Source organism: Salmo trutta, chromosome 19 (genome assembly GCF_901001165.1).
Source record: "Salmo trutta chromosome 19, fSalTru1.1, whole genome shotgun sequence".
Classification (NCBI taxonomy): Eukaryota; Metazoa; Chordata; class Actinopteri; order Salmoniformes; family Salmonidae; genus Salmo; species Salmo trutta.
The window spans coordinates 30,859,652-31,148,009 of record NC_042975.1 but is presented as its reverse complement, the minus strand read 5'-3'; the positions used below and the strand labels follow the sequence as shown (position 1 = coordinate 31,148,009).

General features: G+C 44.0%; 1 protein-coding gene across 3 annotated transcripts; it reads right to left on the bottom strand.

The window, feature by feature from the left end:
- Positions 1–135,336: 135,336 nt before the first annotated feature.
- On the bottom strand, positions 135,337–278,536 carry LOC115154335 (mediator of RNA polymerase II transcription subunit 13-like). Of its 3 annotated transcripts, none has more exons than XM_029700461.1 (30): positions 277,937–278,536; positions 272,165–272,399; positions 245,061–245,229; positions 201,516–201,661; positions 188,645–188,860; positions 186,443–186,646; positions 182,319–182,481; positions 181,604–181,702; positions 175,694–176,455; positions 174,013–174,229; positions 169,525–169,555; positions 166,703–166,824; positions 165,767–165,857; positions 164,426–164,637; positions 163,989–164,197; positions 155,970–156,898; positions 153,754–153,921; positions 152,590–152,813; positions 151,886–152,075; positions 151,241–151,670; positions 150,867–151,077; positions 150,445–150,636; positions 149,284–149,507; positions 148,824–148,966; positions 147,862–148,020; positions 146,994–147,182; positions 146,555–146,706; positions 137,242–137,406; positions 136,802–136,902; positions 135,337–136,466 (listed from the first exon to the last, which is right to left on the bottom strand). In XM_029700461.1, the coding sequence occupies exons 1-30, from the start codon at positions 278,000–278,002 to the stop codon at positions 136,334–136,336; spliced, it is 6,552 nt and encodes a 2,183-aa protein (XP_029556321.1). In that variant the 5' UTR covers positions 278,003–278,536; the 3' UTR covers positions 135,337–136,333. The 3 variants fall into 3 exon arrangements, with proteins under 3 accessions (XP_029556321.1, XP_029556322.1, XP_029556323.1); XM_029700462.1 differs by having other exon boundaries at positions 186,452–186,646; XM_029700463.1 differs by lacking the exons at positions 272,165–272,399; positions 277,937–278,536 and adding an exon at positions 228,031–228,059 and having other exon boundaries at positions 245,061–245,097.
- Positions 278,537–288,358: the final 9,822 nt, after the last annotated feature.

Genomic DNA, 288,358 nt, shown 5'->3' with positions numbered 1-288,358 from the left:
TCATATACTATGGACACTAAGGACATTATATGAATAGAAAAGGTGTGTACAACAGTAGTTAAATAGGATGAGCCTTGACAATAATAAAGTATATACATATGAAGTGGGTAAACAGAATGCAAACATTATTAAAGTGACCAGTATTCAATGACAGTGTACATAGATAGGGCGGCAGTCTCTAACGTAGAGGGTAGAGTACTGGGTGGTAGCCGCCTAGTAACAGTGACAGTCTGATGGCCTGGAGATAGAAGTGTTTTTTCAGTCAAATAACAGACCACTCAAAACTTTTCATGACATTTGACATTGAAAAATCAACAGGCTAAAGGACAGTGGGTAAATGAGCTGAACATGAGGAAATAAAGAGAGCTGAGCGATTTTAGCATGTAAATCTTGGTGGGGCAAAACAAAAAGTGGGATGCATGTCAGCAAAGCCACAACACAACACTAAACAATACATGGATTGCACTATAACAGTGACAAACGGCGCCCACAAACTGTTAGGGCCTACATAAAGCTGTCCCAACAGCAGTCCCAACATCTTACCACTGCTACACCTGGCTATCAGCGGAGCCTTGTCTGGCAGCGAAACAATTCATTCAGCCTCATTTACTGATATGGCTGACTTGCTTAAACAAATGTGGTTTCTAATGACAATTGAGATGTACAAACTATGTCATAAGGGAAAAGCAGAAAAGAGGCAATCGGTAATTTAGAATGAGACATTAATGATCCAGCTAGGACGGACGTAGTCAATATAACTATTTGTTTAGCACTTTTGAAATGTACAGCGGCGAAATTCAGAACATGGACCATTCTTACATTGTTCTCCCTGTACACCAAGTCAGAACCGTAGGATAAATAAAGGGGCCATATAAGCAGACAATGAAAGCTGTTACACTATTCGATGATGACATTTCTCTAAAACAGGTTATAGTCTACATGTGCAACACCAAGTCAGAACAGTAGGCGGAATTAGGAGGGGTAAATGCACCAAATTATTAGGGTGAAGGACATGGGCTACTAACATCTTACTACACAACATAGACTTAGTATTACTTTCTTAGCTACAGTATACATAGCTCCCTGGCATATTACATAATTTATGCAGTAGCATACAATACATTTTTGGACTCACCTTGTTGTGCTGTGCTCACTTGAACAGGAAGGTGGCGCGGCGGTCCTTCGTGGGCAAATTTTGTAATCAAAGTCTGGCATTCTCTGGATTTATGGTGCCTTCAAAACAACTGTGAAAAAACAAGGTTGAATCATGATGACATCATTGATCTTCAGGTCGTAGCTCTAGAAAGAGGCCGGGTTTAGAATTCTGAGTTGAATAACCGCTCAAAATGTATTTTCCTAGTCGGAGCTTGTTTATTCACGACTTCCCAGTTGTCTTGAACTCACTGAAGTCAAGTTTTCGCAGTTCCGAGTTAACAGCTGATTTGAGCGAGGCCATGCGTCATTGACAGCATGGCCAATGTTGAATGTTTATCATTTTAAACTTGGAAAAGAGCCCCTTAATCCCAGATTTGGGACCACACAGCCACTCCACTGAATAGCAGGCTAGTGATTGCTTTTCAATGCTTGCAGTTAGCCACTATCACTGATTCCTTCCAAACCACTCATTGTTGAATTTGTGATTTCCAACTTGTTGTGTAATGTTTATGTCCAATGGCCGATGAGCACCGATACATTTTATCTCAATTTTTTTTTATTTGTCTTCACATGAGAAGGATTAAAAATGATTTGCCAGTAGATTATTGACTTGATTCATAATGATGACTGCTAGCTAAGACTTTCAATGTACCGTAATTTCTGGACTATTAAGCGCACCTGAATATAAGCCGCACCCACTGAATTAAAAAAAAAATATTATTTTGAACATAAATAAGCTGCACATGTCTATAAGCCGCAGGTGCCTACCGGTACATTGAAACAAATGAACTTTACACAGGCTTTAACGAAACACGGCTTGTAACAAAAATAAATAGGCTTTAACGAAACACGGCTCGTAACAAAAATAAATAGGCTTTAATGAAACACGGCTTGTAACAAAAAATACAAAATTAGCAGTAAACAGTAGCCTACCAAGAAAGTCATTGGTCACCATCTTCCTTCTCCTGTACACTGAAACCATCTCCTTCGGTGTCGGAGTTGAATAGCCTCTGAATTGCTTCATCCGATATTGGATCGTTTTCATTGTCGCTCTCGTCACTTTCATCCGGAGGCAAATCCCCCACTGAGCCCTCTTCAACATGCAGCAGTCCAGCCTTTCGAAACCCGTTGATGATAGTGGATTTTTTGACAATGCTCCACGCTGTCAGGACCCACTGGCAGACTTGACCATAAGTTGCTCTTCGCATGCGGCCCGTTTTAGTGAAGGATTTCTCCCCACTTGTCATCCAAGCCTCCCGCTGAACACGGAGCGCCACCTTAAATGCACAATTTTCACTGATGTCGAGTGGCTGCAAATACTTTGTTGTGCCCCCAGGAATCAGGGTGACAAAATGACTACCGTAATCAGAATGATGGGAAGTTTGAGCGCGCTCGATTTAATCTAAACAGTAAACAAAAATAGTTGTTTGACCTTAACCCGTTCGGCAATTTCATTGGTCTAATGAAAGCTTCATGCCGGCAAAAAACTGAGCACATCACAGAATGTGTTTTTTTGGAGAAAAAAAATTGATAGCGGGAAAAATCGATATATTAGCCGCGTCATTGTTTAAGCCGCGATGTTCAAAGCCTGGGAAAAAAGTTGCGGCTTATAGTCCAGAAATTACGGAATGATGTTGACATGATCAGTCCAATCAAAGCTACTGTACATATAACGTGATTTGACATAATTGTATCTGTGGCCAATGACCTTGAACCTTCTTGGATGGGCGCTTCTAATGTAACTCTATGGCAGCACCCAAGGGGCTATAATTTTCTAGCTCTACCCTTAGACTTGGCAGTAACGTAGTGAGTGACAGAACACTGCGCCAATCACAGTGCAATGCTCCGTGTTTTCTGATGACTTTCCCCACTACCACAGAAAGCAATGAGTTAGGCTGAAACACCTTCATTTTGGAGCTGCCTTACTCAAGAAAACAAAAAAGAGACCATGTTTGTATGCGGCTTTATTAACTCAATGATATATATTTTTTTGACATTGTTTGCAAATTGATATGTGACACGTATTAATGACAAAATAACATGCAAAACAGGCAAGCCCAACCAAAAAAATGTGTCTCAAAACAGGTGGGTCTCTGCCCCACCTGCCCTGAATGACGGGTCGCCACTGAAAGAGAGACACATAGATGTACAAATTCAAGGCAGGCAGGCAGACAGACAGAGACAGCGAGGGACAGCCAGGGAGAGAGAGAAGAAGTTCATGCATGCCCTGGGAGCACTTGAAAACATCTTAGCACTAACGGCAACAAAACACCACATTCTCCTAGTCTCCTCAGAGTGGAGCGTTCAGGCGATTACTCACATTGACAAGCTGCTGGAAGCAAACCATGACCCAGTCAGAGCAGAGAAAACAATGTGGAGTCAGAACTCACTACTGTTTTTTCAATTTCCACAATCATAGTCCCAAAGAACCGTGACCATCCAAGGTCGGTCACAAACACACATGTACACAGCAGAGGGGCTGTAAATGGAAGGCTACGCTTTCAGCTATATGAAAGCTACTGATGTAGAGAGACAACCCAGTGATTTACAATCTCTAACTGTAACAGTGCAGGACTATAATGTATGCTTGAGGTGAATATCTCATGTGGTGTTTGTTTTATTCTACATCCTCCTGGGGGATTACTCTACAGAAACAGTGGTACAATAGTGCACTGTTAGAGCAATTAGAGAACAAAGGACCATATGTTATGTGTATGTAGCTGAGGAGGAGTAGAGGGAGATTCCAACTAATGTGCCGTTTATTGTGTGTATATATATATATATATATATATATATATTTATTACCTTTATTTAACTAGGCAAGTCAGTTAAGAACAAATTCTTATTTTCAATGACGGCCTAGGAACAGCGGGTTAACTGCCTTGTTCAGGGGCAGAACGACAGATTTTTACCTTGTCAGCTTGGGGATTCGATCTTGCAACCTTTCGGTTACTAGTCCAAAGCTCTAACCACTAGGCTACCTGCTATGAAAAACCAGTCCATTACATGGATTTCAGATTCAGATATACATCTGGTTAGCTTTATTTCAATTACTTTATGACCATATCATTAGGACTATACTCCATTGTAAATTGAGGGAGAGATCTTTGCTTTACTAGGAGCATGGTGGTGACTGTCATAATGTTTCAGACAACCCAGGCGCCCAAGGTAACACTGCTAGTAAAGTGATCCCCAAGCCAGGCCTCTCAGCCCCACAGCCCTTCTTCAGTGCCTCAGTGACAACTCCATGTTGTTATGGCGGCACCCTCAGTGGAATTGGCTCTGATGCTCACTGTCACTTTTTATCGCTCCTTCTCTCTGACAGAAAGGGAATAGGGAAATGCGCTCACTAGTTATTAGCATGCGTATGCTGATTTCCCAAAGGCTGGTGTATGTGAGCGTGTGGGTGGAGGTGGGGGTGTGACGCATTCCCAGTCAGTGTTACTTCTGGTACCACTTCAGGGCCCCCTAACGGTGCATGTAAACATGTTCAGTGTTGTAACTGCCATTGTGTGTCAAGATAGATATGCAGAGATGACTGGGTATTTGTCTGCCCCATCAAGGTAGATTATGTTAGATCTGGCCTGGAAGGCTAAAAGACAACAGACACCAAGCATCATTCTACTTTATTCCATGAAACAATATTATGCCAAGGATAAATCGTCATCTGAAACGTAGTTAGTAGAGCATGGCGCTTACAATGCCAGGATAGTGGGTTTGATTCCCGGGACCATCCATATGTAAAATGTATGCACGCATGACTGTAAGTTACTTTAGATAAAAGCCTTTGCTAAATGGCATATATAACTGGCCTACTCCAACCAGCATTAACTGTGCTGATAAGGAAATGTATGTAACATACAGTATAACTAAGATTTGTAATGTAAGTGTGTGGTATCCCGGGAGGTCTACCCCGGGGGTTGATAATACGGGCTGAGCACCCCGACACGGATGGCTCCAAGTAGACGTAATTAGGGGAAAGTGCCAACCAGCCGTGGAGGCCACATAAAAGGAGCACTGTGGCACAATGCGAGGAAGAACAGAGAGACCGACACAGAGCAGAAGCTGAGAAGAAGGGCCGAGCCAAATCTACGTGATTTCGTTGTTATGTTGATTTTATTGACTAGTAAAGTTGTGTTTGCTGACTAGAACCTCCATGTCTCTGTGTTAATCTCTGCACACTCAACCCAACACCCCACGGTTTACCACAGAATGCGGGCAACTCAGTAGCTTTGGGTGCTATGGGGTTGATCTTACGGAGATTACCATGGAGGAACTGGTGGCTCAGTTTATCCTCAGCCAGCAGAAGCAACAGGCTCTCCAGGAGAAAGCACTGGAGGAGCAGCACCAACAAAACCTCAGACTGGTAGCGGAGGTAGCCCAGTTGAAGGCTGGGATGGCTCAGGAGTCTGGCCCAAATCAGTTCCTGGTTAAGTTAATGGTGGAAGATGACGTGGAGAATGGCGCAGAGGGAAGGATGGCCCAAGCCCAAGTGGGCCAGCCTGTTGGCACCCTACCTCTCCGGGAAGGCTCAGAAGACCTACTTCGACTTGACGCCGACCAGACCGCAAATTATGAGAGACTCAAACATGAGATCCTGAGCCATTATGGATTCAGCCTCGCATGCCGTGCACAACTGGTATACAACTGGGTCTTTGACTCCACCCTCTCCCCCCGTACTCAGATGAGCGACCTGGTGTGCCTGGCGAAGGGCTGGCTACTGACCTCCCAATAATCTTTAAGGTCGTCCTGGATCGATACCTTCGGGCCCTCCCATACGAGATGAAGAAGACGGCAAGCATGTAGAACCCCCAGAGCCTGGAGGAATTGTTGACCGCTGTGAAAATTCACCAGAACACCAAGGACCTGCTGAAAGGGGCCCGGGCGGAGAGAGTGGACGCGGGGAGGGGGAAGAAAAGCACTGAGAGAGGCGAGGGGTTGAAGGGGGCCCAGACGGAACCAGCCGAGGCCATGAAGCGAGAGGGCAATACAAATCCTGCGATGACGTCCGCTGCTGGACCTAGATCAGAGGCGCTGCTATGAGTGCGGCGAGCTGGGACACCTTGTGTGGAGCTGTATCGGCCGGGAGGAGGCCATGCCCTCTGCATCCCCCAGCTCTGGGATAACCCGGATGGCGAGTTATGTCACCTCCTGTTGGGCGCACACTGAGACGGCCCCTCCGATGGTTCCTGTACGAATCGATGGTGTCGACACCAGTGCTCTGCTGGACTCCGGCAGCATGGTGACCCTGGCCCACCCGCAGTGGCTCACACGAGAGGGGAAAGATGAATCGGGGGACGAGAAGGGGACAGTCTCCTGTGTACACGGGGACACGACGAGGTACGCAACCGTGCCGATGAGGATAACCACCCCGAGGAGGGAGTGCCAGATGCACGTGGGGCTGTTCCCAACCTGCCCAAGTCCATTCTCCTCGGTAGAGATGTTCTCTCTCTTTCAGGCACTGTGGAGGAGGGACCTGGGGAGGCGCGCATGCGAGGTAGGAAGGAGAGGATAAAGGACGGTTGCCTGTGCAACCCACCCCCCACCGCGAGAGGTGTCCACTGGGCCCGAGTCAGACCTGGAGGAGGAAGACGACCTCGCTCCGGGAAGCGAGCCATCATGCGTGGTAGACCTCAGGCTCCCCCTTATGGAGATGGAGGCACCAGACGGACCTCCCGACACGGGAATCCTCACGGGTCAGTTCGGGACGGCCCAGTTGGAAGACCCCAATCTCCAGAACGCAAGGGGCCAGGTGATTGCGGTGGATGGTGTGCTGTTACGTTGGGTAAGTGAGTGGCGATACTCCCACTTCGCCATCAAGCGTAATTCTTTGTATCAGGTAGTAAAGCACAAGGGGGAGACAAAAGACTTGTTACTTTTTCACAGCCAGTATGTTAGGACTGTCCTGCAGCTTGCCCACACCCACCTGCTTGGGTCACACCTGGGGATGGAGAAAACCAGGGAGCGGATTGGGAATCGGTTCCACTGGCCCGGAGTCAAGCGCGCCATGGAGGACTACTGCCGTAGCTGCACAGAGTGCCAGATCACAACTCCGACGGCACATTATTTCTCTTCTGCAATGACTTCCAGGGCCTGAACGAGGTCAATAAATTTGACGCCTACCCAATGCCCCGGGTAGACGAACTGATCGACCGCTTGGGGATGACGAGATACGTCAGCACCTTGGACCTGACGAAGGGGTACTGGCAGGTGCCGCTGGCAGCGTCCTCCCGTGAGAAGAAAGCCTCCACCCCAGGGGGGCTATACCACTACCGGGTTCTTCCTTTCGGGGGCCACGGGGCCCCATCGACCTTTCAGTGACTCATGGAACGCATTCTGCGCCCACACAGTGAGTGCGCTGCTTATTTGGATGACATTATTGTGCACAGTGACAGTTGGGAGTCCCATCTCTGTAGGTTACAGGCAGTGGTGGATGCGCTAAGGGATGCTGGTCTGACTGCGAACCCCCACAAGTGCAAGCTGGGCTACTCTTAGGTGGAGTACCTGGGCTATCAGATCGTGCGGGGAAATGTGAAGCCCCAAGAAAGAAAATGACTGCCATTAGGGAATGGCCGGTCCCCTGAACCAAGAGGCAGGTGACTACTACAGTCGTTTTGTGCCTAACTTTGCCACAATAGCTTCTCCCCTCACAGAACCAACAAAAGCACGACTACCCTAGACTCGCACCCGGTACTCGTCACTCCGGACTTCTCAAAAAACTATGCAAACCTAGCCCTCAGCACGCCTACCTCCCGGTCAGGGGGGCGGGGGGGTGTCGCGGGAGGTCAACCCCGGGGGTTGGTAATAGAGGGGAGGTTGGGCTGGGCACCCCGTCACGGATGGCTCCAAGTACAGGTAATCAGGGAAAAGTGCCAACCAGCCGTGGAGGCCACATGAAAGGAGCACGTGTTGCACACCATGAGGAAGAATAGAGAGACTGACACAGAGTAGAAGCTGAGAAGAAGGACCGAGTCAAACCTACGAGATTTCGTTATGTTTATTTTATTGCCTAGTAAAGTCATGCTGCTGACTAAAACCTCCCTGTCTCTGTGTTAATAATCTCTGCAAGCTCAACCCAACACCCCACGGTTTACCATAAGTGGTAATACTAGTCCAGCTAAGAAGATACATTGTATACAGTATATAGCCAATGCTAAGTATGTGACAGTTTCTCTACACACTCAACACAGTATATCCAGCTGAATCTGCTATGGAAGACGTCATAAAGGCCATTTGAATTCAGCCCTTAATTCATAAACCCCAGTTTATCCACACAGCAGATACAGGCACCACTTCCCTTCCCAACCTTATTCACACTGAATAATGGTAAAGAAAGAAAAACCTAATTATTATTTTTCCTTGTTCAGCACGAACCTAGCATTGTTCTTAAAAATAGCCAGGCCTCTTGATTTAAAATTTAATCCGGAGGATTGAAGAAACGACCTGAGATCAAAGGGTCTCTTTAGACTTTACTGTGAAGGAGAGGAGAGAAAAGACAAGTCTCCCTGGATCACAGGAGGGAAATTGTGCTCTGTACTACTTCTAGCAAATCTTATTAGAGAGAGACACTGTGGCACTGAACAAGACTATCTTTAATGAGAGGGAAAATGTTTGCCTCTTGTGATTGAAGCAGCCTCTGCGTTCTAATTATACCAGAATCAGTTCATGGGTACAGTCTCTCTTCACTGATGAAAAGTGGCTAAGGGTTGCTTTCAATTAGCGTATTAGATTGACACAATCAGATCGTGTCACGGATTTCATGGCTGCGGTGACGCACTCATCAGTGACTGAGAGCAAATTACTTGAAAATAATTTCCTACCTTGGTAATGCAAATTGATATGGTTTTAGCTGTGTTTATGCTGGCTCATCATTTAGCGGTGTTGATCCTGGATCGTCATTCCGCTGTGTTTATCCTGGATCGTCATTTAGATGTGTTTATCTTGGATCATCATTTAGCTGTGTTTATCCTGGATCATCATTTAGCTATATTGATTCTGGATCGTCATTTAGCTGTATTTATCCTGGATAGTCATTTAGCTGTTTTTATTCTGGATCACCATTTATTTGTGTTGATCCTGGATCATCATTTAGCTGTTTTATTCTGGATCGTCATTTAGCTGTGTTTATCCTGGATCGTCATTTAGCTGTGTTTATCCTGGATCGTCATTTAGCTGTGTTTATCCTGGATCGTCATTTAGCTGTGTTTATCCTGGATCGTCATTTAGCTGTGTTTATCCTGGATCGGCATTTAGCTGTGTTTATCCTGGATCGTCATTTAGCTGTGTTGATTCTGGATCGTCATTTATTTGTATCAATCCTGGATCGGCATTTAGCTGTGTTGATCCTGTATCATGATCCTGGGTCTTAATGTTCTAGGCCAGGTATTCCCAAACTGGGGTACGCGTACCATCACATTTTTTTCAATGATCCAGGATCAACAATGCTAAATGATGATCCAGCATTAAAAAAAAACTTCACGTTTTCAAACAGTACATTTATATTATTCCAACGGGTCTATACATTTGGGTGAGGTTTTTTTCTCGCCTGGGTAGTCGCGTTTCACTGCCAAAAATAAAATTAAACCATCTAGTATTCAGCGAAATAACAACACAATGTCAAATACAGGTAGCCTAGTCAAATAATTAACATCCAATCACATTAACCGTTACTCTCTCGGGGGAAACCTTCACTCTTGCACAGACATTTAGAAACAAAACATGATAATTTGAAAAATAAGCCACGGGAGTTTATTGTGTGAGAATAAAGACAACTTTCGAGTAGAAAGACATGTATAAAAGCAACAGATACCATTAATATCCGTTGGTGAGCTATCGAGTGGCTAGGACAGGCAAGCCCCATACTATTGTGGAGGACCTAATTCTTCCTGCTGCCGCAGATATGGCTGGGAAATGCTGGGGGAAAAAGGACAAAAGAACTATACAGACAATTACTTCATCAAACAACACTGTTTCACGGCACATCAGTGACATGGCAGGATATGTTTTGAAACAATTACTGCTTTGCATACAAGCCAGTGAATTCTATGCATTACAGCTGGTTGAGTCAACAGACGTGGCGGGCCTGGCACAGTGGCTGGTATATATCCGTTACGTTTATGAGGGGTCAATTAAGGAAGACATCCTCTTCTGCAAACCACTGGAAACCAGGACAACATGAGAGGATATTATTAAAGTAATGGACAGCTTTGTGACATCAAATGGACTTTGGTGGTCAAGATGTGTTGGTACAGTTGAAGTCGGAAGTTTACATACACTTCGGTTGGAGTCATTAAAACTCGTTTTTCAACCACTCCACAAATTTCTTGTTAACAAACTATAGATTTGGCAAGTCGGTTAGGACATCTACCTTGTGCATGACACAAGTAATTTTTCCAACAATTGTTTACAGACATATTATTTCACTTATAATTCACTGTATCACAATTCCAGTGGGTCAGAAGTTTACATACACTAAGTTGACTGTGCCTTTAAACAGCTTGGAAAATTCCAGAAAATTATGTAATGGCTTTAGAAGCTTCTGATAGGCTAACTGACATCATTTGATTCAATTGGAGGTGTACCTGTGGATGTATTTCAATGCCTACCTTCAAACTCAGTGCCTCTTTGCTTGAAATCATGGGAAAATAAAAATAAATCAGCCAAGACCTCAGAAAAAAATTGTAGACCTTCACATGTCAGGTTCTTCCTTGGGAGACATTTCCAAACGCCTGAAGGTACCACGTTCACATGTACAAACAATAGTACGCAAGTATAAACACCATGGGACCACACAGCCGTCATACCGCTCAGGAAAGAGATGTGTTCTGTCTCCTAGAGATGAACATACTTTGGTGCGAAAAGTGCAAATCAATCCCAGAACAACAGCAAAGGACCTTGTGAAGATGCTGGAGGAAACAGGTACACAAGTATCTATATCCACAGTAAAAACGAGTCCTATATCAACATAACCTGAAAGGCCGCTCAGCAAGGAAGAAGCCACTGCTCCAAAACCGACATAAAAAAACAGACTACAGTTTTCAACTGCACATCCGTTACACTTCGATGATCATCCTTTTTGGAGAAATGTCCTCTGGTCTGATGAAACAAAAAAATAACTGTTTGGCCATAATGCCCATTGGAGGAAAAAGGGGGAGGCTTTCAAGCCGAAGAACACCATTCCAACTGTGAAGCACAGGGGTGGCAGCAACATGTTGTGGGGGTGGTTTGCTGCAGGAGGGACTGGTGCACTTCACAAAATAGATGGAATCATGAGGTAGGAAGATGTGGATATATTGAAGCAACATCTCAAGACATCAGTCAGGAAGTTAAAGCTTGGTCGTAAATGGGTCTTCCAAATGGACAATGACCTCAAGCATACTTCCAAAGTTGTGGCAAAATGGCTTAAGGACAACAAAGTCAAGGTTTTGGAGTGGCCATCACAAAGCCCTGACCTCAATCCTATAGAACATTTGTGGGCAGAACTGAAAATGCGTGTGCAAGCAAGGAGGCCTATAAAACCTGACTCAGTTACACCAGCTCTGTCAGGAGGAATGGGCCAAAATTCACCCAACTTATTGTGGAAAGCTTGTGGAAGGCTACCCAAAATGTTTGACCCAAGTTAAACAATTTAAAGGCAATGCTACCAAATACTAATTGAGTGTATGTAAACTTCTGACCCACTGGGAATGTGATGAAAGAAATAAAAGCTGAAATAAATCATTCTCTGCTATTTTTCTGACATTTCACATTCTTAAAATAAAATGGTGATCCTAACTGACCTAAGACAGTGAATTTTTACTAGGATTAAATGTCAGGAATTGTGAAAAACTGAGTTTAAATGTATTTGGCTAAGGTGTATGTAAACTTCTGACTTCAAATGTATCTGTACTGATGAAGCAAAAGCCATGACAGGGAGACATAGTGGAGTGGTAACGCGTGTGCAAGCAGTTGCTCCCGACGCCACTTGGGTACACTGCAGCATCCACCAAGAGGCTCTTGCTGTCAAGGGAATGGCTGACAGCTTGAAAGACGTTTTGGACACTACAGTGAAAATGGTTAACTTTGTTAAAGCAAGGCTCCTGAACTTCCGTATATTTTCTGCATTATGGAATGATATGGGCAGCGACCATGTAACGCTTTACAACATGCCCCTGGTTATCAAGGGGCAAAGTATTGTGGAAGGACCACCAGAGGGCAGGCTGGGCTCACGGATACTAGCCCAACAAGGCATGTGAGACAAGGTAACCATTAAGCACAGCTGACAGTACTAATGACATATTCTCTTTCCCCTATAAGAGAGAGGATGGAACCAGCAGGGAGGGAGAAGATAAACAATTTTTACATTTACATTTACGTCATTTAGCAGACGCTCTTATCCAGAGCGACTTACAAAACTATCTCTGTAGAATGGCTACCAAGAGAGGGGAGCTATCCAAGAAGAGCCATTCAGACGGTGACAAACCCGTGATTGTTGTTATAGTTTAAAGATAATCGTCTTGTGTTCTTGTGTCATCTAAAGAAGATGCATGTTGTTCCTTGGGAGATTCTCATTGATTGTGTTGGAGTGTTTGTATTGTCAGAAATCTCTCAATAGAGAACTGTGTTCAATCAAGAAAACCTACTCCTGACCCGTTTATTCCACCTTTCCGCTTTAGAGTGACACCAAATTACTTGGTCCGCTCACAGTATTGACAAGCTTTTTTTGAACTGAGACAGAAGTGACTTATACGGTGTACATATTTAGACAAGCTCAGTTTCAGCATGAAATCAAAGGGTTAGGCTAGTTGTTCCCTCTTTTAAGCAGCTACATTTAAAACTGAATATGAATAATCAATCGAATAGATTACCATGGTTATATGCAGGCACCACAATGTTGACTCATAGTAGAACTAACAACATTTCTAATTAGGCAAACAATTTAATAATCAGATAATGGAAAGATGATTCACTGAACATGAACAACATGCTTAGTCTACTTCTAATCAACAGTCCAGGACAGAACATGGTCCTTGATTACATTATCAAAGTATCTTCCCACTGGGCACACACTGGTTGAATAAACATTGTTTCCATGTAATTTCAACTAAATTATATTGAACCAACGTGGAATAGACGTTGAATTGATGTCTATGCCCAGTGGGTTGACAGGCTCTCACGATTTCCCTTCTCCTGATGCACGTATGTTTGACTGGGACCATTTACCCATAATCTGCATCTTATGCATCAGCATCTAAGACAACTCCAGAAGGAGCGAGACTGAGAAAGACAGAGGGAGAGAGAATGAGGGAGAGAGGGAGTGGCATTTATTTTTATCTCAGGCTGACAGATTGTCATTAATCTTGTGAGGCAACGTGTGGAACGTTTTGGAACCAGATTTCATAGCACATTAGCATGGAGAGGTTCACCTGTCACCTGAGTGAGGCAGAGCTGTATAATGAGGGGGATTCGTTTATGCGTCTGGATCAGTATTTAAAGCCTGGAATGGCTGATAGTGACGATAAATGGGCTTCTCATTGTGGTGATTAAATCAGTTGCTTGGTTGGTTTCTTTTGTCTGGGTTGGTCAATGAGGAGGATAGATGATCTGTCCATGGGATTCCCTAAGGGCAGGGAATCCCATGGACCTATTTGCATTTCCCCCACTAATAGTTAAGGTTTGGATTGGGGGACGGGAAGCTGATCCTAGATCTGTACCTCATGGAACCTTTCCCTAGAGATACATAGAGGTGAGAGGTCAGAGAAAGGCAGTGGGAACTGGGCGTAGTGGCTGATTTGATCCTTCAAGATAGAAGATGATAATATCAAAAACTAAACTTGTTATTCCATGTGCTCCAGTCGTTGACCTGTGGCATTTTTTTGTGTATTGCTGCTGATGCCACTATATTTAGGGGAGTTATTAAAAAACATGATTGATAAGCATTTTTCTATTACATAATTGAAAGCCATTAATAAGAAATTGGAGAGTTGAAGCTTTTTGACTCCACTTCATTACTCAGTAAAATCTCTTCAGTTCTCAACAATCTTCTTTGTCTTTTTCTAGCTTTTACTCCTCCACATGTTCAGTCCTTTGCACAGCTTTGTTTTGCAAGATGTTTAATTGCCTTGATTAGCATAATTTGCATGTTGAAATTGTAATTGAAAACAATAGACGAGAACAACAGATGAATAGCATTAATTAGGCTGTTTGAAGATGTTGTGTAATTGTATTAGCTGTAGAGTTAAGCAGAGTAGCGTGTTCAGGGCTGTGTGAGGTGAGCTGTCAGGGGTGGAGATATCCGGTAATTGGGTCTGCCTAGTGGGCTGCCTAGAACAGTGGTTCCCAAACTTGTTATACTCCCGTACCCCTTCAAACATTCAACCTCCAGCTGCGTACCCCCTCTAGCACCAGGGTCAGCACACTCTCAAATTTTGTTTTTGCCATCATTGTAAGCCTGCTACACACACACTATACAATACATTTATTAAACATAAGATTGTATGTGAGTTTTGTTACAACTCTGCAATGTGGGTTGTATTGGAGAAAGTCTCAGTCTTAAATCATTTTCCACACACAGTCTGTGCCTGTATTTAGTTTTCATGCTAGTGAGGGCCAAGAATCCACTCTCACATACAGTTGAAGTCGGAAGTTTACATACACTTAGGTTGGAGTCATTAAAACTAGTTTTTCAACCACTCCACAAATTTCTTGTTAACAAACTAAAGTTTTGGCAAGTCGGTTCGGACATCTACTTTGTGCATGACACAAGTAATCCAACAATTCACTGTATCACAATTCCAGTGAGTCAAAATGTTACAAACACTAAGTTGACTGTGCCTTTAAACAGCTTAGGAAATTCCAGAAAATGTCGATGGCTTTAAAAGCTTCTGATAGGCTAATTGACATCATTTGAATCAATTGGAGGTGTACCTGTGGATGTATTTCAAGGCCTACCTTCAAACTCTGTGCCTCTTTGCTTGACATCATGTAAGAAAAAAAAATCAGCCAAGACCTCAGAATAAAAATTGTAAACCTCCACAAGTCTGGTTCATCATTGAGAGCAATATCCAAATGCCTGAAGGTACCACGTTGATCTGTACAACAATAGTACACAAGTATAAACACCATGGGACCACGCCATACCGCTCAGGAAGGAGACGCATTCTGTCTTCTAGAGATGAACGTACTTTGGTACAAAAAGTGCAAATCAATCCCAGAACAACAGCAAAGGACCTTGTGACGATACTGGAGGAAACAGGTACAAAAGTATCAATATCCACAGTAAAATGAGTCCTATATCAATATAACCTGAAAGGCAGCTCAACAAGGAAGAAGCCACTGCTCCAAAACCGCCATAAAAAAACAGACTACGGTTTACAACTGCACAGGGGGACGAAGATCGTACTTTTTGGAGAAATGTCCTCTGGTCTGATGAAACAAAAATAGAACTGTTTGGCCATAATGACCATTGTTACGTTTGTAGGAAAAAGGGGGAGGCTTGCAAGCCGAAGAACACCATCCCAACCGTGAAGTATGGGGGTGGCAGCATCATGTTGTGGGGGTGCTTTGCTGCAGGAGGGACTGGTGCACTTCACAAAATAGATGGCATCATGAGGAGGACAATTATGGGATATATTGAAGCAACATCTCAAGACATCAGTCAGGAAGTTAAAGCTTGGTTGTGATTGGGTCTTCGAAATGGACAATGACCCCAAGCATACTTCCAAAGTTGTGGCAAAAGTGTGTGCGAGCAAGGAGGCCTACAAACCTGACTCAGTTACACCAGCTCTGTCAGGAGGAATGGGCCAAAATTCACCCAACTTATTGTGGGAAGCTTGTGGAAGGCTACCCGAAATGTTTGACCCGAGTTAAACAATTTAAAGGCAATGCTACCAAATACTAATTGAGTGTATGTAAACTTCTGACCCACTGGGAATGTGATGGAAGAAATAAAAGCTGAAATAAATCGTTCTCTCTAAAATACAAATGTATTTTCGTTCGAAAAAGTTAATCCTTTACGTCCCAATAGCTTGTTCTTGTTAGCACGTTCTGAAGGCTGCTCCAAAAGCTCCGTCGGCCGCGGGAGTCCTCTTTCAATAAAATGCTTTTCTTTTTTTTTGGTTCGTTCAAACATGTCAAACGTTGTATAACATAAATCTTTAGGGCCTTTTTCAACCAGAGCTCCAATAAGATTCAAGGGGGACGATTGCATTGTATTTCTAAACGTTTCGAAAGGGGAGGGTAGCCAGGGGCGCCGGCGTCATAATGGTGATGGCCCTCCTCATGTGACCACTTTCCACAGACTCTCATTGTGTCAGTTTTCACAGTAGGAGACTCAAACCACTTTGTAAAGACTGGGGACATCTAGTGGAAGCAATAGGAAGTGCTCAATGAACCATTGCTCACGGTGTGATTTATAGGCAAAGTGATGAAGTTGAGTCCGCAATTCAGAATTCCACATCCTGTTACGATCGGTCTCGGGGTTTGACTGCCAAATGAGTTCTGTTATACTCACAGACACCATTCAAACAGTTTTAGAAACTTTAGGGTGTTTTCTATCCATAAGTATTAATTATATCCATATCCTAGCTTCTGAGTTTGAGTAGGAGGCTGTTTAAAATGGGCACAATTTTTTTTCAAAAATCGCTGTAGCGCCTCCTATCCTAGGCAACCGTCAAGAGGTTAAGGAGCCTTTTGGATCTAGACTTGGCTCTCCAGTACCGCTTGCCATGCGGTAGCAGAGAGAACAGTCTATGACTTGGGTGATTGGAGTCTTTGACAATTTTTTGGGCCTTCCTCTGACACCGCCTAGTATATAGGTCCTGGATGGCAGGAAGCTTGGCCCCAGTGAAGAGCTGGGCTTTACGCACTACCCTCTTTAGCGCCTTACGGTCGGATGCCGAGCAGTTGCCATACCAGGTGTTGATGAAACCGGTCAGGATGCTCTCGATGGTGCACTGTGGAACTTTTTGAGGATCTGGGAACCCATGCCAAATCTTTTCAGTCTCCTGCGGGGGAAAAGGCGTTGTCATGCCCTCTTCACAACTTTCCTGGTGTGTTTGGACCATGATAGTTTGTTGGTGATGTGGACACCAAGGAACTTGAAGCTCTCAACCCACTCCACTACAGCCCCGTCGATGTTAATGGGGGCCTGTTCGGACCTCCTTTTCCTTTAGTCCACGATCATCTCCTTTGTCTTTCTCACGTTGAGGGAGAGGTTGCTGTCCTGGCACCACCCTGCCAGGTCTCTGACCTCTTCCCAATAGGCTGTCTCATCGTTGTCGGTGATCAGGCCAACCACCGTTGTGCCATCAGCAAACTTAATGATGGTGTTGGAGTCGTGCTTGACCACACAGTCATGGGTGAACAGGGAGTACAGGAGGGGACTAAGCACGCACCCTTGAGGGGCCCCCGTGTTGAGGATCAGAGTGGGAGATGTGTTGTTGCCTACCCTTACCACCTGGGGGCGGCCCGTCAGGAAGTCAAGGATCCAATTGCAGAAGGAGGTGTTTAGTCCCAGGTCCTTAGCTAAGTGCTGAGCTTTGTGGGCACTATGGTGTTGAACACTGAGCTGTAGTCAATGAACAGCATTCTCACATAGGTGTTCCTTTTGTCTATTTACGCTCAGTCATCTCTGCTCTGCTCGCTGGCTGCCAGGGAAAAGGGAGGCCCACATGATCAGTGCTAATAATTTAAGCTCAATACAACTGTCATGTCTCATTTGCGCATTATTGTGTTTATGTTCCATCTGGGTTAAGAAAATACGCTTTGACTGACAAATCGCTGAAATTAATGAATTACATTGCGGGATCCAAACCCCCATTTATAGTGAATGAGAATTCAAAACAGGCTTCTCTCAGCTTCCTCTGACAGTAACACAATGTGGCAGAATGTTCCGGGAGACGAACGCAGCTGTCAGCCGTCAACAGCAGTCCTGTGTTTTGTAAAGGAGGCTCAGATCACTCAGCCTCTCTCATGCATTATTAGCGCAGCACACGTAATAACAGCACCAAAGAGATATGATAATCCTTCCCTTATGTTCGATTCGGCCTACACGTTTATGTTCCGGGTCAATTTGACCCGTACCATAAGTACAGTAAGTACATCAAGATCAGAAATATATGATTTTAACCTCCCAAAATGTATTTTCCAGTGGCTGAGAATGTCCTCTTTCATATGCAACCTCCTGAGTTGATAGACCCAACTGTTAAAAATGTAGATCCAAATGCTTGATTACTGTACCAAAGTCCTTAATCAATCAAATTATGACATTTATGAAATGTTTAGGTCATAATTAGCCAAACTTCCGATCACTGTCCCTCGGATTCTGAACATCACAAGGAAAACATAGTTATATCCTTGTGATCATCATGGATAGATCTGCACCGCACAGAATACCATTTGGCTTTAGCGCAAAGGTCAAGGTCAGATTTACTTTAAATGTACTTCACATCAGCCTCTGAGCATCATCAGGACATCATACCTATATCTATGTGATCAGCATGGTTGCACCATTCTTTGTTTCACCTTTCAAAAGTTATATAGACCAAGGTCAAATGTTTTATTCAATTGTTTTAATTATGTGTTTTTCAAGTTTGAGAACCATACTTAATAAGAAAGTAGATGAACGGTCATGGTGGCAAAATTACGTTAAATAGTATTTTTGGCGATTTCAAACTCTACATAAGGGAAGGGTTAGTAATTTGATATTGAAAGGCACTGACCAGATCACCAACCACACGCCTGGTCCAAACGCCTGGTCCAAACGCCTGGTCCAAAAGCCTGATCCAAACGCCTGGTCCAAACGCCACCATTAGACTAGGTCTCTGTCTCAGTCATCCCAAACACACACCAGCAAGATATTCCCTGGAAGCTCATTTTACCCTACTGTATCTAAACCTTTTGACTATTTTTGTATATACTCTGTCACAATCTTTGCAGTATAACAACACAGTCTTTGGACCTGCAGAGCCTAGGTGTGGCTCTGCTGACGTCAGCCGGCCTCTCTCCAAAGGCCTTTCTCGTTAAATACAGTTAAAATCATACAGACCAAACTGCATGAGGTACAGTACAGCTACTGTACTAAGGCACCATGGGATGGAGGCGTCAAGCAGTACAAATATAGAATTTAATGCTGCCGTGGTGCACTTAGTGCTCTGCTATGAGCATGTGTCCTCCTAATCAGCACTACTTTCATTTGATAGCTCACTCTGTCAACAGCTTTGCCATCCTCTCGGCTTCCACTTCCTACGCACTCAATGCCTCACACACCCTAGAGAGATAGGGAGAGAAATTGAATGGAGAGAGGGAGGGAGACGGAGGGGAAATAAAATGTACCCTGGAAAACTACATTCATAAGCAGAGAGGATCAACAATTAATTATTATTAGTGGGCGTGATCCAGTCGTAAAGCCCGCCATACCTCCTTTCCTCCCTTTCTCTCTCCCTCTCTATATGCCTGAAGAACTGCCCTTGGGCAAAGCTGATGAGCCTCCAACCTGTAGCCTGGCCAGCGTTTAGCCAGAGTGGAGCCAGACCAACATACAGTATGTCAATAGACAAGACCCAGGAGATGAATTGCCTGTACAAAGAGATAGATGAGTGAGTGCATGGGGGGGAGTGAGTGAGTGAGTGAGTGAGTGAGTGAGAGTGAGTGAGTGAGTGAGTGAGTGAGTGAGTGAGTGAGTGAGTGAGTGAGTGAGTGAGTGAGTGAGTGAGTGAGTGAGTGAGTGAGTGAGTGAGTGAGTGAGTGAGTGAGAGACTACCATGTTCTTCAGGAAGTGCTGACTAAATGTGTCTGATTGATGACCTTGGTATACCAAGTCTGACGTGTTTGTTAACTAAGCATGGGTTGTTTTCTAAGTAATATTTCACTCAATAGCATGAGTTGAAACAGTAGGGCTGTGAGGATAACAGAGCACTCTTGAGTGGGTCCCTCTCATGCCTCTTTTCTGAATCGTAATCTGACAAGTCACATTTTTTGCACACATCATTACAAAAAATAAATATATTTGAGATACCAAATACAGTTTTAGAACAAGAAAGGACAATAAATCTGCCGTGAGACATTCAGTAAACACTGAATACATGTTGGTACCAAATCTTCACAGTATGTATTGATTCGTCTGGCTTTAAAAGTGCTTCTCGATTAGAGCGGAGTTTGTAAAGACATGGCTTGGCAGGCAGATCTAGCCCATCTCCTCTGAAATAAAGTAGTCTGTTTGATTTAAGTGTCCTGCCTCAGCAGCACTGACAGCACTGCCACTGCACAGGCTGAACAGCAAATCTGTAGGCACTGTGATGAATGAAGATCTCTCTCTCTCTCAAACCCCACTGTCATGCACTAAGGTCACTGGCAATTTTACATTTTCATTATAGGATTTTTATTGTAAAGATTCTATTTCCCCCCTAAAAAACATAACACCTAATGCATAGCTTACTACAGTGAAATTACTATTTTACCATGTAATTTCTTGCAACCCAGAAAAAACACCATACCGGGTCAACGCTTTGCTAATACCAGTGAAGCAGCCATCTGTGTTGGCTGATGATGCAAATAAAACGTCTGGATGTATATGGAGATAGAAAGGGTCTGTGTTGGCAGAGGTGGTGGCAGGTGGTTGAGAGAGCGCTTTGGCAGGCCTGAACTTCTACCCAGTCCATCTGGCCACGTCTCTCTTTTCCTTTGAACTGCACCATGGGAAAGATCCACATCGTTCGTTCACTGCCGGGGAATACGTTCAACAGACTCTCTCGTATGAGCAAATGTATAAATACTAATGCTATGCCATACTTAAGACTTACGAGCAGAGGGGGACTTGTTCACAATAACAACACGCACACAACACAAAAAGTGCTGCCAAAAAGAAAACATGCCCGAGAAAGGAAACCGAGCGCCTACACAAGAGTTGTTGTCATGCTGTGTTGAGAGACCTAGAGTGTGGGTTGGCACCTTTCAGTGCAGCCTGGGAAGCAGAGAGAAATGGGCTGAATTTAGGGAGTTCTCCCAGACACACTCAGTGGTGTCAGTGAATCACAGAGCTGGGAGAAGGGAAATGGAAGGCAGGGTCTACTGCCATGGATCGGAGCCCTGACCTGGATCTGAGTCCTGACCTGGGTCTGAGCCCTGACCTGGGTCTGAGCCCTAACCTGGGTCTGAGCCCTGACCTGGGTCTGAGCCCTGACCTGGGTCTGAGCCCTGACCTGGATCTGAGCCCTGACCTGGGTCTGAGCCCTGACCTGGATCTGAGTCCTGACCTGGGTCTGAGCCCTGACCTGGATTTGAGCCCTGACCTGGATCTGAGTCCTGACCTGGGTCTGAGCCCTGACCTGGATTTGAGCCCTGACCTGGATCTGAGCCCTGACCTGGATCTGAGTCCTGACCTGGGTCTGAGCCCTGACCTGGGTCTGAGCCCTGACCTGGGTCTGAGCCCTGACCTGGGTCTGAGCCCTGACCTGGATTTGAGCCCTGGCCTGGATTTGAGCCCTGACCTGGATCTGAGTCCTGACCTGGATTTGAGCCCTGACCTGGATTTGAGCCCTGACCTGGATCTGAGTCCTGACCTGGGTCTCAGCCCTGACCTGGATCTGAGCCCTGATCTGGGTCTGAGTCCTGACCTGGATCTGAGCCCTGACCTGGGTCTGAGCCCTGACCTGGGTCTGAGCCCTGACCTGGATTTGAGCCCTGACCTGGATCTGAGCCCTGACCTGGATTTGAGCCCTGACCTGGGTCTGAGCCCTGACCTGGATTTGAGCCCTGACCTGGGTCTGAGCCCTGACCTGGGTCTGAGCCCTGACCTGGATCTGAGCCCTAACCTAGACCTGAGTCCTGACCTGGATTTGAGCCCTGACCTGGATCTGAGCCCTGACCTGGATCTGAGCCCTGACCTGGATCTGAGCCCTGACCTGGGTCTGAGCCCTGACCTGGGTCTGAGCCCTGACCTGGATCTGAGCGCTGACCTGGGTCTGAGCCTTGACCTGGATCTGAGCCCTGACCTGTATTTGAGCCCTGACCTGGATCTGAGCCCTGACCTGGGTCTGAGCCTTGACCTGGATCTGAGCCCTGACCTGGGTCTGAGCCCTGACCTGGGTCTGAGCCTTGACCTGGATCTGAGCGCTGACCTGGGTCTGAGCGCTGACCTGGGTCTGAGCGCTGATCTAGGTCTGAGCGTTCCTAGTGGAGCAGGGCCCTGGGACTGCTGCTAGCTCCATCATTTATACACTGTCTATAAACGAAAACATCCGTAATTATTCAATACATTTAATTTACTGCAGTAGAGAGATTAGAATGGAGTTGATGAAAACCTCCATGAAGCCACTGTGATGGAGGTATAACACATATGGTGTGACTGAAGCTCCTTCATACTTGTGGATTTAGAGAGGCTTATGCAACTCCGTCTGTTTACATTCAGATTTCAGGCCGAGCGTGATTTAAGGAGTGAGTTCAAATGAAAAGAGGAGGAGAAGGTCTGCAAGTGTGCGTGTGCGTGTGTATGCAAGTGTGCGTGTGTATCTGAGCCAGACCAATGGGACAGGCATGGTAGGTGCAGAGCATGCTCAACTGTCTGTGTCCCGTTTGAAAAGCTACCTGGACTAACATGAGATGGTATTAACAGCACACACACAATCGGTTAATTGAGTTCACTTTTCTGACCAACACAAATTTCCCAGGCATTGCCAAGACAAGTAGCTCAACAGCCCTGCAACCATCCATCAAGTCCTTCCCTGATAGACGACATAAACTCTGATATTTTAACAAGAGTGTTATTGGAGTTACATAACGGTTGAAGGAGACCTTTCTACTACCATCACACACAACACCATAATGGAGCCATATCCATGACAGGAGTGACAGATATACTGGTGGTCATTATCTCCCTCACAGATTATATACTGTATTTCCAATGCTGGCTACTTCATCATGACCATAATAGGAAAACCCATGCAGGCAGGCAGACAGGGGTGAGGTTGGTGTGTGGAGGCCATGGGGCACATTTGTTGGAAAATAGCGCCACCCGGTGCTCCATCTTGGTTGTTCACCAAGGCCCTTTACAACTCTCAGTGTCAGCTCAGCTACAACATTTAGATCAAAAATTCATGCTGAAGTCCCTATCTAAAGCCTCACTGCTCATCGTTTATTTAAACCCCACCTGCTCTGTTTTGGTGTTACACTCATGTCTGAGCTATTCCGACAAATCTTCAGTTGGACCTGCGTAAAGTAATATAAATACAAAAATATTCACAACAACACAGAACCCAGGAATGAGCGCCGATCAGACAAACTGTCACAAGCTGTTTTTTTCTCTGCTGTCACAAGAAATAAACACGATATCTGTCAGGAATGAAATGCTCCATTCCTCCATCATGTCCTGCCAGTGTGTGTGTGTTTGCAGACTGAATATGGCTCAGTAATACACAGCATTTCCAACAGAACCAAGACTGTGCTTCTCTTCACGTAATGTAAGGTTTTGACACACCTGAACTTATACCAGAGCATAGTCTGTATTGCTCTTTCTCAAATGTGAGGAGTAGGACATTTCACTTAACTGCCTATGACAAATGCCCATTAAATGTATATGAGCTGGAATTATATCTACTGAAATTATATGAATCAACATTTGAGCTCTGAGCAAATCTCTGTAATATAGCAGTTCATCAAAAGCCCATAGTCATAGACTAACCACATAGAGAGAAACAGCATGCCACAGTGTTATAGTGTGGACACTATATAAATAATTACATTGAATATGTATTGTACTTACCTGCAGTTTAGTATGATTGCTATTCATGTGTGCATTGTTATTATTGGCATTGGCATTGACCGTGACCTTTCCCCTTTGATGAGGTCATCACCCAGAGTCGGATCTGGACAAGGCGACTCTATCACATGTTGATTGGGCTGTATCGTTTTGCTGTATTGGTACCGTTTGTACATGGTTGTAAACCTTTTATTTCTTAGGTTGAAAGTAAAGGAAAGGAATATAGAAATGTGTGTGGGCTTGTCAAGTTACTACACACAGGAAAGAAGATGTCTTCTTATCACACTGTGACTCATTCAAAGGTTTGATACTTTTCCATCTGCGTTTGATGAGAAGGATATACTGCAGTCTGTCTCTGTGGCAGAGGACGGCAAAGACAGAGCTCTCTCTCTCCACATGAGGCCGATAATTCACAGTGTGACGAACACAAAAGGAGGAATTAAATGCTCCATTCCTCCATCATGTCCTGCCCATCCTTACCCGAGTTCAACTCGTCATTAGCCACCATTGACTGTAATGAGGTTTGACAATTATAAGGTTAATAAATAAAAATACTGACAGCTTTTATTGATATGTACGTGGAATGAAATTATTAAAATTAAGATGGAAGGGACCTTGAAGTGCAATTACTTGTGAAATGTACTGGCCTTCACAACTGGAATGATACACATTGTAAGGATCACTTAATTGCTGGCTGGGGTTATAAGGTGTCAAAGGCTTTTCTAGGTGATTGTAATGAGAGTTTAGACTACAAACTACTTGGACAAACTAGTGTCATTGAAGATATAAACCACTGACTAGAGCAATACAGGCTAATACTCTCTCCCCAAAACACCAAAGACATCATACTTATTGACTTACTCAGTAAGTAATGAGCACTAGGCCTAGACAACACTTGGTTACAGATCTTTCACAGTCTTTTTTTTTTTTTTTACTCAGCTTGCTTTCAACTTACTGTGGCAAGTTAGAATAGTAGAATACAAAAGGTGCAATTTCAAAATTTGTTTGTGCATCAGCAATTTTTCTCTTGTTATGTCAGTCACTGATAGTCTCCCAATTAGCCCATGTCAGGTAAACATTTTTAGATTGGTAAATTAGCTGGCCGCTAGACTATCTAAATTTAGTAATCATGGTCGAATTATTATTTTGCTAGTCTCACTCACATATCATCTTAAAAACTGCAAACATGTCTCTCCAACCTATGGCAAAATGTGTAGAATTGCAGGAAATTTGCTATAAAACAGCAAATTTTCCTCTTCGCCCCATGATAAAATGTGTAGAATTGCAGCAAACTTGCTTTAAAACTGCAACATTTTCTCTACTCCCCATGGCAAAATGTGTAGAATTGCAGCAAACTTGCTTTAAACTGCAACATTTTCTCTACTCCCCATGACAAAATGTGTAGAATTGCACAAAATGATCTCTAAAATGAAAAAGAAAATATGCACATATGAGTACACAGACCCATGAGCAACTGCAGGCCATCATGATGACTTAAGATTTTTTGTGGCCCCACCCCTATCAAAGTTGCCCATCCCTGATGTAGATCTTAGCTGTAAAAAGCTCTCACTGGCCTGCAGCATAAAAGCAGACTTGTGTAAAAAAAGAAGAAAAAAAAAGAAGAAAAAAATATATAAATGTAGTCAATTAATCTTAACAGGCCTTCATGGCGGAGGGCTCTGTATTACACATGACATCATTTCATAAGTTTGACTGCAGGATCTCGTTTAACCAGAAAGGAACCCTGTTGCTCGTAGTGTGAGCTATGGGCTTTTATTAAACTATAAATTACATGTTGCAGGAACAAAGAAGGGGAAAGGGGTGCTTTGAAACTTTGAATTGATGTCAAAGACCCCGTAGAGATTTTTCTGCGAATCTAGCCCTGCCTCGTTAACTCCCACTTGCAGCAGTGTGCAGTCTGTGGGTATGAATCAATCCCATTGACGAGCCCATTTTACAAGAAATGAGATGTGGCCCAATGACGGCCTGGGAGGCAGAGTTGAATGGCTATTGGAGACACACTGTTAAAGAGGATTTAAAAGATGAGTCATTTTATGCGTCTCAGAGAGCTTTCATCTGTCACCTTGAGTGGAATGTGCTTAACAACACTAATACATCCCGCTTGGGGATCTGAGGGATGAATTCAACCATTGATTTCTCTTCTATTTTTTCTGCTGTTTAATCACAGGGCTGTGATAGCTGCTGGCAGATCTCTTCTCAGCCAGAAGAAGCGTTGAGCAGCGAGAAGCGCAGTGTCTCATTTTTCCACACACACAGACTATTCTACATCGATCCACCATATGCTTGAGATTAGCTAAATCATCAGCAAATATTAATAGAGAATCGCAACGAAATAGGATGTGGAGTGGATGTGGAGATGAAACTGTGAGGTCTGGAATTGTTATGAGAATAAGGGAGTCTAGCTTGTGTATGGTTTATGTAGATATAACAAAGCAAAATGTTGCCAATTTTGTATTGTCAGAGCCAAGCTTTTATATGACAGCGTTTAAAAAGGTAGCATTTCATGGTGTGGTTAACTTCCACTTTGTCTTAATTTAAATCATGTGTAAAGCTATTGCCAGTTAGATGTAATGTGTTTGCCTATTAAAGGTGGTGGCCAAATTGGGATTGGTTAATCACACTTCCCTCTCTGGACCAGGTGATGTGTTAACCAAGACTCTACTCTTCCACTGCTATACGGCATCAATGTCATCCATCCTCAGTCCTGCTAGTAAGCCTACAGGGTTGAGACTAGGGTAAGGGCAGAGAATGTCCTAATCTGGTTGCCATACAAAGTGTTATTATTTTTAGGTTAGGGTTTTATTTCAGGTCCCTCTCCACAAGTTGAAGCAGTACCTTCCCAACTCACTCCATTTCAAAACGTTGTCTTCCTTCTGAGCATAACCCTGATATCACACTCACAGTCACCAATCTACTCCAATCTTAAACACTCGTAGGCCCAACCCCCAGGCCATTTGTCAAAATGATCTGTGATTAAAACCCCAGTGAGACATTACATTACAACATTATAGCTGACAAATGGGACTCCATTTATCCTATACGCCAACTGCACCCCATGATAAAAATATATCCTCAAGATGTCTAATAGAAACCTGTGTTAGCTGATTACAGATAATGAATAAAGAGAGAGAACATGAATGTTGGGGATATGCACTTGTAAGTGGATGATGTGAGGTAGGAATTGAATGCTTATAGCTTTCAAATACCTAAGACACCTAAGACCATTTCTATTCCTACCATTTCAAAAACAAAATCACATATTCTTGCGTTGCAAAGTGGTATGTAAATAGATTTGTTTTTGTTGTGATACAAATTAATAACAATGAAACAACTAAAATATAGATGTTGTATAAGTATTCGCCGCTTTTGTTTAGGCAAGCCTAAATTAGTTCAGGAGTCATATTTGGCTTAACAAATCACGTAAGTTACATGGACCCACTCTGTGTGCAATAATCAGGGTTGTGTCACGGGTGACGTAGGGTAGAGACCAAGACGCAGCTGGAAAATGTACACTCATCTTATTTTATTATGCTGAAGAAGGGAAACACATACAACATATACAAAACAAAACGATCTTGACAGTCTTGTCAGGCAAAACAGCTAAACAAGAACAATCTCCCACAAAAACCCATGAAAAACAAACTCCTAATTATAGGACCCTCAATCAGAGGCAACAATAACCAGCTGCCTCCAATTGAAGGTCCAACCCCAATAAACTAAACATAAACAAATACAAAAGACTAGATAGAACATAGTCATTGTTCTATGTTAGTATATTTCTAACAAACCCCGGACTAATAAATCAAATACCCCTCTACCTAAACACATACACAAAACACACCCTGAACCACATAAAACAAACACCCCCTGCCACGTCCTGACCAAACTACAATAACAAATAACCCCTATACTGGTCAGGACGTGACAGGTTGACATGCTTTTTGAATGACCACCCATTCCTCTGTCCCCCATACATACAACATCTGTAAGGTCCCTCAGTCAAGTGTTGAATTTCAAGCACAGATTCAACTACAAAGACCAGGGAGCTTTTTGAAAGCCTCATAAACACGGGCAATGATTGGTAGATGGGTAACAATAACAAATCAGACATTGAATATCAATTCAAGCATGGTCAAGTTAATAATTACGCTGTGGATGATGTATTAAACCACCCAGACACATCAAAGATGCAGTTGTCTTTCTGACCTGAGCGGAATGACAGGAAGGAAACTGCTCTGGGATGCCACAATGAGGCCATTGGTGATTTTAAAACAGCTATAGGGATCAACAACAATAATGACCAAAATGCCAGTGTGAAAAGAATAATACAAATATTCCAAAACATGCATCCTGTATGCAACAAGGCACTAAATTAATACTGAAAAAAAAACACGGCAAAGGAATGTACTTTTTGGCCTAAATGCAAAGCTTTATGTTTGGGGCAAATCCAACACAACACATCACTGAGTAACTGCCTCCTTATTTTCAAGCACGGTGGTGGCTGCCTCATGTTATGTTTGACATTGGCAAAGGCTGGGGAGTTTTTAAGGATAAAACAGAATGTAGCTAAGCACAGGCAAAATGCTTCAGTCTGCTTTACACCAGACACTGGGAGAGGAATTCACCTTTCAGCAGGACAATAACCTACAACCTACAAATATACACTGGAGTTGCTTACCAAGAAGACAGTGGATTTTCCTGAGTGGCCAAGTTACAGTTTTGACTTAAATCTGCAATTCACAATCCAGGTGTGCAAATCTATTAGAGACTTAGCCAAGAAGACTCACAGCTGTAATCGCTGCCAAATATGTTTCTAACATGTATTGACTCAGGGAGTGAATACTTATCTAACCAAGGTATATTAGTGTTTAATTTTTCATTAATACAAAAATTAAAAAAATTATATTCCACTTTGAATTTACAGAGTTTTGTGTAGATCGTTGACAAAACAAATCACAAATCTATTTAAATTGACTTTTTAAAATGCTATTGCTTTCAAAGCAGCTTGTAGGTCACCCCAAACTGTAAAAAACACACACAATAGAGAAGGGTACTCAACACACAAATGGCTGATGATTGGTTGAAAGAAATTGATAATAAAAAGATTGTGGGAGCTGTACTGTTAGATTTCAGTGCAGCCTTCGATATTTTTGACCATAACCTGCTGTTGAGAAAACATGTGATTTTTTCAACCTCTGCCATATCGTCGATTCAGAGCTATCTATCTAATATAACTCAGAGGGTTTTCTTTAATGGAAGCTTCTCTAATGTCAAACATGTAGGGTGTGGTGTACTGCAAGGCAGCTCTCTAGGCCCTCTACTATTTTATATTTTTACCAAAGACCTGCCACTGGCATTAAGCAAAGCATGTGTGTACATGTATGCTGATGATTCAACTACATAAGTATCAGAACCACAGCTAATGAAGTCACTAAAACTCTTAACAAGGAGTTGCAGTCAGTATTGGAATGGGTGGCCAGTAATAAACTGGTACTGAACATCTCTAAAACTAAGAGAATTGTATTTGCGATAAATCATTCCCTACACTCTAGACCTCAGCTGAATCTGGTAATGAATGGTGTGGCTGTTGAACAAGTTGAGGAGACAAAATTACTTGATGTTACCTTAGATTGTCATGGTCAAAATATATAGATTCAAAAGGTTGTAAAGATGGGGAGAGGTCTGTCCATATAAAGAGATGCTCTGCTTTTTTTGACACCACACTCCAAAAGCAAGTCTAGTTTTGTCTTATCTTGATTATTGTCCAGCCATGTAGTCGAGTGCTGCAAAGAAAGACTAAATATTATGCATGCCAGTCTCTCTTGGCTAAGAGTTGAGGAGAGACTGACTGCATCACATATTTTTATAAGAAACATTATTGTGTTGAAAATTCTAAATTGTTTGTATAGTCAACTTACATACAGCTCTGACACACCCACCAGCCATGCCACCAGGGGTCTTTTCAAATCCAGTCCCCAAATCCAGAACAAATTCAAGAAAGCATACACTATTAAACAGAGCCATTATTGCATGGAATTCCCTTCCATCTCATGTTGCTCAAATGAACAACAAACCTGGTTTAAAAAAATAGATAAAGTAACATCTCACAGTACAACGCCTCTCCCCTATTTGACCTAGATATTGTGTATGTATTGATATGTAGGCTCTGTGTGCCATTTTTAAATGTTTCATGTTTTGTGTGGACCCCAGGAAAATGGGGATCCTAACGGGGATCCTAATAAAATACCAAAAATACACACAAACACAAACCAAAACACTTGGGAGCAACCCAAAACCATCCAACAATGAGATGCCACTGAGAACCAGGTTTTGGAGTAGCTGATAGACAAGCCTCCATCTATGATATCAATTACCAGAAAAACAGCCAGTAAAAACAAGCCCAGTGTGTGTGAGGTCTGTCTAGGTAAAAACAAACAGCCCGGTGGTGTGGCCAGGGTGACATTTATAGAGATGACAGCAGTGGCATGGGCTGATGGGCAAACACTCACACACTGGGCTGATAGTGGCTGACGGGCGAAGGAGGAAGGCGTGCTGATGAAAGGTTCTCTCCCTACCTCCAACCTGGGTTCTGTCAGTCTGTCACCGTCTGCTCTGCATCCCACGGGCTGGGTGATCTGCTCAACTGTCTCACAGTGGAACATACTGTAGCTCCATGGATTTCTATTGATTGCTTAAGGGGGTAGAATTTTCAGGTAAAATTTTCTAATATTTTCTCACTTTCCCACTGACAAATCCTCTCAACGAAGCAGCTTTCAAGGTGAATTAATAATTGATTGCTATATGATATGATCAGAACCTGTATAGGTGCATATGTAACAGTGTAGGTTCCGTCCCTCTCTTCACCCCAACCTGGGCTCGAACCAGGGACCCTTGCACACATCAACAACTGACACCCACGAAGCATCGTTACCCATCGCGCCACAAAAGCCGCGGCACTTGCACCGCAAGGGGAACAACCACTTCAGGTCTCAGAGCGAGTGGCATCACAGAAGGCTGGCGCAGACCATCACCGCAGTGAGGCCCCTGTGGTGGCTGGCCCGCTCCAGGAGTCTGAGGTGCGGGAGGTTCCTCCGCCCCCTTTGGATATCGAAGGGGCCCCAGCGTACTCCGTTCGCTTCATACTGGATTCGAGGCATCGGCGAGAGGCCTTCAGTACCTCATGGACTGGGAGGGGTACGGTGCGGAGGAAAGATGCTGGGTCCCGGTGGAGGACGTTTTGGACCCTTCTATGCTGTGGGAGTTCCACCGTCTTTGTCCGGGTCGCCCTGCACCTCGCCCTCCGGGTCGTCCCCGAGGCCGGTGTTGGCGCGCTGCTGGAGCCGCGCGTCAAGGGGGGGTACTGTCACGACTTCCGCTGAAGTCGGTCCCTCCCCTTGTTCGGGCGGCGATCGGCGGTCGACGTCACCGGTCTTCTAGCCATCGTCGCTTCACCTTTCATTTTCCATTTGTTTTGTCTTGTTTTCCCGCACACCTGGTTCACATTCCCTCATCAGACTAAATGTATATTACCCTCTGTTTCCCCCATGTCTGTGTGTGGAATTGTTCTTTGTGTAGGGTGTTACGCTACAGGCTGGCTTGCGCTAGGTTTGTTTCAAAGCTAGGTTTGTTTTGTTTAATCCGGTTCATGTTACCATGGTTGTGCTTTGTGCTGCCTCACCTGTGCCTTTGGGCCAGGGTGTATATTAACATTTTCCTGTTATCACCCATCTCTACTCTCCTGCGCCTGACTTCCCGGAAACCAGTCACTCACCCCGTTACAAGATTGGAATGGGTCAGAGTAGGAAATCAAAGTCAGAGCTACAAAACACCAGCACATCACAGGACAGTCAGCACAAAGAAATATAAGAGTCTCAAAAAAATCTAAAAATACAAGAGTAGGATGAAATAGTCCTTCGGCAGCAGCACACACCTACAACCACACACACACACTTTTTTCTTCTTCTGTGAAAACCAAGCAATTCTCCAAAGTACAGGGCCTATTTCCTAGATCCGCACCAACAGTAAAGGGATCGCTCACGCTAAATATCTCTCTCAATTTCTCCTCAATGTAAGCACCCCTCCAGGTTAAGACAGCTGTCATCCTGATCTACGGCCCCGTGCTGGCACCGTAATGTAGGCCAAATTGCCTGAGTCGCTGGCAATGATGCAGTCATTGTGGAGGAAATTGGAAATCAATTCTTGTCATCACTGAACATAACTCTTTTTTTATCAGAGCTTGGGTTCAGGAGACCCTGTGTATGCTATGGCAGCTCAACCACTGACAACCACATACCATACCATAATAAATAGAAAAACAGAGAGTTGGAGGGAGGGGGGACAGAAGGGAGGGATGGGGAGAGAGAGAGAAAGAGAGAGTGGAAAAAGAAAATAAGGGAGGGAAGGAGAGGGGGAGATAGTGATAGAGCACGAGAGACATTCAGATAATACACAAGCCCTAAAAAAAACTTTGATGAATTGTGCTGCCATTCAACATAATTATCCTCCTGATTTACAACGGATGAAACAAATTATAGAGCCCCAGGGCTGCGTTTGACGCTGGGAAAATTAATTTATAAATATAGAATCACACAAAAAAAGAATGATATCTTAATTCTATCCTCAGGGTAGGTGCTTATTAATGAGTTTTCTTAACAGCTTTATAATGTACTCTCAGCTAGGCTATGCTATGTTGAATCTTCAGTCTTTAGATGTAATGAATGAATGGTATATGGGAGAACAATAAACAGTTGCACAGATGAGGGTCATAGCATAATTTTGCATAATGGAACAATTATGGAAGAAAATGTGGCAAGATAAATGAATTAATTATCACACTCCATATTAAGCTATTGTGAATGCAAGAGAAGACATTGTTCCGTTTCGATCTTCTCCTGGTTCTATACATTCCTCATGGGACTGGGTGGGGGTGTCTCGGGAAGGGGTCGTAGTTGTGGTGGTGGTCCCATGGGTTATACCATGGGTGTTTGAGGAACTGGGGGTGGGGTGATGCTGTCCCATGAGTTATACCATGGCACTGGACTAGTAGGGGATGGATGGGGATTGGGTGGGGCTGTCCCATTGGGTGTGGCTGGGGTGTATGCACTCTTAGAAAAAAGGGTTCCAAAAGAGTTCTTTGGCTATCCCCATAGGACAACCCTTTTTGATTCCAGGTAGAACTCCCAACCCAGAGGCAGCTGTGCTCAATAAGAGCCAATCAGCAGCAGCATTGCTCCTCTCCATCATCCCATAAAACACTGCTTCCATTCAGCCGTCATCCATTATACATCAAAACCCCCGCTACAAATCTCCTCAAATAGAACATTGTGTGTGGGGGCGGTGGGGTGTTTGTTTATGTTCTTATCCCAGTTGTAGATTCATCCTCTCGAGGGACGCTTGCCAAGGCACAAGTCATCCATCATCCTAATTGGCTTTGTTTAGAGAGCAGAGCTGAGACGGAGACTGATAGAGATGTATTCCGCTCTTTCGGGTCAAATCAAACGTTGTGTAGTGCCTCAATGCCTCATATCAAAGACCAATGGCTATGTAAATGTAATAAGTCACAGATGTGATGATTATCCTAGTCAGTTTGTTTTCTGAAGTTGGGAGTTGGTTTGTGTGTTCTATTCTTGTAATCTGGGATCCTTCATCTGAATGTCTCCAGAAGGTTCTTTGTAGAAACTCAGCCTTTTCATCTGGTTCTAATCAGAATAGCTGAGATGTTGTACATACATACGGTGCATGTTTCTCTGGCTCTGTGCTTGTGACTGTGCAGAGGAACATCTGTGGGGAGATCTCATGCCTGTATCCTGGTATGTCTTCTACACATTATGGTCATGGAACAGCAAGCTTCATCAGCTTGGAACTGGAAATACAAACTCCATTCCACTGGCTGGCTGCGTTCCAAATAACAACCCATAAAGCTTCAAATATTTACAGTTTATAATAGTGCAACAACATTACTGAAACCACACTGAGGTGGAAATCCATTCCTCCCTTTTCAACAGTGAAAATAGCAGTGTTAAATACCCACTTTATAGAGCAAGCCTTGACATTCCACAAGCAGGAACCCTGGCGAAACAGAGACGAGGCCCCGAGGTCCCCCACCACAATGTAACGTCTGGAAACTAAATCATGTTGATGAAAAAAGAGATCTTGTTAAAGTCGGTGAAACAGGGCTCCAAGAAAAAGTTAAGAGACCCAGGAGGCAGTTAATAAACAGAGAGAAAAGCACACTGTGGCTGTGCCAAAGGAAACAGGCACCTTTGAAAAGGCACGCCACACTAATATAATTCCCTCTCTCCTTTGCCAGCTCACTGGAGCCTGCAATGAATTAAAGAGAGGTTTAAACAAGGTAAGGACAGATAGGATATCCTTGGGTCACTAAAATCATTTTGAGGGAAAATAATCCACCCCGAACTGGGGTTTCATGGTGAATGGAATACAGACGGTTCATTGTGACAGTGTATAATTTACACCGGGAAAAAAATTGAAGGAATAGAGTATTTTCTTCTTTTTCTAAATCAGAGCCGACACAGCCTCGGTAAATTGAAAAAGCATGTCAAAGGAGCTGGAAAATGACTTTCAGAAAAGTGTGCCCACTTCATTTGCTTTTTTCACTGGCTGAGAGAAACTGAGCATGACATAATTTTCACTTTCGTAACTCCACTCTCTCTGTCTGAATAACCTCTTGCTCTGAATACCACCGGACTGGAAAATACTATAAAACATCAGAGGTATAAAGCCTATTCCTGCCATAGAGGTGACTTTATCCAAAAGCGAGGACACATTTCACAGAATAAATTAAAGGTGCAATATGCAGAAATCGCTCAGCCATATCCTGGTTGATAAAATTCTAATCCGTCTAATTTTAGTTTGTGACAAAACAAGAAATGTATTGCGTAGAGCCTTCAAGCTCAACTCTGGACCTCGAAGCCAGTTCCACTGCATTTGTTCATTGTTCTCCTCTAATCATGGACTGATTTAGACCTGGGACACCAGGTGTGTGCAATTAATTATTGGGTAGAATAAAAAAATCAGCAGGCTCCGGACCTCGTAGGGTAAGAGTTGAATACCCCTGGTGTAGTGAATCATTGTACCATCTAAACTGCTGTGAAATATATTTTCAATAACAAAAAATATTGTATTTTCAGCTGTTTGAAGCTGGTGAAAGTAACCGAAAGTAAAAGACGCAAAAACAAAACTTAATAACGGGAAGCATAGAAATAGTGCCCATAGAAAAGCTTATTTTACTTGCTTTCAATGAGAATGGCAGATCTATAACTCACATTTCTATGTGAGTCGCCCAAAACATTTCATATTACAGGTTTAATATAAATCATTTGTCCACATTTCTTGCAGATTACTCAAAAACATGTACTATTTGACCCAGCAGACAAAAAATATTTTATATAAAATACAAATAGGTATTCACAGTTTTAATTACATTACATCCTGTTCTCTCATAATAAAGTCTACTTTGTGTTTTGTCATCTGTCAACCTTCAGCTAACGCACAGTAACATTCAGTGTATTCCTCCATCTCCCTTCCCCCAAATTCCTGTTCACTTTCTCCATACCATCTCTTCTCATTCTGTCACTGTTGAGCTCAGACACTATTCATCCTTCTCACTATTCAGACAGAAAGATGGACGACCCTTGACCTTATCATTAATCATCTGGTGAAAGGGGAACTACTTGCCATTGATTGACATGCAAACATTTTTTAAGTCTAATTCATTAAGCCTTAATGTGCAACGTAACAAGGGGTCATTATCCTTCGTATACTGTACCTCCTTTACATTATCTCTTATGTCAAAATGGTTTTCTACAAAGAATCTCATGGATAGACATCCACTGATAAAAGTTCCATAGTGATAGAGCTTTGTGTGGGTGGACTGGGCATTGCTATGGCAACCGCTCAGACTAGAACCATACAGTAAGACCTGATTATAATGGAGGGGTTGTTAAGCAGGATATCATCACCTTGGTCAAGCAGAAACCAGATATGAATATCAATGACCAGTTAGTTCAGCATGCCAATAGGCCTGGAGAGAGAAGAACAGGAGCATAGCAGTCCTCATTATAGCGGTACAGTTATGCTGGTGGAACATCTGGCAAATCACAGCCCCTCATCTGGAAGGATCCATCCACAGAACACATGCAGCAGAGAGACAGAGACAGAGAGCGAGAGAAAGTGAGAGAGCGAGCGAGTAAAAGAGAGAGTTGAGTTGCACGCCGCATAAGATTCAAAGCCACTGATACCCAGCCCTCTCTAGCTCCCTGCCATAGCCCCTACTAACCCAGACTGCCCTCCATCTGCTAGGCATCCATTTCCTCTCTCTACGGTGAGAAGACCCAGCAGCATATGCCACTGTTTGGATAAGCGAGCATGACTCCCCGGGTCAGGCTTTCATCTGGCCCACTTTGAAGGGCCGCCGTAGGGCCGACTGGGCGGGTTGGTGAGGGGGTTACTGGGTTACTGTGGGCAGGTGACATATCCTGACATATTCACTACACCCCAGAGGACATGCAGGGTTAGTATAGTAAAGCACCACTGACCAGTGAATAAACACCTTCCCTGTCGGCTTTCATTGTGTGTGTGTTTAATTTGTTCACTGGCTGTCACAGGGAACACATTACCTCCTGGAACATTTGTTTCCTGTGGTTTCCAGCATAACAGTTTCACATAGCATATTTTGAAACTGTTTTTTGCTATCTGTAATAGCGTTTCTGACCTTTTGTCTGAGCTTAGTTAAAAGGTCAACAACAAGCCAAATAGATTGTTGTTTACTGGTATAATTTGGTTATATTATGATTAGGTCTTTCCCTCGATTTGTTATTCCATGCCCATCCATGGGGCTTGGGGATATGAAAATATGCTGGAAATTACTTTAGGTGCAGACAAGCTGTTAGGGAGGAAGATAAAAATAACTCTGTCAAAATAGCAATTACACGCTGGCGTGATTCATTAGGACAAATGCCGAGTGTGGTTATGAAGCCGATTAACAGCGTTTCATTACACCAACGACCGAGAATTCAATTAGCTAGTCTGCTTCCCGGAAGCCTTACAACACCATGCAACTCCTCTTCTTTGAACCCTGGACATGGACAAGAGGCTCCAGGACTGACACAGTCATATGTCAGTCCTGGATAGTCTATCAGACTATTCCTGTCCTGGACAAGGACTAATGTTGTCTTATACACTTGAGAATATCAAACATTAAGAACACCTTCCTAAAATTGAGTTGCACCCACCCCTTTTCCTCTCTGAATAGCCTCAATTCGTCAGGGCATGGACTCAAGGTGTTGAAAGTGTTCCACAGGGATGCTGGCCCATGTTGACTCCAATGCTTCCCACAGTTGTGTCAAGCTGGCTAGATGTCCTTGGGGTGGTGGACCATTCTTGATACACACGGGAAACTATTGAGCGTGAAAAACCCAGCAGTGTTGCAGTTCTGGCCACAAACCAATGCGCCTGGCACCTACTACCATACTCCGTTCAAAGGTACTTAAATATCTTGTCTTGTCCATTCACCCTCTGAATTGCACACATATACACAATTTAAAAAAAATGTTTAACCTTTATTTAACTAGGCAAGTCAGTTAAGAACAAATTCTTATTTACAATGACGGCCTACCGGGGAACAGTGAGTTAACTGCCTTGTTCAAGGGCAGAACGACAGATTTTTACCTTGTCCGCTCGGGGATTCAATCTAGCAACCTTTCGGTTACTGGCCCAACGCTCTAAGGCTTGAAATCCTTCTTTAACCCTTCTCCTCCCCTTCATCTACAATGATTGAAGTGGATTTAACAAGTTACATTAATAAGGGCTCATAGATTTCAACTGGATTCACCTGGTTAGAGCATGACACTTGAAATGCCAGGATAGCAGGTTTGATTCCCGGGAAACCCATATGTAAAATGTATGCACGCACAACTGTAAGTTACTTTAGATAAAAGCCTTTGCTAAATGGCATATATTAACAATTAACCAACATTTACCAACATGAGCCAATATAGAGGTGTGTCTGCACTACACAGATGCATGGTGGGTCTGGAGATACTCAGGCCTCATCTATGATCATCTACACACCCTGGGGCAAACTGAAGAGATGAGAAAGATCTACCTCTCCTATCTGCTCTGCTCTTAATATAATGCACTGTGCCATGATGAAACCCTACATCTGATTTAGCATTTCAGCTAATTGGACCTCAGCAGTGATAATTAAATGAAGATCGCCAGTTGGTGTGTTTGTGTGTGTGTGTGTGTGTGTTTGTATGTCTACTAAGAGATGCATACACCAGATTCCTATTCATACAGAAATTCCATGAGATATTCATAAAGATATTGTTTTTCTATTCCATATATAGCCTAAACGGAAAGGTTGAAGCTGTCTCATTTAAATGCTGCTTAGAATAAAAAGCCTTTGGTGTGCCTGCCTCAGTGTCCTGATCTTTTCAGAATCAAGGCTGTTTAAAAATGTCAGGCTCTCTAGTTAGCAATTCAAAGGACCTAAGAGGCAATTATGGCTTCTTCATGTCTCCACTGTGCCCTGCCGCATCAAAAGCTGACACCGCGCCCAGCGCTTTAATATGAGGACACGGACATAAATGTTTCAGAGCATATGAAAAGGTAACAGCGTCATATTAATGGGTCTCTTTCTTTGCCTCCTCCTCCCTCTCTCTCTCTCTCTCTCTCCCTCTCTCTCTCTGTCTCTCTCTTTCTCAGACAATTCTCATTAGCTTTTTTTATTTCCCAGACAGTCTCATTTATAGAAAATAGAGTGCTTGTGTGATTGCGCCTCGGCTTGAGGGGGAGAGCTGAATTGTATCGTCACTCCCAGGCCCATAATCAATTGTGTCAGTAATGACAGTGTTGGGAGGAGAACAGTGGATTTGTTATAGGGTCCTCCTGGATACTAGTAGAGGGCTCGGTCTTGTCTTCTCACTATAGCATCTCTCTCCCTGGCCCTGTTGAGTTATTCTAGAAGCATCCCCTCTCTCTCTCTCTCTCTCATATCCCACACAGCTCAACAGACAGTAGGACAGGCTTCCCCAACTTAGGGCCCGCGGGCCGAATTTGGGCCACGGGTGGTTTTATTTGGCCCCCCAAGTTTTCTAATTTTGGAAATCTGTTCCAAAGTATTCCCACGCATAATAGAGAGAGACAACTGATCGTACACACATGTAAACAAGGTTTGAAATTATCATGTTTTTGACCATCCGCTCGGGCCACAGCTGAATATAGTTGATGATCCCTGCAGTAGGGGATCCAACATGCTGTTAATCGACTGTGGCTCTTGTAACCTGACTTTCTAAAATACTATTTTATAGTTTAATATGAAGAGAGAGAGAGCGTGTCTGGAAAAAGAAAACCAATGAATGCATCTTAAATATCGATAGTAGACATCTTCATGGACTGACGATTATCAATCTGTTATGGTTATGTGACTAGACTGAAATACAGGTATGACACTAAACATACAAATCCAGCACATGGGCAGACAATACTCAGAAGCACACAAACATCCACCCTTCTTATATTTTATCTTCATATGCGTTTAATTGGGTTTCAGGAAATAAACCCAATTTTTGGTTTTCTCATTTAACTTCTATGGGCTAGGTGGGACGCTAGCGTCCCACCTGCGGGACACAGCCAGTGAAATATCAGGGCTGCAAATTCAAAAACAACAAAATGTCATAATTCAACTTTCTCAAACATACAACTATTTTACACCATTTTAAAAATACACTTCTCCTTGATGTAACCACATTGTCTGATTTCAAAAAGGCTTTACAGCGAAAGCAAAACATTAGATTATGTTAGGAGAGTACATAGACAAAAATAATCACACAGCCATTTTCCAAGCAAGGACATGTCAATAAAACCCAAAACACAGCTAAATGAAGCACTAACCTTTGACGATCTTCATCAGATGACACTCCTAGGACATTATGTTACACAATACATGTATGTTTTGTTCAATAAAGTTCATATTTATATCCAAAAACAGCATTTTACATTGGCGCATGATGTTCAGAAAATGTATTCCCACCAAAATGTCCAGTGCACATCAATTTACAAAAATACTCATCATAAACGTTGACAAAATATATAACAATTTAAAGAATTATAGATAGACTACCCCTGGAAGCAACCGCTGTGTCAGATTTTAAAATAGCTTTACGGAGAAAGCACATTTTTCAATATTCTGAGTACATAGCTCAGCCATCACTGTGAGCTATTCAGACACCCGCCAAGTTCGGGGCAACCTAAACTCAGAATTTGTATTAGAAATATTCTCTTACCTTTGCTGATCTTCGTCAGAATGCACTCCCAGGACTGCTACTTCCACAAAAAATGTTGTTTTTGTTCGAAATAATCCATATTTATGTCCAAATACCTCCGTTTTGTTCGTGCGTACAGATCACTTATCCAAAGGCATAACGCGCGAGCACGGAACGAGAGACAAAAAGTCAAAATGTTCCATTACCGTACTTAAAGCATGTCAAACGCTGTTTAAAATCAATCTTTATGGTATTTTTGACGTAGAATTGAAATAATATGCTATTGTCCGGTTGGAATATTAATTCAAGAATAAAAAGAAGGAACGGCGTGCTCGCGTGACCGCGCATATCCAATCCATTTTTACATTTTAGTCATTTAGCAGACGCTCTTATCCAGAGCGACTTACAGTAGTGAATGCATACATTTCATACATTTTTTTTCCTTCCCCGTACTGGCCACCCGTGGGAATCGAACCCACAACCCTGGCATTGCAAACACCATTGCAAACACCATGCTCTACCAACTGAGCCACAGGCAGACCACTCAGTAACTGAGCTCCTATTATCTCCCCAGTGACAGGAAAATGCTCAAACCACTTTCTGAAGGCTTTAGACAGCCAATGGAAGCCTTAGGAAGTGCAACGTCACCCCACAGACACTGTAGCTTTGATAGAGAATCAAAAGAAGAACTACAATTCTCAGACTTTCCACTTCCTGCTTGAATTTTTCTCAGGTTTTTGCCTGCCATATGAGTTCTGTTATACTCACAGACACCATTCAGTTTTAGAAACTTCAGAGTGTTTTCTATCCAAATCTACTAATAATATGCATATTCTAGTTTCTGGGCCAGAGTAGTAACCTGTTTAAATTGGGTACGTTTTTCATCCGGCCGTGAAAATACTGCCCCCTAGCCCAGACAGGTTAATTCCATCTCTAATTTGATGAGCCTTTAATTTCACTTGACTTAATTACAGCATGTGCAACAGAAAATGAAATCCTCTTTTCCTTAGATACTCACTTTCCTTAGCTACTGGCCGTATAGGGATTGGTAACATGTGTCTCTACACACCAAGGAATAAAACAAGTGAAAAAGCATCTGTCCATCCCTACAGGCATAACAAAAGCCACTACATGTATGTTTGTTATCAATTTTGAATTACTAGCTAGAACACAAGCATTCTGAAGCCAATGCCCACGGTTGTTGAGCCATAGATGAGGCTGCACTAGGCTGTCATGTCATTGTTCAGCAGCACAGTTTACTACACAGTATATGAGAAAGAGTGCTGCAAGCCAGCCAGACATCCTCTCTGCCCTACTGGCAGCATTGTGTGAGCAATTTGCTGGTCCTCTTGGTGGATTACACAGAGAAAGTAGGACGTTGTTGTCAAAATAGGAAGCAACCAAATAGCATCCAGAATGAACAGGATAGGCCTCAAAATCATACACATATACTGTTGATATAGCCAGCAGGCATGCTCTTATGATGTAAGGGCACCACTATCAAAATGTGACTCATTGCTAATTCAAAGGAATGGATGGATCTAATCAATTGACCCCCTATGCTCAAGACTTCACATCCCATGACCACATGCAAGATCAACCCATCCACCTGTAATGGTGAAAAAAATCGTCCATTGACATTCAGTGTCAGGCAGTTTGAAGATGTTGCAGTGTTGTCGCACTTCAGGCGTCTTTATAGTTTGTGATGGGAGCTACCGGGAGGGGGGACATGGAAGGGGAAGGAGGGGAGGGAGGGAGGAACTGGATTATTCAGCTGTGGAATGCAATAGCTTTGTCTCGCAGCGGGATATACCATATTTCTGGACCAGGGGAGAGCAGTTTACCTCACTGTCAGAGTAGAGGGGGAGAGGTGGAAAGAGGGAGGAATGGAGGGAGGGGTGTAGAAAATATACAAATTTCACAGCTGAGCACACCCGCCTAGTTCGACAGCGTGAGGAGAGGATTTCACACCTGAGATAACCAACCACATCAAAGATGGGATCATATTCTTACACACAGGAAGTGGGCTTTGCCCCTCAGCATGGTTTTAAACCAACACCGGGTCTAGCACAGCAACAAAATGTCTTACATTAACTTATCCTTCTCTTATCCCTTTATCCTCCTACTCAGGAATTACTATAGCTAAAGGCTTAATTCAAATCCTCATGCTCTGTTTGTGGGTCATTCTGTTGTAGCTAGTGTTCGAGTGCTGGGATAAGGAGTTTTAAATCATAAAACTACTTTATCACAAATGTAATACATAATTGTATTACTCCTTTTCAACAATGTTGTTATTTAACTTGGGCCTAACCTTGTCTTGTTTTAGATTGATTGTATTGCTGCTTTCGAGCAGTGAGTATATATGGTGGGTTCATTTACTTCTGATTCCAATGCTTGGCCATGCTCCACAGTCCACACAGCTCCAAGGGTAGAGGTGGGTCTGGATCCAACCTCCCCAGCCAGATGGATACAAGCTGCCAATGGGACAGTTTGGGCCGGCGCGGGGCTAGTAGCCCTCAGATCTTCTTATCACCTCCATGAAGGACTCCAGCTCCATTTCTAACACAGAAATGCATTCATGAGACTAAACATATTTGCCTATTTTGTCTTCTCCTAGGAGCCATTTTCCCCCTTCAACCAATCTCCCTTAAAAAAAAATTATGCTAATGCTATTTCAATTCATTAAGTATCAATCAGTTGAGGAGAGCTAGTCAAAACACCGAGCAGCGTCTTCACTGAGGAAATAGGAAATCAATCGGCCATTTTGATTTTCTAAAGCCCCACCGGCAACAAAACACACACTGTATTACTGTGCGGCTGATGATAATCAAAAAACATAATTGCTTTTTAAATCACTGTGTTAATGACAATACCTTGATGTAATGCATTGTAATCATGCTAATAATATGGATATCTCTCCAGCATTGAAAGCCATCTGTCTGTCAGGCTAGGATGGGGAAACTAATGGGAAATGGTCCAAACAACGTGTTCATTTCAAGGATTGTGTTTTGGACATCGTCCATGGTGAACATAATCAATGAGAATGCAACCACCAACACTGTGGGTGTTTGGGGGCCCAAATTGACCCATCAATCTCCTATTCATTCAGTCAGTGTTTATTCAGCTTTGCCTCCGCTCCCTCTGTCATTCTCCAGGTGATAGCAAAGACTGGAGAACTGGTTAAAAGAGAATAGGTTACGGCTTTACTTGAAGGGGATATCCTAAGGGATTCATAACACCTTTATGAAACCATTCATGAAAACTTTGAGTGTTTTTAGAAATGTTTGCAAATGTATTGAAAATGAAATACAGATCTCATTTACATAATAATTCACACCCGAGTCAATACATGTTAGAAACAACTTTGGCAGCGATTATAGCTATGAGTCAAATCAAATCAAATGTTATTGGTCACATACACATGGTTAGCAGATGTTAATGCGAGTGTAGCGAAATGCTTGTGCCTCTTGTTTCCGACCGTGCAGTAATATCTAACAAGTAATCTAACAATTTCACAACTACCTTATACACACAAGTGTAAAGGAATGAATAAGAATATGTACATATAAATATATGGATGAGCTATGGCCTTGCGGCATAGGCAAGATGCAGTAGATGGTACAGTATATACATATGAGATGAGTAATTTAGGGTATGTAAACATATAAAGTGGCATTGTTTAAAGTGACATTTATTACATCCATTTTTTTATTATTAAAGGGGCTAGAGATTTGAATCAGTATGTTGGCAGCAGCCACTCAATGTTAGTGATGACTGTTTAACAGTCTGATGGCCTTGAGATAGAAGCTGTTCTTCAGTCTCTCGGTCCCAGCTTTGATGCACCTGTACTGACCTCGCCTTCTGGATGACAGCGGGGTGAACAGGCAGTGGCTCGGGTGGTTGAGTCTTTCTGGGTAAGTCTAAGAGCTTTTCACACCTGGATTTGCACATTATTCTGAAAAAAATCTTCCTGTGTCAAGTTGGGTGTTAATCGTTGCTAGACAGACTTTTTTAACCTTTATTTAACTAGGCAAGTCAATTAAGAACAAATTCTTATTCACAATGACGGCCTACCACGAGGCAAAAGGCCTCCTGCGGGGACAAAAAAAAAGAAAAAAAAAAGGCCAAACCTCACATCACGACAAGAGAGACACCACAACATTAAATAAAGAGAGACCTTGAAGTCTTGCCATAGAATTTCAAACCAATTTAAGTCAAAACTTTAACTAGGCGACTCAGTAACATTCAATATCGTCTTGGTAAGCAATTCCAGTGTAGATTTGGCCTTGTTTAAGGTTATTGTCCTGCTGAAAGGTGAATTACTCTCCCAGTGTCTGCTGGAAAGCAATACTTTGTATTCAAGACAAATGTTAATTTGTTTGCCATGTTACATTATACAAATTGTAAAATAAAACATAGAAAAGCCCGGGCAGAAAATTAAAACATTAAAAAGCGCATGCATCAAATCGTCAGGTTCAGCACAGAAGCCTATAGCTTATAACTACAATGTTGTTGATCCATCCTCAATTTTCTCCAATCACAGACATTAAACTCTGTAAACGTTTTAAAGTCACCATTGGCCTCATGGTGAAATCACTGAACGGTTTCCTTTCTCTCCGGCAACTGAGTTAGGAAGGACGCCTGTATCTTTGTAGTGACTGGATGGTGTATCAATACACCCAAAGTGTAATTAATAACTTCACCATGCTCAAAGAGATATTCAATGTCTGCTTTTAATATTTAAAAAAATGTTTAACAATTTTTGCGAGGCATTGGAAAACCTCCCTGGTTTGTGGTTGAATCTGTGTTTGAAATTCCCTGCTCGACTGAGGGACCTTACAGATAATCGTATGTGTGGGGTACAGAGATGAGGTAGTCATTCAAAAATCATGTTAAACACTATTAGTCCATACATCTTATGTGACTTGTTTAGCAAATTTTTACTCCTGAACTTATATAGGCTTGCCATAACAAAGGCGTTGAATACTTACTGACAAGACATTTCAGCTTTTGTAAAAATGTTAAAAATAAAATAGAAGTCCACTTTGACATTATGGGGTATTGTGTGTAACAGCAAAATGTGGAAAAAGTCAAGGGGTGTGAATAATTTCTGAAGGTGTTATATATATATATATATATATATATATATATATATTACAAATAATTCAGTGGCACAAACAGGCCCTCCTTAATTCATAAGTAAATACATACACTGAACAAACACTTACACAACATGTAAAGTGCTGGTCCCATGTTTCATGAGCTGAAATAAAGGATCCCAGAAAATGTCCATATGCACAAAGTGGTTTCTCTCAAATTTTGTCAACACATTTGTTTATGTCCCTGTTAGTGAGCATTTCTCCTTTGCCAAAAAAATCCATACACCTGACAGGTGTGGCATGTCAAGAAGCTGACTAAACAGCATGGTCATTACACAGGTGCACCTTGTGCTGGGGGACAATAAAAGGCCGCTCTAAAATGTGCAGTTGTGTCACACAACGCCACAGATGTCTCAAGTTGAGGGAGCTTGCAACTGGCATGCTGACTGCAGGAATGTCCACCAGAGCTGTTGCTAGAGAATTTAATGTTAATTTCTCTACCATAAGCCACCTCCAACGTCGTTTTAGAGAATTTGGCAGTACGTCCAACCGGCCTCACAACCGCAGACCACGTGTATGGTGTCATGTGGGTGAATGGTTTGCTGATGTGAACAGAGTGCCCCATGATGGTGGTGGGGTTATGGTTTGGCAGCCATAAGCTACGGATAACGAACACAATTGCATTTTATGAATGCACAAAAATATTGTGACGAGAACCTGAGGCCCATTGTGAGGCCCATTTTTTTTTTTAAGGTATTTGTTACCAACAGATGCATATCTGTATTACCAGTCATGTGAAATCCATAGATTCGGGCCTAATTCATTTATTTCAAATGACTGATTTCCTCATATGAACTGTAACTCAGTAAAATCAATGAAATTGTTGCATGTTCCGTTTATATTTTGGTTCAGTATAGATTTGGGTTACCAAGGTGATTGTTACTGTCTTGGATTACTTCTGGTAACATCAATTATACAAGGTTTTTAAAATAACCTCTTTGGTCTTCTTTCCAAAAACACATGCAGAAGAGCTCCCAAGGTATCTAACATTATTCCCTTTTATGTTCAGCCATCAAACTTTCTCTTTATTCTCCAAACTCTTCAATAGTCACTGGGGTGGAAATATGGGGCATTCAAGTTGTTATTCCTAAACTTCAAATCAGGGCGCTTCTTCATTTTATCTTCTCTCATGACTAATGTATTTACAGGAAAAAAAAAAAAGCATACAGTGGCAAGAAAAAGTATGTGAACCCTTTGGAATTACCTGGATTTCTGCAAAAATTGGTCATCAAATTTGATCTGATCTTCCCAACAATAGACAAGTCCCAACAATAGACAAACAGTGTGCTTAAACTAATAACACACAAATTGTATTTTTCTTGTCTATATTGAATACATAATTTAAACATTCACAGAGTAGGTTGGAAAAAGTATGTGAACCCCTAGGCTAATGAATTCTCCAAAAGCTAATTGGAGTCAGGAGTCAGCAAACCTAGAGTCCAATCAATGAGACGAGATTGGAGGGGTTGGTTAGAGCTGCCTTGCCCTACAAAAAAAACCTCACAAAATGTGAGTTTGCTATTCACAAGAAGCATTGCCTGATGTGAACCAATGCCTCGAACAAAAGGGATCTCAGAAGACCTAAGATTAAGAATTGTTGTCACGTCCTGACATTAGTAAGCTGTTATTTTCTATGGTAGAGTAGGTCAGGGCATGACAGGGGGGTTTTCTAGTTTAGTTTTTCTATGTTGGGATGTTCTAGTTTTGTATTTTTGTTGGTTTTGTTTGGGATGATCTCCAATTAGAGGCAGCTGGACTTCGTTGTCTCTAATTGGAGATCATACTTAAGTAGGGATTTTTTCCACCTGGGTTTGTGGGAGATACATTTTGAGTAGTGTGTTTCACCTCTGCGTCACGGTTTGTTGTTTTGTCACAGTTTATGTATTGCATAGATTCACAGTATAAATAAAATGAGGAATGACACATGCTGCACTTTGGCCCGCTTCTCCTTGCGACAACCGTAACAATTGTTGACTTGCATAAAGCTGGAAAGGGTTACAAAACTCTCTAAAAGCCTTGATGTTCATCATTCCACAGTAAGACAAATACTGTGGAATGAATGAATGCTTCAGGGCCTGGACAGCTTGCTATCATGAACGGAAGAATGAATTCCCAAGTTTATCAAGACATTTTGCAGGAGAATGTTAGGCTATCTGTCCGCCAATTGAAGCTCAATAGAAGTTGGGTGATGCAACAGGACAACGACCCAAAACACTGAAGTAATCAACAACAGAATGGCTTCAAGAGAAGAAAATACGCCTTCTGGAGGGGCCCAGTCAGTCCTGACCTCAACCCGATTGAGATGCATGACCTCGAGAGCAGTTCACAGCAGACATCCCCATTTCCAAAGGGTTCATATACTTTTTCTTTCCACTGTATGTTACTGGAGATTTAATCTTTTCATTGAACCTTCTTTTCAAAGTTTTCCACAGCAACGCCTAAAATCTGCCACTATTTTTGGTTGCTGGAGGTAGGCTGGACACATTTTTAACAACGCTTTTTTCTGATAACTAGTTCATTGCATCCGCCATGGCGCCCAGTTTCATAATATGACCATATTTTCCAGCTGCTTGCCGTCGTTTGAAGTAATCACAAAAAGCAGGCCTTATTTTAGTGCATTTTTCCCCCTGACAGCTCCTATTAGTTTTATGTGGCATCAACTCACCTTCCGAATGTTCTATTCCCAGCTTATTGTTCTACGTCACAATGCCTGCTTCGCTATTGTTGGCAATGACACGTGCTCACGTTGTTAAGTTAAAATATAAACAAAAAATTACTCATGGAACTCTGAGGTCGTCCCATTGTTTCCTACAGGAGAAATATAGGCATTTGTCTATTTCGCCTATTAACTCGCAATGTGTATATTCAGATTTGTTTTAGGTCGAATGTCATTTTAAATCATGTGAATCTGGGCAGCGAGCTCAGTTGTCATCGATCACTAGACCAGAAAGTCAGTTTTCCTACTTTCTCATTACAGAGACGAGGTGTGGATGTTTACTTTCTACACTAGTTTTTTTTTTTCCAGTTTCGTCCGACGAACAGATTGTAGTGGTAAAATAAAAAGGGATAATTTGTTTGTGCCATTTAGGCTAAATGGAATTCTAAGCATCACTCCAGTCAAAACAGGCTCTGCGAACATTAGATTCCATACATTCGCTATGGGCTCGCGCTAGCGTTCCAGCTCAGCCAATGTTCTTACTGTTTTTCAGCCTTGGGTGAATTTTGACTCGTTCTATTGTCAAGCCTACTGGAGGTGGAAAACATCTGAAAAGTCCCCTCAACATTCTATGGCTTCAGAGGTCATCCTCACCTCCACATTATACAAATAAACAGTACACAGACATCACATTCCCCCCAATACAACCCCCATATAATACATGATTGCAATGTATGGTTATGGTTCTTATTGGTTACTTCAGGGCTCTGAGGGTGCAATGAAACAAGTTATCGGTTTTCATTTCCATGTAAACAGTATTTGACCAGTAACATTCAAAAGTTTGTGCTATTCAAAACTTTCAGAGAAAGTACTTATTTTGGAGATAAAGGAAACTAATTTGATTCGATTTACAGGATGTTCTCTGGGAGTTTCAATCTCTTAAAAAATAATGATTTCCTTTGTTTTAAGCTTAGAGCACCACAGGGAACCACTACTTCCCCTGTCTCCCTGTTATGGCACATCTCACATCTCTTCCTAGTCAATTGAAATCTTAAGCCTTTTACCTGCGGAAACAGTGGAGCACTGGATCTTTTATAGGATTTTGCTAATAGGCAAGCCTGGTTACACCCCCTAAGAGCGGCAGAGGAGTGTTGAGATAAGGGAGGAGGGACAATGAGTGAACGAGTGAGTGCAACACGTTTCCTCTCTCCACAGATTTCATCATCGGTTGTAATTAATCGCGTCTTTAAAGAACAAAATGCAAATACGCCGCTGACACGCTGCCAATTAAATTCCCGATCCATTCGTTTCCGACACTCATCTCTCTCCTAAACTCAGGGGGTTTCAATTAAAAGTTTTGGAGGATATAAAACCTCTAATGGTGTCCTTTTGTTCCCAGCCAAACACATTCAAACACACATTCCCAGCCAAAATACACTCAAACCCTACAAAGTACTCATGCTGCATGTAATCAATTTCAGGATGAAAACAGACAGAGGGGACTGGGGAGAGAATATCTGTGGAGAATGACAGTCTGTCTGTTTAGCCTTGTTCTCTGATCAAGCAGAACAGTGCTTTTTGATACATGTTAGCCTTGAGAGAAACTGAGTGGAAACTGCCCTACTCAGTATCCACACCCCTCAGAGAGATACTTTCCCTCGTGCTCAGTACTAATCCTGGTGTCTCTATAGGAGTGTACAGTCACGTCTCAGGGTTAGCTCAGTAGTACCAGTGATATATAACAACCAGGGAAGAAGAATCTTCCCCTCAGCAGTGAGCATTGCCCGGGTTCCTGGGTGACACAGACAGGCTGTGACAGTCCAACATTGGCACACACCTCTACTGCTGCCAAGGAGATAATGCGGAACAGTGGTGTACCTACCCACCTACTGGAAACACAGATTTGGCCCACACCAAATGACCCAGCTGCCACACCAGACCTAGACCCTGCCTGACCGGTCTAAACACCTGCCACGCTGCAGACAGCACCAGCTAGCATATTGTGGATAATAAAGGGCCTCATAACAGACACCTGCAGGACATTGGATTAATTCTGCTCCTTATTGCCTGCTATTGCACCAATGAAACTCTGTAACTGACAGTGGAGATGGTTATCATACTCTGAGCTACAATGAGCTGTAAGACATTTTTCTGACTAATTGAAAAGGCTCTTGATATTGAGGTGACTCCTGACCTGCATGCCACTGTCTGGTTTACCAGCTCATGTCATGATGCCAGTATCCCACCTGTAGGGATGTCAGGACAAAGCCAAGCCTCAAATTGGTCAATTGCCTAACGTCAATGTCACCACTCAGCAACCCTTTACAACTAAACATAGACTGGTCAAATATTTCCAGTGAAGAAGGCATTTTGACCAGTCAATAAAACTAAGAAATCACTTGAAATGAATCCCATTGTAAAGCTTTTTTCTAAGCTGTGAGGTGAGAAAATGCTTTAGTGACCAAAATCAGGGGCGCAACTTTCACTGGGGACGAGGACGCGCAAAAAGCCATTCTGAAATTGCATTTTTGTCTTCCCCCCCATCTGAGCTCCTACAGTGTGCGGCTCTCCTTTACTTTTTCAAGACAGGGGAGACTAATCATAAGAAACTGTGTAACCAAGCATTTATGGCAGCTAAGAAATTCATTGCCATTAATTTGAATGTAGGGTATCCTCCCAAATGGCAATGGATGGCAGAAATGTCAAGTTATGTATCACTAAATTTGATTTATTACAAGATTAAGGGTATACTGGGCAACTTTCATGAGGTCTGGATGCCTTATATGGAATACAGTACGACGAAAGGAATCTATTGAAAACATGCCCTCATCAGGGGAGATACCTATTTAGGCAATCCCTAGCTGCTGGGCTGCTCAGTCCTGGCCCTGGGAGTCTGCTGTCCTGTGGGTTGTCACTCTGGCCTTGGGCTAACACAACTGAAATCAATAATGAATGTTTCACTAAGATCCTAAAGCTGAGTGGGGTGTGTTGTGTTGGGACGCTACAGGGTGGTGTACCCCTAGGGACAGGAAGGGGAGACCCAGCTGTATTGTGTGAAAGTAAAAAAAAAAAAAAAATAAGAGCTCTACAGTACCAGTAGGCCTATGAGATAAATTATATATGGAGAATGTGCTGTTTCTGTGTGTTAATGTATGTGTGCCGGTGTGTATTTAAAAAAAAAAAACGTGTTTCCAAACCTTTCCCTTTGGAAAATAAATAATAAAATAGTTTAGCTATTGACTAGACTGGTGAGGGTTGGGCATGCAGGCGGCTTGGGCTGGCTGGGTGGGTGGTCTAGCTGAAATGATAGGGAGGATGTGTTAATAAAGCCTTTTATTAAGAGTTGTTTGTTAGGCTGGTTAAAAGGTGCAACACAATATCGATTATTGAATTACGTTTGATCTAGTTCAGTCTTATCACTTAAACATATTTAATAATGATCTCATACCTTGCTTGATGACTGTGGGCATTTTTCATTTTTGAGAGACAGCTCGAAGGGCCATGGGTCATATTGTATTGTGTAGAAATGCAGGAAATTAACTTTAGATGCCCCAAATAATTATTGGGGAGGACCCCCAGAACCCATCAAGGTTATGTCCCCACCACTTCTAAAACCAAAGTTGCATCCCTGACTACAATGACTTAGAACAAGCTGAAGTGCTATTTATATTGGCTCTTAAGGGCTTCTCTTCTGTTCCCATCGAGTAAATAGGAACAAATAGCCTCTCTGTGTAAAGAGTAAATCAAATCCAAGTATATTGGTTGCGTACACAGATTTGCAGGTGTTCTAGCAGGTGCAACAAAATGTGTTACAAGCTCCAGCAGTGCAGTAGAATGAGCAAGAAATCTAAACAAGAATCAATAAATGTCAGAATGATAAATTATAAATACGTGGTTTGTATAGACAGTATATCATCTGGAAAAGAAAATGGTATGTGCAGTAGTCGGTATAGTAGGAAATTCTATAGTTTAAAATACCCCCAAGGCATACTAAAGGTAGATACATTATAGCAAAAAGCTGGTGCTTAGTGAAAGTCTTCATTATACCATGACCTACAGATGATGCTTACTCTACAATAATAAATGTGCCTAAGTTACTGTAAACTGAACATTGCATGCTAAATTATCCTTCACTTTTCAACTATTGCCCGACTATACAAGATGATAAAGCAAATCAACATTGCTTTCCACAACGTCACTTGGAACATATGGTTCCTTTTCCTCTCAGCCAAACCACAAAAGGGGAAAGCAGTATTTTGTAGAGTGCTGCAAGCTTACATTTCACTAACCTGCCTGAAGACATTATGTCATGCCGTAAGACTGTTTGTTCATACTCATTCTGAACTAAATTACAAATAAAACGATCTTTACAGCAGGAGACATTATGCCAATTACATTGTGAAAGGGCTGTAAATAGCTGTGGTGCGGTGAGTAGTGCCAGCCAGTGCAATGACAGCATGATTTACACTGCAGCTTGTTTTTATATGACAAAACAGGAACCACAAAGCATAATCTCAAACTGTGATCCTCTGAATTACAGCCTGCTTGTTTTAAATTCTTATGGGTGTAAAGGCCTCCTGAGTGGCACAGCGGTCTAAGGCACTGCATCGCAGTGCTACGGGCGTCAGTACAGACCCGGGTTTGATCCCGGGCTGCATCACAACCAGCAGTGATCGGGAGTACCATAGGGAGGCACACAATTGGCCCAGCGTCTTCCAGGTTAAGGGAGGGTGTGGCGGGGGGGCTTTACTTGGCACATTGCGCTCTAGCGACTCCTTGTGGCAAGATGAGCGCCTGCAGGCTGACACCGATCGTCAGTTGAACGGTATTTATAATAAAACAATATTTCTAATAAAAGAAAAACATTTAATAATTAGGGATACTTTTGTCAACATTAACAGACAAAAGTAATTTCCTAATTGGTCTGTGAGATAAGGGGGCTTGATTTAATGTGTCTGGCTCAGTGACAGACAGACCAGAACTCTTTAGGGCCTTGACCTGTTCCAACTAGCAGGTTTAAATCAAAGCCGGAATGTGATTGTATGTGTATTTGGATGTCATCAACGGGCTGTTTTCTGGTTAACCTGCTGATTGCTGTGGAGAACAGAGATGTGGCAGCAGAAGCAGCACACTTCTGCAGCAGAAGGTCATACATACACCTTTAGCTTCATTGACATGCAGTGTTATTGAAGACTCCCTTTGCACTCACTCAGGCTCGGCAGTCATTTAGCACACCATTAACTGGCTAATTCAATGTCTGTCGGCACCAAATGAGCAAATAATTAACCCACACGCTGTATGACACTGACAGATCTAATTGAGAGGTAGCTAATGACTAATCTCAGATTTTTTATGCTCCTCTCTCTCCCCCCTCTGTCTCTGCATTGCAGTAAACAATGTGATGTTCATGGGGTGGAAGAGAAAATAAAAAAGATGTGTGGCTTGAGTAAAAGGTGTTAAACAACAGCGCTCTCATTGAAAACAAAACCACTCTGTAATTTCACCCCCGCTTGTCCTGAGGCGTCTCCCAAAGCATCTGTGAGTTACAGCAACAATAAACCCATTCTGCATGTCAGTCTGCCACACAGAGCCTTACAACAGCATCCACAAGCTAACCACGACACACAAGACAAAGAAGACTGCACTCAGATTTCAGGTCCAAATGAAGATGAAGCTCAATAATCCCTCCATGGGATGCCTGTCCTATTCGCTCTAGAAAATAAATATAGCATAAGCGGCATCTCTGACATTGCTATAAAAAGATGTACTTTATTAGGAGGCACCAGTAAATCTATGAGATCATTTATTTTATGAGAGAGGAAACCCCAGGGAAACTAAGATGATGCCTCACTAATGACACCAAGAGTGCAGGTTCTAATACTGAATCCTAAACTGGTCCCTTCAACATCAAAGCTGAGGCAGTAAAAAACGTGATCCTAATTAGACCCTCTGATAGCCACTTAGACCAAGCCAACAGGCTCGAGAGCGAAGTGCTATTTAAACACGCACTGCGATATGTTTGGAGTTTGCACAATTAAATGAAAAAAATAAATCGATAGGCGTACCTAATTATGTGTGCGCGTGTTTGTTTCTGATTTTGGGACATGTAAAACAAATTAAATAGCTCCCAAATTAAATGTTGAGGTTTAAATCTTGTAAAATGGCAGGGGGGATTTGTTCATTTGAATTTCATGCTTGTTTTACTATTTAAAAGTGAAACATGAATTGCATAATTTAAATCACGAGTGTATCCCAAAGTTGATGGGTTTATTGATCCCCTCGCCACTCAATTAAAGTCACCCTCAGAGTTTTGTCACATAAACGTAATAGAGGGCCCTCCGAACGAGTTGGTAGGCTGCTTGTTAGCAGTCGTTCAATCTTCTCATTGTAACTGTTGAGATAATGGGCCAATTAACATCTCATCCCTGGATTGAGGTATGTTTTCCGAGCCATATCTCGCGCCAGGGTGTCTGAATCTAAACAGGAAGTCTGTCTGACCCAAGTGCAGCTTGGGAATCTATGCTGTCTCGAAGTACATCATGCTCTGAAGTCTGTAGCAGTTGGATGAGAACCTAGACGGCATCCCAAATAGTATCCCATTTGGGATGCAGCCCTAGTCTGACTCCAGATGAGTTTAGATTCTACCTCTCTGAGGAGCTGTGCTGGTGAACGATGATGAATCCTGCCTGGGACTCTGAGAGCACTTGTCTATCGCGTGGCAAGACTGCCCTCTGGTGAATCCCTGGAATAGAAGGCCAGTCAGAAAGCATTTAAAATATAATCTGACAGCTAGGGATTTGGTAGCCTTAGAATTATGATTTAATACATCCAGATGAGTGAAAAAATCTATTCTCGTGAAGCACCCTCCTAAGTTGCAGTGGATCTCTCTATCAGCAGTAGGCAATTATAAATCTAAGTGTTATTTTCTATCAGCTCAAGTTTAATTCTTCCAATTTCCTCCACAAAGCTTAATCAAGAAGCAGCAGCACATCACTCACTCATTGTTTAAGATTAAGCTGTTAAGCCCCTACAAGAGATGGCAGTCAAGGCAATCACTTTCAATCTAGCAAGTGTCTACTGAAGGGATCTTGAGTCTCTGTTTAAACACTCACCGGTAAGACTAGAGAGTCCCTTTAGCAGCACCACAAGAGCCATTACAGAAGCCCTGGACAGCTGGGGTTGCATCTTGGCAATACACGCTCCATAAATAATGGATGTGCACAGCCGGTCTTCTCATAAGCATGTACAGTGTGTTACTGTCGACTAGAGACTTTCTTTGGTTTGACTGTCTAGCTCTAGTACACATGCTCCCTTCAGACAGAGTTCGTAAAGTTGTGACCTGCCTTTAATACCTGGCTGTTTGGCAGTTAGAGGTTAAACAGGTGTTTCTCTAATAGGGCTCGTTCACTTTGCCCCCATTATGCAGATCTGATCCAGCAGCACCTGGATGGGGGTGGGTTCTTTAAGCTCAGAGCTCAGGATGTGACGGGCATCCCCTACTCTGTAAACCACTTAACCATGGAGACCTGGGAGCGGGAGGGAGCCCACAGCCAGAGAGAGAGGAGAGGAGCCTCCAGGTTAGAGGAGTCGTAATTAAAGATAATATACCCAGCTTCCATCCACCCCTAGCCCTCTGACTAGAACTACATCAACGACAGCCCTAATGAAGATGGTTCACACACCACATGTCTCCCTCTCTCTAGGACACAATCAGCAGCAGTCAAGCAGTTTAAAACATTACAAAAACACTCTTGTAATGAATGCAGAGTACCGACTAGGTTGTATAACAGCTGTTTAAGAACCTGTCAAACGAGGTATAATGATGATAATAGGTAAGTGGTTGGTGTGTCTAAGCAAACACTTCTCCTGGCTGATTATAATTGAGACAGATGCCTTTACTGATAGCAGGCAGCCGATGCTGTATTCTAGCTCTAAGCTCAGCAGCGGGATTGACCCAGAGGGACACACTGAAAAGATAAACCTGGGGGCCAAAACCACTGGACCTCTGACAGGAATCTGTGGAATTATAACTACTGCAGAGATAGGAGACTGGTCCTGGAGGACTGAAACACCTCAGGTTTTCCCCAATCTAAATCAGGGACTGGTTTAGACCTGGCACACCAGATGAGTGCAATTAACGACCAGGTAGAAAAGGACTGTATGGGATTCTAATGTCCCAGTGAAGCATGAGTCCATTGGAATACCATTACCTATACATTAAGCAACAGTCAAATGCAACCAGATAAAGAACGCTTGAAATAGATCAATTACAATAAACCTTAATGCATTGCTTTCATAAAATCATGAATGTGCTTCCTTTAAAGGTAAAGTTAGCGACACACGAACAGCAGAATTTGTATATTCGCAAGAATAAACTTCTCTGCAGTTTTGGATCCGCAGCTATCACGTTGCAGCAGAAAAAATTCAACTTAAACTGAGACTCATCGATATGACGTTGCCACATGAGCGGGATGAACTTCAGTTATTGCAGGATTAGCACAATGCAAGATGATGCACTCAGTATCTGCACACAGGCGTGAGTGCATCGTCTTGCATTGCGCTGATCCTGCAATAACTGAAGTTCATCCTGCTTCATGTGGCAACGTCATATAGATGAGTCTCAGTTTAAGTTGAATTATTTTCATACAAACAAGAAAGTAAAATAAACTTAGCAAAAAAAGAATGTCCCTTTTTCAAGACCCTGTCTTTCAAAGATTAGGATTTTTACAAATGAACTTCACAGATCTTCACTGTAAAGGGTTTAAACACTGTTTCCCATGCTTGTTCAATGAACCATAAACAATGAATGATCAGACACCTGTGGAATGGTCGTTAAGACACTAACAGCTTACAGACGGTACGCAATTAAGGTCATAGTTATGAAAACTTAGGACACTAAAGAGGCATTTCTACTGACTCAAAAACACCAAAAGAAAGATGGCAAGGGTCCCTGCTCATCTGCGTGAACGTGCCTTAGGCATGCTGCAAGGAGGCATGAGGACTGCAGATGTGGCCAGGGCAATAAATTGCAATGTCCATACTGTGAGACGCCTAAGACAGCACTACAGGGAGACAGGACGGACAGCTAATCGTCCTCGCAGTGGCAGACCATGTGTAACAACACCTGGACAGGATCAGTACCTCCGAACAACACACCTGCGGGACAGGTACAGGATGGCAACAACAACTGCCCGAGTCACACCAGGATTGCACAATCCCTCCATCAGTGCTCAGACTGTCCGCAATAGGCTGAGAGAGGCTGGACTGAGGGCTTGTAGGCCTGTTGTAAGGCAGGTCCTCACCAGACATCGCCGGCAAAAACGTCGCCTATGGGCACAAACCCACCGTCGCTGGACCAAACAGAACTGGCAAAAAGTGCTCTTCACTGACGAGTCACGGTTTTGTCTCACTAGGGGTGATGGTCAGATTCACGTTTATCGTCGAAGGAATGAGCATTACTCCGAGGCCTGTACTCTGGAGCAGGATAGATTTGGAGGTGGAGGGTCCGTCATGGTCTGGGGCGGAGTTGTCACAGCATCATTGGACTGAGCTTGTCGTCATTGCAAGCAATCTCAACACTGTGCGTTACAGGGAAGACATCTTCCTCCTTCATGTGGTACCCTTCCTGCAGGCTCATCCTGACAATGCCACCAGCCATACTGCTCGTTCTGTGCATGATTTCCTGCAAGACAGGAATGTCAGTATTCTGCCATGGCCATCGAAGAGCCTAGATCTCAATCCCATTGAGCACCTCTGTCACCTGACCACTTCAAAAATAAATATGTTTTTGCTGGGAAAAATAAGACATACAGATTAGAAAAATATATGTTGACAGTGGCCAAGAAAAAGACAATTTGCTGTATATCTTCCAATACCTACAAAACACTGACATTGCATACACACTGCAACATACAGTACATATTGAAAATAACACTCATATCTAAATCTACAACCCTCCTCCAGACCCAGTGCTTTCTCTACCTGCAAGTCTCTGTGTCTGTAGTCCGTGGAGGCTGGTGCCGATGTCCATGAAGGTGGTTTCTATACGGTAGCAGAGCTGGATATCTGGGTCGGCACCACCCAGCTCCTTTGCGGAAGGGACGAAGGGAAGGAGGGAGAGGGTATGCATTTGATTTGATTTATTAGGAACCCCATTAGTGACAGCTAGTCTTACTGGGGTCCAACATATAATGAAAAAGACGTAGGACAAAGTAATTTACAATTTAAACATATTTAAAAACATTAACATGTAGTGTGTGTGCATCTATCAGTTACACATACAGTTGATGTCGGAAATGTACATACCCCTTAACCAAATACATTTAAAACTCAGTTTTTCACAATTCCTGACACTTAATCAGAGTAAAAATTCCCTGTGTTAGGTCAGTTAGGATCACCACTTTATTGAAAGAATGTGAAATGTCAGAAGAGAGAGAATTATTTATTTCAGCTTTTATTTCTTTCATCACATTCCCAGTGGGTCAGAAGTTTACATACACTCAATTAGTATTTGGTAGCATTGCCTTTAAATTGTTTAACTTGGGTCAGGTAGCCTTCCACAAGCTTCCCACAATAAGTTGGGTGAATTTTGGCCCATTCCTCCTGACAGAGCTGGTGTAAGTGCATCAGGTTTGTAGGCCTCCTTGCTCGCACACACTTTTTCAGTTCTGCCCACAAATGTTCTATAGGATTGAGGTCAGGGCTTTGTGATTGCCATTCCAATACCTTAACTTTGTTGTCCTTAAGCCATTTTGCCACAACTTTGGAAGTATGCTTGGGGTCATTGTCCATTTGGAAGACCCAACATTTGCGACCAAGCTTTAACTTCCTGACTGATGTCTTGAGATGTTGCTTCAATATATCCACACAATTTTCCTCCTCATGATGCTATCTATTTTGTGAAATGCACCAGTCCATCCTGCAGCAAAGCACCCCCACAGCAAGATGCTGCCACCCCCGTGCTTCACGGTTGGGATGGTGTTCTTCGGCTTGCAAGCCTCCCCCTTTTTCCTCCAAACATAACAATGTTTGTTATGGCCAAACAGTTCTATTTTTGTTTCATCAGACCAGAGGACATTTCTCCAAAAAGGGTGATCTTTGTCCCCATGTGCAGTTGCAAACCGTAGTCTGGCTTTTTTATGTTGGTTTTGGAGCAGTGGCTTCTTCCTTGCTGAGTGGCCTTTCAGGTTATGTTGATATAGAACTCGTTTTACTGTGGATATAGATACTTTTGTACCTGTTTCCTCCAGCATCTTCACAAGGTCCTTTGCTGTTGTTCTGGGATTGATTTGCACTTTTCGCACCAAAGTACGGTCATCTCTAGGAGACAAAACGCGTCTCCTTCCTGAGCGGTATGACAGCTGCGTGGTCCCATGGTATTTATACTTGGTACCTTCAGGCGTTTGGAAATTGCTCCCAAGGATGAACCAGACTTGTGGAGGTCTACAATTTTTTTCTGAGGTCTTGGCTGATTTCTTTGGATTTTCCCATGATGTCAAGCAAAGAGGCACTGAGTTTGAAGGTAGGCCTTAAAATACATCCACAGGTACACCTCCAGTTGACTCAAATGATGTCAATTAGACTATCAGAAGCTTCTAAAGCCATGACATCATTTTCTGGAATTTTTCAAGCTGTTTAAAGGCACAGTCAACTTAGTGTATGTTAACTTCTGACCCACTGGAATTGTGATACAGGGAATTAAGTGAAATAATCTGTCTGAAAACAATTGTTGGAAAAATTACTTGTGTCATGCACAAAGTAGATGTCCTAACCGACTTGCCAGAACTATAGTTTGTTAACAAGAAATTTGTGGAGTGGTTGAAAAACAAGTTTTAATGACTCCAACCTAAGTGTATGTAAACTTCCGACTTCAACTGTTCATGTCTGTATATACACACAACAAGTAGGTCACATGGTTGTGAGGTGTTGCTTTATTTGTTTTTTGAAACAAGGTTTGCTGTTCGCACACTATAGAAGATGGGAGTTCTATGCACTCATGGCTCTGTATAACCTGTACATTTTCTAGAATTTGTTCTGGACCTGGGGACTGTGAAAAGACCCCTTCTGGCATGTCTGGTGGGGTAAGTGTGTGTAAGTTATAAAACTTATAAAAACAGATGACAGTCAGTATTTCCTCAACTGTTAGCCAATCTATAATATTTTACATTTATTGAATTTGCCTGCTGCCTTGATACACCTTTAGAAATGACTATGGTTCAGGACATATAATTTCTCCATTGAAGTGCACTTTTTCATTGAACTCCAGAATGGACTGACATTTTGGTGAAACCGACTGCGAATCGATCACATCTCAGATGTAATTACACTAATGAGTAAATCTATGCCAGCATTCCAAAAAAATCAATCCAGTTCATGGTCTTCGGCTTCTCCAATAATTAGGTCCAACACTACTCAATCAATATTAGAGGAAAAGACTTGAGTGAAACAAGGCAACTAGAATGAGATGCATAGCACACAAAAACATTTTTATTTAATCTCACAGACAAACACAAGTGATGCGTGGGTCAGATGTTTGTTAACTCACACGCAATGGCTAATAACCCATTCGCAACCGCCCGACTGGTTTTAAGGAAATTAAAAGCTGTTCAAACTACCCAACATGTTTTTGATATGATTTCAGTTAGGATGCATAGTATTTCAACCACATAAAATAATATTAGATTTTGTGATGCTGATAAAGATAGCAGCACCACCTTTACAGACCCCCCTATTCGCACATGAATTCTCATGAGAGCTGAAAGAAAGAAAACATTTCTCCACTCCTGTTCCCTAAACAAAATCTATATTTGGTGTATAATTTTACTGCAAGAAAAGCTTAATTCTGCAGAAGTTAATATTATATTAGGCTATGTGAGAGTTTATAGACTTAGTCAGTGTCCAGATTTCAGTTAGGCTACTGTTCCATTTAACCCATCTGAACAGTACAATTCCCTTGATGTGCCATTTTGAAGTCCCTGTCTTGTGACTGTCAAATTTGTATGGCGCCTCACAATCATCACACATAACATATCCAGCACTTCTATCATCCTCTTTTACCACTTCATCAAATATTTTCCGAACATTAGGCTACTGTTCTGGCCTTCCCTTCGATTTACTTTCAACTCTCCATTTGCAGGTTCTCTCTTGTTGAATTAATCTCCGACGTTGTCCTTTTTGCCTCAGTGGATCGACGTTAACCTTTTCTGCGCAAAAGCATTTGGCATTAGCCGTATATTTGGCGAGCATACAGTTAACCCTTAACTTAGGCTACGCACTAATGCCAGATAAAATTAATGAAAGAAATAAAAGTAACCTATAGATATGAATTGTACATTTATGGATTTTTAATGAATTGTTTTATTTTTATTCAAATCAGCCCACCACCCACCTGCTCTTCATCCACACAATATTTCATGACCCTAAACTCACACTTCCTGCAGATATAACCACAGGGACTGCAGTTTAAGAGTCAACCCGTGCATCATGAACACACAAACTTACTGGTGATGAGCGGGTCGATATCCCTGGCCTTGGTGGCAAAATCAGAGGCACAGACCTGTCCCACCTGCACCAGCTGGGCCATCACGTCATCGTAGAGCGGAGGGAAGGCCTGGCAGAACGCCACCAGGCACAGCAGAGTGGGCATGAAAAAAAGAAAAACTTAATGAACAGCAGGGAAGTGAGTACAAACAGAAAAAAAGTATATCATGAGTAATACTGCGCTAACCGAGACCCACCAGGAGATGGCAGTAACATATTAAAGTACAGAAAGGGAGGCACTGCAAGTAGGACATGTAGTAATAGGAGGAAAGAGAGGGGCATCCATGACAAGGTAGAGAGATGGGGGAGGGAGGGAGGGAGCTGACCTGTGAGCAGGGTAGCCATGACGCTGACAGCCAGACGGCCACGCTGAGGGACTTGGGCAAGGTGTACTGGGAACACAGGTGGGTCAGCAGCTGGATGGCAAAGATCTGTAGAGGGAGAAAAGAACCATAGTTAATGCCAGTCCTTCCCATCCAGAGACACAGGTTTCCATTATAAATGTATACAGGCCCTATACATCTTTTGGCCTGGAAACTAATTGATGTACACTGAACAAAAATATAAAAACACAACATGCAACAATTTCAAAGATTTTACTGAGTTAGTTCATATATGGAAAAATCCGTCAATTGAAATAAATTAGGCCCCAATCTATGGATTTCATATGACTGGGAATACAGCATCTGTAGGTCACAGATTCGAAGAAAAAAAATAGTCAGTATGTAGTGTGACCGACAATTTTTTTAAATATATTTTTATTTTATTTATTATTTATTTACCCCTTTTTTCTCCCCAATTTCGTGGTATCCAATTGGTAGTAGTTACAGTCTTGTCTCATCGCTGCAACTCCCGTACGGACTCGGGAGAGGCGAAGGTAGAGAGCCATGCATCCTCCGAAACACAACCCAACCAAGCCGCATTGCTTCTTGACACAACGCACATCCAACCCGGATGCCAGCCACACCAATGTGTCGGAGGAAACACTGTACACCTAGCAACCTGGTCAGCATGCACTGCGCCCGGCCCGCCACAGGAGTCGCTAGTGCGCGATGAGACAAGGATATCCCTGCCGGCCAAACCCTCCCTAACCCGGATGATGCTGGGCCAATTGTGCGTTGCCCCATGAGCCTCCCGGTCGCAGCCGGCTGCGGCAGAGCCTGGGCTCGAACCCAGAATCTCTGGTGGCACAGCTTAGACCACTGCACCACCCGGGAGGCCCTGTTACCGACAGAGTTGATCAGGCTGTTGATTGCGGACTGTGGAATGTTGTCCCACTCCTCTTCAATGGCTGTGCGAAGTTGATGGATATTTGTCAGGCGCTGTAACACGCTGTTGTACACGTCGATACAGAACATCCCAAAAAATGCTCAATGGGTGACATGTCTGGTGAGTATGCAAGTCATGGAAGAACTGGGACATTTTCAGCTTACAGGAATTGTGTACAGGTCCTTGCGACAGGGGCCGTGCATTATTATACTCAAACATGAGGTGATGGCAGCGGATGAATAGCACAACAATGGACTTCAGGAACTCATCACGGTATTTCTGTGCATTCAAATTGCCATCGATAAAATGCAATTGTGTTTGTCGTCTGTAGCATATGCCTGCCCATACCATAACTCCACCATGGGGCACTGTGTTCACAATGTTGACATTAGCAAACCGCTCGCCCACACAACGCCATACACGCTGCCTGCCATCTGCCCGGTACAGTTGAAACCGGGATTCATCCGTGAATAGCACACTTCTCTAGAGTGCCAGTGGCCATCAAAGGTGTGCATTTGCCCACTGAAGTCGGTTACGATGCCAAACTGCAGTCAGATCAAGACCCTGGTGAGGATGACGAGCACGCAGATGAGCTTCCCTGAGACGATTTCTGACAGTTTGGGAAAAAATTATTTTGTTGTGCAAACCCACAGTTTCATCAGCTGCAGGGTAGCTGACCTAGACAATCCCGCCGGTGAAGAAGCTGGATGTGGAGGTCCTGGGCTGGCGTGGTTACACACCGTCTGCGGTTGTGAGGCAGGTTGGACGTACTGCCAAATTCTCCAAAACGACATTGGAGGTGGCTTAGGGTACAGAAATTAACATTCAATTATCTGGCAACAGCTGCTCTGGTGGACAAGCCTGCAGTCAGCATGCCAATTGCACACTCCCTCAAAACTTGAGACATCTGTGGCTTTGTGTTGTGTGACAAAACTGCACATTTTAGAGTGGCCTTATAATCCCCAGCACAAGGTGCACCTGTGTTATGATCATGATGTTTAATCAGCTTCTTGATATGCCATACCTGTCAGGTCGATGGATTCTCTTGGCACAGGCGAAATGCATCTTGACTTTTTTCCCTCCTCATTACGTTACAGCCTTATTCTAAAATTGATTAAATTGTTTTTTAAATCTACACACAATACCCCATAATGACAAAGCAAAAACTGGATTTTAGAAATGTTTGCAAATGTATTAAAAATAAAAACTTACCTTGACATAAGAATTCAGACCCTTTGCTATGAGACTCAAAATTGAGCTCCGGTGGATCCTGTTTCCATTGATCATTCTTGAGATGTTTCTACAACTTGATTGGAGTCAGATAACAGTGCATGTTAGAGCAAAAACCAAGCCGTGAGGTCGAAGGAATTGTCCGTAGAGATCACAGACAGGATTGTGTCAAGACACAAATCTGGGGAAGGGTAGCAAAAAAATTTATGCTGCATTGAAGGTCCAAGAATACAGTGGTCTCCATCATTCTTAAAAGACTCTTCCTAGAGCTGCCCCCCCAGACAAAACTGAGCAGTCGTGGGTGAAGGGCCTTGGTCAGGGAGGTGACCAAGAACCCGATGGTCACTCTGACAGAGCTCTAGAGTTCCTTTTGTGGAGATGAGAGAACCTTCCAGAAAGATAACCATCTCTGCAGCATTCCACCAATCAGACCTTTATGGAAGAGTGGCCAGACGGAAGCCACTCCTCAGTAAAAGGCACATGACAGCCCACTTGGAGTTTGCCAAAAGGCACCTAAAGACTCCCAGACCATGAGAAACAGATTCGCTGGTCTGATAAAACTGTTAGGTTCTTATTTTTCAGAGTAAATAACTCACGGACACTAGAGAAGCTTTAACCAAGTTTAATTATTCCTAAAGGTTCTGTACAGCTGTAATCAGACAGCAAAACATTTGAGACATCACAGTTATATGCATCCTACCAAAGACACTCCCTCTCTCCATCCTTAGTTTATGCCCAAGAGAAAGAACTGACCTCCCCCCTCACCTCCTGACCTCAACCCCTCCTTCACCTAATCCACAGATGTCCATCCATCTTCCCTATATCAACATATCGCTCTCCTCTCCTCCATCAAACACATTCCAAAGCCTTCTGGCTTTTTTTTTTACAGACTCTTTCTATTCAAGGCTTCGTCTCTATCATCTATTTAATATCTTAATGTTCAAAGTTTAGCCGATTCCAACAAAACGAAGATCGAACTCTTTGGCCTGAATACCAAGCGTCAAGTCTGGAGGAAACCTGGCACCATTCCTACGGTGAAGCATGGTGGTGGCTGCATCATGCTGTGGGCATGTTTTTCAGTGGCAGGGACTTGGAAATTAGTCAGAATCGAGGGAAAGATGAACGAAGCAAAGTACAGAGAAATCATTGATGAAAACCTGCTCCAGAGCGCTCAGGACCTCAGACTGGGGTGAAGGTTCACCTTCCAACAGGACACTGACCCTAAGCACACAGCCAAGGGCAACACAGGAGTGGCTTCGGGACAAGTCTCTGAATGTCCTTGAGTGTCCCAGCCAGAGCCCGGACTTGAACCCGATCGAACATCTCTGGAGAGAACTGAAAATAGCTGTGCAGCAACACTCCCCATCCAACCTGGCAGCGCTTGAGAGGATTTGCAGGGAAGAATGGGAGAAACTCCCCAAATACAGGTGTGCAAAACTTGAGTAAAGGGTCTGAATACTTATGTAAATGTGATATTTCTATAAATAAATAAAAAACTGTTTTTGCTTTGTCATTATGGGGTATTGTGGGCAGATTGATGAGGGAGAAAAATAATGTAATTCATTTTAGAATAAGGCTGTAACCTAACAAAACGTGGAAAAAGTCAAGGGGTCTGAAAACTTTCCAGAGGCACTGTAAACTAATTTGTGGCCAACATTTTAGAGAAATAAGCTTTCTGTGCGTATAGAACATTTCTGTGATCTTTTATTTCAGCTCATGAAACATGGGACCAACACTTTACATGTTGCCTTTATATTGTTGTTCAGTAGAAAACACTGACAAAGACACATGGCTAATGTAGCTCAGGGTTGTGGGTTTGGATGCCAGACGAGAGGGTAGGAGGCCTTACCTGTTTCTTCAGCTGGGGCTGGGCCAGACAGCTCTGGGATGAAGTCCAGGAAGATATGGTTGGAGGGGATGCCTGCCACAGTCAGAGGTAGTAAAGCTTGAGGGTAACCCTGAGAGAGAAAATGAGAGGAGACAAAAAGAGAAAGAAGTTCAAGTAAAAAAAAATTGGAATGAAGAGCAGGCGCCTGCATACTAGGTTCGGTGTGAAGCGAACATCTGTGCCTTGCACTACCTTATAAAGACCTTTGTCTGAAAAACAAAAGCAATATTACCGTTTGTTCCTCTAGAGATGCCGTAGCAACCTAGCCAGTACACACATACTCAAAATAGTCTGAATTCATCCAGAATAAATCAAGAAATCTGTAATTAGGTCTTAGCCGCGTAATTTTACATCTAACTAAGATGTTTGGTGCAATTTTTCAAGTGAAAAAACTAGCATGAAAACTAGTCATCTCTTGTTGAATGATAAACACTTAATTGAAGAATCCCGTCCATAGTTCCCATTCCTACTTGGAGTAGTACTGTTGACCAAATCCCAGACAAAGGGGCGTAGACTTCGGCTACCCAACTTTGGCTTGCCTCAAGAACAAAATGTGTGCTCGAACAGCCGAAAAAAAAACAACAAAAAAAACATCCAAATGTAATCATAATATATGCGCTAAATGTTTGGGAAGCATGCGACAGGCTTTAGTAGTGCCTTTGACTGAGGTTCTTCTATCTTGTGATGTAAACACACACACACAGCAGCAGCTTGTGTGCACAGCATGGATCCAGGCATGCAGGATTACTGCGACAGAGAGGCAGGATTGGGTTGATGAAGTGAAACATATGGCAGTGTCCTACTACTGGGACTGTCTGAGACTGCTGCAGTCATTCAGGCTGCAGGCAACTGATTCCCCTCTCACCACTCAGGCACAGATCACTGACAACAGCACTTCTGTGGCACACTTATGATCTTATGGTAGACACCATTTTGTTATGCTGTTTGTTATGACTAAATGCTGCCTTGACATGTGATCATATAAACATGGTCCTTTCAGCTCTCGGAGCCTTATCGACAAAAGGGCTAGAATTTGAGATTAGAATTTGGCAAGAACATCTCTTCTACGTAGTAGAAGGGTTTACCTGGAAGTGCACCAGCTTGGCGATGTTGGGGTCAGCAATGAACATCTGGTGCAGCAGACAGCAGATGAGATACTGCACCTCTTGTAGGTCAATGAGTAGCCCCCCCCCTCCGCTTCACCCTCCCCCTTCTTATTTTATGGACATGGGGTGCCCCTCATCCTCCTCAGCAGGCTCCCAGCATCGCCCCTGGCCATGGCCCTTAGAGGGCCCTGCTGCTCCTCTGAGGTGGGCAGACACCACCAGCAGGATCTGGACTGCTGCACTGTCCTGGAGGCAGAAAGAAGCACAAGACACACACCATGTGGGATTCTACTTACAACTAAAATGACTGACATAGTATACACTGTGTGTGTCCCTGTGTGTTACCTGAGCAGCCAGCAGGGCGTTTTTAAGCTCTTCTCTGGTGTGTCTGGCTGCCCAGCCTGTCCTAGGCCCAGGTTAGAGAGGGTCAAAGTTTGTGGTCTCCTTTAGGTGGAAGTTGAGGTAGGCCTTGGAGGCCAGTAGGTAGCTGTTCAGCACGTGGAGGACAATGTCCATCAGGGGGGACACCTGGGGACAAACAGTTTATTTACTCACATGTACAAAAAAAATTTTTTGTGGTGAAACACACAATAGATATATGTTTATTTTTAGACATGGGCAATTCCACGGTAACAGAGTGATGGAGACTCAGATTTTTCGCTTTAAAATGTATGTCAAACAAAAACTAATGGTTGCAAACTATACAACTCAAACAAGGACTACTTTTAACAATTTCCACAGAACATGTTACAAAAACACATTCCTTGTCCCTGTGCAGAGTTGTATGGTTTGTTTAATTTTGCAATCATTGGCTTTAGTTTTACATATATTTTGAAAAATCTGAGTCTCAGCATCACTCTTACCGTGGAATTGCCTACTTAGTGAATTTACTCACATATTATGTATACTTTATTATCTGATTAATGTCAAGCATATTCCAGGCTCAGTAAGCATTTTTTGTCCTGAAAAAAATACCTAAACTAAATATTTGATAATAAATAATTATTTCCTTTTTAACAATTTTCATTGTACAACAATCTCAAATATAGTGATCTAATGTAAAATAGTAAGCAAATAAACAGGTGCAGTAGGAAAGGTAGCCAAGTGATACTCTACCTGTAGACCCTATGGCCACTGCGCAGCATGATGAGGGGGTCCACCATCAGGTTCTGAGTGTACCTCTGCTGCCTCAGCATCTTCACTGAGGGCTGCAGCGCATTCACTGTCATCACCCACAGCCTGGGTAACACAGGGACAGAGAGCAGAGCATGTCCCTATTAAACGTGCCAAGTTGTTACTTGAACTTGTCCAATAAGAACACATTTGTTTTCTGTTGTAGAATGTTTTGCTATGCTGTGGCCAACTGAACATGACCCAGTTACAACACTCATTCAGGGACAGAGAGCAGGAGCATGTTCAGTTGACAGAAAACGTTTTGAGACATTGCAACAGTGAGGTACCTGAACCTGTCCAATAAGAACACACATTTACATTTTCTATACGTGAAAATAAGATAGTTTAATGTTTATTTTTACGTATTATTTAGTTACTACTAGCCATGCCTGTTGCAGATTTATTTTGTGATAATCAAATCCATCCAATTGCTTGCAATATCTTTCAGTTTCCCATTGAAAACTCAAATGGTGCCATTAAACCAAGGACACATTGTACTTTCACAGAGAATCAGCTGTAACCAACAGTTCTTCTACACCAAGAGTCTGTTGTCGGTGTTCCCTACTGCAGACTAGCTGACATTAATCAATGGTTCCTCTGAGGCTGACACTCCAACACCACCGCTCTCTGCTTCATCACGCCTTCCTCCCTCCGCACCATTCAATACCACCACAGACGAGTACAGAGGGGAGGAGGAAGAAAAAAACGATCCATTAAACCCAAACCCTGGAGAGACCCCTCCCTTTATCCTGCCCTGAGCTGTCCTGGTTACAGAGCAGCTTAGCTTGCGGGTATCGATTGGTCTGCCTGCCTGCTCCTGCTGACTGTGGCTCTGTGCTCCTGGGGACAATGGGTCAGTGAGGGTCAATCCCCTTATCACCACCAATGAACACACAGAGGCTGAAGGCCAGAAGAGCTGACCTACCAGTAGCCCTGATTCATTCATTAACTAGGATCACTTCAGAGAGACTAAGTCCTATCCAGATGTCATTCATGTAGGATTTTTTTTTTTTAAATGGATGTAATTGACATTTACACTCAGGAATTGGGCCCATCACTGGTCGTACTATCCAGTGAGCCAGCCCTTCCCATAACCCTAAATTTATCGTGCTGACCTGAGGGGCATGACTGTTGAGGACCATCCAGAGCTTGTTGAGGGTCTGGGGGATGCGTCAGGGGGACCCCAGGGCCCAGTAGGAGCCCCATGCTACCCATCAGAGCCTCAGCGTAGGGGATCAGGTCTCCAGCTGACAGCAGGGTCAGGTGGTCCAGCATCCTCATCAGTCTAGGACCACTGGACAGAACCTCTGGAAGGCTGGGGAGAGAGGGTGATAGAGTATTTAGTGGAATCTTAATACAGTATATTTAGGGTTGGTTTCCTGGACAGAAATCAAACCTAGTCCTTGAATAAAAAGCACTTTCAATGGATTTTATAATCCTGAACTAGGCTGTCTCTGGTTTGGGGAAACTTGCCCAGAGTGTTATAGAGTGGCTTGATATCATCAAGTCTTCTTTCTTTCCACTCCACTGATCTGAAACCAGATAATAGCTTGAAGGTGATATAGCATAGGTCAATGGTGAGGCTTGCTTTCATTTATCCAGTTAATTCACATGAACATGGATGGAGGGAACAGATGGCATGGGTAGAAAGGAAAGAGAGCTAGTCAACTCTTCACTGTTCTGCAGCAGAGTCATACACTTAAAAAGGTCAACCACCCCAACAGAGGCTGTTAATATCACCATGATATAAAATCACTGCTTGCATCCCCAGCCTCCACTGAGCAGCATCAAGCCTCAGTTCTGCTGCAGTGTGGGAGCCCTCCTCTCTTTCTCTGTATTCCTCTTTCTGTGTCTACTGTAATACAGGAGACCGTCACCTCTGGGCCTTCTCCCTCTTTCTCCCTCTCCTCCTTTTCTAAAAACAGCTACTTGTTTCAGTGGCACATCAGTGTAATTACATAACCACAAAAAAAACTCCACTTTAAGATTCTCCTTTAGAATTTTATTTTTTTACAAAGAAAAGGTCTCTTGAATGTTGGATTAAATTGTGTGTTTTTTATTTCCCTCCTAATCAGATGTAGTTTTACAGATGACATTACATTAGGTTAGCAGTGCCTTGGAGCTATGCAGGAGTAGTAGGGCTGATTCCGTGACAGGGCGAAAGTGTTTAGTCAGGGGTTTGCGTCTCAAATGGCACCCTATGCCCTACATATTGTACTACTACAACAGTACTGTACTATATAGAGAATAGGGTGCCATGTGGGACGTACACATGATGACCCATCAAAGGGTTCCATCTCTATTAGAGGCATGATAATCCTCCAGACACTGAAGCCCTTACTGCAGGATTACAATACACTGTTCCTAAAGCCATCTGAATCTCCTCTTCATAACATGACCCTGTGTTTATCCCACTCACTCATACTGAGTCTATACCGCCTCTCCTGTATTGACTCCCAACTACACTCCCAAAGCCCAACTCTGCACAATAGACTTTATTGAGCTCTTTCTAGGTCTGCACAAACTATCCCTATAAAATCAGATGTAAACTCCCCATTCCCAGAACTGTTTCTCTCCAACCCTAAACCCCTTTCCCCACTTCCTACTCCACGATCCCCCTCCCTACCACACTCCCTCACCAGTCTCACCATTGTGGAGTTGTGTCTGGGAGTATCTACAAACGTTAGAGGTGAGCAGCATCCTCCGAAGCAGAGGCAGGGTTCCACTACCTCACACACCCAGTCCTCCACCATACACAGGTGGGGGTAGTTAGTGGCCAGCAGATGCAGCAAGGCCGAGTGGAGGCCTGGGGGGAGAGGAGTTAAAAGACATGTCACATTAAAACAAGCAAAGGAAAAAGAATGCTGACCCTAAAGGTTAATACTCTGAAACAAGTTGGTTTGAATATTGTCTTCCAAAATAATACACAGTGTTACAAATTGGCAGGTAAGAACAGCTTGCATTAGGTTGATAGTAGCCTACACTAAACACTGGCTACCTGGCAAAAGGGTGAGTACCTGAACTTCCCAGAGGCCCTAAAGAGAAAGTGTTCTAGGTTAATGAGTAGGCTGACTAGCTGCTTTCATAACATTAACAAATATATAACAAATTGCACTTTACAGTTAAAGTTACAAATTATACAGTTGACCCTGTAAATGATCTGGGTGCTGAGTAAGGCTTTAATTTGTACCAGGATCTGGGCAAAGGAGGCGTGGAATATGACAAGATCTCCTCTCTGCCCAGAAAGCTACCATTCAAGCTGCATGCAACTATTGTCATTTACTTCCGTTAAACCCTGTCATAAGCGTCGTAAGGGACAGACCAAGGCTCAGCGGGTATAGTGCTCATCTTCCTTCTTTATTTAGAGAGAACACTCAAACAAAATAAACAAACAACGAAACAGTTCCGTAATGCACACAGGCTATACAGAAAACAACCACCCACAAACCCAAAGGAAAAAAGGGCTGCCTAAGTATGGCTTCCAATCAGAGACAACGAAAGACACCTGCCTCTGATTGGAAACCATGCTCGGCCACACATAGAAAACAAACATAGAAAATGAAAACTAGAACAAATCCCCTCTAAATAAACAACCCCCTGCCACGTCCTGACCATACTACAATGACAAATTACCCCTTTACTGGTCAGGACGTGACAAACTCGGTATGTACTTCCAAAAAAGATGACTCTTCTGGTCAAAAATGCTACATTTATATTTTTTGGGTTGCTTGTATTATAATTTTTTTACCTTTCTTGAACATACATACCATGTAGCCTTCCCTGTAGCTCAGTTGGTAGAGCATGGTGTTTGCAACACCAGGGTTGTGGGTTCGATTCCCACGGGGGGCCAGCACAGAATTTTATTTTTAATGAAATTGTCTGAAATGTATGCATTCACTACTGTAAGTCACTCTGGATAAGAGTGTCTGCTAAATGACTAAAATGTAAATGTAAAAATGTGTAACGTCAGTAAATTATAATAGTTGCAGGCAGGCCAGGCATATTTGGTGAGTAACGAATGTATTTTGACAATCTAACACTTGCAGAGCTAGTGAATGGTAGCGTGAATGGTAGCGTTTTGGGCAGAAAGGATATATTTATCATCATATTTATCATTTAATTCATCACCTTTGCCCAGATACTGGTTCATCTTTAAATATGACCGATTAACAATATGTACATTCAAAGACCCGCTAACCTCTTCTTACTGTAATAAGTACTTAGAGATACCCTGTACATTTGCTGTACTTACCCCCAGCTCATGTTGCAGGCCCTGGGCCTGGGTGAGTAGGTATTTGATGGGGATCAGGTCCATGAGTGTTGCAGAGTACGACTTGGGCTTCCTCTGCAACAGAGCTGAAGTGAGAGGAAGGAGAGGAGAGGTTAATTTGGCCCTGCTGTCTATTTAAAAACACCCAGTGTGAGTGCTTCCAGAGTGGGGTGATTCTTCACCGACATGGCTTCATTAACACACCGCTGATGGGAATCATTATTTCTGCTTGGAGGGTGCATCGGCACTTAGATCAACACAACAATTAAGAGGAAAGCAGAGCATATTATTAAACTAACACTGATGTAAATGAAGGTGGGAAGACCTCTTATCATCCAAGAAATACTGACTCTGCTAAGTGTAGTAGGTAACACTAGGGATGTGGAAAATATGACATTTTGTCAGCCAGTTATTGTCATGCAAAAGACTGCCCGTCTCACAGTAATTGACCGTTAACATAAACACGTCCAGGCATCCACGCATACAATCCACAAACAAGCTGCTGATGTGCGCTGTGGTGGTTAATTCATTTACTATCAAATGAGGAGACAAACTTATCACAGAAGTCAGAGTTATACTTAAACTAACTCTTTATTCACTTATTAATGAGGGAGCAAGTCAATACAACACACATATATAAAGTGAATCGATTGAGTGCTCTGCGATAACGATGGCTGGTCGACGAATCACCCTCAGATGATTCGTTGAGAGCCCCGAGAAAGAATGTTCATGACAGATGTATGAAATGGGTCACAACATTAAGATTTGTATGAAAGATACTAATAATTAACAGACAGTATCTGCTTTAAAAACTGTTCTCATTGTGTATAAAACAGGGTCTGGTCTCTCCCTGGTACCTTATAGAACAGAAACATTAACTCATGCTATGGAATGCGGTCATGTTAGGTTTATCCCCCAAACACATCGTAAATCTTCTGTCAACTTGAAGCCCCCCCAGAGGCCCACTTTCAGTTCACACAGACACAATAGAGTTATAAGAACCCTCTATTCTGTTGCATAAAACAACCATTTAGCGCATTAACAGTATTATAACAATCTTGTAATTTCTCTCACAGCGCCTTTGGAACATCTACATTTAAAAAAAAAGTATAATATTTTTAATATACATCACCACAATAAATCCATTATTTTAGGCAGGTCTAAAGAAACAATGTATGAAAAAAATGCATTTCAGAAGAACAGAATATGAGTTGGCCTACTGTATGTTATCTGGATTTGCGCCATGCAATAGACTAAGCTTGTTCATTTAGCAGACAAGATATACTTATACTGTAAGTCCTGTGCCATTATTTAATATTATATGATTTTATAGTAAGAAGAATATAACTGAACTTTGCTGAATAAAATAGAAAGGATATTTTTCCCCATTTCGGAGCGAGTGTGCATATGAAGTGGCTATCATTTGAAACCGGTCCTATATGCTAGATTTAGAGTTATTTGACAACTTAAGTTGCGAATGATAAAAACCTTAGAATGTCTTAAAAATAAAAACATATGGGCTGCATTATGCAACTATAGTCTATTGATATCGCAAAAAAAGCTTACGCTCGGGTCTTTGCCTCAGGCTGCACATGCTGTTCTCTCATCAAGTGATCATATTTTCAACCATCAGACTATACTCAATTTAATATTTTCTTAACGAATATGTCGAATTAGTTTCAATTTAAAAAAGGCCCATTATCACATCATCTGTATGCACTCGAATAGCGAATGGAGGCCGCTTTTTTAAATGAATTTAAAAAAAATCATGCTGGGTTGGCTACTCCGGTTATTTCACTCCATACATCATCCCCTGTTTGAGAAACATGCACTGTTTGAGAAGCATACAGCCTCTCGCTGTGCGACAGGTGATATTGTGCCCAAACTCTGTATGCTATGGGCTCTCTAGCCCTGTTCCTGCTGCTACCTAGTGCTTAATTCGGGAAACCAAGTGAAATCTGTTCGGGAACATCGATAATGACATAAAACTGTTGACAGCCCCACTCTCTGCGAGTTCGACAAAGGAATGAAGGAGAGAGAGAGAGAGAGAGAGAGAGAGAGAGAGAGAGAGAGAGAGAGAGAGAGGTAACGTGTCAGCCTATTAAATTATGAAAATATGAAAAAAATACCCTATTACTAGGCTAATACTAATTCATGATAATTGTATGCTAACTCTGTAAAGCAGCACTGCAAAATCTCCCAGACTCATGGATAGAAAGTTTGGAGCATAGCATAAGGTAACCAGTCCATCCAGTATGCAGAATAATAGAGCATATACGCAAAGGCGATTAATAGAATTGGTTTAATTTTGGAGAATAGGCTAGACCAATTATGTAACAAAGACATGTATGGTTGAGAGGGATGAGGCAAGAGGAATGGCAAATAAGTCTGGCTGCACAACCAGTTGGCAAAACGTATTGCAAATTGAGAAATAATTTGACTAAACGGAATATAAAGAAGAAACTACACTAGGAAACAAAGATAAATGACAAAGAATGCTAGTAAAAATCTTTGGTGAACCTTAAATTAGATTTTTGGAAAAAAACTCAGCTCCATCATTCATTGAATCATTTACATTTTACATTTAAATCATTTAGCAGACGCTCTTATCCAGAGCGACTTACAAATTGGTGCATTCACCTTATGATATCCAGTGGAACAACCACTTTACAATAGTGCATCTAAATCTTTTAAGGGGGGGGTAGAAGGATTACTTTATCCTATCCCAGGTATTCCTTAAAGAGGTGGGGTTTCAGGTGTCTCCGGAAGGTGGCGATTGACTCCGCTGTCCTGGCGTCGTGAGGGAGCTTGTTCCACCATTGGGGTGCCAGAGCAGCGAACAGTTTGGACTGGGCTGAGCGGGAACCGTGCTTCCTCAGAGGTAGGGGGCCAGCAGGCCAGAGGTGGATGAACGCAGTGCCCTTGTTTGGGTGTAGGGCCTGATCAGAGCCTGAAGGTATGGAGGTGCCGTTCCCCTCACAGCTCCGTAGGCAAGCACCATGGTCTTGTAGCGGATGCGAGCTTCAACTGGAAGCCAGTGGAGAGAGCGGAGGAGCGGGGTGACGTGAGAGAACTTGGGAAGGTTGAACACCAGACGGACTGCGGCGTTCTGGATGAGTTGTAGGGGTTTAATGGCACAGGCAGGGAGCCCAGCCAACAGCGAGTTGCAGTAATCCAGACGGGAGATGACAAGTGCCTGGATTAGGACCTGCGTCGCTTCCTGTGTGAGGCAGGGTCGTACTCTGCGAATGTTGTAGAGCATGAACCTACAGGATCGGGTCACCGCCTTGATGTTAGTGGAGAACGACAGGGTGTTGTCCAGGATCACGCCAAGGTTCTTAGCACTCTGGGGGGAGGACACAAGGGAGTTGTCAACCGTGATGGCGAGATCATGGAACGGGCAGTCCTTCCCCGGGAGGAAGAGCAGCTCCGTCTTGCCGAGGTTCAGCTTGAGGTGGTGATCCGTCATCCACACTGATACGTCTGCCAGACATGCAGAGATGCGATTCGCCGCCTGGTTATCAGAAGGGGGAAAGGAGAAGATTAATTGTGTGTCGTCTGCATAGCAATGATAGGAGAGACCATGTGAGGATATGACAGAGCCAAGTGACTTGGTGTATAGCGAGAATAGGAGAGGGCCTAGAACAGAGCCCTGGGGGACACCAGTGGTGAGAGCGCGTGGTGCGGAGACAGATTCTCGCCACGCCACCTGGTAGGAGCGACCTGTCAGGTAGGACGCAATCCAAGCGTGGGCCGCGCCGGAGATGCCCAACTCGGAGAGGGTGGAGAGGAGGATCTGATGGTTCACAGTATCAAAGGCAGCAGATAGGTCTAGAAGGATGAGAGCAGAGGAGAGAGAGTTAGCTTTAGCAGTGCGGAGAGCCTCCGTGACACAGAGAAGAGCAGTCTCAGTTGAATGCCCAGTCTTGAAACCTGACTGATTAGGATCAAGAAGGTCATTCTGAGAGAGATAGCAGGAGAGCTGGCCAAGGATGGCACGTTCAAGAGTTTTGGAGAGAAAAGAAAGAAGGGATACTGGTCTGTAGTTGTTGACATGGGAGGGATCGAGTGTAGGTTTTTTCAGAAGGGGTGCAACTCTCGCTCTCTTGAAGACGGAAGGGACGTAGCCAGCGGTCAAGGATGAGTTGATGAGCGATCAGATGGCTCATTCATCACAAAACCAACTGATATTGTCAACTACTTTAATGATTGTTTTCATTGGCAAGATTAGCTAATTTAGGAATGACATGCCAGCAACAAACACTGACACTACACATCCAAGTATATCTGACCAAATTATGTAATTTTGAATTCCGTAAAGTGAGTGTGAAAGAGGTGAATTTTTTTGTTGATGTCCATCAACAATGACATGCCACTGACAACATGGATGTAAAATTACTGAGGATAATAGTGGACGATGTTGCCACTCCTATTTGCGGATGACTCAACACTATACATGTCAGCTGCTACAGCGACTGAAATGACTACAACGTTTAACAAAAAACTGCAATTAGTTTCAGAGTGGGTGGCAAGGAATAAGTTAGTCCTACATTTTTCTAAAACTAAAAGCAATGTATTTGGGACAAATCATTCACTAAGCCCTTAACCTCAACTAAATCTTGTAAAAAATGTGGAAATTGAGCAAATTAAGGTGACTAAACTGCTTGGAGTAACCCTGGATTGTAAACTGTCATGGTCAAAACATATTGATACAACAGTAGCTAAGATGGGGAGAAGTATGTCCATAATAAAGCGCTGCTCTACCTAAGGCTCGGCGTCCCGCTGGCGGGACAACTTCCGGTGAAACTAGAGGGTGCGCAATTCAAATAAATATTCATAGAAATTATGGATATTAAACAAAGTGTCGTATATCGGTTGAAAGCTTAAATTCTTGTTAATCTAACTGCACTGTCCGATTTACAGTAGCCATTACAGCGAAAGCATGCCATGCGATTGTTTGAGGACAGCGCCCCACATCAAAATATTTTTCCACCTGCACAGGTTTCATAAATTCACAAATGGCGATTAAATATTCACTTACTTTTTGAAAATCTTCCTCTGATTTGTCATCATAAGGGTCCCAGTTATAACATGTAGTGTTGTTTTGTTAGATAAAATCCTTCTTTATATCCCAAAAAGTCTGTTTAGTTGGCGCCATCGAATTGAGTAATCCACTCGTTCTACCTGCAGAGAAAGGAATCCTTTGCTAAAACAAGTCAAAATAAGTTTCTATTGACTCCTCAGATACCCTAAAATGTAATCAAACTATAATATTTCATACGGAAAGAAGTATGTTCAATAGGAAAACGATATTAGCAGGTGCGTCATGTCTTCATCGCGCGCGCATACAAAAAATTTCCAATAGTGTGTCCCTGTACTAAAACTCAATATTCTTACTCGTTTTGGAAGAAACAAGCCTGAAACCTTGAACATTGAGTGCTGACATCCAGTGGAAGCCATAGGAATTGCATACTGGGAGCAAGATTTAATTATTTCCCTATACTTTCCATTGTAAGAGTATGTGCTCTCAACCAAACAAAAAATGTCCGGTTGGTTTATCTTTGGATTTTCTCCTACCATATCTATTGTGTTATAGTCTCCTACATTATTTTAACATTTCTACAAACTTCAAAGTGTCTTCTTTCCAATGGTACCAATTCTGTATACTTCTGGCCCTTCTTTGGACACTGTGTTAACAACCCTCCAGACGAGCTTCAATGCCATACAACTCTCCTTCCGTAGCCTCCAACTGCTCTTAAAGTCAAGTAAAACTAAATGCATGCTCTTCAACCGATCGCTGCCCGCACCTGCCCGCCCATCCAGCCAGCATCACTACTCTGGACGGTTCTGACTTAGAATATGTGGACAACTACAAATACCTAGGTGTCTGTAAGCTCTCCTTCCAGGCTCACATCAAACATCTCCAACCCAAAGTTAAATCTAGAGTTGGCTTCCTATTTCGCAGCAAAGCATCCTTCACTCATGCTGCCAAACATACCCTCGTAAAACTGACCATCCTACCAATCCTCGACTTCGGCGATGTCATTTAGAAAATAGCCTCCAATACCCTACTCAATAAACTGGATGCAGTCTATCACAGTGCCATCCGTTTTGTCACCAAAGCCCCATATACTACCCACCACTGCGACCTGTACGCTCTCATTGGTTGGCCCTCGCTTCATACTCGTCGCCAAACCCACTGGCTCCAGGTCATCTACAAGACCCTGCTAGGTAAAGTCCCCCCTTAGCTCACTAGTCACCATAGCAGTACCCACCTGTAGCACGTGCTCCAGCAGGTATATCTCTCTGGTCACCCCCAAAGTCAATTCCTCCTTTGGCCGTCTCTCCTTCCAGTTCTCTGCTGCCAATGACTGGAACGAACTTCAAAAATCTCTGAAACTGGAAACACTTATCTCCCTCACTAGCTTTAAGCACCAGCTGTCAGAGCAGCTCACAGATCACTGCACATAGCCCATCTATAATTTAGCCCAAACAACTACCTCTTCCCCTACTGTATTTATTTCATTTATTTTGCTCCTTTGCACCCCATTATTTCTATTTCTACTTTGCACTTTCTTCCACTACAAATCTACCATTCCAGTGTTTTACTTGCTATATTGTATTTACTTTGCCACCATGGCCTTTATTACCTTTACCTCCCTTATATCACCTCATTTGTTCACATTGTATATAGACTTATTTTTCTACTATATTATTGACTATATGTTTGTTTTACTCCATGTGTAACTGTGTTGTTGTATGTGTCGAACTGCTTTGCTTTATCTTGGCCTGGTCGCAATTGTAAATGAGAACTTGTTCTAAACTTACCTACCTGGTTAAATAAAGGTGAAATAAAAATAAAATATGCATATCCTGGCTTCAGGGCCTGAGCAACAGGCAGTTTACTTTGGGCACATCAGTCAGGCAGACATTGAGAAAAAAGAACCCTAGCCTGAGAAGTTTTAACAGCACTATCAACAAGGCAGGTCCTACAGGCCCTAATTTTGTCGCACCTGGACTACTGTTCAGTCGTGTGGTCAGGAACCACAAAAAGGGACTTAGGAAAATTGCAAATGGCACAGAACAGGGCAGCACGGCTGGCCTTTGGATGTACACAGAGAGCTAACATTAATAATATGCATGTCAATATCTCCTGGCTCAAAGTGGAAGAGAGATTGACTTCATAATTACTTGTATTTGTGAGAGGTATTGACATGTTGACGTACCAAGATGTCTGTTTAATTGACTAGCACACAGCTTGGACACCCAGTCCCCAAGTCCAGAACAGACTATGGGAGGCACACAGTACTACATAGAGCCATGACTACATGGAACTCTATTCCACATCAAGTAACTGATGCAAGCAGTAAAAATTGATTTAAAAAAACTGCTAAAAATACATCTTATGGAACAGCGGGGACTGTGAAGCAACACAAACATAGGCACAGACACATGCATACACACACACACACACACACAATAACATACACATGGATTTAGTACTGTTGATGTGTGTTAGTGGTGAATTAGGGGCCTGAGGGCACACAGTGTGTTGTGAAATCTGTGATTGTATTGTAATGTTTTTAAAATTGTATAATTTAGCTGGACCCCAGGAAGAGAATAGGGATCCATAATAAATACATCTTAAATCAGTTTAAATGTTTTCTGCCATGCATAATATGTGGCAGGCTATGTAATGTATAACCGCACAATAATTCTTTTAATTCAGTTTTGTTTTTTCAGGCTTGGGCTCATATATAGGCCTATGCGTATGCATAAGCTTTAATATGTGTATGGGTGCTTTGAATTAATTATCATCACCTTAGAAAGTGCTGTCCATTTCATTGTTTGAAACAGCCTTTGAAACAACATCCACAATGACCATGTTTTCCACTCAGTTTTAACCTGTTGTTGAACTTCTTTCTTCAAATTGACCAATCACAGTGAGGTGACTTTTAAAAGCACAATACCCTTTTGATAAATGTTTGATGTGATTTTTGATTGAACTTGCATTGATGTCAGAGTAGTTAGAGGTACTATAGAGCCCTGATTACCAGGCCATTAGTACATAAGAGATTATTTTACTGCAGTCATGACTCATGACTGCTGGTGTAGCGGTAATATGATCACCACAACAGCCCTAGGTAACACCTCTCCTGAGAGAAAGCCAAGCTGGGGGAAGGAAACCCCCCAAGCAATAGAGAGTTTCCTAGTAGCTTAACAACAAAGGACAAAGCTTGGCTCCCTGACACACTTTCTCTCTCTGACCTTCTCAAACACAGCATACCATCTTCAATGGAGGAGAAAACAATGAAAGAGGAGGAGAAGAATAAGCAGCAACAGGGTGGCTCGGAGAGAAGCCAAGTGCGGCTGAATGAACGGTGTTCAGGAGTAGTATACACTATGGTACATAGCCAGGAGGAGGCACTGTACAGTAGGATACGTACGGAGTTGTTTAGTATTGGCCAGTAGAGCCTCTTCATAGGACAGAATATAGTAGAGGATGAGGAGCTGTGTGGTGATGCTGTATCGTGATGCTGTATCTGGAACGCACCCCTCGACCACCCTCAACCTGCCAGAGAGTGAGACGGATAGTGATGGAGAGAACAAGAACTGATAGAAGAGGGAGAAAAAGAGACAAGAGGTCAGGGGCAGGTCACCCCAGTGTTCTACACTGCAGGGCCAATGGACCACTAGCAACAAATGGCCTCTCCTTCTAGGGCGACCAAGGCGGAATAATATAATCAAGTGGATGACGGGACATCTATACGGCATGGCTGATGTATGACATCATTAAATATCATATCAGTCAGTGGCTGCTGACAGCCCAATAGCTCGGGGAGACCATAATGATATTGAAGGCAATTTACTCCCAATGGCCTCCAAACATAACGAATGACTAGATTAATTGAAACAGACCAACTATCATTTGATGTTGAAAATGTCTTTACATGGTGGTTTTATATCACTGCCTGCTTTTCAAATGGGCACCATTCAGCAATTGTGTAAAAAACTTTTACAACCCATTTGTTATCAACATTTTACAGCATGCAGAGGGAAGGACACACACACACACACACACACACACACACACACACACACACACACACACACACACTTGAAGTCGGAAGTTTACATACACCTTAACCAAATATATTTAAACTCAGTTTCACAATTCCTGACATTTAATCCTAGTAAAAATTCCCTGTCTTAGGTCAGTTAGGATCACCACTTTATTTTAAGAATGTGAAATGTCAGAATAATAGTAGAGGGAATGATTTATTTCAGCTTTTATTTCTTTCATCACATTCCCAGTGGGTCAGAAGTTTACATACACTCAATTAGTATTTGGTAGCATTGCCTTTAAATTGTTTCACTTGGGTCAAACTTTTCACACCAAAGTACGTTCATCTCTAGGAGATAGAACGCATGTCCTTCCTGAGCGGTATGATGGCTGCGTGGAGAGATATATATACTGTTTATACTTTTGTTTGTATAGATGAACGTGGTACCTTCAGGCGTTTGGAAATTGCTCCCAAGGATGAACCAGACTTGTGGAGGTCTACAATATTTTTTTCTGAGGTCTTGGCTGATTTCTTTGGATTTTACCATGATGTCAAGCAAAGAGTCACTGAGTTTGAAGGTAGGCCTTGAAATACATCCACAGGTACACCTCCAATTGACTCAAATGATGTCAATTAGCCTATCAGAAGCTTCTAAAACCATGACATCATTTTCTGGAATTTTCCAAACTGCTTAAAAGGCACAGTCAACTTAAGTGTATGTCAACTTCTGACCCACTGGAATTGTGATACAGTGAATTATAAGTGAATTATAAGTGAAATAATCTGCCTGTAAACAATTGTTGGAAAAAATGACTTGTGTCATGCACAAAGTAGATGTCCTAACCGACTTGCCAAAACTATAGTTTGTTAACAAGAAATTTGTGGAGTGGTTTAAAAATGAGTTTTAATGACTCCAACCTAAGTGTATGTAAACTTCCGACTTCAACTGTACATACATACATACATACATATAAGGACATACTATCTGGGAGCAATTAATTGAGCTAGGTTGATGTGACTATAGGATGCAAAATTCCAGTAAGTTTCCCAAAATTCCCAGGAGGAAGATTCACGGAATCAAGAGGGAATAATCAGGAATTCTGGACTCTTCTAAACAGGATTTCTGGAAAACCAAGGAATTTGGGGAAATGTACTGGAATTTTGCAACCCTACAAGTTTTTCTAATTATTAGCCATTGATAAAATGGGTTTTGACCTCCAATTCAATCGAAAACAAATGTATCAATCTGTACTGATTCAATGAATACATTCAGAGACATTTACAGCATAGTTAACCCTTTGGTTACTGTGTGTTTGTGTAGATGCGTTTATGCAGTGACAACGCTCACCCCAGCTGAGCCCTGGTAGACGGTGAGGACCTCCTGCTCGGTGATTGGCGGCCTTGGGGTTGGCCTTGGAGGCCCGGAGTGAGGATGGAGTTGATGTAGACGATGAGGGGCAGCAGCTGGGTGTGGAGAGGAGTGGACGTCTCACACAGCTGCCTGTAGATCCAGTCCTATAGGAGACAAGATGGAGTACAACAGCATTAATGTGTAAAATATAGGGATGCAACGATTCACCGATACACATCGGTCGCCAATTAAAATGTTTAAGATACAAGTGCATTGTTCTGCAGACCCCAAACCGATCCAAATGTAGCATGCATTGGTCAGAAAACATATTCAAACTTAAAGAACCGCCAATTCACAAAAGTTTGTTCTAGAAATATATTTTGCTCATATTACATTCTTTCTAGATTCCTTAAAGATCTCATCTTCTGTCACAACTGATTCGTCATCCCCTTCAGTGTCTAACTGGATGTAACTGTTTAGACAGTCATTGATCTCCAAGTCATTTTGCATGCCAAACAACTCCAGGTAATACCAATAGCCTTGTCAAACTGCGCACTGTGCCCAGCATTGCGGGCTGACCACATCTCCTCGACACCTTTAGCATTAAAACGCTAACATGGCTTGCGTGATATTAGGTTAAATTAGTTGAGTGACAACCTATTGAAAATTGTGTTATACCGGATTAAAGTAAGCTAGTAACATAGATTGTGGGCTCTTTAAAAATATATACACTGCTCAAAAAAAAGGGAACACTAAAATAACACATGCTAGATCTGAATGAATGAAATAATCTTATTAAATACTTTTTTCTTTACATAGTTGAATGTGCTGACAACAAAATCACACAAAAATAATCAATGGAAATCCAATTTATCAACCCATGGAGGTCTGGATTTGGAGTCACTCAAAATTAAAGTGGAAAACCACACTACAGGCTGATCCAACTTTGATGAAATGTCCTTAAAACAAGTCAAAATGAGGCTCAGTAGTGTGTGTGGCCTCCACGTGCCTGTATGACCTCCCTACAACGCCTGGGCATGCTCCTGATGAGGTGTCGGATGATCTCCTGAGGGATCTCCTCCCAGACCTGGACTAAAGCATCTGCCAACTCCTGGACAGTCTGTGGTGCAACGTGGCGTTGGTGGATGGAGCGAGACATGATGTCCCAGATGTGCTCAATTGGATTCAGGTCTGGGGAACGGGCGGGCCAGTCCATAGCATCAATGCCTTCCTCTTGCAGGAACTGCTGACACACTCCAGCCACATGAGGTCTAGCATTGTCTTGCATTAGGAGGAACCCAGGGCCAACCGCACCAGCATATGGTCTCACAAGGAGTCTGAGGATCTCATCTCGGTACCTAATGGCAGTCAGGCTACCTCTGGCGAGCACATGGAGGGCTGTGCGGCCCCCCAAACAAATGCCACCCCACACCATGACTGACCCACCGCCAAACCGGTCATGCTGGAGGATGCTGCAGGCAGCAGAACGTTCTCCACGGCGTCTCCAGACTCTGTCACGTCTGTCACATGTGCTCAGTGTGAACCTGCTTTCATCTGTGAAGAGCACAGGGCGCCAGTGGCGAATTTGCTAATCTTGGTGTTCTCTGGCAAATGCCAAACGTCCTGCACGGTGTTGGGCTGTAAGCACAACCCCCTCCGTGGGCGTCGGGCCCTCATGGAGTCTGTTTCTGACCGTTTGAGCAGACACATGCACATTTGTGGCCTGCTGGAGGTCATTTTGCAGGGCTCTGGCAGTGCTTCTCCTGCTCCTCCTTGCACAAAGGCGGAGGTAGCGGTCCTGCTGCTGGGTTGTTGCCCTCCTACGGTCTCCTACACGTCTCCTGATGTACTGGCCTGTCTCCTGGTAGCGCCTCCATGCTCTGGACACTACGCTGACAGACACAGCAAACCTCCTTGCCACAGCTCGCATTGATGTACCATCCTGGATGAGCTGCACTACCTGAGCCACTTGTGTGGGTTGTAGACTCCGTCTCATGCTACCACTAGAGTGAAAGCACCGCCAGCATTCAAAAGTGACCAAAACATCAGCCAGGAAGCATAGGAACTGAAAGTGGTCTGTGGTCACCACCTGCAGAACCACTCCTTTATTGGGGGTGTCTCGCTAATTGCCTATAATTTCCACCTGTTGTCTATTCCATTTGCACAACAGCATGTGACATTTATTGTCAATCAGTGTTGCTTCCTAACTGGACAGTTTGATTTCACAGAAGTGTGATTGACTTGGAGTTACATTGTGTTTTTTAAGTGTTCCCTTTATTTTTTTTGAGCAGTGTATATTACCCCCCCCTTTTTCGTCATACCCAATTACGATCTTATCTCGTCGCTGCAACTTGCCATATATGTTTCAACTGTGCTGTGATGTTTCACAAAAGTTCTGAACCTTTCTACTCTCATAGTTTCTCCAGAATTAAAAAAATTAAAGATGACCAAGAGTATTACTATATTATTGATAGTTTGAGGCTTTTCAAGTCACCCAGCAGTGCTATTTCCAGAGCTAGATTTAGATAAATGTTGTGATTTTTTTCAGCCATTTCTGAACCACCGACCAAAAACAAGCTACATATGGGCAGTACCAAGACAAGTGATATAATGATTGTCCGTTCACAGAAAAATCTGCAGAGCTGGGATGGTTGTATCCCCCATATACAGTGCATTCAGAAAGTATTCAGACCCCTTGACTTTTACACATTTTGTATTCAGACCCTTTGCTATGAGATTCAAAATTGAGCTCAGGTACATGCTGTTTCTATTGATCATCCTTGAGATGTTTCTACAACTTGATTGGAGTCCACCTGTGGTAAATTCAATTGATTTGGAAAGGCACACACCTGTCTAAATGTATCTAAGGTCCTACAGTTGACAGTGCATGTCAGAACAAAAACCAAGCCATGAGGTCGAAGGAACTGTCCGTAGAGCTCCGAGATAGGATTGTGTCGGGGCACAGATCTGGGGAAGGGTACCAAAATTTTTTGGCAGCATTGAAGGTCCCCGAGAACACAGTTGTCTTCATCATTCTTAAATGGAATTAGTTTCGAACCACCAAAAGTCTTCCTAGAGCTGGCCGCCCGGCCAAACTGAGCAATCTGGGGAGAAGGGCCTTGGTCAGGGAGGTGACCAAGAAAACTATGGTCACTCTGACAGAGCTACAGAGTTCCTCTGATGGGAGAACTTTCCAGAAGGACAACCATCGCTGCAGACAAAAGGCACCTAAAAGGACTCAGAAAATGAGAAACAAGATTATCTGGTCTGATGAAACCAAGATTGAACTCTTTGGCCTGAATGCCAAGCGTCACATCTGGAGGAAATCTGGCACCATCCTTACATTGAAGCATGCTGGTGGCAGCATCATGTGGTGGGGATGTTTTTCAGCGGCAGGGACTGGGAGACTAGTCAGGATTGAGGGAAAGATGAACGAAGCAAAGTACAGAGACCCTTGATGAAAACCTGCGCCAGAGCACTCAGTACGTCAGACTTGGTCGAAGGGCCACCGTCCAGCAAGACAATGACCCTAAGCACACAGCCAAGACCACGCAGGAGTGGCTTCGGGTCAAGTCTCTGAATGTTGTTGAGTGGCCCATCCAGAGCCCAGACTTGAACCCTATAGAAACTCTCTGGAGAGACCTGAAAATAGCTGTGCTGCGATGCTCCCCATCCAAAACTCCCAAATACAGGTGTGCCAAGCTTGTAGCTTCATACCCAAGAAGGTTGTAATCGCTGCCAAAAGGTGCTTCAACAAAAGTACTGAGTAAAGGGGCTGAATACTTACGTAAAATGTGATTTCATATATTTGCAAAAAAAAATTACAAAGTTATTGCTTTGTCATTATGGGGTATTGTGTGTAGATTGATGAGGGGAAACAACTATTTAATCAATTTTAGAATAAGGCTGTAATGTAGCAAAATGTGGAAAAAGTCAAGGGGTCTGAATACTTTCCGAATGCACTGTAGATAATTCTATTCGTTGCAAGAATTTTGTATAATAAGTTAATTTAAAGCGTTGAATCCGGCATTCTTTTGTGCATCAGTTCATAAACACAGCAAAAATGTCTTCCGAACTATTTTGCAACTTGTATTTTGCAGCTGTCAATTTTCTGGTCCTTAAATGCAACTAGTATACTTATTTTATTCATCACAATGTTTAAAAAAAAAGTTTGGTCTTTAATACAGGATCGACAGAGAAGATCCTTACCTTCTCCCCCTTCCACTTTCCTCCTCCAATTGAGGTAATACTGCAATCAGTTGGTTGTAATTTTGGATAGAGCTTGACATTTCCATATATTTTTGTTAGCTGCATGTGTGACATAACTCCACCAGTCCTATTTATATCATTAAGGATTATATAGTTAAAAGAAAATAAAAAATAAAATGTTTTATTTTTTTTATCATCAATTAGTATTTTTGAGTTTAACCATATTATTTGTTGTAATACTTGTTCTGTTTTTTTCTGGTGGATTAAACTGAAATTGCAACCAGCATTCTATGGCTCGTTTTAAAAAAAGTGATATTTTGGCGATTATTTCATTTTCAAATAACCGAAAGTGAGAGGTTGTAACCTGAATGAAGAGATATTCCTGGGACATTCCTGTTCCCAAGAAAGCTAAGGTAAATGAGCTAAACGACTATCGCCCCGTAGCACTCACCTCCGTCATCATGAAGTGCTTTGAGAGACTACCCTGGGTCTCGACCCCGCCCTGTGCAACTGGGTCCTGAACTTTGACGGGCCGCCCCCAGGTGGTGAGGGGAGGAAACAACATCTCCACCCCGCTGATCCTCAACACTGGGGTCCCACAATAGTGCGTTCTCAGCCCTCTCCTGTACTCCCTGTTCTCCCATGACTGCGTGGCCATGCACGCCTCCAACTCAATCATCAAGTTTGCAGACGACACTACAGTGGTAGGCTTGATTACCAACAACGACGAGACGGCCTACAGGGAGGAGGTGAGGGCCCTCGAAGTGTGGTGTCAGGAAAACAACCTCACACTCAATGTCAACAAAACAAAGGAGCTGATCGTGGACTTCAGGAAACAGCAGAGGGCGCACCCTCTAAGCACATCGACGGGATAGTAGTGGAGAAGGTGGAAAGTTTTAGGTTCCTCGGCATACACATCACGGACAAACAGGAGGTTGAAGAAATTTGGCTTGTCACCAAAAACACTCACAAACTTTTACATATGCACAATCGAGAGCATCCTGTCGGGCTGTATTACCGCCTGGTACGGCAAATGCTCCGCCCACAACCATAAGGCTCTCCAGAGGGTAGTGAGGTCTGCACAAAGCATCACTGGGGGCAAACTACCTGCCCTCCAGGACACCTACACCACCCGATGTCACAGGAAGGCCAAAAAGATCATCAAGGACAATAACCACCCGAGCCACTCCCTGTTCACCCCGCTATCATCCAGAAGGTGAGGTCAGTACAGATGCATCAAAGCTGGGAACGAGAGACTGAAAAACAGCTTCTATCTCAAGGCCATCAGACTGTTAAACAGCCATCACTAACATTGAGAGGCTGCTGCCAACAAATTGACTCAAATCTCTAGCCACTTTAAATGTATCACTAGTCACTTTAAACAATGCCACTTTATATAATAATGTTTACATACCCTACATTACTCATCTCATATGTATATACTGTACTCTATACCATCTACTGCATCTTGCCTATGCCGTTCGGCCATCTCTCACCCATATATTTATATGTACTGTGGTGTACAGGTCAGCCACCAGGGGGAGACTCGTCGAGGCCTGGTGACAGACGGTGTATACATCACGAGGCGATGGCTCCATCTGCTGGACGCGCCAGGTCTCAACGGGTGCTCCGGCCAGGACTAATTGGGGCTGATTGGGAGTTGGTGAGTAATCAAGGGATGATTGCTCACCAGCTGTGCAAGGCCCATAAAGCTGCCAGAAGGGCAGCACACAGGGAGAGAGTGGTGGAAGAAAGGACTCCCGTATAGTTGGGGACGGTTACAGAGGTAACAGGAGTGAGTGCAGTTTTGATCCCGACAGGATACAGCAAGACCCAGAAGACGGTATGCCGGAGAGGGTCTCATGGGGGAGACCTATCCTTTTCGATTTATTATTATTCATGTCCCGGTTGATGAAGGATTTGTGTCGGTTATACCAGGTTCAACAGATACGCTCAAGCATATTCCACCTGCAGACAGACTGTTTGTGCGAATGCCTGAACAAAATTATTAAAAGCTTGTTGAGAAGACTGGGGTCCAGAGACAGGAAAAACTGGGACATGCTTTGCCCCACTTCATGTTTGTCTTGCGAGAAGTACCCCAGGCATCCACTGGGTTCTCCCCATTCAAATTGCTCTACGGCAGGCCATGTCGAGGGATCCTCGACTTAGCCAAGGAGACCTGGGAGGCCCAACCATGCCCGTTCCGGTCAACGAAAGAACATGTTACCCTGATGAGTGACCGCCTGTCGGCAGTCTGGCCCATAGTAAAGGAGCATATGGAGAAGGCGCAACGGACTCAAGGTCGAGCCTACGATAAGTCTGCGACACCCAGGGAGTTCACAGTGGGAGAGAAAGTGATGTACTTGTTCCCACGGTCGAAAACCACTTGCTGGCGCAGTGGAGGGGGCCCTACAAGGTAACAAAAAGGGTCTCACCGGTCAATTACCTCATCAAGCAACCGGACAGGAGGAAGAAGATCCAACTCTATCATATCAACCTGCTGAAGAAGTACCATGGGAGAGGGGAGCGTGTGGCTCTGATGGCCATGGAGGACAAGGAAAAAAAGGAGGCCCTGCTACAGGTGCGCCATGGCCGAACTCTCCAGTCGGAACAGTCGAGACAGCTAGACATGCTGATTATGCAATTCGGCAGGGTATTCTCGCCCTTCCCAGGACAAACAGCTGTTCTGTTTCATCATATCCACACTGAACCCGGCAAGAAGGTGCATATCCGGCCTTACAGGATTCCTGAGGCCCACCGAGTCATCTCAAAGAATGAGACATACATAGACAATGTGGTCATCCACAGCGAGGACTGGGATAGCCACCTCCTGCAGCTATGGGCGGTGCTCGTGAGCCTGGAGGCTACAGGGCTGATGGCCAATCCAAAAAAATTGCTGACTGGGTTTGTCTGGAGCGGAATACCTGGGATACACCGTGGGGAACGGGAAAAAATACACCCACAGGCAGAAAAGACCAGGGCCATTCGGGACTGGCCTCGGCCCCAGATGAAGCGGGACGCCGAGCCTTCTTGGGGATAATGGGATATTAATCGCCATTTCATCCCTGGATATGGAACCATTGCCAACCCCCTCACAAACCTCATCAAGAAAAACCTGCCAAACCGTGTGGCGTGGAAGAACGAGATGGAAGACGCCTTCCAGTTGCTAAAAGATAGTCTGTGCTCTGATCCCGTCCTGCAGGTTCCTGACTTCTCTCAAGAGTTCATTGTGCAGGTAGATGCCTAAGATGCGGGGCTCAATGCCATCCTAGCTCAGGGTGAAGGTGAAGCAGAGAGGCCTATTCTTTATAAGTAGGAAGCTCAGTGATCGGGAACAGAAATATGGTACCGTAGAGAAAGATGCCCTAGCCATTAAGTGAGCCCTCAATTATCTCTGGTACTACCTACTAGGGCACAGGTTTGCCCTTGTTACTGACCATGCTCCCCTCACGTGGATGGCTGGTAAGAGAAACAATAACAGAATAGCCAGATGGTTTCTTACTTTACAACCATTCTCTTTCCATGTCATTCACAGGGCTGGATCGAGGAACGGGAATGCGGACACGCTGTCCCGACGCGACCAAGACGGCGTGTCTGGCACCCGGGCAGGCTGGGCAGGCTGCTCCCATGGAGAGTAGCCCAGCCCGGCATGTGAGTCAAGGTGATCAGAGGCAATTAAGCACAGCTAACGATACTAATGAGCTATTCTCTTTCCCCTACAAGAGAGAGGGGAGAAAGAAAAGAGTGTTTGCTTCTCCAAAAGAGAGGAAGTACCTTTCGGAAGGGAGAAGAAGGGGACAAACTACCTCTTGGGAATGGCCACCATGGATCCGGACCACCACCCGAAGGGAGCTCTCCACGGACGGATCGTTAAGTGGTGACACACCCATGATTGACATTATAGTTTAAAGATAATCTCCTTATGTTCCTTGTTCTTGTAAAGAAGACGTGTTTTCCTTGGGAGATCATCCTTGATTGTGTTGGAGTGTTTAAGAAGAAAGAAATACCTCAATAGAGAACTTTCTTTAATTAAGAAAACCTGCTCCTGACTTGTTTATTCCACCTTTCCGCTTTAGAGCAACCTCAAAGTACTCGGGCTGCTCACAGAACGTTTATTTATTTTGGGATATGAATACCGATTATGTCCACTTCACCATGAGACCATTTTATTGGTAAACTAAATGGTAACGTAAAAGTAAACTTTTTTTAGCGATCCAGTACGTAATATGGCACAGTTTGGTTGTAATCCAGAGAGCTAAGAGAAATGATTTAGGTCCTGAGGCTGTGCAGGGATCCAAATTGTGGATTTAAAAGAAAACATGAATTGTCAGCATACAATGGCATCTTTGTTTTTAAGCCCTAGATTTCAAGCACCAAGATATTATTGTTGGATCTGATTTTAATAGCCAACATGTCAAATGGTCATAATAAATAGATATGCTGATAGAGGACAACCCTGTTTTACTCCTCTTGACAGTTTCTGAGAAGTAGCCATTATTTACAATTTTACACTTGGTAACTATAGCTAACTTTCAAATCAAATTTTATTAGTCACATGCGCCAAATACAACAGGTGTAGACCTTACAGTGAAATGCTTACTTACAAGCCCCTAACCAACAATACAGTTGAAAGAAAATACAGATAAGAGATAAAAGTAACAAGTAAATAAAAAGCAGCAGTAAAATAAAAATAGCAAGACTATATACAGGGGAGTACTGATACAGAGTCACTGTGCGGGGGCACCAGATTCGTTGAGGTATGTACATGTAGGTAGAGTTATTAAAGTGACTATGCATAGATGACAACAGAGAGTAGCAGTGGTGTAAAGAGGGGGTGAGGGAGGCACTGCAAAAAGTCTGGGTAGCCATTTGATTAGATGTTCAGGAGTCTTATGGCTTGGGGGTAAAAGCTTTTTAGAAGCCTCTTGGACCTAGACTTGGTGCTCTGGTACCACTTGCCGTGCGGTAGCAGAGAGAAGTCCATGACTAAGGTAGCTGGAATCTTTGACAATTTTTAGGGCCTTCCTCTGACACTGCCTGGTATAGAGGTCCTGGATGGCAGGAAGCTTGGCCCCAGTGATGAACTGGGCTGTTCGCACCACCCTCTGTAATGCCTTGCGGTCAGAGGCCGAGCAGTTGCCATACCAACCAGGATACTCTCAATGGTGCAGCTGTAGAACCTTTTGAGGATCTGAGGACCCATTCCAAATTGTTTTCAGTCTCCTGAGGGGGAATAGGTTTTGTCGTGCCCTCTTCACGACCGTCTTGGTGTGCTTGGACCACGTTAGTTTGTTGGTGATGTGGACACCAAGGAACTTGAAGCTCTCAACCTGCTCCACTGCAGCCCTGTCGATGAGAATGGGGGCGTGCTCGGTCCTCTTTTTCCTGTAGTCCACAATCATCTCTTTTTTGATCACGTTGAGAGAGAGGTTGTTGTCCTGGCACCACACGGCCAGGTCTCTGACCTCCTCCCTATAGGCTGTCTCGTCGTTGTCGGTGATCAGGCCTACCACTGTTGTGTCATCGCCAAATTGAATGATAGTGTTGGAGTCGTGCTTGGCTGTGCAGTCATGAGTGAACAGGGAGTACAGGAGGGGACTGAGCACGCACCCCGTGATCACAGTCTTCCAGAACAGCTGCTGCTCTCATGCATGTTTCAGTTTTATTTGCCTCGAAGCGAGTATAGAAGTAATTTAGCTCATCTGGTAGGCTCGTGTCACTAGGCAGCTCTCGGCTGTGCTTCCCGTTGTAGTCTGTAATGGTGTGCAAGCCCTGCCACATCCGATGAGCGTCAGAGCTGGTATAGTACGATTCGATCGTAGTCCTGTATTGACGCTTTGCCTGTTTGATGGTTCGTCGGAGGGCATAGCGGGATTTCTTATAAGCTTCCGGGTTAGAGTCCCGCTCCTTGAAAGTGGCAGCTCTAGCCTTTAGCTCAGTGCGGTGCTGCCTGTAATCCATGGCTTCTGGTTGGGGTATGTACATACGGTCACTGTGGGGACGACGTCATCGATGCACTTATTGATGAAACCAATGACTGATGTGGTGTAATCCTCAATACGATCGGAGGAATCCAGGAACATATTCAAGTCTGCTAGCAAAACAGTCCTGTAGCTGAGCATCTGCTTTTTCTGATCACTTTTTTATTTATCTACTCACTGGTGCTTCCTGCATTAATCTTTCTTGTAAGCAGGAATCAGAAGGATATAATTATGGTCAGAATTACCAAATGGAGGGGAGGGAGAGTTTTGTATGTGTCTCTGTGTGTGGCGTATAGGTTGTCCAGAGTTATTTTTCCCCTGGTTGCACATTTAACATGCTGATAGAAATTTGGTAAAAAAGATTTAAGCATCCCTGCATTCAAGTCCCCGGCTACTAGGAGCGCCGCCTCTGGGTGAGTGTTTTCTTGTTTGCTTATGGCGGAAAACTGCTCATTCAATGCTGTCTTAGTGCCAGCCTCTGACTGTTGTGGTATGTAAACAGCTACAAAAAATAGATTAAAACACTCTAGGTAGGTAATGTGGTCTACAGCTTATAATGAGATACTCTACCTCAGGCAAGCAATAGATTGAGACTTCCTTAGATATCGTGCACCAGCTGTTGTTTACAAAAATACATAGACCGCCGCCCCTTGTCTTACCAGAAGCCGCTGTTCTATCCTGCCCGGTAATTCATATAACCAGCCAGCTGTATGTTGATATTGCATCGTTCAGCCACGACTCCGTAAAGCATAAGATGTTACAGTTTTAATGGCCCATTGGTAGTTTAATCTCCGCGTAACTCGTCGATTTTATTCTCCAAAGATTGCACGTTTACTAGCGGAATGGAGGGATTTGGGTGTTTATTTGATCGCCTACGAATTCTCAAAGGCAACCCGACCTCTTTCTCCGCCTCCTCTTCAAGCAGATCACGGGGATTGGGGCCCGTTCCCGAGGAAGCAGTATATCCTTCGCGTTGGGCTCGTCAGAGTCATGAAAGGGAAAAAAGGATTCTGCTAGTCTGTGGTGAGTAATTGCAGTCCTGATGTCTAGAAGTTATTTTCCTCAATTAAAATAGTCCAGGCATTTATATATATTTTCCCGTTTCCCCAGATTGTTCATAGAGTTCCACTGTTTCCAGTACTTGTTTTATATTATCTCTAATGTATCGTCCATGTCTGGTTAAGATTAATAATACCTGACAATACCTTTATAATTGTATGCACTATGCATTTTGCTAAAATTTGTGCATCACAACACTGAAGTGTAAAGGACCAAGTTTTTTTTAGCTGGACTGGATCTTTATATTTACCACCTGGGTCCTAGTTCAGCAATAATGAAATCAGACTCTTGCTGAGTATCTGATAACCACTCCTATAAAAATGGTAGACTAAAACATGCTAATAACGGACCTCTGAGTACATCGAAAACTGTTTGATATACACCACCGTTCAAAAGTTTGGGGTCAATTTTCCTTGTTTTTGAAATGAAAGCAAATTTTGTCCATTTAAAATAACATCAAATTGATCAGAAATACAGTGTAGACATTGTTAATGTTGTAAATGACTATTGTAGCTGGAAACGGCAGATTTTTTTGTGGAATATCTAGAGGCCCATTATCAGCAACCATCACTCCTGTGTTCCAATGGCGCGTTGTGTTAGCTAATCCAAGTTGATCATTTTAAAAAGGCTAACTGATCATTAGAAAACCCTTTTCCAATTATGTTAGCACAGCTGAAAACTGTTCTAATTAAAGAAACAATAAAACTGACCTTCTTTAGCACCGATTACATTTGGGAAACCGGACATTGCTGCAAATTGCACTTTTTTAATTTGCCTTTTCACCCACCGTGTAAGGAAACTTTATGTAGAGGTGCATCAATCCAATTATAATCTCCTAACACGTCTGGCATAACGCGGCTAAAGGTTGGCTGAGAGATCCCTGACCTGTCAGCCATTTCTCTTTGAAAAGTGCCGGTTGACAGAAATCCGAGGTTTGTCAGGACTTGAAGTGGGACAGGCACAGATTGGTTTCTGCGGGTGCTTCTTTGTAAAGCTGGGCCCACTACAGCACATAGATCAGCTCTTGGTAATCGGAACTGGCTCATAAGCCACTCATCATCATTGGCCAGTAAATCTTGCTGGTCTCTGAAAATTCGCTCTCTCCGAATTCTTCCATTCACCAAATCTTCCAACAGTGCCAAAGCAGCCATAGTGCGTCATTACGCATTGTAATTGCATGCCTTTTTATACCCACCCATTTGATTGTCAAAGCTACCCAATTGCGTAACACCTTCAGGTGTGGTGATTACCCTAATTGTAACTGACAATGACAGGACCATTTATCACATTCACAGTTCTGCGCAACGAACGTGATAACAATATGTATTTCATAACATGCAACTATTGTTTAATAATTACAGATCCAATTAAATATGATTCCCGATTAAACTGTACAACATATTTGAGGGGTTCTTTGCAAAAACAGATATCTCCATTTGTATATATTATCCTAAATCACGTTAGTTTTTTTGTGTGCACTCCAGGGAACTCTTCATATATAATACCTCCAGTATTTATGCTGCAGTAGCCTCCAGTATTTATGCTGCAGTAGTTTATGTGCCGGGGGGCTAGGGTCAGTCTGTTTCATCTGGAGTATTCTCTTGTCTTATCCGGTGTCCTGTGTGAATTTAAATATGCTCTCTCTAATTCTCTCTCTCTTTCTCTCTTTCTTTCTTTCTCTCGGAGGACCTGAGCCCTAGGACCATGCCTCGGGACTACCTGGCATGATGACTCCTTGCTGTCCCCAGTCCACCTGGCCATGCTGCTGCTCCAGTTTCAACTGTTCTGCCTGCGGCTACGGAACCCTGACCTGTTCACCGGACATGCTTGTTGCACCCTCGACAACTACAATGATTATTATTATTTGACCATGCTGGTCATTTATGAACATTTTAACATCTTGACCAAGTTCTGTTATAATATCCACCCGGCACAGCCAGAAGAGGACTGGCCACCCCTCATAGCCTGGTTCCTCTCTAGGTTTCTTCCTAGGTTTTTGGCCTTTCTAGGGAGTTTTTCCTAGGGAGTTTTTCCTAGCCACTGTGCCTCTTTCACATGCATTGCTTGCTGTTTGGGGTTTTAGGCTGGGTTTCTGTACAGCACTTTCAGATTTCAGCTGATATACGAAGGGCTATATAAATAAATTTGATTTGATTTAATACGTGAGGTAATATTTCGATCCATTTTACACAATGGTATCAATTTCAAAGCGTTTCTTGAGTTTCATCCTTCTGCCATCGGAGTTTCTCATTTCTCCAGTTTACGTGCGTACGTATGGGTCAAAGTGTCTGTGGAGGACCGCACATTCTCCCGTGAATTATTATTATTTTTTTTATAAATCCCAAAGTTTGCTTAAAAAGTGGCTTGTGCCTTCCTTTGTGCCTACGCAACGTTTATAAACGAGGCCCCTGGTGTTTTCCGGACTTGTAGGCTTTGAGTGCGTCAAGACGTTACTCCTCTGCATTTTGGCCTTTTTAAACAGCTGTTAATTTTACACTATTAATAGAAAAAAATATCCTTTCAATTAACTTCAGTTAGTGGAGATGGAGGAGACTGAAATGATAACATATGCTTAAAAGTACTTTGCTTCCTCTTTAAAAAATATTGTTTGGTGAATCATGGATGACTCCGTCGTTTGTAAGTTTCTGTAAATCATTTATTTTCGGTAGCATTTCTATGTGGAAGATTAAAACTCAATTCGGTGCATTTTCCCTATATTCCATCCATTTCGCTTTAATTTTTATAATATATTACAATTTAACTTTTATGAATAAGTTCCTCCAGTACTTTTGTTTTTCCTTTAACTTATTATGTGCCTCTAATGTAAGTTTTTATTGTACTGTTAGTCCCTCTATTTCCTATGTTAATTTGAACTCTTTTGACCTACATGTTTTGTTTGTTTTAAAGATGAGTATTGAATTGAATGGCGTCTAAAGACACATTTGAGAATATTTGAATTTGTCATACAATAAGGGGACCTGCTGTACCAATGTTATGTAGTAAGTTAAAAACAAGTTGTCATCCAGTAGGCTTTGATTACATTTCCAATATCCTCACCCACGTGGAAATTCTGTAAGAGTAATATGTAAGGCAATTATTTGATGGTTCGAGCGCATTCTGTCCCCTATCAACGCTAACTTTTGGTGCCAGCGTGAATGACATAAGATAATAGTCAGGACGACTAGCTTAACTGAGCCCCCCGATGTATATCTTATTAGGTCAGGCTATTTAAGCCTCAATATAGCCACTAGTTCCAATAAATCCATAATATTTGTGATTTCCTTAAGTGCATGAGGGTGATAGTTTGTAGTCAGATTTCCTTGTAGTTTGTAGTCAGATTTCCAGTCCATTGAGGTACTTAAAAACATATTATAATCTCCCACCAAATTATTATATACAGTTGAAGTCGGAAGTTTACATGCACTTAGGTTGGAGTCATTAAAACTCGTTTTTCAACCACTCCACAAATTTCTTGCTAACAAACTATAGTTTTGGCAAGTCGGTTAGGACATCTAATTTGTGCATGACACAAGCAATTTTTACAACAATTGTTTAGACAGATTATTTCACTTATAATTCACTGTATCACAATTCCAGTGGGTCAGAAGTTTACATACACTAAGTTGACTGTGCCTTTAAACAGCTTGGAAAATTCCAGAAAATTATGTAATGGCTTTAGAAGCTTCTGATAGGCAAATTGACATCATTTGATTCAATTGGAGGTGTACCTGTGGATGTATTTCAAGGCCTACCTTCAAACTCAGTGCCTCTTTGCTTGAAATCATGGGAAAATAAATCAGCCAAAACCTCAGAAAAAGAATTGTAGACCTCAAAAAGTCTGGTTCATCCTTGGGAGCAATTTCCAAATGCCTGAAGGTACCACGTTTATCTGTACAAACAACAGTACGCAAGTATCAACACCATGGGACCACGCAGCCATCATACGGCTCAGGAAGGAGACGCGTTCTGTCTCCTAGAGATGAACGTACCTTGGGGCGAAAAGTGCAAATCAATCACAGAACAACAACAAAGGACCTTGTGAAGATGCTGGAGGAAACAGGTACAAAAGTATCTATATCCACAGTAAAAAGAGTCCTATATCAACATAACCTGAAAGGCCGCTCAGCAAGGAAGATGCCACTGCTCCAAACCGCCATAAAAAAGCCAGACTTACGGTTTGCAACTGCACATGGGGACGAAGATCATACTTTTTGGAGAAATGTCTTCTGGTCTGATTAAACAAAAACAGAACTCTTTGGCCATAATGACCATTGTTACATTTAGGAAAAAGGGGGAGGCTTGCAAGCCAAAGAACACCATCCCAACCGTGAAGCACGGGGGTGGCAGCATCATGTTGTGGGAGTGCTTTGCTGCAGGAGGGACTGGTGCACTTCCCAAAATAGATGGCATCATGAGGAGGAAAATTATGTGTATATATTGAAGCAACATCTCAGGATATCAGTCAGGAAGTTAAAGCTTGGTCGCATATGGGTCTTCCAAATGGACAATGACCCCAAGCATACTACCAAAGTTGGGGCAAAATGGCTTAAGGACAACAATGTCAAGGTATTGGAGTGGCCATCACAAAGCCCTAACCTCAATCCCATAGAAAATTTGTGGGCAGAACTGAAAAAGCGTGTGCGAGCAAGGAGGCCTACAAACCTGACTCAGTTACACCCGCTCTGTCAGGACGAATGGGCCAAAATTCACCTTATAACATTGTGCGAAGCTTTTGTGGAAGGCTACCTGAAACGTTTGACCCAAGTTAAACAATTTAAAGGCAATGCTACCAAATACTAATTGAGTGTATGTAAACTTCTGACCCACTGGGAATGTGATGAAAGAAATAAAAGCTGAAATAAATCATTCTCTCTACCATTATTCTGGCATTTCACATTCTTAAAATAAAGTGGTGGTCCTAACTGACCTAAAACAGGGAATTTTTACTAGGATTAAATGTCAGGAATTATGAAAAACTGAGTTTAAATGTATTTGGCTAAGGTGTATGTAAACTTCCGACTTCAACTGCGTATATTTCAAAAAAGCGTTGATCATCATTATTTGGACTACATAGATAAGTTAGCCAAATCTGTTTATGGTCCAATAGCATATTTCAAAGGATCCACCTTCCTTACAGATCTGTTTGGACAGTATGTCATAGCTCATTTGTAAACGATAAATATGGACACATTACTAGTACAAACACTTAATCTGCAAAAATGACAACAATTAGTGGGTGATAGTGATTTCAGAACCAAAGTGCTTCCCAACCAAAATCTGATAGTGGTAGCGGTTAGTGTCCCTTATTTCTCGGCTCAGGTGCCAACATAGTATATACACCATAGACATAAATAATTTACACACATACGTCAGCTCAGACAGGCCCAGCTCATGCACTCCATCAGCAGGAGATTTTAATTTAGAATGGAAAATGAATGTGATTATGCAACAAATGTTAGTGCATTGAATCGTATCGTACTGCATTGATTCGTTCTCTAATCACACTGAACCGCATCGAAACGTTTTTAACTAAATCGTATCATTCCTGTATTGTATCGGAGCTCATGTGTATAGATACGCATCTAATCGCCTTGAAAGGGAAAGATGCACATCGATATGTATTTGTTGTATAGGCTATTGAACCAAGAGACCAGCACCAGTAAAAAATAATTGATCAGGTGTGAGTTCTCATTCCCATGTCTCAAAATATAGCAGGTGGAATTCTCCATGCTGCTCACCAAAGCCATGACCCTTGTTCACTGGAAATAGCCAGTAGATGGAGCCATGAATGAAGAGAAAATGCATGAGGCCAATAACATAACCACAGACTGGAGAAAGGCCTACCTTGATGGAGACCTTGCACTTGGTGAAGGCTCTGCTGTGGAGCAGCTGGTAGATACAGTGGACGGGCAGGAAGCCTGTGATGTTGGCAAACATGTTGTTGGTAACCGCCACCCTCACAGCGTGGGCAGTGACCACCTGGACAACATCCAATAGAATATCTATACACCTGGCCAATACTATGGATAAAGAACCAATTCAGTCCAAATTACAAATAAAATAATATTGCACTGTATCGCAAATAAACAACATACAGTATGTACATCTTTAAGAAATATGTAATCTAAAAAAGATGAAGCTAACTGTGGACATGTGGCTGTGTATATGAAGTACCTGCTCAATGAAGATCTCCTGGGTAAAGATGGTCTTCATTTTGCTCAGAGAGCTTGGTTTAATGGCAATCTGCAGGGGAGCATTTACCCATAGATCAGTTAGACTGGTATCATTTACACAGATATCAATTAGACTGGTTTTACTTGGGGAGAGACCTGCTGGCAGAGGTGCCACTACCACCATCTCTGCTTTTACTGCAGCCAGTACCTATTGAAAACCTCCTGAGGGCAATGAATGAATCTTGCGTTTAATAATTCCACTCGATTCATATTGGATAAAATTCTTAGGCAGCCTTGGGTGGGAAATAAAGTTCAAAACAATCAAATTACATTGCACCCTCTTCCTCTGATAAATGAAGTGAAAGCTGAAATAACTGAACACAACAGTCAGTGTATTGGCAGGCATCCGTCTCAGTTTGTACGCTTCCTGCAGTGGAGGATGTACTATGTAGTCTCTCTAGAGGGGAGGGACCTCTGGCTTTCTCATCCAATGGGTTTTGAGAAGGAGATGAGGTGTATGCAATTGAGATCCCCCCCCCCCCCCCCACCTTCCGCCATCACTCCACCTTACCTTCATCCCCAAAGTGGAGCAGACCAGCTCGATGATGGCGCTGAGCTGGTTGCTATGGAAATACATGGCAACCAGTAATAGCACCTCTGCGAAAGAAGTGGCGACACCCGCAGCACTGTACACAGAGAGAGAGAGATACAGCGGAGAGAGATTTAAACCGGCAGCTTACAATGCATCTTAGGAGGATGGCACTTTAATAAACTGATTATACCCAACTATGACAGACACCCTGCTCCCTCCTCCTCCAGCCCAGTGCCCCCTCTACACTCATTTACCTTCCCACTGATGGGTCCACAGCACACAGAGGAGACACGTTTACACAGACAGGGAGTTGGGCTGATGCAGTAATAACTCACAGACAATGAAGAGCTTATTACATTTTTAAAAGCCTATCAGGGCCACTCGGGTTGGTCCCCCCACTCCCATATCCCTCCCTAGCCCTGCCCTATTCCACCCCACGTCCCTGCACCGTTTATTTTTATTTTTAGATGAGCTGTCTGCCCTCTGCCTTTCCCCTCCAGTAGCATAGACCAGAGCAGAGAGAAGGGGAGGGAAGAACAAGACGTGGAGATGGGGCATTAACATGCACAGTACACCTGTGTTTTGCGAGGCAGCATTAAAGGAGAAATTCACTTTATTTTAACCAAATCTGTATTTTCGATGTATATTGCATGTTCTAGAATGTATATGTTTGAGAAACCTACCCCACCAGCGATAGACTGCTCATTCTGCAGTTACTGGGGGAACAGATGAAACATGAAAGAGAGCTTAATAAACAAAAACATAAGGACAGGTGGTAATCACCTCTTAAAATACTTCTCCTCTTTGATCATCGAGCTGAGCCACATCACCATCAGCTGCTCCTGCTCCGGGGTGCAGCAGGAGAACACCAGATAACACAACACCGTCAAATACCACTTAATGTAGCGTCAGGAACTTTTACAAACAAGCTACCTGTTGAACCTGGCTCTGTTAGCCCAGCGAGGATCTGTCTGCCAACTGCTTGGCATAGGATACAATGACTAACTCAACTGCTTCAACATCTACCCTCTCCTCATTTCTCCTCTTCATCTGCACCGATTGGAAAATTTGACAGGCTAAAACAATGGTGGCTTTTACATGGTCAGTTCTTTCAGATCAGTGCAATGAAGTGAAGAGTGCGTATGGACAATTGAGAAAGAGCCAAAAACATCTATAGGAAGTGGTGAGTAAGGAGATACGGATGAGTAGGAGGCTGGTTGTAGTGGTCACGTGGGTGTTTGTGGGCTTTTTTTGGTCCTCCAATAATTGGTATCTGTATCGGCGTTGAAAAATCATAATCGGTCGACCTCTAGTGCGTACAGCCCAGTACATCACTGGGGCCAAGCTTCCTGCCATCCAGGACCTCTATACCAGGCAGTGTCAGAGGAAGGCCCTAAAAATTGTCAAAGATTCCAGCTACCCTAGTCATAGACTGTTCTCTCTGCTACCGCATGGCAAGCGGTACCAGAGCACCAAGTCTAGGTCCAAGAGGCTTCTAAAAAGCTTTTACCCCCAAGCCATAAGACTCCTGAACATCTAATCAAATGGCTACCCAGACTATTTGCATTGCCCCCCCCCCCCCTTTACACCACTGCTACTCTGTTATTATCTATGCATAGTCACTTTAATAACTCTACCTACATGTACATATTTCCACAATTACCTTAAACGGTGTACCTGCACATTGACTCTGTACCGGTACCCCCTGTATATAGTCCCGCTACTGTTAATTTACTGCTGCTCTTTAACTACTTGTTACTTTTATTTCTTATTCTTATTTTTTAAACTGCATTGTTGGTTAGGGGCTTGTTAGTAAGCATTTCACTGTAAGGTCTACACCGGTTGTATTTGGTGCATGTGACAAATAACATTTGATTTGACTTCCTCAATTCCAATACTATGGCGACACTATAGGAAAGATGGTTTGGTTTAAAAACTTGGGAACCGAGCTCAAGTTCAGTGTAGCCCTATCACCTGTGAAATACGGTACCTTCACATCTAGAATAAAAATCTCCAGAGGCTTGCCTCCTAACTGTCAATTTAGATTTTTTTTTTAAGCATTTGTAATTATAGGGGGCAGTTAGGGGGGAAAAAACGAATCCAGTCCATATTGTCCTCTGGCATAACGGACATTCTTGAGTAATAATTACATAATCAACATGCGAATAGGTCTTTGGTCACGTGCATGCGATGCATACATGTGTCACATAACGAGAGTAAGGGTTGAGGGAATAGGGAATGTTTTTCCTAAAAACACATAGGATGTGTCAACATATGGAAAAATACATGTTTAAAAATGTCGACCAAATGATTGGTCAAAAGAACAGATGACTCTTGCCAAAGCAGCAGCTACTCTTACTGGGGTCCAGCAAAATTAAGGCAGTTATATACAATTAAAAACATTACAACACATTGTGTGCCCTCAGGCGACCACTTTACAACCACAAAATGTATGTGTATGTTATCATGTGTGTGTATGCGTGTCTGTGCCTGTGTGTGTCTCTCTTTAGTTTTATTTGGCGAAAGAAAACAAGGGATATATAACAATACAGATAACATTTTATGAAAATAAAAAAAAAACAGTGTGCTGGTATGGTTGGAAGCCCATGGGCTTATATGAAAATCACACTACAAAAAAAGTCCCCGCTGTTGCATAAGGTGTAGTTTTATCTGATTTTACTGCTTGCATGAGTAGGCCGTCATTGTAAATAATAATGTGTTCTTAACTGGCTTGCCGAGTTAAATACAAATAAATAAATGAGTTACTTGAAGTGAAAGAGTTCCATGTAGTCATGGATCTACGTAGTACTATGCGCCTCCCATAGTCTGTTCTGGACTAGTGGATAGTGAAGAGAGCTCTGGTGGCATGTCTTGTGGTGTGCATGGGTGTCTGAGCTGTATTCTAGTAGTTTAAAAACAGACCCCTCGGTGCATTCAATTAGTGATGAAGTCTCTCCTCTACATGCATATTATTGTCAGTTCTCTGTGTACATTTAAGGGCCAGCCCTGTTCTAGGCCATTTGCAATTTTCCTAAGTCCCCTAGTCCCGGTGCGACAAAACTAGGGCCTCTAGGAGCTGCCTTAAGAAAGCAGAGTAGCACTTTATTATGGGCAGACCTCTCCCCATCATAGCTACTGTTGCATCAATATGTTTTGACCATGACAGTTTTACAATCCAGCACTCCAAGCAGTTTAGTCTCCTCAAAGTGCTCAATTTCCACATTATTGATTACAAGATTTGGTTGAGGTTTAGGGTTTAGGGTTTAGTGAATGATTTGTCCCAAATAAAATGCTTTTAGTTTTAGAAAAATGTAGGACTATAGGACTTATTCCTTGCCACCCACTCTGAAACTGACTGCAGCTCTTGTTAAGGGTTGCAGTGATTTCACTTGCTGTGGTAGCTGACGTGTATAGTGTTGAGTAATCAGCAGACACACAGGCTTTACTCAGAGCCAGTGGCAGGTCATTAGTAAAGATTGAAAAAGTATGGGTCCTAGACTGCTGCCCTGGGGTATGCCTGACTCTACCTGGATTGTGTTGGATGCTTCCATTAAATAACACCCTCCCTGTTCTGTTCGACAGGTAAGTCTTTAGCCACAGTATAGCAGGGGATGTTAAACCATAGCACATAGTCTTCTGCTGGAAAAGGTATGATCGGTAATGTGAAAAGCTGCAATGAAGTCTAACAAAACAGCTCCCACAATCTTTTTAGAATCAATTCCTCTCAGCCAATCAGTAATTTGTGTAAGTGTTGAATGTCCTTCCATATAAGTGTGATGAAAATCTGTTAATTTGTTTACTGTGAAATAGCATTGTATCTGGTAAAAAAAAAATATATGAAAAAAAGTTTACTAAGGGTTGGTAACAGGCTAATTGGTCAGCTGTTTGTGCCAGTAAAGGCTGCTTTGCTATTCTTGGGTAGCGGAATGACTTTTCAGGTCTGAGGGCACACACATTCATGTAGGCTTAGATTGAAGAGATGGCAAATAGGAGTGGCTATTTCGTTCGCTATCATCCTCAGTAATTCTCCATTTAAGTTGTCAGTTCCAGGAGGCTTGTCATTTTTGAATGAAAAAATATTAGTCTCCTCTTTCACTCACTTTACAGAATTCAAAATTATAACGCTTGTCTTTCATAAGTTGGTTAGTTATGAATAGATGTGTAGGCTCAAGATTTGTTGTTGGCATGTCATGCCTAAATATGCTAATCTTGCCAATGAAAAATGTATTAAAGTATATGGCAATACCAGTGGGTTTTGTGACGAATGAATGAGCCATCTGATGCAAGGAATGATGGAGCCGAGTTCGACTTTGTGACTAAAATGTGATTTAACCTCTCAGTGCACGGTCTAGTTTGCTGAATTTCCGCCTGTCTGACGTGCCCAAAGTAAACTGCCTGTTACTCAGGCCCAGAAGCTAGGATATGTAGAATTGGATAGAAAACACTCTGAAGTTTCTAAAACTGTTAAAATAATGTCTGTCAGTATAACAGAACTGATATAGCAGGCGAAAACCCAAGGAAAATTGATCCGGAAAATTATTTATTTGGAGCTCCGAATTACTTCCAATGCAATGCTATTGAAAGATCTAATTTCCGCCTCCCAGATTGCAGTTCCTATGGCGTCCACTAGATGTCAACAGTCTTTATACAAGGTTTTAGGCTTGTTTTTTTAAATAAAGAAGTATTTGCAGTCTTTCCAAGGTGATCGCCAGGGCAAAAGTATTTTTTTGCGTGCGCGAACGTGGGCGCGCTCTTTGTTCTTTTCCTTTCCTATTGAACATAGTAATCTCCGTCTGAAATATTATCGTTTATTTAGATATTAGACAACCTGAGGATTAATAAAAAACATAGTTTGACTCATTTGGACGAACTTTGCTGGTAACGTTTTGGAATCCTTTGTATGCATGTTGAAGGAGTGGATTATTGAATTCAATGGCACCAACTAAATGGCGTTTTTGGGATATAAAGGACTTTATCGAACAAAACGACCATTCATTGTGTAGCCGAGACCCTTGGGATTGCAAACAGAGGAAGATCTTCAAAAGTAAGTGATTTATTTTATCGCTATTTGTTATTTTGTGCCTTTTTGAAATCCGACAACGCAATTCGATTACCAAGATTCTAAGCTTTTGAACCATGTAAGACACTTGTATTTTCATGAATGTTTAATATTACGATTTTTTATTTTGAATTTGGCGCTCTGCAATTTCACCGGATGTTGTCGATTTTGATCCCGTTATCAGGATCCGTGCGCTATTAAGGTGCTCAAAATCTTTTTACTATCATTCTTTATATAATTTCTTTGTTTCATTGTATAGTTTATTTTTTATTCAGTTTAAATCAGATAATTTCTCAATTTATAGTACGTTTGGGAATCGGCTGTGAATTCCTCATCAATCCACATGGATTTAACAGTTTTTACAGTCATTTTCTTAAATGGGTGGATGCTGATTAGTAACTGGAATAAGCAATTTCATAAATGCGTCTGATTGCTCCTCATTATATACCACAGACCAACTATTATTTACATCGTCAACATAGGAATCACTACAAAACATATTGTATGACCAAATTTTTTCCTAGATATGGCTACTATATTATGATAACTACATCCAATCGATTTGGATACTGCTTTAGAGCAGATTTCTGCAGAATTAGTAAAGATGTGATCAATACATGTGGATGATTTAATTCCTGTGCTGTTTGTAAATACCCTGGTAGGTTGACTGACGTCCTGAACCAGGTTGCAGGCACTGGTTACAGATTGAAGCTTTTTCTTGAGTGGGCAGCTTGACCCGATCCTGTAGGTTTATGCTCTACAACATTCGCAGAGTACGACCCTGCCTCACACAGGAAGCGACGCAGGTCCTAATCCAGGCACTTGTCATCTCCCGTCTGGATTACTGCAACTCGCTGTTGGCTGGGCTCCCTGCCTGTGCCATTAAACCCCTACAACTCATCCAGAACGCCGCAGCCCGTCTGGTGTTCAACCTTCCCAAGTTCTCTCACGTCACCCCGCTCCTCCGCTCTCTCCACTGGCTTCCAGTTGAAGCTCGCATCCGCTACAAGACCATGGTGCTTGCCTACGGAGCTGTGAGGGGAATGGCACCTCCATACCTTCAGGCTCTGATCAGGCCCTACACCCAAACAAGGGCACTGCGTTCATCCACCTCTGGCCTGCTGGCCCCCCTACCTCTGAGGAAGCACGGTTCCCGCTCAGCCCAGTCCAAACTGTTCGCTGCTCTGGCACCCCAATGGTGGAACAAGCTCCCTCACGACGCCAGGACAGCGGAGTCAATCACCACCTTCCGGAGACACCTGAAACCCCACCTCTTTAAGGAATACCTGGGATAGGATAAAGTAATCCTTCTAACCCCCCCCCCCCTTAAAAGATTTAGATGCACTATTGTAAAGTGGTTGTTCCACTGGATATCATAAGGTGAATGCACCAATTTGTAAGTCGCTCTGGATAAGAGCGTCTGCTAAATTACTTAAATGTAAATGTAAATGTAATGAAAGCCAGTCAATATTTAGGTCACGTAGAAAATATACCCCTCTATTGATATCACATACATTATCAAGCATTTCACACATAATATCCAGATATTAACTGTTAGCACTTGGTGGTCTATAGCAGCGTCCCATAAGAATGGCCTTTAGGTGAGGCAGGTGAACCTGTAGCCATATTACTTCAACAGCATTTGAAATGAGATCCTCTCTAAGCAGATATGTGACAGATATATAAACGGCACCACCACCACCGTTGAGATTCCTACCTCTTCTCAAGATGTTGAAACCATGTATTGCTACCACTGTATCAAAGGTATTATCTGAGTCCGTTTCAGAGATAGTCAGTATATGAATGTTATCTGCACAAGCACGTTATCGATTTCATGAACCTTGTTTCTTAAGCTAAATATGTTAACATAGGGCTATTTTTTGCACATTTCTGGGATTCTTGATTGAATTTATTGCTTTACTGGGGGGCTTATCAGCAGTAGACATGACAGTGATATTTCTGTTTAAGCTGTACAGAGTGAGCTGCACTGGGGGGCCTTCCTACTAGGGCAAACTGCCTCAGTGCTAACAGTATAACTCAGGTTCATAGGCGGATGATTACTGCACACAATAGCCGTAGGGTTGACAGAGGTTTTTTAGGGGAGTTAGAGGGACATACAGTGCATTTGGAAAGTATTCAGACCCCTTGACTTTTTCCACATTTTGTTACGTTACAGCATTATTATACAATTTACTAAATTGTCAATCTATACACAATCCCCCACAATGACAAAGCAAAAACAGTTTTTTTTTATTTTAGCAAAGTTATTAAAAAAATAAAGCTGAAATATCACATTTACATAAGTATTCAGACCCTTTACTCAGTAATTTGTTGAAGCACCTTTGGCAACAATTATAGCCTCAAGTCTTCTTGGGTATTTTTTTATTTTTATTTACCTTTATTTAACTAGGCAAGTCAGTTAAGAACAAATTCTTACTTTCAATGATGGCCTAGCAACAGTGGGTTAACTGCCTTGTTCAGGGGCTTATCAGATGTGATGCTTAGCATTCAGGCCAAAGAGTTAAATCTTGGTTTCATCAGACCAGAGAATCTTGTTTCTCATGGTCTGAGAGTATTTAAGTGCCTTTTGGCAAACTCCAAGTGGGCTGTCATGTGCCTTTTACTAAGGAGTGGCTTCCGTCTGGCTACTCTACCATAAAGGCATTGTCACGTCCTGGCCAGTATAAGGGTTAATTAGTATTGTAGTTTGGTCAGGACGTGACAGAGGGTATTTGTTTTATGTGGTTCAGGGTGGTGTGTTTGTTTAAAGGGTGTTTGATGTAGTATTTCCGGGGTTGTGGTTTATAGTCTATGTTTATGTATTTCTATGTGTAGTCTGGTGAGAGTGTTTCTATGTTGTGTTGATTGGGGTTGGGACTCTCAGTTGAAGGCAGGTGTTGTCTATCTGCCTTTGATTGAGAGTCCCATATATTGGGGTGTGTTTGTGTTTGTGATTCGTGGGTGATTGTTCTGTGTTGAGCCTACGCTTGGCCAGACTGTTAGTTGTTGTTAGTTCGTTCATTTTTCTTGGTTTGTTATTTTGGTGTTCATTTTGTACTTATTAAATTCTCAAGATGAGCATACACGTACCTGCTGCGTTTTGGTCCTCTTTCACCGACGACAACCGTGACATTATTGGTGGAGTGCTGCAAAGATGGTTGTCCTTCTGGAAGGTTCTCCCATCTCCACGAAAGGAACGCTGGCGCTTCCTCAGAGTGACCATCGGGTTCTTGATCAACTCTTCTTGACCTTCTCCCCTGATTGCTCAGTTTAAACGGTGGCCAGCTCTAGGATGAGCCACGGTGGTTCCAAACTTCTTCCATTTAAGAATGATGGAGGCCACTGTGTTCTTGGGGACCTTCAATGCTGCAGAAATGTGTTGGTGTCCTTCCCCAGATCTGTGCCTTGACACAATACAGACAATTCCTTTGACCTCATGGCTTGGTTTTTGCTCTGTCATTAGGGGCTATTTTATGTAGATTGATGAGGAATGTTTTTATCTAACCCATTTTAGAATAAGGCTGTGATGTAACAAAATGTGTAAAAAGTAAAAGGGTCTGAATACTTTCAGAATGCACTGTAAATCAGGTTACCAACATTATGACCGCCAACACCCCACTATGACATCTCAGTGACACAATGGTAGGGATTATCTGAGCAGGGCTTGGGTCACTGATAAGTAGATTTAAAAGACGAGCTGTACTGTGCTGGCCTGGCTACATATCCAACCTAGCTGGAACCGTGCTGAAAGAACAAACAGTTCAGGTCAGCACGATAGTGGGAAAATGATATAAGACAGCCTCACCACCATGGCTCTGATGCTGAGAGCCTGGGAGGGGTTCATCTGACACAGCTTCCTCATTGCTTCTGTCCTGCGCCTCCCACCCATGCTCTCCTCATCCTGACGTTCCCCATTCTTTATTAGGCCCCTGCACACTGAACACACAGTAGAGTTATAGGTTCCAACATTATGTAGAGAAGGGTTATATTCTGAGGATATGGAAGGCTTTATGGAATTCCAAAGCATAATTAAAAGAGTTATGAAATAATGTGATTTGACCGGATTATTCAATTAATCCGTTGTGTTTAATTTAGCAGAGTTGGCACTTATTGGTACTTGAATGTTGCAATAATAACAAAGGACATCAGTATTTTCAAAGACGCATGAAGACATTGTTCCATGTTTTTATAGACCACAGTGCTCCACTTATTAACCTTCTCTCAAGGATCTGCATTATTACTCCCACCAGAGCCTTTTATTTGTCTACTTGTGTTGCCTTCCATGTCTGTAGCAGTGCATTATGTCATAGCTGACTGACTGCTTACGGAAATACAATGAACCATGGTATCATTACTCATTTATTTGCCTGTAATAAGATCTAATAGCTCTCAAAAGCTACTGCACTTTAACAGTGCTTCTCTTTTTGGCCTGTTCTTCACTGCAGCTGTCAGTTTAAAAGGCTAAATGTTTATGGTCAACTGAGATGGTGACTGAAACGATATTAGCTTCCATCTCCACTACTTATAGAGAATTGCATATGCCATAAAATACTCAGAGCAACTGAGTTAGTTACCGCTTCATGTTATAGGCTAGGCTATGCAATGCCTTGAGACAGGGTCCATTTCCCGACCATTTCACCAACTTAATGTGATTCATTTAAATGCGATACAATAAAAGAGGCCAATTCCAATAACAAGCCATGAGGATTCACTAATGTTCAGCACTATGTAATGTAACGCTGCCTACCGACTGACTTCTTCATCCCTTCTCGCCTCGCCAACGCAAATAAGCTATTGACTCAGGCCTAAGCCCTGGGGGATAAGGAGGCACTAGAGAGACAACTAGAGGAGCTAGATCTCCATTTCCTCCTTCATAATGTGTATTTTAAAGCAGAGAACACACACACACAAGCCCTGTAGCAAGACAATCATATTCATCATCGATATTATAAGGAGAATACATTAACATTAGACTGGTCCTACCTCCTGGGGTTGAAACATTGTCCAACTATGAGTGTAAATACCTAATTGGGTGAACAAAACAGGAAATAGCCAGCCAACGTCAATAATTCTCTGCCTAGAATTACAATGAAATCTATTAGATTAAGTATACTCCCTTTAGGATGATTTTGCCAAGCATATGTCAGGCTCCGGGCTCAATAAAACCAAATAGCCATTAATACTAATGGATTAGTTGACTAATGAAAGCTAAACAGTTTGTGCACCATACTGTAAGAGCCCAAACATACAGCTACAGCTACAGCCCAATATGGCGACCGGAGTATGGGTGAATGTGGGTGTGTCAAAAGGAGTGGGTGGAAAGCGAATCAGCTAATTGGGGAGGTTTGTTGCCACTCAAGACTGTTTTGCATGTTTGATTGGGCTGCACTACGAGTAGATAGTAACCCAGCAACCAGTACTCCGGTGTGTGCCTGCCGACTTGAAGTGCTTCCTACTGGGTCTCATGGTCGTGCCGCCAGCGGAAGCTACAATTCTTTTCGCTCACATGATTTTATTTCAATTAGGATAGCAGCCTACACAAGAAATAACTAATATTGATGAGCATCTAGACGTCACCTTGATACATACTGTGACGACCCTCCCACTCTGTCTGCCGTATTCTCTCTCTTTGTTCTTGTTTCCTTATTAGGATGCCGGTGGGCGGAGTTGGAAGGGTCGTCAGCTAAATGGGAAGCACCTGGGCCCGGCTGTGTCCCAGGATAAATAGACCTCTTCCACAGTCATGGGAGAGACTCTCTCCATGCAGACACCTTGTTGTTTTTGGTTGTGCTAGTAGTGGTATCTAATAAATATATATTTTTGATACTCCTTGTCTCCATGTTGTCTCCCTTTTGTTGCGAACTTTGAGCCGGTTCGTAACAATACATAGTCTACTACTCAATGGGGAGAGCATGAATGGCAACAGTACGGGGCACAGTGTCATTAGCTCCCACTTGACCAACATTACTGTCCTGCAACAGTGTGGGAAGTAGCTACCTAGTAGCCAATCAGGGTGACAGTCACAGTAAGCACACCCATACAACGCACGAAGCAACAAAACCTTTAATAAAAAATAAACTAAAAGTTTTATAACTGAAATGTACAATCATATGTGTCAAAATAACTGTGAAATACAACTCAGAATCATCCTTTGCTTAAAAACAGTCCAAACTCTCGTGGTACGGTAGCGCAATATATGGTAGTTGCATGGTAAGAAATGGAAGAAGAAAAATACAGCTCAATCAAACCTCTCTAACCTATTGCAGAGCACTGTCGACACCACCCACTCCTTTCCACAAACCCACTACTATCCTTTCGACACACCCACCCTCCGGTCACCATATTGGAATGCAGCTAACCCTTCTCCGAGCATACAGATATTGTACAGCATAGGATCTTTATTGTCCATTTATTATTTGCATAGACATTATTTTGTATCTTTCAGTCTACCGTCATGGAAGCTGTCGGGGACATTAGCAACCAGCAGGCACAGGAACCAGTCACCGTTTCTCACAAAGCCTCTGCCACATCTATGCTGGAAAGCAGGGAGGGCAACTCTGAGAAAGTGGGGTGGGGGATAAAACACACCACACCATGGATGCTTCTGGAGAGCAGAAGCATCCATGAAGCAGCCTTCTGTGTAGTGGCAGACAGTGTAGTAAATGTATGTCTACATCTTCCAAATCATTATCCAAGAAGTGTTGCATTTCTCTCCAAACAGAGCATTTTCAGATAAGACAACTGAAAACTTGGTCAGATGTTACATACCTACATTATATAGAGCAGGGTGCCCAACCTTTTTTAGCTTGAGAGCTACTTTTAAATGATTAAACATGTCACAAACTACTCCATTTTTTCCTAGCTTTCAAATAGGCACTCTTTGTATTTTCCGAAATTGTAAATTTGATGTCAATATTTAAAATCACATCAGATTACCATTTTGAGGGCTGGGAAAAAAACTAAACATTTTAGATATTTTGTTTAATACCCATTTAATTGCGCATTTTCGAGAGGAATGTTCTCATCAAAAGATGTTTTTGCTGCTGCATGTGTCATGACAGAGTTTACAAAACAAAAGCCCATCCGATTGAGACAAATACAGCCTTGATATAATTCTGCCAGGTAAGCCTACTTTGCAGTTAACATTTAATTGAGAATGTTTTTGGGAAAATCTACCCAGAAGACAGTTATCATTATCGCTAACTGGCTACACAAAGTGAATGATTGACAAATGCGCAGAACAGACATACAGGGGCAATATTGCTGGAAATAATTTGCATATATTGTGTTACGTTTGGCTTTTTAAGCCAATTGTGGCTAACCAGGGGTGGGATAATGTCAATTTGGATTTGATTGGATAGTAGCCGGGATTTTGAGGTGTCTGATAATTTATGACAGTTTGTGGTGGAACAATTGAAGAACATATGCACTTCAGGAATTGTTTGGCGAGCTACTCATAGGTGGCTGGTAGCTCGCGATCAACTTGTTGGAGATATAGAGAGATGCATGTACCTGCTTGTAGTATACAGAGGACATCTGCAACTTATTCCAGGTATACAGAGCACTCAAAGAGCTCAGGCGACTTTAGGAACCATACCTCATTGGAACCAGCCACCTGGAAGACAAAACATGAAATATAAAACTGAGCAAGAAAAACTGGGTGTACACTAACGGCAGGCCAAATCAACCATTTGAATGTTACATGTAGGTCAAATCAAATCAAATTTTATTAGTCACATGCGCTGAATACAACAGGTTACAGTGAAATGCTTACTTACGAGCCCCTAACCAACAGCGCAGTTTCAAAAAAATATGTATCAGAATAAGAGATAAAAGTAACAAGTAATTAAAGAGCAGCAGCAGTGAAAAATTAAATAACAATATATACAGGGCGGTGCCGGTACAGAGTCAATGTACGGGGCACTGGTTAGTTGAGGTAGTATGTACATGTAGGTAGAGTTAATTAAAGTGACTATGCATAGATGACAACAGAGAGTGGCAGTGGTGTGGAGGGGGGGGGGTCTTATGGCTTGGGGGTAGAAGCTGTTTAGAAGCCTCTTGGACCTAGACTTGGCGCTCCAGTACCGCTTGCCATGCGGTAGCAGAGAGAACAGTCTATGACTAGGGTGGCTTGAGTCTTTGACAATTTTTAGTGCCTTCCTCTTGACACCACCTGGTCCTAGATGGCAGGAAGCTTGGCCGCCAGATGGCAGGAAACTTGGCCCCTCTGTAGTGCCTTGCGGTCGGAGGCCGAGCAGTTGCCATACCAGGCAGTGATGCAACCAGTTAGGATGCTCTCGATGGTGCAGCTGTAGAACCCAGGGGAAGCAGTGAAGGGAGCGACCTGTACCTTAAGTCACTGTTCTCGTAGGCTACCACCCACTCTACCTTGCACCTTAGAGAGACTGCTGCCCTATATACATAGAGTCATTGAACACTGGTCGATTGAATAATATACACTATTGTAGTCATGGCTCATCCTATATAACTACTGCTGTACACACTTTTTCTATTCATTATACTGTCCATGCTGACTTTACACACCATTATTCCGGTCTCTGACATTGCTCATTCTGATATTTCTTAATTTCTTTATTTAAATGTTTTCTGGATTGTGTGTGTATTGTTGTTTTTTATTGCTAGGTATTTACTGCACAAGCATTTAGCTGCACTTGCAATAACATCTGCAAATCTGTGCATGCAACCAATACATTTTGATTTGACATTACCTTGTTCATGATGGTCAGTATGTCACGTCCTGACCAGTAAAGGGGTCTCTTGTCATTGTTGTATGGTCAGGGTGTGGCAGGGTGTGTGTGTTTTGTGAGTTTTGGGTTTTTTTGTTCTAGAGGATTTTGGTTCTAGTTTGCATTTTTTTATGTTTCGTTTTCCAGGTTTGGCCGAGTGTGGTTTCCAATCAGAGGCAGGTGTCTTTCGTTGTCTCTGATTGGAAGCCATACTTAGGCAGCCTGTTTTCCTTTGGGTTTTGTGGGTGGTTATTTCCGTCTCCTAAGAGGGTCACTGTGTTCAAACTCACCGTGTTCAAAAAATTATCATTCTGTTGTTCTGCCCCTGAACAAGGCAGTTAACCCACTGTTCCTAGGCCGTCATTGAAAATAAGAATTTGATCTTAACTGACTTGCCTAGTTAAATAAAGGTTAAATTAAATTAAATTTTAAAAAACTCCAGGGTGAGGCCATGCTGCAGCTGAGACACCAGGATGCTCTATCCATTATAGCCACCAGCCTTGTGCCTATCAGAGAACACCCCTACATCAGAACTGTCAGCCTCACACATGCTAAACAAACTTTTACTCTGCTAAACAAATAGAGACAAAAAGTATTTTTTTAGTTTTGATTCTCCAAGTATATTCACACACAAAAATATTTTTACTCCAGTCTAAAAGGTTATGTAACCTAGGCTAGTTTTATGTGAGTTGAGTGTCCTTGAGTGTTATAATATACGAGTTTACTAGTGTCTCTCAGATGTTAGCACAGGGGTGTCAAACTCATTTTAGCTCAGGGGCCACATGAAGGAAAATCTATTCCCAAGTGGGCCGGACCGGTAAAATCATGGTATATATAACTTAAAAACAACAACTTCAGATTGTTTTCTTTGTTTTAATACGATCAACATAAAACATAAAGCTGGAGCCTGAGGACAGTGTGTCCACAATAGTACAAGCACAACATCACTATTAATCATAAAACACCAAGTTTATTTGAAAATTCTAAAGAAAAAGAACACACAAACACACAATGCCTCAGTGATTCACAGAAGTATATCACAGATCACAGAACTATATCAGGGTGTCTCATGCAGCACTTTAAGTGGGGTTGCATAGTTTATTTGACTCCTGATACCTGGCATCTTTTAGCTTTCACCAGCGCATCAATATCAGGCGTCACATCCTGAGTGGCAGCCAACTTCAGGATGTGATTCAAGTGCTTGTGCGTGAGCCTTGAGCGCATCTTTGTTTTATTTATGCTCATTACAGAGAAAACTTGCTCACAAAGATATGTGGTTCCAAACATGCACAACAGTTTTGCAGCGAGGGCTGTCAAGTTGGGGTAACCTGGCAAGAGATTCTGATAAAATGTGTCCAAGCCAGCTGCGGCAAATTTGCCCTTCATATCCGAGTCACACTGCAAGTCTATTATTTCAAGTTGGATGCTGACGGGCAGATCAGAGGGATTCACGGTGAATGGCGAGCAAAAAACGTTGAAGTCTTTCTCCAGTTCACCAAAAATCTGAAAGCGTTGCTCAAACTCCCGTAACAGTGCCGTTCGTTATTTTATCTTTGAACCGCTTCATGTCTGCCACATGTTGGGTCGCGCACACATTTTTCAGACAGGGGAAGTGAGCTGCATCACCACCGGCGAGTTGCGTCTCCCACAATGACAGCTTCAACTTGAAAGAACGTATGCTGTCATAATACTGCGTGACGACTTTGTTGCGCCCTTGCAGCTGTTTGTTCAAGTTATTCAGGTGCTCTGTAACATCCACCATAAATGCAAGGTCCTGCATCCATTCTGCGGAATGAAATTCTAACACTGGTTTGCCCTTTTCTTCCATGAACTGTTCAATTTCTTCTCGTAAATCAAAGAAACGCCTAAGCACAGCACCTCGGCTTAACCATCTTACCTCAGTGTGGTATGGCAGGCCATGGATGTGGTCTTTCTCTCTGAGAAGGCTGTCAAACTGACGGTGATTCAGGCTTCTGGATCGGATGAAATTAACAGTTTGGATGACCACCTTCATGACGTTATCCATCTTTAATGACTTGCAACACAAAGCCTCCTGGTGCAAAATACAGTAAAAAGTCCAAAAATCACGTCCTCCATTTGCAGATTGCACTTTCTCTTTGAACTTTGTCACAACGCCTGCTTTTTTCCCGATCATTGAGGGCGCACCATCTGTAGCCAGGCTGACAGCGCGGGACCAGTCCACTCCGACCCTGTCCAGCGCGCCAACAAGTGCGGTGAAAATATCAGCTGCTGTCGTTGTATCTGTCATCGGCACCAACTCCACGAACTCCTCGGTGACGGTCAATGTGTCATTAACTCCGCGGATGAAAATGGCCAGTTGTGCAACATCTGTAATGTCCGTACTTTCATCAATTGCAACTGAAAACCCAATAAATGACTTTACTTTTTGCTTCAACTGGCTGTCCAAATCCACTGAAAGATTGGAAATCCTGTCTGCAACTGTGTTTCTTGTCAGGCTGATATTTGCAAAAGCCTGGCGCTTTTCAGGGCACACAATCTCCGCTGCCTTCATCATGCATGTTTTTACAAATTCACCCTCACTAAATGGTTTTGAAGCCACTGCGATTTCATTAGCAATGAGGTAGCTAGCTTTCACTGCAGCGTCACTGATGTCTCGGCTGTGAGTAAACACAGACTGCTGTTTCTTCAGACCCGCCAACAGTTCATTCACCTTCTCTCTTCTCTTCTCTGCTGTCCTTGAAAGTTGTCATATTTGTCGGCATGAAGACTCACATAGTGGCGACGAAGGTTATACTCTTTCAGCACTGCAACATGCTGTGAACACACCAAACATACAGCTTTCCCATTCAATTCCGTGAATAAATAGGAGGATGACCATTTTTCTTGGAACACTGCACTCTGCGTCCACTTTTCTCTTTTTTGACAGAGACATATTGGGGCAATGAGGGTGCCATAGCACAAAATGTTAAAAGTAGAAGCCGTAATAAATATCGCGGGCAAAACAAAGTAGCTCATCTGGACTGGCTGCACTTGCTTGACCTACTTGCTCTGCTCCGGTATAAACAGTTTGCTTGCTTAACACAATTGCTATTGCGCCATCCAGTGGACGCAATTGGAACAGCAGTTTCTTTTATTGAAAAATTGCAGCTCATTTTTATACTTTACAAAATCATATCGCGGGCCGGATTAAACCCCTTTGCGGGCCTGATCCGGCCCGCGGGCCGGACGTTTGACACCCCTGTTTAGCAGGTCATTCAAAAGGTTTTACCTGAGTTGCTGCTCCTTCCTGGCATCCTGCTCCAGAGCATGGAAGTCAATAGACAAGAGGGCCATGATGGAGTTTACAGCCTCCACCCCAGATAGCAGGCGCAAGATGAGCTTCTCGTCCTGGGCCCAGGCCTGGCTCTGGTCTGCTGGGGAACATAGAGCCATCTGAACCAGGCAGGGCAGCAGCAGCCTCAGCTCTGGGTCACTCAGTGCAGCCAGACACACCACATCCACCTTCTGCATGGCCTCAAAGGCATACAGGCTGACAAACTTCAGCCCTGCACTCTGACATCTCTGCTGTTTGTCTGGGACTGGGTCCACACCTGTGAGAGAATGAAAAGAGATGGGGACCTAATGAGGTTTCTTACAAACCGCACCCCGCCCACCCCATTTCTGCCCGACTACCATCCACTACTGCAAGAGCAAGAACTGGTCCCAAACCCAACTGCAGTCCCGCAATGTTATTTTAGGTGTAGCCTATGTGAAGCAGCTCACTTGCCAGCCATGGTTCCAGCAATATTGCGCCCTTTAGGCAATATCAAATGCGCAACAATATCTTAATAAATTGGTGAAATTACAAGAGATTCTCACATAGCCCATTAGACTATCTGTATTACTGTGCTATATCAGCCAATATACTAGATGTATTGTAGTTTGAAGAGACTTTCTCTTGAGCTATTTTTATATCCTAGTTATTGGGATTGGGACAATTTTCAGACAGGGAAATACAGGTAATCAATATTTATTTATAGGCAATGTAGCCCCGTGCTTCTCCGCCCATGTACAGGCTATATAGTCTACTCTATTTAATTGAGACCACACACGCACCTGATCTCGCAGGTATGGCTATTGAACTTAAAGCAGCAAAAATGATGACAGCGACCCTTGCTACGTTTTGCATATAGGATATAGCCTAACTTTTAGGAGGCCCACTTGCAGACAGAGACATAGAAATAAGTAATCAATACTTATTGGAAATTAAAAGGCGCAACGCTCGCTCACCATAGTAGCGCGCATTGTGCCTTAGCCTTTTTAATTATTATATTTTTGATTGCGCTTCGACTCACGTTGGTTGAGCGCTCTCCACTTTTTGGCCATTATCAATATTTACAGACTGTAGTAAAGTCAAATCATATTTAAATTAACTGCCACGTGATTCTCCGCTCATGTAGGCAGCCAACCCTACTTCATAAAATATAAGAACACTGGGCTGATGACATAGCTAGTTAGCTCTGTCTGCTACAGCTGGATAGCAAGTTAACTTCGTAAACTCAACTCCAGGGATCTAAACTAGCTATTGTTACGTACTGCCTAGTTTGTCTGACTATAGTTTAAATATACATTTTATCAAACGATAAAACATGTCAACCGGTGTAGCTATTACCATTACCTTGATGGTCTTTGCAGATGTTTTAACGGAAGATAATAGCTTCTAGGCCTTCAGTCCTCGGACTTGCGTAGCACAACACAGCCACTCTTATGCATTCTTTTAGTTGTCACTGTATTAGACTAAGCATAGGTGATTTGATGATGTTGAAATGTTGAAGTTGAAATGGTACTGGAATAGTGGAGGCATGTCCGGTTTTCTTTGCAACTTGCAGTAACTCTCCGTGGTTCTAAATCAATAATTGTTTATTAGTCTGAAAAGGTGTGAAACATTAACTTGCTTGACCATGCTATGGGTCATGTAACTGTTACATGCAATATGCTTGGTGGACTTCACCAGACAGAGGTTGCTCTACCGGTTCTGTGATGAAACAAAGGTGTGTCTGAATATATTCTGCCACTGTGTCTTCGAAATGTCTGTCTTTAGGCCTATAAATCACGGTCGCAAAGCATATGAGCTAACAGGTTATAGAGCAAACAATGCAATTATCACAATAATATGTAATATGGCTTTTGTTTTTACAGGCTTCCCCTGTAATTTTACCCATGCACCGCTACTGAAAAAGGCCACCAAGATAAAAAAATGGACCAGCCCGTCTGGCATTTACCAGAAATGCCAGATGGCCAGTTCGTCCCTGAACGGAATGCATTTGCATGACTGCCATGAGGGAGATTTGCCCAGTAGGCTATTGTTCGCCAACTGCAGCAGACATCAAAATGATTCGTTCTCGAGTTCGAGTGTTGAGCAGAGGCAGGCTGTGTATGTTTTTGTTCTACAAAGCTGTGTCCATCGATAAAGATCTAATAAATCAGGTCATGAGAGAGAGATCATGAGCAGATGAGCTCCCACATGTTTTTCAAAATAGATAGATTTAGAGTTAGACAAAGTTAGATTTTTTGGCAGGGACGTATACAGGATGTTACCCTAAACAACATAACCTTAACTCCAAACCTACAACCTGATTTTGGATGGAATTACCTGGAATGCTTTCTACACCCAAGGATATTGTTCCCAAGCTATACAGCAAATGCTCTGAATAACAAACAGAAACCTGAAAACACCATCCAACCTGGAACTGAGGGAGTAATGCTTAGTCTGAAACAATTTTTTTTTGCTTTCAGAGACCAAGAAGAAAAATACATTACAATGTTATATTTTACTTTATAAGGTCTAAATGCTAAGGTCATCATCCTTGTTAGGACAAAGAGATACAGCTTCAATTAGCACTGACGTGTGACGCGAGAGGTGTCGAAGCCTTTGAGCCCAACTAATGGCAGGCTACCCCACCCAAATCCAGAGGCCTTGAAGCCCCCTCCTGCTGTTCAGAGACCAGCAACTGGTATTTTCAACAAGAAATCTGCCTCCAGAAATATAAGCTTCTCCCAAGTGGGTGTGACACCTACTCTCGTTGCCTGCTGGCACTGCTGCTTGGATTCCACCTGGCGATCTGTTCACCTCCTGCCCTGGTTGTCTCCCCGTCTGGTACAGGTAACCCCCCACCCCGCCTCCCGGGCTTTCACTCACCTCCAGCACACAGGCACTGTTGGGGCAAGTGACTCTGAACTTACAATGGCTAGCCCCAAGTCGCTAATTTTTTTAAAAATATTGGTCATTTTTCTATTTGCCTCATGACTCCTGCATGCTTTGTTGACTACAAATTTTCTTTACCCAACCGTGGGACAGACTATGTTTGTTCCCACACTCAGGACTCTGACTCTCTATTGGTTACACAGACTTTTGCCCTCCCATCCTATTCTAACCACCTCTCGCCAGCTTTGTATTCATGTTACCTGATGAAATTGCGGAACAATATGATCTTGTTGCCATCTGATGCACATTCAGATGTCATAAATCAGAACTGCAGAGCTCTCCCTGTCCTATGCTGTGCCTTGATTGTATTACTGTTGATGATATCTGGAAATGTGCATGTACACCCTGGCCCATCTACTGTTGCGAGCCCCAATTCTGACTTGTGCTCTGATATTGTCACGACTTCCGCCGAAGTCGATGCCTCTCCTTGTTCGGGCGTCGCCGGTCTTCTAGCCATCTTCGATCTACTTTTCATTTTCCATTTGTTTTGTCTTGTCTTCCCACACACCTGGTTTCAATACCATCATTACATGTTGTATATTTAATCCTGTTCCCCCCATGTCCTTGTCCGGAATAGTTTATTGTAAGTGCTTGTGCACGTATGCTGGTGTGTGACGGGTTTTGTTACCCATTGATTGTTTGTTCTATTTTACGGTGGATTTTATTATTAAACTGCTCCGTTGGAACACAGTTTTTGCTCACTTGCGCCTGACTTCTCTGCTGCCAGTTCGCACCCTTTACAGAATTCCGGACCTAGTATATGGAGTCAGCAGGAGCAGGTACCCCGGGTATAGGGGTGGAGGAGCGCATCCGGGAGCACGCAGCAATGCTCCACCATCTTGGCACCTCCATGGACTGCGTTGTCCAGATAATGGACCACTGGGAGAGACAGGGAGTTCTACCATCACCTCCACCAGCACAACTGGGGTCTCCATTACGCGCCCCTCCTTCTCCTGGTCCCAGTGGGATTCGTCTCTCCCTTCCCCATGAATACGATGGGACGTCTGCGAACTGCCAGGGGTTCCTGTTGCAGCTAGACCTATACCTGGCAACCGTCCACCTGGCTCCTTCGGGCCGTGAGAGGGTGTCCGCCCTCGTCTCGTGCCTCACCGGGAAAGTTTTGGAGTGGGCCACCGCAGTGTGGAGAGAGGGAGATGCGGTGTTGGACCAGTTTGAGGAGTTCACCCACCGCTTCCGGGCAGTCTTCGACCACCCGCCCGAGGGTAGAGCGGCGGGTGAGTGCCTCTTCCATCTGAGGCAGGGGACGAGGAGCGCCTAGGAGTTCGCCCTGGAGTTTCGGACCCTGGCTGCCGGCGCGGGATGGAACGACAAGGCCCTGATCGACCATTACCGCTGCAGTCTGCGCGAGGACGTCCATCGGGAAAAGTGCAGAGACACCACCCCCACATTCGACCAGCTGGTGGACCTGTCCATTCGGCTGGATAACCTGCTGGCTACCCGCAGACGTTCAGATCGGGGTCTGTTGGTTCCATCCCCCCGCACCCCCTCTCCAATACCCATGGAGCTGGGAGGGGCGGTGCGCAGGGAGACCGGCGAGGGTTCCAGCTCGTGCACCATCTGTGGCCGCAGAGGTCACACTGCCGGTCAGTGCTAGGTTGGTTCCTCTGGGTATCGAGGCAGCAGGCAGGGCGCTCTGGCATCACCCCAGGTGAGCCGGCACCATTCTCACCCAGAGCCCTCTGTTGCACAAATGTTTTTGTATGTCACTATTCCTGAGTTTTCCCTGCATTCCCAGCATAAGGCGCTCGTCTATTCAGGCGCGGCTGGGAATTTTATAGATAGATAGTTCGCTCATAGTTTAGGGATCCCCATTGTTCCCGTGGCTGTGCCCTTCCCCGTTCACGCCTTAGATAGTCGACCATTAGGGTCAGGGTTGATTACTGACGCCACTGCTCCTCTGGGCATGGTGACGCAGGGGGGTCACAAAGAGAGAATTAGTCTAATCCTTATTGACTCTCCTGCGTTTCCCGTGGTGCTAGGCCTACCCTGGTTAGGTTGTCATGACCCCACTGTTTCTTGGCAACAGGGGGCTCTCACGGGGTGGTCGCGAGAGTGCTCGGGGAGGTGTTTAGGGGTTTCCATAGGTGCTACTACGGTAGAAAGTCCAGACCAGGTCTCCACCGTGCACATTCCCCCTGAATATGCCGATTTGGCTCTCGCCTTCTCCAAAAAGAAGGTTACTCAATTATCACCCCATCGACGTAGCGATTGTGCGATAAATCTCCTGGTAGACGCTGCACTTCCCAGGAGTCACGTGTATCCCCTCTCACAGGCGGAGACGGAGGCTATGGAAACATATGTCTCCGAATCCCTGCGTCAGGGGTACATTCGGTCCTCCACTTCACCCGTCTCCTTGAGTTTCTTTTTTGTGAAGAAGGAGGGAGGTCTGCGTCCGTGTATTGACTAGCAGGGTCTAAATCAGATCACGGTGAGGTATAGTTACCCGCTACTGCTCATAGCCACAGCAATTGAGTCAATGCACGGGGCACGCTTCTTCACCAAACTTGATCTCAGGAGCGCTTACAACCTGGTGCGTATCTGGGAGGGAGACAAGTGGAAGACGGCTTTCAGTACCACCTCAGGGCACTATGACTACCTCGTCATGCCGTACGGTTTGATGAATGCGCCATCAGTCTTCCAAGCCTTTGTAGACGAGATTTTCAGGGACCTGCACGGGCAGGGTGTAGTGTGTATATTGATGACATTCTGATATACTCCGCTACACGCGCCGAGCATGTGTCCCTGGTGTGCAGGGGGCTTGGTCGCCTGTTGGAGCATGACCTGTATGTCAAGGCTGAGAAATGCCTGTTCTTATAGCAGTCCGTCTCCTTCCTAGGGTACCGCATTTCCACCTCAGGGATGGAGAGTGACCGCATTTCAGCCGTGCGTAATTGGCCGACTCCCACCACGGTAAAGGAGGTGCATCGGTTCTTAGGGTTTACCAACTACTACCGGAGGTTTATCCAGGGTTTTGGTCAGGTAACGGCTCCCATTACCTCACTGCTGAAGGGGGCCTGGTAGGTTTGCAGTGGTCGGCTGAGGCGGACAGGGCTTTTGGTCACCTGAGGGCTCTGTTTACCTCAGCTCCTGTGCTGGCCCATCCGGATCCCTCTTTCACGTTCATAGTCGAGGTGGACGCGTCCGAGGCTGGGATAGGAGCTGTGCTTTTTCAGCGCTCGGGTACGCTACTGAAGCTCCGCCCCTGTGCCTTCTTCTCGAAGAAGCTCAGCCCGGCGGAGCGAAACTATGACGTGGGGGACCGGGAGCTGTTGGCTGTCGTCAAGACCTTGAAGGCGTGGAGACATTGGCTTGAGGGGGCTAAACACCCTTTTCTCATCTGGACTGACCACCGCAATCTGGAGTACATCCGGGCAGCGAGGAGGCTGAACCCTCGCCAGGCCAGGTGGGCCATGTTTTTCACCCGTTTTGTGTTCACCCTTTCCTACAGACCAGGCTCCCAGAATGTGAAGGCAGACGCATTGTCCCGGCTGTATGACACAGAGGAGCGACCCATGGATCCCACTCCCATGCTCCCCGCCTCCTGCCTGGTGGCGCCGGTAGTGTGGGAGCTGGACGCGGACATTGAGCAGGCGTTACGTGCAGAGCCCACTCCCGTCCAGTGTCCCGCTGGGCGTCTGTACGTCCCGTCTGCTGTTCGTGACTGGTTGATCTATTGGGCCCACACGTCACCCTCCTCTGGTCATCCAGGCATCGGTCGGACAGTGCGCTGTCTGACTGGGAGGTGCTGGTGGCCCACTTTGGCTAAGGACGTGAGGGTTTATGTTTCTTCCTGCTCGGTGTGCGCCCAGTGTAAGGCTCCAAGGCACCTGCCCAGAGGTAAGCTACACCCCTTACCCGTTCCACAACGGCCATGGTCACACCTGTCGATTGATTACCTGACCGATCTTCCCCCATCACAGGGAAACACTACAATCCTGGTTGTTGTGGATCGTTTCTCTAAGTCCTGCCGTCTCCTTCCTCTGGCCGGTCTCCCTACGGCCCTACAGACTGCGGAAGCCTTGTTTACGCACGTCTTCCGGCACTATGGGGTGCCTGAGGATATAGTGTCTGATCGGGGTCCCCAGTTCACTTCGAGGGTCTGGAGGGCGTTCATGGAACATCTGGGGGTCTCGATCAGCCTTACCTCGGGTTTTCACCCCGAGAGTAACGGGCAGGTGGAGAGAGTTAACCAGGATGTGGGTAGGTTTCTGATGTCCTAATGCCAGGACCGGCCTGGGGGAGTGGGCAGTGTTCATGCCCTGGGCAGAGATGGCCCAGAACTCGCTCCTCCACTAACCTCTCCCCCTTCCAGTGTGTATTGGGGTATCAGCCGGTTCTGGCTCCTTGGCATCAGAGTCAGACCGAGGCTCCTGCAGTGGACGATTGGTTCAGGCGCGTGGAGGAAACATGGGACGCCGCCCATGTTCACCTTCAGCGCGCCGTGCTGTGCCAGAAAGTTGGCGCAGATGTCACCGCAGTGAGGACCGGGTCTGGCTCTGGACCTGAAACCTGCCCCTCCGCCTGCCCTGCCGAAAGCTGGGTCCGTGGTTTGTGGGGCCATTTAAAGTCCTGAGGAGACTGAACAAGGTGAGTTACAGGTTACAGCTTCCCCCCGATTACCGTATTAACCCCTCGTTCCATGTGTCTATCCTCAGGCCGGTGGTGGCTGGCTCGCTCAAGGAGTCTGAGGTGCGGGAGGTTCCTCCACCCCCTCTGGACATCGAGGGGGCCCCGGCGTACTCCGTTCATTCCATACTGGATTCGAGGCGTCGGGAGTACTGGGAGGGGTATGGTCCGGAGGAGAGATGCTGGGTTCCGGTGGAGGACCTGTTGGACCCTTCACTGCTGCGGGAGTTCCACCGTCTCCATCCGGATCGCCCTGCCACTTGCCCTCCGGGTCGTGCCCGAGGCCGGTGTTGGCGCGCTGCTGGAGCCGCGCGTCAAGGGGGGGGTACTGTCACGAATTCCGGTCGGCGTTGCCGGTCTTCTAGCCATCATTGATCTACTTTTCATTTTCCATTTGTTTTGTCTTGTCTTCCCACACACCTGGTTTCAATTCCATCATTACATGTTGTGTATTTAACCCTCTGTTCCCCCCATGTCCTTGTCAGAATTTTTTATTGTAAGTGCACGTATGCTGGTGTGTGACGGGTTTTGTTACCCATTGATTGTTTGTTCTATTTTACGGTGGTTTTTATTATTAAACTGCTCTGTTGGAACACAGTTTATGCTCTCCTGCGTCTGACTTCTCTGCCACCAGTACGCGCCCTTTACAGATATCTGCATCACTGTTTTCTGCTCTCATAAACGCCTGGGTTCTCCGCACGTTAACACTAGAAGCTTATTAGCTACCTAAAATTGATCCATTGAAAGTGTGGGTTCACAGCTCCAGTCCGGATGTGTTGGTCAATACTGAGACATGGTTAATGAAGAGTGTTTTGAATATTGATGTTAACCTTACTGGTTATAACCTTTATTGGCAAGACAGATCTTCCAAAGGTGGGGGAGTGGCAATCTTTTCCAAGGATCACCTTCAGTGCTTGGTTATCTCCACCAAGTCTGTCCCCAAACAATTTGATTTGCTGGTTTTAGGTATTAAACTTTCAAATAGCTCTTTGTTGACTGTTGCTGAGTGCTATCGTCCTCCATCAGCACCGGCCTGTACCCTACCTGCCCTAAGCTCTCTCCTGGCCCCTTACACTAAGTCTGAATTTGTCCTGCTAGGTGACCTATAGTAAACTGGGACATGCTTAAAATACCTGACCAAGTCCTAAAGCAATGGGACATCCTAAATCTTTCTCAGATTATTCCCAATCCCACAAGGTATGACTCCAAACACACAGAAAAAGGCTACTTTGTGTTTTCCTCACAAATAATCCTGATAGGTATCAGTCTGGTGTTTTCTGTAATGACCTTAGTGATCACTGTTTTACAGCCTGTGTTCGTAATGGCTGCTCAGTGAAATGACCTGTCCTAATTTGTCATAGACGCTTGCTAAAAAACTTTAATGAGCAAGCCTTCCTTCATGAACTGGCCTCTGTAAAATGGTATAGAATCAGCTTGATCCCCTCTGTCGAAGACGCTTGGACATCATTTTTTGAGATTTTCAGTGATTTTGTTAAACACGCCCCCATAAAGAAAATGACAATTAACAATAGGTTCAGCCCCTGGTTCGACCGGGATCTTGCGGAGTTACTCCACCAATTAGACCTGCTGTTTTCAACTCTCTAGAGAAAGCAGGAGCGGTAGAGATACTCTCAATGATCGGCTATGAAAAGCCAACTGACATTTACTCCTGAGGTGCTGACTTGTTGCACCCTCGACAACTACTGTGACTATTATTTTACCATGGTGGTCATTTATGAACATTTGAACATCTTGGCCATGTTCTGTTATAATCTCCACCCGGCACAGCCAGAAGAGGACTGGCCACCCCTCAAAGCCTGGCTCCTCTCTAGGTTTCTTCGTAGGTTTTGGCCTTTCTAGGGAGTTTTTCCTAGCCACCGTGTTTCTACACCTGCATTGCTTGCTGTTTGAGGTTTTAGGCTGGGTTTCTGTACAGCACTTTGATATATCAGCTGACGTAAGAAGGGCTATATAAATATATTTGATCTCAAGAATTGCATTTGGCGAAAGGCTCGGCACACGCATACTCAGGATGACTGGCTCTCGTTCAGGCAAATAAGAAATAAGTGAAGGTTAGTTCTGGAAGGCCAAGGTTAGTTACTTTAAGGAGCAGTTCTCTCTCTGTGGGTCTAACCTCAAGAAGTTCTGGAAAACGGTTAAAGACCTGGAGAATAAACCCTCATCCTCACAGCTGCCCATGTCCCTTTAGCTTGATGATGTGATTGTTAATGACAAGAAGCACATAGCTGAGCTCTTTAATCACCAGTACATGAAGTCAGGATTCCAATTTGACTCAGCCATGCCTGAAGCTCCTGAAACTTGACTCCCAAAAAACATCTGGGTCAGATGGTTTAGACCCTTTATTCTTTAAGGTTGCTGCCCCTATCATCGCCAAGCCTATCTCCAACCTTTTTAACCTGTCTCTCCTTTCTGGGGAGGTTCCCATTGCTTGGAAGGGGGAGATCAAGCTGATCCTAACTGTTATAGGCCTATTTCTATTTTGCCCTGTTTATCAAAAACCTGTCAATAATCTGCTGACTGACTTTCTTTTTAAATATATATTTTTGACCCCTTTTTCTCCCAAATTTCGTGGTATCCAACTGGTAGTTAACAGTCTTGTCTCATCGCTGCAACTCCCGTACGGACTCGGCGAAGGTCGAGAGCCGTGCATCCTCCTAAACACAACCCAACCAGGCCACACTGCCCACTTAACCCGGAAGCCAGCCGCACTAATGTGTCGGAGGAAACACCGTACACCTGGCAACCGTGTCAGCATGCACTGAGCCCGGCCCGCCACAGGAGCGGCCTTCCCTGTGGCTCAGTTGGTGGAGCATGGTGTTTGCAACGCTAGCATGGTGTGTGCAATGCCAGGGTTGTGGGTTTGATTCCCACGGGGGGCCAGTACAAAAAAAATGCATGAAAGGAAATGTATGAAATGTATGCATTCACTACTGTAAGTCGCTCTGGATAAGAGCGTCTGCCAAATGACTAAAATGTAAATGAGCCGCTAGGGTGCGATGGGACAAGGACATCCCTGCTGGCCAAAACCTCCACTAACCTGGACGACGCTGGGCCAGTTGTGCTCTGCTTCATGGGTCATCCGTCTGCGACAGAGACTGGACTTGAACCCAGAATCTCTAGTGGCACAGCTAGCACTGCGATGCAGTGCCTTAGACCACTGCGCCACTCGGGAGGCTGACTGACTTTCTTGATGTCTATAGTATTCTCTCTGGTATGCAATCTGGTTTCCACTCAGGTTATGGATGTGTCACTGCAACCTTAAAGGTTCTCAATGATGTCACAATTGCCCTTGATTCTAAGAAATGTTGAGCTGCTATTTTTATTGACTTGGCCAAAGCTTTTGATACAGTAGACCATTCCATTTTTGTGGGCCGGCTAAGGAGTATTGGTGTTTCTGATGGGTTTATGGCCTGGTTTGCTAACTACTTATCTCAAAGAATGCAGTGTATTTAGTCAGAAAATCTGCTGTCTCAGCCACTGCCTGTCACCAAGGGAGGACCCTAAGGCTCAATCCTAGGCCACACACTCTTCTCAATTTACATAAACAACATAGCTCAGGCAGTAGGAATCTCTCTCATCCGTTTATATGCAGATGATAGTCTTATATTCAGCTGGCCCCTCCCCGGATTTTGTGTTAAATGCTCTACAACAAAGCTTTCTTAGTGTCCAACAAGCTTTCTCTACCCTTAATCTTGTTCTGAACACCTCCAAGTCAAAGGTAATGTGGTTTGGTAAGAAGAATGCCCCTCTCCCCACCGGTGTGATTACTACCTCTGAGGGTTAAGAGCTTGAGGTAGTCACCTCATACAAGTACTTGGGAGTATGGCTAGACGGTACATTGTCCTTCTCTCAGCACATATCAAAGCTGCAGGCTAAAGTTAAATCTAGACTTGGTTTCCTCTATCGTAATCACTCCTCTTTCACCCCAGCTGCCAAATGAACCCTGATTCAGATGACCATCCTACCCATGCTAGATTACGGAGACATAATTTATAGATTGGCAGGTAAGAGTGCTCTCGAACGGCTAGATGTTCTTTACCATTCGGCCATCAGATTTGGCCCCAATGCTCCTTATAGGACATATCACTGCACTCTATACTCCTCTGTAAACTGGTCATCTCTGTATACCAGTCGCAAGACCCACTGGTTGATGCTTATTTATAAAACCCTCTTAGGCCTCACTCCCCACTATCTGAGATATCTACTGCAGCCCTCATCCTCCACATACAACACCCGTTCTACCAGTCGCATTCTGTTAAAAGTCCCCAAAGCACACACATCCCTGGATCGCTTGTCTTTTCAGTTCGCTGCAGCTAGCGACTGGAATGAGCTGCAACAAACACTCAAACTGGACAGTTTGATCTCAATCTCTCCATTCAAAAACTCAATCATGGTCACTCTTACTGACAGTTGTGGCTGCTTTGTATGATGTATTGTTGTCTCTGCCTTCTTGCCCTTTGTGCTGTTGTCTGTACCCAATAATGTTTGTACCATGTTTTGTGCTGCTACCATGTTGTTGTCATGTTGTGTTGCTACCATGCTGTGTTGTCATGTGTTGCAGCCTTGCTATGTTGTTGTCTTAGGTCTCTCTTTATGAACTGTTGTGTTGTCTCTCTTGTCGTGATGTGTGTTTTGTCCTATATTTATATTGTATTTTTAATCCCAGGCCCCCGTCCCCACAGGAGGCCTTTTACCTTTTGGTAGGCCGTCATTGTAAATAAGAATTTGTTCTTAACTGACTTTCCTAGTTAAATAAAGGTTAAATAAATAAAATAAATACAAAAATCTAAGTTGTATTTGTCACATGTGCCAAATACAACAGCTGTAGACAGTACCGTGAAATGCTTACTTACAAGCCCTTAACCAACAATGCAGAGTAAGAAAATATTTGCTAAATAAACTAAAGTAAAAAAGTAACAATAAAATAACAATCACAGGGCTCTAGAACAGAGGGTACTGGTACCGAGTCAATTTCCGGGGGTATGGGTTAGTCGAGGTACTTGAGGTCATACGTATAGGTAGGGGTAAGTGACTATACAGTGGGGGAAAAAAGTATTTGATCCCCTGCTGATTTTGTACGTTTGCCCACTGATAAAGAAAGGATCAGTCTATAATGTTAATGGTAGGTTTATTTGAATAGTGAGAGAAAGAATAACAACAAAAATATCCAGGAAAACGCATGTCAAAAATGTTATAAATTGATTTGCATTTTAATGAGGGAAATAAGTATTTGATCCCCTCTCAATCAGAAAGATTTCTGGCTCCCAGGTGTCTTTCATACAGGTAACGAGCTGAGATTAGGAGCACACTCTTAAAGGGAGTGCTCCTAACCGCAGCTTGTTACCTGTAAAAAAGACACCTGTCCACAGAAGCAATCAATCAATCAGATTCCAAACTCTCCACCATGGCCAAGACCAAAGAGCTCTCCAAGGATGTCAGGGACAAGATTGTAGACCTACACAAGGCTGGAATGGGCTACAAGACCATCGCCAAGCAGCTTGGTGAGAAGGTGACAACATTTGGTGCGATTATTCGCAAATGGAAGAAACACAAAGAACTGTCAATCTCCCTTGGCCTGGGGCTCCATGCAAGATCTCACCTCGTGGGGTTGCAATGATCATGAGAACGGTGAGGAATCAGCCCAGAACTACACGGGAGGATCTTGTCAATGATCTCAAGGCAGCTGGGACCATAGTCACCAAGAAAACAACTGGTAACACACTATGCCGTGAAGGACTGAAATCCTGCAGCGCCCGCAAGGTCCCCCTGCTCAAGAATACATATACATGCCCATCTAAAGTTTGCCAATGAACATCTGAATGATTCAGAGGACAACTGGTGAAAGTGTTGTGGTCAGATGAGACCAAAATTGAGCTCTTTGGCATCAACTCAACTCGCCGTGTTTGGAGGAGGAGGAATGCTGCCTATGACCCCAAGAACACCATCTCCACCGTCAAATATGGAGGTGGAAACATTATGCTTTGGGGGTGTTTTTCTGCTAAGGGGACAGGACAACTTCACCGCATCATTTGACGGGGCCATGTACTGTCAAATCTTGGGTGAGAACCTCCTTCCCTCAGCCAGGGCATTGAAAACGGGTCGTGGATGGGTATTCCAGCATGACAATGACCAAAAACACACAGCCAAGGCAACAAAGGAGTGGCTCAAGAAGAAGCACATTAAGGTCCTGGAGTGACCTAGCCAGTCTCCAGACCTTAATCCCATAGAAAATCTGTGGAGGGAGCTGAAGGTTTGAGTTGCCAAACGTCAGCCTCGAAACCTTAATGACTTGGAGATCTGCAAAGAGGAGTGGGACAAAATCCCTCCTGAGATGTGTGCAACCCTGGTGGCCAACTACAAGAAACGTCTGACCTCAGTACTTGGTGGCAAAACCCTTGTTGGCAATCATAAAGTCATGTTTTGCAGAGGGGTCAAATACTTATTTCCCTCATTAAAATGCAAATAATTTTATAACATTTTTGACATGCGCTTTTCTGGATTTTTTTGTTGTTATTCTGGCTCTCACTGTTCAAAAAAACCTACCATTACAAATTATAGACTGATAATTTCTTTGTAAGTGGGAAAACATACAAAATCAGCAGGGGATCAAATCCTTTCCCCCCCCCCCCCACTGTACATAGATAATAAACAGTGAGTAGCTGCAGCGCAAAAAAGGGTCAATGCAAATAGTCCAAAAATCAATTGATTGCATTATTCTTGCACCATGCGATCATTTATCAGTTTTAAACATGTATTTTCTTTTTCCATGCTGTCTGCAGCATGATGTATTTTTCCGTGCACACATGATAGACAGTTGGTGGTTGAGCACTCTCCAGAGCCGCTGAGCCGGAGGAGAACGTATTAAAATCCTGCTGTAGAATTCATTAGGGCCGGCTCCATGCTGACCACACAACATCAGCGTTGCAAAATAAATGTACACAAACATGTTATTCAATCATTTCATCCAAACTGCTCGTACTTGTCTGCATAGCCAGGCGCTAAAATAGAACGTGGTTCTATTTTTGACTCTTTATGCGCTGCAAGTCCTGCCTCTCCCATCTCCTCATTGTTTTTTAGCAGAATATACACACCTGGGTGATAGAAAGATGAACTGAGGTCAACATTCCAGTCCAGTTGGTGGTGGTAATGCACCTTAAAGTTGGTTGCCAACCGCCATATAAAATCCAAAGAAGAAGACTGGAGGAGGAGAGATTACTAGAAATGAACTAGGTTAACCCTTTTATCTGTGGATTAATTATTGGAGTAGAGGACCTTGTGCATTTCAGGTAAAATAACAACCCTATGTTCATATCCCAGAATAAATTAACTTGCAACAGTAAACTGGCTAGCTAAATTGCCATCAACTTGTCCCCATATTTCAACCCCAATGTCCTGATCGTGTCTGGTGTGGATGGAAAAAAATCAACGTGTGTGCCCGGTCTAGTCAACGTGTTATGGGGTCTGGCCCGCCCTACCGTACCTCCTTGCCCATCCAAATAAAATATTGAAATAGTGATATTTTATTTGATTGACATGCTGACTAGACCGGGCACATGTGCGCCGACAGAAAGACGCATCAATCTCAGCTCAGCATCCGAGCGAGCGAAACAGCACCTCTCTGTCTCAGTATGTGTAGACCATGTATCTGATGCTGTCTTGACCAAAATAGTATGGCATGTCATACTATTTCTGTCCAGACAGCATCAGATACATTGGTTACATATAGAGGGGGCGCTGTTTCACTCACTCGGGTGGTTTTTCCAGTAATATAGTTTCAGCAGAGAGGAAGAGGCGAAATGAGAGGGCTCACTCTCGCCAAAATCTGTCCAGTATAAACCCAATGCGTTTCTGTGGGAATAATATGCAGACCTAAGCGTGTCGCCTCATTGTTAGGGTGGAGACATGAGCAGTATACAGGCTACAGATCTCTGGTTTCAGCCTCTTGCGAATTGGAACGGAAAGTTGGCGGGTGCACAGTGTGCACTGTTAGGATGCTGGATTGCCCTAAAGTAAATGTATGTTTTGCCAAAATTATATAATTACTCCTGTCTAAACAAAATAATTCCAAATATTTCACCTGGGAGCATTACTCTTTTTAAATAGCTGTGGATTGTTTCAATTTGGGTAGTGCGCCTGGCAATATGTCTAGCTGATTGAGTTACGGCTGTCTGTGAAAAGCGTCTAAAATGTGTTAAGATAATGTGTCTTGAGTATAATTTAAAATGTTGCATCAAGAAGGGGAGGGGGGTGTGGTGAATATATGGTGCATCTCCAGAATGCATGAATATGTAGGGAAGAATAGGATATTTTCTACTGTTTTTATTTGTCGACTTTAGGCCTATGTATTTTACTTAGTTGATGATGGAAGTTATAGGCCTACTGCTGCATTGGCCTATAGGCTATCTCTGAGTCCTATGCGCTCATGTCTTTAGCTGCAATAGATCAGTGTCCATATAGCAGAGGTTAGTTGAATTTATACTTTTAGATTTTTAACTTTACTTCAGATTTTTTTGATTAACCACATGACAATGATTTTGAGAAACAAAAACGTTATTATTGTAATGAAACTGTTCCACGAAAATGTGCTTATATAAATATTCATAAGGCAGATCAGGCTCTGGATGGGTTCTTCGTAGTAATAATGACAGACTGGTTACAGACCCGTTCTGGCGCCGGGTCTGGAATTCATTGTGGCCAGAAGGTCAAGTGAACAAATCACTCGGAAAATGAATCATGACTCTCGAGTCAGTTAAGAGTCATTCAAAAAGAATGACTCATTTGCGAACTGCACATCAGTATTTGGTAGGGGCAAAGGGGGGTGGTTTGGGATTCTCATGCTACGTTCAAAACAACTGGGAACTTAGAAAAATACGAGGTCAAATCACGATGTCAGTGATCTTTAGGTCTTAAAGTTGGTGCTCTCTTTCTGATTTCCCAGTTTGAACTCACTGAAGTCTAAGATTTTTGATTTCCCTGTTGTTTTGAACGCAGCAACAGTAATGTTGACTGCTTGAACTTTACAAAAATCATGTCATCAAAGGTCATGAAGTTGCTTCGCACCAATGGCATGCAGCCATCACCTGTATTGTGGGAGGAACTATTTGTCAACCAAACACTCGATTTGGACTATGAACAAAACAGAAAAGTAATGTGGCACTAAAATATGAATAGAGGTCTATTTACACACAAAAGCAGACCATAGTAGTACATCTTGATGATAAAAAATGTCTTGCAAGCTTATGCATGAATACACCATGCGGCGTCAAATTTGGATTTGACTGAAAGTACAGTTTTATTCTGAACAGGTGAAGATACAAGATATGATATTCCTCTGCACAAATAAACACTGCATATCCAATGGGCACCCATCCATTTGGCCAAAGTTATTCATTTACACCACACAGAAGTCAAATGGAGTTGGTCCAAATGCATCCGTTACCACTCAGAAATGGTGCCAAAAAGCAAAACCTCAAGAGCATATTGGGATTTGTATGGATAAGAAGAGGTATAGAGTGATGTGCTGAATCTGAAAGGAACCTTTCTTGCTCTATTCTTTTTTCTTTCTCCATCAAGATCTGTCACCAGACAGGGGTCAAACGTGAGGTCAGCTACATCCAAGAGAAGCCAATAGTTTTCTTCCACTCCACTATTGGTGTCCTTGTCAAATAGTTGCACATCACAATCACTCGCCCAATAAGCAAGAACCACAACACACAAGCACATGTAAAATTGAGTTGACACACTTTATTCCTAAAACAGAAGCCGCACCACCCATCGCTGGCATGGCATTCATATATAATTATCTATATATATATATATATATATATTGCCGTTTGGTTTTTGTGTCTAAATGTGTGGTATAAAATACTATATACGACAATGTACCTCTATTTGAACACAGTGAACTTCATTGCTGTACAAGTCCTCTGCTGCTACAGCTTAGCTGTAAATCCTGCACGAACAAAGGCATGGACATAATTCTCTACTTCTTCTGTACATCGTGACAATACAAATATTTTGTCCCCAATACAAAAAATAGTACTCTAAAAGCAACCTACTGCGACTTTATTTCATTTTTCTGGGTTTTTGTTTGTTTTTTAATTAAGATTATTACATATATCTTAGACAAGTTGCTTAAAAAGCAGGAAGGCGATATAAACCTTCTATATTTTTTATATATATGAAAGAGTTTAAGAAATAAGACAAATTATACATTTAAAAACTTATAATAAATAAGATAGATGCAGGCATTTCATTTGGATAACATTTTATCCAAAGGAAAAAAGTGAATATTTCGGGTCTTAAAACCAAGGATCCATTCTCGAGTTTTTCGTTCACTGAAATGTCCCTTTTCTTCCAATACTTTACAGACGTTTTCCAAAAGGACTGTCTGACTATGGATCCCTCTTTTTCTCTTGTTCCTGTTATTAGCATAACCTGTTCCAGAAATCTCCCTCTTTTCAGTCCTCCTCTTCCTTCTTCATTTTCTTGTGTGCGTCACAGTGGCAGGAGCAGACTGAGCCATTTCTATGAGCCGTTTCTATTGCCCATTGTTATGGCTGAGGGCTTCCTTCCATCCGGAAGCCCTCTGATCTCCTATTCAGATCTGGATTCACACCACGCATAGTGAAGTCCAACACTGCAGTCCAGCATCAGCCTGTCAGGTTGGAATTTCCTTTGGCGTGTCCCCTCCTCTTCTACTCCCCCTCAGGCTATTTGTTACAACATGTTCATGATGAAGTTGTACATCTGGTTGAGCACCACAAAGTGGATGGGCAGACAGGAGCGCCGGTCCTGTGTTGCGGGGTCACACGTCAGCCAAGAGAGGGCGTTGTACTGCTCCAGCACAAATCTGAAGGGGGGAGGAGAGAGAAGAGCGGGAGGAGGAGGAGAGAAGGAGGAGGAGAGATAAAGCACCTGTTATTCACAATGAACACCTGTCAAAGAGAGCAAAAACCTTGAGATCAAGTGGAATACTTCACTCTCTTTCATAAGCACTTTAGATACACAGACAGGCTAGAACCTTTTTTTAAATCTTCAATGGCTGAGCTGTGGATGAGATTCACCATTTGACTACAGAGTGCATGTGTGACCACAGAGTGTAGTATGTGTGGCTGCAGATTGTGTGTGTGTGGCTGCAGATTGTGTGTGTGACTGCAGAGTGTGTGTGGGTGGGTGTGTGTTTACCTGAGTACGTCCGAGGTCTGATTGGAGTCAAGGGGATGGGAGTGTTTGCTGTGCAAGAGTTCATCTGATTGCACTGAAGACACGTGGAGGTGCAAAGAGGCCTGAGCAAAGACAATACAAGACACACAGGGAGTCAGTGACAGGCCTAGTTAAGCCATTCACACAGTAATACCAGAGAAAACACCAGTCAATCGCTGATATCCTGAACAAGTGAATATTAATGCAGGTCTAAAGAAAAGGATGTTTCAATTAACTCTGAGTGTTTGATATGCCAACTGCAAGCTTAAGTGTGTCTACTCCTATCAGTAAAAAACAATCCTTTAAAAAACAAAGATCATTAATAAGTACTTCAAGATAGCTAGCATAAAATCAGAATACATATAATAATGCAGGACGGAGGGCTGGCAGAGGTTGTCTGACAGGTTGTCTGACAGGTATACCTTGAGGAAAAGAGGACACTGGTTCTGAGCTTGAGGGCAGGCTGACCAGAACCAGTCAGGCAGTGCGCCGGCTTTGGCTGTAGACACAAAGTAGCCCAGGGCCAGGGGCTGCTGCAGGATGTTAGGAGCTTCATCATGGGATTCCATCCGATCCGTACTCTGGCCCTGGAAGGGAGGAGGAGTTAGTCTCTGGCTTGTTATAATGTACAACAGGGCTATACAACCGGTGGCCCACAGGCCAGATCCGTACCGTTTATTAATTTACACTGGCCCTTTGAAAAATTCTGAACATTAATCAAATCTGAAGAAAAACAAAATCTCTGCCAAAATCCGATATTCAGTGTCAAAATGACAAGAACTATGGTGTTTGTCTACTGTGGTTTCTATCGGTTTTTAGCGCCTATATGGCATGTTGATAATATTTTCTTCATATGAATTTGGCTCTAGCATTTGAACAATTTAAGCTAAAATATTATGACTACTTTCCTGAAAGCTACGACTCTAAGGAACTCATAAGTAACTTCTGTTTCCCTCTCTGATACCCACAAGGACTCCTTAGAAGAGAGTGTGACAAAAACACACCGAATGACTGTGTCACGCCCTGATCTGTTTCACCTGTCCTTGTGATTGTATCCACCCCCTCCAGGTGTCACGTGTTTTCCCAAGTGTATTTATCCTTGTGTTTCCTGTCTCTCTGGGCCAGTTCGTCTTGTATGTTTCCAAGTCCACCAGCGATTTTCCCTTTCTCCTCCTTGTTGCATTCTCCTTTTTCTAGTCCTCCCGGTTTTGACCCTTGCCTGTTTCTGGACTTTGTACCCGCCTGCCTGACCATTCTGCCTGCCTTGACAACGAGCCTGTCTGCCACTCTGTACCTCCTGGACTCTGATCTGGGTTTGACCTTTTTGCCTGACCATGGCCATTCTCTTGCCTACCCCTTTGGATTAATAAACATTGAAAGACTCCAACCTTCAGCCTCCTGTGTCTGCATTTGGGTCTCACCTTGTGCCTTGATAGACTGAGGGGAATGAATTCCAAATATACTTCCTTTAGACTGGAATTTGGCATTACCTGATATGACATACACTACAATCTTGCGGACACACATTCAAAATAGTGGATTTGGCTATTTCAGCCACACCTGTTGCTGACAGGTGTATAAAACTGAGCACACAGTCATGAAATCTCCATAGACAAACATTGGCAGTAGAATGGCCTGTACTGAAGAGCTCAGTGACTTTCAACGTGATAGGATGCCACCTCTCCAACAAGTCTGTTAGCTTCATGAAATGAGTTGCCATGGCCGAGCAGCTGCAAATAAGCCTAAGATCACCATGCGGAATGCCAATTGTCGGCTGGAGTGTGATGGCTGGCGCCGGAGGGGATTGCTGTCGCTTTACATGCTTCTAACCAACTGTGCTATTTTGTTCGTTTTTTCGCAACTCATTCTGTACATAATGTTGCTGCTACTGTCTCTTATGACCGAAAAGAGCTTCTGGACATCAGAACAGTGACTACTAACTGAACAAAGTTTTTTTCCGTTAATGAGTCCGACACGAAGGATATACTGCTTTGTCAAGACAAGGCCCAAATCCCTGTCATTTGCTTAAAGAAAAGACAGAATTACAGGGGGCTGAGGTCTGTGTGCGAATTCGTTGGAGAGTGAGTAAATCACCACTACCTTCTGTATTATTGGCCAACAAGCAATCATTGTGAAACAAACTGGACAATCTACGATTAACCTGTTGGGGCTAGGGGGCAGTATTTGCACGGCCGGATAAAAAACGTACCCTGATTTAATCTGGTTACTACTCCTGCCCAGTAACTAGAATATGCATATAATTAGATTCGGATAGATTGTTTGATTTGGATAGAAAGCACCCTATAGTTTCTAAAACTGTTTGAATGGTGTCTGTGAGTATAACAGAACTCATTTGGCAGGCCAAAACCTGAGAAGATTCCAAACAGGACGCGCTCTCTCTGACTTTTTCTTGACCTTCTTGATCATTTCTAAGCAAAACAGGGGATCTCTGGCATAACGTGACATTTTCTAATGCTCCCATAGGCTCTCAGAAGGCGCCAGAACGATGAATGGTGGCTTTGCAGGCCATGGCTGAAAAACATTAGCGCATTTTGTAAGTGGTCGATCTGAGGACAATGAGACTGGAGGCGCGTGCACGAGCCAACACCATGTTTACTTTCTCTCTCTTTGAACGAAAACAACGACTCCCGGTCGGAATATTATCGCTTTTTTACGAGAAAAATAGCATAAAAAATGATTTTAAACAGCGTTTGACATGCTTCGAAGTACGGTAATGGAATATTTTGAAATTTTTTGTCACGAAACACGTCGGGCGAGTCACCCTTCTTTACCCTTCGGATAGTGTCTTGAACGCACAAACAAAACGCCGCTATTTGGATATAACTATGGATTATTTGGAACCAAACCAACATTTGTTATTGAAGTAGAAGTCCTGGGAGTGCATTCTGACGAAGAACAGCAAAGGTAATCAAACTTTTCTAATAGTAAATCGGAGTTTGGTGAGTACCACACTTGGTGGGTGTCAAAATAGCTAACCTGTGATGGCCGGGCTATCTACTCAGAATATTGCAAAATGTGCTTTCACCGAAAAGCTATTTTAAAATCGGACATAGCGAGTGCATAAAGGAGTTCTGTATCTATAATTCTTAATTGTTATGTTTTTTGTGAACGTTTATCCTGAGTAATTTAGTAAATTCACCGGAAGTGTTCGGTGGGAATGCTAGTCACATGCTAGTCACATGCTAATGTAAAAAGCTGGTTTTTGATATAAATATGAACTTGATTGAACAAAACATGCATGTATTGTATAACATAATGTCCTAGGATTGTCATCTGATGAAGATCATCAAAGGTTAGTGCTGCATTTAGCTGTGGTTTGGGTTTATGTGACATTATATGCTAGCTTGAAAAATGGGTGTCTGATTATTTCTGGCTGGGTACTCTGCTGACATAATCTAATGTTTTGCTTTGTTGTAAAGCCTTTTTGAAATCGGACAGTGTGGTTAGATTAACGAGAGTCTTGTCTTTAAAATGGTGTAAAATGGTCATATGTTTGAGAAATTGAAGTAATAGCATTTCTAAGGTATTTGAATATCGCGCCACGGGATTACACTGGCTGTTGAGTAGGTGGCACTGGCCCAGAGAGGTTAAGACTATCTTACCAAGAGGACATTAAAAACTGTAATATCTTATGTTTCACCGAGACTTGGCTGAACGATGACACGGATAATATAGAGTTGGCTGGCTCCTCCGTTTTTCGGCAGGACAGAGCAGCTACGTCTGGTAAGATGAGGGGAGGTGGTGTGTCTATTTGTCAATAAATGCTGGTGCGTGAAGTCTAATATTAAAGAAGTCTCAAGTTTTTGCTCGCCTGAGGTAGAATACCTTGTGATAAGCTGTAGACCACACTATCTACCAAGAGAGTTTACATCTATATTATTTGTAGCCGTCTATTTACCACCACAAACTGCTGGCACTACAACGGCACTCAACGAGCTGTACAAGCAAACAAGAAAATGCTCATCCAGAAGTGGAGCTCCTAGTGGCCGGGGACTTTAATGCAGGCAAACCTACCACCTTTACTCCACACACAGAGATGCATACAAAGCTCTCCCCTGCCATCCAGTTGGCAAATCTGACCATAATTCAATCCTCCTGATTCCTGCTTACAAGCAAAATCTAAAGCAGGAAGTACCAGTGACTCACTCAATGCAGAAGTGGTCAGATGACGCGAATGCTACGCTACAGGATTGTTTTGCTAGCACAGACTGGAATATGTTCCGGGATTCATCCAATGGCATTGAGGAGTATACCACCTCAGTCCTCGGCTTCATCAATAAGTGTAACGACGATGTCGTCACCATAGTGACCACACGTACATATCCCAACCAGAAGCCATGGATTACAGGCAACATCAGCACCGAGCTAAAGGCTAGAGCTTCCGCTTTCAAGGAGTGGGACACTGATCCGGACGCTTATAAGAAATCCTGCTATTCCTCAGACAAACCATCGAACAGGCAAAGCATCAATACAGGACTAAGATTGAATCCTACTACACCGGCTCTGACACTCGTCGGATGTGGCAGGGCTTGAAAACTATTACGGACTACAAAGGGAAACCCAGCCGCAAGCTGCCCAGTGACGTGAGCCTACCAGACGAACTAAATGCCTTTTATGCTCGCTTTGAGGCAAGCAACACTGAAGTATGCATGAGAGCACCAGCTGTTCCGGACGACTGTTTGATCAAGCTCTCCATAGACATTTACATTTAAGTCATTTAGCAGACGCTCTTATCCAGAGCGACTTACAAATTGGTGCATTCACCTTATGATATCACATAGCCGATGTGAGCAAGACCTTTAAACAGGTCAACATTCACAAAGCCACAGGGCCAGACAGATTACCAGGATGTGTACTCAAAGCATGTGCTGACCAACTGGCAAGTGTCTTCACTGACATTTTCAACCTCTCCCTGGCCGAGTCTGTAATACCTACATGTTTCAAACAGACCCCATAGGCCCTGTGCCCAAGATAGCGAAGGTAACCTGCCTAAATGATTACCGCCCCGTAGCACTCACGTCGGTAGCCATGAAGTGCTTTGAAAGGCTGGTCATGGCTCACATCAACACGATCATGCCAGAAACCCTAGACCCACTCCAAATCGCATACCGCCCCAACAGATCCACAGTTGACGCAATCTCAATCCACACTGCCCTTTCCCAGCTGGACAAAAGGAACACCTATGTGAGAATGCTGTTCATTGACTACAGCTCAGCATTCAACACCATAGTGCCCGCAAAGGTCATCACTAACCTAAGGCCCTGGGACTAAACACCTCTCTCTGCAACTGGATCCTGGACTTCCTGACGGGCTGCCCCCAGGTGGTAAGGGTAGGCAACAACACATCTGCCACGCTGATCCTCAACATATGGGTCCCCAGAACCTCAAAAAGTTATACAGTTACCGCCTGGTATGGCAACTGCTCGGCATCTGACCGGAAGGCGCTACATCACTGGAGCCAAGCTTCCTGACATCCAGGACCTATATACTAGGCGGTGTCAGAGGAAGGCCCCAAAATTTGTCAAAGACTCCAGTCACTGTTGTTCTCTCTGCTACCGCATGGAAAGCGGTACCGGAGCGCCAAGTCTAGGACCAAAAGGCTCATTAACATCTTCTACCCCTAAGCCATAAGACTGCTGAACAACTAATCAAATGGCCACCTGGACTATTTACATTGACCTCCCCCCTTTGTTTTTACACTGCTGCTACTCACTGTTTATTATCTATGCATAGTCACTTTACAAATTACCTCGATTAACCTGTATCCCTGCACATTGACTCGGTACCGGTACCCCCTGTATATAGCCTTGTTATTGTTATATACCGTAATTTCCGGACTATTAAGCGCATCTGAATATAAGCCGCACCCACTGAATTTGTAAAAAAGTATTATTTTGAACATAAATAAGCCGCACATGTCTATAAGCCGCAGGTGCCTACCGGTACATTGAAACAAATGAACTTTACACAGGTTTTAACGAAACACGGCTTGTAACAAAAATAAATAGGCTTTAACGAAACACGGCTTGTAACAAAAATAAATAGGCTTTAACGAAACACGGCTTGTAACAATTTTTTTAAAATTAGCAGTAAGCTTTAGTTGTCTTTTTGCACTGAGTCAATTCCTCACGCTGCTGTTTCCAACGTCTTATCATCGACTCATTAAGACCAAGCTCCCGTGCAGCAGCTCTATTTCCTTTTCCAACAGCCAGATCAATCGCCTTCAACTTGAAAGCTGCATCATATGCATTTCTCCGTGTCTTTGACATGATGAGGGTGACAAAATGACTACCGTAATCAGAATGATGGGAAGTTTGAGAGTGCTCGATTTAATCTAAACAGTAAAAAAAAAAGTTGTTTGACCTTAACCCGTTCGGCAATTTCATTGGTCTAATGAAAGCTTCATGCTGCCAAAAAACTGAGCACGTCACAGAATGTGTTTTTTTGGAGAAAAAAAAATGTCAAGCTGGAAAAATCCATATATTAGCCGCGTCATTGTTTAAGCCGCGATGTTCAAAGTGTGGGAAAAAAGTTGCAACTTATAGTCCGGAATTTACGGTACATTTCTTGTGTTACCCATTGATTGTTTTTTTTTTTTACTTTAGTTTATTTAGTAAATATTTTAACTATTTCTTGAACTGCATTGTTGTATTCGGTGCATGTGACAAATACATTTTGATTTGATTTGTAAAGCTCGCCACCATCAAACTCTGGAGCAGTGGAAACGCATTCTCTGGAGTGATGAATCACGCTTCACCATCTGGCACTCCGATGGACAAATCTGGGCTAGCTGGCCGAATACATCGTGCCAACTGTAAAGTTTGGTGGAGGAGGTATAATGGTCTGGGTCTGTTTTTCATGGTTCGGGCAAGGCCCCTTAGTTCCAGTAAAGGGAAATCTTAACGTGACAGCATACAATTACATTCTAGACGATTCTGTGCTTCCAGATCAGTGTGGAAGAACTTGACTGGCCTGCACAGAGCCCTGACCTCAACCCCATAGAAAACATTAGGGATCCATTAGAAAGCCTACTGTGAGCCAGGCCTAATCGCCAAACATTAGTGCCCGACCTCACCAATGCTCTTGTGGCTGAATGGATGTAAGCTCCTCAGCAATGTTCCAACATCTAGTGGAAAGCCTTCCCAGAAGAGTGGAGGCTGTTATAGCAGCAAAAAGGGGACCAACTTCATATTAATGCCGAGCAGGTGTCCACATACTTGTGTTATTTATTGAGATGCTTAGTTTTTAGATGACTTTAAAATGACCTAATTATTTTTAAGAAGTGTTTAATAGTTGTTTAAAAAAAAAAAAAAAATAATGAGCGAGCGTTGCGCCTTTTCCTTTACAATGACGATCACATTTTTTGGTTGCATCTCGATTCACGTTGGTTGAGCAGCCTGGCCTCCACTTTCCTAATTACTTTTAGCAACATTTCATTTTAAGAAAAGTTATTTATTGGTGGTTGTGCGTTGCAGTTTTATACAGAATAATCGCATGTGGAAAATGTCTGAGCTCCCTGCAATTAACCTTTTTTACATCTGGCCCCCAAAATAATATAGTTGATTAGCCCTGATGTACACTGTATAAGGCTATTGCTTTTTCATACAATACAGATACAGAACTCCTCAATACTAAGTAACACTAGCATTATCAATCCAGCCATTTATCCCAAGCCAAATCGACTACACTGAACAAAAATATAAACGCAACATGCAACAATTCAGTATTAGAGTTCATATAAGGAAATCAGTCAATTTAAATAAATTCAATAGGCCTTAATCTATGGATGTTACATGACTGGGAATACAGATATGTTGGTCACAGATACCTTTAAAAAAAAAGTAGGGGCGTGGATCAGAAAAACAGTCAGTATCTGGTGTGACCACCATTTGCTTCATGCAGGGCAACACATCTCCTTCGCATTGAGTTGATCAGGTTGTTGATTGTGGCCTGTTGAATGTTGTCACCCTCTTTAATGGCTGTGCGAAGTTGCTAGATATTGGCAGGAACTGGAACATGCAGTCGTACACATCAATCCAGAGCATCCCAAACATGCTCAATTGGTGATATGTCTGAGTATGCAGGCCATGGCAGAACTGGGACAATTTCAGCTTCCAGGAATTGTGTAAAGATCCTTGCGACAGGAGGCAGTGTCACGCCTTGATCTGTTTCACCTGTCCTTGTGCTTGTCTCCACCCCCTCCAGGTGTCGCCCATCTTCCCCATTATCCCCTGGGTACTTAGACCTGTGTTCTCTGTTTGTCTGTGCCAGTTCGTCTTGTTTGTCAAGTCAACCAGCGTTTTGTCTCAGCTCCTGCTTTTCTTCAGTCTCTCTTTTTCTCGCCCTCCTGGTTTTAACCCTTGCCTGTCTTGACTCTGAGCCTGCCTGCCTGACCACTCTGCCTGCCCCTGAACCTGAGCCTGCTTGCCATCCTGTACCTTTGCCCCTACTCTGGATTACCAACCTCTGCCTGACCTGACCCTGCCTGCAGTCCTGTACATTTGCCCCACTACTCTGGATTATCGACCCCTGCCTGCCTTGACCTGTCGTTTGCCCGCCCCTGTTACTGTAATTAACATTGTTACTTCAACAGTCTGCATTTGGGTCTTACCTGAAATGTGATAAGCAGTGCATTATCATGCTTAAACATGAGGTGATGGCGGCGGATGAATGGCACGACAATGGGCCTCAGGATCTTGTCACTGTATCTCTATGCATTCAAATTGCCATTGATAAAATTAAATTGTGTTTGTTGTCTGTAGCTTATGCCTGCTCATACCATAACCCCACCGCCACCATGGGGCACTCTGTTCACAATGTCGACATCAGGAAACTGCTCTCCCACACGAGGGCCGGTACAGTTGAAACCGGGATTCATCTGTGAAGAGCACACATCTCCAGCATGCCAGTGGCCATCGAAGATGATCATTTTCCCACTTTAGTCGTTTACGATGCCGAACTGCAGTCAGGTCAAGACACTGGTGAGGATGACGAGTACGCAGATGAGCTTCCCTGAGACGATTTCTGACAGTTAGTGCAAACCCACAGTTTCATCAGCTGTCCAGGTTGCTGGTTTAAAACAATCCTGCACGTGAAGAAGCCGGATGTGGAGGTCCTGGGCTGGCGTGGTTACACGTGATCTGCAGTTGTGAAGCCGGTTGGACTTATTGCCAAATTTTCTAAAGCGACGTTGGAGGCAGCTTATGGTAGAGAAATTAACATTAACTGATCTGGCAACAGCTCTGGTGGACATTCCTGCAGTCAGCATGCCAATTGCACGCTCCCTCAAAACTTGAGACATCTGTGACATTGTGTTGTGTGACAAAACTACACATTTTAGAGTGGCCTTTTATTGTCCTCAGCACAAGGTGCACCTGTGTAATGATCATGCTGTTTAATCAGCTTCTTGATGTGCCACACCTGTCAGGTGTGTGGATTATCTTGGCAAAGGAGAAATGCTAACTAACAGGGATGTAAACAAATTCGTGCACAATATTTTAGAGAAATAAGCTTTTTGTGTGTATGGAACATTTCTGGGATCTTTTATTTCAGCTCATGAAACATGGGACCAACACTTTAAATGTTGCGTTTATATTTTTGTTCACTATAAATTACTTTGTGTTAATTTTAAATGTAGGTTATTTCTTTGCTTCTATAAAGTCTGTACTACTACTAGAGTCTCTACACAGATGAGATGTGTTGTGGTGGGCCTACCTTGCTGCCGTCTCCCCCCTGGTGGTAGTGGCCGCCGGGGGAGTGTACGGGTGAGGTGTTTGGCGAGGAGGGCAGGATGTTGATGATGTCAGGGTCCACCAGGTCATTCTCCTGATCCAGCAGGTCAAAGATCCCGATGGCGTCCGACCCATCTAGACAGAAGGGAGGAGAAGAGGACAGAGACTTAGAATAAGCTTTGAATTTTCAATATACTCTGAGGCAAAATGGAGAGAGATAGAGACCCATATGAAGCAAAAAAAACAAGACGGAGTTGAGAACTTGAATAGCGCAAAAAACTATTTCCAATGGACTAAATCAATTATTTTCAAGAGAGATAAGACAACACAAGTTGCAGTAGAAGCCTTCCAATAAAACAGATGAATTGAGGTCTAGGTGAGAGTTGAGAGGTGAGGTCAGAGGGTAAAGCAGTATGACTCACCGGGGATAGGGTTGAAGGCGATGTCTATGTTGGTGTCAGTAGTGTAGTTGGAGCTGGCCACCTGGACGAAGGCTGAAGTGGGGAACACCAGGATGTGTGTGCAGGACGTGTCCTGGGGAGTACTCAGCTGGGACGTCTGCATGTTCAGAGTGGTGCTACGGCCAAACACTGAGCCTGTAGACACAGAGTCTGGAGAGAGAGGGGGAGACAGGTTAATAATACAGTACGTTCATCTTCATTGAATCTACATTGAATGCATACAGTATACACACAAATTAAAACTGTTGACATCTGCTATAGCTATCATCCATTAATCTGTGAATTAATTAGTAACACCATTTAATTGATGCAGCAATAATGTAAGTGGTGCCAATAAAAGCAACCATCTTTCAACTGGCCATTATTAATTAGTCCAGCGCTCTATTCACAGATTATAATGATTATCTGTTGAGTACAACCCACAATGTCTGGTTCAAAGCTAAGTCCTGGGAAAGGAGACAGCCATCTCCTTTCACCAAAAGCACCGGTCTGGAGGGACCCGTCCAGCCCCACCTCATATACAGCAGTAGACCCATATTATACACTGACAGACAGTGTCAATGGTCCATGCCAATCACTCCCCAAACTAAACCCATTGATCTAGAGCTCCATCACATCACACAGAAATCAATGGAGCCTGAGAACTAGTGGTTTATGACTGAGAGAAGCAGTGTCCTCAAAACTATCAATCTGATAACGACAAGGTGCGACATGCATTATAATAGGCTGCCACCATCCATCAGATGCAAGCACACGCTCACACACACACACACACACACACACACACACACACACACACACACACACAGGCATGCAGGAGGAATAGTACCTGGCATGATGACAAAAGAGCACTGTGGCTCCATGGCGACCAGACAGGCGCTAAGGATGCTGGGAGTGTCAGAGGCAGAGATGCCACACATACGACACATCTCCTTGAGACGGCGACTTAGAGACTGCAGGTTCCTCCTGCTCAGCAGAATACTCCAGTCTGGAAAGGAGGGAGAGAGGGAAGAAAGAGAAGAATTAGTCAATGAGTAAAACAAGATGAGTGTAAAACAGCAAAGTACACCATTGAGATTATAGAGGGCTAGATCCTAAATACCCCATTGAGATTATAGAGGGCTAGATCCTAAGTACCCCATTGAGATTATAGAGGGCTAGATCCTAAATACCCCATTGAGATTATAGAGGGCTAGATCCTAAGTACCCCATTGAGATTATAGAGGGCTAGATCCTAAATACCCCATTGAGATTATAGAGGGCTAGATCCTAAATACTCCATTGAGATTATAGAGGGCTAGATCCTAAATACCCCATTGAGATTATAGAGGGCTAGATCCTAAATACCCCATTGAGATTATAGAGGGCTAGATCCTAAATACCCCATTGAGATTATAGAGGGCTAGATGCTAAATACCCCATTGAGATTATAGAGGGCTAGATCCTAAATACCCCATTGAGATTATAGAGGGCTAGATCCTAAATACCCCATTGAGATTATAGAGGGCTAGATCCTAAATACCCCATTGAGATTATAGAGGGCTAGATCCTAAATACCCCATTGAGATTATAGAGGGCTAGATCCTAATTACCCCATTGAGATTATAGAGGGCTAGATCCTAAATACCCCATTGAGATTATAGAGGGCTAGATCCTAAGTACCCCATTGAGATTATAGAGGGCTAGATCCTAAATACCCCATTGAGATTATAGAGGGCTAGATCCTAAATACCCCATTGAGATTATAGAGGGCTAGATCCTAAGCTGCTGGTTGACTGTTGTCCTCCTCACCTCTCAACTCGCCGTGTCCCATTCGGCCCAGGCGACCTATCACCACCCTCCATGGCACAGATGTCATCTGCACCAGTCCCAAGCACCAATCCCACAGCTTCTGCAGGCCCGACCTCCGGGCAGAGCCTTTTTTCCTCCGCGCTCTGTCAGAACAAATACACCCACATACTGTCACACTGAAAACATTTAACACTACACTCATAACTACAAATCACCAAGGAGTTGCCAGGTTTAAGGACACTTGTAGATTGTTGATCTTGCAATAATCACTATACTTCAAAGCTACACATTGTTTTCATCATTACCTGGAAACAACCCACAACAAACATTGTTTTCCAAAAAAAAAAGAAATATACTAGCTGCAAAATACATTTGCAATGCTCTGCTTGAGGTTTGCTGACTTTAGATGGTGGTAGAAGTGGTGAGGATGATGATGGTGTGTGCTGCCAGGTAGTCCCACCTGTTGGGCACGTCGATGCTGATGATGCAGGTCTCCAGCAGCTCTCCGTACAGGTCAGTGCAGGTGGCCAGGAGCCAGCGCTGGTCGTGGGACAGGCAGTAGCCCACAAACAGCACGTTGTACTTCTGAGAGGCCTCTCCGAACGTCTCCCCCAGCTCAGTCTGCTTGTCCTTGGTGGGTGCCAGGATGAAGGGAGGCGTGTAGAGGCGCAAACACTCTGGTCTCTGTTGGGTAGAGAGAGGGGTCAAAGGGGTCAAAGGTTAGGGGTTAGACGAGGGTCATGTTCAGTAAGGATAATTTTTTACTGGGAGGTAGCTACCTACTTATGTCCAATAACAATGCATCTTTTTTTGTTTACCATTGCAACATGGTTAGGTACATTGTGCCCTACTGAACACAACCCAGGACTATATCTGTCTGTCTACTCTAGGACTAGAAAGACGTTGTATGTACAAGAGTCACTGGGTTGGTTAGTCGACAGCCAACAGTCTACCAGTGTCACTACAGAGATGCCATTTATCCAGCTAGCTAAGTAGCTCAGCTCCTGCTCTAGTCTCCACTCCACTGTGTATAGGGTAAATGTAATGTAGTGGCTGGCTGGCCTGGGAAAGTTAAATACGATTGGGTGGCAGTCTGGGGCCTCTCCCTGTCTAAACCTGTAGCCTGCAACCCCTTAGGGAGGTCTCCGGAAGCTAGCCAAGCAGATAATGGAAAGAAAACTGGAGAGAAGGAAGAGGGTTATAAGATCCCCTGGTCTTGTTCCAGGACTAAGGGGGTTAGTGTAACACTTTCTCCATCTCAGTGCTCCTTTCCTCTCTCCCTCGCTATCTTTCTCTTGCTGGCACACCACACATGGCCAGAATAGGGCTGAGGAGCAGAGGGGAGGGTCAGGCTATGACAGGGATGGGCAATCCTGGTCCTCGGGGGAGGTAGTGTCTGCCGGTTTACAGCTCTCCCTGGCATTTCATTCATCATTGTTTTCCCATAGCACACACACCTGGTTTCCCAGCTCTAAACCAGTCAATGATTCAAACCAGCAGACACTTAGGACCTGACATGCCCCCCCTGGTGTAGGAGCTGCATAATGTTAGTTAAGTTAAAGTTGGGATAATGCTAGTTAGGCTCATGTCATGTTTGTTTTTGTCAGGGATGTTTGTTTACCTCTGGGCTCTTCAGTGCAGTGTCGATGGCCAGGCCAGGGCCGAAGCCAGTCAGTGACTTGACGTTGGTGGATCTGGGGAGGGGTCGCCTGCACTGGGAGAACACTGAGAAGGCCAGGGACTTGAGGTGTTGAGCGTAGATATGACGCTCCTCGCTCCTCACCGGCTGGAGCAGGTACTGGCACGGGATGATCTGAGATGGGAGAGGTGGAAACCAATCGGTCAGCATACAACTTTAACAAAACTACATCTACATTCTGTCTTCTCTTGTACCGATTGTCCCGTCTGACATATTTGCCACTAAAACAAAGTCTTTAAAACTATTTGTGAAACATTTTATTCAAAATAAACATACACGTTCTAACATTGCCACCAAACATTCTTTCCTCAACACACACACGCGCAGACTTGTGTTGAGATTACCTGTACAGAGACAGAGTTGCGGATGTGTGGTGGGAGGAACTGGAGCATCTCCAGGTAGCAGCGCAGCAGGCCCAGGGTCCACACACTGGACCCCGCCTCAGGCTCCTCATAGGTGAAGGGGTCCACGATGTACACCACGATGGCCGGGGGGTACGTTATGGCATGAGATTCTCCATCCGTCGGCACACCCACCTTCTCTCGCTCCATGGTGCTGGAGAGGAGGAGAAGAGAGAGAGGGAGTTAGGACAAGGAATGGGGTTTCGCTCCGGGCACTGTGTGTGTGTGTGTGTGTGTGTGTGTGTGTGTGTGTGTGTGTGTGTGTGTGTGTGTGTGTGTGTGTACATGAGTGAATGCAGGCCCGGTGTTGTACCTACCTCTCAAGGGGTTCAGTGGGTGCCTGGGCCTGGCTGGCTGAGTCCCCCCCGGGGAGTCCTGCCTTCTGGGCTCCAGCCTGCTGGCCCAGCTGCCCTCCCTGGGTGCCACCACCCTGGCCCTGGTTCTGCATGCTCATGGTCCCAAAGGGAGGGAAGGAGCTGGGCTTGGCAGACTGCACCCCGCTGCTGGGCTGGCTCCCTGACGACGCCGTGCTGTTGGCACTGTTGGCTACACCAGTGCTGTTGCTAGGAGCGCTGCTGCTGCTGTTGTTGTTGTTGGGGAGGGAGGGGGTCGCTGAGTTTTGGGGGCAAGCCGAGGTGGTGGAGGAGGAGCCAGAGGATTGTGTGGATGAGTATTGGCTGGTGGCAGGAGGGGGCGTGGGCTGTGTGAGGAGGGAGCTGTCTAAAGGCTGTGCGGCGAGGTATGGAGCTGATGGGAGAGACGGAGCACAGAGAAAATCTTCATTTATAAACGAACTAGCTTTAGTCATCATCCGCTACAACAAACCTTTTAGAAAAACAAGATCCTTTTAGAAACCAAAAATAGGCTTTTTGATCTTCTAAATCCGTGGATATATGGGCATGGGGGGTACAGAAAGGCCTGAGCCCGACCAATTCCCCACCTGTGTCATCATTGGAACCTACCGAGGTCGTGGCGGCAGACTTGTGCATAGAGCTTGAGCTTGGCGAAGGCATCGCTGTTGCCGCTGGCAGCCTTGATGAACCAATCACTGACGGGCTGCTCCGCTAGCTTCTTAGCAGCCGATCCGCCCACTCTCACGATGCCGTCCGGGTGACCTTTTGAGATTGGCCGGTGCTGGCCCAGACGACATGACTGCAGGGAACATGGAGGGAGAGGAGGGCTGGATGAATAGTTAGACAACAGCACAGGAGTGACTGAGTGACTTGATGTCGAGGCAATAAGGAATGGTAAGGAAATTGAGTAGACAGGTCATTTGTTTTACAGTAGGCTGTGTTGTAGTGTCTAGTATGTTTTTTTATTTTTATTTAACTAGGCAAGTCAGTAAGGTCTGGGTCAATTCTATTTCACTGAAGAATTGAAACGTGACCTTTGTTTTCAAATAGGAATTTGTACATTTTTCACATCCAAAATTAAAAGGCAACTGATCCCAACCCTAGCCTGGTCCCCAATCTATTTGTGCATTCGTGCACTTATGGTCATATGCTCTTAACCCCCTAACTCCTATGGTCAACTCCAATGGGTCATTGTCATGAAAAAAACAAGATCTGGGACCAGTCAACTCCAAAAAGGTGGTTGCTTCAGCTGTCCAAGATGCCCACTCTCTTGCATGATAAATGGACAGTTGGTTAACGTTCTCCAGCCTTACCTCGTAGACGGCGGTAAGGTCCCTGAAGAAGTTCTTAGCCCCCTGGAGCAGGGCCTCGTTGTCGGGACAGACCACCAGGTAGCCCACGTCCCTGTGGGAGCCAAAGGGGTCCAGCAGCAGCTTCTCCCAGTAGGGCAGGCCGAATGGAGACAGCACCACAAAGTCATACTCATAACCCACCAGGAAGGTAGGGATGGGCAGGGGCTCCGGAGACTCATCTGTGCCTGATGGAGGGAAGAGAAGGGAGGAGAGGGAGGAGAGGATGGGCAGGGGAACGGAAGGGAGGAGAGGAGAGGGAGAAGAGAGGGATTAAGTACTTAGTCATCCTCCAGCGATTTAAAAAAAATAATAACTTTTTCTGTTGAAAAGTGATATCCCAAGTATAAATACATAGAATACATAGATTTTTTCTATTGTGTTATTGACTGTATGTTTGTTTATGTGTAACTCTGTGTTGTTTGTTTTTGTTGCACTGCTTTGCTTTATCTTGGCCAGGTCGCAATTGTAAATGAGAACTTGTTCTCAACTGGCCTACCTGGTTAAATAAAGGTGAAATAAAAAAATAAAAAACAGTAAAGTACACACACTAAAGGGTAAGAAAATATTTTGTTAGCAAAATAGTGTTTTTTAGACACAACTGCAAACTTCAAGGAGTTGGTCTGATGGTAGAGGAGCAATAGAGAACAAAAGAGGAAAGGTCCACCCGCCCGCCACACCCCCCCATTGTGCCCACCCCCCATCGTGCCCACCCCCCCATCGTGCCCCCCCCCCCCATCGTGTCCACCCCCCATCGTGCCCACCCCCCCATCGTGCCCACCCCACCCCCCCATCGTGCCCACCCCCCCATCGTGCCATGTCATGACTTACCTGGACAGCCTATTGAGATGTGCCTTTTGTTAAGTAAATCAGGTGTTAAATGAGGTGAAAAGGAGACTAGATTAGGGCTTTAAACAAGCCAGCGCTGCCACCTGTCACATTCACAGAGAAGGATTGAGAGCCCAAAGTGAACCCATCACAACAGCAGTGGCAGCTTCCCACTGAGCTGACATCTGGACTACAGCAGTGTGACTGAGATAACTACTGATCTGCCTGCAAACACAGGCTACGTCACATCTGCCTGTGTAAGCCAGTGGCTCTTGGAGCATTTCCTTCCTGGTGGCTTACCATAGGAGCCCCGTCCAGCCATCTTGTGGAACTGCTGCCAGGTGAGGGGTCCCTGAACGCCCCAGGAGCGCACCGTCCTCTTCTTCTGGATGGCATCCTGGAGTACAGGCTGGAGAGAGAGCAGCACCCGCAACACGTCCTGAGAGCACAGAGCACTGACGTCCACCGCTGGGGAGAGGGGGAGGACGGTTAGAAAGAGAACACAGAGCACTGACGTCCACCGCTTGGGAGAGGGGGAGGACGGTTAGAAAGAGAGCACACAGAGCACTGACGTCCACCGCTGGGGAGAGGGGGAGGACGGTTAGAAAGAGAACACAGAGCACTGACGTCCACCGCTGGGGAGAGGGGGAGGACGGTTAGAAAGAGAACACAGAGCACTGACGTCCACCGCTGGGGAGAGGGGGAGGACGGTTAGAAAGAGAACACACAGAGCACTGACGTCCACCGCTGGGGAGAGGGGGAGGACGGTTAGAAAGAGAACACACAGAGCACTGACGTCCACCGCTGGGGAGAGGGGGAGGACGGTTAGAAAGAACACACAGAGCACTGACGTCCACCGCTGGGGAGAGGGGGAGGACGGTTAGAAAGAGAACACACAGAGCACTGACGTCCACCGCTGGGGAGAGGGGGAGGATGGTTAGAAAGAGAACACAGAGCACTGACGTCCACCGCTGGGGAGAGGGGGAGGACGGTTAGAAAGAGAACACACAGAGCACTGACGTCCACCGCTGGGCAGAGGGGGAGGACGGTTAGAAAGAGAACACAGTAGAAAGACAACACAGAGCACTGACGTCCACCGCTGGGGAGAGGGGGAGGACGGTTAGAAAGAGAACACAGAGCACTGACGTCCACCGCTGGGGAGAGGGGGAGGACGGTTAGAAAGAGAACACACAGAGCACTGACGTCCACCGCTGGGGAGAGGGGGAGGACGGTTAGAAAGAGAGCACACAGAGCACTGACGTCCACCGCTGGGGAGAGGGGGAGGACGGTTAGAAAGAGAGCACAGAGCACTGACGTCCACCGCTGGGGAGAGAGGGAGGACGGTTAGAAAGAGAACACAGAGCACTGACGTCCACCGCTGGGGAGAGGGGGAGGACGGTTAGAAAGAGAACACAGTAGAAAGACAACACAGAGCACTGACGTCCACCGCTGGGGAGAGGGGGAGGACGGTTAGAAAGAGAACACACAGAGCACTGACGTCCACCGCTGGGCAGAGGGGGAGGACGGTTAGAAAGAGAACACAGTAGAAAGACAACACAGAGCACTGACGTCCACCGCTGGGGAGAGGGGGAGGACGGTTAGAAAGAGAACACACAGAGCACTGACGTCCACCGCTGGGGAGAGGGGGAGGACGGTTAGAAAGAGAACACACAGAGCACTGACGTCCACCGCTGGGGAGAGGGGGAGGATGGTTAGAAAGAGAACACACAGAGCACTGACGTCCACCGCTGGGGAGAGGGGGAGGACGGTTAGAAAGAGAACACACAGAGCACTGACGTCCACCGCTGGGGAGAGGGGGAGGACGGTTAGAAAGAGAGCACACAGAGCACTGACGTCCACCGCTGGGGAGAGGGGGAGGACGGTTAGAAAGAGAGCACAGAGCACTGACGTCCACCGCTGGGGAGAGGGGGAGGACGGTTAGAAAGAGAACACAGTAGAAAGACAACACAGAGCACTGACGTCCACCGCTGGGGAGAGGGGGAGGACGGTTAGAAAGAGAGCACAGAGCACTGACGTCCACCGCTGGGGAGAGGGGGAGGACGGTTAGAAAGAGAACACAGTAGAAAGACAACACAGAGCACTGACGTCCACCGCTGGGGAGAGGGGGAGGACGGTTAGAAAGAGAACACACAGAGCACTGACGTCCACCGCTGGGGAGAGGGGGAGGACGGTTAGAAAGAGAGCACAGAGCACTGACGTCCACCGCTGGGGAGAGGGGGAGGACGGTTAGAAAGAGAACACAGTAGAAAGACAACACAGAGCACTGACGTCCACCGCTGGGGAGAGGGGGAGGACGGTTAGAAAGAGAACACAGAGCACTGACAACACAAAAGATAGCAACATTCTGATAACTGGCAGGGGAAATGAACAGACTGGTTTATATTGGTTATATTGGCTAGCCAACTGAAGCTCTACAGGGCCAAATGTGAAGAACAATTTATTATTAGACACAGACTTGAATGTTGGTTAGAACAACAAAAAGGTGGTTTTCTTACCGTTTTGTTTGGACCAGTGGTGTAGACAGGTGCTCTTGACCAGGGCCTCGTCCACCTTGCCTCCTGACATGTTGTCCATGAACTGGCGGCCGTGCTCCAGGGCCATGTAGCAGTCACTGTGGTAGTCCCTCTCCTCCACCCTCACACAGGCCGGCACTGGACAACCCCCGGCCCCCCGCGCTGCCAGGCTGTCAGGCTCCATCCCAGCCATGGGCGAGAAGGGGTTGGTGCACTGGTCCTGTAGCAGTAAGATCAGCTCATCTGGTACCCTCTCCCCCCTCCCTCCTCCACCCGTCCTCTCCAGCGAATGTTGTCGCAGTGCCTCGAAGTGCTTCTCCGCCTCGCGGCTGACGTCCGAGTCGCGTCCGATGATGTCAAGCTCGTCCTCCAGGAAGAGGCCCGAGCCGTTGCCGTAGCGGCGGTTGACCACAGCGCTGAAGCCGCAGGTGCAGGGGTACTGGGCCTCTCCCGTGGGGTCGCTCAGGTACACCCCTACGTCGGCCCCTTTGATGTTCATGTTGCACACGCAGATGCAGCAGCTGTCGAAGTTGCAGTCTTTGAAGAGGTTCATGACGGACTCAGAGAGGATGAGGGTGACGTAGAGGCTGTGGGCCTCAGGGATGGAGGGCACGGTGGCAGGTTCTACTGAGTTGAGAGGACGACAGGTGGAGGGGGTGGAGGCAGGCGAGTAGAGGTCCGAGTTCTCGTACTTAAGTGAGCCCTGGACACTGGCGGGTCCTCTGGGGGTGCGTGGGGTACGGGGAGTGCGTGGTGTGGGGGCGGAGAAGCGCGGGGTGGCCGGGGAGGGCAGGATGCCCGTGCCACTGTTGCTGGGGGGGGCACTATTGGACATGAAGGGCGTATGGGTCTGGGGTGTGTAGCTCTGGCTGTAGTCCTGGTCCATGGCACTGCCCACACTGGGGATGTTACTGTGGCAGAGAGAAGAGGAGTCAGTCACACAACACAGGCTGTTGGGACAATATGCTAGAGTTTGATTCAAAACACAACAACAAAGCAGAGCTCGGTATACTGTAACAAAACAATCAACAATACTTTCCAGTACCCACTGAACCTCCATTACAAGGCAGAGGTAAAAAACAACAGTCAGAAGGAGGAATGGTAAACAAACAAGCAGAGACAACTGGCTGCCTGTCGAGGTATGCAAATGCACTGCCATTTCAAGCAGCCCCTCTGTGAGAGAAAATAGTATATTTTTGGCAGGTTGATGTTTATTGTCATGAATCTTGCCCTGAAGACAGAACGGAGTGATTTCCGCTAGATGGGCCAGCTGTAAAGAAAGAAATTGGCTTTATGGTAAAAATTTATAAAAAAATGTTGTTCTTAATTTCAAATTAAATCACACCGAATACGTCGAATACAACATGCTTTGAATACAACAGGTGTAAACCTTACAGTGAAATGCTTACTTACAAGCCCTTAACCAACAATGCAGTTCAAGAAAGAGCAAAGAAAATATTTACGAAATAAACTAATTTAAATAAAAAATAAATAATAAAAAGTAACACAAAACAACAATAACGAGGCTACATACAGGGGGTACCGGTACCGAGTCAAAGTGCGGGGGTAGAGATTAAAAAGAGGTAATTTGTACATGTAGGTAGGGGTAAAGTGACTATGCATAGATAATAAACAGTGAGTAGCAGCAGTGTAAAAACAAATTTGGGGGGGCATTCAGGAAGTCCAGGATCCACTTGCAGAGGGAGGTGTTTAGTCCCAGGATCCTGATGAGCTTTGTGGGCACTATGGTGTTGAATGCTGAGCTGTAGTCAATAAACTGCATTCTCACATAGGTGTTCCTTTTGTCCAGGTGGAAAAGGGCAGTGTGGAGTGCGAATGCATCATCTGTGGATCTTTTCGGGCAGTACGCGAATTGGAGTGGGTCTAGGGTATCCGGGATTATACTGTTGATGTGAGCCTCATGATCAGCCTTTCAAAGCACTTCATGGCTACCGACGTGACTGCTACGGGGCGGTAATCAATTAGGCAGGTTACCTTCGCTTCCTTGGGCACAGGGACTATGGTGGTCTGCTTGAAACATGTGGGTATTACAGACTCGGTCAGGGAGAGGTTGAAAATGTCAGTGAAGACACTTGCCAGTTGGTCCGCGCATGCTTTGAGTACATGTCCTGGTAATCCGTCTGGCCCCGCGGCTTTGTGAATGTTCACCTGTTTAAAGGTCTTGCTCACATCGGCTACCAAGAGCGTTATCACACAGTTGTTCGGAACAGCTGGTGCTCTCATACATACTTCAGTGTTGCTTGCCTTGAAGCGAGCATAAAAGGCATGTAGCTTGTCTGGTAGGCTTACCTCACTGGGCAGCTCTCGGTTGGGTTTTCCTTTGTAGTCCGTAATAGTTTTCAAGCCCTGCCACATCCGATGAGCATCTGAATCCTACTACACCGGTTCTATCTTAATCCTGTATTGACGCTTTGCCTGTAAAATGGTTCGTCTGAGGGCGTAACGAGATTATTTTATAAGCGTCCGGATTAGTGTCCTGCTCCTTGAAAGCGGCAGCTCTGGCCTTTAGCTCGATGCAGATGTTGCCTGTAATCCATGACGTCTGGTTGGGATATGTACATACGGTCACTGTGGGGATGACATCGTCGATGCACTTATTGATGAAGCCGATGACTGAGGTGGTATACTCCTCAATGCCATTGGATGAATCCCGGAACATATTCCAGTCTGTGCTAGCAAAACAGTCCTGTAGCGTAGCATCCGCGTCATCTGACCACTTCCGTATTGAGCGAGTCACTGGTACTTCCTGCTTTAGTTTTTGCTTGTAAGCAGGAATCAAGAGGATGGAATTATGGCCAGATTTGCCAAATGGAGGACGGGGGAGAGCTTTGTATGCATCTCTGTGTGTAGAGTAAAGGTGGTCTAGAGGTTTTTTTTCTCTGGTTGCACATGACATGCTGGTATAAATTAGGTAAAATTTAAGTTTCCCTGTATTATATCCTGCCGAATTTGGCCCTGTCCGGGGGTGTCGTCGGGTGGGGCCACAGTGTCTCCCGACCCCTCCTGTCTCAGCCTCCAGTACTTATGCTGCAGTAGTTTATGTGTCGGGGAGTTTGGGTCAGTCTGTTATATCTGGAGTATTTCTCCTGTCTTACCCGGTGTCCTGTGTGAATTTAAGTAAGTTCTCTCTAATTCTCTCTCTCTTTCTTTCTCTCTCTTGGAGGACCTGAGCCCTAGGACCATGCCTCAGGACTACCTGGCCTGATGACTCCTTGCTGTCCCCAGTCCACCTGGCCGTGCTGCTGCTCCAGTTTCAACTGTTCTGCCTGCGGCTATGGAACCCTGACCTGTTCACCGGACGTGCTACCTGTCCCAGACCTGCTGTTTTCAACTCTCTAGAGACAGCAGGAGCGGTAGAGATACTCTGAATGATTGGCTATGAAAAGCCAACTGACATTTACTCCTGAGGTGCTGACCTGTTGCACCCTCGACAACCACTGTGATTATTATTATTTGGCCCTGCTGGTCATCTATGAACATTTGGACATCTTGGCCATGTTCTGTTATCTCTATACCACTCTACACCGCCCTCTACACCACTCTACACCGCCCTCTATACCACTCTACACCGCCCTCTATACCACCCTAGCTAAGTAGGCAGGCCCCCCTCCTCATCCTCGAACAAGGCAAAAAGGCACAGCTTCACCAACACAGCCATATGCTAGGGTTACAGTGGAATATAACTGACTCAATTTTGAATGAGGCCATTATTATTTTTATTAGGTCTAGCAGCTACTAGAAATTGTTCAGATTTTGAGGTCTGTAGAAAATGGTTGATGACTATATTTCCAAGACATAAACAGTGCAGTGATCTGAGTGTCACCACACAGCGCGTGTGGTGACATTCAACCGACTGCCACAGCTCAAAGTTCCAGCCTTAGCTCTCTAATAAACCACACGTTCAATCACCATGCTCTCTAATAAACCACACGTTCAATCACCATGCTCTCTAATAAACCACACGTTCAATCCCCATGCTCTCTAATGAACCACACGTTCAATCACCATGCTCTCTAATGAACCACACGTTCAATCACCATGCTCTCTAATAAACCACACGTTCAATCACCATGCTCTCTAATAAACCACACGTTCAATCACCTTGCTCTCTAATAAACCACACGTTCAATCACCATGCTCTCTAATAAACCACACGTTCAATCACCATGCTCTCTAATAAACCACACGTTCAATCACCATGCTCTCTAATAAACCACACGTTCAATCACCATGCTCTCTAATAAACCACACGTTCAATCACCATGCTCTCTAATAAACCACACGTTCAATCACCATGCTCTCTAATAAACCACACGTTCAATCACCATGCTCTCTAATAAACCACACGTTCAATCACCATGCTCTCTAATAAACCACACGTTCAATCACCATGCTCTCTAATAAACCACACGTTCAATCACCATGCTCTCTAATAAACCACACGTTCAATCACCATGCTCTCTAATAAACCACACGTTCAATCACCATGCTGTCTAATAAACCACACGTTCAATCACCATGCTGTCTAATAAACCACACGTTCAATCACCATGCTCTCTAATAAACCACACGTTCAATCACCATGCTCTCTAATAAACCACACGTTCAATCACCATGCTCTCTAATAAACCACACGTTCAATCACCATGCTCTCTAATAAACCACACGTTCAATCACCATGCTCTCTAATAAACCACACGTTCAATCACCATGCTCTCTAATAAACCACACGTTCAATCACCATGCTCTCTAATAAACCACACGTTCAATCACCTTGCTCTCTAATAAACCACACGTTCAATCACCATGCTCTCTAATAAACCACACGTTCAATCACCATGCTCTCTAATAAACCACGCGTTCAATCACCATGCTCTCTAATAAACCACACGTTCAATCACCATGCTCTCTAATAAACCACACGTTCAATCACCATGCTCTCTAATAAACCACACGTTCAATCACCATGCTCTCTAATAAACCACACGTTCAATCACCTTGCTCTCTAATAAACCACACGTTCAATCACCATGCTCTCTAATAAACCACACGTTCAATCACCATGCTCTCTAATAAACCACACGTTCAATCACCATGCTCTCTAATAAACCACACGTTCAATCACCATGCTCTCTAATAAACCACACGTTCAATCACCATGCTGTCTAATAAACCACACGTTCAATCACCATGCTCTCTAATAAACCACACGTTCAATCACCATGCTCTCTAATAAACCACACGTTCAATCACCTTGCTCTCTAATAAACCACACGTTCAATCACCATGCTCTCTAATAAACCACACGTTCAATCACCATGCTCTCTAATAAACCACACGTTCAATCACCATGCTCTCTAATAAACCACACGTTCAATCACTATGCTGTCTAATAAACCACACGTTCAATCACCATGCTCTCTAATAAACCACAAGTTCAATCCCCATGCTCTCTAATAAACCACACGTTCAATCACCTTGCTCTCTAATAAACCACACGTTCAATCACCATGCTCTCTAATAAACCACACGTTCAATCACCATGCTCTCTAATAAACCACACGTTCAATCCCCATGCTCTCTAATAAACCACACGTTCAATCACCATGCTCTCTAATAAACCACACGTTCAATCACCATGCTCTCTAATAAACCACACGTTCAATCACCATGCTCTCTAATAAACCACACGTTCAATCACCATGCTCTCTAATAAACCACACGTTCAATCACCATGCTCTCTAATAAACCACACGTTCAATCACCATGCTCTCTAATAAACCACACGTTCAATCACCATGCTCTCTAATAAACCACACGTTCAATCACCATGCTGTCTAATAAACCACACGTTCAATCACCATGCTCTCTAATAAACCACACGTTCAATCACCATGCTCTCTAATAAACCACACGTTCAATCACCATGCTGTCTAATAAACCACACGTTCAATCACCATGCTCTCTAATAAACCACACGTTCAATCACCATGCTCTCTAATAAACCACACGTTCAATCACCATGCTCTCTAATAAACCACACGTTCAATCACCATGCTCTCTAATAAACCACACGTTCAATCACCATGCTCTCTAATAAACCACACGTTCAATCACCATGCTCTCTAATAAACCACACGTTCAATCACCATGCTGTCTAATAAACCACACGTTCAATCACCATGCTCTCTAATAAACCACACGTTCAATCACCATGCTCTCTAATAAACCACACGTTCAATCACCTTGCTCTCTAATAAACCACACGTTCAATCACCATGCTCTCTAATAAACCACTCGTTCAATCACCATGCTCTCTAATAAACCACGCGTTCAATCACCATGCTCTCTAATAAACCACACGTTCAATCACCATGCTCTCTAATAAACCACACGTTCAATCACCATGCTCTCTAATAAACCACACGTTCAATCACCATGCTCTCTAATAAACCACACGTTCAATCACCTTGCTCTCTAATAAACCACACGTTCAATCACCATGCTCTCTAATAAACCACACGTTCAATCACCATGCTCTCTAATAAACCACACGTTCAATCACCATGCTGTCTAATAAACCACACGTTCAATCACCATGCTATCTAATAAACCACACGTTCAATCACCATGCTCTCTAATAAACCACACGTTCAATCACCTTGCTCTCTAATAAACCACACGTTCAATCACCATGCTCTCTAATAAACCACACGTTCAATCACCATGCTCTCTAATAAACCACACGTTCAATCACCTTGCTCTCTAATAAACCACACGTTCAATCACCATGCTCTCTAATAAACCACACGTTCAATCACCATGCTCTCTAATAAACCACACGTTCAATCACCATGCTCTCTAATAAACCACAAGTTCAATCCCCATGCTCTCTAATAAACCACACGTTCAATCACCTTGCTCTCTAATAAACCACATGTTCAATCACCATGCTCTCTAATAAACCACACGTTCAATCCCCATGCTCTCTAATAAACCACACGTTCAATCCCCATGCTCTCTAATAAACCACACGTTCAATCCCCATGCTCTCTAATAAACCACACGTTCAATCACCATGCTCTCTAATAAACCACACGTTCAATCACCATGCTCTCTAATAAACCACACGTTCAATCACCATGCTCTCTAATAAACCACGCGTTCAATCACCATGCTCTCTAATAAACCACACGTTCAATCACCATGCTCTCTAATAAACCACACGTTCAATCACCATGCTCTCTAATAAACCACACGTTCAATCACCATGCTCTCTAATAAACCACACGTTCAATCACCATGCTCTCTAATAAACCACACGTTCAATCACCATGCTCTCTAATAAACCACACGTTCAATCACCATGCTCTCTAATAAACCGCACGTTCAATCACCATGCTCTCTAATAAACCACACGTTCAATCACCATGCTCTCTAATAAACCACACGTTCAATCACCATGCTCTCTAATAAACCACACGTTCAATCACCATGCTCTCTAATAAACCACACGTTCAATCACCATGCTCTCTAATAAACCACACGTTCAATCACCATGCTCTCTAATAAACCACACGTTCAATCACCATGCTCTCTAATAAACCACACGTTCAATCACCATGCTCTCTAATAAACCGCACGTTCAATCACCATGCTCTCTAATAAACCACACGTTCAATCACCATGCTCTCTACACTCCTCTCCTCTGTATCAATCACCATGCTCTCTACAATCCTCTCCTTTGTATCAATCACCATGCTCTCTACAATCCTCTCCTCTGTATCAATCACCATGCTCTCTACACTCCTCTCCTTTCCTTTCCTCTCCTCTCCTCTCCTCTCCTCTCCTCGCCCTAGCAGTCAGGAACAACTCATATCCCTGGTCATGAGTGGTTCATATAGAGATTGATTGATTTGATTTACTATATCAGCCAATTAAAATGCACAGCCACACACCAATGCAATGGCAGGTGTTTACCTGTCTTTGTTGAGGTAGGCCATGGCGGGCACATGGGGGTGGTTGAGCATCTCCAGTTTGCCCACTGTTGTCCAGCTGGGCCTGTAGATGCACTCCTCTGGCAGCTTGATGGGGGGCAGACACTGGCTGGGCAGGGTCTTCAGGGGGGCAAACATGGAGCAGCCCACAAATGCCTGGCACAGCTCCGGCTTGTATACAAACGAGAAGTCCTGAGGGGAAGAGACAGGGAGGGTGAGACCATGTCCTGTATCTACACTCACGTAGTCCAGTGGCTGCTACACTGATATGACTTAGATTTCGTTTTTCATTTGACATTTATCTTTATCGAAACTGCACAGTTAGGCCAAAGACAGTTAGGCCATGCAGAGGAATTATCCATGACTCCTAAGCATGGTCAGATAGGGGATCAAGTTTAAATTTAGGGCCCAAAAACCCACCTTGATTTCCTGTGGCTTGGGGCTGCAGTAGCCCTCCTCCACCTCAATTTTGAAGTGTCCCCCAAGGGACGAGGCACCGTCCAGGTTGGTCATGCCCTGTCCTGCCTCTATGCTGCCGTATTCCTTACTGCCCATGTTCATGGGGGAGTAGCCCATGATGTGCTGCTCCAGGCTGGGGGGAGTGGGGAACATCTGGTGCAGGTCTGCCGAGCCTGTAGGAGAGAGAAGGGGGGTAAGTGGAGCGAGAGGGAGATGGAGAAAGAGAGATGGGGAGAGAGATAGAGAGAGGGGCAGAAGAGAGGCCGTGAGAAACAAGAGATAAATCAAAGTTCCCATTCAGTGACAACAACAACTGAAGATCTGAAGTCTCAAAAGGCAGTCGAGGCTCAACAGTTCAACAGTCTAAGTGCTGAGGCAACAAGCACCTTGTTTCACACACAGCTATAGACTAGTCACATAGAGAGGTAGATAATGAGGCACTTGTTCCTGCCCCAAGGCACAGAGCTGTCTGTTTGGAGTAGAGCAGGGCCACTCAGACAGCCAGTGACTGTTGTAGAACTGTTATCACCACAAGGGGGAGCAGCATAGGTAAACAACATATTTTTGGGCCATATGTATCACCTTTCTCAGAGTAGGAGCTGATCTAGGATCAGTTTTGCCTTTTGGATCATAATTAATAAGATTCACAGGAGGTTGGTGGCACCTTAATTGGGGAGGACGGGCACAATTGTAATTTCAGGAGCGGAATAAACGGAATAGTATCAACAACATCAAACACATGGTTTCCATATCATTCCATTCGCTCAGTTCCAGCCATTATAATGAGCCATCCTCACCTCAGCAGCCTCCACTGATAACATTATTATGAACATGAGGACCTGATATTAGATCGGCACTCCTACTGAGATGCCTGATACATAAAGATCCTGGAATGCAAACGTGTGCTGAGACTAGTGACTGAAGAAGCTTCATGCTTCATTAGTGAATTTATTAGTATGAACAGCGTGTTATATGATGAGTTTCTGCATGGGTTTGAGTTGCCTCAAGCACATTTTCAGTGTATCATCCTTAGGCCTTCTAAGCAGCAATCTGTGATTGCTACATCCATTTTTGGACTTAAAAATGTATGATATATACACATTGAATATAACTTAGAAATGTCTCATGAGCTTGGTTCAACTGTCGTACCCTCATCAGAACCCAAAATATAAGCTTGTTTTACGCCGATGTTTTCCAAACACTGTATCGCCTCAAAACATGGTTAAAACGATCATTTTGATATCATGGATGGTGAGTCCTTACATCCATAGCTCTCTCTAAAGCAGTGAGAAGCAGACTTACTGATGCAGGAGACTGGGTCCAGAGGGGCTGGCTTGGGTTCCTTGTTGCCAAATTTATTATCTGTTCCATTCACCGCACGTCTGGAACCAGGCTGTTGAATATAAACAAAAACATGGCAAAAATAAGATTAAAAACATAGAAGTTTATTCACAAAAACACAAAAAATGAAATTGCATGTTTCTCTTGCAAAATAGTTTATCTCAATTAGACTAACCTGTATAAAGTTTACATAAAATAACACAACCTAACATAAATCAATATTTTAAAAAAAAATCTGAAACCTGAGGACAGTGACAGTCAGCAAGTTGATATGACATTCGTTCCACAACAACAACAAAGCCCCTGCAATGATGGGTTGGGGAACCCTGTTGGCAGGCTGTAACCCAGCGGTGACATTGCACTCCTCAGTGTATTGTTGCACGGTTGGTACCCAGCTACCCAGTCACCAGAGAGAGCAGAGCACAGAAGGGGTTGGACTGTGACTGCTCTGTTCTGTGGGGGCCAGAGTCAGAACAGAGCCCATTGGAAGCCAACATATCCATCTTTGGGGCTGGGAAAATACTTTCTGAATCTAAGCCACTATGGCTGCGTTTACACAGGCAACCCAATTTTGATATTTTTGCCACTAATTGGTCTTTTGACCAATCAGATCAAGTCTTTTGCCAATAATTGGCCAACAGATCAGAATTGGTCTGCCTGTGTAAACAGACTATTACACTGCAATGTGTTGTAGGATGACGTGTTAACCACAGCCGTTGTACTGCACGTATGCAACATTCTGGCTCACGCACACACAAACACTTGGCGTCTCTTGCCAGGCGCTACTCTAGATAATGGGATATTCATTGTGGTTTAGTGCAGCGGGCAGGCTGTAGTGCTGGCAGGCCCCACTGACCGCGAGTTCATGCTCATCACACACACACACCCCGTACTGACCGTGAGCTCGTCCTCATCGGAGTTGAAGAGGTTGTCAAGGTCGTTGATGGACACGGCCAGGTCGGTCTCATGGATTAGGCTAGTGGACGCAGTGCGTGCGTTTGCTGCTTCCCGTGCTGCGTCTGGACGGGGGGAGAGGAACAACAAACACCAGGTCTAGGTAAATAACCCACCTCTAGCTCAGGCTCTCTCTAACACTCCCATATATACCTCAACATCAGAGGCTGTCAGTCTTACAAGTGGCTCTATTCCTGAGGCTGCATTCAATAGCTAGTAAACATGTGAGAACGCTCTAACACCCTGCTAGATCAATTCTGAATGAAGTCAATGAAACGTAGTCATGCACCTACATGTCTGGGGGATCTAGATAAGACTGTCATATGCAGTATGAGCTATGGATACCCCACACTATCCTGGCTGACACTGACTTATTGCATTTACTGTTGCTGAGAGAAGCCTATGACAGACAGGTGGTAAGCTACAGTATGGCTTCACCCCATCATCCAAGGCTATTCGCACGGGATTAGTAATTATTATAGAACGTTGGTTATGTAATTGTTAACCCAGCATGTCTGTTTTTCCATTGGACATTTCGGACGGAATTCATTTTTTCTCATTCAAAATTGACCGTTCTGACGGAAGCCTGGAGGCTGTTCTAGGAGTGAAGAAAGTTTGGCTCTCAGTTCGAAGAAAATATATATACACTGCTCAAAAAAATATAGGGAACACTAAAATAACACATCCTAGATCTGAATGAATGAAATAATCTTATTAAATACTTTTTTCTTTACATAGTTGAATGTGCTGACAACAAAATCACACAAAAATAATCAATGGAAATCCAATTTATCAACCCATGGAGGTCTGGATTTGGAGTCACACTCAAAATTAAAGTGGAAAACCACACTACAGGCTGATCCAACTTTGATGTAATGTCCTTAAAACAAGTCAAAATGAGGCTCAGTAGTGTGTGTGGCCTCCACGTGCCTGTATGACCTCCCTACAACGCCTGGGCATGCTCCTGATGAGGTGGCGGATGGTCTCCTGAGGGATCTCCTCCCAGACCTGGACTAAAGCATCCGCCAACTCCTGGACAGTCTGTGGTGCAACGTGGCGTTGGTGGATGGAGCGAGACATGATGTCCCAGATGTGCTCAATTGGATTCAGGTCTGGGGAACGGGCGGGCCATAGCATCAATGCCTTCCTCTTGCAGGAACTGCTGACACACTCCAGCCACATGAGGTCTAGCATTGTCTTGCATTAGGAGAAACCCAGGGCCAACCGCACCAGCATATGGTCTCACAAGGGGTCTGAGGATCTCATCTCGGTACCTAATGGCAGTCAGGCTACCTCTGGCGAGCACATGGAGGGCTGTGCGGCCCCCCAAAGAAATGCCACCCCACACCATGACTGACCCATCGCCAAACCGGTCATGCTGGAGGATGTTGCAGGCAGCAGAACGTTCTCCACGGCGTCTCCAGACTCTGTCACGTCTGTCACATGTGCTCAGTGTGAACCTGCTTTCATCTGTGAAGAGCACAGGGCGCCAGTGGCGAATTTGCCAATCTTGGTGTTCTCTGGCAAATGCCAAACGTCCTGCACGGTGTTGGGCTGTAAGCACAACCCCCACCTGTGGACGTCGGGCCCTCATACCACCCTAATGGAGTCTGTTTCTGACCGTTTGAGCAGACACATGCACATTTGTGGCCTGCTGGAGGTCCTTTTGCAAGGTTCTGGCAGTGCTCCTCCTGCTCCTCCTTGCACAAAGGCGGAGGTAGCGGTCCTGCTGCTGGGTTGTTGCCCTCCTACGGCCTCCTCCACGTCTCCTGATGTACTGGCCTGTCTCCTGGTAGCGCCTCCATGCTCTGGACACTTCGCTGACAGACACAGCAAACCTTCTTGCCACAGCTCGCATTGTTGTGCCATCCTGGATGAGCTGCACTACCTGAGCCACTTGTGTGGGTTGTAGACTCCGTCTCATGCTACCACTAGAGTGAAAGCACCGCCAGCATTCAAAAGTGACCAAAACATCAGCCAGGAAGCATAGGAACTGAGAAGTGGTCTGTGGTCCCCACCTGCAGAACCACTCCTTTATTGGGGGTGTCTTGCTAATTGCCTATAAATTCCACCTGTTGTCTATTCCATTTGCACAACAGCATGTGAAATGTATTGTCAATCAGTGTTGCTTCCTAAGTGGACAATTTGATTTCACAGAAGTGTGATTGACTTGGAGTTACATTGTGTTGTTTAAGTGTTCCCTTTATTTTTTTTAGCAGTATATATATATATATATATCAATAAGAACCACAAACTGTAATTAATAAATTAATTTGCACAATATCATCCGCTGAATCTTTCAAAAGAGAAAAAGGCACTATGAAAGTCATGTGACAAACCAGACCATTCATCTGTAGGCTACACATTGTTTTAAGCATCAATTTGTTCCCATGTTCTTACCCAAACTGGGTGCAGCACCTGTTCAACTCTGTAATATCCCTCAAAACACGGGGATGACAATTTACACAGGCTTTATCAGAGGACCTGGGAGTTTGCCGAAAAACAATAGGTTCTTGGGGCTGGAATAATAACCTTCCCACCAAGTAATAATTACCGACATGGCAGATTCGGACGGGACTAAAACGACAGATGTGCTGTTTTGTGTTCGTGCATGTAATTACATTACCTGTCCTCCCCCAGTAAGTCAAACAAAAGGCTGCTACTGCTGTCACTCAAGTAATTGACCCAGGTAATGACAGCCATGTCCCTGTCATCTAACAGAGCCTAGAGCTGCACAGTACAGCAGAGACAGACAGGATCCTTACCATCTGATGGACCTGCTGCTCCATCCTCCCCCTGAGAGCCAGAGAGAAACAGAGAGAGAGAGAAACAGAGAGAGAAAGATAAACAAAGAGTGAGAGAGAGAAACACAGACAGAGAAACAACAAGAGAGAGAGCGAGACAGAGAGAGAGAAACAGAGAGAGAAAGATAAACAAAGAGTGAGACAGAGAGAGAGAGAGAGAGAGAGAAACACAGACAGAGAGAGAGAAACACAGAGAGAAACAAAGAGAGATAGAGAGCGAGACAGAGAGAGAGAGAGAGAAACAAAGAGAGATACAAATAGCGAGAGAGAGAGAAACAAAGAGAGATACAGATAGCGAGAGAGAGAGAGAGAGAGAGCGAGACACAGACAAATAGAGAGATCAATATTGTGCACAAAACAAATGCAAAGAAACAAAACCAATAGGATAAAGCTGATCAAACAATAAAATTCTATCAATAATAGATAAAAGGCAATAGCAGATAGTCAATATGAAACCGCAAAGAAAATAATACAATAAACACAGACTAAAGTACTGTAGAAAGTACACAGGTGCCTCCAGCCCCTGAGAGCTGGGCTGCTCTCTCAGTCTCAGTGGAAAGTAGGTTTATTTTTGGCACACTTCAAAAAATGCAGAGAGAATAAAGAGAAGAGGGGAACGAACGACTCTGTACTAATGAGATTTCCAGACAAGGCTCCCAGTGTATGGGAGAAATGCCATGGCCGCCTGGGAGGGAGCCCTAATGCCACTACACTTTGTCAATATCTCTCTGTGATAGGGCTGTATGCTCTTATGATGGGGCCTCCGTGTACATGGCAGGCAGACACTCGCTGTGCGAGCAAATATGCACAAACACAAGGGGTTGGGGCTGAGGGAATGGTATGCTCTCTCTCTCTCACTCCCTCCCTCCCTCCCTCCCTCCCTCCCTCCCTCCCTCCCTCCCTCCCTCCCTCCCTCCCTCCCTCCCTCCCTCTGTGACCAAAAGGTACCATTTAACTCTGTGACGCCAAATAATGCGAACGCGGAAGCACTAGTGACATGAAAGTCAGTGTGGTGTTCATATTGTGCCTTAGAGTATAGCACCAGTGACTTGCCTTTCCTGTTTCCTCTGCTGCTGATGGACGCCCGGCTCCACTGCTAAGTGAGTGTGCTATATTATTTCATTGGCAGGAGTTTCTAGGGGTTCAACTACAGAACGTTTGGAGCTTTGCCAGCATGCCAACCTCCTGAACACACACAGACAACTCAGGGGGTGGGGAACATAAACCAATTTGGCAAATAGCACTACCTAGAAAGTCTGTGGCCCTCATGAACACACACATAAAAGTGCACAAAAGATAGGCTGTCACTTTGCAGTATCATCAATGGAGTGTGAAGAATGACCCAGGGGGGAGGAGGTAGCTGAAGTAACACACACACACTGAGCGCACAGCAGACTGTGGCTCCACTGCACATAGTGGCCACTGGGGGACCTCCTGTATAGAAGCAGCGCAGCAGCAACCGCACACAGTACAATACCACACACACACAGTACAATACCACACACACACAGTACAATACCACACACACAGTACAATACCACACACACACAGTACAATACCACACACACACACAGTACAATACCACACACACACACACACACACACACACACACACACACACACACACACACACACACACACACACACACACACACACACACACACACAGTACAATACCACACACACACAGTACAATACCACACACACACAGTACAATCCCACACACACACTCAGTACAATCCCCCCCCCACACACACACACACACACACAGACAGTACAATACCACACACACACAGTACAATACCACACACACACAGTACAATACCACACACACACTCAGTACAATCCCACACACACACACACACACAGACAGTACAATACCACACACACACAGTACAATACCACACACAGTACAATACCACACACACACACACACAGTACAACACCACATCCACAACGGAGAAGAAAAAAATCTCAGCAGCCTTCGTGAAATAAAACAAAAAAGCTATTTTAAAAATGCACGGTTCAGTGAGCCAGGTTTATTGGCCTGTTAAAGCTCCAGCCAGCCTCGCACATCCCTCCTCCTCCACGCCAGCCTGCTGCAGACATGCATCCTCACAGGCAGACAGGCAGGGAAGCAGGCAGGGCCAGGGAGGCTGACTGCCAGGCAGCTCACTCCCATTCCCACACTCTCCCCCCTGTCCTCCCCGTAGTGCTGACGGCATTTCCACAGCTAACAGGTGGTCCAGGTTTAGAAACAGAGAGAAACAATATTAAGACAAGACTGAGCCCACAGGCAGGCTAGCAGAGCGAGACTGAGCCCACAGGCAGGCTGGCAGAGCGAGACTGAGCCCACAGGCAGGCTGGCAGAGCGAGACTGAGCCCACAGGCAGGCTGGCAGAGCGACACTGAGCCCACAGGCAGGCTAGAAGAGCGAGACTGAGCCCACAGGCAGGCTAGCAGAGCAGACTGAGCCCACAGGCAGGCTAGCAGAGCGAGACTGAGCCCACAGGCAGGCTAGCAGAGCAGAGACTGAGCACACAGGCAGGCTAGCAGAGCGAGACTGAGCCCACAGGCAGGCTGGCAGAGCGAGACTGAGCCCACAGGCAGGCTGGCAGAGCGAGACTGAGCCCACAGGCAGGCTGGCAGAGCGAGACTGAGCCCACAGGCAGGCTGGCAGAGCGAGACTGAGCCCACAGGCTGGCTAGCAGAGCGAGACTGAGCCCACAGGCAGGCTAGCAGAGCGAGACTGAGCCCACAGGCAGGCTGGCAGAGCGAGACTGAGCCCACAGGCAGGCTGGCAGAGCGAGACTGAGCCCACAGGCAGGCTGGCAGAGCGAGACTGAGCCCACAGGCAGGCTGGCAGAGCGAGACTGAGCCCACAGGCAGGCTAGAAGAGCGAGACTGAGCCCACAGGCAGGCTAGAAGAGCGAGACTGAGCCCACAGGCAGGCTAGCAGAGCAGACTGAGCCCACAGGCAGGCTAGCAGAGCGAGACTGAGCCCACAGGCAGGCTAGCAGAGCAGACTGAGCCCACAGGCAGGCTAGCAGAGCGAGACTGAGCCCACAGGCAGGCTAGCAGAGCAGAGACTGAGCACACAGGCAGGCTAGCAGAGCGAGACTGAGCCCACAGGCAGGCTAGCAGAGCGAGACTGAGCCCACAGGCAGGCTATCAGAGCGAGACTGAGCCCACAGGCAGGCTAGCAGAGCGAGACTGAGCCCACAGGCTGGCTAGCAGAGCAGACTGAGCCCACAGGCTGGCTAGCAGAGCGAGACTGAGCCCACAGGCAGGCTAGCAGAGCGAGACTGAGCCCACAGGCAGGCTAGCAGAGCTGAGACTGAGCCCACAGGCAGGCTAGCAGAGCGAGACTGAGCCCACAGGCAGGCTAGCAGAGCGAGACTGAGCCCACAGGCAGGCTAGCAGAGCAGAGACTGAGCCCACAGGCAGGCTAGCAGAGCGAGACTGAGCCCACAGGCAGGCTAGCAGAGCGAGACTGAGCCCACAGGCAGGCTAGCAGAGCGAGACTGAGCCCACAGGCAGGCTAGCAGAGCAAGACTGAGCCCACAGGCAGGCTAGCAGAGCGAGACTGAGCCCACAGGCAGGCTAGCAGAGCGAGACTGAGCCCACAGGCAGGCTAGCAGAGCGAGACTGAGCCCACAGGCAGGCTAGCAGAGCGAGACTGAGCCCACAGGCTGGCTAGCAGAGCGAGACTGAGCCCACAGGCAGGCTAGCAGAGCGAGACTGAGCCCACAGGCAGGCTAGCAGAGCGAGACTGAGCCCACAGGCAGGCTAGCAGAGCGAGACTGAGCCCACAGGCAGGCTAGCAGAGCGAGACTGAGCCCACAGGCAGGCTAGCAGAGCGAGACTGAGCCCACAGGCAGGCTAGCAGAGCGAGACTGAGCCCACAGGCTAGCAGAGCGAGACTGAGCCCACAGGCTAGCAGAGCGAGACTGAGCCCACAGGCTAGCAGAGTGAGAGATGGGGCAGATAGAAAATACAAAACCAAACAAAATGAGAAATTACAGAGTCAAACTATTTTGGCATCTCTCTACTGGGATAACAAAGGGAGCTGGAGCTGGCTTCCTGAGCAGTAGATTTTTTGGAAACGAGGGCAGAATACAGCTAGTGACACATTTACAGTGCAGGGTTGCTGACGCCTTATCTTGTGACCCTAAACCAAACTCTTCCTACTTCCTGACCCTAAAGGGCGTCACAAACAGTGGCAAGTTGGAGTCAGCAGCGAGGGGAGGAAAGGATTTGCCTCAGCCGCCCCCAGTTACATGTACAATTTTAGTCACTTAGTAGACGCTCTTATCCAGAGTGACTTACAGGATAGTTTTTTTGTGCCTAGTCGGCTCGGGGATTCAAACCAGCAACCTTGCAGTTACTCTTAACTGCTAGCCTGCCTGCCGCCGCCCCCAGTTGATCAAGTTGTACATTTAGCCCTACCTTGTGTTTCTTCCCGGGTTGGCGTTCGCCACCCATCTTGTCCTTCTTGTCGGAGAAGGAGAACTTGACGTCCCCGTCCTCGAAGGCGTAGGGATCCACCTCAGGCTCGTGGTCATCGTCGGTGATGGCGGCGGCCAGGTACTGGTTCCTCCGCTGAATGTACATCTGCACGCGCTCCTCAGACACCTTCAGAGGCTGCTTAGATGTGGCCATCAGCCTGGGAACAAGAGACACGGTGAGGGGACAGAATATTCATTATGATAAATAGGGCCACATAGTACAGTCATTTACTGATAACAGAGTGGGATGCAGTTACTGTTTGTTTAGGCCTATATGGCTGTGCAGATCATCTATCAACATTGTGGGGAGAAAGAGCATGAGGACATTTTAATCTGTTGCTATGCATGTCTCTTTTTCAACGTAATCTGTGAATAATCTTTCCTATGACTATGGGCCTGTGTTCTAGTTGTTGATATTGTTGTTCAGATGTTACTAGACTAAATGAGCCCCGCTGGGCCCCTCTGAGGGGGAGGGACCCAGCTCATGTAGGTCCCTTCTCTCTCTCTCTCTCTCCCTCTCTCTCTCCTTCTCTCTCTCCAGCTAGGCTGTGATGCGAAGTGACAGTGCGCAGTGGCCCCGGCCAGAGATTAGCAGCCATTTAGAGCTGCTTCCCGGCCACCAGGATTACTCCCTCCTGCTCTCCGCACCCTGCTGTCCATAGCCCTGCTGTCCATAGCCCTGCTGTCCATAGCCCTGCTGTCCATAGTCCTGCCCACAGCACTGTCCAGCATCCATCCCTGAAATTGTATAACCCCTCTGATAATTCCCAAGACCGCCACTGCTCGGCCTGGCCGGACGGCAAGCCTGCCTGCCTGCTCTCCGGTGCACCGATCCTAGTCCGTCTCAGCCTCTCTGTCACTCTTTGCATCCGTCTCTCCCTCCACATCCCTTTCTCTCGAGTCCACTTCTATCTTCTGCCTCTCTCAGTGAAGCGACACCTCTGCTCTGGCATCAAGGCTTTGAAGATACCACCCTCCTTCACGTGTTCAGGGTAGAGAGGAAGGAAGCAGGGGGAGTTGTATTGGCGAGGGTGTAGATATATGGATCCATTTATTTATATAACCCTAACCCTATCCCTCCATCTCTGGGGCCCTGTGTGTGTATGTGTGTATGTGTGTGTGTGTGTGTGTGTGTGTGTGTGTGTGTGTGTGTGTGTGTGTGTGTGTGTGTGTGTGTGTGTGTGTGTGTGTGTGTGTGTTTGTTTGTGTGTGTGTGTTGGGGGGATCAATAAGCTCTCTCCAGTCTCTGCTGCAGTGCTGGCCATGCACATTAGTGATGTATGACGTCAAAAGGGCACATAGCGAGAGATTAACATGCCATGTGTGCTCAGCGCCACCACAGAACATTCTAAGGCAGGGGCGGGGAGGGAGGGGAGGCCCGGTTGTGCATCACTGCTCTTTCAATCACTTTTATTTTCTAGAATGTTGGAGGTACTGAAAAAGGGGCCCGTCTGTCTGTGTGCCAGAGGGGGTGATGGGAAGGGATGGAGGGTTGGATGGCTGACCAGTTAGTCAGTAAATGGCTGGGGGCCTCTAGCACCCTCTATGGGCAATAGTGGGAGTTGAATGGTTAAATCAATGGGGAGATAAGAATGAATGAATGAACAGAGATAGACACTCACTCAGTGACAGACACCACCTCCTGTCCTCCCGAGGCCTCGTCTCTCTCCCTGTCCCTCAGCTTGTCCCAAGGCAGCGTTGGCGTGGGTATTGCGGCCTCTTTCCTCCTGGGCATGTTGAAGAACCTCCATGGCGCCGGGGAGCCATCCTCCTCCAGGTTGACTGCAGAGCCTACGTACACAGTGGGCTCCAGGGGCTCGGGTGGGTAGGCCGTGTGGGGGTGGTGGAAGTGCTGGGCCAGGCCATCCAGTCCATGGTGGTCCCTGACGCCACCCTTCTGCTCCGCCAGGCAGGGCTCCGGGGGTGGCTGGTAGAAGTGTTGGCTGTGGGGGGTGGAGGGGTTCTTTAAAGAGCCGTCACCCGTCTCCTCTCCTCTGTCGCGCTCACAGGGGTGGGGGCTGAGGGGAGGGGGCTGGGGGGAACCTGTCATCTCTGAGGAACCACCGGCGCTACCCACCCCTCCGTCGTGCCGCTGGGGGGTCTTGGTGACTCCGTCGGCAGGGTGGAGGCCAGGGAAGCGACCCCCCTCCTGCTGGGCCCTCATGGCAAGCCTCTGGCCTGCCGCCTTCGTCTCCATGGTAACGTCATCGCAGGCGGCGCTGCGGTGGTGGAAGGGTGTCTGTGGCCTCTTGGTCTGCTTGTCGCTCTTCTCTGGCTTGTCACCCCCAGTCTTGTGCTTGGTGGGTGGCTGGGTGTGGGTGGGCTGGCCTGCTGACTGGGGCTGGCCCGGGGTACCACCACCTCGCTGTTTCAGGGCTTTATGCCTGGAAGGAAACAGAGGAAGAGAAAGCATGTCATTTACATGTCTCACTGCAAGACAAACAATAATGCCATTCGTTCACCTGTGTTAAGGTTGTGCATTCATTAGCTCAATAAACAGTGTTGAGAGGCAACACTGATCTACTTCAATCAATAACCAAGAACAAACTGATCTACAGAACATTTAAATTCAGACTCAAAGTCAGGTGTATGAGATTTATACATTTATATTGAATTCATATTTAATGCTGATTTATACTGAAAATATATTTAATGCAGATTTATATTGCATACATATTTAATGCAGATTTATACTGAGCAAATAGTATGAAACACATTCATTACATTTATTCCCAATTAGTAAGCTGTAGATCTTTCACTTCCTACTTTCCCATTTGCTTTGTGTTAAAAGTCAATGTAACCAGTCAAAGGACCAATCTGGCAATTATACGTTTTCATGTCTTTACTGAACACACCATGTAAACATTGACAGTGCAGGGTGGGAAAAGTATGTGAACTATTGGATTTAATAATTGGTTGACCCTCCTTTGGCAGCAATAACCTCAACCAAACGTTTTCTGTAGTTGCGGATCAGACCTGCACAACGGTCAGGAGGAATTTTGGACCATTTCTCTTTACAAAACTGTTTCAGTTCAGCAATATTCTTGGGATGTCTAATGTGAACCGCACTTGAGGTCATGCCACAGCATCTCAATCGGGTTGAGGTCAGGACTGGGCCCCTCCAGAAGGCATATTTTCTTCTATTGAAGCCATTCTGTTGTTGATTTACTTCTGTGTTTTGGGTCGTTGTCCTGTTGCATCACCCAACTCCTGTTGAGCTTCAATTGGTGGACAGAGCCTTACATTCTCCTGCAAAATGTCTTGATAAACTTGGGAAGTCATTTTTCCGTTGATGATAACGAGCTGTCCAGGCCCTGAGGCAGCCCCAAACCATGCTGCTCCCTCCACCATACTTTACAGTTGGGATGAGGTTTTGACGTTGGTGTGCTGTGCCTGTATTTCTCCACACAGTGTTGTGTGTTCCTTCCAAACAACTCAACTTTAGTTTCATCTGTCCACAGAACATTTTGCCAGTAGCGCTGTGGAACATCCAGGTGAGATGTTAACATCTCTAATCTCGTCTCATTGATTGGACACCAGGTTAGCTGACTCCTGACTCCAATTAGCTTTTGAAGAATTCATTAGCCTAGGGGTTCACATACTTTTCCCAACCTACACTGTGAATGTTTAAATTATGTATTCAAAATATACAAGAAAAATACAATAATTTGTGTGTTATTATTTTAAGCACACTGTGTGTGTCTATTGTTGTGAAATTTTATGACCAATTTATGCAGAAATCCAGGTAATTCCAAAGGGTTCACATACTTTTTCTTGCCACTGTAAAATAAACAAATTAATTCCTCTCAAATCTAATAAACTCCTCATGTCATGCTGATGCTACTCTAACAAACATCTTAAACTGATGTTATTATTCTGCACTCTATTGGCCTCCTAACCACAACCAAAACCATGCATCTTGTCTAGCTCACACCCACTAGAATAGAGCATTCCCCCCAAAGGCTGTGTTTATTGAGTGAAACGTGTGTGCCCTACTGAACATGACCCAGGTTGGAAGTAGACCTGTTTCTGGTTGGGTTTAAATGGTCTGGAATGTGTTGTGGTGGTCCCCAGCCCTTAGGCCCCCAAAGCTCTCTAGGCTGCCCTGTCAGACACCTGGTCTGGCCCCTCTGTGACCATCGTGTGTGTCACGTCGTGACCAGACCCCATAAAGCTCTGGCTGAGTCAAGCTCCCCTGCTAACCAGCCTGCCTGTTACTGCTGACCCTGGCCCAGTGTATACCACCACCACCTCTGCTGTCAACACTCAAACACACACACACTGTCCCCAGTTTAGGCCCGGGGAGAGGCAGCCACTAAGTTACCTCTCATGTTTCACTGTAAGGGGACCGAGGAGCAGTGGTGGAAAAACTACCCAATTGTCATACTTGAGTAAAAGTAAAGATACCTTAATAGAAAATTACTCAAGTAAAAGTGAAAGTCACTTAGTAAAATACTACAAGTCTTTAGTTTTAAATATACTTAAGTAACAAAAGTAAATGTACTTGCTAAAATATTCTTAATATCAAAAGTAAAAGTATAAAGAATTTCAAATTCCTTATATTAAGCAAACCATTATTTACAAATAGTCAGGGGCATACTCAAACACTCAGACGTCATTAACAAATAAAGTATTTGTGTTTAGTGAGTCTGTCAGATCAATGGCAGTAGGGATGACCAGGGATTTGGTCTATAATAGCGTGAATTGGACAATTTTCCTGTCCTGCTAAGCATTCAAAATGTAACAAGTACTTTTGGATGTCAGGGGAAATGTATGGAGTAAAAAGTACATTATTTTCTTTAGGGATGTAGTGAAGTAAAAGTTGGCAAAAATATAAATAGTAAAGTACAGCTACACCAAAAAACTACTTAAGTAGTACGTTAAAGTATTTTTATTTAAGTACTTTACACCACTGCCGAGGAGCAATAAATCTAAAGTCAGGCTATGTGGCTGTGGGGGGAGGAGCGGGATGAGGGGGGTAAACTCAGGGTCAGCTCGGCTAGAGGGGGCACCGGGATGTTATTTGGCTGGTGGTCTGTCAGCACGGTAACCACAGGCTACTCTTGTGGTTGTGGAGCAGGCAGCATGTTGAGGGAGGGAGGTAGCTGTTGTCCTTCCCACTACTTCACAGGATTATAATATAACCGGGCTGCTTAACTGTCAGCAGGCAGAGAGCGGCAAGACGCAGCAAAAACAATATGCAGAGTGGGTAAACAATAACACACACACACACACAGCTTCCTGCAGCCAAGCCGATAGCCATTAGAATTTGTGCTGCACACACAGGAATTCCCTTTTCAATCCTCCAGTACTCTAAAGGTCAGGGTTTCTCTACGTTTTTTTTTCTTTCTTTCTTTACATTTCATTTGTTTTCATGAATATTACTAACGACAACAGATTAAACAAATTTTGGCCAAGGGATCCGCGGAATAACTTTAGAGGGTGCAATACAATACAATGTAATATTATTATCTACAATTTATGTTCATAAATGCAGCCATTTTTTTTATCTCAATATCAAATCTGGGTAACAATTAAGTACCTTATTGTGATTGTTTTCAATTAAAATGGTCAAAGATAAATAGAAATAGCTTCTTAGAAAATACCAATTTCTCAAGTAAGAACTGTCTAGGAGTTGTTTGTGGGATGGGAAAACTGAAAATGTGCTTTTATTGGTCTTTTTCTTAATGGTATATTAACTCATTTACTGCATGATGATGTCACCATAGAAGGCCAAAATTCACACCAACCAAAACAGGCAGACATTTCAGGCTGTCTTTTCAAACAGCTCTTACCTAAAAGGGCCTTATCATAATTTTCACAATTTCACAGTATTATTCCAACCTCATAGTGTGGAAATGTATACAAAATACAGGAAAATAGACCTGGGAAGTTCACAGAGATATTGGTATATTGGTATCCACATTCATTTTCAATTATTTTGAATTAGCTTTAAAGCGGCAACAACCCCAAAAAATTCTCTGCCCCGTGACAAAATGTGTAGAATTGCAGGAAATGTGCTTGAAAACTGGAAAAAAAATGATCCAATGCTCAGAGATGGGCCTTTAAAATGTTCCTTCCTGAGACTTGGTTCATCCAGTCATGCACTGCCAAAGTCATAGTTGAACTCCTTGTATGCTATTTTTCTCTCACTAGAGGTGTGTTCTGATAATGAGGGGGTCTCTGATGAATTTGCTTTCACAACAGGGGTCCCAAGCCCCAAAGAGTTAGAGAAGCCCTGCTCTAGGTTCCCTCCAACTAATTAACACCTCTAGCCAGACTTCCCCAAAGTCAGTTCTCACATCCACACATTAACCCACTACATTTAGAGTAGCCATCTCCCTAAACAGGTCTTCTAGAGGTGTGACTGGCGTCTGGGTCTCTCCCACTGCATCCCTGTACACAGCCTGCCTTCCCTCACACCACCAGTGGGGAACAAGCGGCTCCCCCAATCTATAGTGAAAGTGCTCCTCAAGCAAAAAGACACAAACATACACAAAGCAAACTCCCAGAGAGAGAACATAAAGGTGCAGAGTGTCTACTGTGACTCTCTGTTAATCATACATGCATAGTCACTTTAACCATATCTACATGTACATACTACCTCAATCAGCCTGACTAACCGTCTGTATGCAGCCTCGCTACTTTTATAGCCTCACTACTGTATATAGCCTCGCTATATAGCCTCACTGTCTTTTTTACTGCTGTTTTTATTTATTTACTTAACTATTGTTCACCTAATATCTTTTTTTGACTGTTGGTTAGAGCCTGTAAGTAAGCATTTCACTGTAAGGTCTACACCTGTTGTATTCGGCGATTTGTCAAGCACCTATTTCTGTGCAAGCTGCAGTGTGACGTGTGTTTCTGCCGCTGTGTATGTGTCTGCCAGGAGACAGCAGCGGGACATGCTGACTGCAGCCTTTCCCCTTCAGAGAGAACACACAAGCACACACACACACACACACACACACACACACACACACACACACACACACACACACACGCACACGCACACGCACACGCACATGTGATATTGTCTGTCTGTCTCCCAACCCCCAAACAGAAACAGCCTGGCAACAGTCAACCTCACATCCACAAATTAACCCACTCTAGATGCAGCACATTTGTCAACATTAGGGTCTACAGACACTCTCCATTTTTAGACCAGCTATCTCCCTACACAGGCCTTCTAGAGGTCGGAGTGGCCCCGGGGTCTCTCCCCTGGGTCCTAAATCACACCCAATTCCCTAGATTGTGCACTACTATTGAACCCTGACAGGGTTGTTACTTAACAGACAAATAGAGATGAATGTCATATGCATTGAGATTAAAATACATCTCAGATTTTAGACTGACGTATCGAATGTTGTTTTGCCGAGTAAGACTTCCAATGAGTAAGACTTCCTTAAAAGGCAAGCTTGTGTCTACACAATAAACTAGAAGTTTATCCCCTTACAGAGGGCTTAGGTTACAGGTCCTAGACAAGAGGAACACAAATAAACAAACAAATAAACACAGTATGCATCATTTACCTGGAGCAGTTGCAGTTTGACCTGTGTGTTGATTCTACAAAGTCCCAGGCCCCTACTTTCTCCTCACAGGTACCGTTGGCTGTCGCTGAGAACTTACGCCTGGACAACACAACACACAACCATTGACTCAAAACATTAACCATTTGTCCATTGTGTTTCTTACTATACTTCTCTAAAATATCCATTTGGTAAATGAAGCGTCATTGTGAAGGCGTGTACAATATTGACATGCACAATATCCATAATGCAAGAGCTCTATATCTCATGTAACACTTTTAAATGCCATTCAGCCTTGTTAGTTTACTCCATTTGTCATCTCTCTCCCTCTCTCCTCTTGCAGCTGCTTCCCACACACACCAAGCCCCGCCTTCTGCCACTCAAGCAGCTCAGTTCCTTCTCCTCACTGTTAGATTCACTATAAGTTTGCATGCTGTTCTGTTAGGTCAAATGCAGTCAACAGATTGTTCCAAACAAGAACGATGCTGCTTTCCACTTTGCTTCTTAATGTAAATCATTTTATTTCTATGATTCCAACAGTTCACCCAAGTGTTTTGATCTATATCGCAAGTCAAATCTAAATCGTGATATTCTGTAAAAAAAATTGCAAATACATATTTTGCCCATATCGTGCAGCTCACACGCCTATAGCAATTCTACTTCTAGGGCTTTGGTTGAGAGTGTGTGTGTGCTGAGACAGTAGCAGAGACAGACATACTTGTTCTGAGCTCTGTTGATATTGCACTCCTGCCAGACCCTCTCCACCACCTGGCTGGCTAGCCTGCGAGGGATCTTCCCCTCGTGGTGACTGGCGCTGTCCACACTGAAGCCGTCCACAGCCGACGACATCTTCACCCACTTCAGAGCCGACTGGGAGTCCACTGGGGGAGGGAGGGATGGGAGGGAGAGGTTATGAATCGGCTCATCAAACCGCAAGTGACAATATTTATTGTCCTAAAATTACCAGCTTTGACAACACACCTCTTGACCACTGCTCACTATATGGGGGTATAGGCACCTGAGCAATAAAACAAATGGAGCAGCTGCATCCCCACTTTCAAAATAGAGGTGCTGCAAACATATGTTTTTGCACCCCAAATGTATTTTGTTACCACAAAAGTATCCTGATCCATTGGGCAATTTGTGATTATTAGTAATGTTTTGAGCTAGTCTGTATAAAAATAGATATGCCCATTTTATACACTATATAATTAATTAAAAGATTGCAGTTTGCACCCCCGTCGTTCGGAAGATGAATGGTTTTGCCCTCTCTAAAGTTTTGCTTCGCTGCGTCTCTCCAGTGTTTTGGAACAGAGCAGTTAGAAAGCACTAGTAGCACCACTGGTCTTTTTGTCTATTTTGTTGACCTGTTGTTACATTTGTATCATTGTTTAATGTCCGATGCACTCAGGGTGTTGTTACATATAATTTGAGCAGCATGCACCACGGGCAAATTTTGTAATTTCACTTTGCCTGTAAGAACCATGATGAGCATGGGCATGTCTGATTAGGCTTTGAGGTATCTCAGACTCTGGGAGAATCTCAGTTGCTTGTGCCCTCTCTCATCGCCTCCTTCTCAAAACTCATTGGAGAAGGTCAGAGGGGAGGGACCTCTGGCTTTCTCATCCAATGGGTTTTGAGAAGGAAGCGAGGAGAGAGGACACGAGTACTATGCAATTGAGATTCTCATGAGAAACTGCATGTCCGGTAGCTCGCGGGCTGTCAATGAGTAGCTAGCAAAGTAGATACTGAGAAATAATCAGTAGGCCTAATATTATTACATGATTACATTTTTGGGAGAAAAATTATCCACAAGCTGTTTACAGGCATTCAACACCATTCTGCATTTTTGCCATCTATTTCCAACACGTCAATCAGTTAAATCATATCGTTAAAATGTTTTCATTCAGTTACAAAAGTAAGCATCGTAGCCGCTTCGCGGTTACAATGTAGCAGGGGTTGGAACTAAAATTACTTTCCAATCTTTTCGTTCTGAGTAAGTATGTAATGTAAGTAGCCTTGCCAGAGCCTTTGCTTGTGTGAGCCAGAACAGCTCATCTCCTGTTTCTGTAGCGTGAGGCAGCTTGATGTACAAGTACACCCCCTTGGACATGATGCTAGTCTATCGCAGGGCCTTACCCCAATCTATCTCCTTAATGCTGAGTGCCAAGCAGAGACGAATCAGGTCCCATTCTTACAGTCTTCTGTATGACTCGGCCTTCCAATCTCAGGTCAGACACTAACCACAAGGCCAGTTGTTCTGAACAGAATCATTCTTTTTTTATTCTTCGTTTCGTGCCACTGTTCCGACCAGCAAAATAAAGTTCTGGACTGGTTCGAACCCAAACAATGTAACAGTTTATATCATTCCTTTCTGTTCCTTTTTAAACCTCTGAAATCAATGTTTTTATACATTTAGCTCAACATTAAATTACTTAACCAATCAGTGCGGATAGAGCAGCTTGCTATGGAATGGGCCAGCTATTTACATGCATTAGACAGACAAGTGTAGGACGCGAGATGCGACAGAATGTTTTTGGGTGGGGAGTGAGCAAGAAAGCATGGAGGAGGCTTGGCTTGAAATGCTGGGCATCTTGTTGTTATGACATGTTGTTATGACATTATCTGAATTAGGCTGACCAAATTATACCTACGAAGTGCAGCTTCTATAAAGGAACTTCAAATGTCATTGAACAGAGAGTTGGCTTAACGTTAGACGAAAGCTAGCTAGCTAACAAGCTTGTGTGTGCAGAGTGGCACCAGAAATGAAATAAAAATACTTAACCTTTTTTGTAGTTAATAAATCCAATGTGAAATGTGATAACTATAAAATCATTAACTAGCATTTAAAAAGTGAATCCATTTTTCTCAAATTAAAAATAATTTGCTTTATATTGTTATTTTACTAGGCTGATGGTGCCTGCATCTGATGTTCAGTCTCAGCGGAGGGAGAGAGCAGCAGACTGAGGGTCCGCCTCGCAACGCCCCTCCGCTGTCCCTTTCCTTCATTGACACTGACCAAAAAGGGGACACCGTCTTCCAGCTGATGGTGAAACTCAAGTCACACTGCATTATTTCTGCCTCATGCACAAATTCATGTTGTTACTCCTATGAACAGAGAAAGTGAAATATTCCTCTATAAAAAAAAACAAGCCGCTAGCAATAACAACCCAAGCCTATTGATACATTTTCCTACTCTTTCATTACAGCTGCAGTGCTGGTTGTAGTGCGAGTGGAAGTAGGAAGGATGTGTACACGTTGAATAAAAAGTGTTGACAGTGCTGAGTAAGAACTGAAACATGAAGTCACTCATAAAAACAGCATCTCTTCGCTGTATTTGTTGACAGTCTCTCTCTAGTCATGGTTTTACAGTGGCTTGCGAAAGTATTCACCCCCCTTGGCATTTTTCCTATTTTGTTGCCTTACAACCTGGAATTAAAATAGATTTTTGGGGAGTTTGTATCATTTGATTTACACAACATGCCTACCACATTGAAGATGCTAAATACTTTTTATTGGGAAACAAACAATAAGACAAAAAAAAGAAAACTTGAGCGTGCATAACTATTCACCCCCCACAAAGTCAATACTTTGTAGAGCCACCTTTTGCAGCAATTACAGCTGCAAGTCTCTTGGGGTATGTCTCTTTAAGCTTGGCACATCTAGCCACTGGGATTTTTGCCCATTCTTCAAGGCAAAACTGCTCCAGCTCCTTCAAGTTGGATGGGTTCCACTGGTGTACAGCAATCTTTAAATCATACCACAGATTCTCAATTGGATTGAGGTCTGGGCTTTGACTAGGCCATTCCAAGACATTTAAATATTTCCCCTTAAACCACTCGAGTGTTGCTTTAGCAGTATGCTTAGGGTCATTGTCCTTTTGGAAGGTGAACCTCCGTCCCAGTCTCAAATCTCTGGAAGACTGAAAAACAGGTTTCCCTCAACAAGTTCCCTGTATTTAGCGCCATCCATCATTCTGTCAATTCTGACCAGTTTCCCAGTCCCTGCCGATGAAAAACATCCCCACAGCATGATGCTGCCACCATCATGCTTCACTGTGGAGATGGTGTTCTCGGGGTGATGAGTGTTGGGTTTGCGCCAGAAATAGCATTTTCCTTGATGGCCAAAAAGCTGTAATTGGTTGCACCAGATCTTATTTAGGGGCTTCATAGCACGCACCACTTTTCATATGGTGCATATGCCCTGCACGCACCACTTTGTTTTTTTTAAATAAAAAATAAATAAATAATTTAAATTATTTAAGTTATTTTGTTCATTTCACTTCACCAATTTGGACTATTTTGTGTATGTCCATTACATGAAATCCAAATAAAAATATATTTAATTTACAGGTTGTAATGCAACAAAATAGGAAAAACACCAAGATGGATGAATACTTTTGCAAGGCACTGTAAAAGTTTTCAAAACTTGCAGTATCAACTTTGCTGTAACTTTCTTTTATGCCTGCTACGTTACTGCAGATATGCATATGTGCCATCCGATTGGCCAGCCGGTAAGCCTATAGTGCACTTGATTTGCGCTCTGGGCCCGCCAGGAAGGTAGAGTTTATACCTTCAGATACATTAAATGGTTCAAAATCGGAACCCTTCGCTTACCCGGCGCGCAGATTGAGCTGGGTGCACCTACCACCAACAGCAAGAGACTAATAAAAAAAGAGGAACCCAGCTTTATTGTTCTTTTTTTACAGGAACGTTTGCCGATCGACTAGAAATTCTTTGGAGATCAACCAGTCAATCGCTGTCGACCGATTGGTGACCACTGACCTAATCTATAATATATAGACAGATTAAAATATAGGTTGACATGTTTCTATCCACGTACTCGTTGTACCTGTATGGGCCTCCTCGGGTGAGGTTGGGGGCGTGAGGGTGACTGAGGAGATGGCAGGGTCTCGTTGGGATGCAGGCACTTGGTGGCCACCAGAGTAGACGGCGGTGCAGTGCGAGGACCCCTGGGGGACCAGAGCCGGGATGTCAGACTGGGGCACTAGCACCAGGCAGGCTGGGTACACCATCCTCACACCACCTGGAGAGAGAGACAAACACCCACTCATTATTAGCGGTTAAGTATGTGTATGTGATCCGTGCAGGAATGGAACCTCCATCCTTTTTTCCATTCCATATACAGTGCATTCGGAAAGTATTCAGACCTCTTGACTTTTTCCACATTTTGTTAAATTACAGCCTTATTCCAAAATGGATTAAATCGCACACAATACCCCAAAATGACAAAGCAAAAACTGTTTTAGAGTTTTTTACAAATGTGTAAAAAAATATATAATTTAAATATCACATTTACATAAGTATTCAGACCCTTTACTCAGTTCTTATTTGAAGCATCTTTGGCAGCAATTACAGCCTCAATTCATCTTGGTTATGACGCTGGAAGCTTGGCACACCTGTATCTGGGGAGTTTCTCCCATTCTTCTCTGCAGATCCTCTCAAGCTCTGTCAGGTTGGATGGGGAGCGTCGCTGTACAGCTATTTTCAGGTCTCTCCGGAGATGTTCGATCGGGTTCAAGTCCAGGCTCTGGCTGGCCCATTCAAGGACATTCAAAGACTTGTCCCGAAGCCACTCCTGTCACGATCGTGAGGAGAGACGGACCAAGGCGCAGCGTGATTGGAGTTCCACATCTTTATTTTCAGTGATACTTAAACAAACCAAGAAACAAACAACGATCGTGAAGTACCGTAGTGCTACATGCACTCACTCAAAACAATATCCCACAAAACACAGGTGGAAAAAAAGGCTACCTAAATATGATCCCCAATTAGAGGCAACGATTACCAGCTGCCTTTAATTGGGAACCATACAACTCACCAACATAGAAATACAATGACTAGTCACACTCTGACCAAAACACCATAGAGAACCAAGGGCTCTCTATGGTCAGGGCGTGACTCCTGCGTTGTCTTTACTTTGTGCTTAGAGTCGATGTCCTGTTGGAAGGTGAAACTTAGCCCCAGCCTGAGGTCCTGAGCGCTCAAGAGCAGGTTTTCATCAAGGATCTCTCTGTACATTGCTCCGTTCATCTTTCCCTCAATCCTGACTAGTCTCCCAGTCCCTGCCACTGAAAAACTTCCCCACAGCATGATGCTGCCACCCCCATGCTTCACCGTAGAGATGGTACCAGGTTTCCTCCAGACGTGATGCTTGGCATTCAGGCCAAAGAGTTCAGTATTGGCTTCAACCGACCAAAGAGTATTGTTTCTCATGGTCTGAGAGTCCTTTAGGTGCCTTTTAGCAAACTCCAAGTGGGTTGTCATGTGATTTTTACTGAGGAGTGGCTTCCATCTGGCCACTACCATAAAGGCCTGCTTTGTGGAGTGCTGCAGAGATGGGAGAACCTTCCAGAAGGACAACCATCTCCAATGAGGAACTCTGGAGCGCCTGTCAGAGTGACCATCGAGTTCTTGGTCACCTCCCTCCCAAGGCCCTTCTCCCCTGATTGCACAGTATGGCCGGGGGGCCAGCTCTAGGAAGAGTCTTGGTGGTTCCAAACTTCTTCCATTTAAAAATGATGGAGGCCACTGTGTTATTGGGGACCTTCAATGCTGCAGACATTTTTTGGTACCCTTCCCCAGATCTGTGAAATCGACACAATCCTTTCTCGGAGATCTACGGACAATTCTTTCAACCTCATGGCTTGGTTTTTGCTCTGACATGCACTGTCAACTGTGGGACCTTATATAGACAGGTGTGTGCCTTTCCAAATCATGTCCAATCTATTGAATTTACCACAGGTGGTCTGCAAACAAGTTGAAGAAACATCTCAAGGATGATAAATGTAAACAGGATGCACCTGAGCTCAAATTTGAGTCTGAATACTTATGTAAATAAGGTATTTCAGTTTTTTTATACATTTGTTAAAATGTCTAAAAAACTGTTTTCGCTTTGTCATTATGGAGTATTGTGTGTAGAATATTGGGGGGGGAACGATTTAATCCATTTTAGAATAAGGCTTTAACATAACAAAATGTGTAAAAAGTCAAGGGGTCTGTGTTAGCGAGAGAGAGGTCTTACCAACGAGGACCTCCACAGCGGCCAGCGAGTCGTCCTCCCAGTCCATGTACTCCATCTTGTCCTCCGATGGCGAGTCATTTTTGTCCTTGTCTTTAGAGCTGGGGCTTATGGGATAGAACTGGTTCCACTCCTCTATCAGTTTCTGGGTGGGAGGGTCTGACAGCTTGAATGACTGACCCGTCAGAGTTCCGTTCAGACCAAACGGACTAAGGATGACTGGAGGGAGAGAGGGAGAGAGAGGTAGAGAGAAAAAGAGATACACACAGCCAGTCTCAGTACAGAAGCTATGTTACTTCAGAATACATCCCCATCCCCATCATACTGCATCCTCCTTTCATCCATTCCCCTTCCACCCATCACCCCCATCCCTCCATCCCTGCCCCCAGCCCATCCAGTGTTCATACTGGTGCAGGATTGGTGCATATTTCCATACAGAATTTACCCCACTGTTTTACCCAAAAGGCTCAAACTTTTCTGTTTCCATCTACATGGACCGGCACCCATGTCTCACTGGGCCATGTTTCCGGCGGATCTGCTCTGACTTGAGGACAATGCCAGGTCACTGGTACTTTTCAGCTGACATTTACATAACAATGACTAAATGTGAACTTAAACACATTCTCACAAAGCAACAGTCTTTGTTGCAGAGGTTGTTGATTCTACTCTTTACAAGTCCTCAGTAACCAAGATTTCATCCAACATTTTTTATGCGAATAAAGTATATAACAGGCCTGGTAGAAACTGATCATTTGTCTGTAAACATTCCAAAGATCGTCAAAATAAAATACACTAGACAAGGTTGGATCTTTTTGTGCCGGTAAAATTAATTATGCGATAAATGTCAGTGGAAACGCTTTTATGCGCAAATATTAATATAATAACCATCATATCAAAGTAAACTTGGAGTCACGCGATGACTTGTTGCGTGGTCCTCCCTCTACGACTTGGCAAGCGTGCAGTTTACTAGCTACATATTAAATAAGTTATGATGAGAACTTCACGGTGGTGAAGGTGCACAATAATGAGCTTGATGCTACGTTCTAATAAATATTGAGGGTCTTACTCTGGTGACATGTTCAGTGATGCTTGGCTGCCGTTTGACAAATACAAATTATCTTGTGCTTTTGTCCATAATAATCTCATCATGTATTGTAGGTTATACCCGCACCGTATCTGCGAGCTGTTGCCTAGTTAAATAAAGGTAAAAAAAAATAATAATAATAGAGTACACATGCCAATACCAGAGTGGGCACACTCACTACATAACGCAACATTTTTGTGAGAAAACCATCAGTCGAGTTGAAAATGCGATAGAAACCCATTAACTTGTATAACCCATTTAACTTGTGTAGTTTAACAACAAAAGGTAGTTTCATATGCACTGCCTCATCACGCACAGCCTTTAATCAGCAACAAGTCAATATGATGGAAATATCACTGGTGGGAAGACATTTTTATATGCAGATTTTAAAATATCTGCACAAAAATCTGTCGACAATTGGATGGAAACCTAGCTATAGACAGCCCTAGCTATGGAAACACAATTTCACTAGTATAACAATTTCCCTAGTATAATCTGTCTATAACATAAGGGTGTATACTAGGCTTGGGTGGTATCCAGATTTTCATATCATCATACCGTCCGTCTCTCATCACGGGATTTACGGTATTAACGGCATTGCACACAAGGGGGAGCTAAAAACACAAGACAATCCCATTAGGCCTCTATTACCAGAATGCTAACAAAATTTGCACAAACTAATAGCGAAATCACACAGCTAAATGATAACAAGCGAAAACTAACCTAAACTAACTGCAAAGCCAGTAGTGGGGACATTTACAAGCGAAAGTGAACGAGAGAAATTGGGCAAATGAATAAAGTTGTGATGCTGCTCTTCCTTCAGAAAAGCATGCATGTGTACGGGGAGCAGATTGGAGAAGAAAGGAGGGACAAATTCCTTGTAGGAAGCACAGGGAAAAAAATAACTAATCTCTTTGACTTTTGGCAGATAGACACAAGATACAGTTGAAGTTGGAAGTTTACATACACCTTAGCCAAATACATTTAAACTCAGTTATTCACAATTCCTGACATTTAATCCTCATAAAAATTCCCTGTCTTAAGTCAGTTAGGATCACCAGTTTATTTTAAGAATGTGAAATGTCAGAATAATAGTAGAGAGAATGATTTATTTCAGCTTTTATTTCTTTCATCACATTCCCAGTGGGTCAGAAGTTTACATACACTCAATTAGTATTTGGCAGCATTGCCTTTAAATTGTTTAACTTGGGTCAAACATTTCAGGTAGCCTTCCACAAGCTTCCCACAATAAGTTGGGTGAATTTTGGCCCATTCCTCCTGACAGAGCTGGTGTAACTGAGTCAGGTTTGTAGGCCTCCTTGCTCGCACACACTTTTTCAGTTCTGCCCACAAATGTTCTATAGGATTGAGGTCAGGGCTTTGTGATGGCCACTTCAATACCTTGACTTTGTTGTCCTTAATCCATTTTGCCACAACTTTGGAAGTATGCTTGGGGTCATTGTCCATTTGGAAGACCCATTTGCGACCAAGCTTTAACTTCCTGATTGATGTCTTGAGATGTTGCTTCAATATATCCACCTAATTGTCCTGCCTCATGACGCCATCTATTTTGTGAAGTGCACCAGTCCCTCCTGCAACAAAGCACCCCCACAACATGATGCTGCCACCCTCGTGCTTCACGGTTGGGATGGTGTTCTTCGGCTTGCAAGCCTCCCCCTTTTTCCTCCAAACATAACAACGGTCATTATGGCCAAACAGTTCTATTTTTGTTTCATCAGACCAGAGGACATTTCTCCAAAAAGAATGATCTTTGTCCCCATGTGCAGTTGCAAAAAATAGTCTGGATTTCTTATAGCGGTTTTGGAGCAGTGGTTTCTTCCTTGCTGAGTGGCCTTTCAGGTTATGTCGATATAGGACTCGTTTTACTGTGGATATAGATACTTTTGCACCTGTTTCCTCCAGCATCTTCACAAGGTCCTTTGCTGTTGTTCTGGGATTGATTTGCACTTTTTACACCAAACTACGTTCATTTCTACGAGACAGAACACATCTCCTTCCTGAGCGGTATGAGGGCTGATATGGTCCCATGGTGATTATACTTAGGTACTATTGTTTGTACAGATGAACGTGGTACCTTCAGGCGTCTGGAAATAGCTCCAAACGATGAACCAGACTTGTGGAGGTCTACAATTTGTTTTCTGAGGTCTTGGCTGATTTAATTTGATTTTCCCATGATGTCAAGCAAAGTGGCACTGAGTTTGAAGGTAGGCCTTGAAATACATCCACAGGTACACCTCCAATTGACTCAAATTATGTCAAGTAGCCTATCAGAAGCATCTAAAGCAGTGGTTCTTAACCTGGGTTCGATCGAACCCCAGGGGTTCGGTGAGTCAGTCTCAGGGGTTCGGCGGAGGTCAAGACACACACCCGACTCATATGATTCGTGATGACACGCCCCGCTTGGCCATCATTGGCTGCAGGTGATCACGCAACATCGCTTGGCCTATCTGTGCTGCAGGGAATTTGGCGCGCTCAGTAGTCGAATTGTGACTGTCGTGATGGTACATCGTGTGATTTCTTTCTTAATATTTTAATCCCTTCATACTAACTATGTCGAGCAAAAAAAGAAAGTGGTCGGACGAATATGTACAATATGGATTCACATGTATAACGGAACGTGATGAGAGTCAGCGTCCTAACTGCATGATTTGCAATGCCAAGTTGAGCAATTCTAGTCTAGCACCGGCAAAACTAAGAGAACACTTCCTTAAGCTGCATGGAGATGGACAATACAAGAACACAACGCTCGCTGAATTCAAGGTGAAGAGAGCCATTTTTCCAATTAAGAAGGGTTCGGTGAATGCGCATATGAAAATGGTGGGGGTCAGTACCTCCAACAAGGTTAAGAACCACTGATCTAAAGCCACTACATCATTTCTGGAATTTTCCAAGCTGTTTAAAGGCACAGTCAGCTTAGTGTATGTCAACTTCTGACCCACTGGAATTGTGATACAGTGAATTATAAGTGAAATAATCTGTCTGTAAACAATTGATAGAAAAATGACTTGTGTCACGCACAAAGTAATGTCCTAACCGACTTGCCAAAACTATAGTTTGTTAACAAGAAATTTGTGGAGTGGTTGAAAAATGAGTTTTAATGACTCCAACCTAAGTGTATGTAAACTTCTGACTTCAACTGTATATACTGTATATGCAATGCATTCGGAAGTATTCAGAGCCCTTGACTTTTTCCATGTTTTGTTACGTTAAAGCCTTATTCTAAAATGGATTAAATTAAACATTTTCATCATCAATCTACACACAATACCCCATAATGACAAAGAGAAAACAGATTATTTTTTATTTTTTTGCAAATGATTAAAAATAAAAAAACGAAATATATCCAAATCCTTTGCTATGAGACTCGAAATTGAGCTCAGGTACATCCTGTTTCCATGAATTATCCTTGAGATGTTTCTACAACTTGATTGAAATCCACCTGTGGTAAATTCAATTGATTGGACATGAATTGGAAAGGCACACACCTGTCTATATAAGGTTCCACAGTTGAAAGTGTATGTCAGAGCAAAATCCAAGCCATAAGGTCGAAGGAATTGTCCGTAGAGATCCGAGACAGGATTGTGTTGAGGCACAGATCTGGGGAAGGGTACCAAAACATTTCTGCAGCATTGAAGGTCCCCAAGAAAACAGTGGCCTCCATCATACTTAAAATGGAAGAAGTTTGTAACAACCAAGAAGACTCTTCCCAGAGCTGAACGCCCGTCCGATGGTCACTCTGACAGAGCTCTAGAGTTCCTCTGTGGAGATGGGAGAACCTTCCAGAAGGACATCATTGCCAGACGGAAGCCATCCTCAGTAAAAGGCACATGACAGCCTGCTTGGAGTTTGCCAAAAGGCACCTAAATGACTCTCAGACCATGAGAAACAAGATTCTCTGGTCTGATGAAAACAATACTGAACTCTTTGGCCTGAATGCCAAGCGCCAAGTCTAGAGGAAATCTGGCACCATCCCTACAGTGAAGCATGGTGGTGCCAGAATCATGCTGTGGGGATGTTTTCCAGCTGCAGGGACTGGGAGACTAGTCAGGATCGAGGGAAAGATGAACGGAGCAAAGTACAGAGAGATCCTTGATGAAAACCTGCTCCAGAGCGCTTAGGACCTCAGACTGGGGCTAAGGTTCACCTTCCATCAGGACAACAACCCTAAGCACACAGCAAAGACAACGCAGGAGTGGCTTCAAGACAAGTTTCTGAATGTCCTTGAGAGGCCCAGTCAGATCCCAGACTTGAACCCGATCTAATATCTCTGGAGAGAACTGAAAATAGCTGTGCAGCGACGCTCCCCATCCAACCTGACAGAGCTTGAGAGGATCTGCAGATAATAATGGGAGCAACTCCCCAAATACAGGTGTGTAAAGCTTCCAGCGTCATACCCAAGAAGACTCGAGGCTGTAATCGCTGCCAAAGGTGCTTCAATAAATTACTGACTAAAGGGTCTGAATACTTATGTCAATGTGATATTTCAGTTTTTTTTAATTTTATAAACTGGTTTTTGCTTTGTCAATATGGGGTATTGAGTGTAGATTGATGAGGGGGAAAAAAACAAATGTAATCAATTTTAGAATAAGGCTGGGACATAACAAAATGTGGAAAAAGTCAAGGGGTCAGAATACTTTCCGAATGCACTGCAGATAAGAGGAATACCCATGTGAGAATGCTGTTCAACATCATTGTCCCCTTGACTACAGCTCAACATCATTGTCCTCTTCAAGCTCCTCACCAAGCTTAGGACTCTGGGTCTGAACACCTCCCTCTGCAACTGGATCCTGGACTTCCTGACGGGCTGACCCTAGGTGGTAAGGGTAGGCAACATTCCCTCCGCCACACTGACCCTAAACACAGGGGCTCTACAGGGGTATGTACTTAGTCCCCTCCTGTACTCCCTGTTCACCCAAGACTGCGTGGACTGATCACCTGCGACGATAAGTCAGCCTACAGTGACCTGGCAATGTGGTGCCAGAACAACACCCTCTCCCTAAATGTCAGTAAGACCAAGGAGCTGATCGTGGACTACAAGAAATGGGGGACAAGCACGCCTTCATCCACATTGACGTACCTGCAGTGGAGCAGGACGAGAGCTTCAAGTTCCTCAGTTTCCAAATCACAAAATACTTAAAATGGTCCAAACAAATGCGCACAGTCGTGAAGAAGGTGCGACAGTGCCTCTTCCCCCTCAGGATGTTGAGAAAAAGTTAAACAGCTGTACCATTGAAAGCATTTTGACTGGCTGCATCACTAACTGGTATGGTAATAGCACCGCCCTCGATCGCATGGCGCTACAGAGGGTGGTGCGGACAACACTGTACATCACTGGGGCCGAGCTCCCTGCCATCCAGGACATCTTTTTCAGGCGTAGTGGTAGGAAGGCCTGGAAAATCTTTAGAAACTCCAACCGCCCAAGCCATAGACTATTCTCTCTGCTTCCGCACGGCAAGCAGTACCGGTGGATCAAGTCTGGCACCAACAGGCTCTTGAACAGCTTCTAAGCAATAAGACTGAGAAATAGCTAAGAAAATAGTTCACCGGACTATCTGAGTTAACGCTGTATCCCCTTATTGACCTTTAATTTTTACACTGTCTCTATGCACACTCACAGGGCCCTACACACTCACAGGGCCCTACATACTCACTCCATTATCTGCTCACTCACACATAATATGCACATACATTTATACTGACTCTACACCCACTCACATACAAGCTGCTGCTACTCTGTTAATCTTATATCCTATTGCCTAGTCACCTTACCCCTATACATACTGAATCCTTCTCCATCAATCTGTATTTAGTATGCTCACTTAGTTGTGTTCTTCATATATTTCTTCTTATTTTTTTGTATTACATTGTTATTGATTACTGGGTTGAGTTTGCAAGAAAGGCATTTCACTGTATTTGTACACGTGACATTAAAACTCGAAACTAACAGGGGCTGGCTGGCTGGCTTGAGGGAGGGAGGGAGAAGGGTGAGAAAAGGCAGTCTCACAGAGAGAGAACATCTAGAACACACACAGTGCTGGCCAGCTAAATGCAAGCCACTCAAGGTCAGGACATTTCAAGGAGAAGGCTAGTCAATCTATATTCATATTCCCTCCACACTGAGATTAAATGGAGGGGCCATAGTAGCTAGTAAGTGGATGGTGACCTCACCAGACAATTGAGTGAACATCCAGTTTCCTCAGAGACTACAATAGGAAACAAACAGACTGACTGAATCATACACACCTCTGATGTTCTACGCTGTCCACTCCAGAATACACAACCCTCCCTCCGTCCCCTTCTCTCTTTCTGTCTCCATCTCCCTGAAGACATGGTAAATATGCTCAGATCAGTCAAAGGTGCTGAGAGTTCATTACATTCACGCTGCGCTGTTTTATGAGGTCATATCTTGAGAAGGCTGAAGTGCTCTGCCGCACACTAAACCAAGCCTGTCAGAGATGAGAGGAGGGAGGGAGTGAGGGGGTAGAAGAAGGGAGGTGTAGGAGGGCGGGGGACTAGCAGACGTCAGCCCCTCTCTGCCGCTATGCTCGGTCTGCTAAAACAGACACATATCTCATGGCGAGAACACATACCAGCACACACACCCTGGGAATTCTGCGGGTTTGTTTGTACTGATGTCAAATACACAACCACCACCCATTCATAGAAGGGCAGTGCTCTGACATAAAGTACTGGTAACATGAGTGGTCCCACCACAGAGCATTAAACGCCATCTTTAATTGAAGATAATTTGATGACCAGAGGACAATTGACTCCACATTAAACCCATTGATCCATTTGCCTGTGCACTATGGCACCAAACACATAGAGCAGCATATCTTCAAGTCTGCAACCTCAAGTCCCATACATGGTATTGGCAGGTTGGTATGTTAGAAAACGAGCAGAGGCAGTACAGTACAGTAGCTAAAGGTCTGGTCCACTATCTGAAATACTTTCCAAACCCTGATATAGCATACATCTACTGACACATACTAGTGACTGAAGAGAGACAGACAAAGTGGAAAGCTGTGCTATCTAAACTTAGCAAAAAAAGAAACGTCTCTTTTTCAGGACCCTGTCTTTCAAAGATAATTCGTAAAAATCCAAATAACTTCACAGATCTTCATTGTAAAGGGTTTAAACACTGATTCCCATGTTTGTTCAATGAACCATAAACAATTAATTAACATGCACCTGTGGAACGGTCGTTAAGACACTAACAGCTTACAGACGGTAGGCAATTAAGGTCACAGTTATGAAAACTTAGGACACTAAAGAGGCCTTTCCACTGACTCTGAAAAACACCAAAAGAAAGATGCCCAGGGTCCCTGCTCATCTGCGTGAACGTGCCTTAGGCATGCTGCAAGGAGGCATGAGGACTGCAGATGTGGCCAGGGCAATAAATTACAATGTCCATACAGTGAGACGCCTAAGACAGCGCTACAGGGAGACAGGGCGGACAGCTGATCATCCTCACAGTGACAGACCACGTGTAACAACACCTGCACAGGATCGGTACATCCGAACATCACACCTGCGGGACAGGTACAGGATGGCAACAACAAATGCCCGAGTTACACCAGGAACGCACAATCCCTCCATCAGTGCTCAGACTGTCCACAATAGGCTAAGAGAGGCTGGACTGAGAGCTTGTAGGCCTGTTGTAAGGCAGGTCCTCACCAGACATCACCGGCAACAACGTCGCCTATGGGCACAAACCCACCGCCGCTGGACCAGACAGGACTGGCAAAAAGTGCTCTTCACTGACGAGCTGCGGTTTTCTCTCACCAGGGGTGATGGTTGGATTCGCGTTTATCGTCGAAGGAATGAGGGTTACACCGAGGCCTGTACTCTGGAGCAGGATAGATTTGGAGGTGGAGGGTCCGTCATGGTCTGGGGCGGTGTGTCACAGCATCATCGGACTGAGCTTGTTGTCATTGCAGGCAATCTCAACACCGTGCGTTACAGGGAAGACATCCTCCTCCCTCATGTGGTACCCTTCCTGCAGGCTCATCCTGACATGACCCTCCAGCATGACAATGCCACCAGCCATACTGCTCGTTCTGTGCGTGATTTCCTGCAAGACAGGAATGTCAGTGTTCTGCCATGGCCAGCGAAGAGCCCGGATCTCAATCCCATTGAGCACGTCTGGGACCTGTTGGATTGGAGGGTGAGGGATAGGGCTAGGGCCAGGGCCATCCCCCCCAGAAATGTCCGGGAACTTGCAGGTGCCTTGGTGGAAGAGTGGGGTAACATCTCACAGCAAGAACTGGCAAATCTGGTCCATGAGGAGGAGATGCACTGCAGTACTTAATGCAGCTGGTGGCCACACCAGATACTGACTGTTACTTTGGATTTTGACCCCCCCTTTGTTCAGGGACACATTATTCCATTTCTGTTAGTCACATGTCTGTGGAACTTGTTCAGTTTATGTCTCAGTTGTTGAATCTTGTTATGTTCATGCAAATATTTACACGTTAAGTTTGCTGAAAATAAACACAGTTGACAGTGAAAGGACGTTTCTTTTTTTGCTGAGTTTATATATCCATTAACCTGCTATTGAATCTACAGAGCAGGAGGTTTTAAAGGGGCAATCCGCAGTTGAAACAATTACAAAGCGTCTTCCCGCCACTATTTCTGTAAAAAGCTGAAGGATGGGGCTGGAGAAATGTAACCACTATCAAATTCATAGAAAGAGCTATGGATGCCATGAACTGACCATCCATCATATCATTTATTTATTTTTAACCATGTTTTGAGGCTATACAGTGTTTGTTTACATTTATATTAATTTTTCATTTAAACAGCACCAGGCTCTAACTTAAATTGACATTATTACTGTGAGGCTAGGGGAGGAAAGAATGACTGCAGCTGGTTTTCCCTGTGCAGTGCTGCGCTCCAGTCAGATCAGAGAATGGACAGAGTGATCACCGTTATTAGGTTCCAGGTGGGAAGGGAGGAGATGGGAAGGAGTGGGGTAGGCATTTTGTTAGTTAACCTAAGGCAAAGCCTTGTGCCTGGTGTAATGATCGCTCCCTCAAGCTTTCCTCCTTCTCCTCCTCTTTCTTTTGTTAGGATTTATTTTGTTGCAGTTTTTTTTTGTAGGCTCCCTCCTCTCTGTCCTCTGTGTGTCTTTTACAGCTGCTGCCGTTGGGACACGCTAATTGTACAGATGTCTCCAGCAGCAGACCTCAGCTAGTGGGGACAGCCCTCTGAGGGCTAGAGGGAGGGGGAGGGACAGAGGGAGGAAGAAATGAGAAGAGGAAAAAGAAGGTGGAGGGAGAGAGAGAATGAGATGAAGAGGAGGATGGGAGCAGGGGAGAGGTGGAGAAAAGAGGGAGGGGTAAGTGAGGAAGAGTAGGAGGACAGGGAAAAGCAGAACATGGGGATAGATGGGGAGGGACAGAGGAAGGGGTAAGTGAGGAAGAGTAGGAGGACAGGGAAAAGCAGAACATGGGGATAGATGGGGAGGGACAGAGGGAGGGGTAAGTGAGGAAGAGTAGGAGGACAGGGAAAAGCAGAACATGGGGATAGATGGGGAGGGACAGAGGAAGGGGTAAGTGAGGAAGAGTAGGAGGACAGGGAAAAGCAGAACATGGGGATAGATGGGGGAGGGACAGAGGGAGGGGTAAGTGAGGAAGAGTAGGAGGACAGGGAAAAGCAGAACATGGGGATAGATAGGGGAGGGACAGAGGAAGGGGTAAGTGAGGAAGAGTAGGAGGACAGGGAAAAGCAGAACATGGGGATAGATAGGGAGGGACAGAGGAAGGGGTAAGTGAGGAAGAGTAGGAGGACAGGGAAAAGCAGAACATGGGGATAGATGGGGAGGGACAGAGGAAGGGGTAAGTGAGGAAGAGTAGGAGGACAGGGAAAAGCAGAACATGGGGATAGATAGGGAGGGACAGAGGAAGGGGTAAGTGAGGAAGAGTAGGAGGACAGGGAAAAGCAGAACATGGGGATAGATGGGGAGGGACAGAGGAAGGGGTAAGTGAGGAAGAGTAAGAGGACAGGGAAAAGCAGAACATGGGGATAGATGGGGAGGGACAGAGGAAGGGGTAAGTGAGGAAGAGTAGGAGGACAGGGAAAAGCAGAACATGGGGATAGATAGGGAGGGACAGAGGAAGGGGTAAGTGAGGAAGAGTAGGAGGACAGGGAAAAGCAGAACATGGGGATAGATGGGGAGGGACAGAGGAAGGGGTAAGTGAGGAAGAGTAAGAGGACAGGGAAAAGCAGAACATGGGGATAGATGGGGAGGGACAGAGGAAGGGGTAAGTGAGGAAGAGTAGGAGGACAGGGAAAAGCAGAACATGGGGATAGATAGGGAGGGACAGAGGGAGGGGTAAGTGAGGAAGAGTAGGAGGACAGGGAAAAGCAGAACATGGGGATAGATAGGGAGGGACAGAGGGAGGGGTAAGTGAGGAAGAGTAGGAGGACAGGGAAAAGCAGAACATGGGGATAGATAGGGGAGGGACAGAGGAAGGGGTAAGTGAGGAAGAGTAGGAGGACAGGGAAAAGCAGAACATGGGGATAGATGGGGAGGGACAGAGGAAGGGGTAAGTGAGGAAGAGTAGGAGGACAGGGAAAAGCAGAACATGGGGATAGATAGGGGAGGGACAGAGGGAGGGGTAAGTGAGGAAGAGTAGGAGGACAGGGAAAAGCAGAACATGGGGATAGATAGGGAGGGACAGAGGAAGGGGTAAGTGAGGAGGAGTAGGAGGACAGGGAAAAGCAGAACATGGGGATAGATAGGGAGGGACAGAGGAAGGGGTAAGTGAGGAAGAGTAGGAGGACAGGGAAAAGCAGAACATGGGGATAGATAGGGAGGGACAGAGGAAGGGGTAAGTGAGGAAGAGTAGGAGGACAGGGAAAAGCAGAACATGGGGATAGATGGGGAGGGACAGAGGAAGGGGTAAGTGAGGAAGAGTAGGAGGACAGGGAAAAGCAGAACATGGGGATAGATGGGGAGGGACAGAGGAAGGGGTAAGTGAGGAAGAGTAGGAGGACAGGGAAAAGCAGAACATGGGGATAGATGGGGAGGGACAGAGGAAGGGGTAAGTGAGGAAGAGTAGGAGGACAGGGAAAAGCAGAACATGGGGATAGATAGGGGAGGGACAGAGGAAGGGGTAAGTGAGGAAGAGTAGGAGGACAGGGAAAAGCAGAACATGGGGATAGATGGGGAGGGACAGAGGGAGGGGTAAGTGAGGAAGAGTAGGAGGACAGGGAAAAGCAGAACATGGGGATAGATGGGGAGGGACAGAGGGAGGGGTAAGTGAGGAGGAGTAGGAGGACAGGGAAAAGCAGAACATGGGGATAGATGGGGAGGGACAGAGGGGGTGTGAGGGCTGCTGGTGGCACATCATTACTGTCAGGCTGTCTGATAAAGGAGCAGAGCGGAGGAGAGGAGCCTGTTCTTAATACCTGAGGATTACCCCTGTCTTCTATTAGAGACATGACACGAAGCTGAGAGAACAGAGCAGTCTGTTCTCACACAGTACTGATATACTCCACTGCTCTACCTCTTTTTTCCCCTTTGGGTTCTACATGTGCTCAAAGCCAATGATACATGTTCACTTAAGCAATGAACTCCTTTCCCAGAGGGGTAGTGTGGGGTGAAAGGACTGTGTGTGTGTGTGTGTGTGTGTGTGTGTGTGTGTGTGTGTGTGTGTGTGTGTGTGTGTGTGTGTGTGTGTAGGTGTGTCTGCATGCATGTGCATATCTGCAGTGCATGTATATGTGTGTGCACGTGCACAGGTGTGTGTACACTCCACCTACCTTGGAATGGGCTGGAGGCCTGCTGGGCCAGGGTGAGGTGCTCGTCACTCAAGTGGTAGACAGGCTGGTGCTGGTTGATCTCCACACTGGTGCATACGTTACTCTCCCCATGGAGGAAGAAGGTGAACGAGCATGACAGGTGTTCACTGTGGAGAGAGAGAAAGAATGAGAGAGAGAGAGAGAGAGAGAGAGAGAGAGAGAGAGAGAGAGAGAGAGAGCACAGAGTGAGTCATTTTAGCTTGGATGATTCTGGAAGCGGAAGTGTGTGAACTGTTGAATGATACAACAGAGGAAGAGCGAGGGCGAGGATGAGAGGGGGAGCCATAGAAGATGAGAGAGGGAAAAACACTGAATTTGCCTGCTAATGGCTGGATGGAGGAGCGGAGAGATTTTTGGGAGATAACAATGACATCGTTCAGCCATGGAGCAAAATCTCTAACTTGACAGGGTCTCCTGGGTAGAATACCAAAGGTGGAGAGGGGTTAGGGAAATGATATGTCACTGATTTAACAGAGACCTAATATAACATCATCACAATCAAAATAAAGTCATTTCAAACATCTGTATTCTTATACTACAACAGAATGCTGAGTCTGTACTGTAGTGTGTGTAGTGTGTATGTTGTTTGCACTCAAAGTGACCAACAAAGAGGGCGAACTCTGAGGCATGAACTCTTGAGAACCCTAACCCACACATACAGAGTTAAAGACATGCCACACAAAGCTCTGATGCTGAAAAACACACCGGTCGCAGCCAGCGCGACTTCAATTGGGGTGAGAGGAAGCGAGAGAGAGAGAGAGAGTAGAGAAAGAAAGCGAGCAGAAGCGAGAGAGATGGAAGGAGTGACAGGGAAAGAAAGCAAGAGAGAGAGAGACTATTGTCTCCAGCCTCTCTCTCTCTCTCTGCTTCCTCTCATCCTACGCAGCACAGCCACCTGACAGAAGACCAAATGAAAGCGGACGCGGTTAATTTAGTAGAGGATCAAAGAGGGGTTGCCTCCTTAGAGGATTTGGTTAAGTAAATATCTCTCTCTCCATCTCTCCCTGGCAGAGCTGCTGCTGCTGCAGAGGATTAAAGAAAAGAATGGGAATGAAAAAGGAGTGAAGGAATCAGACTAATAATATATCATTATCATGAGACAGGTCTGAGGAAGAACTGAGTGGCACAAGGCTGGAGGAGAGAAACATTTCCATTACAGACTAATGTATACTAGACATGCACTAACAAGGATAGCCTATACAATGCAATAAGACTGTAATTTTGTTATAGCCTTGATTTTAAAAAAAAATGTAATGCATGGGCTAACACAGTCTTAAGACATGCAGGAGACCCGGTTCGAACCCAGTCAGTCACAAGATCACGATTAAATAGGGAGTGGAATAGCTATCCGAGGAAGTGCTATGACAGGGCAATTCAAATATATTGTTATGGGGGCCAAATTATTTTTTTTGTCACACAATAGAGGGGAACAGAAGGCATGACCATGTTCCAGATAAACTTATCTTTCAGGAATGGGGTCATAATAGCTAATAACACAAACGGTTCCAACGCTAGAGCCAAACTCATACTGTATGAATAAGCAAATTCAAAATGCCACATTGGTTTCAGAAACAGTCAGAAACCTGTTTAACAGAGAGTGTTTGATTATACCGGATCTCTTCTACCATTCCTTTTTGGCCAAGTACCAGGATGTTGTCTCTGGTTTTGAATTTGAATTTATAGAACTGAATTTGAAAACTGACTGAATGTATTTGATAAGTTGAATGCAGTGCCTTCAGAGAGTATTCACACGCCTTCACTTTTTCCAAATTTTGTTGCATTACAGCCTGCATTTAAACTGGATTAAATTGAGTTTTTTTGTCACTGGCCTACACACAATATCCCATAATGTCAAAGCGAATTATGTTTCATTTTTTTATACAAATTAATTAAAAATGAAAAGCTGAAATGTCATGAGTCAATAAGTATTCAACCCCTTTCATGGCAATCCTACATATTTTCAGGAGTAAAAATTAGCTTAACAAGTCACATAAATTGCATGGACTCACTCTTTGTGCAAAAATAGTGTTAAACATGATTTTTTAATTACTATCTCATCTCTGTACCTCACACATACAGATAATTGTAAGGTTGCAGTCCCACGCTGATTGCTGTTAATGCATTGAACATCAACCAATTTAACAGAGCTTGAATATATACATATTTTTTTAACAGAATAATGTGCAAATATTGTAAAATCCAGGTGTGAAAAGATTTACCCAGAAAGACTCACAACTGTAATCACTGCTAAAGGTGATTCTAACATGTATTGACTCGAGTGTGAATACTTATGTAAATTAGATATTTCTGTATTTTATTTTCAATACATTTGCAAAAATGTTATCCATTTTGATCTCAGGCTGTAACACAAAAAAAGTTGAAATACGTCAAGGGGTATGGTAAACGTTGGTAAACTTTAAATTATAGTTTGTAAATAGACAAAGAATGCAATAATAACCATACTGAAACTGAATATATAAATACAAAATTTGAATATTCAATTAAATTGAAATATCATTTTTAAACTGATTGCAACAGTCATTCAATTCCATTTGAAATCATGAAATACAAGTCTTAATTTACAAATTCAATATCTAAATGCAAAAATCTTGAATTCAAATAGATTTTCTGTTGGCAATGAAATCGCTCCATAATTTCCTCACTACTGTCTGTCTGTCTGTCTGTCTGTCTGTCTCTGGAACAGCCTCCCTCTTTCACCTGTCTGTCTCCACTCAGACATTCTGGCTGCTGTTAGGTTCCCACAGAGCAGCCTGTCTCTGCCTGTCCTGGGGCCTTGGGGCAGACTGACTGGGAGGTCACAGTGGGATGGTCTCTCCCTGCCCCAAGGGCAGCCTTTCACGGGAATTTCAAGGTGGGACGGACCGTGTGCCATAGAGAGAGAGACTATTTACCATAGAGAGAGACTGAGTGCCAAAGAGAGAAAGAGAAACATGAGCAACACAGCTAGATCGGAGAAAGCTAGTATCAAATAGCCAAGGGCAGCTAGGTAAGTGACTGCCAGATAAAAGTCAGCTAATATTAAAGAGCTGTCTGGTAATAATAGAGGAGTAAAAAACATGGCTTCCCAGTGGCTGTGAGAGAGAAACAGGCTCTGTTAGTAAGGTGTGCCAGGGCAGGACTGCCCAGAAGTAGAGCGCTGAGCCTCTCGGGCCTCCTGTGGTGTGTGTGTCTGGGCTGTTTAGGCAAGGTGGGGCAGGGAGCCAACAAATTAGAGAGTGAAGGAAATCTCACACCTCTCCTTTATTCTCTAGGAATTACACATGCGTAAATGGAACTCAATTCCCTTTTTATGCACCTTTCTCTCTATGCGTATTTTGACCTTGAACTTAAGCATGGGCAAAAGCATGTGTCAGCCAGATATTCGCTTGGGGTGGAGATTGCAGAAATGGTGGTGTGGCAGAGTTGTGTCTACAGATAAGCAGTATTCTGATCTTGACTTAATTCCCTCCTAATTCCACCACCTTTATGTGCTAGGAAACCATGAATAAGGTCGGTTCTAAGTGATAAAACATTGACTTACTTTTTCCCGATAGAAATAACACCGGGTCCTCCCGAGTGGCGCAGTGGTCTAAGGCACTGCATCACAGTGCTAGCTGTGCCACTAGAGGTTCTGGGTTTGAGCCCAGGCTCTGTCGCAGCCGGCCGGGACCGGGAGGCCCAGCGTCATCTGGGTTAGGGAGGGCTTGGCCGGCAGGGATATCCTTGTCTCATCGCGCACTAGTGAGTCCTGTGGCGGGCCGGGTGCAGTCTACACTGACATGGTCACCAGGTGTACGATGTTTTCTCCGACACATTGGTGCAGCTGGCTTCTGGGTTGAATGGGCATTGTGTCAAGAAGCAGTGCGGCTTGGTTGGGTTGTGTTTCGGAGGACGCATGGCTCTCGACCTTCGCCTCTCCCGAGTCCGTACGGGAGTTGCAGCGAGAAAAAAGGAGGAGAAAAAGCCCCACCAATCTCTATGCACTTTAATGCATAAATTGATAAGATCATTTGGATAAGACCATTTGAGTAATCTATTTGGATAAGGGGATTGTAAGTATAAATTACAATTGTTTTAGATCTATTTTACCTTATGATCGCTGACAAATCGTGAGCTTGGGACTATAAGGTTATATTTGAAAAATATGATTCTGAGATATTTGGCTTTAAAGTTCCGAACCCTCATTGGTTTGAATGGTGTCAGCAAGTTTTATCTTGCATTCTTTTTATCTTAACTACCGTAATTTCCGGACTATAAGCCGCAACTTTTATCCCACGTTTTGAACCTCGCGGTTTAAACAATGACGCGGCTAATATATGGATTTTTCCCGCTTTCAATTTTTTTTTAAAGGAGATGACTTCAGTGGTTTCAGTGCACAGGAGGGGCAAGATAGTGACCAATGACTTTCTTGGTAGGTTACTGTTTACTGCTAATTTTTAATTTTTTGTTACAAGCCGTGTTTCGTTAAAGCCTATTTATTTTTGTTACAAGCTGTGTTTCGTTAAAGCCTGTGTAAAGTTCATTTGTTTCAATGTACCGGTAGGCACCTGCGGCTTATAGACATGTGCGGCTTATTTATGTTCAAAATAATATATTTTTTTAAATTCAGTGGCTTATATTCAGGTGTGCACCGGCTTATATTCAGGTGCGCTCAATAGTCCGGAAATTACGGTACATACATTGGTGTATTTAGAATACTATATAGGTAGAAAACACTGACCAGAACAAGGCTATGTCAATAACTCAATTTTGAAAATAATACAGTCCCAAGCTCTCTAATGTGAAACCATTCATATTTCAGCAAACTGAAAAGCATTTCAACATGACAAGTATTTCGGCCTCTTTTCCACAGTGAAGTGTACATAGCTGTGACGTTAAAGCAAATTTTTATTTTTGGCCTTTGGCTTCATAGGTTGCAAGGGTGACATTTGGAGACCCAAGCCGAGGCTGTAGCCTATGGAAACCCGTGCGCACTGATAGTAGCCCCGAACCTGCCAAGTTGATTTATGCACTGTATAATGTTTTAATTATGTGCCCAGACTTTTCAGTAGTTTTTTTTACCATTTAAAAAATATTATACTGAACAAAAATATAAACACAACACCGCAACAATTTCAAAGATTTTACTGAGTAACAGTTCATATGAGGAAATCAGTCAATTGAAATACATTTTTATTTATTTTACCTTTATTTAACTAGGCAAGTCCGTTAAGAACAAATTCTAATTTTCAATGACGGCCTAGGAACAGTGGGTTAACTGCCTCTAAATTAATTAGATCTTAATTTATGGATTTCACATGACTGGGAATACAGATACATATCTGTTGGTCACAGATACCTTTAAAAAACAAAATGGGCCTCACATTGGGCCTCAGGATCTCGTCACAGTATTTTTGTGCATTCAAATTGCCATTGATAAAATGCAATTGTGTTAGTTGTCCGTAGCTTATCCCTGCCAACACCATAACCCCACCATGTTTGTTCACAATGTTGACATCAGCAAACCGCTCGCCCACACGACGCCATTCACATGGTCTGTGGTTGTGAGGCCGGCTGGATGTACTGCCAAATTCTCTAAAACAACGGTGGACTTGGCTTATGGAAAAGAAATTGATATGAAATTATCTGAAAAAAAGCTCTGATGGACATTCCTGCAGTCAGCATTCCAGTTGCACGCTTCCTCAAAACATGATACATCTGTGGGCATTGTGTTGTGTGACAAAACTGCACATTTTAGACTGGCATTTTATTGTTCCCAGCACAAGGTGCACCTGTGTAATGTTCATGCTGTTTATTCAGCCACTTGATATGCCACACCTGTCAGGTGAATGGATTATCTTGGCAAAGAAGAAATGTTCACTAGCAGGGATGTAAACAAATTTGTGCACAAAATTTGAGCGAAAATAAGCTTTTTGTGCATATGGAAAACTTCTGGGATTTTTTTATTTCAGCTCTTGAAACAAGGGACCAACACTTTACATGTTAAGTTTATATATTTTTTCAGTGTACAGTACCAGTCAAACGTTTGGACACACCTAGTGATTCAAGGGTTTTTCTTTATTTTTACTATTTTCTACATTGTAGAATAATAGTGAAGACATCAAAACTATGAAATAACACATATGAAAACATGTAGTAACCAAAAAAGTGTTTTATATTTGAGATTCTTCAAAGCAGCCACCCTTTGCCTTGATGACAGCTTTGCACACTCTTGGCATTCTCTCAACCAGCTTCATGAAGTAGTCACCTGGAATGCATTTCAGTTAACAGTTGTGCCTTGTCAAAAGTTAATTTGTGTAATTTCTTTCCTTCTTAATGTGTTTGAGCCAATCAGTTGTGTTGTGACAAGGTAGGGGTAGATATACAGAAAATAGCCCTATTTGTAAAAGACTAAGTCCATATTATGGCAAGACCAGCTCAAATAAGCAAAGCGCAACGACAGTCCATCATTATTTTAAGACATAAAGGTCAGTCAATCAGGAAATTTGGCAGTACGTCCAACCAGCCTCACAACCACAGCCCACCTGTAACCACCCAGACCAGGACCTCCACATCTGGATTCTTCACCTGAAGGATCGTCTGACAGGGGGTGGGGTGGGTGCTAAGGAGTATTTCTGTTTGTAATAAAGTCCTTTTGTGGGGAAAAACTCATTCTGATTGGCTGGGCCTGGCTCCCTAGTGGGTGAGCCTGGCTGCCCAGTGGGTGAGCCTATGTGAAATCCATAGATTAGGGCCTAATGAATTTATTTAAATTGACTGATTTCTATTATGCACTGTAACTCAGTAAAATCATTCAAATTGTTGCCTGTTTTGTTTATATTTTTGTTCAGTATATATTCTAGTGAGTTTGTCAAGAAAAATGGAATTAAAGGTACACTGTACTTAAAGGGATGGCTTTAGATAAATGGACTGAAAAGCCTCTTGAATGAGAACTCCAAATCTGTTGGCCGGCAAGTGGGAGGGTTTTCAGCAGTTGAATTACATGTATTAATTTAGAGCAATGCAGTCACACCTGCAAAGCCCTTTATGCACCTGCATACGGTAAGTCTGAATACCAACTACTGATTAATGTCCCTATACCGGGACGGTTGAGCTAGTGTGCACTAATGTGATTAGCATGACGTTGTAAGTAACAGCAAACTTTCCAGAAAGCTGGGTAGAAAGCTTAAATTCTTGTTAATCTAACTGCACTGTCCAATTTACAGAAGCTATTACAGTGAAAAACTGCCATGCTACTTTTTGAGGAGAGTGCAGAACAACAACAAAAAACTTTTATCGCGGCAACTGGTTTGATACATTCACCTCTGAAGCTAAATAATGTACTTACATTCAGTAATCTTGCTATGATTTGTCATCCTGAGGGTCCCAGAGATAAAATGTAGCATAGTTTTGTTTAATAAAATAAATTTTCATATTCAAATGTAGAATCTGGGTTCTACAGTTTGAACCCCTGCTGTCTCTGGGTCCACACCCACCCCACCTGGCCATCTAGATGTGTAGAAGTTAGTGTTTAAGCTAATGATCATGTATGACATTCCTGGGAGTGTGTAAACTAAAATGTTGTATTACCATATAATTTTTGTATGTTCCCTATAGTTATGAACTTGAAAATGTATCAATTGACCAATTCGGCACATTTGGGCAGACTTGATACAAAATATTGTCCAGTATTGCAGCGCTTCACTGGATCAATCTGAAACTTTGCACACACACTGCTGCCATCTGGTGACCAAAATCAAAATTGTGCCTAAACTGCAATATGATATTATAGCCATTTTCTTGCTTTTCAAAAATGATGAAAAATAATTAAATAGAAAAACACGTGTTATATTCTCCTACATTAATTTCACATTTCCACAAACTTCAAAGTGTTTCCTTTCAAATGGTATGAAGAATATGCATATCCTTGCTTCGGGAGGGAGGGAGAGGTACTGAGGGGAAGGAGACAGAGAGAGAGACAGAGACAGAGAGAGAGACAGAGAGAGAGACAGAGAGAGAGAGAGAGAGACAGAGAGAGAGAGACAGAGAGAGAGAGAGAGAGAGAGAGAGAGAGAGAGAGACAGAGACAGAGAGAGAGAGAGAGAGAGACAGAGACAGAGACAGAGACAGAGACAGAGAGAGAGACAGAGACAGAGACAGAGACAGAGACAGAGACAGAGAGAGAGACAGAGAGAGAGACAGAGAGAGAGAGAGAGAGAGAGACAGAGAGAGAGAGAGACAGAGAGAGAGAGAGAGACAGGAGCAACCACAGAAACCACAAAATATTTTACTCACACTCACTCTGGTCTCACACTCTGCCTCTCAAAACCCAATCCAGTTGACTTCTACACACCAGTTTCATACTGTGCTGAGAGTGTGTGATCTAGAGTCTGGCAGAAGAGAACATTTTGACACAGAGTGAAATCCAATAAGGAACGCTTATTTCCTTTTTCCATTTCTACAAATGTTGATGGTGTGTGTATGATTTCTGTGTTGCCCGGCGGAGGGAGCTAAAAGAATGGAGGGCTGCCACCTGTAGCCCATTAGGCAGAATGGCAGCCACACCACATCAACAGTGTCTGGACATGCTTCTTTTCATCCTCTCTACCAGAGAAACTCACTTTAGAGATACTCACTCATCAATCGAGTAAACTACCATTGAAAGAGGCTAATATGGATTTTTAAGATAAAACAACAGTGAGAAGGTCAGGATGAGAAGGTTCCCAAGAGCTGTCTAAAATGGAGATGTAAACAATGTATCCTATATCTTAAATATCATCACATGGAGAGTGTATTAAACAGTGAGTATTGATCAAATTCTCAAGTACTCAATGAGGCATTTCTCAGCGGCTGATTTTTTTGTCCATTGTGAAAGGAATAAATGTCAATAGATAGACGACAGGTATTTGTTTTTAACCCTTAGTAGCCCCCATGCCCGTAATGATAAAAACAACAACAAATACAGCAGAGACACGTGACCTAACTGCTGTGTTACTCACACAGACACACACACAAAGGGGCAGGGGATTTGTCGCCAGCCCCAGTGAGGGGAGTTGGCTGAAAAACGCAGCACAATCACATTGGGCCAGGCTCGGCTGACGTGCCTGCTGTTGTAACGGCTGTGTGGCGTGCCACCATAGGCCCATTGTCCCTGTCACGGCCAGCGCATACACTGTCAGCTCCAAACAAACTCTGTAATCTCTCAATTCTTCTGGGGCAGGAAGGGTGGGGTTGGGCTGTGTCAAGGTATGTAGGGTGCAGGGTTTCCGTTAGGAAAATGTGGCACCAGAAATTTCAACGGCAACTTTTTAATTAACCGGACATTGAGAAATTTACCGGACCCAAATACATTGGGTGCGTAACCAGATTAAGGTGTCCACCCATGGTGCTCAGAATGACAGAAATCACACTTAGAATATGGTAATTCATATTAACAGAACATGCAAGTCGAGGATGCAATAATGTGTGGTCCTTCTTAACGAATTCTGATGTGCACTTTGTACTTTTCCTCAACCAACAAGACTATTAACAAAAAACAAAATCACTAGCCTATGTAAATCTACTATAGTAGAGAAGTCCAGGCTACCAATCTATTGGTCAGCTTGTCGAGAAAGAAATAGCCTATTGCAAACAGACTCTGGGACAGTTGTGGGACGATAAGATACCAAATTCATACAACCAGTAGCCCTCGGAGAAAACCCCCCCCAATAAAAGCAATGAGTCTGATGCAACATATCAGAACATTATAAATCCTGCAATATGCACAAGGCAGTAGGCCACCAGCAAATGTCCATTACTTGTTTTGTACATAATGTTGCTGCTACCATCTCATATGACCGAAAAGAGCTTCTAAACATCAGAACTGGGTTTGCTCACCTCAAACTGGACGAAGAGTTTTTCTCTCGGACACGAGGGATATACTGTTGACACCCGACCAGGCCCCTATCCCCGTGATTCGCTGGAGAAGGAAACGGAGATTTCGAGGCAAAAGATCAGGGTGCCTTGTGATGACCAGGCGACGAGTGGCTAATCTGCCCTTGCCCTCCGTTCTGCTAGCTAATGTTCAATCCCTAGAAAATAAATGGGACGAACTGAAAGCACGTATATCTTACCAACGGGACATTAAAAACTGTAATATTTTATGCTTCACAGAGTTGTGGATGAACGACGACATTAAGAACAGAGAGCTGGTGGGTTATACACTCTATCGGCAAGACAAAAAAGCAGAATCTGGTAAGACACAGGGTGGAGACCTATGCACGGTGGTGCACAATATCTAAGGAAGTCTCAAAGTTTTGCTCGCCTGAGGTTGAGTATCTTATGATAAGCTATAGACCACACTATTTACCCAGAGAGTTTTCATCTGTATTTTTCGTAGCTGTCTTACATACCACCACAGAGCGAGGTTGGCACTAAAACCGCACTATATGAGCTGTATTCTGCCATAAGAAAACAGGAAAATGCTCATCCAGAGGCGGCGCTCCTAGTGGCCGGTGACTTTAATGCAGGGAAACTTAAATCAGTTTTACCGAATTTCTATCAACATGTTAAATGTGCAAAAAATTCAGATCTACTCCACACACAGAGACGGGTACAAAGCTCTCCCTCGCCCTCCATTTGGCAAAACCGACCATAACTCTATCCTCCTGATTCCTGCTTACAAGCAAAAATTAAAGCAGGATGCACCAGTGACTCGGGTCTATAAAAAAAGTGGTCAGATGAAGCAGATGCTAAACTACAGGACTGTTTTGCTAGCACAGACTGGATATGTTCCGGGATTCTTCCGATTGTATTGAGGAGTACACCACATCAGTCTCTGGCTTTACCAATAAGTGCATTGAAGACGTTGTCCCCACAGTGAAAGTATGTACATACCCCAACCAGAAGCCATGGATTACAGGCAACATCAGCACTGAGCTAAAGGTTGGAGCTGCCGCTTTCAAGGAGCGGGACTCTAACCCGGAAGCTTATAAGAAATCCCGCTATGCCCTCCGACCAACCATCAAACAGGCAAAGCGTCAATACAGGACTAAGATTGAATCCTACTACACCGACTCCGACGCTTGTCGGATGTGGCAGGACTTGCAAACTATTACAGACTATAAAGGGAAGCACAGCTGAGAGCTGCCCAGTGACACGAGCCTACCAGACAAGCTATATACTTCTATGCTCGCTTCACGGCAAGTAACACTGAAACATATATGAGAGCACCAACTGTTCCGGACAACTGTGTGATCACGCTCTCCGCAGCCGCAGCCGATGTGAGGAAGAACTTTAAACAGGTCAACATTCACAAAGCCGCGGGGCCAGACGGATTACCAGGACGTTTACTGCGAGCATGCGCTGACCAACTGGCAAATGTCTTCACTGATATTTTCAACCTCTCCCTGTCGGAGTCTGTAATACCAACATGTTTCAAGCAGACCACCATAGTTCCTGTGCCCAAGAACACTAAGGTAACCTGCCTAAATGACTATCGACCCGTAGCACTCACGTCTGTAGCCAAGAAATGCTTTGAAAGGTTGGTCATGGCTCACATCAACACCATTATCCCAGAAACACTAGGCCCACCCTAATTTGCATACCGCACCAACAGATCCACAGATGATTCAATCTCTTGCACTCCACAATGCCCTTTCCCACCTGGACAAAAGGATCACCTATGTGAGAATGCTATTCATTGACTACAGCTCAGCGTTCAACACCATAGTGCCCGCAAAGCTCATCATTAAGCTAAGGACCCTGGGACTAAGCACCTCCCTCTGCAAATGGATCTTAGACTTCCTGACGTGCTGCCCCCAGGTGGTAAGGATAGGTAACAATACATCCGCCACGCTGATCCTCAACACGGGGGCCCCTCAGGGTGTGTGCTCAGTCCCCTCCTGTACTCCCTGTTCACTCATGACTGCACGGCCAGGCACAACTCCAACACCATCATTAAGTTTGCTGATGACAACAGTGGTAGGCCTGATCACCGACAATGATGAGACAGCCTATAGGGAGGAGGTCAGAGATGTGACCATGTGGTGCAAGGACAACAACCTCTCCCTCAACGTGATCAAGACAAAGGAGATGATTGTGGACTACAGAAAAAAGAGGACCAAGCACGCCCCTATTCTCATCGACAGGGCTGTAGTGGAGCAGGTTGAGAGCTTCAAGTTCCTTGGTGTCCACATGACCAACAAACTAACATGGTCCAAGCACACCAAGACAGTCGTGAAGAGGGCACGACAAAACCTATTCCCACTCGGGAGACTGAAAAGATTTGGCATGGGTCCTCAGATCCTCAAAAGGTTCTACAGCTGCATCATCGAGAGCATCCTGACGGGTTGCATCACTGCCTGGTATGGCAACTGCTCAGCCTCCAACCGCAAGGCACTACAGAGATTAGTGCGTATGGCCCAGTACATCACTGGGGCCAAGCTTCCTGCCACTCAGATCCTCTATACCAGGCAGTGTTAGAGGAAGGCCCTAAAAATCAAAGACTCCAGCCACCCTAGTCATAGACTGTTCTCTCTGCTACCGCACGGCAAGTGGTGCCGGAGCGCCAAGTCTAGGTCCAAGAGGCTTCTAAACAGCTTATACCCCTAAGCCATAAGACTCCTGAACAGCTAATCAAATGGCTACCAAGACTATTTGCACCCTCCACTACGCTGCTGCTACTCTCTGTTATTATCTATGCATAGCCACTTCGACAACCCTACCTGCATGTACATAATTATCTCAATTACCTCTCGACACCGGTGCTCCCGCACATTGACACATTGACTCTGTACCGGTACCCCCAGTATATAGCCCCACTATTGTTATTTACTGCTGCTCTTTAATTATTTGTTTTTCTTATCTCCTACTTTTATTTACTTTATTTTTTATTTTAATGTTTTTTGTTTATTTTTACTGCTTCGTTGGTTAAGGGCTTGTAAGTAGGCATTTCACTTTAAGGTCTACACCTGTTGTATTCGGCGCATGTGACAAATACAATTTGATTTGATTTAATGCAATTAGCGGGAAAACAAAAGGGCAGAGCACATACAGGAGATCTAATAGGCTACTTTGAAGAAAGGTAAGACATGCCCCATAATATATATTAAAACATTCAGGTTTCAAACAATGTTTTCAAAATGCATACTGCCTCCAGCTCATTGCAAAGTGGCGTGTGACGTGCTGATGAAGCCTGCCTTCCGTTCCCGTTTTATGCCGAGTTCAAAACAACCGGAGCAAAAAACTAGCTCCGACTGGGAAAAATCGTTTTGAACAGTCATCCAACTCGAAATTCCAACATGGGATCTCTGGCCTCCTTCCAGAGCTCCGGCTTTCTAACCTGAAGATCACTGACGTCATAATTTGACCTCGTATTTTTCTGAGTTCCCAGCTTTTGCGCAGTCTGACATATTTTCCATTCAAAGACTCTGTATCTAAGACTCTGTATCTGTATGCTGTACATGTGTGATAAATAACATAAATAATTCCACCAATTTAATTTCACTAATTTATGAAAATTAACCAATAGATCGATAAGCATGACCAGTCAAACGTATTTACATCGACTATTATTTACATCAATGAATAGGCTAAAAAGCCTAAGCAGTTCGGAACAGTTTGTGCATATATTATGACGACATTTAGTTTGTTTTTGTCTCCACAAGGGTTTTTTCAGCTGTTCGTGTAAATGTTTTGAGTTGCAGCTCACGTCCAAAATGGTTCGAACTCTGAAATCTCAACACGAGGTAGAGACGACGAAGTCACCTCCCGGACAATCACTGGTATGGCTGATTAGCTGTCCTAAGTAAAGTATCTAGAAAAGCGAATTTACTTGGTCCCGTGCCATTGTGCACCTTAAAGACCAGGTGGGTAATTTGCCTTGTGTTGGTTGGCAAAGGCAGGCTATGGAAATGAGGTGGCAAAGGACCGTCTGGATGCAAGACAGCCTGGAGGCAGCGCCAGAGGAGGAGAGGAAGGGAAATAACTGGTAGTATTATCATTATCAGGCTGACTGTTATCACTACTTCCACTTTATAGTAGAATATGCATCATATCATCATCACCACATAAACACACCAGCCCAGAGGATCACCACAGGCCTTTCAACACATACTTATACACTAACACACATGAACGTGCATGCACATACATATAAATTCCTCACACACATAATCAAACTTGAGGGTAAACAGAAAGTTTGATTGAGGACAGAAATGATCTGGAGAGAGAGAGCGATAGAGGGAGAGAGGGAGTGATGTCACATTCCTTAGATGTTTGTTTGGATTGGCTAGCAGTGCTATAAAAACAGGGGTGCTGTACACTCCTGACAACAAGTGGCTCTAGCATGGGGTGGGGCTCAATACACACACACAGACACACAATCAAAGATAAGATTAACTTTATTATCCCCCAGGGGAAGATGGTCGATTTGACAAGTAATGCTTCTTAAGAATGCTTCTGATGTGAAAGCCACATACAGTATGAGGGCAATTCCACAGTAACGGATTTACGCCGAGACTCCAGTTTTTCACTTTAAAATATATGCCAAACAAAAACTATTTACGAGCTCTCCTATGATGACGAGAGAAACATTACCAGAGAAAGGCAGAAAGTGAGAGAGAGATAGAGAAAAGAGGAGCGCAAGAGAGAGAGAGAGGGGGGGGGAGAGAGGGGGAGAGAGAGAGAGAGAGAGAGAGAGAGAGAGAGAGAGAGAGAGAGAGAGAGAGAGAGAAGCTTCCAGAGTGATGTCATCTCCCCCTACTGTCAGACCACCTGACCACTGCACACAGCAGCACAGCCTGCAGGCTAGGGAACGTGCTGGAAAACATGTGCACACGCAAACACACACACAACCCGTGGCATATACACAACTTATAAACATTACCACACCGTGTATTGAGGCACGGTGTGGTAATACTAGAGCTATGGTGTAGCAGCACACTAAACCAACTCTACACACCCACGTACTCACACACAGCCAAGCCATATTACTTAGAATAGATTTTTCTCTGCCACAAATAGAGAAGAGACACTTTATACATGTCAGATTGGAGCAGTCAACGAGAGAGAGAGAGGAGAGAGAGAGAGAGAGAGAGATTGAAAGAACAAGACTCCAGGAGAAATAGAAACCAGAGAAATCCAATTAATTCCATATTTTTCAGGGAGCGAGAAACAGTGCTGCACCCAGAGCACTTCCTCTACCCAGACAGTGTACTGACATCTCTCTAATCCAGGGGTCTAACCTTTTCTAGCATGAGAGCTACTTTTAAAAAAGGAAACATGTAGTAAGCTACAGATTTTTTTCTAGTTTTCAAACAGGCACATTCTTCTCCTCTCCCCTGCAACTCTTTCGTAGGTCCTTAGTGTAGAGGACGTAGTGCACTGTTTTTTTTGTCAATATACCTGGTAAAAAAAAGATATGTTAATAAGCTACTCCAATGGCTCTATAAAAAAACATTCCTGGTTTTAGATTTCTTAAATGTTTCACTCTCAAAATTAAAATTGTTCAAAGAGAAACACCAAAATGGGATATTCTGAGTCCATGCCAATGCTTAAATAACATCAGAAGACCATTCTTTTTAGGTCTGGAAGAAAACTATGAAATAGATTTTTGAATGTAATTCCCCTTTAATTTAATTGCACATCTAGCGAGAGAGGAATGTGCCGTCTAATGTGCCGGTCTAGTGACAGTTCTGTACTGCTGCTGCTCATTTCATGGCAAAGTTTGCAAATAACAAATAATAGATACAAATGATATTCTTGCTTCTGATACACAGGACAAATGTTTGGACACACCTACTAAGGGATTTTCTTTATTTTTACTATTTTCTACATTGTATAATAAAAGCGAAGCCATCAAAACTATGAAACTATGAAATGTATAAACCAAAAAAGTGTTAAAAAAAATCTAAATATATGATATATTTGAGATTCTTCAAAGCAGTCACCCTTTGCCTTGATGAAAGCTTTGCACACTCTTGGCATTCTCCTAACCAGCTTCACCTGGAATGTTTTTCCAATAGTCTTGAAAGTGTTCCCACATATGCTGAGCACTTGTTGGCTGCTTTTCCTTAACTCTGCGGTCCAACTCATCCCAAACCATCTCAATTGGGTTGAGGTCGGGCGATTATGGAAGCCAGGTCATCTGATGCAGCACTCCATCACTCTCCTTCTTGGCCAAATAGCCCTTACACAGCCTGCAGGGGTCATTGTCCTGTTGAAAAACAAATGATAGTCCCACTAAGCCCAAATCAGATGGGATGGTGTATCGCTGCAGAATAATGTGGTAGCCATGCTGGTTAAGTGTGCCTTGAATTGTAAATAAATAACCGACAGTGTCACCAGCAATGCACCCTAACACCATCTCCTCCATGCTTCATAGTGGGAACCACACATGTGGAGATCATCCGTTCACATACTCTGCGTCTCACAAAGACACGGCGGTTGGAACAAAAAAAATCAAATTTGGACACATCGGACCAAAGGAGAGATCTCCACCGGTCTAATTTCCATTGCTCGTGTTTCTTGGCCCAAGCAAGTCTCTTCTTCTTATTTGTGTCCTTTAGTAGTGATTTCTTTGCAGCAATTTGACCATGAAGGCCTGACTCACGCAGTCTCCTCTGAACAGTTGATGTTGAGATGTGTCTGTTACTTGAACTCTGTGAAGCATTTATTTGGGCTGCAATTTCAGAGGCTCTAATGAATTTTCTGAGACGCTAATGAACTTATCCTCTGCAGCAGAGGTAACTCTGGGTCTTCCTTTCCTGTGGCGGTCCTCATGAGAGACAGTTTCATCATAGCTCTTGATGGTTTTTGTGACTGCACTTGAAGAAACTTTAAAAGTTATTGAAATGTTCTGCATTGACTGACCTATATGTCTTAAAGAAATAATGGACTGTCGTTTCGCTTTGCTTATTTGAGCTGTTCTTGCCATAATATGGACTTGGTATTTTACCAAATAAGGCTATCTTCTGTATACCCCCCTACCTTGTCACAGCACAACTGATTGGCTCAAACGCATTAAGAAGGAAAGGAATTCCACAAATTCACTTTTAACAAGGCACACCTGTTAATTAAAATGCATTCCAGGTGACTAACTCATGAAACTGGTTGAGAGAATGCCAAGAGTGTGCAAAGCTGTCATCAAGGTAGAGGGTGGCAACATTGAAGAAACTCAAATATTAAATATATTTTGATTTGTTTAACACTTTTTTGGTTACTACTATTTCATAGTTTAGATGTCTTCACTATTATTCTACAATGTAGAAAATAGTAAAAATAAAGACAAACCCTGGAATGTGTAGGTGTGTCTAAAATTTTGAGTGGTACTGTACTTCTGCCAGGTAAGCCTACCTTGCAGTTAACATATAATTAAGAGGGTTTTGGGGAACCCACAAGATTATCACATCAACTGGCTACACGGACAAACAAACGTGCGCACCACAGACAGACACCGGCAATATTGATGAAAATGAATTGTCAGATAGTGGTAAGTTTGGCTTTGTAAGCCAATAGTGGCTAACCAGGGGTGGGATAATCTCAATGTTGCACTGATTATATGTCACAGCTGTTAGAAGGAGCGCACCAAGATGCAGCGATTTCGTAGTTCCACATATTTATTTAACCAGTGAAACCGAAATGCAACAAATTAAACACTTCAAAATATACACAAAACAACAAACCGTGACGCAGGAGGATCAAATACACTCACAATGAATAATCACCCACAAACACGTGAAACAAATATCAACTTAAATAGGACCTCCAATTAGAGACGACAACCTGCTGCCTCTAATTGGAGGTCATGCCAAACAACACCAACATAGAAATGCAAAACTAGAAACTGAACATAAACATACAAAAACAGACAAACACCCCCTGTCACGCCCTGACCAACTCCACCATAGAAAATAACCACTCACTATGGTCAGGACGTGACATTATATAGTAGCTGGGAGCTTACAGTGTTTGATACGTGTTAGATTTGTTTATGACAATTTGCGGCGGAACACATGAAAATTGCATGTACTTTCAGAATTGTTTGGGGAGCTACTCATAGATGGCTTGCGAATATGGAGGGAGATAACTGCCAAAAGGTTGAACATAGGTGCCGTTAGGATTGTAAGAAAATCCATACGTAAATTGTTCGGATCGTAAGAAAAGCCATGCATGAAACATCAAACGTAACTGTTAAATTAGATCTGTAAACGTACAAACCCTATGTTACGACTATGAATTAAAATGTACACGTTGAATTCTTACTTTAGGTCTCCCTTTACTCGGTTAAAGATCTTGTTTATGCATACAAACTTTTGTCAGTAATATGGCATCTGCAAAGAAGTTAGCTAGTCAATCAAGCAACTCTAGCCAAGACGTTAGTTGCTAAGCAGCTTCCGGTTTAATTTCCAAAATAAATGTCTGGAGCTTGTTTTTGAACTGCATTCAATAATGACATTATACCAGTAGATGGCGTAGTATAGGCTTGGGCCTTCAGCAAATGACTTGTGTGAGAATGATAAAGAAGAGCATTGCCTTGAATAACTGCCTGAGCTGCAAAATAGAAAGTAAATATGATTTAGGCTAGGCTTATTCCACTATCTAAATATGCCATGCAGTATTATTTAATGGCCATATAATTTCATCATGTATTTTTATAGCCACGTGGGGCTAATTGTGATGATCATGCAACCTAATGAATCCCACTTTTTGAAGTATTTGGGAGCACGGACTGTAGGCCTCATATTAGGCATTTTGACTGTTGTATTAGTGAATTCCACTCTGTATGTAGGCTTGTTATACCCATCACGCAGAGGCAATATCCATATCAATAAATGAGACAAAATGAAATGTTGATTTAGTCTTTGCTATAAGCTCTCCTTAGCTAAATAGCCAAGGGGTCCCAAATGATCAAGACTATCTATAGCCTATTCTTATTGCCAGATCTGTTTCCCTATAAGCCACTGCATGTGCTTCTTCAACTATTTAGTACAAAAAATATTTAGAGGTCTGTGAGCTAGGGTCTCTTTTTAAGGGGAGCCCTTTAATAAAAACAGTTGAAGTTTACATACACCTTAGCCAAATACATTTAAACTCAGCGTTTCACAATTCCTGACTGTCACGGTTGTCGTCGGTGAAAGAGGACCAAAACGCAGCAGGTACGTGTATGCTCATCTTGATGTTTTTTAATTACTCTCAAAAATGAACATACAAAAATAACAAAGAAACGAACGAACAACTACTAACAGTCTGGCTAGCATAGGCTCAACACAGAACAATCACCCACGAATCACAAACACACCCCAATATATGGGACTCTCAATCAAAGGCAGATAGACAACACCTGCCTTCAACTGAGAGTCTCAACCCCAATCAACACAACATAGAAACACTCTCACCAGACTACACATAGAAATACATAAACATAGACTATAAACCACAACCCCTGAAATACTACATCAAACACCCTTTAAACAAACACACCACCCTGAACCACATAAAACAAATACCCTCTGTCACGTCCTGACCAAACTACAATACTAATTAACCCTTATACTGGCCAGGACGTGACACTGACATTTAATCCTCGGAAAAATTCCCTGTCTTTGGTCATTTAGGATCACCACTTTATTGAAAGAATGTGAAATGTCAGAATAGTAGTAGAGAGAATGATTTATTTCAGCTTTTATTTCTTTCATCACATTCCCAGTGGGTCAGAAGTTTACATACACTCAATTAGTATTTGGTAGCATTGCCTTTAAATTGTTTAACTTGGGTCAAACGTTTCAGGTAGCCTTCCACAAGCTTCCCACAATATGTTGGGTGAATTTTGGCCCATTCCTCCTGATAGAGCTGGTGTAACTGAGTCAGGTTTGTAGGCATCCTTGCTCGCACACGCTTTTTCAGTTCTGCCCACAAATTTTCTATGGGATTGAGGTCAGGGCTTTGTGATGGCCACTCCAATACCTTGACTTTGTTGTCCTTAAGCCATTTTGCAACAACTTTGGAAGTAGGCTTCGGGTCAATGTCCATTTGGAAGACCCATTTGCGACCAAGCTTTAACTTCCTGACTGTCTTGAGATGTTGCTTCAATATATCCACATAATTTTCCATCCCCATGATGGCATCTATTTTGTGAAGTGCACCAGTCCCTCCTGCAACAAAACACCCTCACAACATGATGCTGCTGCCCCTGTGCTTCACGGATGGGATGGTGTTCATAGGCTTGCAAGCCTCCCCCTTTGTCCTTCAAACATAACAATGGTCATTATAGCCAAAACGTTTTATATTTCTTTCATCAGACCAGAGGACATTTCTCCAAAAAGTACAATCTTCGTCCCCACGTTTGTAAATTGCTCCCAAGGATGAAACAGACTTGTGGAGGTCTACAATTTTTTTCTGAGGACTTGGCTGATATCTTTTGATTTTCCCATGATGTCAGGCAGAGGCACTGAGTTTGAAGGTAGGCCTTGAAATACATCTACAGATACACCTCCAATTGACTCAAATTATGTCAATTAGCCTATCAGAAGCTTCTAAAACCATGACATCTTTTTCTGGAATTGTCCAAGCTGTTTAAAGGCACAGTCGACTTAGTTTACGTAAACTTCTGACCCACTAGAATCGTAATACGGTGAATTCTAAGTGAAATAATCTGTCTGTAAACAATTGTTGGAAAAATTACTTGTGTCATGCAGAAAGTAGATGTCCTAACCGACTTGCCAAAACTATAGTTTGTTAACAAGAAATTTGTGGAGTGGTTGAAAAACGAGTTTTAATGACTCCAACCTAAGTGTATGTAAACTTCCGACTTCAACTGTATACTGAACTAAAAGAGAGTTCACAGGAAACACACACACACACACACACAGACAGATAAACTCTGATGACTTCCTCAGAATGAGCAAGGTTCTGCCAGAGCCCCAGGTCACATGGGAAGAGAAGAGGCGAGAGGGATGAAATGGGAGGACTGCCTGTTTAGGGTCTGGGCAGAGGAGTGGAGAGGAAAAGGAGGAGAGAGAGGGGAAACATGAATGGCTTAGCCCCCCCCCCCCTTTAGCCCTGTACACAAGTTCACTCACTACCGTAATAGGAGCCCTTCTTTTGTCATATTTTAACAGCTCTGATTTATGCTATTTTCATATGAATTTTAATGTGCTACTAAAAGGCTTTGAGTAGCATTATGACATCTGCTATATCTGAGTAGAGAGAGATTATCAGATGGTTATGACTGTTGCTGTGTTCTCTGTGAGGCCAGATGGTATTAGTATTAGACACAGTAAAAGGGCTGGTATTAGAGAGGAAGTGGGGACTCACTGGCGTTGGTAATCTCACTCCTGTGTAGCGCTTAAGAGCCATATTTATCTGTTCCGCAGGATCTCGCTCACTCTCTCCTTCTCTTTCTTGTTCTCTCTCTCCTTCCTTTTCTCTCTCCTCTCTATGTTCTGACATGAGGCAACATGATACATCTACAGAGCTGCCTGCATCCCTGCCTAGTCACATGGCCAAACACTGCTGGTGTCGTAAGGAATTCCTGTTGCTAGAGATACAACTTGGGTGGGCACAGGGATGGGTTGATGAGGTGTGTGTGTGTGTGTGTGTGTGTGTGTGTGTAAGGTGACTTCAGAAAGTATTTACACACCTTTACCTTTTCCACTTTCTTTTGTGTTACAAAGTGGGATTAAAATGGATTTAATTGTCATTTTATGTCAACGATCTACACAAAATACTCCGTAATTGTCACGACTTCTGCCGAAATTGGTCCCTCTCCTTGTTCGGGGCGGCGTTCGGCGGTTGACGTCAACAACCTTCTAGCCATCGCCGATCCACTTTTCATTTTCCATTGGTTTTGTCTTGTCTTCCATCACACCTGGTTCCAATTCCATGAATTACATGTTGTGTATTTAACCCTCTGCCCCCCCCCCCCATGTCCTTGTCGGTAATTGTTTGTTGTAGTGCTTGTGCACGGTATGCTGGTATTTACCGGGAATTGTTTAACCCATTGATTGTATTATTCTGTTGACGGTGGTTTATGGTTATTAAACACAACCGTTGTAAATCCGTTTCCGCTCTCCTGCGCCTGACTTCTCTGCAACCAGTAGCATCGCATTACAGAATTACGGACCAATACTATGGCGTCAGCAGGAGCAGGTACCCCGGGTATAGGGGTGGAGGAGAGCATCCGGGAGCACGCAGCAATGCTCCAACATCTTGGCACCGCCATGGACCGCGTTGTCCAGCCAATGGACCGCTGGGAGTTCTTCCAGCGCCTCCACCAGCACAACCGAGGTCTCCACTGAGTGCCCCTCTTCATCCTGGTCCCAGTGGGAATCGTCTCTCCCTTCCCCAGGAATACGATGGGAAGGCTGCAAACTGCCAGGGGTTCCTTCTACAATTGGACATATACCTGGCCACCGTCCACCTGGCTCCGTCGGGCCGTGAGAGGGTGTCCGCCCTCGTCTCGTGCCTCACCAGGAAAGCCCTGGAGTGGACCAACGCCGTGTAGAGAGAGGGAGATGCGGCGTTGGACCAGTTTGAGGAGTTCACCCACCGTGGTGAACGGCTCTTCCATCTGAGGCAGGAGACGAGGAGCGCCCAGGAGTTCGCCCTGGAGTTTAGGACCCTGGCTGCCGGCGCGGGATGGAATGACAGGGCCCTGATCGACCAATACCGCTGCAGTTTGCGCGAGGACGTCCATCGGGAGTTGGCCTGCAGAGAAACCACCTTCATGTTTGACCAGCTGGTGGACCTGTCCATCCGGCTAGACAACCTGCTGGCTACCCGCAAGACGTTCAGATTGGGGTCTGGTGGTTCCATCCCCCCGCACCCCCTCTCCGATATCTATGGAACTGGGAGGGAGGGTGCACAGGGAGACCGGAGGGGGTTCCAGCTCGTGCACCATCTGTGGCCGCAGAGGTCACACCGCCGGTCGGTGCTGGGTTGGTTCCTCTGGGAATCGAGGCAGCAGGCAGGGCACTCTGGCGTCACCTTAGGTGAGCCGGCACCATTCTCACCCAGAGCTCTCTGTTGCTCATACGTTTGTCTATGTCACTTTTTCTGAGTTTTCCCCGCATTCCCAGCATAAGGCGCTCGTCGATTCAGGCGAGGCTGGGAACTTTATAGATAGATAGTTCACCCATAGTTTAGGGATCCCCATTGTTCCCGTGGCTGTGCTATTCCCCGTTCACGCCTTAGATAGTCGACCATTAGGGTCAGGTTTGATCAGGGAGGCCACCGCTCCTCTGGGCATGGTGACGCAGGGGGGCACAAAGAGAGAATTAACTCTCCTGCATTTCCCATGGTGCAAAGCCCACCCTGGTTAGTTTGTCATGACCCCACTGTTTCTTGGCCACAGAGGGCTCTCACGGGGTGGTCGAGGGAGTGATCGGGGAGGTGTTTAGGGATTTCCGTTGGTGCTACTACGGTGGAAAGTCCACACCAGGTCTCCAACGTGCGCATTCACCCTGAATATGCCGATTTGGCTCTCGCCTTCTCTAAAAAAGAAGGCGACTCAATTCCCACCCCATCGACGGGGCGATTGTGCGATAAATCTCCTGGTAGACGCTGCACTTCCCACAGGAGTCACGTGATCTCCTCTCACAGGCAGAGACGGAAGCTATAGAAACATATGTCTCCGAATCCCTGCGTCAAGGGTACATTAGGTCCTCCACTTCACCCGTCTCCTCGAGGTTCTTTTTTGTGAAGAATGAGGGAGGCCTGCGCCCGTGTATTGACTATTGGGGTCTGAACCAGATCACTGTGAGGTATAGTTACCCGCTACCACTCATAGCCACAGCGATTGAGTCAATGCACGGGGCACGCTTCTTCACCAAACTATATCTCAGGAGCGCTTACAACCTGGTGCGTATCCGAGAGGGAGACGAGTGGAAGACGGCTTTCAGTACCACCTCAGGGCACTATGAGTACCTCGTCATGCCATACGGGTTGATGAATGCGCCATCAGTCTTCCAAGCCTTTGTAGACAAGATTTTCAGGGACCTGCATGGGTAGGGTGTAGTGGTGGTATATCGATGACATTCTGATATACTCCGCTAAACGCGTCGAGCATGTGTCCCTGGTTCACAGGGTGATTGGTCGCCTGTTGGAGCATGACCTGTACGTTAACGCTGAGAAATGCTTGTTTTTCTAGCAATCCGTCTCCTTCCTAGGGTATCGCATTTCCACCTCAGGGGTGGAGATAGAGAGTGACCGCATTTCAGCCGTGCGGAATTGGCCGGGTTTGCCAACTACTACCAGAGGTTAATCCGAGGTTTTGGTCAGGTGGCGGCTCCCATTACCTCACTGCTGAAGGGGGGCCCGGTGCGTTTGCAGTGGTCAGCTGAGGCGGACAGGGCTTTTAGTTACTTGAGGGCTCTGTTTACCTCGGCTCCCGTGCAGGCCCATCCAGATCCCTCTTTGGTGTTCATAGTGGAGGTGGACGCGTTCGAGGCTGGAATAGGAGCGGTGCTCTCTCAGCGCTCGGGTGGCTGTGACAAGGAGAAAACTGAGGACGGATCAACAGCATTATAGTTACTCCACAAAACTAACCTAATTGGCAGAGTGAAAAGAAGGAGTAATAAAAATATTCCAAAACATGCATCCTGTTTGCAACAAGGCACTAAAGTAATACTGCAAAAAATGTGGCAAAGCAATTCACTTTTTGTCCTGAATACAAAGTGTTATGTTGTATTGGATTTGCCCCAAACATATTACTGAGTACCACTCTCTATATTTTAAAGCATAGTGCTGGCTGCATCATGTTATGGGTATGCTTGTAATCGTTAAGCACTGGGGAGTTTTTCAGGATAAAAAAATGTATGGAATGGAGCTAAGCAAAGGAAAAATCCTAGAGGAAAACCTGGTTCAGTCTGCATTCCAGCAGACACTGGGAAATGAATTCACCTTTCAGCAGGACAACAACCTAAAACACAAAGCCAAATGTACACTGGAGTTGCATACTAAGAAGACAGTGATGGTTCGTGAGTGGCCGAGTAAATTTTTTTTTAAATACATTTTTAATTCAGGCTGTAACACAACAACATTTGGAAAAAGTCAAGGGATATGAATACTTTCTGAAGGCACTGTATATGAAACTTTGGTAAACTTGAAATTATAGTTTGTGAACTTGATACACAGAAAATGAATGCAATATTTACCACACTGTAACTGAATATACAAATATTGAATTTGAATATTCAATTAAATTGAAATATAATTTTAAAACTGAATGTAAGTCATTAAATTCCATGTGAAATCATGAAATACTAGTCTTCATTTTTGAATTCAATTATTGAATTTTTGCATTACAAATTCAATATCTAAATGCAAATTTAAAAAATCTTGAATTCAAATAGATTTTCTGTTGGCAATGAAATCGCTCCTTAATTTCCTCACTACTGTCTGTCTGTCTGTCTGTCTGTCTGTCTGTCTGTCTGTCTGTCTGTCTGTCTGTCTGTCTGTCTGTCTGTCTGTCTGTCTGTCTGTCTGTCTCTGGAACAGCCTCCCTCTTTCACCTGTCTGTCTCCACTCAGACATTCTGGCTGCTGTTAGGTTCCCACAGAGCAGCCTGTCTCTGCCTGTCCTGGGGCCTTGGTGCAGACTGACTGGGAGGTCAAAGTGGGACGGCCTCTCCCTGCCCCCAGGGCAGACAGACTGGGAGGTCATGGTGGGACAGTAGGAAGCCAGGTAGAGCCTTGGGGAGAATAACCATGTCTCAGGTATTGACTGGCTCGCTATCTTATCACATAGAGAGAGACAGTGTGCCATAGAGAGAGCCTGTGTGCCATAGAGAGAGACTGTGTGCCACAGAGAGAGAGACTGTGTGCCACAGAGAGAGAGAGAGACTGTGTGCCATAGAGAGAGAGAGACTATGTGCCATAGAGAGAGACTGTGTGCCATAGAGAGAGACTGTGTGCCATAGAGAGAGACTGTGTGCCATAGAGAGAGTGTGTGCCATAGAGAGAGACGGTGTGCCATAGAGAGAGACTGCGTGCCATAGAGAGAGACTGCGTGCCATAGAGAGAGGCCGTGCCATAGAGAGAGAATGTGTGGTATTGTGTGTAGATGGGTGAGAGAAAAAAATCTATTTAATCAATTTTGAATTCAAGCTGTAACACAACAAAATGTGGAATAAGTCAAGGGGTGTGAATCCTTTCTGAAAGCACTGTATTTTGTCTGTATTCATGTGCATTTGTGTGTTTGTTATTGTTTTATGTATGTAAACATGTGTGTCTATCTACCTGTGAATGTTTGTGTATATTTGTGTGTCTGTATGCATGTGTGTGTTGGGAGGGGATAAATTGAGTGCTTTAGCCCCAGACTGGAGGCAGTGTGTGTTGGGAGGGGATAAATTGAGTGCTTTAGCCCCAGACTGGAGGCAGTGTGTGTTGGGAGGGGATCAATTGAGTGCTTTAGCCCCAGACTGGAGGAAGTGTGTGTGTGTGTCTTTATCCTGCACTGTCCTACTTAACGCAGCTCTGCTCTCTGATTCCGCCCTGCACAGGAGAGGAGTGTCACTCACCTCCCTCCCTTCCCCCTCCATCTCACCATCTGAGAGGGAGGGAAAGGACAGAGAGCAAGAGAGACAGACAGAGACAGAGACAGAGACAGAGAGAGAGAGAGAGAGAGAGAGAGAGAGAGAGAGAGAGGGGGGGGAGAGAGGAAAGGAAGAGAGTGAGGAAGAGAGGAGGGGAAGAGCGAGCAAGGAGAACTGTACAACCCACGGATGCAAACACTCGTCATAAACACACAGGCATATGCTCCATTGCATAACGCACTGCATTGCATTAATTAATTGTCAGTCAGGCAACTGATATCAACCATTCCATTTAATAACAAAGAACCTTTTCAATCTGCTATAAATCTAACAGAAGCTAACACTGAAAGTATACATGGACTTCATGTGTTGTTTAGTGAATTTATTGAACACTTAGCCATATTTAAAAGGAAATGTTGAGATCAAGCAGAATTATCAAGCAAAATCTATCAACATATCAAGAAAATTCTATTAATATTATGAACATTGGCTAGGAGATGACTGATCTTAAAGAATTTCTAAGCTCTTTGAAAATGGGACCAATTAGGTCTAGGGTAAACAACACATTGACAAGTCTGTTTGAAGCTGACCAATAGCGGACAGGCATCCTCCTTCCCCATGGAAACACACAATCCCGATCCCGGGGTGCATCTCCCTGCTGCCATGACAACGAGGAGGTTCTCTCTTCCTCTTTCAGACAGTGCATTCTCTCTCAAACACATTACAGCAGCAGAAGACTTCAGAGAGGTGCCTTGGGGTTACCTAGAGCAAGTTTACAGTCTCTCTCCCTCTCTCTCTCCCTCTCTCCCTCCTAGGTGGGACAACCACATATCATATTTTGGGGGGGCGATGGGGGACTGGTGAGGTGGGGTGCTGTGGGATTATTTAAGATACTCTTTGAAGAGGATGGGTTTCACGGCACAACCACACAGTGAGCTAGCCTGCTTTGCATAAGACATTAGATAATTATAGTGACTGGGAGAGTGTGACTTTAAGCCGCAGCACGGTTGCTGCGACGACAGCATGACATGGCCTACAACTCTAACGTTAACACGTTTACCCAGGTCACCTGAGAAAAGTATTTATCTGTACTCAACACTAGAGGTTGACACGGGAACAGGACTCCCGCGGGACCCGCAGGATTGCTAGTGTAGGGTTAATAAAGTTTCCTTAATAAGAATCAATAAAAAAAATATACTGTAATTTCCCCCCTCCCCCTTCAGTCGGCTCATTCTCCCGCGCCTCACTCCAGTTGTAGCCAGTCACTACTTTACCTCAGATGCCGTATAATAAGAGTCTGGTAGTGTAACAGAATAGCTTCTGTCCCTTTCCTCGCCCCAACCTGGGCTTGAACCAGGGACCCTCTGCACACATCAACAACAGTCACCCACGAAGCATCGTTACCCATCGCGCCACAAAGCCCGGTTGCGCAAGGGGAACAACCACTTCAGGTCGCAGAGCGAGTGACGTCACTGATTGAAACGCTATTAGCGCGCACCACCGCTAACTAACTAGCCATTTCACATCGGTTACAGTAGCAGCAGTTGTGATGTGTGTGTAGCATGAATGTATAAGAGTGTGTGTGTGTGTATATCACTGTGTGTGTATGCATGAGTGAGTGCATGTGTGCTAAGGTGTGGAGAATCAGATCAGGTGTTCAGTCCAATTTAAGTGTTCAGCAGTCTGATTTGCTTGTAGATAGAAACTGTCTCTGAGCCTTTTGGTATCAGACATCATGCTCCGATACCGTCTGCCCAATGGTAAGGGATAGAACAGCTTGTGACTGGGGTGTGTCGGGTCCTTGGTGATACTGCTCGCCTTCCTCGGCACCATTTCGACTAGATATCCTGGATGGGTCAGAGCACGGTCCCAGTGATGTACTGGGCCGTCTTCACCTGCTGGAGGGCCTTGCAGTCTTAGACGGAGCAATTCCCGTACTAGGTCGTGATGCAACCAGTTAGGATGCTCTCGATGGTGCAGCAGTAGTATTTGGAGAGGACCCTCAGGCCTACAACCGTAGTGTCGTCAGCAAACTTGTTGATGGAGTTGGTGTTGTGCAAATACACGCAGTCGTGAGTGAACAGGGAGCACAGCAGAGGACTGAGGACACACCCCTGGGGGGGACCGTGTGTTAACACTTAGTGTGAAGAAGGTGTTGTTGTCAATCCTCACAGCTTGTGGTCTGCCTGTCAGGAAGTCCAGGATCCAGTTGCAGACGGTGGTGTCCACACCCAGGGCTCTGAGCTTGGTGTTGAACTTAGAGGGAACAACAGTGTTGAATGCTGAACTGTAGTCAATGAACAGATTTCTCGCATAGGTGTTCCTCTTGTCTAGATGTGTTACGGCCATGTAAATAGTGATGGAAATGGCATCTTCTGTGGATCTGTTGGAGTGGGTCAATTGGAGTGGGTCCAGAGGCACTTCATGATGACCAAGGTGAGCACAATGTGGCAATAGTCATTTGTGCATATCACCTCCTTAAAGCAAAGTTGAAGATGTCCGAGAAGATGCCCGCCAGCTGGTCAGCACACACTCTGAGGACGCTGCCAGGGATGCCATCTAGGCAGGTGGCTTTGCGAGTAATCACTCTTTTGAGAGTTTTCCTCACGTCAGCCTTGGAGAGCGAAAGCACCTGGTAGTCCGGAGCAGCGAGTCTTCCTGGATGTATTGTCTGCCTCGAAGTGAGAATAGAATGTGCCAGCAAGCCAACTCCATCCCCTGGCATCAACTGCATCATCATCAACTGCATCATCATCTGTCATCGCCATCATCTAACTCAATTTAGGGGTCTGAGGTCGCTGATCTACTGAGGGAGTCCTGCTCTAGGGCCTAGGCTATGACCATGTCATCCTGGGTAACCCAAGTATACCTAGTAGGTTATAAGCTAGGTCTACTGTGTAAGCCAGGCCTACTATGTCTATGTTTGTTAATAAAAAAAATATATATTTAAGAGGACCACTATGCAAATACGATTTCTCCCTCTCTCTCGCTCCTCTCCCTTCCAAACGGAGCAGTTGATATGGCTACTCACACTATGGCATTGGTGGATACTCGCACTGCTCTCAGGGCAGGTCTGGCGCTTTTTGACTAGCCGAAGTGACTTTTCGTAGCGGGTTAGGAGAACATAAGCAGCAGGTTAGGATAATTAACGTGGCAGGTTAGGAGAATGAGGTTAAGGATAGGAAAAAGGTCAGGGTTATCTAAAATGCAAAAATTGGCCCCAACAAAACTTTAACATATCTAGCTAAAAACAGTCTTGGTTTCCACTAATGCAATTCTGCACACAGAGCGGGCGACAGACGGACGAGCAGCTAACGTTGGAAGATATTTCTGGTGTCAACCTCTACACAACACAAGTGGAAGACTGAGTAAACACTCTTACCTAACTATCACAGAGCAAAGGAGGTAGTAAACAACACTCAGACTGACTTGTCTACCATTTCTGTACCGATCTAGGATCAGTTTACACCGATGACAGTTCCGACTGCATAACCATTATGAGTAATAATGGCGCTGGAGGGGATGGCTGCCATTTTACCGGCTCCTAACCAACAGTGTAATTGGGTTAGTTTTTTCGCATTGTTTGTACATAATATTGCTGCTACCGTCTCTTATGACTGAAAAGACCTTCTGAACATCAGAACAGTGATTACTCACCTCAAACTGGATGAAGATGTTTTCTTTAACGAGTCCGACGCGAAGGTATTTTTAGTATTTTATTAGGATCCCCATTAGCTGTTGCAAAAGCAGCAACTACTCTTCCTGGGGTCCACACAAAAAACGAAACATCATACAGAATGACATAACACAGAACATCAATAGACAAGAACAGCTAAAGGACAGAACTACATATATATATCTTAAAAAGGCACACATAGCCTACATATCACTGCATACACACAAACTATCTAGGTCAAATAGGGGAGAGGCGTTGTGCCGCGAGGTGTTGCTTTATCTGTTTTTTGAAACCAGGTTTGCTGTTTATTTGAGCAATATGAGATGGAAGGAAGTTCCACGCAAAAAGGGCTCTATATAATACTGTACGCTTTCTTGAATTTGTTCTGGATTTGGGGACCGTGAAAAGACCCCTGGTGACATATCTGGTAGGATAAGTGTGTGTGTCAGAGCTGTGTGTAAGTTGACTATGCAAACAATTTGGAATTTTCAACACATTAACGTTCCTTATGCATAGTATTATGCATGCATAGTATTTATATCAGCCCTCTGATTACAATTAAGAGCAAAACGTGCCGCTCTGTTCTGGGTCAGCTGCAGCTTAACTAGGTCTTTCCTTGCCGCACTGGACCACAGGACTGGACAATAATCAAGATTAGACAAAAGTAGAGCCTGCAAAACTTGCTTTTTGGAGTGTGGTGTCAAAAAAGCAGAGCATCTCTTTATTATGGCGAGACCTCTCCCCATCTGTACAACCACTGAAACTATATATTTTTACCATGACAGTTTACAATCTAAGGTAATGCCAAGTAATTTAGTCTCCTCAACTTGTTCAACAGCCACACCATTCATTACCAGATTCAGCTGAGGTCTAGAACTTAACCTGTTGGGGCTAGGGGGCAGTATTTTCACGGCCGGATAAAAAACGTACCCGATTTAAACTACTCTTGCCCAGAAACGAGAAAATGCATATAATTAGTAGATTTGGATAGAAAACACTCTAAAGTTTCTAAAACTGTTTGAATGGTGTCTGTGAGTATAACAGAACTCATATGGCAGGCCAAAACCTGAGAAGATTCCATGCAGGAAGTGCCCTGTCTGACAATTTGTTGTCCTTCTGTTGCATCTCTATTAACATTACAGCATCTGTGCTGTTACGTGACACTTTCTAAGGCTTCCATTGGCTCTCTAAAGCGTTCAGAAAGCGGAATGACGTGTCTCCTGCCTCTGGGCAAAGTACAGCAGCAGAGTTTGTAAGTGGCCTGCCTGGGGACAGTGAGACTGAGATGCGCGGTCACGAGACTTCTCAATTTTTTTCTTTCACTCTTTGAATGAATACAACGTTGTTCGGTTGGAATATTAGCGCTATTTTACGAGAAAATAGCATACAAATTGATTTTCAACAGCATTTGACATGCTTCTAAGTACGGTAATGGAATATTTTTTATTTTTTGTCACGAAATGCGCTCGCGCGTTACCCTTCGGATAGTGACCTGAATGCACGAACAAAACGGAGGTATTTGGATATAACTATGAATTATTTGGAACCAAAACAACATTTGTTGTAGAAGTCCTGGGAGTGCATTCTGACAAAGAACAGCAAAGGTAATCCAATTTTTCTAATAGTAATTCTGAGTTTAGGTTGCCCCAAACTTGGTGGGTGTCAAATTAGCTAGCCTGTGATGGCCGAGCTATGTACTCAGAATATTGCAAAATGTGCTTTCGCTGAAAAGCTATTTTAAAATCTGACATAGCGATTGCATAAAGGAGTTCTGTATCTATAATTCTTAAAATAATTGTTATGTATTTTGTCAACGTTTATCATGAGTAATTTAGTAAATTCACCGGAAGTTTGCGGTGGGTATGCTAGTTCTGAACATCATATGCTAATGTAAAAAGCTGGTTTTTGATATAAATATGAACTTGATTGAACAAAACATGCATGTATTGTATAACATAATGTCCTAGGAGTGTCATCTGATGAAGATCATCAAAGGTTAGTGCTGCATTTAGCTGTGGTTTTGGTTTTTGTGACATAAATGCTTGCTTTGAAAATGGCTGCATGATTATTTTTGGCAGGGTACTCTCCTGACAATCTAATGTTTTGCTTTCGCTGTAAAGCCTTTTTGAAATCGGACAACGTGGTTGGATTAACGAGAGTCTTATCTTTCAAATGGTGTAAAATAGTAATATGTTTGAGAAATTGAAGTTATAGCATTTTTGAGGTATTTGTATTTTGCGCCACGCGATTCCACTGGCTGTTGACTAGGGTGGGACGCTAACGTCCCACTGGCCCAGAGAGGTTAAGGAATTATTCGTACCAAATACAATGCTTTTAGTTTTAGAGATGTTCAGTACCAGTTTATTACTGGCCACCCATTCCAAAACAGACTGCAACTCTTTGTTAAGGGTTTCAGTGACTTCATTAGCTGTAGTTGCTACACACATGCTTTGTTTAACGCCAGTGGCAGGTCATTGGTAAAAATAGAAAAGAGTAGTGTGCCTAGAGAGCTGCCCTGCGGTACACCACACTTTACATGTTTGACATTAGAGAAGATTCCATTAAAGAAAACCCACTGAGTTCTATTAGATAGATAGCTCTGAATCTACGATATGGTTGAAAAGCCATAGCACATACGTTTTTTCGACAACAGGTTATGGTCAATAATATCAAAGGCTGCACTGAAATCTAACAGTACAGCTCCCACAATCTTCTTATTATCAATTCCTTTCAACCAATCATCAGTCATTTGTGTCAGTGCAGTACATGTTGAGTGCCCTTCTCAATAAGCATGCTGAAAGTCTGTTAATTTGTTTACAAACACAATTTGTGGTCAAACACAATTTTTTCCAACATTTTGCTAAGAGCTGGAATCAAGCTTATAGGTCTGCTGTTAGAACCAATAAAGGCCGCTTTACCACTCTTGGGTAGCAGAATTACTTTGGCTTCCCTCCAGGCCTGACGACAAAGACTTTCCTCTAAACTCAGATTAAAAATATGACAGATAGGAGTGGCGATAGAGTAAGCTACCACCATCAGTAGCTTTCCATCTAAGTTGTCAATGCCAGGAGGTTTATCATTATTGATCGATAACAAAATTCAAACTTGCACTGCTTTTCTTTCATTATTTGTTTTTTCATGCAGCAATACTCACTGTTCGTTGTGGGCATATCCTGCCTAAATTTGCCCACTTTGCCAATGAAATAATCATTAAAATAATTGGCAACATCAAATGGTTTTGTGAAGAATCAGCCATCTGATTCGATGAAAGATGAAGTTGAATTTGTCTTTCTGCCCATAATTTCATTTAAAGTTTTTTTTCCATCATTCTTTATATCATCGATCTTAGCTTCATAATAAAGTTTATTATTTTTGCTGAGTTTAGTCACATAATTTCTCAATTTGCAGTAAGTCAGCCAGTCAGATGTGCAGCCATACTTATTAGCCACTCCTTTTGCCCCATCTCTTTCAACCATACAGTTTTTCAATTCCTCATCAATCCGTGGAGCCTTAACAGTTCTAACAGTCAGTTTCTTAACAGGTGCATGTTTATCAATAATTGGAAGAAGCAATTTCATAAATTCATCAAGTGCAGTGTCTGGATGCTCCTCATCAATCACATCAGACCAACAAATATTTTTAACATCATCCACATTAGGGTCACAACAAAATATTTTGTATGATCTCTTATTTACGATTTTACGCCCAGCTGTTGGAACTTTGGCTTTCCTAGATATAGCCACTCTATTGTGATCACTGCATCCAATGGGTACAGATATAGCTTAAGGACAAAGTTCTACAGCATTAGTAAAAATGTGATCGATACATGTGGATGATCTTGTTCCTGTAGTGTTTGTAAACACCATGGTAGGTTGATTAATAACCTGAACCAGATTACAGGCACTGGTTATGGTAAGAAGCTTCCTCTTGAACGGACAGCTTGATGAAAACCAGTCAATATTCAGGTGCCCAAGAAAGTGGACCTCTCTGTTTACATCACATACACTATCAAGCATTTCACACATATTATTTAGATACCGACTGTTAGCACTTGGTGGCCTATAGCAACACCCCAAAAGAAAAGGCTTAGATGTGCCAAGTGAACCTGCAACCACAACACTTCAGTAACACTTGACATAAGATCTTCTCTAAGCATTACAGGGATATGGCTCTGAAAATATACAGCAACACCTCCCCCCTAAGCATTTCTGTCTCGTCTATAAATGTTTTATCCTTGTATTGCTACTGATGTATCATCAAATTAATTATCTATCTAAGTGAGTCTCAGAAACGGCTAATAAATTAATGTTATCTGATGTTAGAAACTTATTGATTTAATGTACTTTATTTCTAAGGCTACATATATTAATATGGGTTATTTTCAGCCCTTTCCTGGGAAGCTTATCAGAGATAGACATAATACTGAAAAGAGCAGACAAAGCAAGAGAAACAAATATACATTCAGCAGTCCATTAATCAATTGGTGTGTGTGTGTACTGCTTTGTCGAGACAAAGCCAGAATCACCGTCATTCACGTGAAGAAAAGACGGAGAAAAAGGGGGAGGAGGGCAGGGTGCCTCGTAAGAATTTGGCCTACGAGTAGGTAAACCACCACTACCCTCTGTATTATTGGCCAACATGCAATCGTTGGAAAACAATCTACAATTAAGACTATCCTACCAACGGGACATTAAAAACTGTAATATCTTATGTTTCACCGAGACGTGGCTAACCGACGACACAGATATTATAGAGCTGGCTGACTTCTCCGTGCATTGGTAGGACAGAGCAGCTACGTCTGGTAAGATGAGGGACGAGGGTGTGTGTCAATTTGTCAATTACTGCTGGAGAGCAGTCAAATACTAAAGAAGACTTGAGATATTGCACGAACGGAGGTAGAATACCTCATGATAAGCTGTAGACCACACTATCTACCAAGAGAGTTCTCATCAATATTATTCGTAGCCGTCTATTTACTACCACAAAGCCGCCCAGTGACGCAAGCCTACCAAACAAACTAAATGCTTTTTATGCTCGCTTCGAGGCAAGCAACACTGAAGCATGCATGAGAACACCTGTTCCGGACGACTGTGTGATTGTTACAGATACAGGTATCCTGTGTATGTATCCTGTGTGTATTTCTTTTCTCTCCTTTTCCCCTCCTCACTGGTGGCAATCATCATTCCCCAATCAGCCGCTAATCTGAAGACACACCTCCTCCTGTTTCCATTAACCAATTACATCCCCTTTCCCTTGGTTTAAAAACCCATTCAGTTGTTTTCCCCAGGTCTCTCTCCCTCTCTCTTAGTATGCAGAGATCTCGCATTTGTTTTTGCAACTACATGTCACTTTGTCCGTTATCCTGTGAGTATTGTTTTGATATGGTGTTTGACTGTTTGTTTGAAGGTGGGAAAAGGGGGTACCAAGACAAGTCGCCCATGGGCATACACTACCCGTAGGTAAATATTGTCTAAAGAACACTAGTTAGAACTGGGCGGACCATCCTTTGTATTTTATTGGTTAGTGAGCTAGCTATTGTTGAAGCAGGTAGACAAGCTTAGGGGTGTTTTTGAATACTTATTATTTCTTTCCTTGGGTCCAGCTCAGCCCCTTTTCACCCCCCCCCCCCCCCCCCTTTACCGTGTGTTTAAAAATAAACCATGAGTGTTTGACGGTAGACTTAAGTTGTCTGTGGTTTTTGTTCTCGCTGCTCCTTTTCACTGTTATAATTTGTATGAGTTATGTTACGGGTCTCGTTTCCATCCCCCCTAGACTGCAGGGCCAATGGGATTTGTAACAGTGATGATGCTCTCTGCAGCAGATGTGAGCAAGACCTTTAAACAGGTCAACATTCACAAAGCCGCGGGCCAGACAGATTACCAGGACGTTTAGTCAAAGCACGTGCGGACCAACTGGCAAGTGTCTTCACTTACATTTTCAACCTCTCCCTGACCAAGTCTGTAATACCTATACGTTTCAAACATACCCTGTGCCCAAGAAAGTGAAGGTAACCTGCCTAAATGATTACAGCCTCGTTGCACTCGAAAGCCATGAAGTGCTTTGAATGGCTGGTCATGGCTCACATCAAAACCATCACACCGGAAACCCTAGACCCACTCCAATTTGCATACCGCCCAAACAGATCCACAAATGAAGCAATCTCAATTGCACTCCACACTGCCCTTTCCCACCTGGACAGAAGGAATACCTATGTGAGAATGCTGTTCCTTGACTACAGTTCAGCGTTTAACACCATAGTGCCCACATAGTGCATCACTAAGGACCCTGGGACTAAACACCTCCCTCCACAACTGGAGCCGCACCCAGGTAGTAAGGGTAGGCAACAACACATCTGCCACGCTGAATTTCAACACTTGTGCCCATCGGGGGTGCGTGCTTATTCCCCTCCTGCACTCCATGTTCACACACGACTGCGTGGCCATGCACGACGCCAACACCATCATTAAGTTTGCTGACGACACAACAGTGGTAGGCCTGATCACTGACAATGATGAGACAGCCTATAGGGAGGAGGTCAGAGACCTGGCAGTGTAGTGCCAGGACAACAACCTCTCCCTCAATGTGAGCAAGACAATGGAGCTGATCAAGGACTATAAGAAAAGGAGGGCCGAACAGGCCCCCATTAACATTGACGGGGCTGTAGTGCAGAAGGTCGAGAGTTTCAAGTTCCTTGGTGTCCACATCACTAACAAACTATCATGTTCCAAACGCACCAAGGCAGTTGTGAATAAGGCACGACAACACCTTTCCCCCTCAGGAGACTGAAAAGATTTGTCATGGGTCCCCAGATCCTCAAAAGGTTCTACAGCTGCACCATCGAGAGCATCCTGACTGGTTGCATCACCGCCTGGTATGGCAACTGCTCGGCATCTTACAGTAAGGCGCAAAAGAGGGTAGTGCGTACGGCCAGTACATCACTGGGAACAAGCATCCTGCCATCCAGGACGTCTATACCAGGCGGTGTCAGAGGAAGGACCAAAAAGTTGTCAAAGACTCCAGTCACCCAAGTCATAGATTGCGCTCTCTGCTACCGCACGGCAAGCGGTACCGAAGCCTCAAGTCTAGGTCCAGAAGGCTCCTTAACAGCTTCTACCCACAAGCCATAAGACTGATGAACTATTAATCAAATGGCCAAACAGACAATTTACATTGACACCCCCTCCTTTGTTTTTACACTGGTGCTACTCGCTGTTTATTATCTATGCATAGTCACATTACAAATTACCTCGACTAACCTGTACCCCAGCACATTGACTCGGTACCGGTACCCCCTGTATATAGCCTCGTTATTGTTAAATATCTTTGTTACTTTTTGATTACATTTTTTTACTTTATTTTGTAAATATATTCTTGACTCTTTCTTGAACTGCATTGTAAGTAAGCATTTCACGGTAAGGTCTACACCTGTTGTATTCGGCGCATGTGACAAATACAATTTGATTTGATTATTTGAAAACAACGCAACCATTCCTGGACCAGTTGTTATGAGAACGGAAAAGTAATTTCCCTTCTATAACCCCAAGGGGTAGTGGGAAATGCTGTAAGGTAGGTATTCCCAAACTGGGGTACGTGCAATGCAGTCGGGGGTACGCCAAATAAAAATCTGATTCACATTACAGGGCTATAAATTTGGGTGAGGTTTTTTTCTCGCCTGAGTAGCCTCGTTTCACTGGCAAAAATAATAGTGTTCAACGAAATAACACAATGTCAAATACAGATAGCCTAGTCAAATAATTAACATCCAATCACATTAACCATCACTCTCTCGTAGGAATTCCATTAACAGTCCATATGTAGCCAAACGTAGCTGCTGCTCATTCCGTTTGACCAAAAATTGATAAATGGTTAAAAAGAGTAAGGCCGGCGTCCATAGAGACACATACCAGCTCTACTGGTAGTACTGCTACTACCAGCAGTACTACACCTGCACCTGTCGACGACACAAGCTGTTCTGCTTCCACAAGCACATCCAATGCTAGCATCAGTAATTCTACATTTGTTGTTAACACAGCTAGCATGGACACTGACAGTTGTGAACTTGATGCAGCCGAAGAGCTACTGCCCCCTTACCCGGGAAAGCAGCGCACAACAGACAGGGATGTTGGACCATCAAAAAGCCGCAAACATGATGAGAACTACATTGATTTGGGGTTAATTTACAGTTGAAGTCGGAAGTTTACATACACCTCAGCCAAATATATTTAAACTCAGTTTTTCACAATTCCTGACATTTAATCATAGTAAAAATTCCTTGTCTTTGGTCAGTTGGGATCACCACTTCATTTTAAGAATGTGAAATGTCAGAATAATAGTAGAAAGAATGATTTATTTCAGCTTTCATTTCTTTCATCACATTCCCAGTGGGTCAGAAGTTTACATACACTCAATTAGTATTTGGTAGCATTGCCTTTAAATTGTTTAACTTGGGTCAAACATTTTGGGTAGCCTTCCACAAACTGCCCACAATAAGTTGGGTGAATTTTGTCCCATTCCTCCTGACAGAATTGGTGTAACTGAGTCAGGGTTGTAGGCCTACTTGTTCGTACATGCTTTTTCAGTTCTGCCCACAAATTTTCTATGGGATTGAGGTCAGGACTTTGTGATGGCCACTCCAATACCTTTACTTTGTTGTCCTTAAGCCATTTTGCCACAACTTTGGAAGTATGTTTGGGGTCATTGTCCATTTGGAAGACCCATTTGCGACCAAGCTTTAACTTCCTGACTGATGTCTTGAGATGTTGCTTCAATATATCCACATAATTTTCCTGCCTAATGATGCCATCTATTTTGTGAAGTGTACCCGTCCATTTTTGAAGCAAAGCACCCCCACAACATGATGCTGCCACCCCCGTGCTCCACGGTTGGGATGGTGTTCTTCGGCTTGCAAGGCTCCCCCTTTTCCCTCCAAACATAACGATGGTCATTATGGCCAAACAGTTCTATTTTTGTTTCATCAGACCAGAGGACATTTCTCCATGTGCAGTTGCAACCGTAGTCTGGCTTTTTTATGGCGGTTTTGGAGCAGTGGCTTCTTCCTTGCAGGTCAGCCTTTCAGGTTATGTCAATATAGGACTCGTTTTACTGTGGATATAGATACTTTTGTACTTGTTTCCTCCAGCATCTTTACAAGGTCCTTTGCTGTTGTTCTGGGATGGATTTGCACTTTTCGCACCAAAGTACGTTCACCTCTAGGAGACAGAACGCGTCTCCTTCCTGAGCGGTATGACGGCTACGTGGTCCCATGATGTTTATACTTGCGTACTATTGTTTGTACATATGAACGTGGTACCTTCAGGCGTTTGTAAATTGCTCCCAAGGATGAACCAGGTCTACAATTTTGCAAAGAGGCACTGAGTTTGAAGGAAGGCCTTGAAATACATCCACAGGTACACCTCCAAAAGAAGGCTTGACTTCCAAAAGACTCAAATGATGTCAATTAGCCTAGCTTTTAAAGCCATGACATTATTTTCTGGAATTTTCCAAGCTGTTTAAAGGCATAGTCAACTTAGTGTATGTAAACTTCTGACCCACTGTAATTGTGATACAGTGAATTAAAAGTGAAATAATCTGCCTGTAAACAATTATGGGAAAAATGACTTGTGTCATGCACAAGTCATTTCTTCATGCTAGCCTTCACTAGCATGAAAACTAAATACAGGCAGACTGTGTGTGGGAAATTATTTAAGACAGACTCTCTCCATTACAACCCAACATTGAAGAGTTATGTGCATCCGTTCAAGCACACCCTTCTCATTAACCTGTGGTGAGTTATTCACAATTTTTGATGAACAAATAAAAGTTTTATATGTAAGATGGCTAAATAAAGAGAAAAATTATTATTTGTGTCCTGGTCCTATAAGAGCTCTTTGTCACTTCCCACAAGCTGGGTTGTGACAAAAACCCACACTCATTCTTATGTTTAATAAAAGTATTGTATAGTGTGTGTGTGTGTGGCAGGCTTACAACGATGGCAAAAAACAACATTTGAGAGTACGCTGACACTGATGCTAGAGGGGGTACGCAGCTGGAGGTTGAATGTTTGAAGGGGTACGGGACTATAAAAAGTTTTGGAACCACTGCTCTAAGATATGTGTGATAAGGTGTACGGTATCGCCAACCTTGGAAGGAGGCTCCCTGGGGGAAGAACAGCCATCTACGGTGGCTCCTTTAGGACAAATTTAACCTTGCCATGGTGAAAAACACACAGAGCTGGGAGACTTGGAGCTGGCCACTGGGGAGGACCTGAACAGCACCCCAGCACTGTGTACCTAACAGTCTAACAACTCAAACAATAGTCTCTGGAAATAAACATCCTTATAATGTCCCAGTTAAATAGAAAGGATAATATGCAACATTTCCTCTTGAAAGATGGTGGTTAAAATGTACAAGGCCTCCTCCTCAGATAGACCAGTTGTTCCGAGCGGGCACAACATTAAAACACAAGCCATGTGTTATGGATGTCCGATCGTCATGGCTTTGCTCTTAGTCTGGCCTCTGTGGCCGAGCGGCTGGAACAGGAACAAACTGCTGAGTGAAGAACAACAACAACATCCTAAGGAGAACATGGCTGGTCTCTTTCTGGGTGGCTGAAGATCTACAATATTTATACCCTGTCCCCATCCCCTTGCAGCACAGTGGGTGGAGACTGGAGAGAAAGGGCCTGGCTTGGCTGGCTGCGAATTCCAGGGCTGACTGAGGAAACCCCATTGTTCATTATCCTCGACTGGGCCAGCCAGCAGAGGTAAAGAGAGAGACAGCAGTGCTGCTGAGTTTGGGTGTTAGTAGTATGATTAGTTATGTGAAAATTAAGCCATTTTATTCCCATACAAGCGCAATGAAAACATTGTGCTTTTTAATAAGGAGTAATATTTCAGGGGCTCTGAAAAGCCTTTTAAGGCTGGAACTTATGATGTGATCATCAGATAAAAATATAACAGCCATCAGATAATCAACTATGGCTGTTACCACAGTAGCACTGACTGAGTGTGAAACAACTAACCATAGAATCAACCACCACCATCCTGTGGCCCCAGCCAGCCAGTAGCTCCCAGATTTCACATCACATCACAATGATGCCTGCCTGCCTCACCTGGCTGCATTTCCTGTGGTCACCTGATTTCCTGGGGTTTCTGACAACAACATGAGAGACATTTAGCTAGTACAAAAACTAAAACAATACCTTGCCTGGGATGACAGCAAGTGACAACACCGTGAGTCCATCCAGTATGAAACAGAACAGAGCTCCTGTCTCCCCTAGCTTGTTAGTTAGGGGCTTTTATCATTCATTCCTCATTTGCCTTTCAATCCCTGCTCTGGGCTGCTAACCACACCACACTGACTGCCGTTTTAGTATTTAATCTGCAGAAGCTTCACCTCAGAAATACATAGGCTATATTCACATTGAAATGAAAAGGGACAGGAGGTCTACATAAACAGAGCTCTAAGCCTCCAACCGTGCATTGAAATATCAATACACACAAACATCTGGCAGAAATAGGGAGCTAGACGAAGTCGTGGGAGCCATGCAAAGGCAGTGACGGACTGAGTGTCACCACCTCGGTTGTTTTCTCCTCAGCAGCCGTGTACCTCCTCTTATGTAAGAGGCCAGACACTGACAGAGACAAATCCTGCCCACCAAATAGAGGGGAGAGGGGATGGCTCAGCCACTGCTGCAGCTCGACAACACATTTCCAGGGAGTACAGCCGACAGGGTATAGAAAACAAGCTTGACATTGTCTGTAGCTCTGCTCTCCAGTTAAAAATCTTGATTTAACCAACGCAGGCAGCACACTTCTCTATGGGAGCTGACAGTGGGTATTGGGCTCAGGACAAAATCTACCCGGTAAGGGAGCAAGTGGGGCACTTATATCTGATTGATTAATAGACCACTAATAGAGCACGCAAGTGTAAATGAGCCACATAGCAGATGTTTTTGAACTATTGATAAATTAAGTATTCAATCCATCTTTATTATATCCTTGAGTGAGTTACTACAACACCAGTGGGAGTGTTGACACTGAAGAGAGGAAGGAAGAAGGGGGAACTGGGGAATGGGAAGGGAAGAAGGGGGTAACTGGGGATGGGTGGAAGGCAGAACTGGGGAGAGGGAATTAAGGGGGGAACTGGGGAGTGGGAAGGGAAGAAGGGGGAACTGAGGAGTGGGAAGGAAGAAGGGGGAACTGGGGAGTGGGAAGGGGAGAAGGGGGGAACTGGGGAGTGGGAAGGGAAGAAGGGGGGAACTGGGGAGTGGGAAGGGAAGAAGGGGGAACTGGGGAGTGGGAAGGGGAGAAGGGGGGAACTGGGGAGTGGGAAGGGAAGAAGGGGGGAACTGGGGAGAGAGGGAAGGGGAGAAGGGGGAACTGGGGAGTGGGAAGGGGAGAAGGGGGGAACTGGGGAGAAGGGGGGAACTGGGGAGAGAGGAAGGGAAGAAGGGGGAACTGGGGAGAGAGGAAGGGAAGAAGGGGGAACTGAGGAGTGGGAAGGGAAGAAGGGGGAACTGGGGAGTAGGAAGGGAAGGGAAGAAGGGGGAACTGGGGAGAGAGGAAGGGAAGAAGGGGGAACTGGGGAGAGAGGAAGGGAAGAAGGGGGAACTGGGGAGAGAGGAAGGGAAGAAGGGGGAACTGGGGAGAGAGGAAGGGAAGAAGGGGGAACTGGGGAGTAGGAAGGGAAGGGAAGAAGGGGGAACTGGGGAGTGGGAAGGGAAGAAGGGGGAACTGGGGAGAGAGGAAGGGAAGAAGGGGGAACTGGGGAGTAGGAAGGGAAGGGAAGAAGGGGGAACTGGGGAGAGAGGAAGGGAAGAAGGGGGGAACTGGGGAGTGGGAAGGGAAGAAGGGGGAACTGGGGAGTAGGAAGGGAAGGGAAGAAGGGGGAACTGGGGAGAGAGGAAGGGAAGAAGGGGGAACTGGGGAGTGGGAAGGGAAGAAGGGGGGAACTGGGGAGTGGGAAGGGAAGAAGGGGGGAACTGGGGAGTGAAGAAGGGGGGAACTGGGGAGTGGGAAGGGAAGAAGGGGGGAACTGGGGAGTGGGAAGGGAAGAAGGGGGGAACTGGGGAGTGGGAAGGGAAGAAGGGGGGAACTGGGGAGTGGGAAGGGAAGAAGGGGGGAACTGGGGAGTGGGAAGGGAAGAAGGGGGGAACTGGGGAGTGGGAAGGGAAGAAGGGGGGAACTGGGGAGTGGGAAGGGAAGAAGGGGGGAACTGGGGAGTGGGAAGGGAAGAAGGGGGAACTGGGGAGTGGGAAGGGGAGAAGGGGGAACTGGGGAGTGGCAAGGGGAGAAGGGGGGAACTGGGGAGTTAGGAGGAGTGAGTAGGAGCATCTTACCTCTTATTGATGGGCCTCTCATCCTTCTCGTAGGGCTTGACGAACCATTTGCCGATGCGTACGAAACTACGGTTCATGAGACACCTCTCCAGCAGGTTGTGGATGGCTTTGAACAGGAGCGTCCTGCACTCATAGGACAGACCACTCTCCCACACACCGTCTTCCTCAGCTATAGAGACAGACAGAAAGAGAGAGCGATAGGGTTAGAGACAGGACAGAGTGATTTTTTAAAAGCAAATGTTTCATGTGTCTCGTCTTCATGCACTTTAGCATTTCCGTTGACATGAGATTAAACAAAAAAAGTCAAGCCTTCAGTTTGAAAAGATGAACTGCTGCAGAGACAGCAAGCAGCTGGTAAAACAGTTCAGTAGAGACACCTGCAGTGACCCTTAACTCCTGAAACAGCAGCAACTGCTAATCAGCTGCGTCAAACAATTTTTATGGCAATATTGGTTAACACTTTCCTGTTTAACAAACTACCATGACTATCTATTTAACCAGCATGTATTGGGCCTAATGTATGATTAATTCACTTGGCCTAATGCACAAAAGTGCTCTTCTCCGTCTTATCATTTCTACTCTGTCTGACAAGACTTAGTGGTTTACAGGAAATGCTACTGTTACGCTAACAACACTAACAGGTTCACACAAGGTTTGTGAACACATAAGATGGATCCTGACTCCTGATTGTGTCAAAATAGTAGAAGACCTGCCAACAACTTCAGATTGGCGGCACCCCACAACGGCGCGCGTACGACACCCACACTGCTCAAATCATAGGCAAATATACCTTTTTTTAACCTAATAATGATGTTGGCAGAAGACCGCCTCAGAAGGAATAGTAAACTATAGACTGTTTTGGTTACTTGGTAATTGGCTGCTCTTCAGTAGCTAGCTAGAAATATGTTTAAATGTACAATCAGGGCTTTCTCCTGGTGGTGCTGATATAGGCCTAAGGTTGGGTAGTGGGGAGGTCCGGAGGGGGTCAGTACTTTCCCCTGGTGGTGCTGATATAGGCCTAAGGTTGGGTAGTGGGGAGGTCCGGAGGAGGTCAGTACTTTCCCCTGGTGGTGCTGATATAGGCCTAAGGTTGGGTAGTGGGGAGGTCCGGAGGAGGTCAGTACTTTCCCCTGGTGGTGCTGATATAAGCCTAAGGTTGGGTAGTGGGGAGGTCCGGAGGAGGTCAGTACTTTCCCCTGGTGGTGCTGATATAGGCCTAAGGTTGGGTAGTGGGGAGGTCCGGAGGGGGTCAGTACTTTCCCATGGTGGTGCTGATATAGGCCTAAGGTTGGGTAGTGGGGAGGTCCGGAGGAGGTCAGTACTTTCCCCTGGTGGTGCTGATATAGGCCTAAGGTTGGGTAGTGGGGAGGTCCGGAGGAGGTCAGTACTTTCCCCTGGTGGTGCTGATATAGGCCTAAGGTTGGGTAGTGGGGAGGTCCGGAGGAGGTCAGTACTTTCCCCTGGTGGTGCTGATATAGGCCTAAGGTTGGGTAGTGGGGAGGTCCGGAGGAGGTCAGTACTTTCCCATGGTGGTGCTGATATAGGCCTAAGGTTGGGTAGTGGGGAGGTCCGGAGGAGGTCAGTACTTTCCCCTGGTGGTGCTGATATAGGCCTAAGGTTGGGTAGTGGGGAGGTCCGGAGGAGGTCAGTACTTTCCCCTGGTGGTGCTGATATAGGCCTAAGGTTGGGTAGTGGGGAGGTCCGGAGGGGGTCAGTACTTTCCCCTGGTGGTGCTGATATAGGCCTAAGGTTGGGTAGTGGGGAGGTCCGGAGGAGGTCAGTACTTTCCCCTGGTGGTGCTGATATAGGCCTAAGGTTGGGTAGTGGGGAGGTCCGGAGGAGGTCAGTACTTTCCCCTGGTGGTGCTGATATAGGCCTAAGGTTGGGTAGTGGGGAGGTCCGGAGGAGGTCAGTAATTTCCCCTGGTGGTGCTGATATAGACCTAAGGTTGGGTAGTGGGGAGGTCCGGAGGAGGTCAGTACTTTCCCCTGGTGGTGCTGATATAGGCCTAAGGTTGGGTAGTGGGGAGGTCCGGAGGAGGTCAGTACTTTCCCCTGGTGGTGCTGATATAGGCCTAAGGTTGGGTAGTGGGGAGGTCCGGAGGGGGTCAGTACTTTCTCCTGGTGGTGCTGATATAGGCCTAAGGTTGGGTAGTGGGGAGGTCCGGAGGAGGTCAGTACTTTCCCCTGGTGGTGCTGATATAGGCCTAAGGTTGGGTAGTGGGGAGGTCCAGAGAGGGGTCAGTACTTTCCCCTGGTGGTGCTGATATAGGCCTAAGGTTGGGTAGTGGGGAGGTCCAGAGGGGGTCAGTACTTTCCCCTGGTGGTGCTGATATAGGCCTAAGGTTGGGTAGTGGGGAGGTCCGGAGGGGGTCAGTACTTACCATTTTTCTCTGCTCTACCTGCCAGTTCCTGAAACCTAGAGTCTTAAATTATATCAAACAACACAGAAGTCTTGTGTTTGATCCCAAATGATTGAGGTGGTCTCATTAGCTAGGTTTCCATCAAATTGGCAACAGATTTTAATGCAAATATTCTAGAATCTGCATAAAGAAAATATGTGCATTTTACCAACATTGGTGTTTCCACCAAATGGACTCGTTGAGGATAAAAATCAGCATTTGATGACATAGTGCACACAAAATGTACTTTTTGTCTTAAGCTTGCATGTACCGAATAAAAATCTAAAGTTCAATGTGTTTCCATCGCATTTTCAACTCAAACAATCATTTAGTCACAAAAGCATGCCAGTAGACCCACAAATTCCAGTCATTGCGCAAACACTAGTTAGCGTTGGCTCGCGAAACTACCTCTAACTGTATACTGGACACAGACACATAAAATGGTATCTAAAAGTTTGCCAAAATCCAGAAGTATCCCTTTAAATAGCAAATGTGCCTACTTTGGTCATGGCACGTGCACTCTAGCCAACAGCTCACAGATACAGTGCGGGTAGGTTAGTCTACATCAGTGGTTCCCAAACTTGTTATAGTCCCGTACCCCTTCAAACACTCAACCTCCAGCTGCGTACCCCTCTAGCACCAGGGTCAGCGCACTCTACAATGTTGTTTTTTTGCCATCGTTGTAAGCCTGCCACACACACACCCTATATGATACATTTATTAAACATAACAATGAGTTTGAGTTTTTGTCACAATCCGGCACGTGGGAAGTGACAAACAGCTCTTATAGGACCAGGGCACAAATAATAATAATCAATTATGTTGCTCTTTATTTAGCCATTTTATATATAAAACATTATTTGTTCATCAAAAATTGTGAATAACTCACCACAGGTTAATTACATTTTAGTCATTTAGCAGAGACTCTTATCCAGAGCGACTTACAGTAGTGAATGCATACATTTCATACATTCTTTTTTCTGTGCTGGCCCCCCGTGGGAATCGAACCCACAACCCTGGCGTTGCAAACACCATGTGTTGCAAACACCATGCTCTACCAACTGAGCTACAGGGAAGGCATGAGAAGGGTGTGCTTGAAAGGATGCACATAACTCTGCAATGTTGAGTCTCAGATAATTAAAAAAAAATATTCCACACAGTCTGTGCCTGTATTTAGTTTTCATGCTAGTGAGGGCCGAGAATCCACTCTCACATACAATGGAAAGAAAAGGTTTGTATGTGAACGCTTTGGAAATACCTGGATTTCTGCATAAATTGGTCATAACATTTGATCTGATCTTCATCTAAGTCACAACAATAGACAAACACAGTCTGCTTAAACTAATAACACACAAACAATTATATGGTTTCATGTCTTTACTGAAGACACCATGTAAACATTCACAGTGCAGGGTGGAAAAAGTATGTGAACTATTGGATTTAATAACTGGTTGACCCTCCTTTGGCAGCAATAACTTCAACCAAACGTTTTCTGTATTTGTGGATCCGACCTGCACTACGGTCAGAAGGAATTTTGAACCATTCCTCTTTACAAAACTGTTTCAGTTCAGCAATATTCTTGGGATGTCTGGTGTGAACTGTCCTCTTGAGGTCATGCCACAGCATCTCAATCGGGAGGTCAAGACACTGACTGGGCCACTCCAGAAGGTGTAATTTCTTCTGTTGAAGCCATTACTGTTATTGATTTACTTCTGTGTTTTGGGTCGTTGTCCTGTTGCATCACCCAACTTCTGTTGCGCTTCAATTAGTGGCCTAACATTCTCCTGCAAAATGTCTTGATAAACTTGGGAATTCATTTTTCTGTCAATGATAGCAAGCTGTCCAGGCCCTGAGGCAGCAAAGCAGCCTCAAACCATGCTGTTGGTGTGCTGTGCCTGTATTTCTCCACACATAGTGTTGTGTGTTCCTTCCAAACAACTCAACTGTAGTTTCATCTGTCCACAGAATATTTTGCCAGTAGCGCTGTGGAACATCTAGGTGTACTTTTGCAAACTTCAGACGTGCAGCAATGTTCACGTATCGCAGACTCGTCAACAGAGATGTTAGCATGTTCCAGAGATTTCTGTATGTCTTTAGCTGACACTCTAGGATTCTTCTTAACATCATTGAGCATTCTGCACTGTGCTCTTGCAGTCATCTTTGCAGGACAGCCACTCATAGGGAGAGTAGCAACAGTGCTGAACTTTCTCAGTTTATAATTTTTTATCTGAAATCTCTTCTGTCCGAAGCATGGTTCACATCAGGCAATGCTTCTTGTGAATAGCAAACTCAAATTTTGTGAGTGTTTTTTATAGGGCAAGGCAGCTCTAACAAACATCTCATTGATTGGACTCCAGGTTAGCTGACTACCGACTCCAATTAGCTTTTGGAGAAGTCATGAACCTAGGGGTTCACATACTTTTTCCCAACCTACACTGTGAATATTTAAATTATGTATTCAATATAGACAAGAAAATCACAATAATTTGTGTTATTAGTTTGTCTATTGTTGTGACTTAGATGTAGATCAGATTAATTTTGATGACCAATTTATGCAGAAATCCAGGTCATTCCAAAGGGTTCACATACTTGTTCTTGCCACCGTAGGTACATGGTTGCAAATGGCATCAGTGTCTTAACAGATTGATTTGCCAAGGCAAGAAACTCTGAGCGCAGCACTATCCAGAAATTTGGCAGTGGCTTCTGATTAAATTCAATTTTCACAGAACTGCTTGTTGCAATTTTGATGAGGCTCTCTTGTTCAGATATCGGTAAGTGGCAGGTAGCCTAGTAGTTAGAGCATTGGACTAGTAACCGAAAGGTTGCCAGATCGAGTCCCCGAGCTGACAAGGTAAAATTCTGTTGTTCTGCTCCTGGCGAAGGCAGTTAACCCACTGTTCCTAGGCCATCAATGCAAATAAGAATTTGTTCTTAACTGACTTGCCTAGTTAAATATAGGTAAAATAAAAAAATAAAGTGGACTGGAGGCAGGGCATGAAAGGGATAACGAATCCAGTTGTTTGTGTTGTCTGTTTCATGAAAGTACCTGCGTAATTACGCACCCAACTAACTCAGGTGCTTTGCAATATCACATATAACATTCTCCGTAAGCTTGAGTTCATTTGCACACAAAAAAATCATACAATGATGGAAAGACCTGTGTGTTGTCCTTGTTAATGCAGACAGAGAAGAGCTCCAACTTCTTAAATCATAGCCTCAATTTTGTCCCGCACATTGAATATAGTTGTGGAGAGTCCCTGTACTCCTAGATTCAGATCATTCAGGCGAGAATAAACAAAGCCCAGATAGGCCAGTCGTGTGAGAAACTCGTCATCATGCAAGCGGTCAGACAAGTGAAAATGATGGTCAGTAAAGAAAACTTTAAGCTCGTCTCTCAATAAAAAAAAAACATGTCAATACTTTGCCCCTTGATAACCAACGCGCTTCTATTCTGTATGTTGTATAAGCGGTACATGGTCGCTGCCCATATCATTGCATAATGCATAAAATACTTGAGAGTTCAGAGGCCTTGCTTCAACAAAGTTAATCATTTTTACTGTAGTGTCCAAAACATCTTTCAAGCTGTCAGGCATGCCCTTGGCAGCAAGAGCCTCTCGGTGGATGCTGCAGTGTACCCAAGTGGCGTCGGGAGCAACTGCTTGCGTGCACGTTAACAATCCACTATGTCTCCGTCATGGCTTTTGCGCCATCAGTACAGATACCAACACATCTTGACCACCAAAGTCCATTTGATGTCACAAAGCTGTCCAGTACTTTAAAAATATCCTCTCATGTTGTCCTGGTTTCCAGAAGAGGATGTCTTCCTTAATTGACCCCCCATAAATGTAACGGACATATACCAGGAGCTATGCCAGGCCCGCCACATCTGTTGACTCATCCAGCTGTAACGCATAGAATTCACTGGCTTGTATGCGAAGCAGTAATTGTTTCAAAACATATCCTGCCATGTCACTGATGTGCCGTGAAACAGTGTTGTTTGATGAAGTAATTGTCTGTATAGTTTTTTGGGCCTTTTCCCCCAGCATTGTCTCAGCCATACCCACAGCAGCAGGAAGAATTAAGTCCTCCATAATAGTATGGGGCTTGCCTGTCCTAGCCACTCAGTAGCTCACCATATAAGAAGCTTCTAGCCCCTTCTTATTAATGGTATCTGTTGCTTTTATACATGTCTTACTACTCGAAAGTCGTCTTTATTCTCGCTCAAAAAACTCCTGTGGCTTATTTTTCAAATTGTCATGTTTTGTTTCTAAATGTCTGCACAAGAGTGAAGGTTTCCCCCGAGAGAGTAACGGTTAATGTGATTGGATGTTAATTATTTGACTAGGCTACCTGTATTTGACATTGTGTTGTTATTTCGCTGAACACTAGATGGTTTAATTTTATTTTTGCAGTGAAATTAGGCTACTCAGGCGAGAAAAAAACCTCACCCAAATGCACAGCCCCATTGGAAAACAAATGTGCTGTTTGAAGATTTTATTTATTTTTTAAAATGTGAATCACATATTTAGTTGGCGTACCCCCTGATGCCATTGCGTACCCCAGTTTGGGAATACCTGGTCTACATGATAAGATTATTGTGGATAAGTGTGAGAATATTTTATTTGTCAAATGGCAGTCAAGCATCATGTCACCAGAATAAGACCCTTGATATTTATTGGAAAGGATCATCAAGATCGCCTTGCACTTTCACCACCCTGTGAAGTTTATCATAACTTGTTCCATCTGAGTCATAGTGGGAGGACGACACACCATATCGTCGCGTGACTTCAAGTTTACTTTGATATGATGGTTATTATACAAATATTTGCGGCATAAAGGCGCTTCCACCCACATTTCTTGCATAATTAATTTACAGACACAAAAAGATCCCACCATATCGAACAAACAAATTATCTGTTGACATTTGTAAAATTGTAGCGAAACGTCCTGTTTCCATCACAGCTGTTGTGATTTTTTTTTACACGGTATGGCTTCGCACGCATAAAAGCTGTGGATGGTAACGTGGTTAATGTCACTTTAAAATGTTTCTAGGTTAAATTTAGGAGTAATGATTATTCTAATTAATAGGTGTCTTTATGTGGATAGTCTAGTGAAAATGTGAACTGGCTTCTTAATTTTGTTTAGGGATAAAATTATGAATAATTCAATTACTGGATGCAATGTGGTATTCTAGCTTACTATAGGCTATAGGAATATGAAACAACTGGACTAGGCCTATATGAGCTTGTTCCAGATCTCCAACATCTCTTTCATACATACAGTCATTGTCTCCATCCCTGACCTAATCCATCAAGCTAGGTCTGACAACTAGGCTACCATTCATTCAACATGCCTTGTTGTCATTGGTGAATTTACTTTTATGTGTCTAAAGCAGATGCCTAGCAGAGGTGAAGGGGATCAAAAGATCAGACAGCCAGAGGGGGGAAGTTGATGGGAGCTATGTTTTGCAGCTAAACTATGCACACTGCATAGAAACAAAATAAAGTTATTATATAATAGGGGTGTCAGGTAGCCTAGTGGTTAGAGCGTTGGGCCAGTAACTGAAAGGTTGTTAGATCGAATCACTGAACTGACAAGGTAAGAATCTGTTGTTCTGCCCCTGAACAAGGCAGTTAACCCACTGTTCCTAGGCCGTCATTGTAACAAAGAATTTGCTCTTAACTGACTTGCCTAGTTAAATAAAGGTTAAATGAAAAATATATAATTCTAAATTGTAGTATACAGACATAAAAGATTCTGCAGGAGGCAGATGACAATCACAAACTATAGCCTACTACTTCAAAGGGCAGCATTTTGTATCTGGCATCTAAAAATTTAGATTTGAAACTCTTAATTTCCTGATATGCAAAATAGCCAGTCAGTTTAGTGACATCTGAAAATCATATGTTGACCGTAAGCATAAGCAAGCAAGAGGAAAATACAAACTATAACAGGAAAAGTATTTCCTACATCCAAAAAACCCAATGCAAGTCATTTTCTTTGCAGCAGACAAAAAATAGACAACCTAGCTACAATTCACCATAAGTTTCCATTCATGATTCAAGTGTGTCTGTGCCCAGTTAGAGGAGTCAAGTGAAAGCACTGTTGCAGGCTGGCTGGTGGTAGATAGAGATAGCAGCTCCAGATGCACTGTCTTAGTCTGGTCCCTGATCTGTTTGTGCAGTCTTGTCAAACTCCTTTGGTCATTGTCACTTGATGCCTTAGAGAACACGGGCTCCTGCCTGATGGTGCAGAGAATACCACACAAGACAGCACAAACAGATCAGGGAGCGGGCTAGCAGTGTCTTTACTACCTGACTGTAATAGTAGTGGGGTTTGTTTCTGGATCCTGCTCGGCCGTGGCCTGGATGCTCTGCTAATCTCATTAACAGCCACTGTGAGACATCTTAGAGCACTTAAGCTCGTTTCAAACATGTCTCCAGCAAACATCTTTCTCCCAGTGTGCAGCGCCGATCAGCACAGAAAAAATAAAACACCAGACATGACCACGAGACATGATCCCACATATATTATTTGAAAAGACGTTGTTCCTTAATGTGGTGAGACTCAGCACAGAGGAGCTAGCTACCAAACTACGCAACTATAAACTTCAGGTCAATTAAAATGTATTAGGTCTACATTCTTAAGTGGAGACAGATTAGTTTAGTTAGGTGAGAAGAAAGTCTACACAGACATAAACATACATCAATGATTATAGTCTCTCTCTGCTTTGAAAGAGGAATTTAAACTTTGATTCCTTTGTCCCCCATATCAATAGTAAGTGAAGCTCTATGGCAGAGCAGCAAGTGCTGAACAGCTTGTTAAAGGGAATCTGGGCTCATATATTTTTCAGGACTGTAGCCTTTTCCTGTAGTCAAACGACCAAAGCGGCCTAATGGGTGGAATGTTAGTAATATTTTCATAATTTCATAACTACTAAACATTATTTCAAAAGACCCGCCGAAAATCCAGTGTTTTTATGTCAAACGGTTTCGTTATATCTCAGTCTTCTGTGAAGTATAATATTGGGACGCCAACTCAAAATTGAATATATTTATATTCTAGATCTGTCATGGTACAGGTGTTTTTTAAGCCCTTAACCACGTGTGTGAGGTGTATACGTTTGTTTTAAAGTAGATTTGTTTAAGACTACCAAGAAAAACTGTGTGACCCTGACTTAGCCCACTGCAGAAAAAGGTTAAGTAGAGGGCCAGCTATATTTTACTGGTGTACTTGTAAACAACCGCCAGAGAAACTTAAAAAGGGCTGAAGCACAAAGCTGTCCATCCACTCTGGAGAGAGCTTGACCTTGTTTTTCATATCTCTAGTCTACCCTTCTCCCATCTACTAGAAAACATCTCACATTCCTCAATTCCATTTTACCCCTCTTTCAGAAGCTTTTCCTTAGCCCCTCTGGTCACCGTGAGCAATATTCCAAACCTATCTCTGATTCTGCCAAAAGAAGACGATTCTGAAAAGTGTGTTGAGAATAGTGGGTTTCCAGTAAAAAGTGTGTGTTTAGAGATTACAAATGTATGGATCTGTCATATAGCCTAGCCTTTTTTTTATGTAGATGCTCCAAACGTGCACATCAGTGGCTTGTATGCATGGAGGCCTGGAGATGCTAAAGGTGTTAATGTTAAATAACGGTAAATTACCGTGAGACCGGCAGTCATTTACATGGCAATAACCGGCTGACAAAATGTCATGACTGTCACGGCCCTAGACGTAATTCCTTATTCCACATGTAGGAGGCATGTTTGTTCTACATTATATATTTCTATCTGAACTAGAGGTCGACCGATTAAATCGGCATGGCTGATTAATTGGGGCCGATTTCAAGTTTTCATAACGATCGGTAATCGGCCTCTTTGGACACCGATTATGGCCGATTACATTGCAATCCACGAGGAAACTGCGTGACAGGCTGACCACCTGTTACGCGAGCGCAGCGTCAAAAGGACCTTGTGGCTGCTAGGAGTCGAGGTAAGTTGCTAGCTAGCATTCAACTTATCTTATAAAAAACAATCAATCTTCACATAATCATTAGTTAACTACACATGGTTGATGATATTACTAAGTTAACTAGCTTGTCCTGCGTTGCATAAAATCAATGCGGTGCCAGTTCATTTATCATCGAATCAATGCCTACTTCAACTTCGCCAAACGGGTGATGATTTAACAAAAGCGCATTCGCGAAAAAAGCACAATCGTTGCACAAATGTACCTAACCATAAACAACTGTCATGTCCTGACCAGTAAAAGGGGTTATTTGTTATTATAGTTTGGTCAGGACGTGGCAGGGGGTAATTGTTTTATATGGTTTTGAGTGTGTGTTTATGTAGAGGGGCGTTTTATTTATGTTTCCGGGGTTTATGGTGTAGTTCTGTCTGTTTCTAGGGTGTTTATTTCTATGTTTAGTATTTGGGATTGGGGCCTTCAATTGGAGGCAGCTGGTTACCGTTGCCTCTGACTGAAGGTCCTATAATTAGGAGTTTGTTTGTTTTGGGGATTGTGGGAGATTGTTCTTTGTATTGCTGTGCGAGCCTACAAAACGGTTTGTCGTCCGTTCATCGTTTTCTTGTTTTGTTTCGTGTTTAATAAAAATTAGCATTCACATACCCGCTGCGCCTTGGTCCATCCTTTACAACGGCAGTGACAACATCAATGCCTTTCTTAAAATCAATACACGGAAGTACACTGCTCAAAAAAATAAAGGGAACACTAAAATAACACATCCTAGATCTGAATGAATGAAATAATCTTATTAAATACATTTTCTTTACATAGTTGAATGTGCTGACAACAAAATCACACAAAAATAATCAATGGAAATCCAATTTATCAACCCATGGAGGTCTGGATTTGGAGTCACACTCAAAATTAAAGTGGAAAACCACACTACAGGCTGATCCAACTTTGAGGTAATGTCCTTAAAACAAGTCAAAATGAGGCTCAGTAGTGTGTGTGGCCTCCACGTGCCTGTATGACCTCCCTACAACGCCTGGGCATGCTCCTGATGAGGTGGCAGATGGTCTTCCGAGGGATCTCCTCCCAGACTTGGACTATAGCATCCGGCAATTCCTGGACAGTCTGTGGTGCAGCGTGGCGTTGGTGGATGGAGCGAGACATGATGTCCCAGATGTGCTCAATTGGATTCAGGTCTGGGGAACGGGCGGGCCAGTCCATAGCATCAATGCCTTCCTCTTGCAGGAACTGCTGACACACTCCAGCCACATGAGGTCTAGCATTGTCTTGCATTAGGAGGACCCCAGGGCCAACCGCACGAGCATATGGTCTCACAAGGGGTCTGAGGATCTCACCTCGGTACCTAATGGCAGTCAGGCTACCTCTGGCGAGCACATGGAGGGCTGTGCAGCCCCCCAAAGAAATGCCACCCCACACCATGACTGACCCACCGCCAAACCGGTCAAGCTGGAGGATGTTGCAGGCAGCAGAACGTTCTCCACGGCGTCTCCAGACTGTCACGTCTGTCACATGTGCTCAGTGTGAACCTGCTTTCATCTGTGAAGAGCACAGGGCGCCAGTGGCGAATTTGCTAATCTTGGTGTTCTCTGGCAAATGCCAAACGTCCTGTGGACGTCGGGCCCTCATACCACCCTCATGGAGTCTGTTTCTGACCGTTTGAGCAGACACATGCACATTTGTGGCCTGCTGGAGGTCATTTTGCAGGGCTCTGGCAGTGCTCCTCCTGCTCCTCCTTGCACAAAGGCAGTGGTAGCGGTCCTGCTGCTGGGTTGTTGCCCTCCTACGGCCTCCTCCACATCTCCTGATGTACTGGCCTGTCTCCTGGTAGCGCCTCCATGCTCTGGACACTACGCTGACACACACAGCAAACCTTCTTGCCACAGCTCGCATTGATGTGCCATCCTGGATGAGCTGCACTACCTGAGCCACTTGTGTGGGTTGTAGACTCCGTCTCATGCTACCACTAGTGTGAAAGCACCGCCAGCATTCAAAAGTGACCAAAACATCAGCCAGGAAGCATAGGAACTGAGAAGTGGTCTGTGGTTACCACCTGCAGAACCACTCCTTTATTGGGGGTGTCTTGCTAATTGCCTATAATTTCCACCTGTTATCTATTCCATTTGCACAACAGCATGTGAAATTTATTGTCAATCAGTGTTGCTTCCTAAGTGGACAGTTTGATTTCACAGAAGTGTGATTGACTTGGAGTTACATTGTGTTGTTTAAGTGTTCCCTTTATTTTTTTGAGCAGTATATATTTTTTTAAACCTGCATATTTAGTTAAGAAATTCATGTTAGCAGGCAATATTAACTAGGGAAATTGTGTCACTTCTCTTGCGTTCAGTGCAAACAGAGTCAGGATATATGCAACTGTTTGGGCCGCTCGTTAGCTCATTGCGAACTGTGTGAAGACCGTAATTAATTTGCCAGAATTTTACATAATATTGAAGGTTGTGCAATGTAACAGCAACATTTAGACTTAGGGTTGCCACCCGTTCGATAAAATACGTAACGGTTCCGTATTTCACTGAAAGAATAAACGTTTTGGTTTTTCGAAATGAGTGTCCGGAATTGACCATATTAATGACCAAAGGCTCATATGTGTTTATTATATTTGAATTAATTCTATGATTTGATATTTGATAGAGCAGTCTGACTGAGCGGTGGTAGGCAGCAGCAGGCTTGTAAGCATTCATTCAAACAGCACTTTACTCGTTTTGTCAGCAGCTCTTAGCAATGCTTGAAGCACAGCGCTATTTATGACTTCAAGCCTATCAACTCCCGAGATTAGCCTGGCAATACTAAAGTGCCTATAAGAACATCCAATAGTCAAAGGTATATGAAAAGCAAATGGTATAGAGAGAAATAGTCGACGCGTCATAATTCCTATAATAACTACAACCTAAAAGTTCTTAACTGGGAATATTGAACCACCAGTTTTCATATGTTCTCATGTTCTGAGCAAGGAACTTAAACGTTAGCTTTTTTACATGGCACATATTGCACTTTTACTTTCTTCTCCAACACAGTGTTTTTGCATTATTTAAACTAAATTGAACATGTTTCATTATTTATTTGAGACTAAATAGATTTTATCTATTATATTAAGTTGAAATAAAAGTGTTCATTAAGAATTGTTGTAATTGTCATTATTACAAATATATATATTAAAATCGGCCAATTAATCGTATCAGCTTTTCCAATAATCGGTATCGGTATTGAAAAATCATAATCGGTCGACCTCTAATCTGAACGTTCCACAACGTTGTTCCCTGCTGAACGCAGCTCTAGTATTCTGTGCAGAAGGCAGACGGGAGCCCTTGTTCTCTAAGTCTGTTTGTTAAAAAGGATATAACATGGCCCTGGCTGGCCGGTCGGCCATCATCCTGCCATCCTCTGACACGGGGGTCCAAAGGTCACAAGGTCATGACAGCTAGGAATCAGCCAGCTTGGCCAGCCAGTTCTTGACAACACCACCAGCAGATTATAAAGAAAAAACATGGGATTCATCCAATTCCAAAGCCATGCTGGCCTGACTGAATATAGACAGATCCCCACTCACTGTTACTAATAACACAAATTGTCCAAGGTTAGAGAGAATTTTTTGTGGCCAATTTGCAAAATAAGAATACAGCCCCAGCATAAATGATGGGAAACCCCTAAACCTACATTTACATAAACAGATTATCACGACACACACTTTGCTCTGTCAGGATCACATCTGCCTCTCTCTCTCTCTCTCTTTTCCTCAAGCGCTGAAGAGGAGCAAACAGGTGTCTACTTTGCATCAGGCATTCCTAATAGCCTTATGTCTCTCATTGTCCACCAGAGCCAAGAGAACAAGAGCAATACTCTCTCTGGAGACAGTCACAAACTCAAACAAAGAGGTGCGCAGACCAAACCTATAGGCTCAGCTGATGGCTGCAACACTTTCATGTCTCCCGTGTGGCGGAGGGGGCCCAGATGAGCTAACCTTTAGCAGGCACACATACACACAGGTGTGTGTGGGCCCATTCCAGCAGTGTTTGTTGGCGCTAAGAGTTGAATGTAAGAGGGCAGAGGCTTGGAGGGGGTCAGTCCCTCCAGCCAAAGGTCTCTATGCTCTGGTAATTAAACCTGCAGTTGGTCGCTCATTAAACACCAAGATTAATGTCTTGTGATACACAGGCCTCCAGGGGACTCTTCCTTCCAGGCTAGACAGAGGATCTTTTTCTCCCTCTTTTCCCCTTCCCATCCATCCATAAGCAGCAGAGAGAGTGGGACCTGTGGTGGTAGTCTGGTACCAGTTTTTTTTTACATTCCACTCATTGTATTCTGTGTCGTTGGCAAATGACACGGAGTACAAGGAGTGGAATGCAAAAGCTTAACAGCGGCTGCCAACCAGGCAAACATTATTACAAGCAAAATACCGTAAATCCGATGCGAACGCAGTAATAGCGAGTCAGGGGGGTTGATGCCTTTGTGCTTTGGGTTCCACAAAGTCTCCATTACTAATTTAGGCCCACCGAGCACACAGGCACCCAAAACAAGAGAGATGCAAGTATGGCCTCATCCCTCCCAGTCCCCATCCTCATCTGCGCTGCACCACACCAGGCCCACAGCCCCCCAGGCAGCCAACAGAGATCCATCAGATAACAGGGAGAGGGAGGGGGTCACAATCAGGAGATAACCCATTTAAAAATGGATCCCAAAGCACAAAAAGGCATCAAGTCCCCTGACTCGCTCTTACTGCTTTCACATAGGATTTATGGTATTTTGCCTGTAAAAAAAAAGACCCCCTTACAAAAAGGCCCATTTTACCACAATCTTGCCTTCATAAGCCGTTTATACCTCCCGTCCACATGCCGGGATGAGTGGTAGTAGGTGTGTGAAGATGTGGGTCCATTGAGAATATACACCATCAAATATACACCTCGGCTCGTGGGAAGTGACAAAGAACTCTTATAGGACCAGGGCACAAATAATAATAATAATAATAATAATAAATCATTTTGCTCTTTATTTAACAATCTTCCATATAAAACCTTATTTGTTCATCGAAAATTGTGAATAATTCACCACAGGTTAATGAGAAGGGTGTGCTTGAAAGGATGCTCATAACTCTGCAATGTTGGGTTGTATTGGAAAGAGTCTCAGTCTTAAATCATTTTCCACACACAGTCTGTGCCTGTATTTAGTTGTCATGCTAGTGAGGGCCAAGAATCCACTCTCACATAGGTACGTGGTTGCAAAGGGCATCAGTGTCTTAACAGCACAATTTGCCAAGCGCAGCCCAATCCAGAAATCTGTCAGTGACTTCTGATTAAATTCATTTTTCACAGAACCGCTTGTTGCAAATTCGATGAGGCTCTCTTGTTCAGATATCGGTAAGAGAACTGGAGGCAGGGCATGAAAGGGATAACGAATCCAGTTGTGTGTGTCATCCATTTCGGGAAAGTGCCTGCATAATTGCGCACCCAACTCACTCAGGTGATTCACTATATCACATTTGACATTGTCCGTAAGGTTGAGTTCATTTGCACACAAAAAAATCATACAATGATGGAAAGACCTGTGTGTTGTCCTTGTTAATGCAGACAGAAAAAAGCTCCAACTTCTTAGTCATAGGCTCAGTTTTGTCCTAGATTCAGATTATTCAGGCAAGAAAGAACATCACCCAGATAGGCCAGTCGTGTGAGAAACTCATCATCATGCAAGCGGTCAGACAAGTGAAAATGATGGTCAGTAAAGAAAACTTTAAGCTCATCTCTCAACTCAAAAACACGTGTCAATACTTTACCCCTTGATAACCAGTGCACTTCTGTATGTTGTAAAAGCGTTACATGGTCGCTGCCCATATCATTGCATAGTGCAGAAAATACACAAAAGTTCAGGGGCCTTGCTTCAACAAAGTTAACCATTTTCACTGTAGTGTCTGAAACGTCTTTCAAGCTGTCAGCCATTCCCTTGGCAGCAAGAGCCTCTCGGTGGATGCTGCAGTGTACCCAAGTGGCGTCGGGAGCAACTGCTTGCACGAGTGTTACCACTCCACTATGTCTCCCTGTCATGGCTTTCGCACCATCAGTACAGATACCAACATGAGCAGCAGCTACGTTTGGCTACATACAGACCGTTAGTGGAATTCCCGCGAGAGAGTAACGGTTAATGTGATTGGATGTTAATTATTTGATTAGGCTACCTGTATTTGACATTGTGTTGTTATTTCGCTGAACACTAGATAGTTTAATTTTATTTTTGGCAGAGAAACGAGGCTACTCATGTCACAGGCGTCAAAATGAGTAGACCAAGGTGCAGTGTGGAATATGTTCATCTTGTAGTTTAATGAAAAAAATGAACACTTTACAAATTAAACAAGAATGACAGCCAACAGTTCCGTCAGGTACTTACAACTAAAACGGAAAACAACTACCCACGAAACCAAAAGGAAAAACAGGCTACCTAAGTATGGCTTCCAATCAGAGACAACGATAGACACCTGCCTCTGATTGGAAACCATACCCAGCCAAAACATAGAATGCCCACCCACCTATCACACCCTGGCCTAGCTAAACAGAGAAAACACAGCTCTCATAGGTCAGAGCGTGACAACTCAGGCAAGAAAAAAAACTCACCCAAATGTATAGCCCTGTTGGAAAATATAAATGGACTGTTTGAAAATGTGGGAAAAAAAAGAAGTAAAATAAATAAATTGGGCGTACCGCCTATGCGATCGAGCAAAATAATAGGCCTACTCTTGATTTAGCCTACGTTATTGCATGCTAAATGTTTCTGATCAGTGATAGATGAGACAACAAATAGATAGACAATGAATCATAGGCATTTGGTCGGGAGTAGGCCTAGGCTAGGCTTCTAAGCGACTGCGAATGAAAACAAAAATCTGACATTGGTTGATTTATCAAGACATGTCTCCAATCAACATGGTGCTAAAATTATAATCTAGTTGACCACATGCTGGTAGGCTATTGCTTCAAATGTATTACAAGGATTGGATAACAGGTAAAGTAATCAATAATTTGATATGTCTTCAATTGCATTAACCTACTTTATTCCAATATTTTTGTCATTCTGTGATATTTATTCCCACAATAATTCTTTATAGAGCCAACCAGTGTATGCCTAGTAGTTGGCTATATGAATAGATGGGCGAATTGGCATGCCTGGCAAAGTTTAGAACTGGTAACAGGGTGTTGCCTAGCAACCCAACCATCAAAAGTTTAAGAGCGTAGTGCATACTAATGCCACCTCAGCATTGTGTCTACTTTTCACACTAAGCCGTAGGCAGAACTTTACTGAAATGATTAACTTCTTACAGCTCTTTAAGGATAGGGGGCAGTATTGACAATTTCGGAAAAAATATGTGCCCATATTAAACTGCCCCCTACTCAAACTCAGAAGCTAGGATATTAGTAGATTTGGATAGAAAACACTCTAAAACTGTTTGAATGGTGTCTGTGAGTATAACAGAACTCATATGGCAAGCAAAAACCTGAGAGAAATCCTACCAGGAAGTGGAAATCTGGATGCATGGGCTCTCTTCAAGTCGTTTCCTATTGAATACACAGTGACATAGTAATAATTGTGCACTTCCTAAGGCTTCCACTACATGTCAACAGTCTTTACAAAGTTGTTTGAGGTGTCTATGATGAACAGAGACCGAATGAGAAGGTGGGGAAGTTGGTGAGCCAGGGAATGACATCACTTCATTGGTACGCATTCACGAGGGTGGATCCTCCGTTCCAAAACATTTTTCAAGACACAGGAACCGTCCGGTTGAAATATTACTGAATCTTCACGTTCTAAAGGCCCTAAAGATTGATGTTTTACAACGTTTGACATGTTTGAACGAACGTAAATACAACTTTTTTTTACTTTTCGGCGTGACATTGTCCGCGCGCTTCCTACATTTGGAGTAGCTGAACTGAACGCGCGAACAACAAGGAGTTATTTGGACATAAATTATTAACTTTATCGAACAAAACATTTATTGTGGACCTGGGATTCCTGGAAGTGCCTTCTGATGAGGATCATCAAAAGTAAGGGAATATTTCTAATGCAATTTATGATTTTAGATGACTCCAAGATGGCGGCTATCTGTATAGCCTAGTGTATTTTTCTGAGCTCAGTACTCAGATTATTGCAAAGAGTGCTTTCCTCGTGAAGCTTTTTTGAAATCTTTCACAGCGTTAGCATAAAGGAGATGTTCATCTATAAGTCTTTGAATGACAGTTTAATATTTTATCAACGTTTATGACAAGTATTTTGTAAATTGTGGCGCTGATCCACCGGAAGTATTTGAGGGAAAATATTTTCTGAACATCACGCGCCAATGTAAAATGCTGTTTTTATAAATAAATATGAACTTTATCGAACAAAAAAATGCATGTATTGTGTAACATGATGTCCTAGGACTGTCATCTGATGAAGATCGTCAAAGGTTAGTGCTGCATTTAGCTGTGTTTTGGGTATTTGTGATGCATGCTAGTTGCTTGGAAAATGGCTGTGTGGTTATTTGTGTCGATGTACTCTCCTAACATAATCTAATGTTTTGCTTTCGCTGTAAAGCCTTTTTGAAATCGGACAACGTGGTTCGATTCAGGAGAAGTGTATCTATAAAATGGTGTAAAATAGTCCTATGTTTGAGAAATACAAATTATTAGATTTGTGGTTTTGAATAGGGCGCTCTCATTTTTCACTGGCTATTGTCAAACTCACGTCGTGTAGGTTGTTTGGTGGAAATAAAGATGTTGGCTTTGATATCGGATATCCTTTTCAGATATAAAGAAAAGACAGAAATTTTGGCGGTATGGTAAAGTTGGCGGGAAAAACATCTTTGTGCGAAAGGGATATATCCCTCTCTCTGAAAAGCCAACTACAAGCCAGTAGACATATCAGTTTATTTGTCTCTGCAGCATTGAGTAAAACCGAAGCACTCAGAATCCTTAGCCTGGGTTAATAGGGCATATCGCTCACCAATTATCTTAGACCCACATCAACAGCCCTGCCGCTACACTGCTGCTTTTGCAACCACAACCAATCATAATTTAAACAACCTCAAGCAATAGGCCTACTATGTGTAATCGAGAATGGTTACATCTTGATTGTGTTTAAATTGTTTGTGGAACACCTGGGTGGGAAAACATAAAACATCTTCCTCAGGTGTGGCCAGATAACAATATATAACCTGGTAATAGAATACATACACATTTCTATGCGTTGAAATGTGTGCAACAGGAATACTTTTTTTGGGACATACACTCCCCTCCATATGGATTTGGACAGTATTTGCTCTAGGGCTGTACCCAACTAAATACAATCTTGGTCGACCGAAAGTCATCTGTTCTTTCAACCAAACGATTGGTCAAATGTTTTTACTGTGTATTCTTCCATATTTAGACAAACTATGTGTTTTAATAAAATCAACTATATGCACTCAGCTTGTCTGATGCTTTAAGCTTACTGTTTGATGAAATAAGACAAATGACTCAAGAGGGAGCCAGAGATCTAGATAACCAGAAGAAGAAAAAAAAAACTTAACCTGACCCAAACATTCTCCTCCCGCTCCTGCTGGCCTTCGCAGACTCTGCCATTATGCTGCCAAAGTTGCTGGTAATAGGCTACACAAGGAGTCGTCAACCTTTCTCACATGGAATGCCAATTTTCTTACAATTTCTACCGATCTGTGGGCCAGTTATGGTTTTAATTTTAATTTAATTTATAATGACGTCTTCATATCTCAAAATCGTTGTCACGTGGTTGATAAAAAATTTGATCCAAATCTAAATGAAAATGATACATATCTAAAAGGTAACTTATATTGCCATTGCCAACTATGTAAAATTAGCCTACATAAAGCCAACAAATAAAAACATTGCAGCCTGCAGGTAGAAAATATCCAGATAAAAGTAAATATCCTAGAAATCACATTGACTACACATGGCCTGTCTGCAACGAACTTGAAACAACTATTAACTTGGGTCAGGCCAGAAGCTTGCACTAGCGAACTTGCGAGATTGAATACAATATTCTGGGCCCTCAGTTTCCCATGCCAGTGAGATTGGGACAGACACAGCTGTAGGCTATTTGCACAAGGGATAAGAAGCAGTGCTTAACTTGGGCAGGAGCTCACCGGAGCTGAGTACCGACACCTTAAATATTATACTGCTTGAGCTCCTGTTCCTCTTATAGAATATGCACTCAAAAGTATTGTGGAGCTCCTGCAACTAAATATAAAACAGTACCAGCACCCAAAATGAGTACCAGAACCTATTTCAGTGCAAGTCAAGCTCTGATAAGAAGTAATCAGGTAGGCCTATTTTATGACATTTCCACTGGATCAGAGCATGCCATTTTCCCTTTCACGCTGAGCACTGGAAAGATTTTTAAATATATTGAGAAACTATTTTCTCAATAGATTTAAAAACAAACTTTGTTTGCTTGCTGTTTGAGGTGAAGAAAACATTACTTTGAGAAGCTCCACAGCTTATTAGTGGTGGTGCATTAAGCCAATCAGAAATACTATCAGATCCCCAAATGGTCACATTAACATGCCTACATTTGTACGCAGGTGAGGTAGCCTATAGGCCTACTTCAAAGCGTAATCAGGTGCGCGTCCTTACTCAACATTGACAGGAGTGCTCCAAACAAAAGACAATGACTAAAATGAATTGACAAAACTTGTTAATGGAATGAAATAAACAAAATACGTGTTTCTCATACGTGTTGCATAGGTTGTGCACTCTGTCGAATTGGACACACTTTTTACAATGAGAATGGTAAAAGGAATAATTGTAACGGTCTTAAGACGACAGCATGTAGACGGGAAGTAAGTACAGGGTGATGATTTAATAATAAATATACATTTATATATAGCATCTGGACAAGAGAAACAAAACAACATCAATGCACACACCAGGATGAAACTGAGGAAGTGACAGATATAGGGGAGGCAATCAAAGACGTGATGGAGTCCAGGTGAGTCTGATGAAGCGCTGGTGCACGTAACGATGGTGACAGGTGTGCGTAATAATGAGCAGCCTGGCGACCTCGAGCGCCAGAGAGGGGAGTCGGAAGCAAACTTGACAGTACCCCCCCCCCCCCCCGAGGGCTTGAGGGGGCTATGAGGAGCCTGAGGAGCCGGGTGAGGCGTTGGAGCCTGACGAGCCAACTAAGGCTTGAGAGCCTCTCGAGCCAGCTGAGGCATCCCCGGTTGCTACAGCAGCGGCACCCGGACCCGACGTCACCAAAAAATAAATAAAATAAAAAAACTCCAAGATGCTTCCGATTGTGGTGTCTGCATTCTGTAATAGACTTGACGACAGACTCTGGGAGAAGCAATCAAGTACGGGGTGATAACTGAATAATAAATAGACTGAATAATAAATAGACATGAAACAAAGAAAAAACAGCATCTGGACAAAAGAAACAAAACAACATCAATGCAGACACGGGGAGGCAATCAAAGACGTGATAGAGTCCAGGTGAGTCCGATGAAGCGCTGGTGCGTGTAACAATGGTGACAGATGTGCGTAATGATGAGCAGTTTGGCGACCTCGAGCGCCAGAAAGGGGGAGCGGGAGCAGACGTGACAATAATAACATATTGAATACATTAATAGAAATTACCGTGACCAAAGAAACGTTGTAGGTTACAAACTATAGGAATCAACAGTACATGTACTACTGGTGATATACAGTACCAGTCAAAAGTTTGGACACACCTACTCATTCAAAGGTTTTCCTTTATTTAACTATTTTCAACACTGTAGAGTAATGGTGAAGACAAAACTATGAAAGAAGACATATGGAATCATGTAGTAACCAAAAAAGTGATAAACCAATCCATATATAGTTTAGATTTGCGATTCTTCAAAGTAGCCCCCCTTTGCCTTGATGACAGCTTTGCATACTCTTGGCATTCTCTCAACCAGCTTCACCTGGAATGCTTTTCCAATAGTCTTGAATGAGAACCCACATATGCTGAGCACTTGTTGGCTGCTTTTCCTTCACTCCGCGGTCCAACTCATCCCAAACCATCTCCATTGGGTTGAGGTCAGGTGACTCTGGAGGCCAGGTCATCTGATGGCCAACTACAACTACTTATTTCCCTCATTAAAATGCAAATCAATTTATAACATTTTTGACATGCGTTTTTCTGGATTTTTTGTTGTTATTCTGTCTCGCACTGTTCAAATAAACCTACCATTAAAATTATAGACTGATAATTTCTTTGTCAGTGGGCAAACGTACAAAATCAGCAGGGGATCAAATACTTTTTCCCCCTCACTGTGTGTGTGTGTGTGTGTGTATGTATATGTGTATATATATATATATATATATATATAAAAACTCAGCAAAAAAAAGAAACATCCTCTCACTGTCAACTGCGTTTATTTTCAGCAAACTTAACATGTGTAAATATTTGTATGAACATAACAAGATTCAACAACTGAGATAAACTGATTAAGTTCCACTGACATGTGACTAACAGAAATTGAATAATGTGTCCCTGAACAAAGGGGGGGCCAAATCCAAAGTAACAGTCAGTATCTGGTGTGGCTGCATTAAGTACTGTACCAGATTTGCCAGTTCTTGCTGTGAGATGTTACCCCACTCTTCCACCAAAGGCACCTGCAAGTTCCCAGACATTTCTGGGAGGGAATGGCCCTAGCCCTCACCCTCCGATCCAACAGGTCCCAGACGTGCTCAATGGGATTGAGATCGGGGCTCTTCATCTGGGCTCTTCGCTGGGCATGGCAGAACACTGACATTCCTGAAGTCCTCGAGCAACTGAAACAATCATGATGTGCTTGATATATTTTAGATTCAGTAGAAAAGTGGCTGACAAAAACAACATTATCTGCATTCAATGTTTTTGTCTTTCCCACAGATCTGAGAGATGGATCTCTTTTCACCAGATGCCTCATTCAATCTGAATGGTAGCCATCTTCACAGGGGTCAGGGCAAGGAAGAAAAACAAACAAAAGTGAAAACTTTGACTTGCTCTGCCCCTCAAGGGTACTAAAATATGCCCTTTGGAGCTTGGCGCTGCCCTGAGAGGTGCACACCAGAGCTGTTCTGAATAGTAAAGAATGGGCAGGCCTGGAAATGTCCAAAGACTTTGGCAGAGCCAACAAAAACTAACAAGAGCAGAACTATGCCAGCTGATTGTTAGTGCCACACACATCCATACTAAAATAAAGCCCTCAAGAGAGAAACTAAATGAAGCACATTCCCTCCTCTCAGTCCATACAAACATCCAAACAATGTATTGTCCGTCCATGAAACAGCAGAGGGGGCACAGTAAGACAAGTGTACTTTCCTCCTTCCTTTCTCCCTCTCCAGAGATCTGACCCAACATGCAGTAATGAATGAAAGGGTGTGCTACCCAGGAGCACAGTGGAGATGGCTGGGCTGATAAGAGATTCTGCTCTGCAGAACAGACAACTCTTTCGTTTTGCTTTTAAACTCCTCATTGTAAGCTCAGATTAGACAAAGCAAGGGCTTTGTGTAGAGACAGAGTAATACAGAGGGGTTGATAGTGTGTATGGTTCCATGATAGCCACAAGAGTAAACATCAGGAGGGAGGGAGGGGTGAAGGAAAGGAGGGAGAGGGAATGGGGACCCCTTCCTCTCAGCGCTCCTTGAATGGTGATTAATTGTCAACATTACGGCTGGGCGAAAATACCTAAAAATGACAGCTCAGCTTTTTTCAAACTTACGGCCAATTCACGACATATACAGTGCATTTGGAAAGTACTCAGACCCCTTGAATTGTTCCACATTTTGTTATGTTCTAGCCCACCTCTCGTTCTCCTTCTCTCTCACTCTCTGGAGAGAAATTGTTGGTTAAGGGCTTGTAAGTAAGCATTTCATGGTAAGGGCTACACCTGTTGTATTCCACGCATGTGACAAATAAAATTTGTTTTTATTTGATTTTGAAAGTATTACTGGCCCACTGATTTACACAGAAATGGCACATGCTAATAATGTTAATACTTCCACAGCCAAGCAGCTAATCTAATGAGTGTAGACGGGTAAAAGAAGCCGCCGCCATTTCCACTGAAAGAAATAGCTGATTTTCATGTTTACCACCAACATTGCAATGGAGGGAATAAAATAATGACAAACAAAAAAGTGCTTAATATTTCCAGGGATATTCAAATTTGATTTGGACAGTCAGATGAGGAAAAGGACAAACCCATCAGCCACTAGCATGGATGGAAAAGAGCAAGCTGTGGCATCCCAGATTACTGGCGCTGTGTCGGCCAGTCTGATCACCGCCACCACAAACACACACACGTTGTTGCTAGCTTCTGTGTGTCGCTTCACACCTTCACCGCCAGCATGTTCATGAGAGGCTCCAATGCATCAGGTTGTGAATCATCACGACTGAGCCAGTCTCAGCCCATCCCAGCAATGTCTACACACACACACATATCACACACACAAGGACACACACCCACACACACAGTGGGACAGGCACTTTGCAGGCTCTGAGAAGAGAGGCGAGTTGGTGTGATCCACAGAGGGAAACACAGGTTCACAACTCCGGCTGGTGAGGTAGGGGTCATGACCGCTCTGTGTGTTCTCAGGGCTCACAGCAAACCCTCTCACCAGACAGATAGACACAGAGAGGAGAGAGGGAGAGTCTGGCTCCCCTGAGGTCAGACCAGTGAGGCTCCTCTGTTCTGCCGCATTGTGTAGAGTGAGTGAGTGAGTGAGTGAGTGAGTGAGTGAGTGAGTGAGTGAGTGAGTGAGTGAGTGAGAGAGAGTGAGTGGAAGCACAGAGATTACTCAAACAACCACAGCTGGGAGCAGTTCTCACCAGGACAAGAGGCTTGACACACATTGAATAAGTATGTTTACACAGTAAACACTAATTGTATATAGGACAATCTACCTATTAGAATACATTTTCGCTAGCAAATAATTCTATTTGCACCAATTCTTTGTCTTAGTGTTTTGTGGTTAAATGAGACGCTAAAAAGTTTGTGAGAATGTGCTTTCTCCTATGCAAATTCAGTCCAAGGTTCTTCTACCCAACCAGTGGAATAGTGGCACTGTACCACCGTGTTACATGTAAACTTCTGCCATGTGACTTCTCCAAAAACAAATATTTCACTGTGAGAACTAGCCTACATACTATTTTGAACGTATGCAGTAAGCAACAAATATGAACACACTACTACTGCAGGTTACTACCAGGACACATCAGGGCTGGAATGGCTGCCCTTATGCCCTTCAGCTTCCACTCCCAGACCACTTCAGGCACAACCTGTCATAATAAAGTGTGTGTGTGTGTGTGTGAGTGTGAGTGAGTGAGTGAGTGAGTGAGTGAGTGAGTGAGTGAGTGAGTGAGTGAGTGAGTGAGTGAGTGAGTGAGTCAGTCAGTCAGTCAGTCAGTCAGTCAGTCAGTCAGTGAGTGAGTGAGTGAGTGAGTGAGTGAGTGAGTGAGTGAGTGAGTGAGTGAGTGAGTGAGTGAGTGAGAGAAAGGTCTCAGACTCAGGAGTTCAATCTCCCCGGCAAGAGTATGTATAAAGCACGTCTCTGTCCATCCACCACTGCTGCTGCAGAAAAAAATGGTCAGTCCTCCATGATGCAGTCCTCCATGATGCAGTCCTCCATGATGTGCTAGGCTCATTTCTGCATCGTTGCTCCTGCATATTCTATTTTTCACAGAAGTCATGTGAGGGAGCTCCATTTCTATCCTCCCTTTTTAAATGGGAAGATGGGATAGGCTTTCCTGTTCAGCCTTGGCGACCAAGGTGCAGGGCGCTGCTTTATTGTGTGCCAGAGGGCGTTAGGTGCTTAGATGCCGCGATGGGTGTTAACACAAAACAACACTGTGATTGCAGTGAACGTTTGCTCCAAACAGTGGGAACTGACGTGCAGGTGGAAGGCTGTTCTCTGCCTGGCTGGCTGCTTGTCATTTAGGTGGATGAGGGGGGAAACTAAGGGAACTATCTGGTTACACCAACTCAAACGCCTTCTAAGCTCTCATTTACAGGAAATGAATATCCCCAGAGCTTCCAGCATCAATCAAACCCTGTCCTGAACCATGCAATATTTCACATTATACAACCATCATCACAAAGAGAGGGCGTGCTCTATGAGGTCTGCAGCTTCTCAAGATGCTCCTTTTCAGATGTAACAAGCCCTTTCCATTATATTTTACAATAATCACCCATTTAACCAGCTCTATCAAATAATAAATATTTTATAAAGCCCTTTTTACTTCAGCGTAACTCAGCCTAAAACCCCAAACAGCAAGCAATGCAGATGTAGAAGCACGGTTGCTAGGAAAAACTCCCTAGAAAGGCAGGAACCTAGGAAGAAACCTAGAGAGGAAGCAGGCTCAGAGGGGTGGCCAGCCCTCTTCTGACTGTGCCAGGTGAAGATTATAAAAGAACATGGCCATTAAGGCCAGATTGTTCTTCAAGACCTTCAAACGTCTATACGTCTATAATCTTTGGTGAATATGTGAAAAGGGGAATCGAAAGACAAATGAATCCCTCATTTATCTCTTGTGACCAGCTAAGGCAATCTGAAACGTGGAAGCAGCATGGAAAAAGACGTGAAACTCCTGGTCTGAGAGGGCTGTATTCTTCTGTTAATAGGCCAAAGCTATTACACAGGACCATGGCAAGTATTATAGCCAAGCTAGCGTGTGTGTGTGTGTGTGTGTGTCTACGTGCGCCCACTCCCTCTATCCTCACCTGTAAGTTCGTGATGGATCAGCTTGGCGAAGTTGGGGTCGTCCCCCCACCAGAAGAGCCAGAGCTCCCTACGTCCGGGCCTCTGGCTCCGCCGCCACACACTCAGCACGTCCGCCTTGAGGCAGCGGCTGAAGCTGCACAGGATGGGGTCCTCCTCGGTCACCGGGAAGAGGATGGGTGCCGAGGTGGGGCCTTGCCACACGTACCGCTTCCATTTGATCCCCGTCAAGTCCGCCTGAGGGGAAGGAGGGAGAGAGAGAGAGTGTCAGCTTCTGCTACAATCACCAGTACTCAGCACCCAGCCAGTACTTGTGAGTACTAAAGAGCAAGCATTAATTCTCCTTTATGGAGCATCTGCCTCCTCAGCAGGAACACTTATGACAAGGAGACACAAAGGAAGACAGCCACAGGAAGAGAAAAACAGAGAGAGAGGGGAGAGAGAGAAAGAGAGAGGAGAGAGACAGAGATATAGAGGGAGGAGAGAGGGAAAACAGAAAGAGTCAGGAGAAAGAGACAACGATAGAGGCAGGGAGAAGAGAGAGATAGAGGGAGGAGAAAGAGCGATATAGAGGGAGGAGAGAGAGAGGGAGGAAAGAGAGAGAGAGAGGAGAGAGAGAGGGAGGAGAGATGAGAGAGAGAGGGAGGAGAGAGAGAGGGAGGAGAGAGAAGAGAGATGGAGGGAGGAAAGAGAGAGAGAGAGAAAGCGGGAGGAGAGAGATAAAGGAAGACAGAGAGGAGGATTGAGACAACAGAGACAGATGGTGATAGAAAAGGCTGCAATATAAACAGACAGAAACACGGCTGGAGAACGAAGCAGCACACACAAAAAAGCATGTTTGTTTTTGTTCCGACTGAAAGCACCTGAAGCTAAAATGCACACAATCTCAAGAAAAACAACATGAACAACGTGTTCAAAGCTCCATATAACTCCCTAATGCATGTAAATGGGCTCTCTGACCAACTTCATCTTTTTTAATGATGAGTGCTTTGGGGAGTGTGCCCACTGCTCTCTAATAACCAATGCTGTTTGGCTTTTATACAGAGTGAAAACACAACACAGAGAAACTCATAGGTCATAAATCACAGACAGCAGCAGCACAGGGTACTACAGGGTTATGAAGTGTTAAAGCAGAAACATTACGCTCCACTGCTACTGCTGCCTGCTTAGCCGTGCCGGCTGGCTGGCACTCATCAGACAGCAGGCCCTACGTACATACAACCAACCAGCGATCCCTGTGCTCATGTCCTACACTGATGCCATACACTGTCTCTCACACCACTAACACACCACTTACACTGCTGAATACATCATGCCTTCCAGTGTTTTAGGCTTACACTCTGTGCCCATGTCATACACTTACACACTGCAAAAGCCAACACTATCCCCACAACCTATGTTGCCTTGCAGTGCTTCTCTTGATGGAGCTGGCACTCCTGTCTATTCTTGCAGCACGGCAGACAGTTTAACAGATTTTCTTAAACTGGACCTACTGATTTTTTAGGCAAGTTATTTTGCGCTGCTAGGCAATATGTTCCAGTCGACCAACTGTCACTTTGTTAGAAGTAGACGATTTATTAATATTTTAGGGTAAAATGAAATCAATTGAAATGGTATGAGTATGACTGAGTAATTAAGCCTGGTTGTGTTATAGCTAGTCTTTAGCCTAGCCACGGATAAGCTGGGAGATGTGTTGTCAGCTGGAGCCAGGTTTTAGTTATCCATTCTAACATGGCAGCAAGGAAGGCCATACAGTGGCCACAGAACGCTACTGAAATCCTAATGCTAAAATTATCTCAGCAAAGAATTGCTCGTCTCATATACCAAATATGATGAGCAACTTTAACTACACTGAACAGGAGTATTACTGTCTGTAATAAAGCCCTTTTGTGGGGAAAAACACATTCTGATTGGCTGGGCCTGGCTCCCCAGTGGGTGGGCCTGGCTCCCCAGTAGGTGGGCCTATGGCTGTACCCCTGCCCAGTCATGTGAAATCAATAGATCAGGGCCTAATACATTTATTTCAATTGACTGATTTCCTTACATGAACTGTAACTCAGTAAAATCTTTGAAATTGTTGCAAATCAAATCAGGGTGTGTTTATATTTGTGTTCAGTATACATAAATTGAGAGATACCAATTATTGAAAGCTCATAGGCTGTTGAGTTTGTGGAACAATCTCAACAACAACAACAAAAAAATCACAAGATGACTACAAATATATTCCACACATGGCCAAAACAAAAAATGACTTTCCTCAACATTACTCTATCCCACGTGCCCCTAAATTAGTTTTTCAATACTAAGATATATTATGATGGGCTGCCACACCAACTCCCAGCCTCTTACATAACTGCCATGTTATCACGTATTATCAATTCATCAATCAACATCATAGGAAATATCTCACGTCAGGAATCTTGCTCAAGGGCATTCAAACGGTGTTCCAGACAAGACCCTATTCACACGCCAATGTTCAATTATCATATAGGCCTATAGCTTATAGCTTATTCCTTCCACAGTATAGTACTACTGCTGCAGTTTATGTTTCACTAACTCCCTCCATCAAGTCCTCTCTCTGGCAGACACAGTGGTGTGAGGAACTACCTGACACCTGCATCTTCCAGAGAAACATCTGTGCTGCACAGAAAGAAAGGGGATGGGGAAAAAAACTGAAGTGTGAAACCAGATCGTCCACACTTATAGAAACTGACTGTTTCTGAAACGGGCCATGCTTGGACAGTTTGCCTGCATACATCTCACTTGTTCTTCTACAGAAATTTATTTTCATCACACAATCCAGTCTTCTGATGACAGCTCTGATTTTTTGTCAATGTGGCTATCCAAACCCTTGGCTTGGCTGTTTTCCCTGTCAAAGATCAAGTTGAAGCTTTCGATACATAAACTAGGCTATTCTCTGAAAATACTAAGTGGCAATCTTCAAGAGGCAGATTGCACCGTCAAGGGTCTGTGTGTCTTCTGAGATCAATCAATCAATCCATCTTTTACAGTACATGTGAGTTACAGTCTGTATGCAGGATGAATGAGTGAGTGTCAGGGAAACCTGTGTGGTTCCTTCAAAATGACTAATGGCACAGCTGGCTGACTGTTAGTATTATGCTCAGGTATGTGGGAAACTGTATATGCAAAGTGTACCCCACCAAAAGGGCAAGAACCAGGGTGAAGTTAAGTTTCCCTTTTCAGATGGCAAGCCAAACCCCCCATAGCGGCGATAGGGGAATCTGAGGGCAAAGCCATTTGACAGACTCAGGAAGTTGACGTTAAATCGGCCTGGGATTTGAGGGTTATGACCCCTCCTTTCATCAGCTGCTCAGCTCTGCTCACCTTCCCTCTCACAGCTCAGAGCTCCAGGTCCCATTGTGGAGTATGCTTAGTGCCAACAGCTGCATATCCTTCCCTTGCTTTGGGGCGGCAGGTAGCCTGGCGGGTAGGAGCGTTGGGCCAGTAACCGAAAGGTTGCTGGATCAAATCTCTGAGCTGACAAGGTAAAAATCTGTTGTTCTGCCCCTGAGCAAGGTAGTTAACCCACTGTTCCCCGGGCGCCGATGACGTGGATGTGGATTAAGGCAGCCCCCCGCACCTCTCTGATTCAGAGGGGTTGGGTTAAATGCAGAAGACACATTTCAGTTGAAGGCATTCAGTTGTACAACTGACTAGGTATCCCCCTTTCCTTTTCCTTTCACTTCCTGACTTTCTCCCTCCCAGAGACAGGCAACAGGTGAAGTTGCACAAATCATTCCTGAGCAGATGGATAGACACCCCACCACCTCTACAAGAAACTCTCCGTCAAGGCCTCACCCTCCTGCGGCAACACATGAAACTAGTTAACAAGTGTCTGTTTGCATCTTGGAGAACTGGAGAGAAATGCAAATCCACTTGGTCTACTCTCTTGTCTCGCCCAGCCTTTCCTTCTGCACAGCATTTGTCACTGCTGCAGTGTTGGTTTTTGTTCTAATCCTGCCCAGCCCGGAAGGAGTTTGATGCCCGCTAAAAGGACTTTCTTCTACACAAGGTTGAGAACTTAAGACTGCCAGGAGACACTAGTCTAGCAGGGCAGTTGTGATGTGACTTTATTTATGAAAAGCATAATAACTCGTCTTCAAACTTTACCAAAATCAGCTTAACTTCAAATACAAACAGGAATTGTATATAAAACATTGTTATAAGACTCCTGAGAACTGTTTAAAGTTATGGTAAAAGTGCCACTGTTCACTGCATTCTTTTAGCTTAAACCACTAAGTCTGGTTAGTGTGCGAGTCAAACAGGACCGCGAACAGAAGCACTGGTATCATGCTTAGTCTCAGTATGCAGTAAAATGTCTCCCTGCTATTGCAATACAGCAGCCAGTCATTCACTACTAGCCTCACAGCTTCTCCTGTTCATTCAGCTCGACTGTCAAATGCTTTGGAAAAGGACAGTTCATGTCTATCAATGTCCAAAGTGTATCATTATTTATTCATTTAACGTTCATGATGGGGAATTGTTAGCATATGTCATGCAGTGCATATTGTACAGAAAAAATGCAATGCATTGGATACAAACCTATAGATAGTGCACTACTGAGAAGCCTCTAGAGTAGTAGTAGTGCCAGGGACAAGAGTGGACATATGAGCCTTTTCCTTCAGTCATAATAGTAGGCTATAACCAAAATCTATTAGGTACTGTCGGTTGTCTGTGATTATGATAGCTATATAATTCAATTGTTTTATGACTGACTAGCAACAGTGTCAATCAGCACTATGAGAACTATAACAGCTAAATAAATACACACAACAACTCTAACAATACTGTGAAATGCATTAATCTGTCATGAACAATGTATTCAACTTGACAACTTGCCAGACAGGAAGTGAGTCCTAAAGTCTATCATGCACTAACAATAGCCAAGAATACATTCTTGTTTATGAATATTTCAGCCCGTGCCTCCGTTAAGAATGCGCCAGCCAAGAGCATAAACAACAAATGATTGGCAAGCAAACCTGACTACTTCAAAGGGAAAGTACCGTACATGTAAGCCAGCGAATAGGATACGCTGTTTCAGTAACTAAGCTCTTCATTGGCTACTTTAAAGAAAACAATGTAGCAAGCAATGTATCTGAACAACTACACCAGCCCACTGACAAGAACAACATGATTAATTCATTGAACATGGGAGTTGAAATTAGAAGCCAATGTTCACAAGCCTTTACTTTGCATTCCATGACTGAATGTAAATGTATCTGTCATTTAGTTAACTTGCTCTTTGTGCAAATGTACGACATTGCAAGCTAGTTAGCAGACTAGCAAACTGATTGGGTTTATTTTTAGGTCACGTAAACATGCTGCACAATGCATTCGATAAAAAGCATAACGTTACTTCAACCAAGCAAACAACTAGAAGTGGAAAAACATGTATCATGCATGGTATTCAGTGTTGCTAGTTATATCTAGTTGGCTAAGATGTTTATCAACACACATTACATTAGTTGCACATTTATTGCCTAACACTCTCGGGGGTGGAATGTATTTAATATGATCAAACTGAACATTTATGATGGCAAACACATGCATGCAGCTGCAAGTGACAGATAACCTTATTATTTCTTAATCTTGCACAACTTCTCAGTATGCAAATAACCATTGCCTTGGTGAATGATGTTTGAATTGCAGTGCTAGAAGGGCCCTACGACTGTTTCCCACTGCTGTGGCTACCGTTTTTGCTCTCTTCAGCTAGTTAAAAATGGCTGCTTTTCCTTTAGTTTTAAATCTCTTACCAGACAGAATAGATTGGAATGGCAATCCTCCAAGCTGGCCCCGTTTGGTACAAAACAAGAACTCATCCTTTTACAGCGAGATCGAACATTCCATCATTTCAGTTCCGGGGAAAATAAATACCGATTTCCACTAGTATTTTGCAAGATGTATAAGCTAATCAACGAGAATTATTTTTACCAATCGGCTGGAGTATGTAATTCAACAACCCTTCGAAAGCTATTGTCCGCCCAAAAATAAAAGCAGTTAAAATATCGTCTTCGCAACCTCTCTGTCGACCTCTCAAATATACATGAAGTAAACAAATTAAAGGGAGCGAAAAATGCTTTAAAACAAAAAGAAAAGGAGAGTAAATAAGCAACTCTCCCCCTCCCCCTTAGCTTAAAACGGTCTTTGCTAAAAACGTCCCTCTACTCCTCCATCACCATCAAAATCGATCTAAAAACGAATAACATCCTTAAAAAACTTTCGAAAATTGGCATATGCCTATATTTTTACGGTCATTTTAACCATTATTTCGGTCTCTGTTCCTGCTGGTTTCCATTTGAATTCATGGATTCCTTTCTTTAATGGCGGCCACAGGGAGAACTCTGCCTCCCAAAGCCTATTGGCTCATTCATGGTCATGAGGGCTGTAATAACACTGTAACTGATGGGTATTGCCGCTAGGCGAGAGCAAGTGGCGCTACTGAGCAACCAGATTTTGTTACTAATGATCAAACCTAACTTGCCGACTTTCACAGTGCACCACCTAGTGCATACACAAAGAAATGTATCCATTCCTTGCATCAATATTTACATCATTCAACTGTGAGTGCCCTGCCCTTGCAACCCAATCAAAGCCCTAATTCGAGTACAAAACGTACACCTTGAATGTAGGCGGGGATACAATGTAACACTATTGTAACACCATTGTGAAGCTGTAGTAACACTGTAACAGTTGAAGCACATGAATAGATTTCAAGAGTTGCCCCAGGCCACACATGAAAGAACTAAACGTGACATGATCAAATTATTGTTGCATCTCTGTGTGAAGAAATTACTTTATTTATTTTTTTGCTGCCAATCCTTCAAGATGATTGAATACATTTGGTAATGATGAAGTATTCAGTCAATTTCAATTTACTGATGCAACCCAATAGTGACTACACTTTTTTTTTTAACTACTTTTTTTTCTTACAATAGATACTGAGCTCTACTCCTTCATTTGTATAAACATTTCAATTGGGCTAATAATTTTAGATGATTGAATGTAACGAATGCAAAGAATTCTAAGAAGCCACGTTGAAGCAATGCATTCAGCACAATTTGCCATTTTAACTGATCTAATAACCTATATAAAAAATGCTATGCAGCTCCAGCTGATAATGGCGTCACTTTGTCACACTGCCTGTGAGATCCTCAGTCAAAGTCATAGCCCATCCAGTGCATGGCCATGTGTTCATGCTTGCTGCTGTGATACTGTGCAGGCCAGTCTCCAAGGCCAGATAGTAGATCATGTGTTTCTCTGCCTTCATTAGTGATTCTGATCTAATCCTGACAAGTCCAACAGCTCCCATCATTATATCTATCTCCCACCAGACACCACTGATAATCTCTCTCTCTCCCTGCTCTTTTCTCTTTATCATCACTCCCACTAGATATGAGAAGCTATTGGGGAATGATTAAGTGTCTGTGTGATTGTTTTAAAGAAAAGCATTTGATGATAGACCTCATAAGCACAATTGTCCTAACATTGCAACTAACAGGAAATGCATATCTAATCTTCTGATGTTATTTCACTCTCTTACTTATCTTGTTAAATCTCTACTGACACAATGCCAAACTACAAGAACAACTGTGAAAATGAAAGTATAACATACAGTACCAGTTAAAAGTTTGGACAGACCTACTCATTCCAGGGTTTTTCTTTATTTTAATATTTTCTACATTGTAGAAAGTAGTGAAGACATCAAAACTATGAAATAACACATATGGAATCATGTAGTAACCAAAAAAGTGTTAAACAAATCAAAATATATTTTCTATTTGAGATTCTTCAAAATAGCCACCCTTTATGACAGCTTTGCACACTCTTGGCATTCTCTCAACCAGCTTCATGAGGTAGTTACTTGGAATGCGTTTCAATTAACAGGTGTGCCTTGTTAAAAATTCATTTGTGGAATTTCTTTCCTTCTTCATGTGTTTGAGCCAATCAGTTGTGTTGTGACAAGGTAGGGGGGTATACAGAAGATGGTAAAAGTCCATATTTATGGCAAGAACAGCTCAAATTTGCAAAGAGAAATGACAGTCCATCATTACTTTAAGACATGAATGTCAGTCAATGCGGAAAATGTCAAGAACTTTGAAAGTTCCTTCAAGTGCAGTTACAAAAACCATCCAGCACTATGATGAAATTGGCTCTCATGAGGACCGCCACAGGAAAGGAAGACCCAGAGTTACCTCTGCTGCAGAGGATAAGTTCATTAGAATTACCAGCCTCAGAAATCGGCAATTAACTGCTCCTCAGTTTGCACCTCACAGAGTTCAAGTAACAGACACGTCTCAACATCAACTGTTCAGAGGAGACTGCGTGAATCAGGCCTTCATGGTCGAATCCACTACTAAAGTACACCAATAAGAAGAAGAGACATTAGACATTAGACCGGTGGAAATCTGTCCTTTGGTCTGATGAGTCCAAATTGGAGATGTTTGGTTCCAACCGCTGTCTCTTTGTGATGGATGATCTCTGCATGTGTGGTTCCCACCGTGAAGCAGGGAGGAGGAGGTGTGATGGTGTGGGGGTGCTTTGCTGGTGAAACTGTCAGTGATTTATTTAGAAATCAAGGCACACTAAACCAGCATGGCTACCACAGCATTATGCAGCAATACACCATCCCATCTGGTTTGCGCTTAGTGGGACTATCATTTGTTTTTCAACAGGACAATGACCCAAAACACACCTCCAGGCTGTGTAAGAGCTATTTGACCAAGAAGGAGAGTGATGGAGTGCTGCGTCAGATGACCTGGCCTCCACAAATCACCCAACCTCAACCCATTTGAGATGGTTTGGGATGTGTTGGACCGTAGAGTGAAGGAAAAGTGCTCAGCATATATGGGAACTCCTTCAAGACTGTTGGAAAATCATTCCAGGTGACTACCTCGTGAATCTGGTTGAGAGAATGCAAAGCTGTCATCAAGGCAAAGGGTTTGAAGAATATAAAATATGAAATATATTTTGATTTGTTAAACACTTTTTTTTTGTTACTACATGATTCCATTTGTGTTATTTCATAGTGGTGATGTCTTCACTAATATTCTACAATATAGAAAATAGTACAAATAAAGAAAAACCCTTGAATGAGTAGGTGTGTCCAAACTTTTGACTGGTACTGTATATAATTAACATTTACATTTACGTCATTTAGCAGACGCTCTTATCCAGAGCGACTTACAAATTGGTGCATTCACCTTATGATATCCAGTGGAACAAGCACTTTACAATAGCACATCTATATCTTTTTTTGGGGGGAGGGGGGTGTTCGAGGGATTACTATATCCTATCCCAGGTATTCCTTCAAGAGGTGGGGTTTCAGGTGTCTCCGGAAGGTGGTGATTGACTCCGCTGTCCTGGCGTCGTGAGGGAGCTTGTTCCACCATTGGGGTGCCAGAGCAGCGAACAGTAAGGCAAGAGGGGGTGTGGTATATAGCCAATATACCACAGCTAAGGGCTGTTCTTAAGCACGATGCAACACAGAGTGCTAGGACACAGCTCTTAGACGTGGTATATTGGCCATATATCACAAACCCCCAAGGTGCCTTATTGCTATTATAAACTGGTTACCAACATAGTTAGAGCAGTAAAAATAAATGTTTTGTCATACCCATGGTATACGGTCTCATATACCACGGCTTTCAGCCAATCAGCATTAAGGGCTCGAACCACCCAGTTTATAACAAGTGGTTTGGCACTTAGGAGTTAGCCCACTGTTCTTGTACCATCTGATTCAATACTGTCTACAGGCCCTTCCTATCTGTCTGCAAAAAGGAACTGTGTTCAGCATGTGTCAAAAAGTGTTATTGTTCTGTGACTAAATCCTGTATAAAGAAAGTGAATAATACATCTGATATTTTGCCTGAGGTCATAACCTGCATTTAATGAAAACATGTGGTCAGATAAGACAGGAGAACAGCAACAAGAGGAGCAGGATATTGCACCAATCACTACTAAGTGAGTGACTGTGAGCTAAACAGTGAAGAGTGAATGGAATGCAAGATATCTGGAGGTCTTTAAATAGTCTGAATAGCTTGAGTGCGTCAAAGTAATGGGATTCATTGACATTCATTGTTGTCAAAGCAGCTGGAATTCAATTGTGCATTATTACCAAATTAACATTCAAACGTGTGTGTGGGGGGGGCAGTCAGTAGCATTGAGGGCCAGGCAGGGCAGGATTGGAAGGTCTATAGTTCAACAGCACAGCTCTTGTTTTCAGACTCTTGTTTACCAAGGGTAAGTGGTAATATCCTTGTCTTAGTTTCTACAATGGAGGAATGGCTTTAGTAATCAAGGGTCAACTGGGCCACCATGTTCAAATAAAGTACACACCTCTAGTCCCAACCCCCACACACACTCACACATGGTTTGCTAATTAACATATGAACACAACTGCCTCAATTATACGTCTACTAAAACCACATGTACATTTTATAGCCTCTAACGTAGCCAGCAAATCTAGTATCAAGCCTGTGTTCATGTAGTGAATTTAGTCAACCGTATATCAGGCTCTTTTTTTAACCAACTCACATTATTTCAGCAGTGGAATTAAGATAAGAAGAAAGCCAACAATGCAAATACAATGTGTGTCCTGTCGACAGCCATGTTCTGAGAGAGCTGCAGGGTGAGTATTTCAAAGGCACAACTCTGGTCAACAAGGGAAACCAGTGAAAACCATAATTCTGGAGAGAGACCCAATAAAGCTAGTCTTTCTGGGAGTAATTGCAGGTCTGTCTGTTTTCAATGTGGTACGTCCTTGCAGGGAGGCAGTGGGCTGGACACAATGTAGAGCTGTACAGGGCCAGAGTCACTACTCCACCCCTCCATGTCCAACATGACAGAGCTGCTTTGTAAAGGGCCTGTGAGGCACAGATGGAGCCAGCTACTGGCTAAAGGGCCTCCTTTGAACTGTGTCAGATTGTGTCACTCACACAAAGGCAGTTGGGCAGAGAGAGCAGTGCTCTGCTCTTTCAGTTGAGTCAAAACCACGGCTGCCAGGGTCTTTGTAGTTTGAGAGAATAAAGTGGTTTGACAGCATCACTTGTTTTAAGACACGTTTGCAGATCTCTGAAGCCTCTGTGTAAGTGCATGCATGCACGTGTGGGTGTGCCTCTAGTCGGTTCTGTGTTATAGCAGCACCCCACTCTCCATGCAGCTGAAGAAAGAGGCCACTTGTATGGGCGCTGGAACACGCAGTGCCTGTGCAGGAACATTCTTGAGGCACAAATAAAGCCATGGTTATCCCTTTGTTGTGCTGCTGACTAGACAAGAGCTTTTCTGCAAGGCTGCCGCCCAGGAAAAAGACGACTTCGCGCATCCCCGCTGGTAAATGTTCTGACACACTTTTTCCCGCTGCAGTCTTTTAGCACAGACCCTCGTTGTTAGGATCCCTCTCAACTTCCCTTTCCCGCCCCCTCTTCCTTCTCTCTCTCTCTCTCTCTCTCTCTCTCTCTCTCTCTCTCTCTCTCTCTCTCTCTCTCTCTCTCTCTCTCTCTCTCTCTCTCTCTCTCTCTCTCTCTCTCTCTCTCTCTCTCTCTCTCTCTCTCTCTCTCTCTCTCTCTCTCTCTCTCTCTCTCTCTCTCTCTCTCTCTCTCTCACACACACTCGTTGTGAGCAGATGGAGGAAAGGAGTCTATATCTGGGATTTTTTCTCTCTCTCTCCTTAAGCAGCCTTCAGAAAACAGCATGGGATTAATACATTCAATATGAATTGTAAACTAATGCGATGAGCTCCCACACCTCCTTGGCTCCCTCTCTGCTGCAACTGGAAAGGAAGGGAGCACAGACTCTGTTCCTGAAACCACCCGGAAAGAATGAGATCATTGTTGAAATTAGGCCGTCAAGCACAGAAGTCAAATCAGTGAAAAACATGAACTAGACTGCTGTCAGACAGTCAGAAGAACCTGAGCTGTGTGAAGGACTGAGTGACAACATATCTGACATTCCTCTGTGACAGATACTTTGTCATTTTCTTCATTGTGGCACTTGTGAATGGTTAACACTAGATGAGAAAAACAAACACAACTATGAGAAACAATCAGGTTTGCACACACTGCAGTTTCCCCTGCATCTGATGCAGGGAGCAATTAGACCCAAACCAGGGGAGGGCCGGGGTAACACCCAAGGTTAGGTTAGGAAGGTGGGGTGGTGGTGTATAGCCTACCATGATGATGCCTTAATTGTTTAATTGGAAGCTGTCTCTCTCTAAGATGGAAAAGCATCAAGGCACCAGAGCATCAATGTGTTCCAGATGTGTCTTCTGCTGGTCTTCACAACTGATTGATAGGCAGTCATTTCCCCAGGCAGCAGGGCTCATACAGCTCTTCTAGACCCCCATGCTGGCAGAGAATTTACTTCTATACCATTGAGCTTCCTGCATGGAAGCTCATTACATTAGAAGTTCAAACACGGTAGAAGAAATGCAACACTTGCCGAAAAGGCTTGGATTAAACTTGGTGTGTTATGGTATGATTGATCTGTATCCAACTCCATATTTCAGAAAAACAGAACATTACAGTCGGGATTAAATAATGGTTGTTTGAATAGGAAGTGAACACGTGGAATGTTAAGAGCGGGTGAGTTGCAGAGTAGCATAATCAGTTCTGGTTCAGAAGTGATTCTTACGAGATGGCCCTGCTGGTGCTTCCCCTAACTGAGTCCAGGATGGTATTCATTAGGGCACACTATAGCAAAACGTTTTGCAACGGGACACAAAAAAAGTGTCTTTCTTATTTGACTCGTGCCGTGGCCTTAACTAACCAGCTACATGGTCCACGATGATCTTCCCACTCACAGACTATGCACCCTGCACTTTCATTCTATTCATACAGTACATCTCTACACTCATAGTTATAATGTAGCTTATAGTGTTTATAGTGTAGTCTGTAGTTTTTAGCTTTAGTGTTTATTGTGTACATTGTATGTGGAGTGTGTCAATTCTGTGCCTATATATTTTGTCCGTATATTCTGTTTATTATCTGTCTGTATATTATTTTTATTGCAGCAGCACCATTTCACAGAGTCAAATTCCTCTACATGCAAATGTATTTGGCGAATAAAGGTGATTTTGATTCAAGGAGGTCCCTCCCAGTTTCAGTCTGTTTTCTTCCATTTGGTGCTTAATGAATATGACCCAGCAGTCAGCCAGGGAGTGTGACTCACCCGGCACCCCCAGACAGGGATATCCCCATGGGGACTTGGAGGCCCTGGACTTCCAGGGCCTTCGGAAAGTATTCAAACCCCTTGACTTTTTCCACATTTTGTTACGTTACAAAACGCAACAAAATGTACCGCTCTGGATACTTTGAAGGCGTGTACCGCTCCGGGTAACGTTATGATTGAATAGTTTAGTCACTTCTCCTTTAACCCCTAGAAGTCTAAGCCCAATTTAGCATTCAATTTTGAATTTTAGGACCCCATAGGTATAAAAGAATATATTGTAAAATTATTTGATAAAATATTGAATTTGGCCTTTACTACTATAGCCCATAGAAACGCATTGAATAACAAATTCATAAATGTGACAGCCAGTCAAAAAATAAATAATAATCATAAGGTTTTGAAGTGTCTGTCCTATATGGACTCCTGAGTGGTGCAGTGGTCTAAGGAACTGCAATTCAGTGCAAGAGGCATCACCATAGTACCTGGTTCAAATCCAGGCTGTATAACATCCAGCCGTGATTGGGAGTCCCATAGGGCGGTGCACAATAAGCCCAGCGTCGTTGGAGTTTGGCCAGAGAAATATATAGGAGATATAAGAAACCTCAGGAAATATACATTGGGTGTAACATTATCTTTCCATGACATATCTTTCACCTGGATTCACCTGGTCAGTCTATGATCACTTATTGATGTCACAAGTTAAATCCACTTCAATCAGTGGGATAAAGAAGAATTTTTACGCCTTGAGACAATTGATTATGTACCATTCAGAGGGAGAAAGTGGAAGAAAAAATATTTAAGTGCCTTTGAACGGGGTATGGTAGTAGATGCCAGGCGCACCGGTTTGTGTCAAGAACTGCAGCACTGCTGGGCTTTTCACACTCAACAGTTTCCTCTGTGTATCAAGAATGGTCCACCACCCAAAGGAAATCCAGCCAACTTGACACAACTGTGGGAAGCATTGGAGTCAACATGGGCCAACATCCCTGTGGAACGCTTGTGACATCTTGTAGAGTCCATGCCCCAATGCATTGAGGCTGTTCTAATTACATACTTCCATAATTTTTTTAAAGCCAGTACAGGGTTACCTTCAGACGAGTCCTGTGACACTTGTGGGGGTCCGAGAACACCATCTTGTTCATGAGTCTCCCCTTTCCATAGTGGGGTCATATTAGTTTGTAGGCCAAACCTTACAGCCGTTTTCATGAGAAGACCGATTTTCGGCATGTCTCCTAGTCTGTCACACAGCACTTTAGATCTGCCACGTTCCACCGCAGATGCGGAAGGCCGAAATAGGCGGATGCAGTATATTGCGACGCAGCCGATAAAGATATCCCTACCTTAAACAGAAGGTTGAAATCAACTCTTGTAAAAAATGCAAAAAAATTACTTTGAGCGGGGGCGCAACTTTGGTTTTAGAAGTGGGGGGGACATTATATATACAGTTGAAGTCGGAAGTTTACATACACTTAGGTTGGAGTCATTAAAAATTGTTTTTCACCCACTCTACAAATTTCTTGTTAACAAACTATAGTTCTGGCAAGTCGGTTAGGACATCTACTTTGTGTATGACACAAGTCATTTTTACAACAATTGTTTACAGACAGATTATTTCACTTATAATTCACTGTATCACAATTCCAGTGGGTCAGAAGTTTACATACACTAAGTTGACTGTGCCTTTAAACAGCTTGGAAAATTACAGAAAATTATGTCATGGCTTTAGAAGCTTCCAATAGGCTAATTGACATCATTTGAGTCAATTGGAGGTGTACCTGTGGATGTATTTCAAGGCCTACCTTCAAACTCAGTGCCTCTCTGCTTGATATCATGGGAAGATCCAAAGAAATCAGCCAAGACCTCAGAAAAATAATTGTAGACCTCCACAAGTCTGGTTCATCCTTGGGAGCAATTTCCAAATGCCTGAAGGTACCACGTTCATCTGTACAAACAAAAGTATGCAAGTATAAACACCATGGGACCATGCAGCCGTCATAACACTCAGGAAGGAGACGCGTTATGTCTCCTAGAGATGAACGTACTTTGGTGCGAAAAGTGCAAATCAATCCCAGAACAACAGCAAAGGACCTTGTGAAGATGCTGGAGGAAACAGGTACAGAAGTATCTAAATCCACAGTAAAACAAGTCCTATATTGACATAACCTGAAAGGCCACTCAGCAAGGAAGAAGCCACAGCTCCAAAACCACCATAAAAACCCCAGACTACGGTTTGCAACTGCACATGGGGACAAAGATCGTACTTTTTGGAGAAATGTCCTTTGGTCTGATGAAACAAAAATAGAACTGTTTGGCCATAATGACCATCGTTATGTTTGGAGGAAAAAGGGGGAGGCTTGCAAGCCGAAGAACACCATCCCAACAGTGGCAGCATCATGTTGTGGGGGTGCTTTGCTGCAGGAGGGACTGGTACACTTCACAAAATAGATGGCATCATGAGGAAGAAAAATGATGTGGATATATTGAAGCAACATCTCAAGACATCAGTCAGGAAGTTAAAGCTTGGTCGCAAATGGGTCTTCCAAATGGACAATGACCCCAAGCATACTTGGCTTAAGGACAACAAAGTATTGGAGTGGCCATAACAAAATAAAATTTGTGGGCAGAACTGAAAAAGCGTGTGCGAGCAAGGAGGCCTACAAACCTGACTCAGTTACACCAGCTCTGTCTGGAGGTATGGGCCAAAATTCACCCAACTTATTGTGGGAAGCTTGTGGAAGGCTACCCGAAACGTTTAACCCAAGATAAACTATTTAAAGGCAATGCTACCAAATACTAATTGAGTGTATGTAAACTTCTGACCCACTGGGAATGTGATGAAAGAAATAAAAGCTGAAATAAATCATTCTCTCTACCATTATTCTGACATTTCACATTCTTTCAATAAAGTGGTGATCCTAACTGACCTAAGACAGGGAATTTTTACTAGGATTTAATGTCAGGAATTGTGAAAAGCTGAGTTTAAATGAATTTGGCTAAGGTGTATGTAAACT

Bases quoted from the DNA above. Each gene is read 5' to 3' on its own strand.
- LOC115154335 (XM_029700461.1), bottom strand. From the start codon at position 278,002: ATGAGTTCTTGTTTTGTACCAAACGGGGCCAGCTTGGAGGATTGCCAT. The intron at 182,482-186,442 runs GTACGTGGATAG...TCCCTCCCCCAG, and splicing joins GGCCCATACAGGTACAACGA to TGGACTCCCAGTCGGCTCTG. The intron at 164,638-165,766 runs GTAAGTCTGCTT...TCTCTCCTACAG, and splicing joins GGACCCAGTCTCCTGCATCA to GCTCGGCAGACCTGCACCAG.